Source organism: Stegodyphus dumicola, chromosome 2, assembly GCF_044657685.1.
Source record: "Stegodyphus dumicola isolate Sdum_Otavi_A_Nest chromosome 2, ASM4465768v1".
NCBI classification, from domain to species: Eukaryota; Metazoa; Arthropoda; class Arachnida; order Araneae; family Eresidae; genus Stegodyphus; species Stegodyphus dumicola.
Genome location: NC_140769.1, coordinates 89112607 through 89400964, shown reverse-complemented (window position 1 = coordinate 89400964; position 288358 = coordinate 89112607). Strand labels below are relative to the sequence as shown.

Below are 288358 nucleotides of genomic sequence, written 5' to 3'. Positions count from 1 at the left end.
ATTCGTCACGCGCTGCACTGCACGAGGAACATAACAATTTTTTTTATAATTCTATTAACATTAGCTAGTATTTAAATACCAAATCCGTAACAATATTAACATATGCAGCGAAAGAAATTGCAGTACATATTCCTATCGTATACCCTTTTTAATCGATCCCACCTGCAGCCGACCGGCAAAATGGCTGAACACTGGTAATTTGGTTCAAGATTCGAATGAATGGCTGAAGGGGCGTTATTACTAACATATCTCTGGTAACTTATAGAAGCATAAAAGTTTAAAGCACACAAAACCTGTTTTAAATAAATAAATAAGTATATATATATCAATTTTTCGTTTTAGGGAAAAATAAGTTCTAAATTACTTACTTGTCTTTACTGATAATTTTTCAGTAGCTTAATGCTCGAAAATACTAGGCATGATTATATTTTGTTTAAAAAAAATTGTTTTGTAATTACATACATATAAACGAATAAGAAACCTTTTCATATACCATCTCCAAGATGCAAAAATTCAATGAAAACCATAAAAAATTTTAAAAACATTTTTAGCCAGAATTTAAAGTTGATTTTTAAATTCGTTTTTCAAACCTCATTTGCTTTAAAAACATAAAACTCTGTAAAGAAAAATAAAAGAAAAATAATGAATTGCAAAAATTGTGATTTTCCCCACGTGTAATGTGTATACGAGCTAGTTTCTCTAGGAAAATCCTCCACGAAGGCAACCCTTACTTTAGCAGATAGCCCTCGAGGCTTTGCCGTAATCACATAAAACCAAAACCAAATACTTTTTACGTCTGAATTTAGAATACACAAAACTGACGTAATATCTAAAAGCAGACCACATAAAAAATCTAATAACTAATTATAAATCATGCGTTAAAATATTTACAATAATTTAATTTAACTAAAAATTATATAGGAATTTAATTTGAATTATACAGGAGATTCTCAAAAGTACTGGAAATTGACATTCATATTTGTACAATTAAAACTACCTAAATAAATTAACTTAATATGAATGTTGGGTACTATTCCGTTTTGAGGACCGTAAAAAATTGCAGCGAAAATATATGCGCAAAGGCGCCAAATCTAGCAAACGCGCCCATGTAACAGCGCGCCAAATCTAGCGTACCCGCTGATTTCAGATTGCGTAAGTTTATATAGTTCTATATTTCTTAAGACGCCATTGAAATACTAGTTTAATTTTTAAATCCTTTTTTTTTATTTTAAATCCTTTTTTAATATCCTATGGATTTAACAATTTGGGAATTGCCCATGACGAAAAGTCGGCAATAGAATTTTGGGCAAAGTGCAGAATCACCCACTGTTTGACGCGTTTTTAAGAATTGCACATACTCGGTATCCATGTACACATCAACCTATTTTCACTTAAAAAAAACATCCCAGAATTGCACAAAAATGGCATTGTGCATTCCCTTGACTTTATCCATGTACACATCGACCTATTTTCACTTGAAATGTCAAAGAAAATTGACAAAAATCCAATTGTTTTTAGCCTTGTAAAAAGCGGCAAACAAATAAGTGGGGGATTCTGCACTTTAACGAGAATATTTTCAAAGAAAAGGCATCATTCATCATAGAGAATTACGTTTGAACAACCAACGAGATGAAATTATGCTTTAGCGATAAGTCGGTAGCGAAATAGCGATGCAGACATTTATTCAGTTATGTTTAGCAATTTTTATATAAATTATAAATGAATTATAATAATGATCTGAAATAGTTATTTACTCTTTTGCTTCCATTCAGTCATGTTTAGCCTTTTTTATATAAATTATAATAATAAAAAAGTATTCATTCTAAATTAAAACATCAATCTTAGATAGTTATTTACTATTATACTTCCTTTCTTGCCGCAATTATTTTTGGAAGCTTTGGCATCAACAATAGTTTGGCGATTTTTTACGACCCTCGAAACCGAATAGTACCGAATGTTGAGTTTAGGATGTGCATAATTTGAATCTATACTGCGTATTCTTTAATGCATTTGTTAATGTATTACATTTTTATACACTAAAAATTAAAATAAAATTAGGAAAAAATATATTATAATTTAAAAAATAAAATTTATAAATTTATAAATTACTCATCAAAACATAAAATAAACACATTAATATAGACATTAGTTTAAAAATTACAATTTTAAATTAAAAGTGTGCACTCGTTCTTTATATGTGAAAAAGGAAAACACCAAATACAGTCAAAAGTCGTTAATTCGGACACCCATAATCCGGAATGATCTATAATACGGACCTCAAAACCAAAAACTTTCTGCGCATGCGCCGTGTTGACACATGCGCATAGGCGTTTACGCGTGCGCGTAAGACCATTTACCACTGCGCATATGCGTGTGCGCAAGCACAGAATACGTTTTCGCGTGCGCGTTTTATGTATAACGGACGGTATAATCTAAAATTATCTAATTATCTATTTCAGTTAATGTTGATGATTGCGTTGTTCCTTAATCTTCGAATTGGATCCGGCTTATTATTTTTTGCAGACTGTAAGAGCAATTTTATAAAAGTAAACTTGAACTTTCGATTATGTCAAATAGAATTTCCGATTCTGGAGCTCCCAAAGGATCGTACAAAACGAAAGTATGTTTCGATGTCCATCAAACAAAAAGTGGAATTGCTGCAAAAAATGGATAAAGACATAAAGAATGTTACAGAGAGGTTAGTGAAAACGAAAAAATTTCGATTGACAAGTTAGTCGGTATTCTCGGCACAACAATTAACGGGACTTGAACAGCGGAACTTTGTAACTGAAGAAGAAATTGTGTCTGTTTATATAATTAAAGAGAAAGTATTATCACATAAAACGAAGCAACTTAAAACAACTTACATTGAAAGAAATGTTTAATAAAGTAAACAAATAAATATTAAGCTTTTTTTTTTTTTTTGTAAATCTTGATCCTTTTTAGATTATAATTGTTCTTTATTTCATAAATTAAGGTTTCATATTTTTAATTTTAGAATTTCTGCATGCCATCTTACGAGATTTGAAATGATGATCTATAATCCGGAAAAATCGATAATCCGGAATCGCCGAAGTCCCGACGAGTCCGGATTAACGACTTTTGACTGTATATTATTTTCGCTAGAATTAAATTAAGGAATTGCTTATCTGATAGATCAATAGCCAGAAGCAGATATGAAACCAGAAGCAGATACAGATATGAAAATAAGTGAATTATTCTTACTTTTAATTCAAGAGTTAATGCTCCGGTAAAATATGGTCTTAATTTTGTTGATAAGAGTTTGATAACTCGAAATTATCCAATAAAAGTAGAATCGTCAGCAATATAAAATTATGAGGGTACACTTTTAGCTTTTAGAAACTATTTATTTACAATCTTAGAATGTATAATCACAGAGAACTGCAATACCAGCATAGTTCTATTTTCAAATCTGTATCCAAAGTGTTGCCAATTACAAGTTACTAAATATTAAATGTTACCATTTACGAATTATTAAATATTACATCTTCCGTTTTTTTTTAAAGAGTTCAAAAGTTTTAACAGTCTAAAATCAGTCCAAATACCTGGCCGGCTAGGGTACTTTTCCGTTTTGCCGGCGCAAGCGATAAAGTCGCCAATAATGGTACAACCGATGCCAAACGGAATATTCTCGCTGGTAACCTTTTACGCCTCATTTTCAAAACAAGTCGCAGCTTTTTCTTATCAGATTGATTGTTTCTTCAATAGTGGCATATAATTACATAGAATTTTTATCAGATAGTTCAGTTTTATGTCTAAGGCCATTTTCGGTAATTAAGTCAATCAGGATGCAATCACAGCGCTTACCCGAAGCCGAAAATATAGAAAAGGTAAAGTCAAGGGTTAAATTCATCAATTCTAATGAGAATGCATTAGCGAAGTAAAGCACTGCGGTTTTACATAATTTCTGAGTAAGCTATTCGTACGAACTGAAATATTTCTTGCATTTAAACTTGCGTTCCAAATTAAGATTTAACTTGAAATTAATGTAGATAATTACTGAAAGCATTAGATTTTTGTAGAGTAGTTTACGTGAGATGAGATCGCTTGGGGTCACGTGATATGAACCCGCGAATCAGGATGTTGAACCATGAAAGCATAGTAAATTCTTAAATTAATGTCTTTTTACAAATTTATTGTCTTTATTTATTGGCTTTTTATAAAATTTTAAGCGATATTAAAATGTTTATGCCTTCAAAAAAGAATTCTTAGAACTAACATTTTTTAAAAATATTTTTTATGTGTATACTGTATGTTGTCGCCAATAAAGTCTGCTTGGCAAGATTTGCGCCGGCCAAACGGAAAAGTACCGTTTTCTGTGTATTAACTCCTTGTTTTGTTCCTCTGATATTCTTATCAACAGCTGAACTGTTTTCTCTAATATCTTTTCTATTTCTTCTCAATACTGATCCACCTGATCTAAGTATATATGATCTAGGCGTCTTATGCACTTCTTCTACAACTGCTGGTTTCCAGCGATTATCTTGATATACCCGAACACAATCTCCTTTATTTAGCGATGGTAATGTTTTTGTATGACGATCATATTATGACTTCTGTTTAGTTCTTTCTTGGTTGATTTTTTTTTTCTTTTACATTTCTCACAACTTGAGGTTTAAGTAATTCTTCAGATGTAGGAAGAATCGTTCTTGTTCTTCTACTCATAAGTCGTTGAGCTGGTGATCCTAGCATCTCATTAGTTGGAGTGTTCCTATGAGCTAACAAAGCTAAATAAGGATCAGCATGATCTGCTTGAGCTTTCTTTAACAATTTCTTCGCCGTTTGTACTGAACGCTCTGCTAATCCATTCTACCGTGGATGGTATGGACTGCTTTTTATATGTTTAAATTGGTATTTCTTTGCAAATTCTGAAAATTCTTTACTTGCAAACTGAGGTCCATTATCAGATACTATCACTATCAATGGTATACCGTATCTTGCAAAATGAGATTTCATGTAACTGATCACTGTCTGACTTCGAGTATCCGGTAGTTTGGAGATTTCAAAAAAGTTGGAACAGTAATCTACAATTAATAAATATACATCTTTGTTAATCTCAAATAAATCTGTCGCAACTTTATACCAAGGTAAATTGGGAATTTCATGTGGTATCATAGGCTCTCTTATGTTTTTGTTCTGGTATTCATTACATATAGAACACTTTGAAATTTTATCTTCTATCTGCTTGTTCATAAGTGGCCAAAACAAAACATCTCTAGCTCTTTTCTTACATTTTTCTATACCAAAATGACCCTCATGAATTAAATTTAACATTTCCTTTTGCACAGATAAAGGAATAATTACCCTTCCTCCTTTGAAAAATAAGTCATTTTCCATTGTCAACTCATCTCTGTAGTCCCAAAATACTTTGACTTGAGGTTCTACCTGATGTTTCCTTTCTGGCCAGCCTCTCAGAATATATTTCTTTAAGCACTGTAGTGTAGCATCACATTCACTTTCTTTCTTCAATGCATAAATTTTGTCATCAGATGCTGGAATCAATGTACAAATTTCTGTATCTTCATCATTATCTTCTTCTGTTGTATTCAAATATGCTCTACTCAAAGTGTCTGCTATTAATAAGTCTTCCCCCTTTTTGTATCGTACATCTAGATCATATTTTTGTTGCTTTAAAAAGAGGTTTCTTAGTTATGCTTTCTAATGGTCGATGATCAGTTTCAACTGTAATACGTTTGCCATATATATATTAATGAAATTTAGAACATCCAAAAGTAATAGCTAAAAGCTCTTTTTCTATCTGAGCATAATTTTTCTGACTTTTTGTTAGAGCTCTGGAAGCATAAGCAATTGGTTGGTTTTCTTGTAGTAAAACAGTACCTAATCCTTCAGAACTTACATCTACTGAAAGAGTTACATCCTTATTAACATCATAGAATTTTAATACGGGTGCTTTTGCAATCAGTTCTTTAAGTGTTTCGAAAGCTTTTTGATGCTTTTCAGTCCAGTGCCAGAGAACATTTTTCTCAAGTAACTGTCTTAATGGTGCAGTAATAGTAGTTAAGTTAGAAATAAATTTGGCTAAATAATTAATCATTCCCAAAAATCTTTGTAGCGAAGGCACATCTGTAGGTTCTGGCATTTTAACAATTGCTTCCACTTTAGAAAAATCAGATTTTAGTCCATTTTCACTTAACTCGTGCCCTATATAATTCACACGATTAACTTTTATTTTACATTTAGCCTTATTGAACTTCAAATTATTTTCTCGTGCTCTCTGGAGTACTTTTTTAAGTCGTAGATCATGTTCCTTTTCATTAGATCCCCATATTAAGATATCATCTATAATACATTCAACGCCTTCTAGACCTTCTATTATTTGACTTAATTTTCTTTGGCAAATTTCTGGAGCTGAACATATGCCAAAAAGTAATCTTTTAAATTTGTATCTGTCAAAAGGTGTATTGAATGTACACAAATTACTACTTTCTTCGTCAAGCTGGATTTGCCAAAAAGCACTGTTAGCATCTAACACAGAAAATATTTTTGCGTTAGGCATTCTAGTGACAACTTCGTCAATGGTTAACATCGGATAATGTTCTCGTTTTATAGCTTTATTTAAATCTCTAGGATCTAAACATATTCTTATTTTGTTCGGTTTGACAACTGTGACCATTGAATTTACCCATTCAGTTGGTTCTCTTACTTTCTCAATAACATTTAAATTTTCCATTCTTTGTAATTCTTTCTTAACTTTATCACGTATAGCTATGGGTATTTTTCTTGGAGGATGAATGACTGGTGTTACATCTTGTTTTAACTGGATTTTTTATTCTCCATTCAAACAACCTAAGCCTTCAAATACATCTTTGTACTCTTCCAGTAAGTCTTCAGTGTAAACAGACATTACTTTCTGAATCAAATTTAGTTGCAAACATGATTTTAATCCTAATATAGAAGGTACTTCTTTGTTAATAACTTGGTATTCCACAACATAATTATTTTTTCCATATTGGCAGTTAAGTACTACTTTTCCTAAAGTATCCATTTTATTCCCAGAGAATGTAACTAATCTTTTAATTTCAGACTTTTGTATCGGAACATTTAGCAATTTCACTTTTCTTTTAGAAATAACATGGCACATTGCTCCAGTATCTAACTGCAAATTTAGTTTACTTTTATTTACATTAACGTCAACAGTCTATTTCTCTTCCTTGTTATCTGAATTAAGGTTTAATGTGCCAACATAAAATTCTAACTCTTCCTCAGTCATGATTTATTAATTTAATTTGTCTATCTTTTTTGTTTACCTTGACTGCTTCATTTTTTATTATATAGCTTTTACACTGATTCGCGAAATGATTTGCCTTTTTACATTGTAGAGTTGCGCGCCTCCAACCTGCACGCAACCAAGAGGTGACTGTTGAAACTGGAAAATAGACAGAGTCTTGCTAAGGGTTTAAGTCCCTTTTTATTCAACTTAAGAAATTACAATTGCGTGCTCTTGACGCTCACAAACTACGCTGACCCGGCGGTAAAATAAAAATAAGAACCTGAAAATAAATAATAACAAGACTCTAACTTCGAGGCTCTCTAAACGTAACTAACCTCACCGCGTTTTACAATACCGCTGCTAATTCAGCAAACTTTGAATATCACGTTGAACGATTAACAATTCTCCGAGGCAAGCACACAGGCCGAAACGCGGGGTTCTTCAATTTCTGGCTAACTACCTCCGCGCTCGTGAAGTAAGAACAGCACACCTCGAACTCGTTTCCATTCTATTTTACTCAGAATACTTCCGCTGATAATTTGAATCCTTGCGCGTTCTACTAAAATTTACATACTCTGGCATTGGCAGTTCCAGGGGAAAGTAAGGCTTGACAGGAAAGATAGTTTAAACTTAAAATAAATGTTAGTTAAAATAAATATAAACCCTACAACATTTATGACAGATTTTTCCATATGCGGGACACATTCGATACTCATGAGATGTTCCACATTTAGAACAAACTTTTGTCTTTTGTTTATCGGTATTTACCTCTTTGTAGGTATTCTTATTATGTTTACTTAGTTTCTTTTTCACTAAGTTTACAGCAGTTTCCTCATCTTTTATGATTTTCATTTAATGTGCACTTATTTCAACAGATCTGCATATATCAAGAGCTTTTTCTAATGTTAATTCTGTTTCATGTAACAATCTTGCTCTCACTACATCATCTTTAATACCACAAACAATTTTATCCTTTATTAAACTATCCGTTAATTGTGCAAACTCGCATGTTCTAGCTTTATTTCGAAGGTCAGTTACATATTCATATATGGTTTCTGACGCGGTTTGATTTCTAGTAAAGAATAAATGTCTTTCATATGTAATATTTTTCTTAGGAATACAATATTCCGTAAATTTTGTTTTAATTTCACTTAATTTAATTTCTTTACCCTCTTCTATAGGAAATGTATTATATATTTCAAGACCACGAATTCCTATTACATGAAGAAAAGTATTAACTCTTACCTTCTCTTCTTTATTATGTAATCCACTAGCTATTTCATATATTTCAAATGATGGCAGCCATCTCTGCCAATTCGAAGCTAGATTTCCATCAAATTTCATCGGCTCTGGTGGTTTTAAACTTTCCATTTTGAAAGCAAAACACTCCTGACACCATATAAAATTATGAGGGTACACTTTTAGCTTTTAGAAACTATTTATTTACAATCTTAGAATGTATAATCACAGAGAACTGCAATAACAGCATAGTTCTATTTTCAAATCTGCATCCAAAGTGTTGCCAATTACAAGTTACTAAATATTAAGTGTTACCATTTACAAATTTTTAAATATTACAAGCATCAAATCAGCGAAATATTCGATTAAGCAAACAATTTTTCACAAATCTTAAGAAATTTAAACATCCATTACATACACTTCCAAAAGCTATCCGCGACATCCACCGTCTTCAGTTTTGCTCTAAAACGACAGTCAGAAAGTTAAACGGCAGCTACACAGCTGACGGAAAAATTTCCGACTCGTTGATCTTTGTAATGATTGAGACGATGACACGAGACTCGCTCTTTGTCCAGTAGATCGCAAAAAACGACCCAATCTTCCATCTCGACGGTGTCCAGACTAGGGCCCAAAGCCCACAAGGAAATAACTCACCATTCCGAAAATGAACGTCAAGGAGACGTTTTATCCAGTGAGGGCAGACCATAGAAGAAACGGTGTGTAGGTTTTGTGAATATGCGTGCAGCACTTGGAACAAATACACATTCTTGATGAAATCAATTTTCTAATTGAAATGTTAGATTTAATGGAAAACTCTCTTAAATTACTCTTTAGATTCAGAACTCTATGAAAACTTAGTTCCGGAATTTTGGAATTGTCTAAAGTAATCTCAGGCACAAAACGATTAGTATTATCTTTTTAGTTATGCCCCAGTTCCGAAAAATTCACTTTTATACTACACGAGAACAAGTTGTCAGCATTTGCATCAAGAGTTTGAAAATCGTTTTTGTTTTCAGCAACATTAAGCAAATTGCGCTGCTCATATCAGCGCTACGTTTCTTTAGTCATTGTCTTATTAGAGGCCAAGCATTTCCCTACGAATAATGAATAAAATTTCTCGATTGCTTAAAGATTCGTAAGAAATATAAAAATATACGTTTGGCAGCAGTTATCGTTTTCAAAATTAACAGGAAAAATAAACAAATGGATACAGCGCATGCGTAATTTGAAATTGCCTTCAAATTTGAAGGCGCTTATTGTATTTACTATGGAAATGTTTACATGTGATTGCTGAAATTGTATTTTCATTTTAAAATATTGTCCTCTAAATATGGAAAACATCATCGGAAATAAAAGTGTCAGTCCATTGTCGGGGAGTAAGGCTTCGGAAAAAAATACCATCAAAGTAATGCCTCATGAATTAGCATAACCATAATTATTTAAGTTTTTTTTTGATGAAATTTTATGCGTAATTTTTGTTTGAAAATCAGAACTTGCTTCTGTTTGTCATAAATCCAATATAATTATTTTTAATTTTCATGCTATCGGTCGTAATCTGTGTCAAATCTTTTTAAATATAAATAATATATCTTTAAATATTGTATCTCTATAATCTCTTTAAATACTTAACATCCTTAAATATATCATTTTGATCGGTAAAATTAAATCACTTAAACTATAAGTTTGTCAACTGTTATTGAAATATTTCATTTGTAACTTAGTAATATATTTATATTTTTGGTTAGCATTAGTATGCAAGTGATCGGTAAAATTAAATCACTTAAACTATAAGTTTGTCAACTGTTATTGAAATATTTCATTTGTAACTTAGTAATATATTTATATTTTTGGTTAGCATTAGTATGCAAGTTTTATTTTGAAACATTTTTTATGTGCAATTATTATTAGCTACTACACACTGCATAGTTCTAGTATATTAGATACAAAAAATATTTGCCATTTTTGTGATCATATATTTAACTGGGAGACATATTTGTAAAAAATACTTTGGTAAAATCCTAGCATACGGTGCAGCCTTGGCGCGACTTTGAAAATTATCGCCAACACCAAAAATGATCCAAAGAACGTCTATATATATTATACACACATAGTATATGTATATACACACATACTATATATATTATATACATAGTATATACTATGTTTAACTACATATTTTCTTTGAATGACCCGTTAACTACTCATCGTATATGTCCCGTTTTTACTGCTCATCATAAAGTCGCCAAAAGTAGTCAAATCCCGTGTGCACCGGATACTAGGATTAAACTAATACTTTAATTGCTTGGAGTAATTTCAATACTCATTTATATGTAATATCAGCTGCTAAAATAGCAAATGGAAAAATTAATATATATAGTATAGAAGTGTTATAAATCATTAGAATAAATTGTTCTGAGATACAAAACAAGCTCATGTGGTAAATTGCATGATGTTGAGTTTTTGGGTGCTTTACTATATTTGAATAAACCACATTGAATAATCAGTGAACTATTTTATTCCATAAATGTAATTTTGATGCTTTAGTAAGGATTGGAACTATAACTCTTTGATTTATAAAACAACATTTTTGTCTTTGCTATCTTATCATTGGATATTTGAAGGTCTTGATTAGATTAAAAAGTGGTTAGCTAATGCTGCTGTAAGTATCACCTATCACTGTTTATTTATGTTGTCTGAAATACAGTCAAAAGTCGTTAATTCGGATACACATAATCCGGAATGATCTATAATCCGGGCCTCAAAGCTATGAACTTTCTGCACGTAAGACCTTTACGGCTGCGAATATGCGTGTGCGCATGCCCAAAATACGTTTACACAAGCGCGTTTAATGTATAACGGACGGTATAAGCTAAACTAAAATTATCTAATTCAGTTAATGTTGCAGATTGCGTTGTTCCTTAATCTTAAAATTGGATCCAGTTTATTATTTTTTGCAGACTGTTAGAGCAATTTTATAAAAGTAAGCTTGAACTTTCCATTATGTCAAATAGAATTTCCAATATATATTTGCTAATATATAAAGGATCTACAAAGCGAAAGTATGTTTCAAAGTCCATTAAACAAAAAATGGAATTGCTGCAAAAAATGGATAAAGGCATATCATTTGTTTATCTAACCATTGCAAAATCTGTTTATCAACTTCATGCTGCTCTGCGGCGGGGGGACGCCGCGGCGCGCAATGAATTGGAAGTTGATCTGTCAGCACTATCCTTATCTTCAGGGCAGATGTTTTTGTTTTATTTGGCTTATAATTCCTTACTAAATGTAGTATTTCATCTCAATGTACTCCGTGTTTGATATGATTTAAATCAAATTCCTCGTCATTATAATTCACTTCCGATAACGAAGAAAGTAAAGTAAACAAATAAATATTAAGCTTTTTTATGTAAATTTTGATACCCTTTAGATCATAATTGTTTTTTATTTCATAAATTACGGTTTCATATTTTTAATGTTATAATTTCTGCATGCCATCTTACCAGATTTAAACTGATGATCTATAATCCGGAAAAATCGATAATCCGGAATCGCCGAAGTCCCGATGAGTCCGGATTAACGACTTTTGACTGTACTGATAATTTTTAGAGGTGATCATCTACAAGAGGGATTTTAAAGAGAAGTTTTATAATATACATGTGTGTGATATTTTAGAAATGGTATGATGAGAGAATCAATTAAGTTGCAGTCGTGGTGAAATAATGATGGTATTACAGTTGATGCAGTTGCAACCAACTGTAGTTATCGGGAAGACTAAATATCCATTTTTGTTTCTGAACAGGAATAATTCTTTAGAGACAGATTTTTTTAAATTGGTATGACATGAAGGGGGCTAAATGTGCACCAACAATTTTATATACGCAATTACATTTCATAACAATGGAAGATACTGCAGAGAGGCAAACAGTTGCTAAGCAACAGAAGAATGGAAGAGAAGAGCATGTGCATCAAATATCTGGGTTATTTATAAGCTTGGTTCTTTTGTTTGAATTCTAAGTGCTGATTGGATAAAAGCTCACAGCAATGCGAATCTCTGCAGGGAAAGAGTAATGTTAGTGCAAAAGCCTTGAAGGAGATTGTGCTTATATTGAAATCCCCAGAAATGTAAAGGGCAAGTTACTAACTTGTTCCAATTAATTGTAATTTGTTAACAATTTTTCTTCATATTTTTGTGTCTTATATGTATATTTAATTTAATCATAATTTTTAATTTATTGCAGCATTTTAATGAAAGTTTTTCTTTTTTGTGCATATGTATAGTTACCTAATATAAAGGATTTTACCATAATAAAGCCTATAAGCAGAGGTGCATTTGGGTAAGTTATATAATGCAATGTCTTTTTTTATTAGTTTTTTAATGCATGCAATCATTGTGAAAGTGATTAATGTTACATTATAACCTTGTTTTATGGTTAATCTTAGTAGTTTGTATATAGCTGGAATAGAATTAAAAGAAATTTGAAATGTTTCAGATTTTAAATTATGTCTAAAGGGACCTTTTTTTTTAGCGTTTTGTGTGTTACCTTTATTTATTAAATATCATGTTCTTTGCACTTAAACCATAAAATTTAGTTCAATAGCAATGTCACAAAATAATTTTAAAATGAGCATATCTTTAAAATTTCCAATACACAGTTCGACGCGTTGGAGATAAAAAGGTCCCCCCCCCACAGAGTGTTGCCATTGCTCACTTTTAAATCATTGAGTTTGTTACTCAAAAATTCGTTAAAGTTTTACAAAATATGAAATCAATAATGAAACAAATTCCAAATTTCAAATTTGGGATTTTAGATGCCCATATTCGCAGTAGGATTACATCATTCAAAATTGGATGGCTCTAGATACCATTGTTTTATCACAATGCGAGAAATATACATACATTTATGCAGATTTTTCATTATTTAATTTCTTCAAATATAATGCAGGACTCTAACATTTTGTGACAACAGTTTGAAAAGTGAACCGACATTTATTGGAGTCCGATGCAAAATGCCAAAACGAAAGTAATAGTCCTTTGGGACTTGAATCCCTTTGGACTAAAAATGACTCAAATGCAGAATATACATATGTAAAGTATCCTGATTACATGTTTAGAAAAACACTGCTACTATGACTTTTTCAAATACTCCCAAATTAAAAAAAAATAGAGAGAAATATATGAGATCAGAAGTATCAAATAATCTTTAGTATTTATAAAAATATTATCATATTTTGAGTTTTTTAATTTTATTATTAGAATGCCTCCTCTAAATTCTGCCACCCAGTGTGAGCGCACTAGCTTCGGCGCCCGTCCTGCCCTTATCTGAATAACAAATCGGTCTGAATTTTCACGGCACAAAATGTAATCTTTTGGAATATGAGTATCTTTTGCAAAACCTATTTTTTGCATATAGAAAGAAATTACACTAAATTTCTCCTCCTCAACACTTTGCAGTAGAATTAGGTAAAATCTGTAATTATCGGCAATCATAATGCCAATATAAAAGATTACCATACTCTTTGGTATTGGTGAAAATACTGATTTTATGCATTTTTACATTGGGATTTCCAACTGTTTTTTTAAAGTTCCATGTTGGCGCTCGATTACACCATTGTATTTGGGTGATAAGCTGCAGTGGTGTAAGCTCTGAAACCTAGGCATTTGCTGAAGGATTGGAAGCATTGACTTTCAAACTGTCTACCTTGGTTAGATGTCGACTGAAAATCCAAGACGCGATAAGGGCATTTACGATGGCATCTGCAACTTGGTCTTCCAAAGAAGCAGCTTCAATACACCAAGTGAATCTATCAATTATTGTAAGTAGGTGCCTAAAACCTTTGCAAAATGGTAAAAGGCCAATAATATTGATGTTAAGGTTCTTGAAACGTTCATTTGGAACTTTGAATTCAGCAGCTGGATGACTTTGTGAACTTTGGCTCATTGACATGCCAAACATGCTGTAGTCCACAGTTGATCGTCTTTGTTTATGCCATACCATATGAATCTTTTTTGTCACCAGCTTCATTGTTTCATGAATTCCAGGGTGGGTTAAGTTACATATAGAAAATATATTCTTTCATGAAATATTTTAGGAATGTATGGTAAAATTAGTGGAGGTATTACAGTAACTTTTCTTATTGCTATCTGGGATAGGAATTTATAGTATTTTGAAACTGGAATTTGATTTAAGAATCTTGATGTCGTTATCCTCTTGGCGATCTGCAATAACTGTGTAATTAATTGGAGCTGGAGAGTAGTGATAGTTTCAATTATTGATAGTGTGTCTGCTATGGTATTTTCTTCTCCTGCACCATATGTCTGTAGTGAATTTTGCAATGTAGTTCAGTTGCTGAACTTGTCTTGGAGAGATTTTATCTAAATTCTGCTGGAAGACAAATGTGACAAGTTTATTATAATTGAAGATAGTAAATGATCGTCCTTTCAGAATGTGTTTATATTGCTTTATGGCTAGGTAAATTGCAAGTAATTCTCTATCATAAGCTCTGTAGTTTCTCTGCATTGAGGATAGGGATCGAGAAAAAAAGCTGTTTTCCATTGACATCTGCAATTATAAAAGGCCAGTTGAAAGATTTGCGTATCTCCATATTCGGCTCCAGCAATTTTTGATCAACTGTTTTGACTGTTATACTGTTAGCTGCAAACAGCTCAAGCTTAGACACAGTTCTTTTTTTCGATGGTGATGATAGGATAATTGATATATCTGCTCCAATGTCAATTAAAAAATGGGTTGCTGATGCATTGTCATTAATAAATAGACGACTCAGCTATACCCTTGGTCATAATTGAAACTGAGATTCAGTTTTCTCTTGCAACTGACATTTGCATGGTGGTGGACAGATGGTGGGTAAAAAATTACAAGCTTCCCAAGGTGGATTGAGACTTAATTCCTGTATATCAGGCATTGTCAATAGCTTGAACAAATCATGACTAAAGACTAAATGCTTCACATATTAAGAGGCAACTGTTGCATTCAAGTTGCTAATTTTGCAAAGAAGTTGGGTGATTTCCTGTCACTCAATTCCAATTCAGCCAGAATTTTCAGAATCAGAAAAAATTCCGCTATGCCTCTTTTTAATGGTCAGATATTTGCAGTCATCTGATGGTTTGATAAGGACATTAGTGACTTGTGACATTGTCCCTGCTTCGGTGAAATTGATTTTTTAGACTTACTATGGAAACTTAATCTCTTCGATCTTGTTTCAGCATTCTCATCTGTAGACATTTAATTGCAATCAATCAGTCACTAACGTGCTTACCAGTTGGCAGATTTGTTGCTTAAGGACAGGTATGTTCACAGTATACTGTAAAGAACAAACTCTTTAAACAAACTTAATAACAAGTGAACAGCAGTAAAATAAATGATAAGTTTTTTCTAAAACAAATTCTAATGTTTGCTTTTTATTCTGAACTTTTTTTACTATTGTCACTTGAGCAAAGAAAATCGCAATGGGAAGAATTTGATAGATAGAGTTTCAGATTTTAAGCAGTGTTGCCACATTGCTCATCAGATTAATTCATTTTATTAAACTTATTTCATTTCTAGTTCAGTTTGTATTCTTATCCTTTATATAATTTAGTTAAATATAATTGTGCATTTACCGTTAATTTTGTTTATAAACAAATAATTCATCTTCAGCATTACTGTTTTATGTTCTTTCACATTTTTGTAAAAATTATATACATAGTATCTGAGAAAAAACTAAGCATTTAATTTTTTTCTAAAAATTGATGGTGAATCATTCGCAAAACACTAGCCTATGATGCCTACTGATTGTTAGTTCTGTGTAGCTTTGCTTTACTCAATCGAAAAAGCCATTTGGTACACTTGAAAGATTAAGTAGTACAATGACTTGTAGGCTCTCATTAACCACTTCACTGTTTACCCTGAGACAGACTCATCAATTTTAAAAGTGCCGTTTGGCGTGTAAGATTCCAACCTGTGTACTTTACAGTTGAAGTGAGGAAACTTAAGAACTGATAAACGAATAATCGTTTGAGTTCATGAGACAGAGAACAAAACATCAGAAGGGTTAAATTACCTTTTATTATTCCAAATAAAGTTTAACAGGATTCCTTTCTTGGAGTTAAAATAAAGCCTCCACTCAGGCTTGAACTCAAACTAAGAACTAAACTAATCTAAAAGATATAGCCGAAGCTATCAAGATTCTAACAGTTGTTAGAATCTTGATAGTCCCCTTAATGCTAAATAACAGCGAAGCTATGAAGGGCTTAAAGTGCGGCCGAGTGTAATAATAGCTTAAGAGAGAGAGTAGCCTAAAAAGGCAAATGCACGCAAGTCAGAATCTCTGACTCTCTCTCGAAGTCAGTAGAACTTCACACTTAAATACTTTTCCTCATTTGCATTCAAACACGATTCTGAAAATACATTCTGGCTGGAAGTTGTAAGTAGAAATTCATGAATATAGGAAAGTAACTTTTAACTAAAGATTAACTGTTAGAAAAATTAACATAAACCTTACAGGGGTCAGCAGTGAGACATAGTTATTGAAGCCAAATGTGGTCTGGTTCATAACCTCCGAAAGAGATTCATTGCTTCATGTTTTACAACTCCCAGACTGTGCCAAAAATGCAAAGAGATTTATGGCCTAATTGGTCACACTTACTCCAAAAGGGACATGATTATACAAAGCAAAGTTCACATAAAAAGATGAGTAATAGGAATGCACTTATTTCCCCCTTTCCACTAGCACTGCAATAGAACTTTCCTCGTTTGAAAGTGTTCGTTTAAGAGATCGTCTTTGTTAATTTTAAGATAAGAGACTAGAAACACAAAAGAATTTTTTCTCCTGGATACGGTGACACTATTCAGCATTCTTGAGTGTAACAAATAGGCAGTTCAAGTTAATTTGGCACAAACTTCTAAATAGGTCTTGACAGCTGGAGAAGGGGAAAAATTAAAAATTCTATCATAAATTGAGCTCAGTTTCAGACACAAAAAGTTTATCTTCGGAGAAAATAAAAGCAGCAAATATTTGAGTTTTGTCAGATGGTAAAGTGGCTAATATATTTATGTATCTTTGTATCCATCATGTCTATTTAAAGTGGTTAGCTACTGATACTGATTGAATTTGGAACTATAACCCCACTCTAACAAACTGTGTGATATTCAGCAATGGTGTGTGAAGGATGAGCTTGCATTGCTTTCAGACTGTCACTCGGTGATCATCATTGCTAAAAAAGAACCAAGGTGTACCAACGACGCACCAGACATTGCTGTTCATGTCCAGGTCTCTTATGACAGCAGTGCAAGTATTTGTGACAGTAGTTTGGTTTTAATGACTGTCTTCAGAAGGACAATTTGATATTCAACCTGTTCCTGTTAATTCATAAGAAATCATTTGTACTGATGTTGAATCATTAAGATCTTATTGTATCTTTCAGAATGTTACTATCTGTGGATTGTGGGGCTGCGGCTGCATGACATTAAATGCATCAGTCTTTGTGTTACAAGATTTATCTTATTTCATCAGTTTTATATAAAATCTAGGCAATTTAACAATGCATTTTTGTCTAATTGTATGTTTTCCTTAGGGATGTGTTTCTTCCCAATATTGGTGCTGTTCAGTCTCAGTCCAATGAATTGTATTTTCTTTATTGTGTTCAAATATTACTTATGATTTTTCATATTATATTTCTGCTGTAGTACAATGTGGAGATTAATTGGCTATCTGCAGGAAATGTTGTTTCCAAGTTATTTTCATCCCTTAATCCCTTAATTCAGAAAGCATAAGTAAAAGGAATATTCATATTCTTGTAAAAATCTCAAAGTAACATGAATAAAATGTGCATTTTCTACCTCTCTGTGTGTGAGAGTATATAGTTATACGATATTCATGCCATTTTATTAATTACATTTTTTTCCCTTGTCTTAAATAGAAGGAAAAAGCATCAATGTAAAATTTAAAATTAGCAAAAAAGCAATCCTAGATTGATGTAGATAAATTCACTTCTTTTCTTCAGAAGCAGAAAATCACCCCCCCCCCCCACCCAGAAGAGGGCTCAATTTTTTTTTTTTCCATCCTTTGGCCCAGTTTAAAATTTTCTATTTTTTTAGGAAAGTTTTCCTGTGCCATAAGAATGAGAAGCCTGATCAAATATTTGCAGTAAAAGTGATGAAGAAGAAAGTTATGGTGAACAAGAATATGATGAAACAAGGTAAATTTTGGATTATTTAAATTCTCTGTAATTGTAAGTCATGGTGCATAGACATACATTTCTGTAATTATATATTATAAATCATGTTACACACACACACATATATATATTCGGATTATAGATCATCAGTTTAAATCTGGTAAGATGGCATGCAGAAATTATAAAATTAAAAATATGAAACAGTAATTTATGAAATAAAGAGCAATTATGATCTAAAGGGTATCAAAATTTACAAAAAAAAAAAAAAAAAAAAGCTTAATATTTATTTGTTTACTTTATTAAGCATTTCTTTCAATGCGCGCATGCGTAAATATGCATTTCAATTACGCATAGTCGAAATTAGAAAATTCCAACCTGAAAACTATTTGATGTGTATTTGTGATATTTATAATGACGAGGGATTTGATTTAAATCATATCAAAGATGGAGTACATCGAGATGAAATACTACATTTAGTAAGGAATTATAAGCCGAATAAAATAAAAACATCTGCCCTGAAGATAAGGATAGTGCTGACAGATCAACTTCCAGTTCATTGCGCGCTGCGCCGTCGCCCCCCCTTCCGCAGAGCAGCGTGAAATTGATAAACAGATTTTGGAATGGTTAAAGAAACAAAGGATATGCCTTTATCCATTTTTTGCAGCAATTCCACTTTTTGTTTGATGGACATCGAAACATGCTTTCGCTTTGTAGATCCTTTGGCAGCTTCAGAATCGGAAATTCTTGTTGACATAGTCGAAAATTCAAGCTTACTTTAATAAAATTGCTCTAACAGTCTGCAAAAAATAATAAGCCAGATCCAATTAGAAGATTAAGGAACAACGCAATCTGCAACATTAACTGAAATAGATAATTAGCTAGTTTTAGCTTAGCTTATACCGTCCGTTATATATTAAACGTGCATGTGTAAACGTATTATGCGCATGCGTAAACATATTATGTGTTTACGCATGCGCATAATACGTTTACACATGTTGTTGACACATGTTGTTTACACATGTTGTTGACTTCACAAGATATGAAGAAGCGGTTTACGCATGCGCATAATACATATTATGTGTTTACGCATGCACAGAAAGTTTGTAGCTTTGAGGTCTGGATTATATATCATTCCGGATTATGGATGTCCGGATTAAAGACTTTTGAGTGTATATATATATATATATATATAATCACTGTATTAGTATTTTCCATCAAAGCCATACCACTCTGTGCTTTTGTTTTTGGCATAAGGTGTCACAAGTTTTGTTTGCTGGATAGATTCTTTATTGCAAGGATTTACGATTTCACAAGATATGAAGAAGCGGTTATTGTTTTTTTTTCTTTTTACAGGAAAGAGATGCACTTCAGAAAAGAAGGCCATATTCAGATAACTGCCTCGTGAAATTAATATGCAACTCAAAGCTGAAATGACTGTGTACACTTTGCTTATGTTGGGAAGAAAAAGGTGTCTAAACACAAAGGAGTTTGTTGGATAATACATTTCTTTTATCACTGCAATATGATTCATTTACTAATGGTGTTAAACGCTAATGTTATTGAGTTCTGTAAACCAAAGCTTACTTTAAATGAATCATAACATAGTTGATTACATTACACAATAACATAACATTGATTGGAATCATTGCATAAGTGAGATATGTACCTATTCCTTGTTTTCTCATCATAACTTTAAAATCGATAGACACAACAAAATTATGCATTTTCCTGAACATTTATTTATAAAAAGAAAATAATGTCATTGAGACGTTAGGTTTTTTTTTAAACCAAAAGACATGAAAAATCAGAAAAGCCTTCGCAGGGATTTGAATATGTGCCGAGTGTGCTACCATTACACCACAAAGACATGCAAAAAGGAGGGAGAAAGTATATTATAATATAAGCATGTTCTTCTGCCACAGTGAACCTTATACCTGATGAGCTGTGAACTGACATCCAGCCTTCATCTGAGATTTCTGAACAATACAGATTGATAGAATATTGTATCGATGCTATATCATCAAACAAAAGGCACTCATGCCAAAAATCAAGGCTATCCTTGATATCTTGGCAGCACACAGGCTGGATGTTTAGTTTTAGTTTATTTAATTACGGCAAAGCACACTAGAGCTATCTGCCTAAGGTGAGGGATGCCTTCGTGTTTCCCTTTCTAAGAGAAACTGGCTCGTATACATGTTACACATGGGGAAAACCACAAAAACGCCCATGCAGCCAGCCCGTTCTCGGGATTCGAACCTTGGACCGAACTACCAGTGTTCAGCGACTTTACTGTTTGGCCACTGGTGGGCCCTCACAGGCTGGATGTGTAGGATGCCAATTTCTCCCTTTTTGCAGTTGCACAGTAGATCTTCATAGTAATTTGCAGTTTTTTATTAAAGAAAAAAAATCTCTCCCACTATTATTCCTTTATATTTCTTGCTAAACCACAGCACGAAGCAGATCCTAGCTTGGGGAAAGCATGGAACAATACCTATCTAACTGTCCAATATGATGGTAAAATACTGGTGTTTCCGTCTTCTGTTACCTGCCACATTATGTTTCATGTAGTACCGAGCCAAAGGTGGGGTGGGCAAAATGCATGATATTGCTTTGAGTGAAAAATACTGTATTATGTCACGTTGCATTTATTTTTAGTTTTTCATGAATTTTTATGTCTTTGTAGTGTTAACTGAGAGAGATGCCTTGGCCCTTAGTAGAAGCCCTTTTGTTGTACAGCTTTTCTATTCTTTGCAGTCAAAAACAAATATATATTTGGTGAGTATTGATCATAGATTTTAGAAAATTGTGATTTATTGGGAATTTTTTTTTATGTATCATTTACTTACTTATCGAGGCATGATATGAAAAGAAATATTGCGATTTTGAAAGATATAATTCTACGTTGTTTTATAGCTAATTATTTTATTATTCATAATTTTGCAGTGCTGAGGAAGGAAGGAGGAATAGGTAGGGCAGCCTATTTTTTTTCCCATAAAAATGTTTGTGTAAGTATACACAGAATAATCAGTGGGAGAGACAAACAGCAGTAGTTAAGAATGTGTTCTTATACTGATAATATTTGCATGTAAAAAAACAACATGGAATTTTATTCTTCTATTTTGAATTTCTAGTTTAGCTTAATTGTTGAGACTAATGGCTTTCAGTACTTTAGTTAACTAACATTATGAACCTTAAGTATTAAGTCTCAGATTTGAATTAAAAAAAATTTTTTTTTTAACGAACTGAACAAACTGACTTCATGCTTTTCCTCCTTTAAGCATAAAATCAAAATTTTAAGTACAATTTTGCATAGAATGTTTCTTAGTGGATGTGATGATAGCAGTCTCTGAGCTCAAAATCTGAATCTTCATAGTAATTTTAATTCTCTGTTGTATGCAGTTATACACAATGTGTATAATCTTCACTTTGTATTATAAGATGACAATGTTCACATAAAAAATTTTATGTGCCAAAATAAAATACTTACAGCATTGAAATTCTATCAGTAGCCTTTGTCATGTGGCTATTTATAATTATGCCTCTTCTCCCAAATCTTTCAGTCAGCTATTTAATACAATGGTCGTAATTTTCATCAGTTAAAGGTAAAGTTGCTAGTAGAGTTTCATCTGGCTCTGGCTAGCAATGTCTCCAACTAAGTAAATTTCTCGATTTTAATTAAGTTACCATTGTTATAAATAGCATTTTCAAATTGGCTCCAAATTAAAAAAAAAAAAAAAAAAAAATGGAGTCACCATAAAATTTTGATAATTTCAGCATATCAGAAATATTTGCAAAACTCACTTCACTACAGGTTTCTGGACTAATTCAATAGACTTTTTATTTTATTTACTTTCAGTTTCTGTAATAAAACAAGAAACTTTCCCTTTGTTAAATACAAAGGCAAAATTTCACATTTTATTATTAATAGTTAAATATTATTTTTTCAGAGTATTCTTTGGATGCTAAAGCTTCATCTTCTGTAGCCTTCACGTCAGTGAACTTAAGTATTTCTTTACCTAATGATTTTAAGCTATTCTTTTTACTTCCTTGTATGAAGTAAAGAAAGTATTGTAATCACAAAAAATTCCAGGTATCATATTTCAATGAAAATATCCATTTTGACATCTATTGAATGCAATTTGATGATCTTTTTGTATAACATCTGCACGTAAGGACAGAACAAAGGACTCTTTTTCTCCAAACAAATTATGAAACTGATTTAAAATAGATTCAGAAGAGATTTTTTTCATGGCGTCTATATCTCGCATAACTCAAAAACAAGTAGCCTCAGAATGTTGAAATTTTGTGCATAGGACTGCTGTAATATGTAATTGTGCACCTATCTCTTTCGTTGCAATTGGCTGCACTAAAAGAACACTCACTGGTGGCCATTAAAATTGCAATACCATGAAGGAAAGCAAGTACAAAATAGATATTTACTGCACATAAACAGTATGGCATGAAGACAAAATGATTAAATTTGTAAGCATTTTCGAGGTTTACAGGAATGCGAAATTAGTAGAAACAGCTGCCATCCCTGGCAGCTAAAATGGCCCTTACCCCATTAGGCATGGAGTCAAACTGGGCTTGAATGACAGAAATGGGCAACTCGTTCCATGCTGCTTCAAGTCTATGCCACACTTTATCAACCATATTAGCTGGAGAAGGGTGGTGGGATAGTTTCTCAGATACCAATGACCAGATGTTTTCAATGGGTGACAGATCTGGAGATTGTGCAGGCCAGGGCAGCAGTTGAGTACCCTGTGTATTGAGGAAAGTCAGAACATGACATGCAACATGTGGTCTTGCATTATCTTGTTGGAAGATGGCATTCGGCATGTTTCGAAGATAGGGCACAACCACTGGACGTAAGATGTCAGAAATGTAAATTACCGTCGATATGAACTAGAGATGTGTGTGTTGTGCACCCAATGGCTGCCCAAACCATTACATCAGGTGCATTGCCCTTATGTCAATACTGAATGCAAGCAGACGACGTGCGGTTACCTCGGACACTCCAGACACATATACGGCCATCAGAATACAGCACGTAGAAACGGGACTCATTTGAAAAGATGACATTGTGACACTCCTGTACCTAGCTTTGTACCTAGCAGAGTCACCGTCTCTCTGTTCTGCATTTTCAAGGGAAGCTGAAGTAATGGTCACATTACTACAAACGTCGATGCACCTTACGAGCTGATACTGGGAGTGCTGCAAACATGAACATTTCCTGGCTAATTGGCCATGATGTGGTCATATTGTTTTGGAATGCTGACCTCACAATATGTCTGTCCTCTCTGGCATTAGTCATGGGGCGTTGAGATCCTGTCCCGTTCATTATTACCTTCAGCAATCCATTTATTCCATATTCGCATGACAGTGGTTGGATGTCGACCAATGCGACTGGTGGTATCACGGAACAATAATCTGCACTTTCGATAGGCAAGGACACTGCCTGCATCGAATTTTAAAACTTGCTGGTAAGCATTTCCTCTTCTTATTCGAGGCATAACACAATATTCCGAGCAAACTCCAAACTTCCAAAGCACTTTCTGAACAAGAAATCCACTACACAATTTTCCTTTTATGCAGTGCTTCAGATGCTGTTTCTCCCTCCTGCATCATCTAAATGGGCTAAAATACTAATCACTTGCATATCCCAACTACTTCTTCCTTTCATGTGATTTTGACGTTCGTTAGATCGTTCCTTCCTGGTGATCCAATTTTAATGGCCAGTAAGTGTATATATATGTACAGTAATTTCTGGAAAAAAGGCCACATCAGTGTAAATGGCAGGAAAAAAATTAAAGTTATACAGAAATGCCGCATCAGCGTAAAACCCGCAATAGATTCAATTGCACGTGACATCGTCGTGGGCCATATAGATGCACAATCTCAACCTAAGTCATGATATATGACATATCAGTTAAAAAAAATGTATGAAATGAAACCATAACTCAAAAATAAATTAAAGGTAAGAAATGTTGAAAATATATTTACATTCACGTATATACTTATATTTACCCACTAAAGAAGTCCATGTTTGTAATACTCAGACTATATTATAAAAAATGTTGCAACAATGAAATATTAAATTTGGATGACAAAAGAAAATTTTTAATTTTACTTACAAAAGGAATTACAGCAAACTATACATCATATAAAGTCATCAAAATCTGATTCTTCACTATCTGAATTAAAAAGATTTAGTAAATCCTGATTTAAGTCTACCTGATAGTCACATTCATCCTCTTGGTTTACAGTCTCTTTATCTAAGGATATAATTTCAACTTCTTTGAACCCTGCTATTATTGACAATGTTTTTACTGATTTCCACGCACTTCCTACCCACTTTGCAACTTCTTCATAAGATGCATTTTACCGCTTTTGGTATATGCATGCAATCCTTCACTCATCCAACACTCCCACCGCTTTCGGACTTCAGCTTTGAAGGATTTATTACCTGACAAATCTAATGGTTGTAAGATTTTTGTCAAACCACCAGGAATTATTGCCACGGTCGTAGACAATTTTTGACATCTGGTTTTCACCGACTCAAGTAAATGAGCACTCATGGAATCTATTATCAATAACCCTTTTGGTTGGAAAAAAGATCCCTTACGACATTACCAAACTTTTTGTAGCCACTCATGCATGATTGTTTCGCACATCCAGCCGTTCTCGTTTGCACATATAATTACGTCATTAGGAAAATCTCCCTTCGGAATAGTCTTTCGTTTAAAAATGATCATCGGCTTTAGCTTGTCATCGTTCGTGGCACAAGCTAACACACATGTAAATGATGTTCTTTCATGCCCCGTCATAAGCACAGATACAGTTTTTGTACCAGTTTCATCAACAATTCTGCAAAGAGTCGAAAGCTAACGGCGTTTCATCCATATTTTTTATCTGTGACCAAAGAAGTTTTTTTTTTTTTTTTTTTTTTGTCAATAATAACTGTCACATATTTTAGAAAAAGATGCCTTTTTATCCTGCCAGTCCATTGGTAATTATTTTTCTAGTACGCACAGAAATATTTTTTCTTTTCATAAGTCTGCTACACCAGCAAGGCCCTCCTTTAAAATCATTTATGTTCATTTGGTTTGCTATAAATTTTGCTTGTAAGCGAATTTTTACAATCGAAATTGCCATTCCGTTTCCTCATTGCTCCTTTATCCAGTTTGCAAGGTCGTCCTGTAGATTCGGCCACCTTACAGTACTACTTCTTTTGGCTCGTTTGTGTTGTGGCATATTTTTAAGAAGTTCTTTTTCAGTTCTTTTTCACATCTCTCGTCCACTTCAAACTCTCGAGCTGCTGCTCTATTTCCAATTTGTTCAGCATGTTAAATTACATTAATCTTAAAACCAGCAGTATAGATTCTGTGCTGTTCAGGTGCCATTTTCAAAAATTTTCCGCTCCCTTCTTACAAAACAAGTACTTCTACCCAAACTGATGGGATCTGTATTTGGCAGAATGCCAAGAAAAATCGATTCATGCAAAAGGGGAAATACGTCAGAGTTTGTTATTGTGACGCAGTTGGAGTCGTGTCCGCCTTTGAAACAAATTGCAGAAAAGGCAGGGGTGGGGAGAGGATGTGTCCTGGAATGTTCATCGAATGGTAGAGGAGAGAGACTATTCAAACTGATGAGAATGTTGATTTGAAAGGAGGAAGAATGTTATTGTTCTGAGATCCAATTTAGAGTGAATAAGGCATGTAGGTCCGTTCAAGGGAAAGAATGTAAACAAAATAACGTTCGCAAAAAGCAACTGAGTGGTCGTTTCTGTGGGAACAGCACCAGTCTATGTACAATGACAAGGCCATCCAAACTATGTTGCAACAACGAAATCATAGGAATGACCATCATAGGAAATATTTTATTTTTAGTGCACCTAAACGCCGCACCTGCTGAAAATTTAAGTTTTAAACACGTAAACGCCATGGCGTTTCTTCCGGAAATTACGGTATATATATATATACAATCAAAAGTCGTTAATTCGGACACCCATAATCCGGAATGATCTATAATGCGGACCTCAAAGCTAAAAACTTTCTGCGCATGCGCCGCATTGACACATGCGCATAGGCGTTTACGCATGCGCGTAAGACCTTTTACCACTATGCATATGCGTTTGCGCAAGCGCAGAATATGTTTTCGCGTGCGCGTTTTATGTATAACAGACGGTATAATCTAAAATTATCTAATTATCTATTTCAGTTAATGTTGATGATTGCATTGTTTCTTAATCTTCGAGTTGGATCCGGTTTATTATTTTTTGCAGACTGTAAGAGCAATTTTATAAAAGTGAACTTGAACTTTCGATTATGTCAAATAGAATTTCCGTTTCTGGAGCTTCCAAAGGATCACACAAAACGAAAGTATGTTTCGATGTCCATCACACAAAAAGTGGAATTGCTGCAAAAAATGGATAAAGACATGAAGAATGTGACAGAGAGGTTAGTGAAAATGAAAAAATTTCGATTGACAAGTTAGTCGGTATTCTCGGCACAACAATTAACGGGACTTGAACAGCGGAACTTTGTAACTGAACAAGAAATCGTGTCTGTTTATAGAATTAAAGAGAAAGTATTATCACATAAAACGAAGCAACTTAAAAGAACTTACATAGAAAGAAATGTTTAATAAAGTAAACAAATAAATATTAAGCTTTTTTTTGTAAATTTTGATACCCTTTAGATTATAATTGTTCTTTATTTCATAAATTAAGGTTTCATATTTTTAATTTTAGAATTTCTGCATGCCATCTTACGAGATTTAAACTGATGATCTATAATCCGGAAAAATCGATAATCCGGAATCGCTGAAGTCCCGACGAGTCCGGATTAACGACTTTTGACTGTATATATAATATATTCAGGAGCAGGATTTTGGATGGCGTAGCAGTGTTGATCCATAATGACTAGGAAATTGGGAGGCGAATGCAGATCAGTGCCGGCTCATAATAAGCACTGTGGAACTGTAGCACCCCCTATTTCCACTTATTATTATTTTTAATAGTTAATATAGTGTGCCCTTTAGTCTTTAATTCTGTCTTTACACTTTTACAATACATAACCCTTAAGCTTAATGTCAGTAGCCATCCTTCACTTTGTGAAAAAGGTATGAATGTCTTTGTTTGGAACTGCGCGTTCCACATTTCCAGGACGTGGTGTTTGGCTGTTCTGCACATGCACGCACAGAAAGCGTGTGAACCGGGTAGAGAGAAGAGCACTGTCGCTCTTACAGTGCCGAAAATCTGGCATGTTGTTGGAAACGTGATTTCTTTTTACTCCGCGTGTGTGGTATTTCTCCATAAGGTGAAACTTTATCATACGGACCATAAACAGAGTTCATGAAAATTTGCAACCTTTAAAAAATTGCCCTACTGAAATTCAGTCAACATCAAATGTAGATCAAACTATTTCAAAAGCAACAGGAATTTTAAAATATCTAAATGATGATAATTTCAAGTTTTGGCTAGAGCTTTTTTATCAGGTGCCTCATGTTGAAATAATATACAACTAAATGCAATCCAGAGAAATGTGTTTAAAGTTAATGAATATACAGTCAAAAGTCATTAATTCGGACACCCATAATCCGGAATGATCTATAATCCGGACCTCAAAGCTAAAAACTTTCTGCGCATGTACCGCATTGACACATGCGCATAGGTGTTTATGCGTGCGCGTAAGACCTTTACGACTGCGCATATGCGTGTGCGCAAGCGCAGAATATGTTATCGCGTGTGCGTTTTATGTATAATGGACGGTATAAGCTAAAATTATCTAATTATCTATTGCAGTTAATGCTGCAGATTGCGTTGTTCCTTAATCTTCGAATTGGATCCGGCTTATTATTTTTTGCAGAGTGTTAGAGCAATTTTATAAAAGTAAACTTGAACTTTCAATTATGTCAAATAGAATTTCTGATTCTGGAGCTCCCAAAGGATCTACAAAACGAAAGTATGTTTCGATGTCCATCAAACAAAAATTGGAATTGCTGCAAAAAATTTATAAAGACATGAAGAATGTGACAAAGAGGTTAGTGAAAATGAAAAAATTTCGATTGACAAGTTAGTCGGTATTCTCGGCACAGCAATTACGGGACTTGAACGGCGGAACTTTGTAACTGAACAAGAAATTATGTCTGTTTATAGAATTAAAGAGAAAGTATTATCACATAAAACGAAGCAACTTAAACAACTTACATTGAAAGAAATGTTTAATAAAGTAAACAAATAAATATTAAGCTTTTTTTTTGTAAATTTTGATACCCTTTACATCATAATTGTTCTTTATTTCATAAATTACGGTTTCATATTTTTAATTTTAGAATTTCTGCATGCCATCTTACGAGATTTAAACTGATGATCTATAATCCGGAAAAATTGATAATCCGGAATCGCCGAAGTTCCGACGAGTCCAGATTAACGACTTTTAACTGTATAACAAATTTCAAAACTGCTATTTTAGAATTAAGAAACTCAAAGTACTGTGAGAATTTTCCAAAGACACTGATGGCAGAAGCTAAGGAAATACAGTGACTTTATACTAAGTATTGATATAATGCACAGATATTCTTCCACTAAACACTTAACAGCTGCTAAATTGTTTAACAAAATATCCAATGATTGACAAGGAAAAGCTTGAAACTGAACTAAAAGTATTCTATTGTAGGTGTGATATCCATGAATACTGTAAATTAATTGAGCTACTGAAAGTTATCTTTGAAAATAATCTAGATGATGTTCTTAGTGAAATTACAAAACTGATAAAAATTCTCTTGAGAGTTCCCATGACTTACATCTGGGGCAGAACGCTGCTTTTCAACATTGAAAAGAATGAAAACTTTTAAGAACTAAGAATTCAAAAAGACTAAATGCACTTGCATTGCTTTCAATAAAGAAAAATTTCTTCAATTGTCATCCAGAGATCAAGGGAAAAATTATTGATCTTTTCGTGCAAATTAAAACAAGAAGAATGGATTTCATTTTTAAATAAATAGACAAAGATTGAACTGTAACAATTTTGGTTAAAGTAATTAAGAAATGTTTAATTTTCTTCTTGTAAGATTTCAATAAGTTTCAAAATAAATTTTCTTTTTATAATGTTTGTTTCCTTTTACACAATTTTAAAAGAAAGGTTAAATTTTTTTTGGAACAGCACCCCCACTAATTTTAGCCACGAGCCGCCACTGATGCAGATTAAAATCTTCAGTTTTATTTTATCAGTATTATTTTAGCAACATGTTGCAGTTACACACAAGTCGGCACATTAAATGCGTCTGTTCCAAAAGGCTTACATTTTCGATAACTTTGTAGCAAAAACGAAGGGGCAGACAAACAGCAGTGTAGCTAGGCCAAAGCAAGTGCGTAATGTTCAGGATGAAATCTGAAGTCAGACTGAGTTAGTTTTGGTTCTCAAAGCATTCTGATTGTATGGTTAACCCGCAGGAAGGCACGTGGGGTGTGTCATACCCCACCCCTACATAAAAGTGGAATATTCCTAACTTGTGAAACTGAAATTCTGTGCTGCATTTAGTAGCTGAGTTTCTAGTTGTGGTTGACTTTCAGAACAGCTTTTTCTTTGCCTGTGTGTTTCAGAAACAGATTTATCGGTATTTTGTTGGAACTGGGGCATGACACACCCCACGCGCCTGTCCGCGTAAGTGTTTTTCTGGCCGAATATTTAGTTCAGAAATTTATTTCTGGAGTGTAACAGTAAATATTTCTACTCGCAAGTGATTTTAAAGTACTTGACATTAAATTCTTGAAAATTTCTAACCACCTTATCGAAAAAAGAAAGACTCCTTATGAATTGCATATGCAACGCCTGTGATATTTATTAGAAATATTTGAAAGCGATGAAGATTGCATTTCGGAAACTGAAGACGAAAGTAGGAATATTTTCTACAGTGTTTTCGTTTTGAAAAAGATAAAACGTTAATTTCTAATGTTCCTAAAAAAGGAAAAACTGTTCTTATGCTTTCAACATTACATAACGATCATACTATAGATGATACTATTGGAGAAAATAAAACGTCAGGAATTATATGTTTTTATAATAATATGACTAAAGGAGCAGTGGATATGCCAGCCAATTATTCAATTGCCAGAAAAACAAGGAGGTGGCCAATGATGATTTTCTTTCCTGCACTGAATGTTGCTGTAATAAATGCTTGAATTATATTACATTCAACTGCTAATTCACCAACCAGAAACAAAAGTCAGTTTTTGAAGAACTTAGCATTACAATTAATGAAATTGTAATGCTAATGTATTGAACAAAGATCAGAGATTAATACTTTACCAAGAAACTGACGTACTGCATACAAAACAAAAGCAGAAGTTTCGACAAAGAATTAAAACGAATACATGAAATTCGAAACAACTAAGTATGAAAGATGTGATAAATTGCCCTCGCGCCAAGGACAGAAGAACGTGAATGCAATGTTTAAAATGTGAAAACATTCTGTGCCAAGAACACATAAATGTATTTCGTTCAAAGTGTGAAGAAATAAAATAAGCATTGTTTATTAGAGATGCAATGAAACTTAGAGGCATGATGTTTATTTTTAAATTATTTTCATTTATATTAATTTTAACTCTAAGATTATTTTGGAAATTAATTTTTTGAAACCCAATTATTATTCACGTATTTATAATACACGAGAACAAGAAAAACCGCTTAAAACTAAATAAAACTATTTTTATCGTATTTTAAATATTGGGGTATGTGATACACCACGCGCCCACTCTAGTAACTTTTCTTGGTGCGACTTCCGCTGGGTTAATATTGCTGTAAAATTATTATTGGCTGTTAAGAGTTTTAGCTCCGCTTACATCATCATAATTACTTAAGAGTCATATGACATAGATTTTTCTTGAAATGATGCTGTGCAGAGAGGGATTACTGTTTTTAGAATAGAGAAAAGGAATTAATTTACACTGCTAATTTAATCTTTTACTTTTTCTTACATAATCCCCCCCTTCAAGAAGAAAAAGGCATAGCGGCAGAGAAGCCTTTTTTAAGAAAAAGCGTTAAAGCGCTAGCATATGTAAAAGAAAAACATTAATCATAAAATTTTGATTCTATAAAAGTATAATTTATAAATATCAATTTTTTTAAAATAAATTTTTAATTTTTAGAGTCCTATTGAATTTTTCAGCATTTCAGTTCAAAAGTCTTTTTGTTTGACAGTTCACATAATAATAATTCTTCAGGGAAGGTTCTTGTTATCGCAAAATATAATAAAACCTTTTAGATAATCATTACTTATAATTAAATGTAATGCACATAAATATTTATGATACTAATTTCCATACTGATAAATTATATTTTAACACCATAAATATAATAGGGGTAACAGTTTCAGAAATTATGGTTTCACTGTTATTATCTTTCATTTACAATTCCTGATTTTACTAAACTGAAAGGCCTCGCAATACTTCTAAACAAACATATCCATCAATAGGGCTGTCTGTCTTGAGCTAACCAGTGTGTTCTCTGCACTGGTGACCCAGGGTGCCTAGGCAGTTACTTGAAAAAGCCTCCGTTCCTTGCATAAGGTTACTGACCTTTGAGAACTGCACTTATACATTTCACAATAAAAATATATATATATATATATATATATATATAAAATAATAGTAAAACAAATTACACACACTCATAAAATGAGAGCCTCCATCATTATCTTACATGAAGAGGGTAAAAGGAAAAACTATACAGAGATAATTACAGGCCTCTTTTTTAGGAACCCAGTACACCTTCGTCATACTTTATACTTAACACACAATCACCCCTAACTTTTAATATGCATTTACCATAATTTCATATTACTTATCTGTGCTATGAAAAGGTCGTTTTAGATAGGGTCATAGAAGAGTCCTGTATAGTGTAACAAGTATTTATTAACAGGTTTAAGTTACACACGGACATTACATTTAACTTTAAGAAAAAATACAGAGCAAAAGTCTGGTACAACCTATCAAGTGGGAGCCTTGGCATTTACTGAAGTACTTCTCTGGCTACTCACCAGAGGGCAGCCTTGTTGTCACAGTTAGTCCAACAGTTTATGTTAAAGGATTGGTTACAGTACTAATTTCACTTATTTTTTTTATATCTACTTCATTTTTAGAATAATTATAAAATTCAAATTCAAAATTTTCAACAAAATTTCAGAAATAAAAATATTTATCTTAATAACCTTCCCTAAAAATCATTAAAAATCTAAGAATTCTTTATATACTTTACTAAATTATTAGAATTCAAATTTCTAATATCATTAAATTATATTTTTTCATATCATAGCGTTACATTTTAATGTCCAATTTATTAAGAAAAAATATCAGTTCCCAATGGAGATTTAATGATGCAAAAGCAGAAGTCGAAACCATTTTCTGCCACCTACTTCAATTGTAAATTTAATCCTATAACTGTGAAAGAACATCCCAATTTATTCGCATAAGAGCCATAGTAATTAAAACTATGTAGCATAAACTTATTATAAATTATTATGTATATACACTGAAGTGACAAAAATCATGGGATACCTCCTAATATTTTGTCGGTCCTCCTTTTGCCTGGCGGAGTGCAGCAACTCGACGTGGCATGGACTCAACAAGTCGTTGGAAATCCCCTTCAGGAATATTGAGCCATGCTGCCTCTATAGATGTCCATAATTGTGAAAGTGTTGACGGTGCAGGGTTTTGGGCACGAACTGACCTCACGATGATGTCCCATAAATGTTCGATGGGATTCATGTCGGGCGATCTAGGTGGCCAGATCATTCGCTGGAATTGTCCAGAATGTTCTTCTAACCAATCGTGAACAATTGTGGCCCGGTGACATGGTGCATTGTCATCCATAAAAATCCCATCGTTGTTTGAGTACGTGAAGTCCATGAATGGCTATAAGTGATCTCCAAGTAGCTGAAGGTATCCATTTCCAGTCAATGATCGGTTCAGTTGCACCAGAGAACCGAGTCCATGCCATGTAAAAACAGCTCAGACCATTATGGAACCACCACCAGCCTGAACAGTGTCTTGTTGACAACTTGGGTCCATGGCTTCGTGGGGTCTGCGCCACACTCAAACCCTACCATCAACTCTTACCAACTGAAATCGTGATTCATCTGACCAAGCCACGGTTTTCCATTTGTTTAGGGACCAACCGATATGCTCACAACCCACGAGAGTCGCTGCAGGCGATGTTGTGCTGTCAGTAAAGGCACTCGAGTCGGTCTTCTGCTAGCATTGCCCAAGGAAGACAAATTTCGCCGCACTGTCCTATCAGACACGTCCCTCGTACGTCCCACATTGATTTCTGTGGTTATTTGACACAGTGTTGCTTGTATGTGAACATTGACAACTCTATGCAGACGTCGCTGATCTCGGTCGTTAAGTGCAGGTGGTCGGCCACTGCGCTGTCCATGGTGGGATGTTATGCCTGAAATTAGATACTCTTGGCACACTCTTGACACTGTGGATCTCGGAATGTTGAATTCCCTAACGATATCCGAAATGCGTCTAGCTCCAACTACCATTCTGCGTTCAACGTCTGTTAAATCTCGTTATGCGGCCATCAACGTCAAAGCCTCTTCACATAAATAACTTAAACACAAATGAAAGCCCTGCCAAAGCACTTCACATTTATACATTTTCTACGCGATACTACTTCCATCTGTATATTTGCATATTGCTATCCCATGACTTTTGTCACTTCAGTGTATATACCCACTTGTTACTCGGTTCAGTGAGCTCAGTTTTTTATTTTTTATTTTTTTATTCTTATATGTTGGTAAATTGCACATTTTTTTGCTTTAAAAATGGTTGAAATATGTTCTTATCTTCTGGTTAAAGTTTTTTTGCCTGTAGTTAATCTGCATGCATTATTTACAGGATTATCAACAATTTAAAAGTTTATTAAGTGTGGCTAAGCCTAAATTTTTGCTTACCATCCAAGTTCCAAGTACCGCTGGATGCGCCGCTGATTAACTTGCAGGATTTGCAAGTTTTGTTCTGGCTGTCTGAGTTAGTTGCTATAGAGCGCTGAAAGTAGGAGAATACATGAGTGAGACCTAAGTCAGGATTGCAGATATTTTGCTTACCGTAGTAGCCATATTTGTTTTTATTTGAAACTTAGAATAGTGAATTCAGTTTCTGCACCTTCATTGTCTTTTTGCCAAGTGGGACCAAAATTAAACTTTCATTTTTGTGCACCGAAATATCTGCCTTGTTGCCAGCTTGCTGAATTGCTGGTTTTTGCATAGAAACTCTAATTTTAAGTGTAAAACATATCTTATTGATTGTTTTTCAATTTTTAATGAATATATATTGAGTTTTTATTTATTTTCCCCTTACCGCGAAGTGAGAACTGAATCGAATGAGAAATATATCTCTAATGAAATTTGAGGAAATAAGTTTAAATGAAATGCAGCAAAAAGTGCATTTAATTTAATATTTCATACAAGAAAGTCATTTGGTGTAGACATCAGATTTTTTTTTTTTTTTTTTTTTTTTGTAGTAGTTGATCTGTTAAATCCTTAATCCCACTTAATTTTTCACAAATATGAATTGTTTCATCTTTCAGTGCCTTATCAATTTTACTGATAAGTAATTTGTAGTTACAGATTTAATGGCTGTTCTTGATCTTTTATATTTCGCTAATTTGGCCCTTTTAAATTGATTATTTAAACAATATTTTTAGTTTAGTAAATCAAAATCAAAATTATATATAACAACACTGTTCTTTAACTCATATTGTTGCTCCAACTCCCTCAGTTTTTCACTTCATCTCCTGGTCTCTGATTAGATCACTGAATCTCCCAGTTCATAATTTTTAGCCTTTGTTATGCAAAATGTTACCCAGCAATACATTAAAGTTATTGAATTATAGAAATTCCTGTTCCCACCTATAATGATTTTCAGAATAATTTTATTGTTAAACTTTATTTCATCAAAATTGTATTTTTTCTTATTACATTTGATTGATCTTATTAAATTTCATTGGATCTGAGTTATATTAATCCACTGTAGATATTTTAAAATTGTTTTATGAAGAACCAAATAAGGTTTAATCAGCTAATATTTATATTTAAATCTGTTTACTTCAATATAGAGTGCATTATTAAGTTTACACACACAAATATTATGCACATTAATTATGAATTGTATGTTCATTGTATTTAAAAGTGCTTCACTAAATAAAAGTTTTCCTTCATTATTCGTGATTTTCTCAGTATGAAAGTGCAAGAAAATTTTAAAATGAAATTAGCCAAAGAACATAAAGTTTAGAATATCGAATTAAATGCTAATATATTTTACATCAGAATTGTATTATAAATAGTGTGAGCCATGACTTATAAAATGAATTAAAGTCAGTTTGGTGTTCTTCTGAAATGGTGGTGTTATGCAGCATGAAAACCTACCAGTTTTCTTGCAAAAATCTCCCAGTTTTAAAGTTTGCAATATATATGGCAGCTATGCAATATATATGCATCAACAATGTTCTTTATTAGTTAATTATATCATCTATGATTTATATATTTTTCTTGTCTATTATTACCCCCTGGGGTGCAACTGGCTGGATCCTATATCCTGACAAAGTACTCTGGGGAAAAAGCATTTTGAGCTTGGCGGTTCCAGAACCTGAGGGAAGGTCGTTTATACGGCCGGACCAAGGGGGATTGCAGAAGTCCCTGAACCGGAGGATCTGGTAACGTAGTCAGTCAGCGTATTCCGGGTAATGACCTTCGGTGACGGGCAGCCGCATAGTACTGGCAGGAGCGAATCAACGGCCGGTCAGACCGCCAAATTGACACAGGTCTGAAGAGGTCCTCCCTTCAGGGTGGTCTCCGAGACCCGTGGTGTAAAAGCATCCGGTAGCCCGGTTCAGCCCCGGAGGATTTGAGAGAGTTTTATAAAAAGTCTGCGCAGGGATTTGAGGCACCCCGGCGTAGCAAGAGAATAGTTTAATCTCTTTAAGAGGTCCAGCGGACATGTCCGGCCCTCCCGCCTGATACAGAGGTAGATTTCGGGTGTCACCCCAGTTGTATTAAGTTGCAGGAGGGGGAAGCAAAAATTTTGATTGATTGATTGATTGTCTATTTATTGTAAAAGCTTAAAATAATATTTGACTTACCTCTTTAGTAAGGTATCGCAGGACTACATTATTTCACCATATGGCGATTAGCAATCTTGGGGTTCAAAAACTGAATCTTCATAGTAATTTTTTTTTCTTTATTGTATGCAGTTATATGCAATATGTACAAACTTCAAACTATACTTTAAGATCATATCATTCATATAAACAGTTTTATGCACCAAATAATATACCTTCATTCAAATTTATCAGAAGGCTTCCTCACTGCCATCAAAAGACATTCTGCAAAGTAAGAAAGGGTTGCTATAAGATTTGGTTCCTTTGGAGTGCCACTGTAAATTTCAATTATTCCACAATGGAAAGCATTCTTCGAGTTAGGCAGAGTATATCCTTTAAGTACTTTAGTTAACCAACCAAGTATGTAGTTTTAGTAACTATCTGGAATTTAATTGAATGCTCTATGTAAGAAAATCATACCAGTTTTGAATGTAAATTTGATAAAATTTCTAAAATATTGAAAATTTCTTAGTTATTCATTCTGTATTTTTTCTTTCAAACCTATGTTAAATTTAGGTTGAGTTTTGTTTATCTTTAGAATTAAATGACTATTTTATACATAGAAAATTTTGTGTTAATGTAATGAAATATTATCGTATTTTATAAATTAATTATTAATATTACAATTTTTATTGTAGGTTATGGAATATATGATCGGAGGTGATGTAAAATCACTTCTCCATGTTTGTGGGTTTTTCGATGAAGACATGGCTGTTTTTTATGCTGCAGAAGCTGCCCAGGCATTGGAATATTTGCACAGGCACAATATTGTTCATAGGTAATATTTGATTACTTTTTACATGATTGTCAAATAGATAAAGTAGCTGAATATTTTTAAGTTATAATGCAGTAAAAAATATTGGTTTTTATGGCATTTATCATGTTTCTTTCCATGCTTTATAAATTAAAAAAAAATCCCACCAGAAGTTTATTTGTGAAACATAGTTTTCATCATGGTAGAAAACTATAGTATGCTTTGCTGAAATCAATTTACTTAATTTATACACATTATTAAGGTTTTAATACTTCTGATATAATAAATAAATGTTTTTATTAGAATTTTTGGTACTTTCTGATTATCTACATCGCAGCGAAAATTCATGGAAAAGTATTCACGAAGCAAAGCAGTATGTTGCCAAAGTAGCTATGAGGCAATCGATGTTGTTGACAAAAAGTATTTTTGTGGCAACCCAAGTATAGTGCTCTCAGCCAGGGTTTAGTACAGTCCTTAATGGTCCTTAGGTTTTTTTGGAATATATTTTGGTTTTTTAAGTCCTTTATTTTAATCATCTGAAATTTCTATCTGTTTTTACAGCTGCCATTTTGAGTGTGAATTGCCATTTTGGAGGAATATGTTTGGTGATTTGCTGACAAATATGGGTATCTACCCATATTTGTCAGCAAATCACCCAATGGGTTCCTTAGTTTTGCAATAACTGAAACATAAGCATTTTGAAATTATTTCATTATCTTCTTATGAAGAGCTCTTAAAAAAAAACTTTTTGGGCGGGAGATGTGAATACTTTTATTAATCGGTTCGAAATTTGGCGACTTATCATCATTTTTGTGATTCAGAGATCTGGTAAGTTTTCAACAATTTTTTTAAAACATTATAATATTGATAAGTGAAGGTAATGGTAATATATTGAAACTATATTTAAGAAATAGCATTAAAGTAAAAAAAAAAAAAAAATTTCAGTCTCGTATAATAAAGTGACATCACTTTCCATTTTGGCAACACTATAATAATTTTTACTATGCAATATTTTAAATCTGAAAAATATACAAAATAGTAAATGGTGTAAAACGCAATTTACAAAACAGTTCTTCGCAAAAACAAAATAGCTATGTAATTAATTAAAAATATCATCTTTTTAAATTAATATCTTCTTTTTAATGTTTTCATAGTAAGAGTTTTCTCCCATATAATTGTCTCAGAATATTCAGAACTCTCAGAATATGCGTGTTTTCACTATAAAATTGATTTTACGGTTTTATCCTCTAATTTTCCTTTTTACTTGCTTGTATTAAGTAAAGGAAGTATTGTAATCACGAAAAATTTCAGGTACCATATTTTAATGAAAATATCCATTTTGACCACTATTGAATGCAATTTAACGATGTTTTTGCTTGACATCTGTACGTAAGGACAAAATAAAGGACTCTTTTTCCTTAAAAGAGTTATGGAACTGATTTAAAATGGATTCAGAAGAGATTTTTTCGTAGTGTCTGTATGTACATAGGTATGTTTGTATCTTGCATAACTAAAAAACGAGTATCCTCAGAATGTTAAAATTTTGTGTATAGGACTGCTATAACATGTAGTTGTGCACATCCTTTTTTGGTTGCGATTGGTCGCACCAAAAGTATATAAATATATATATATATACATATATGTTACTCGGCTCTGTGAGCTCAGCATTTTTTATTCTTATTATGTTGGTAAATTGAGCATTTTTTTAATTTAAAAATGATTGCATTATGTTTGTTCTTATTTCCGGTTAAAGTTTTTATGCCTTTAGTTATCATACATGCAATAATTGTAGAATTATCAATAATTTAAAAGTTGTTTAAATGCAGCTGAGCCTAATTTGTGTTTACTGTAGCAGCCATATTATTTATGTTATAAATTTATATGAGTGTGTTTCTATGCTTTTATATTTAATTTTGTATATCTATGTGTTTCATCTTATATGTGTGTTTTAGTGTTTTAATGCTATCTTTTATATTCTTTTTAAGTTACTTTGTTTTATAAGCAACATCCTATGTAAAATCTACTTGACATCTAACCCCTGTATGGCCATGTAACACCCTCACAGGACTCCAGCAAGTTGTTTCTTCGAGATGGTTGAGGATGTGGGACATATGCTTGTTTATCTATGTTATACGCCAGGTGTCCCCATCCTCCGTCACCTGTAGCAGCTATATTTGTTTACATTTGAAACTTGGCAGAATAGTAGATTTGTTGCCAATCTAGAGAAACTGAGCTATGCAACAACAAAGATAACAACTTCTTTTATTATTGTGAATTAAATCATGCTTAATCTATTCTGAAATTATCATTTAAGTTATTAAATTATTTGGATAATTAGAAAGCACTGATTTTTTTTTTTTTTTTAAAGAAATTGGTTTGGAAATAATACTCAGAATTTTTCTTAATTGGTTACCTTAATCTTCATAAAATTTTTAGTATATAAATGCTTTCATTTTTTTCTTGTTTAAATTCTAGAGATTTAAAACCAGATAATATGCTGATATCCTCAAATGGACATCTCAAGTTAACGGATTTTGGTCTATCAAAAATAACTGTTAAAAAAGGTAATTTGCTTTCAGTTGTAAAATATAGTTAGATATTGATAACCATTAGCTAAATTTGTATATTTGCATTTTCCCTCAGCTATTAAACTCATGGATCTTCTTGGTTCACCTGGTTGTTTTGGCAGCAACTCTAAAAATCAGTTTCCAAATCGTACACCTGGGCAACTATTATCTTTGACATCCGTTCTTGGCTTTGTATGTGTTATTTTTTTAATTTTAAAATCATTTTACAATACCTATTTCTTCAACTGTTACTGTGCATGATCTTGCTTTACATGGTATTTTTTAAAATTATCTTTTGTTACTCTTTTGAAAGTATGTATATTTTTTTAATATGTCAGATATAAGGAATGTAATGTGTAGAGCTTGCATTTTTGATAGTTTCAGTTGACTTTTGACTGAATCTGTTAGAATCCATTTTATCCAAACTAACAGACAGAGAATCATTTTGATTAACTTAGCTGTATACTTTTTTAAATGTAAATTTTTATTTTTTGGTAACTTATGGTCAGGCTGCTTTTTCATAAAATAGTAGAAATGGCTCTTCCCCCCCTGCTTACTATTTTTAATAGTAATAATGTTATTTTTCATGAAACTTCCTACGAATTAAATTTCCTTTGTAAACTTTGATTTCCATTTAAAGTTCATAATATATTAGATTGATTTTAGTACAGTTATGGCACTGAAATTATTGAATCATTGTTCCAAGGATGGAGAAAGGAAAATATATGAAGAAAGTTAATAGCACTGGGGTTTAAAAATATGAGAATTTGTATATAGAGATTTCAATGTTTCTCTCCCCTGACAAAGTAGCACGGAAGTTGATTGAATTCCTCCTCTGTTTTTGTTCATTTTTCTTTAAATTTCATTAATTTTTTTAAATGTGGTTTTGCTTGTTTGAATAGTTTTGGTTTTTAACTTTTTAAAATTCTTTGTTGCATTTATAAGATTATTGGAAATTTATTAATTATTAATTTCAATTTTTGGTCTTTGTGAAAAATTAGTTCTAAATTTTTTACTTTATGTCTTTAATTATATATATATATAATTATATATATAATTATATATATATATATATATGTGTGTGTGTGTGTGTGTATGGCTCTCTAACCTTTGTAGAACTTACTTCATAGAAATAAGGTTGCTAGGGGCACATATACATTTGTGCAAATGATTATTTAACTTAGTTTTAATGACGATTATCCAAAAAGGATTACATACATATGAAAATGGAAATTAGTTAAACTAAAGAAAAGTTCTAAACTAGTCCTGTCGTTTAATATAAAATCATACAACTTTTACTAGCTCATCTTACACATATCTTTACGTCATGGCAGAATCATCTGTTCTGTCTCACAAATGGTTCTGTCTAATGGTCTACTGCAACATCTCGTGGTAGTGGAAGATGTAGCCTCACACATGCTCATTTATTCAGACAGAATGTATCCTCATTTGCTGGAAAGGCGATCATCATCAGGGAATCTGAAAAATTAAAAAACAGAGAGGAAAAGGCAATTTTAGCTTGGCAAAGAGAAAATTCTGTGATGATTCTGTCAGTCATCTTCAGTCGTCATCTCATCATCTTCAGAAATAATGGCCTTATTTCTTCTTCAATACTCTTTTAAATTTCATTTGTCTTAAACAGTCTATCTCATCATATGTATTTGTAAACACATCATCTTCAATTCCATTTAGATATGTCTTCATAAATGCATCTTAAACATCATTTTCATTCTTCTTGAAAATAGTTTTATGTCTTTATGCAGGGGTGTTTGTGCTCCGGGAAAATCCCAGAATTCCGGGGATTTTGAACTTTGATACCCGGAAATTCCGGGGATCATTGTTCAAAAGGAAGTAGGAATAATAATGAATTATTTATTTTGATCTGTGTAATTTTGTTTGTTTGAAAGCAGAAAACGCAAGGTCAGTGTGTGTGGTGAAAACTTTTCCTTTCTTTCTCCAAAGGCAGTGATAATGCATGAAAAGGGGGAAAAAACTTCTTTTTTGTTCTTTCCTTATTGTGAGTTATGACTCATTCCCCCGGTTCTCGGACATTCTCTTCTGGATTCTTTTCGGCAAGTAGGCGCAGCAGAAAAAAAAGGGAGAGATTTCGTTCTACCAGGTGTGCGATCACGTGACTCTGGATTCAAAGGTCTTATCTCTCCTGGCGTGGCGCCAATAAGTAGAGAAGGGGGATTTTTCGCCATATTAGCTATTTGTCATTGATCGCTTCTCAACTTTTTTTTCTCCGCTGTGTAAAATTTTCGTTTCATTTATTGATGCACGTGTAAATTTTTCGTTTCGTTTATTGAAATATTTTTTTATTTATGTACGCAAGAGAATTTCACTATGAAATTTCTCGATATAAATAGTGATATTAATACAATTAGAAAAAGGTGTCCGGAATGCATTTAGGTGGAATTGGATTGAATGGAGAGATGGTAATGGGGATACCATCGGCGCATGGTGCAAGAAAATAAATGTTGCTGTACAAGCATATTGTGTTTTTTAAATTAATACCCCTTAAAAATTCATATCTAATTAGTTTTACAGTATTAGATCCAGAGCTAAGAGGTAAAACCAGTACAATATTAGCTTTTGAAAAATTATCATCTTTTATGTCCCATATTTTTAGTGATAATGAAAAGTCAAAAGTAGAAGCTGAAATAAGGTTATACCAGAGTGATATTGATATCACCAAAGAAATGCTCTACACATCTGATGAAAGTGGAAATCAAGTCAAGTGTACAATTGATAAATATTGGTCTAAAGTTTTTAATTTAAAAGATGATTTCACAAATGATTATAAGTATCCTACATTGGCTAAATTGGTCAAAGCCTGCCTTAGCTGCTTCCATGGCCTATTAGTGGAAAGTGCATTCAACTTAATGGATACACTTGTCACTGACTACAGAACCTCTCTTAAGATTGATTCCCTAGATGCAGTGCAGACTATTAAATATGATTTAATTACTTCTAAAAAAACCTCATGTGAAAAATATGGCTCAAAAAATCCAATGACTGATCCAATTCACAAAGATCTCTTACTGAATATGAACAGAAGTTGGAAAACATATCAAGAGGACTTAAAAACATGTATTTCAGATGACTCACCTATAAAAGTCTCTGAAAAACCTTCTACATTAGCAGAAAAGCAAACTGCTTCTACCTCTGCATGTGCAGTTCTCGAGGAAATTTCTTCAACTGTAAATGAGGAAAATAAAAGTCAACCTTCCTGCAATTATGAAGTTCACCACAAAAGAAAGACAAGCCCACAAACATCAGAAAATAAAAAAAAAAGCAGCAGAAATTAGATAATTTTTTTTAAAGAATTAATTCAGGTAATTTAAAATATTTACATAAAATGTAGTAGTTTATATGTTTGAAAATTTATGGTTATTAATTTTGCCAAAAAAGTAATTCATTGAACTGTTATAATTAGGTCATTCAATACTTTATAATTGTAATTTTTCATTTCTCTCCCCCCCTTCTCGAAACTCCAAAACGTCGGTAGTAAGTCCGTAAAAGTTTCAGGGGATTTTTTGGGGTCCCACAAACACCCCTGTTTATGTATGTCTTTAAAGTAATAGTCAGGTTAGGAGAAACTTGTCAAGTCAGGAAAAAATCTAAATCAGGTATCATCAAAATCAGAGTCGCACTATCGAAGATCGTTTAATTATCTTCCTGGATCTTCTGAATCTTCTTTTTTGCCTCATTTTTCTCACCTTTAGTTTCTTCTGTTCCATCTTTGCTTTCTGCATCAGTATCTTTATAATGAAATATTTCAGTAGATTTCTGCCTTTCAGCCCTCTCCTTTTCTTCAGTGGTTTTTTTCAGATTCTACATTTTCAGTGGTTTCTTTTGTTTATCTGTTGTAGGGAATGTTACTGAAGTTTTTTCAATAGAGTTAGCATTTGATTCATTATCTTTAGCTTCTGACTCTTCCTTGCAAAAGTGCTTTTCCTCAGAACCTTCTCCTTAATAGCTTCAAATCTAAGTGTGTTGTGGTTTCTTGAGTTTCTTCATCATTGACAGCATCATTTTCATTCGCAGTGGAATCAGTATCACTTAGGGTGCCATCAGAACTCATGATCAAGGGATCATTGATTGGGAGCTTGTTACTAATTGCAGTATTTACTAATATGCTGCATTACTACTTGCAGTAGTTGCTTAGATCAGCGCTCCGCAACCGGTGTGCCGCGACACACTGGTGTGCCATGAGTAGGATATAGGTGTGCCGCAATCAAATACATGTATTTGACATTTTGCAATTTTTTATCATGTATTTAATACACAATGACAATTTTTTTCCTTAATAATGTCTATTTTAAATGTTTTTATATATTTCACTGTTGTGTGGTTGTGTGTGTGATTGTAAGTGTGCCAGCATTTGAATTTTTTCGTCACTTCCTTGATAATTCGTAACTCTTTGGTGTGCCACGAAATTCCAGAAAGATTTTTTGTGCGTCGCAGGTGAGAAAAGGTTGCGGAGCACTGGCTTAGATTGTAGATGAAGTGTCCAGTTTGATCACATGATATGTATTGAGAGTAATATCTTTAGGTAAAGAGTGTAATTATCCTTCGTTCTTTCCAAATTTTTTATGATCCAATATACAGTTCATACAAATAAGTTAATATACAGAAAATTTTAAAATTGATAAAATTTTCTCTTTCGACTTAGGAATATAAAAATGTTGTTTCAAATGTTCTTTGATATGTTTAGTAGCAAAATGACCTCGTTCATGTGTGTCTTTAATTACTTCAATTTGCAAAGTCTCTACTACTAACACTTCAATTCCGTCTACCATTTTGTAAAGCATGCCATTTCATAAGTAATAATCCTCATACGACTTTAATTTATTTTATAGCTTTTATATTTTCTTCAGTTTCTTGAGCTTGAATAATCTTAAAGGTTCCACCAATTCCATAAATAAAGGGTTTCTACTCAAAGCGTCAACATGTTGCATATGGGTACCAGATCTGTGCTCAATTGTATAATTGTAATCTTTTAATTTTTAATGCTCATCTAGGTATTTTAATTCAACTGTGTTTCTTGCTCGTAATTTTTTTGAATGCATTACAGTCTGTCACGATTTTAAACGGAATGCCTGATTACTTATACCCAAATTGTTTTATACTACAATGTTATCCTATATTTCGATCGCTTTCCTGCCCGCCTGATTTACAATTATTTTAGAGCTTCTATGTTTGCTTTAACTTCTAATTCATGGCTTAAATATTTACATTCAATATCCACTGTCTTCTTGCTTATGTAATAAACTGGATGCATCTGATTATCAATTCTGAATTTTTGTAACATGACCACACTGTAACCGTCAGCACTACTATCAGTGTGTATATCCATTTCTGCTTTCCAGTTATAAGGTTCAGACGACAAGCTATGTCTCAGTTTATTAAAAGCATAATGCTTTTTATCTTTGAATTTTTATTCTTTCTTCAGTAAATTATTAAGTGGTTTTGAAATTAATGGATAATTAGGAATAAATTTTCTGAAATAACCCATTAAACCTAAATTACACTGATAATATTTTACACTATCAGGCTCTGGAAAGTTGATTTCTGCTTTGGTTTTAGAAAAAAGAAGAATATAATTTCCTATCTTTAATTTTGTGACCTAAAAATTCAATTTCACTCTTTAAAAATTGACACTTCTTAATATTTAGTTCTAATCCATATTTTGATGTGGTCAGTGAAATACATTTCAGTTTTTGGATTCCTTGAGTTTCATTTTTGGAAGAAGTAATGACCTTTAAAGTGTTAACCTTTAAAAGATTATGAAAATATTTGTAGATATATCTCTGGAAGACACTTGGGCAACATCAAAGATAATTTTAAAAATTCAAATTGTCCATTTTGAGTTGCTAAAGATGCATATTTCCTATTCTTCTCATCCACTTCAATATGAAAACCCCATCTTTCTAGTCTCATACAGTATATATCATCACTGATTCTGATTTATCAATGATGTCATCAGTTAGTGACAGCAGAAAGTGATCATGAAGGATTTTTTTATTCAGGCATCTGTAGTCTATACAAAACTGATACAACCATTTTCCTTTCTGCTTTATACAGCATTAGAGTAACCAGAAATCCTTGGTTTTATGATTTGTTTATCCAACCCCCTTAAAAATCTGTTTATCAATTTCATGCCTCAAATGTGTGTGTGGGGATCTCAACCCACTATTAACTGGAAGTTTGTATGCCAACACTAGTCTTATCTTCAGAGCACAGGTTTTCATTTTATTTAGCTTCTGGTTACTAGTTGCAGAGTTGCCAACTCTCCCGATTGAGGCGGGAGACTCCCTATTTTCAATCGATTTCCTGCCAATCTGATTTACAATATATTTCTCCCGATTTTTATTCTTTAAATTTCTCAAGATTTTTATGGAACTTGGCTTAATACTTCGTTATATGAACAAAAAAAAAAAAAAAAAAAAAAAAGGATTTTGGACGTCTGAAAGCAATTGAATTTTCTCTAGATTATATCCAAAACAAAACCTTGCAAATCAGATGAGAATTTCTGCTTTGTGAGTGAGAGCATACGTATCCAGAAACATCGCTCCAGTTCTCCAATGGGCATCAAGCTCCACTGCGTGTCATCTGGCATATATTAGCCTATGAGAGTAGCATCTTCGTTCTATGGGCCTTACGCTACATGCACGCGCAATACACATTTTTTCAGCATGGCAACCTTCGTCAATTGGCGGCGAATGTAGACTTCATGTACACATTATAAATTGCTGCAAAGTGTGTGTGCTGTGTTTTTTTCTCCAAGCTTTACCATCCTTTCTTGCAACGTGAGAAGTGGTTATTATGCAAAGTTATCATTCTGTTCACTGTAGAATCACATCTCCCACAGAACTTAATTCTACCTTGAATAGTTTATTGTGATAACTTTATTATTTGCACTCCCATTTTATGCCACATGCCAATGAGCCTATTAATCATATAACCTTTCCTCTCTGCTTTTTGCTTTTGTGTTGTATCGTGTATATAAAAAATAAAAAATACCAAAAAAATAATAAAAAAAGATTAAAAATCTAAAAACTTACAAAAAAATTATGTATTCTTAAGTTTTCTAAGTTATTTCTCGCTATCCCTAATCTTTCTCCAGCCATGTGGCTCCCTCTAGTGCGCATCAAGTTTACTACTTATGCAATTTTCCTATTTCTGCTTATTTTTATGTAATTCTGATGAGGAGGTACATGGTTTTGAACGATAAGCACTCCATAATTTTTAATCATTGGCACTGGCTGTGTTTTTTATCTATATACAAAAAATAAATGTCTAAAAGTATTCATATTCCAAAAGATAAATATTCAGTAATGTTTGCATTAAGAATTACTGATTTGATATTCAGCTAAACCCAGAAATGTGGAATTTATTTATTCAGGACTTAAAAGCTTATGCGGAAGCCTACGTTGTTCTTTCTTCAAAATAGACGTTGTTCTTTGTTGACGTGTTGATTTTTTTGTATTGCTTTAAATTAATACTATAGGTTTCTGTAACACTTCACTTAACCTTATTTCATATTTATTTCTGAATTTATTTTTGTTTGATATTCCATCCTATATTTGTTATAAAATTTCTTTTGAAATTTATTTGAATTCATATTTTTCACAAAGGTATCTCTCATCTAAATAATTGCTGAGTGCTTTGCCATAATCATTTAATTGGAACTCATTTTCAATTTTATTTCTAATGCAGTTTTTATATCTATCTTTATATCTATATTTTCTTTTATATTATATATCTATATTTTCTTGTTGATTAAAACACGTACACTTTATTCTTCATCGATCCCATAATGGCTAGGTTTACCATAATATTTTTTGCTCAAACCAGAAGAATTTTGAGAAAATACTCGCACAGAAAATAAAACCTAAAAAGCAACTACTAAGAAAAAAGGAAAATAAAGAAGGATTGAAAAGCCTAAATAAAGTTCTTAACAAAAAATAACAATGAGTTAAAATAAATTTTTAGTAACTCAATATATTATTCATTAGTATTTACCATTAGTGCCTAGTGTTTATTATCACTAGTGTGAACTGTTAATTCAACCAGTTTACCTCTTTCTTAAAAAAAAAAAAAAAAAAAAAAAAAAAAAAAAATATATATATATATATATATATATATATATATATATATTATATATATATATATATATATATATATATATATGATGCTCATAATTGACAATATTCTTTTGATTGCTCCCAAAACCATAAATATTTCATTTCAATACAATTTTTTATCATCTCTTCAAAATTCTCTTGTGGAATAAAATATCAAGTATTTTGTCAATAGTTGGAAGTAGCGAAAGAAAATGGGTGTTGTTTATGTTGAGGAACTTTTTAGTCTACATGTACAAATTCACAAAAATCTTTTAGTTTAGTGACTCAAATTTATAAAAAATAATCACATAACATAAGACACAAGTAAGCCGATAAGTCAGGGCTAACTCTAGCTGTGACAATATTTAACAGAACAACATTAATCGCCAATCTTATGATACATCGCCAATAGTGTATAACAGATGCCAGCCTATTATGCTAGTGAATCATATCACTGCGCATGCATTCTCAAACCCTGTAGAACGGAGACGCTACTGCTAATGAGCACAAAGCAAGCTCAATGCTGTTATTTGGATGTTCTTTAGTTATTTCGTTCATCTTGTCCTGAATTGTGTGAGTAGACTGCCTTCGGGAAATAGGTTTAGAAATTAAAGTCTTTTGTTATGTTTGCGGGAAAGGTGAAATACTCGCGTACGTTTCAAAAATCGTACACATTTGACTTTCCTTCCATTATTTCCTCAAGGAAATGTAATAAATTTGTGATGTGTACCATCTGTCGTTGCGATTTTTCGATTTCGCATGGTGGAAAGGCGAGTGTTTTCAAACATGTGTACACAAAAACACAAGGTCAATATGAGTTGTTTCGAAAAAAAAGTTAAATTTTTCTTTGGAAACAAAGGACCAAAATGTTATTAATGCAGAATGTCTATTCTCTGCCTTTTTACTGGAGCACAACTTGCAACTGAATGCATCGGATCACGCTGCAGCTTTATTTAGAAAAATGTTTCCCGATAGTGAAAACGCTAAGAAATACTCTAGTGCAAGGACCAAAATGGGTGCAATTGTTAAGGAAATGGGTTTGAAAAGTAAATCTTCAGTTATTGATTGCATTAAAACAGCTTCGTTCTGCCTCTCTACGGATCTATATTGATTCAAACCTATCCGATTGTTGGTTCTGTTTTTAAACCAGAGTCTTCAGAAATTGAGTGCAATTTATTTTCTGTTCCCACTTAAGAAGGACATTCGACAGGCTTTAATATAGCACAACTAATTATTAAAACATTAAAAGAAAATGCAGTCCTTCTGGATAATGGCTTAGCACTTGGCGCCGATAATGTACCAGTAATGGTAGGCTTGAAGACTGGTGTTGCAGGCATATTAAGAAAGGAAAATTTACATTTGCAGATTATGAGATGCACCTGTCACCTCTTAAATTTAGCAGCTGAAAAAAGGGGCAGCTTCTTTACTAGTAAATGTGGATGAACACATTGTTCATATTTATTATTATCTTGAAAGGAGTTCTAAAAGGAAAGAAAAATTGAAACAATTCCAACAGCTGCATAATACTGAAATGAGAAAAATTTTAAAACGTGTGTACATGCTGGCTGTTTTTAAATAAATGCTTATCTAGAATCCTTGATAATGGAACCCACTTCTTTCATTTTTTAAAGAAGAAGTAAATGTTTCAAGAGTTAGGATAAAAGGCTCTATTGAAAGTTATAAAATACCTAAAGTAAATGGAGATGTAGATACTTCATCCATTGTTAAAAATAGGTTTGAGAAGAATAAAGTAATTTCTGCACCATTCAGCAATTCAACTGGCAGTTTTCAAAATAATGCTGCAAAATATAAGCGTAAATCTGATACAAATTTCACTCAAAATAAAAAAAAATTGCTCAACACACGAAACATTTTCCGATTACCTGAAGTTTGTCTTGTGAAGAACGAATATTTATTATTTTTTCTTTGGACATTAACAAAGCTTTTTGCCTTTTTTTTACAATTCATTTTGCCATCATTCTATGTTCTTAACACAGTTCTACAAAGCAGAATTCCATTAATTCATGTTTTGCAATCAATGATTTATGATTTGTTTAAATACAGTTTATCAGAGTTTGTAAAACCAGTCTGTGTTTTGTCTTGTAATTCTATATATGATGTGATTTATGGTGAAATAGAAAATCAGAAGAGAGATGAAGATTTGGTAATAAGAGCTGCAACTACAAAAGTAGTGGAAGAACTTTCAGAAGAAGACAAAAATAAGTTTTATCTTCATGTTAGAAATTACTTCTGTCGAGTATGTGATTACATACTACATAAATTTCCAGCCAACGATGAAGTGATTTTCCATATAAGGTACTTTTTGAACAGATTTCCTGTGTTACTTCATTTAGTCATGAAAGATGATGATATTGATGTTGCCACTGATATATTGCAGTCACAATTTTGCAGTTTACCATTAGAAAACTTGGATGAAGTTATAAAATCAGCTAGGATTGGCACCCAGTGGAGTTTAATTGGAAAACTGAAAGGTGATGATGGAATTTTAAAATATAGTCAACTGTCTAGAATTATATTGGCCATCTTGACAGTTCTCCATAGTAATGCAGAGTGTGAGAGGATTTTCAGTGTTGTTGTGAAAACAAGGACTAAATTTAGATCTAATATTAGTGATGACACATTAGAAAACTTTTAAAACTTTTATTAGTGAAAGCAGGCTTATGTGGCAATTGCTATGAACAAAATTCTAAAGTTTCTTTCTTAACAAAAGCAAAATCTGACATTTGTACGAAAACTGATTAGTTTTTTTTTTTTTTTTGTTGTTTTGTTTTGTTTTCTTTTCTTAAATGATGCAAGTAATAAAAATGTTTGTTATGTGTAAGGTATTTTTGTGTTGCATGCATTTAAGAATTAGTAACTATTTAAAGTTAATTCATTATTAAAAACTATATTTTTATCATTTAAAAAGTCTTTTTAACATTGTGAAAACATTTCACATTGTGTCTCCTGATTTCTTAAAAAAAAAAATCTCCTGATTTTTTAGTGTCATAGGTTGGCAAGTATGTAGTTGCATTACGACATTGGAATAAGCATTTGTATATTAATGGCAAAGTTTCCATGCTAACGCTAGTCTCATCTTCAGAGCCATGTTTTCATTTTCTTTGGCTTAGAACTCGTTATTAATTGTAGTATTTCATCTCGATGTAAACTGTTTCTAATGTGGCTTAAATCAATTTCCTTGTCATTATAAATATCAAGAATGCACATCAAATAGTTTTCTGGCTGCAGTTTTTTAATTGTGACTCCCTTTTACAGTTAATCTACCTTGCCTCATAAATATCTGTGTCTATGACAGCTTGTAAAAACATTCATTTTCTGTGATAACACAAATATTTGATTTATAGGAAGAACCATCAATTTCGAATTCACCTTCAAATCTCCCTACAAGTTTAATTTTCCCATTGCCAAGTCCTGTTAATGGCACATTTGCTGGGTTAAGTTTATTAGAGGAACTTATCTTCTTATGTACTTCTTCTGGAATTAATGTTACTATACCACCAGTATCTATTAAAGTGTCAATTTGCAAATTATATGAATTAACAGTTTTGTGTATTTTTTTTATTAGTCTGAGCAACTGGGGTAACAGTTTTGGGATCTTGGCTATTTTTAGGAGGTGTTTTAGAACACGTTATGATTTTATGTCCAAAAAAGCACTTACATCCGTTACTTTTGTTTTACACGATTTAGATTTAAGATCTACACTTTTATAATTATAACATCTTGATCCACCATTATATCATGTACCCTTACTAGGTATAACACAGGCTTTATTGTGTGTGTTGGTACTTGAATAACCCTTAGGCTTTGTATCTGGAGCATGAATTTTCTCATAAATTTTTAATTTCTCTTTAAATTCAGAAATAGTTTTAAGACTGATATAGAAATATAAGACCGACATAGATTCTGTTGCTACTTGGATCAGGTATCCCATTAATTACATAATCAAGAATGGATGAATCATCAATAGAAAAACGACTGGCTATTTTTCGCACTGCAAAATACTCAAAGGGATTTATTTGGTTTTAAATTTTGTATTTGTAACAAATTATGAGTTCATGCACTATTTATTTTAAAATGTAATTCAGATAAAAGATTTTCTTTTAATTTGTTCCATGATATAAAACCTCTCAGTGAATAAATATGTTAGCAGAATCAGTAAGCCATTTTTTAGTAAACACAATCTTTTGTTATTCAGATAACTGAGATAATTTAAAAGATTCTTCTAGATCACAAATAAGTGATTCAACTGCTTAAGTGAAAATTATTATTCAGATAACTGAGATAATTTAAAAGATTCTTCTAGATCACAAATAAGTAATTCAACTGGATATGCATTAGTTCATTAAGTTCCGAAATAATTTCTAACATGTCACGAAAATGTAGTGAAATATTAGTAAACATCATAATATTTTGATCTACTAGATTATTTACGACAGATGATTCTGACTTAACAGAATTAACATTGCCATCATTATCAGAATCATAAACACTTCTGTTTTTGGATAACTCATTGTCCGCAAGTTTGAAGACTTTTTCAATATTAAATCACTGTTTTTATCAGCATTTGGCTCATAATTAAGATGCAAAAAATTACACATAGAAATTAAATTGCTTGCAGATGATGTCAGAAGTAGTTTTTATTTTGTTTGAACTACAATGAAATCAGATGAAAACTAGAAATGTTATGCAATCTAGATGTATTTTTTCCTATCAGCTACAGTTCCAAATACAATTTGAAGGAAAAGTTTAATAGATTTTGCGGAAACAGTTCTGAAGGATACAGAAATTCTACGAATGGAATGAAGTGAGTAATTTTGATAAACGATACAGCAATCCAGTATTCTTACAAGTAACAATGTGAAAACTAATCATTCGAAACAGACTTACTGCATGAAATTTATTCCAACATCATGATCATTGCGTCCAAAAAAAATTGTTTTGTGTAATTTGTTGAAATCTGCAAGTCTTCATTTTTAGAAGATTGTTAACTTAAAAAAAAAAAAAAAAAAAAAAAAAAAAAAATGCTTAGTACATTTTAAATAATTTTAATTGAATAGCCATCAATGAGAATCAATGATTTTTTGGCTGAGATTTTCACGGTCCATTGTCTTTGTGTGTGCTAGACTGAAATCGACTTGCTGGAATTATAAAATGTATATTTACCTCAAAAGAATAAAGCTTTGTAAAACATTTGTTTTAAAAAATAAAGATAACTAGGATTAAAATGAAAAATTGCTACTTCACCAATGAGTATGAACCAGAAAGAAATGATAATCTTACATTGATGAAATTAACAAGGCATACTTTGATTATCATTAAATACTGGATAATTTAATCAACCAGTACAATAATTTCATGTTTTTCTGTTTAATCTTTGCCATGGTAAAAGTACGTATTGCGAGAAATTTGGTTATTGTCCTGTGAAAGATGGTTTTTTAGCTTTTGCCTTATTTGATTATAGCAAAACACTCGAGGGCTATTTGCCTAAGAGAAGGGATGCTCTTTGTAGAGGACTTTCTAAGAGAAATTGGCTCGTATATATATTACACTTGGGGAAATCCATGAAAACACCTATGCAATGACACAGGATTTGAAGGATTTGAACAGGATTTTTGACAGGATTTGAACCCTAGATTGAACTACCAGTGTTCAGCGGCTTTACTGCTTGGCTGTAGGTGGGCTATCCCATGAGTGAATAAATTTCTTAGAGTGAGACTAGTCATAATTGTATTGCATAGACATAAATATAATTTCAGAAAGCTATATAATATTTTATTTTATGTTAATTTAAGTAGTCTCTTTGAAAACACACTGCTTCTGCCGTTCATTTTGTGGCTTATATGTATTCATTTCTTTTGATAATCATTTGTTTTACTTATAAATCTAAAAGTAAATGGCTGAGAAAGTTGCGTATAAAATTAAACCTGATTTATTCATGCTAACATGTAAACACCTTATTGAAAAAGTGTTAATATTTAAAATGACTAGATTTGAAGTTTCTGCTGTAGTCACATAAATATGAATATCATTGCAAACAAAGAAATTAGTTTTTTACTGCTGTAACATTTTAAGTTAGACTGACACTCAGAAAAATATTATGTATATATATATATATATATATATATATATATATATATATATATATATATATATACACTCATGTCCATAAATTAAGGATAATTTGGAGTCACACGGAAATCAAACTCTAAAATAAATATATCACCTGTAAAATCACTACACACATCTTCAAGAATTATATGCAAATTTCAGGAAGTAACCAGATGACACCGATGGTACGTCACAATGACGAGAGTGTAAGAGAGTGATATATAAGGAATACAGGCAAAGAAGTAAAATTGTTCGCAGGCACTTTATAAACATTTCAGTGCAATAACCGAATAGTTATGACACAAAGGACACATTTGGATGGTTTTTTAAGTGGTAGAATTATCGGCCATCTGGAATGTGGGCGTACCCAACTGGAAGTGTCAGACGAACTTGGAATTGCCCAGAGTGTCATCTCCAGGCTTTGGCAACGATTCCAAGATGATGGTAATGTGAGTAGACGTTACAGCACAGGTCGCCCCAAAGTTACAACGCCGAATGAAGACCGCTATTTGGCAGTTACTGCCAAAAGGAACAGGCAGAGCACAGCCTCAGACCTGTCTCGTCAGCTCTCTTCAGCCATTGGTATGACAATTTCAAGATAGACCGTGTACAGACGCTTAGGGCAGATTGGTCTATATGCTTGTAAACCTGTCAGATGCATTCCATTTACTGCAACTCACTGTCGCCTGCGGTTAGCCTGGAGTAGAGAGCATGCATTGTGGACACCGCAACAGTGGGCTTGTGTGATGTTTTCCGACGAGTCCAGGTTTAGCTTGCAGTCTGATTCTCGCCGGACTTTCATAGGGAGAGTCCAGGTACCCGTTACCACCAAGAAAACACCATTGAACGACACTGTTACGGTGGTGCAGGAGTGCTCTTTTGGGGTGGAATTATTCTGGGTTCCAGAACTGACCTGCATGTTCAAATTGGAACCATGACAAGCCAAATCTATCAGGACGTCATTTTGGAACAACATCTACGTTTGTTTTGGGGTGCCATGTGCACACAATTTGTGTTTATGGATGACAACGTCCGACCTCACCGTGCAAACATCGTAAGCGAATGCCTTCAATCGGAGGATATCACCCGTATGGACTGGCTAGCATTCTCACCGGACTTGAATCCAGTAGAGCACGTGTGGAACATGCTTAGCTGACGAGTTGCAGCCCGCAACCTCCTCCTACATGTCTACCAAAACTTCGGAGAGCATTGCTTTATGAGTGGTGTAATATCCCCCAAGATCAGATCGATAATTTGATACTCAGCATGCCTAGGCATGTACGGACTGTATTGCATTGTCTGGGAGACATACAATGTATTACCAAGCATACCAACCATGTAATATTGGTTTTTTGTAAATAGGTTATTTTTGTAATTTGCTCCAGGGAGAAAAAATCGCTAATTTTTTTAATAATATCAAACATATAGCATCTTTTTTTGCTCTTTATCTTTTGTTTAATAAGCTTTACAAATAAGTCAAATTTGTTTTGCTTCTAACTCTTCCTTTGCCTGATTTTGCATTATCCTTAATTTATGGACATGAGTGTATATTAAAATTAAAATGCTGCTGTAATATTATTATTTATGCTGTATACTTAAAATTAAAAAGCAACAACTAAGTTCCTTTTCAAGGAAGCAGAATGTATTAATTCTTGGAAAAGCATTTGGCACTTACTGGTTATACACATTCCCTCATCAAAAAGTCACAAAAGTATTCACCAGTATGTCACCAAAATAATTATGTGGAAATCCATTGTTTCAACCAAAAAGTATTCACATGGCAATCCAGGTATGGCATATAACACATGTGTGTTTTGGCCAGTGTGCAATACCATTGTTGTACAAGTTTGTGCATTTCTCTGATATTTTTTAAATGAAAACAGATCACACTAAAATGGAGGAAAAACAGTGAAAAAAAAAAGGGGGTTTTATTACTAATGTTTCTTGCTTTTTAAATTTCATTGATTAATTGCTGTTGTGTGGAATTCTTAGTGTATTGCCCTTTTGAAAATCAACGTTGCCTTTCATGCATTAGCTTAAAGGATATTTAGTTACCAGTGAGTACTCATATTCTTTAAAAGGTGCCAATGACTTTTTTACTTTTCTATGCGTTGGGGGGGGATTCCGTTTCTTTGTCTTCTATATGTGTGATTCAGAACTAAACAGCTTCTTTCTAAAATTTGAAAACTGGATATTGGTTCTTTCCCCAACAGGAAGCAATTGTAAACTAGCACAAAAGAATTAAATTTTTTCTTGCCACTCTTTTAAAAGTGATAATTCTGAAGTATTTATTTCTTGTACTCATAGTGTCTATAACATGTAGATTACAATGTCTTACAATGCAAAGTACAGAAGAAAATAAAATCTGTAAGTGTCTTTTCAAACAATAATACAATAACCTGTTTTTAAAACTTTCAGCCATCTAGGCGCAGCAGTGCAATTGTAGGAGATACAACTGCAAGTCCTTCGTTTGCTAATGCTGATATGGCATTTGGTAAAAGAAATTGTGTGTCAGATAGTTTGGACCTTAACTACAAGCAAGGTTCACAGTATAGAAGTTCACCTTTCAATTTAATTATTTCTCCTTTGGCTTTGAACTTTGAGAGTACAGAAATGCTAGAGGTTTCAGCTAAAGAAAACTGTAATGAAGGTAACTTTTTTAATAAAAAATTATTAAAAATATTTAGTTTTGATATTAGAAATGCTTGAAGTGTTTACTTATTTTTTGTATTATTATGTTATGTTAGATACCCTGGCATTTATCATACATGCTGGATGATAAATACACAATCTCCAGAGTATTGCTATTCAGCATGACATAAATTCATGAGTTTATCTTCAAAATTTCTGCTGTTTAGCTTGAGTTAAATGAGCAAATTAATGACTTAAAAGTGTTAAACTTGTTTCTTAATAATATTTATTTTATTTTAATTATATATCCCATTGATGTAACTTAAAATACACTTCATATTAGATATTTTTGAATTTTGGTGAAAATTTGTAGCATTAGTATAAATCATTAGGTGGTCAACTTCTGCACATACAGTGATTTTCATTACAGCATTTAGTTTGTTAAGCTATAATAAATTAAAGCTTAACAAACTAAATGATTTAAAAACATGAAACATGTTTCTTAATAATATGTATTTTATTTTAAAATAATGTATCTAACTGATATAATTTAAAATGTATAATATTTTTTAACATTTGTAACATTACGGTAAATCAGCAGGCAGCTAACTTCCGCAAGTACCATGATGAATTTAAAATGTGTACTGAATTTTGGATTGCACAGTATATTAAATCAGTTCTGATGAATATACTGTAAAAAAATATTCATTGTGTCTATATTAATTATGTCAATATACAGTATGTCAGGGTTCATACGGTCCTTAAGAGTCCTTAAAAGTCCTTAGGTTTTTTTTGGAATCGATTTTTGGTCCTTAAAAGTCCTTATTTTTGTATAAATAAGGTATTATTATTTGATATAAATTAGCCAGAATGTTTGCAAAGGCTCAATTAAAAAGATGCACAAATATTTGAGTATTGTTGCTACTAAATGTAGATGTTTTACAGCTTTTAATTTGTAGTTACCGTAATATCATTAAAAAATTTTTTAAACAAATATTTTTTTTAATAAATTTAAGTGTGGCCATATAAATCTATATTTACTAACTATCTAATTAATTACTTGTAACTGACTAATTTAATTATTTGTAACTAACCGCCCACCCTTAAATGTTATCTCTGCATATTAAAGTGAGTTATTGCCTTTCATTAATCTTTACTATGGTCTCAAGATGCAGTACTAAAATGTAAAAAATAATGTAAAACGTAATTCTTTGAATCTAGTAAGAATTAATATAAACTTAATTCTTTGCATCCTAAAATAATACAAAACTACTTACACCTCTGGTTCTTTAGTAGCTTCTTGCAACCTTAAAATATATTAACTGAGTTACAAGTTAATATATTTTAACTAATAAACTCTACACGAAGGTACGACACTAAGTGCGTCAAACAGGCAGAGCACAACTAACTTTCAAAACTTGCCAACCGTGCCTACATCAGGCTTTCAGGTTTGTTCTGATCAGCAGGCCTCTCTTTAGGCAAGCAGCAGTGGTGGCAACAGCCAGTCTTCTGTAACGAATCATGCTGATTATGATTTTACTTCTCATTTTAATCTATGCCATTTGACATAAAAACTGCTTGCTATTTACTAAACCTCTAAACTGAGCAACTACGTGACAAAATAAGACATAAGAGAAAAAATCAGCATAAAGCTAGATTAGTAAAATGTAAAGGAAATGTCACTAATCTTTTTAAAAATATGTCCAACTGTTATAAGGGTAAAATATTTAGTACTACCTAATGAATTTTATAAAGTTGATTTTATTCTCAAATTTGTTTATAATTATGTTTAATAATAATGACTACTTGTAGATCTATTTTATTCTTAGGATGGTATCACTAAAGTAAAGTTTAAGCATATCTGATTCTTTAATTGAGTTTATTCAATTCTCATTTCTTAATGGGTTCTTAACTTTTTTTCATTAATGGTCCTTAAAATTCCTTAAAAGTACTTAATTTCCATGTGCAGAAATATGTACCAACCCTGTATGTCCATAAAAGTCCTTTATTTTCACGATTTTTGGCTATAGGAATGTGCAGCGAAATCTTAGATTGCGAGTGACTGGGTTTGTGTTTTACAACACAAACAAAATTTTACATGACTGATGAGTGAGCACTTTCTTGTAATATGAACAGAATGCTTTGTGTGTAGAATATCTTGTGATTACAACTGAGCCTGTGGTTCTTGTTTGTCTTGCTGTATGATTGTGGGTAACTATTGCCACACTGATCAGTGGCCAGTAATGCTAGCTGCCATATTGTGAGGCATGGGTTTGGATCAGAGAATACATGGGTGCTTTTAAGTGTATAATACCTGTGTGACTTGAAGTACTTAAAATGCTGGTCCTCTCGAGTGGTTTACCTGTAGGGAGAGGGGTGGGAGATCCATTCCTTGGGATATACTCCATTAAAATTGAGACAGAACTGTACTATTAGTGCAGTGGGACTATATCTGGGAGAACATTTAGTGAAGTTCTTGTGTACTGCCCACTTCTTAATGTCCTATGAATTATTGCATTTTGTATTCAGTCTCAGTGTGAATTACTTGTATAGTCAGTATTTATGTACGTGCTAATGTACACTAATCGAATCAACGAATGGCACTGCCTATGCATCTAACTATGAATCTAACGACGTATATGTAAATGCCACATCTAAATTTCTACAAGCGATAGTTCAGTTATAATTCTATGATCAAATACTCAATCTAGTTTTAAAAGAATTTAATAAAACACTAAACAAATTAATCTAATCTAGAATCGAATCTAATGTTACATCTCATGAGCAGCGCTCAAACTGTGTCATAACAAATTGAAAGTCAAGTTCTCACTGTTGCCATTCCGAGGCAGAGAAAAGTTTATTTCTAATCAAACCGGAACATCGGCAGAGTGTAAGTTTCTAGTCAAACTGGAGCATCCTAGCCCCCGTTGGACGATTGTCCAACATCATTTGGAAATGAGAGTGTACTGATATTGCAGACGGCTCGACGAAAGATTCCATCTGAAGTTCTGACGTCTATGACTCGTACTACTCCATTTGGACCAGGAAAGGTCTCTTCAATGCGAGCTAGTGTCCACTTCATGGGTGTGTTGTTTTTATCCTTTAACAAGACTAGTTGTCCTGCCTTGAGATTGGATTTCACTTGATTCCATTTTGAACGGTTCTGCAAATGATTAAGATATTCCAAGCTCCAGCAGTTCCAGAAATGAGCTCTAAGTTTTTGAATTAAGGTCCATCTAGAAGACAAGGTCAAAGAATCTACAGAATCATTCGGTTCTGTTATTGACAAAAGTGGAGCTCCTATTAGGAAATGACCTGGAGTCAAAGGCTGAAGATCTGTTGGATCAGCTGAAATAGGTAACAGAGGTCGAGAGTTCAAGCAAGCTTCTATTTGTGTAATTAATGTATACAGCTCTTCAAAGCTCAAAATTGTCATTTTCGGGACCTTTGTCAAAATTCTCTTCATTGATTTTGTATTAGCCTCCCATAATCCGCCAAAATGTGGGAAAGAATAAAGAATAAATCTCCATGTCCTTCTTCGGTATGACACTTCTTCGGTAAAGCGCTGATAAGGATCCGATCTGCAAATTCTAATGAGTTTATCAAGAACATTCTTCGTTCCCGTGAAGTTCGTAGCATTATCATTCCAAACAATGGATGGTTTGGATCGTCTGGCAATAAACCTTCTAAGACATGTTAGAAATGCTTCGGTAAACAAATCCGGTACCTTCTAGATGAATAGCCTTTGTACTAAAGCAAATAAATATCGCAATGTATGTTTTTAAAGTAACTCTAGATTTTTTCAAATTAGGCTTGGTGATAACTGGACCTGCAAAGTCCAGTCCTATTTTTTCGATTGGTCTAGTTATTACAACTCTATCTCTAGGTAAGTCTCCCATCATTTGGTTTATGGTTTAATTCCTTGTCCGAAAGCACGTCATGCATTTTCTTATAACGCGTCTAACTCTATCTTGTTCGGAAGGTATCCAATATAATTGTCTAATAAGAGAAAGTGTTTGTTGAATGCCTGAATGAAGAGATTTTTTTATGATAATAATTTATGAGTAATTCAGTGAAATGATGTCTTATGGGTAAAAGAAGTTAATGTTTCTGGTCTTCTGAAATATTGGAGAAATGTAGTCTCCCACCAACTCGTAAAAGTTTATCTTCATCAAGAAATACATTTAAGGATAAAACCTTACTATTAATTGGAACTGATCGTTTCGACTGCAAGCACTTAATTTCAGGTTGAAATTCAGAATGTTGCGCACATTTGACTAGCACCTTTGTTGCATTCTGTAATTCATAAGCACTCAAAAATCTTTTCTTAATGGTGGATTGGTTCTACAGTTGTTCGCAAACCTTAAACACTACACAGTAGTTCTAATCAATTTGTTAAATGACGAATACTTTTTAATGAATTCGTTCTCAATGGAATTTCCACCTGTGACTGTTGAGTTCACTTCAGTTCCCCTTCGAAGTTCAAGCTCTTCATTATATTTGAAATCTCTTACTGATTCTGCAAGTTTAGGCCACAAATCGATGCTCTGTAATAGCCACTTAGGTCTATGCCACCACATGTCACTATTTCGTAGTTTAGACAATGTTATTCCTTTTGTGGAATTTGTCTTCGTTCCTCTGGTCAGCATATCAGCCGGATTTTCATCTCCAGGGCAATAATTTTAGGACTTGGGTGATGTTTTCTCTCGTATTTCCATTACTCGATGTTGGATGAATGGCTTTCATTTATTTAATCACCCTTTATCCAATGTAACGTAATAGAAGAGTCTGACCAAAAATATACATTCATCTGGAGTCTTTTCTCTAACTGTTCTTTCACATTTGAGGCTAATCTTGCTCCGATGAGCGCCCCCATCAGCTCTAATCTTGGAAGGGATAGCTTCTTCAGTGGAGCTACTCTGGTTTTAGAAATTACAAAACTACTTCTTATTACACTGTCTGTCGTGACGTATCGCAGATGTATCACAGCTCGATATGCCTTCTGACTTGCATCGGTAAAGCAGTGCATTTAAATATCTCTCAATTCGGACTTGTTAGTCTTTTGGAAGTAATGTCGCGGAATGTTTACATCCTGAATCGCTGACAGTTCATTCGTCCATTTTTTCATTCTGTTTTTTGTTCATTTGTCCATTTTTTCATTTCTGAAACTCCAATGGTAGCGGATCATCCCAATCTACCCCAAGTTGCCAAATTTGCTGCATTAGTATTTTTGCCTTAATAGTGAATGGACTTATGAATCCAATGGGATTGTAAAGCTTTCCAATGGTTTTAGAAACTTCTCTTTTTGTCATTAACCTTCTTTTCCCTTGAGCTTCATTAGTTAGATTTTGTGATTCTATTTTCAGAAGGTCTTCAATTCTATTTATATCCCAATACCTTCTGTTCCAGAACTTTCTCGATTTCACCATTTTCGTATTCGTCAAAAACTTCCTGCAGATTTGCACAATTTGTTTTCCATTTTCGCATATTGAAACCAGCAGCCTTCAATATATATCTAATATCTTTATATATGAGTTTAGCTTCATTTTCGTCTTCATACCCACCTATTAAATTGTCTATGGATAAACATTTGTTCAATAGTTTAACTGCTTTCTGATTTGTTTCTTTAAAGGTATCTATGTGGTGTTTGATAGTAGCGGCAAGCAAAAATGGGCTGGATGTAGCTCCAAACAAAACGTCAGTCATCCTAAGTATTTTCGTGTTAGGTTTCCTATCCTTATCTGTAAGGTTATTTGCTCACAAAAATCTTACAGCATCCCTATCTTCAGGTGACAGAGAAATCTGGAGAAAGGCCTTGTTCAGTGTTGGCAGTAAATGCTATGCTATGTGTACGAAATTGTATCAATATCTCTAACAATGTTGGATTTAAATTAGGACCGGAATAGAGACAATCGTTTAGAGATATTCGCTTTTCGAATGGTTGGATGCATCAAATACGAATCTCACTGGTTTGTCAGGTCAAATAACTGGCTGGTGAGGCATGTAATAAATTCTTCCTGTTTCTTCAGAACTTGGATCAATTTCCTCAGCTATACCCATTTTTAAATGCTGTTCTATAACTGAGTGATACTGCTGATGAAGCAGTGGATCATTTCTCAACCTTTTAACCAGTTTATTAAAGCGAACTTCTGCATTTACATAATTCGTTTTTAATTCAGACGAATTTTCATTCCAAGGGAGTTTAACCTCATATCGCTTTTCTTTAAATTTGATAGTTCTGTTAAAATTGTCTAAAATGTCATTATCTATTTTGCTAATTTCCTTCCCTTGTTCAATCCTCAATTTTTCTAATTCCCAAAATTGCTTTAACTGTGTTGAGACCAATTTATCGTCAACTATAATGTCCTTGTTTAACAATTCAATGAAGGCACCATCCAAATATTGTTTCGGAAGCTATAAGTTTATTTTAAAAATGTTTAAGTCTACCAGTTATTACTTCATGATAGTAATCTCCTCCAATTAAAGCAGTAATATTTTTGTCACTGAATTAACAAGAATTAGCTAATTGTAATCCTATTAACTCTTTGTTAATTTTGGAAACTGGGATATCAGGGAAAGGTAAATTAGTTGCATATATTTGGTTAGTTTCTAAAGCTAGAATTTCTATATTAAGGGATGGTTCACTTCTGTTTTCGAGTTTGACTTTCACAACATTGTAAGTTTGTTCTGTTGCCTGGTTAACCCCAAAGGCAAATATGGACAAAGTCTCCTTTCGAATAACAGGTAATTTACACTTTTCTGAAATGTCCCGAATTATAAAACTTCTCAACGATCCATTGTCTAATAGAATATGAACTGGTTCTAAATTACCTTTATCAGAAAATGGACGTATCATCACAGTGCACATTTGTAGCAATGCACTGCAGAAAGTTTTGGTTTTTAATTGACTAATCTGAATATCTTCTTTACTGGATGGAATTGTTGACACGACCTTGTTTTTCTCTGATTTGTTTTCAAGTTGGAAAGAAATAGACCTATTGTGTTTTTTATTACATATTTCGCACATTTTTCTTTCCTTGCACTGCTTAATTTTATGCTGAGATTTAAGACACAAAAAACATCGAGCTTGACCTTTTAAAATATTTCTTTTCTCCTCCATGGTTTTAATTTCACAGCGCTCCGAATCGTGTAGTTCATCACAATATATGCATTTACTCCTAGCCACTGGAGCAATATATTCATACGTTTCGGCAAATTTTTTCAAACTGTTTATTGCGTTTGTTGTTTACATTATCGTGAGCCGAGTGGAGACGATTGTTTGATTTATGCCTCCAGTTATGAATCATTTCCGCTCGGTGTTTTGTTTTTGTTTCTCTACTGTCATTTAACTGTGTAGCTCTTTCACGGCTCTCTATTTCTTTACGAATAAATTCCATTAATTCGTTAACATTCCATGTTTGGTCACTGTTTCTACTGCGACCGTATTCTAATGTAATCTCTGATGGAATTAATTTTAACAATATAGGGCAAAGTAAACTATCATAAGTTTCTGATACCACGTTCGTTGATTTTAAGCATCTAATTTGAGTTTCACACTGATCATATAAATTCCTAAGATTTTTTATATCCCTTACATTTCTAACCGAGGAAAGATTTAACAGTTTATTCATGTGAGCATTTATTACCAAATCTTTTCTCCCAAACCTGTTAGTTAACAATTTTATAGCTGAATCGTAGTTCTCATTTGTAAGCAAAAGTCCGGAAACGGCATTATAAGCTACCCCACCTAGTAACGACTTTATATAACTGAACTAATTTACTTTCGATAATGAGTCACTGTTATGGAAAGCTACCTTGAATTGGCTCCAAAATTCCTGCCAATTGCTAGAATCACCAAAAAATTTAGAAATAGTCGATTTTGGAAAGTGAATAAATTTATAACTTTCGATTTTGGAATCTATAGTGATTTTATTAGGAATGTTCGTACTTTCCTTATTCGAATTTTCGAGTTTGTGTAATTCCCTCAATTTTTTCCTTGCTTTAAATTGCAACGCTTGTATTTTTTCTTTATATTTTAGAGTGGATGAAACTTCAAATTCATCCTCTGCGACCTTCAAATCCCATTCTATTTGAGTGTTTAAAATGCTCAGAGTTTTTGCTTTTTCATGTAATATGTCTAAAGTTTCTTCTATTACATTTATACTAACGTCATCTTTGCTTAATTCTGTCTCATTTTTCTTTAGTACGCTTTTTTGGACGCTGCGGTCCTTAATACTTTGCATTTCGATTTAAGCTTAGTGAAAATATCTTCCATAATTACTTTAAAATAAAAAACTTATCCCATCTTTTTGCAGTATTCGCACACTTCACACCGTGCTAATCCATACTTATGAATCCATATTTTCGAATATTAGCCGGCTTCCCGGCACATCGCACCAAAAATGTTTATGTACTCACTTACGTACACTAATCGAATCAACGAATGGCGCTGCCTATGTATCTAACTATGAATCTAACAACGTATCTAAATGCCACATCTAAATTTCTGCAAGCGATAGTTCAGTTATAATTCTATGATCAAATACTCAATCTAGTTTTAAAAGGATTTAATAAAATACTAAACAAATTAATCTAATCTAGAATCGAATCTAATGTTACATCTCATGAGCAGCGCTCGAGCTGCGTCATAACAAATCGAAAGTCAAGTTCTCACTGTTGCCATTCCGAGGCAGAGAAAAGTTTATTTCTAATCAAACCAGAACATCGGCTGAGTGAAAGTTTCTAGTCAAACCGGAACAGTCAGTATTCATGGAAGTATATATTGTTTACTTTAAACTTGTGGGCTTACATACACTTAGTTTTTTTCTTTTGATGTGAGAGACTTGAAAAATGAGCAATGCCCTCGCCGGGACTCGAACTACAGACCTCTCGAATACATGTACATGCTGAGTGTGCTGGCATGATAAAAAGGTGGGAGAAATACAGTGGCGTAGCGAGAGGCGCCAAATGGTCTCCAAACAAAAATTTTCGGAAATTTTCAGTTTTTATTTTGATCGATTTCTGGAAAATATATTTAAAATTAATAACTATTGTAATATAATTAATTATTTATTTTCTTGATTTGTCTGATAAAATGTGTAATAAAATGTTTGCAGTACATGAACCAAAACGTTCTTTCTGACCACTTTATTTCTCCAAAGATATATTTTTATTTTTTTAAACGAAATGCATGCATATCTCCCGATTTTTATTTTAAAACAATAACACAATCTTGTCATGAATTTCTCAAACATATCCAGCTTCCAAAATTCGATTCCATAATCTGGAAATGACATTTTGCGAACATCCTAACTCTTCTGCTAGAATGGATTGCATTTGATTCTCCTGTAAGCGACTGATGGCCTTCCTGGCTACTGATTCAGCTACGCCATCTTGCTGAGACATCATATATTCACTGCTACGATGCAATCAACACATGTCAATTGTTTTTAATCTCCTATTACAAAAGGAATACTGCAAGTCACTCCTTACTCCTAAAACGCATAGTTTTCGACGTTATAGTTTACCTAAAACGCATAGTTTTCGATGGCACAGACTAAATTTGCATATTCCCAACTTTGTAAATGTTTTAATTTTCCTTTATAATCTCTTCTATTTCCTTTTGTTCAAAAAGGTTGTCTATCATATGGTTATTTCATACCGAACCCTCAATATCCCCTAATTGTTTTGAGCAGTGAATGTGACTGCATGATGTTTTTCCAAACCTAAAAGTCGCACTTCAAATATTACTTACTATTTCATTTTCAAATGCTAATTATGAACGTTCGTTCAGCAAATTAAAATAAATTTTTACATATTTACAATCAACGATGGGACAAGATCCCCTAATCACCTAGTATTTTTAAGTGTGGAAAGAGAAAAATTTGAAAGGATCGACTTTGATGAAGTAAATGATAAATTTGCTTTATCCAAGGTAAGAAAAATGTATACATAGTAATTAATTGTATTCGTGTATTATATTGTTATTAATAAATATAAGTGCCCGACCAAGTCAAGTTGCACGTGATTGAAGCGAAACGAGGGCAAATTAAAATTTTTAAGTTGGCTGGTGGGGTGTATTACAATTTAGATCTTCAGCACTCCAAGCACAAACGTGTCCAGTTGGCTATGTCCTTTTGCATGCTAGGCCATACGAAATGTTGCTGTATCAGTTTCCTCGAAGCCTTGATGCCAGGATGTGACAGACGATGTAACTAACTAAAAATGGCATGGTGAAACCCGGAGGGAACATAAGGTCGAAATCTTGAATCCTAAACATCACAATAAAGTGATTTTCCAGGTGACAGCTGCATAGACTGCAAGTTGAGATTGGTGGAAGATTTGCTTTTCAAGAGGGTTTGTAGTTCTGAATCCCAGTGTTGTTCTTCCGCAAGGGCAGCAAAGTTTATTGGCGAAGGAAATGGCTAGCGCTTCAATACGAGACAAGGTGTTTGCAACAATATTCTGTGAACCCTCAATATAATGGATATCTGTTGAAAATTGCCCTATGCAGTCTAGGTGTCTCATTTGACGAGGAGAAGCTTTATCCGAACCCTGTTGAAAAGCATAGGTTAAGGGTGTGTGATCTGTGAAGATCATGAAATCGTGTCCCTCTAGCATATTTCGAAAATATTTGACAACTTCATAAATTCCTAATAATTCGCGATCGTAAGTGCTGTATCTGGTTTATGTTGGTGAGAGTTTTTTAGAAAAATATGAAAATGGGCTTCATAATTCTTGATCTTTCTGTTGTAAAACTGCTCCTATACCTGTTGTTGATGCGTCAACGTATAGAAACATTAGGTTATTTTTTGGAAGCAGGAGAGATGAAAAATATGCAACGCCTTCACCGGGAATCGAGTCGCGGACCTCTGGAGTACTGGCCTAGCGTGCAGAACCACTACACCACGAAGGCACGCTTGGAAAGCGGGAGAAATACCTTATATACTTCCCTTTTAAAGGGCGGCTGAGGTTTTTAGGGGACCCAATTGCCAAATCCTGAGTGTGGAGAATCCTCATCCAACACCCATTTTAGTTTGGGTGCCATTGTAGAGACATGATGATATTTGGAAGCAAGAGAGATTGAAAAATTAGCAACTGTGTTCGCCAGGAATTGAACCACAGACCTCTGGAGTATAGGTCCAGCATGCAGAATCACTACACCACGAAGGTTAGGAAAGCTGGAGAAATACCTTATAAATGTAGAGTGATAATGGTTTAGGTGCAGAAGGATACTGCAAGTTTGTTGCCGAAATTAAATCATGTTTGCATTTTTGGAACGCTTCGCAAGATTCTCTGGTCCAGATTATAACACATTTATCGTTTTTCTTGCTTCCATCCAGAAAACGAATTTAGAGGTGCTTGTATGGTTGCTGTGTGAGGTAAGAAACATCAATAAAAATAGAGCATAGCAAGAAGTCTTTTTAAGTCCTTCACTGTAGATGGTTCAGACATATCGCGGATAGCAGTGACTCTATCTGGAAGGGGTCGAACGCCATCAGTGGAAATTTCATGACCAAGAAAAGGTACTCTTGGTTGGCCAAAAATGCATTTGGAAGGATTAAGACTGACACCATATCTTTGAAAATGTTCAAAAACTATTCTCGAATATGATAGGTGCTCTTGCTCTAAAGAGGAGGCGATTAAGACGTAATCAAAATAGGGTACACAAAAGTCGAGGCCGTTTAACAACTGATTCATGAAGCGTTGGAACATTTGAGCAGCATTGCATAAGCCGAAAGTCATGACCCGAAACTCAAATAGCCCAAAAGGCATAATAACCACAGTTTTTGGAATATCAGATGGGTTAACGAGCACTTGGTGATACGCCCGCTTAAGATCGAGGATTGTAAAATAGCCTTTGCCTCTACTTGCATACAGTCTTGAATGTGCGGGACTGGGTAATGATCAGGAATAGTAGCTGCATTTAACCGGCGATAATCGCCACTTTCCATTTCGTTTCCGAACTAGATGGAGCAGACTGGCCCATGAACTTTTGAAGGATGGCAATTCCTTGTTCCATCATGTATTGAAATTCCTCTTTGGCAGCTTTACACATGTCCGGAGGTAAGCGTCTTGGTTTAGCGGAAATTGGAGGTCCGTTAATTTGAATATAATGTAGTACATCGTACTTGTGTTCGGAAATATCAATAACAGGGCGCGTGATTGTAGGAAATTCTCTGAGAAGTTGATGCCATGGGGAGTTGCCCGAAATCAGTTTAATGCTCAAATCTTGACTATTGTGAATTACTCCCGGATAAGTTAAGTTGGTTGCGGAATCTATCAAACGGTGATTCTTAAGATCGACAAGCAAAGAAAATTTTTTGTGAAAAGTCAGCGCCAATAATAGGACTTGAAACAGTAGCAATAATGAATGGCCATTGGAAATTGCGGCGCAATCCTAAATCAACAGATATCAGGCGTTCACCAAAAGTTTGAATAGGAGTTCCATTTGCTACATAAAGTTGTAACTTGGTAAGGCACTTCTGTTCGTGAAAATGTGGTGGAAGGACAGAAACATCAGCCCCGGTGTCTACAAGAAACCTTAAGCCTGAATTATTTCCCGATGTCGAAAAGGCGTGCAAAATTCCGGCCGCTGTCATTCACAATTTTGAGCAACGGCCCTTCTCGTTTCCCTGATCGTTATAACGACACACAGTGGGTGGCTTTTTTTTGCCTTGTTCCCAAATTTGTAGTGGTAAAAAACAAATACCCGGAGGAGGGCTTTCATAACGTTTCCTCAGTAGGCTACGACGTGTATTTCGACCACGTGATGTGGAGCGGTTGCGCTGAAAAGGTTCAGCTTGGATGGCTAGTAACTGAGCAATCTGTTTGGACAAATCATCAATTTAAGCCTGTAACACCACAATATCTGGACCAGGAGCCTGCACTGCGTGTATTTGCGTTAGAATAGCCAGTTCGTGAATTTTAACAGCAATTTCGGGAAGATTTTTAAATGGCTCGCTACTGGCCGCTAAAATGGTTTGCATTTTAGATGGGAGTCTATTCATCCATAATGTTTTAAGAATGTTATCCGTTAGGTTACCGGCAGCTAAGTCTGACATTTTAGACAGCAATTGAGAAGGCCTCATTGATGAGTACAAATATAAATCGTGCAACAGCTGCTTGACTTTAACTGTCTTGGATTCTTCATAAACAAAAATTAATTTTTTAAAAAAGATTTGTATTTGTCCGTCGCCGGTGGATTCAAAATTATTTCACGAGCTGATTGCAGTTCCTCTGATTCTAATGCGGCGATCGCTGCGTAAAATTGAGTTTCGTCGGCAGTAATGCGACTCAGTTTAAACTGCGCATCCAATTGAATGAACCATAACGATTCACCTCAGCGACAAAAAGGCAGTGGCTTAACTGCCACTCGTGCCAATTGTGAAGCAGCATCGTTGTCAACCATTTTAGATCAATCAAATATGCACAATAATAATATGCATAGAATATGCACAATAAAAATATATATAAAAGAAATCAATATGTATATAGTGACACAGTTTCTTGGTGCTTGAAATCAGAAAAATTGGCGGCTCAGATGCAGCAGACGATGCATATATCCGCTGAAATTATGACAGAAATATGTTGACTCACCGGAATGCGGCACAACGCTTGAAATCACAGGTGAAATGTCTTACTTGCATCTCATCACAGTGGATAACTTACTGCTGCTCAGAATTTTGACATATAAACTCCATATTCGTGCCACATTGAAGGTTGCTATTCGTAATAAATATGGGTCACCAATTATGGTCGTACCATTTTTTTTTAGACAGATCGTTAAATAATTATGACAATTGAATAGAATAAATATTATTTTGTTTTTGGTTGCTATGGGTTACCAGACTGGCAGAAATGAGTTGTAGTAGGCAAGTTGCCACATATCTATAATGTATATTAAACTTTTGTTTAAAAATTGTACTTTTTAAAAACACTTAGATAAATATGTAAAATAAATAACACTTTTTTTAACTAATTCTAGATCATCATATGTCCGATTTTTCCGCCGACACAGATGCATTTCCGAATCCAAGGCTAGTGTAGTTAGATAGTGACTATTCTTAATATATTTTTGAGTATTTTATGGCAAATTCAGCATTTTATTATTATTTGCATTATTTTATATATTACTGAAAGTTTTTTGTGGGGGGAGGCACCAAAAAGGTTTTTTTACCCCAAGCACCAGTTATGCTTGCTACCCCACTGGAGAAATACCTTATATACTCCCCCTTTTAAAGGGCGATTGGGGATCTGGGGACCTAGTTGCCAAATCCTTTTAGTGGAGAATCATCATCCACCACCTTTATTAGTTTGGGCACTATTGTAGAGACCTTAGGTTATTTTGAAAGAGGAGACATGAAAAATGGGCAATGCCCTCGTTGGGACTCGAACCATCGACCTCTCAAATACGTGCCAAGTGTGCTGACCACTACACCATGAAGGCATGCTAAGAAGGCAGGAGAGATACCTTATACATGTGTATATAAAACACTTTTTAAAAATTTTGTGTTCAAGTGTAGTGACTGTTCTTTAGTAAGTATAATGTTTTTTTCTGTGAAAAAGGTAGAAAAGTAAAGCACAAAAAGAACATGGTAATTGTAGTGGAAGTTAAGGAAATTACCGAGAAGCATTGAAGGAGGTATGCTTCTGTCTGACATTTTAAGGATTTACAAAGAGTTTGTGTCCACAGTTTGCACAGTATTGAAGAAGAAAGAGGAAATAAGGAGACTATAAGAGTATCAAAGCAATAGCCAGGCATGAAAGTGCAAGTTGGCAAAAAAAGCTGAACAACGCGCGGACACAAAATTACACAAAAACTAAATGCGCACGTGCGACCTAAAAAAAAAACACATTTTAGTAAAATATAAACCTTTTAATATAAAATGTATTAAACATATACATATAATTAAACTAAAATAATACTTGTACTTACTATTTTGATATAAATTTTATCTTCCACTTGAAAAAAAAATCAGTTAATCACCAAAAGATTGTAATGAATTAACCTTCTTTAAGATGCTCTTTATGTAACTTAATTCAACAGTTGATACATGAATACTGTACACAACATTACAACCCACTAATATACATATTTATGTTATATATTACTGCCCATTTTCAGGCAATGACAAGTTTTAGAGATAATATATATATATATATATATATATATATATATATATATAACTGTTACTATATCTTTCAATTATCTTCACTTTTAGTTCAATAAACAGTACTTTATATAACACCAGAAAAAGTAGTCATGTGAGATAATATAGTTACAAAATAACATATAGTTAAAGGAGGAATATAAAAAATAACTCTTTTGTCTCAGTCTCACTCGATCCTGATTAAAAATTTTTAGGGGAAAAAGCTTTTTCTTTCTTGCTACTTTTGCAGCCAACTTTTCTAAAATTTCTTTTCAGCAGCTTTTATACAATCCATTGATATACTTTTTTATTTTCTTCTTTATTTTCTGCAATGCTTAATTGCTTTTTTTTAGATTCTCGCTCCTTTGTGCTCATGATTCGGATTTAAGATATTCATACTGAAAAATTTACAGCAACAAACAAAAAAGAAATAACATAACGATCAATGCTCCGAATTACAGTATGCTACTTTACACACGCTAAAACTCGCACATACTCTGGATAACATCAGTAGGGTATTCGTATGTCCGACAGTTGGCGTCAGCACCAATTGCCGAAATTATTGAAGTCAGCTCTTGTTTGACGGTGTCTTGCTCTTCTTTGATTCGATTTTCGTATGCATCTAGCTCCGCCGTTCCACATAAACCCCACCTACAACGCCTTGATGTGAAACAACGCATTTCACAATCTCTGGTATGATGTCTCTCACTTTTTTTTTTTTTTTTTACAAAACAAAGAAAAGAGGGAGAGAGAGAGCATGTCCTCCGTTTACCCCACCCCCAACACACACATTTGCCGGTCGCGATTTCTCATCGGTTTTGCATCGATCTCAGAAACAGCCCGGGTGATGTTCAAACAAGTGGAATTCCACGAAAACGCAGAAAACTTTCATGCCTGAATAGCTTCATGTACTAGAAATTGTAGAAAAGGTCCTTGGCATACAGATAAATGAAAAACAATTAACAGATGGTATCGTAACTAAGAATTTCATTTCGCGAGATGTCAAATACTGGCTTCATAAGTAAACTTCTAGGTATTTTGACAGAAAGGGGAAAAGGCTTCAAGGAGAGCAGAGAATGGTTTGATTATATTCTGAGTAGAATTGGCTTAATATTATGAGATGCTGAGGTTGTGAATTTCGATGTTAAGGCAGCTGAAGCCTTCACTATTAAGTTACATTTCCGTGTGCAGCAAGTTTTTAGATGTGATGAGATGGGGCTTTTGGAAAAAGGTGCCAAAGAGACCTACATATTATAGGAAAAGAGAACATCTAGTAGTAATGCCCATGAATGATCATCTCATCTTCTTACTGTGCATTAATGCAAGTGAGGATTTTAAGTGCCTGCTTTTGCATTATTTTGAGAATTCACAAGGCCCCCTCAAAAAAAAAAAAAAAAAAAAAAAAAAAAAAAAAAAAAAAAAGATACAGAAGAACTAGTTAAAATTATATAAAGACTGAATAGGTCACTCCCCCTTTTTTTTTGTGAGATTTTAATTTTTGTTGTGAAGAAATGCCTTCCAGAAAAGAATCTGCTGCTCAGACTCCTGTTGGTTGGGGATGATACTTCTGCTCATGCTCCAGGTCTTTGGCCTTATTTATTTATTATCTTTCCTCCCAGCCCATAGATCAGGTCTTTTTGAACTCTGAAAAGCCCTGCACCAAAATGCTATTTTCAGCTATAGTTTAAGGTGACTGAAAAACAATTATTCTTCAAGAGTTTTGGAAGCTCCCCAGTGGAAAACCCACTACGCACTGGTAGTTGAGCTGGATTCAAATGCTGGCAAATGGGATAGTTGCATGGCCATTTTTATGGTTTTTGGCCATGTGTAACGTGTATACAAGCTAGTTTCACTTAGAAAGTCATCCACAAAAGCATCATTTCTCTAAGGCTAATGGCCCTCGCATGCTTTACTGTAATTAATCGAACCAAAAGGTTTAGGGAAAAAAAAAAAAAAAAAAAAAAAAAAAAAAAAAAAAATTTCCATTTTTCATGAAAAGGTCTTTTTATGGAAAATGGAAACTTGACTACTTTTTTATGACGATTAACCCCTTAACTGCCGCGGAAAATGTACAAGATTCATTTCCTAGTGCCAAGGTTTTTCACACAAGCGCGCACAGTTATGCAATGTATTAGGGGGGAAATAAGTGCAAGTTTTACTTTTTAAAAACTGTTTATTTTCACAAAATAAAGAATAAAAGAGAAAAAAAAAAAAAATGAATGCACAAAATTTAATGTTTTGAGTAAAAGTAATAAAAAGACGTAAGTATAATAAAAATGATGTTTTTATAATAAAAAATATCCCTAAAATGGAGTTTCGATCTATTCATTTTTAGAATAGTAAAGTGTAATATAAGGTTTCAGTGTTATACCTTGTGAAATCAGTATGCCGAAAAAAATATATATTTCTTCTGAACTGGTTGAATGCCACGATTTTGTTCTTGATTTTAAGTTTGCAAGGTGTTGGTTCATATACTCATCTACAAAACGGTTAGTTTTAGTAACAATACGAAGCACGAGCAGTTCATCAAAAAATAATTCAAAAAAGATAAATGGGTTTGAAACATCTGTTATATCTTTCTTTATTCCTGGAACTTATTACAAAAAGTAAACAAAAATGGAGGACACAGAATAAAAAAAAGTATGTTTTACTCAAACAACACCAGCCAATACCACCCAGTCATTACTTTCATGGCTTTAGACACATCCATCTCTCCAATTTCTAACCACACTTCTCTGAAATAGTATCCTCCTTTGCATACTTTGTCACGGTTCTTGTGGTGTTGCATTCCAATGCTTTGTGAATAATTTATGGGTAGCAGCGCAAAGCAAATGATAGTATTTTGGAAGGTCGTATATATACGCCCATGGCAGTTAATGCATCGGCTGAGTAAGGCGCATATATACGCCTGCGGCAGTTAAGGGGTTAATGATAAAAGCTCTTGCTTAATATCTAATGCCTGTGTAGCTGTTACTAAAAAGAGTAATCCGAAGAAGCATTTTATAAGCTTACATTACAAATGTAAAACAGATCCACAAAATAATGATTTGTGGAAAAATAAAATTAGGTATTGTAAGGCTTATTAATTAAAAGCTTCACAAAACATTTTTGAAACCATGTGTAGTGATTATTGCATTATTCAAAGTAAGGCATGCTAGTACAACAAACGTACAAAAATTAACATATCAATAAAAATTAAATCATTTCTTGCTAGAGAATTTATGAAAGAAACTTTCTTGGAAATTTCAGATTCACTTTTTAATGATTTTAATAACAAGGTTGAAATTATTGTTGCCGCTAAAAATCTGCAATTTCTTGAAATGTACAAAGCGAATTGAGAAAATGAATGAAAATATAACAGAACAATTATACACGTAATGCCATTAGTATAGGTTCATCTTTTATCCTTCAGTTTGATGAATCAACAGTTATATGTGACACAGCACAGTTGCTTATTTTTATTTGTATAGTTTTTAAAGATTATGTATAAGAAGAATTGTTACATATGATTTTTTTGAAAGAAAGGATTAGAGTGTAAATGTATACAGTTCTTCTAAAAATGTCGTAACCAGTTTGAAACTACCCATTTTTAAATTGATTGCAATAATAATAATAGAGAAAGAGCAATGATAGGGCACATAAATGGATTTATAACTCATGAAATGATTCTGAATTATTAAGTTTTTGAAAGCTTTCACTGCATAATTTACTAAAAATTCTTAGCCAAAAAGATATTAAATGTAAAATAAATAGTGGACGCAGCATTCAAAATTAATTCAATTGAGGAAGATCTCTCAAATGGTGCTTAAATGATGTTAAGACTATAGGAGGTTTAAGTTAAAATCCTCCCAACAGAAGCGAATGGAAACAGTCCAGGAGCTTGCTAGGGATGTTGAAATACTACCTTATCCCCCCTTTTTGAAATGACCATAAGAAACAATAAGTACTGCCCCTACAGTACTCAATCGGTGGCATCTGGGATCCTAATTTACAGAACGCCCTGCATATGGTGGATGTCAAGGATTTAAAAAGCGCTTTTGGCATATGCCGTAAAATTCCAGGCAGCCCAGCAAACAACTCATAGATTCTGCCTCCAAAGTCCAGGATCAAGTGACTGCTTGTCTAAGCAATTTCACCAGGCAGTTCAGTGCCTTAAAACAGAACATGAGTGGTGATAAACAGATTCTAAAGTGCTGGAACTCTGATGATGAAGGCCATGAATGAAGGAATTGCAGAAAATGCTAAGGCTTGAAAGGTAAGATCACTCCCAGCAGGGAGGAGAGGAAAATAATTAACAGCAGAGGTTGCCAGATATTGAGAAGCCGGATTTAAAAATGTGTCAGTTTTCTGCAATGAAAGGCAGCTATAATGGACTTTTTGTCATGAGACATGTATATGGAGTTCATTGCAATATGAACATAGATACAAGAGGCAATGTTACCATCATCTGAAGAGATCTGGCCCAACGATTGGAAGATAAACTCATATGGATGCTGCCCTGAGTTACTCTGCAGACTGTATCCAGTGATAAAATTGATGTCAATGGAAAGTCATTAGCATCATGTTTGAAGTGTTGTCTACTATCACACCACATATGTGGCAAATATTACAGACCCATAGAAGTACAAAATTACATCATGAAGGAAGACAGTTACCCTTTCTTAGAACTGAAGATATTCTGAAGAACCCCCTTTCTGAAAACAAATGCATGCTTGACTTAAAGAGCGGATACATCTTGATGACCGAGAAAATATGGCTGTTAGTATCGGACAAGAACTCAGTATATAATCCAAACATACACAGTCCAGTCACATTAATGTGACCACCACGTACTTTCCATGTCAGAGTTAAATAACCAATCACAGAAGGCAGGTGGCAGCACAGTGCAGTTGAGCGTATATAAAGGGTGTGTGAGGGCTTCGGAAAACATTTCAATCGTTGGCGTAATGCAGAAACGAAGCGATTTATCCGACTTCCAAAAGGGCATGATCATTGGCTTTCGGGCCAAGGGTGGAAGCATTTCCGAAACGGCTGAGTTTGTGAACTGTTCGCGTGCCGCCGTGGTAAAAGTGTACCGTGCATGGCAAAATGGGACTGTCCAAAATCAGCGACGTGGCAAATGTGGTGCACCACGGGCCATAGATGACAGAGGCGAACGACGGTTGCGGAGATGCGTTCGGGCAGATAGACGGGCTACCGTTGAGCAACTGACCACCAAAATGAACCAAGGGGCTACCAAAAGTGTCTCCCAAAGTACTATTCAGTGAACATTGCTGCGTCTGGGCCTCTGAAGCAGACGCCTGGTTCGTGCACCTATGCTGACTGCTGTTCATCGACGGCGAAGGCTAGAATTTGCACGCCAGTACAGCAGCTGGACGTCCACTGAGTGGCGACAGGTTGCGTTTTCGGATGAATCGCGTTTTATGCTCCATCGGACAGATGGACGTTGGCGTATAAGGCGTGAAACCTCTGAAAGGAACCACCCTGCAACCATTGCCGGAACGGTCCAAGCTGGAGGCGGGAGCATTATGGTCTGGAGAATGTTTTCCTGGCATTCTCTAGGTTCACTGATCATTGTGGAAGGCACAATGGATCAATACAAGTACGCATCTGTCCTTGCGGACCATGTTCACCCCTACATGCGCATTGTTTTTCCTCAGGATGATGGCATCTTCCAGCAGGACAATGCGAGGTGCCATACAGCTGCCAGTGTACGTGCGTGGTTCGAAGAGCACCAGGATGAGTTTACCGTCCTCCCCTGGCCAGCAAACTCACCTGACTTAAACCCAATCGAGCATCTGTGGGACCATCTCGATCGAGTTGTTCGCGCCATGGATCCTCAACCGCGTAATCTAGCGCAGCTGGCCACGGCATTAGAGTCGGCATGGCTCAACATCCCAGAGAACACCTTCAGGGACCTATGTGACTCTCTTCCTGCACGTCTCGCAGCAGTCCGCTCTGCGAAAGGTGGTTATTCTGGCTTTTGACAGATGGTCACATTAATGTGACTGGACTGTGTATAATCCAAATATATAATCCAAACATTCCAAGGTTTGGATTATATAATGCAACGACAATATTTGAATGTCTCATAGAGACTCTGCTGAGAGGTCTTTTCTGCACAGCCTGTCTGATATACCTGGATGGCATGCATCATCATTTTGGAGAAAAGTTTTGAAGAGTATTTAGAAAATATTGTGGTGGTGCTTCAGAAATTGAAAGAAGCTAGTCTGAAGTTAAGTCCAGAAAATGTGCTAGCAGTTAAAGATTGAAGACCTCCCTGAAAATGCCTATCAGCTGAGAAGTTTCCTGGGGTATTGCACCTACTATAGGAGATTTGTGAAAGACCCTTCTTCCATCGCAAGATGCCTCCATAAACTAACACAAAGCAGGGAAAAGTTCGTGCGAACTAAGAATGGGAGGATGCATTTTACAAATTGAAGAAGGTTTAAACATCTGTGACAATCCTGACATATCCTGAGCTCGACAAACCGTTTATTCTCAACACAGATACAAGCAATGAGAGTTCAGCGCTGTTTTCTCATACCAGAAATAAACAGTCAAGAACATGTTGTGGCATACTGGAGGAAGTGTCTAACATGAAGAGGAATTACTATGTCACCAGTAAAAAGCCACTCATCATAGTTAAAGCCACAGAACATTTCCATCATGACCTGTACAGCAGAAATTCTTGCTATAAGCCCAGAAAGAGTGTCAGTTTATTTAGTTCTGAATTTATCTCAGAATATTGAGAGATCACTTTTAATATGCATTTGATACTTTCTGTATTGTCTTGTGTTTAACATTTTTAGTGGTTTGAACTGGTAACTATTGACTGTGTTCTGACATCCTGAGAAGAGCTGTATGAGTACTTTTGTGGAAAGTTCTAGAAGTGTGTTTCTTTTGGGAAAATAAATTTTATCAAGCTGTCATCAGTTCTGTGTGCATTTAATCCATTAAGAGGTTTGCTATTTTTGGGCTAATAATGAAAAAATGATCGAAATTGCTTTATTGTTTTTCAAAATATTCTCCATGGCGATCAATTCACTTTTGCATGCGTTTGAACCAATTTTCGAAATTGGTTTTATTGTTTTTCAAAATATTCTCCATGAAGATAAATGTACTTCTTCATGTATTTTAACCAATTTTTGAAGCACTTTTCCCACTCCAATTGAGGTAACTCCAAAACATGCGTTTTGAATGCATCAACCATTGCTTCAGGTGTCACAAATCACCGACCACGTAATTTATTTTTGATGTGCAGGTATAAAAGAAAAGTCATTGGGTGCTAAATCAGGTCTGTATGGCAGATGACTATCAATTCGATGTTTTGGCCTGTCGAAAATTTCTTTGTTTGAGCGGATGTGTGAGAGCTCACATTGTCATGATGAAGATTGATTCGCCTCTTCTGCTTTTTTTCAAATTTCGCTGATAACTTCTGGCAAACAAATGGTCATGTACCATTCGGTATTGAACATCCTGCTTTGGTGTAACACCACTGTTGCCATGTGACTGGTAATGGCAAAGAGACAGGTAACCATTTGCTTTGATATGCTTCACCTGCGAAGAACTATTTTTGGATTTGGCTCATTTTGAAAGACCCATACAACGCTGTTGGAACGAGACGGCTCCCGGCCTAATGCAACCAAAGAGATGCCAAACAGGATTAATGCCACCCCGCCTTGGATCAATCAACAATGTTGCGACTCCACAGAGCAAGGGCAGACAAGGCAGTACCAGTATGGTCCCTGCCGAGCCTTACTCTGTCCTGAGAGCCCTCAGGCCTTCTGTGAAGTCTGTTATTTTACCTCTGTGGTTGAGGCTGCCTAGATACAGATCCTAACCAGTACTTCCCAGGCGTTCGCCTGAGTCAACCCCCGGGGGGGGGGGGGGGGAAGGAAGACCCATACAGTCGACTGCTGTTTTGTTTCGAGCTCATATGCATAGATCCATGATTCGTCACCTGTATAGATGTTATACACAGCCCTTGATGCACCTTGAACATTTCCAACATTTCCTTGCGCCAGTTGACACGAGTCTTCTTTTAAGCATTTGTCAGATTATCCAACACGAACAAATCTTTTTCTATGGCCAAATGTTTTCATGTAATATTTTATTGTTGCTTGTCATACTAATGCCCAAAGATGCCTCAGTCTCATGGTATGCCACATGGTGATCTTGCTTTATCATTTCATGCACATCTTCGATATTTTCCAGCACAACAACTGATTTTGGGTGACCTTCATGGAATTCATCCTGAAGTGAATGTCGACCACGATTGAATTTGTTACATCTTTTTTTACGGTGCTGTAGGATGGTACTTTATCACTGTATAAAGAATTAAGTTCATTGAAGCACTCTTGTCTTGATAATCCACGTCGAAAGTTATGAAAAATAATTGCACAAAAATGTTCACAAGTCGATTCCAATTTTTGCTTGAGATGAATTTTTCAATTTACTGTAAATAACACAAATCAAATGATAAAATCACGCTAAAATGATAAAATGTTCTGAAGAAATTATGGTTAAAAATATCAAACTTTCAATTGGGATCATCTGCGGTCACCTAGCAAGGCCAAGACCAGAAATATAAATAGCAACCTTCGTACGAGCACGTACACATGTAACATTATGACTAATGGCTGATAGTAATATTATCATTAAGTAGTATTTTGTGAAGTTCAGCCTTTTAAAGACTCAAAAAGGAAAATCAACTAGGCAACTTTCATTTGATGTATATCTTTTAATAAATTAGTGTTTTTAAATCTACTGAGCAAAATTTATGACGTAAGGTTTTTTTTCTGTGTTTTTTCATCCTTTGCGGATGAAATCTATTTTCTATATTTTTTTAAATATTAACTTATATTTAAAAGAATTAAGTAAAAGATCACCAATACCCATTTTCTCTAAGATGATCACCTTCACAGATGATTGAAATTGTTTAGAATCGTGAGTGGTCATCAGAGATAGGGCTGACTGTATATTGTCCTTTTCTAAAGAGTTGATGATTAAATTTAATATTTAGATTGGCAGTGCTAGTTTGAATTAGAAATATATTTACCAAAATGAACTTTTTCTTGATTTCAGACAACTCCAGACAGAAGAAATTAGAGAGATGTGACTCTTTTGGTTCTAATTCAAGCCACAGTTCAAATTCTAGCTGCACACCGTACTGTCCTAAGAAAAAACGAAAAATTTTATCCTCAAGACCAACAAAAAATTTCCGTCAAATTAGATCAAGCTCAGGTACCTCTGGTAATTGTAAAAATGTAGAAGTGAAGAAAAGTAATAGAAGTGAAGTGAGTAAAAGTCAGAGTTCAGATATATGTATTCAGAGAACAAAGAAAAGAAAATGCTCCTCTGACTCAGATGAAGACTTAAACATGGTACTAAGAAAATCTGCTGGAATCTCATCTATGTTTGCAAACCTGCAGTTTAGTAATAATTCGGCAGTTTCTGATGAACTTAGTGACAGTAAAATGTCTCTAATCTTTTCTAATGATGCAATAAATACATCAAATGATAGTGTATTTTTAAGTTCAAATTCGAGCACGACTGATTTAAGTGAAGATAAACCAACAGGTAACTTTAAAACTTCTGTTAGTCATTCAGTGGCTGATTCAGTAGATTCCTGTCATTTACATTCTTCATTCTTTGAAGAGAAAAGTTTGAAAAGAAATGTTGCATTTTGTCTGGATAGTGTGAAACTGATAACACCTGAGAATGATACTAAAGGATTGAATGAGTATAGCTGTACAGAGCACAGTAGTCCTGATGCAAGTTTTGGAAATAATGAACTGAAAAACATGAAGAGTAGCAATGTTTTCTATACTCCTGGTAATTCAAAAAGTAAAGATTCAAAAATTCATGCAGTAAGTATGTATTTTAAATATTTATAAATTTATTAGACTTATATTAAATAAAGGGAAACTGTAATGTATTATTGCAGCAGATTTATAAAAAGCCCGTCTTACTTGAACTTCTTAAATAATCTTGTACAATCATACATCACACAATATTATGTTTACTACTATTTTAAAATTAATTAATGATTTCGGGATATCTTGCAATTTCAACTTATGTAGCCCTATTAATCTGCCTCTGATATATTCTGAGAAAAGGAAATAGGAACTTTTGGCCCTCTTTTATTTAGGTTGGTTTTTGTGTTTTTTTGCATCAAACCTGGAAATATCTTTTTTTGATCCTCTTTTATTGAATCCCCCCTTTTCTAAATTTTGTACTCTTAATTTATTTGTGATAAAAATACAATATTTCATAATTTTTCAAAAATCCATATAGATTTTTTTTTTTCGAATTGAATGTTTAAACAATTTTTTAAGCATATTCTTATTTAATGATTGAACTAGTCATTACAGAACTCCAGGCTTTGCAGTAGCTGACGAGTCAATAAACTTATTAAGTTTTTCAAAATCTGTAGTATAATTTAATGATTGTTTGAATTTTTTTCAGAATTAATCGATTTCTTTAGCTGTTATACATTTGCTAACAGTCCCAGATTTTTCTATATTAAAATATTTAATCCATTATTGTTTAATTATTAATAATCGTATTGAACTAGAAGACTTTGAAAGAAAAAGGGCATCATATGCTGATTAGAAAAGATAATTTGCATATGTTCAGGAAGTGATTTTCTTTCTTTATTATTTTGTTCCATTCTCATTTTCTGCATTCTCTTAATTGATTGTTGTAGAATTGTATTGTTTTTTAATGGAATTTTAAGGAAGAGACATGAGGACGTTAGTTGAATTTCAAGAAATTACAAATGACTGTATAAAGAAAATTATCTTATCTTATCAGTTTACTCTCAGATGTTAGTAATGTCTTTAGAAAGTTGCTAGTGTCATATATATTTTCATGAAAATGGTTGTCTTATTTCTCCAGTCTAGTTTGATTTTAAGTAAACTACTCATTTTAAGAATTGCAGGGAAGGGAAATTTAATTAAAATTATAAATATATGATTGCTCAATAAAAATGAAATAAAAGCTATAGTTACTTTTCAACTTATTATACTATAATTGCATTTTAAGGAAAAGTTGGGATAACAGTTTTCAGCCTTAAAAAAATTGATATTTTAAATATATTTAAAAAAAAAAAAGTGGGTTCTGCTTATAAGCTAATATTAAAGTGAACAAACCGCATCCAAAGTGGGTGAAAATTAAGCTTACCTTGGCAAAAAGTGCATTTTCTTGTCTCACAATTTACTTTCTACTAAACATTTTCTAACCGGCTGGTAATGGAAATAAATTTTACTTTGTTTCTGTAATCTAATATTTTTTAATCTAATGTTTAGAGTAAAACCTGCTTTAGAAAGAGTCTAGGGGATAATATTGTTTGAAAAAGAAGTCACTGCTTGAGAAGAATTATTATATCAACTCAAGTAGGGTTTTGTGGATATGTTTTATAGAAAAACTGTTTTTTGTGTCACGATTGATGTGCTCATCTGATGATCTCTAGTTGAAATTAAAATTATGTATTTTTCTTCAAAATCTGTGCTCCAGTCTGTAATATATGAAAAAAAAAGATTTTTTTTAATGATCTTATGTAGTACTTTACATCAAGTTCCTGCTATTACTGTCTGACTGTACATAATTCAATTATTATTCAAGCATATTGACACTATTCCTGCTTCTGTCGGTCGCTAATTGCTATAAAATGCATTTTTAATGAATTATGATTATAAAATTTATTTAAAAAGTGTCTTTAATTAAAATTTAGATAGCTAAATTTTTAACTCAGTTGTTTTGAAGTACTATACCAAAAGTTCCTACATGTTCCAGGACTTTTTAACTGCAGTTTGTCTGATTTGAAATTTTAATGTATGTAATTTTATTTTTAAAGACTTTCTTCTTAGTTTTAAGTTTTTGGGTTTACCTGCAAGATTACAGGAAAAGTTATTATCATATAAATTTATATGTATATTAAACTAATTTGTGTGCATGCAGTAAACTTAAAATTTATAAGTATAGTAAAAATACAATTTAAAGAGCACCACTTTACTGAAAATAGTAACTTTGGTTTAAGCATAAATTTGCAGGCAGTGATGTGTTCCATACTTTTTATGTGTTTTTTTTTAGCTATATCTTACTTTCAAAATCGATTTTTATGAAATATGTCTTTTGTATTTGAAAAACAGTGCCATCTTTATTTTTTCAATATTGTGCTGTGTAAGTTTAAAAAAAAGTTCATTCAAAAATTGTGAGTCCTATTTGTTATTTAAATTCAAAGTAGACAATCTTCATCCTTAAAAATTATCAGCTGATATTATCTGATGTTAAAAATAAGTTGTGTAATAAAAAAATACATACTTTCAAATGATACAAATTGAATGCATATTTTTCATCATTATTTGATTGCTGAATAAATTTCGTAAATAAAAATGTTTTTCTCTGCGAAACAGTGTGACCTGATCATTAAAATTTTGAAAGTTTCTGATTAATAGCAAGCTTTGGTATTTCCTTAATAGGGCAGCCACCACAGAAGAATTTGAAATTTGTGCATTGCAGATTAAGTGTGTCAATTTTGAAATTTAAGTGCAGTGGCTACTTAAGGAAGTATCCAATCTTCCATCTCATTTCTTTTCTCTGCCCTTTTCCAGCTGTTGAAAACTTGAGAATTTTAGAGTTTCAGTACTTATTATGTAATTGGTCTTTTATGTCATATTGTATCTGGGAAGAATTCTTTTGCATTTGTTTACATAATAAAAATCTCATACTGTTATATAAAATTCACGAGCTTCTATGCAAAAGTAAATTTACATAATTGTGAAGGAGGGGATTTGCAATAAACAATGATTTTTGTTTTTAAATCAAAATTGAATACTATTATTATTATTTCATTCTTTTTTTTTTTTAAATTTTTTTTTATTCTAGGCTTTGCATCTTTCTCAAACACCATACAGAACACCTAAAAGTGTACGCAGAGGACCAGAACCTTCATCCAATCAGCGGATATTAGGAACTCCTGATTATCTAGCTCCTGAGCTTTTATTGCATAAAGAACACAGTAAGGAATTACTGTTTATTATTTTTGTTGCTTATTTCTTTCATTACTATGATAATAATTCATGACTGGTATTTTATAATTGATCTTATTTGATACGAAGATTACTGGTATATAGAGAAAATTAAATAATTATTGGTATTTTCACATTCATATTTTATTAAGCCCATTCCCCCCTTTCTTATGTATCCATTTAATGGTACAAAATTCTTACTTAATTTCTAAGTAGTCTTTTCAAAAACAGAAGGTATTGCGAATGTGTAAAATGGGAAATAACTGTTTATTAAGTTAAATATTTGGCCATCCAGAAAAGTAAGGTTTTTCAAATTGAAGTCCATATTCTTTTAATTATTTTATTGCTATTGATAAGGAATGGCCTTGACTGAAGCAGCTATATAAATAAAGACTTTTCTACTCAGATTGCATAATTCTAACATAGTTGTGTTAATAATTAAATACTGATTTTTTTTGGGGGGATGCTGAAACATGAAATTTTGGGACTGTTGGGCAGATAATCAGAAAGTACCAAAAAAACCAACACTTTACATCATGCAGTTATGATTGCAGTTTCTTTTAGAAAATAAAAACTGTCTTAGTAGCAAATGAAACTGAAGCTGAGAAGCAAACAAAGCTTCTGGTTTTGTTGAGATATAACTTCCTTTTATCTTTGGAGAAAATTGGGGGGGGGGGAACATGCATTGATGGCATAAACATACAGTAAAAGTTTGACTGTCTGGAAAGTTGAAGAAATGGCAGATATGGAAAAATTCCAGATAGTTGAGCCTATAAAAAATGCAGTTTATTATGGTTTAGGAAAACTAAATGAAAGGAAGGAGATTCTTCCTGTCTAAAATTATAAAAGCATTCATCTTATTTGTTATTAGATTGAACATCAAAAGCCTACCTTTAATATTATATAAGGGGGGGGGAAGCATTTCAGACATAAAAGCTGAGGTATTTTTAAATGCCTTAAAAATATGAAAGTAAAACATCTTATCTTATTATGAAATCCCATTAACCATCAAAGCTGGTGGAGATTTTGACAAGTTTGCATAGAGCCGGAACAAGGGTGATGCAGGTGACGCGCTTGTCTCAGATAAAGAACGAGTGCCAAATTAGCTACGAAAATTCAGAAATTTATTTTAAAACAGAAATTATAATTCTTAACTTTTAATTTTGGAATATATCAAAGAATATCAAAAGAATTTTTTGTTGGAAATAATCCAGCTGGAGGGGGCAGAGAAGAGAGAAATTAACAACATTAATTTATTTCAAAATAAATGAGCTTTTTCAGTTTTTTCTAACATTAAACTTTATTACAGAAAGTAGCATTATGAAGCTAATTTATGCTTTACATAACATGTTGTATAAACTAAATTTCCATAGAAAATATCATACTGAGCTTAGGTGGCGATGTAATTGCTGAGTTTTGCAATTGTAATAAAAGCATTTTAGAATACCATCTGAAAAATTAACAAGTATGCTTAAAAATTAAATGTACCATTTTATTAGTTATTGCTCCTTTTTTGGAAGGTGGGTAGCTGAAGCAGACACATAATGCTAAAGGATTAAACAAACTGGCTCATTGCTTTGTCTCATTCTTTGTCAACTGGAAGATAAATATATAAGATATAATTTCTTGAGTTATTCTGTTGTGTATAGTGAAAAAAAATAAAATTTTTAGTTTTAAAAAATTGAAAAAAAAAAGAGGTTTAAAAATGTGAGCATTTAATGAAAGATTTAAGACAAACTTTTCTGGCTAGTTCTAATATAATTAATTGATTTTGACATAAAAAATATATTTTAAAAGTTTAGTTTGTTTCATTGATTGTAACATGGTTGATTTAAAATATATTTAAGATATATTTAAAATATATTTGAAAGATAAGCTTTTTGCTAAAGAAATACAGATTTGGAAAGAGTGAAAGTAAAGAAAGCAAAGAATTGCGAATTTAAGAATATTATATATAAATTTAAAACATCAAAATTAGACCAGAGATGGAAAACTTGTTCATTGTTGGGAATAAAAATTAGGGGCAAGCACCTGTAATACTCATGAAATTTAACACATGGAAATCCCCTGACATAATGAGATGAAATAAAAGCAAGGATAAAATGTGAAGCATCATTAAATTTCATTGATTTTAAAATTATAAACACTTAGTATTGTATCAGGTAGCTGTGACTATTTTCTGTCCTTCCAGCTTTGATGGTTTTCACCAGTCTTGTACTTCTGAAAAAAAAAAAAAAAAAAATGGCATACATTACGTTTTTCATGGCACTTTGCTTTTTCGCCATTGTGAGTGTGGGAACATCTTCAAAGACCCATACTTTACTTTCTTGATGTGTTGGAATGTCAAAAGAATGGTGTGAATATTTTGGCACCAGGCCATCATCTTTAAGTAATTTAAGGGTTTCTTTACTTATTTTGACATGCTTTTCTTTTTTGATGCTCAGTTAAATTATGGGAAACCCAATGGCAAACTAGTTTTTTTTTTCATATGCAATTTTTCATGAATAATTTTATATATGGCAGTGGATCTAATATTAATTTCCTTTTGTATCACTTGGTAAATACAGCGATTATCATCAATTACATTTTTCGTATGGCAGACACATTATCCAGAATAACTGCTGACAACACCCTTGATTCTGTAAACCATCTGAACATAGCAGCACGAGATGGACCTTCATTTCCAAATACTAAATGTAGATGCTGAATGCATTCTCTTTGACTTAATCCTACTTTAAAACCATAGAAAATTATAGTGCAATAATGTTTTTACATCAGCTCCATTTTTCCTTTAGCCTAAAAAATATACTTCTCTAAACTACTTGCTGTTGGCTCAGAAAAAATTATCTGCGATGCTAAAATAGTTCATATTTTCAAATCTACTGTTAATTGTCGACATGTATCTAAAAAGTTTCAGAGTGACCTCTGTATTTAAATTAGATGGCATATAAATTTCTGCTCAAGCGCAAATAAGTTTTTCTTCGGGTGAAAAAATGATTTAATTGATAAAAGATATGTGAATTTTAAAGACTGATTTCATTGGTTAATCAATTATAATGAAGCTCACAACACTGTATGTTTATGAGAGATGCTTTCATAGAGGATGCTTTAATAGATCTGTCTCATATTCAAGCTACAGATGACTGTGCAGCCAATTCTTTTACCATGAAGTGTTCTAGAACAAGCTGCATATGTTACCTCTTGGCCATTTCTTAACACAAATATTAATGGTAAGACCAGGAGCATAGGGCTTATTATTTAATAATTTGCTCTGAAAAATTTTTGCAGTCAGAAATATATCTTTAAATGAAAGTTGTTTCATAAGAATAAATAGTAAAGTTAAATTAAATTTAAATAATGCTCTTGCGCCATTGCTACAATAGAGAATGTTAGTTAAATTTAAATGTAAGTTGCAAGTTTTATTTAACATATTGAAGGTGATTATTTGTGGAATTCCATTAAAAGTGGGAGGAAAAAAGAAGTGAAGAAATTATAAAATTCATTGCACCTAAGAGAATTTTAGCCAATGATGGAAACATGTTTGTATAATTTTTGAAAAAGCCAAATGGTTTCAGTATGGAAAATATGCTCTGTTTGCTTTACTCTTACAGTGTACATAGGATTAGTAAACTAAGTTAAGAATTGTCATGGATTCTGGGGCATTATTAACAGAATTGAGGCAAAAAATTATTACAAACTTTATATAATGAAACCATAGCTCATATTAAAGTATGTGATATTTTCGATTATAAGACAACACGCATCTAACGATTTAATACAAAGCCAGCACTGCCTATTAACCACTTGTATTAAACATGTTATTCTCATCTTTTATGACTATATTCTTGTTTTCAAAGTATACTATTTTAAAATTATAGCATTTATTATTTCTCCATTTTGAGACCATTCACCTCAAAGACAAATTTCTTATGTTCAGAAAAATTTTATCATGGTTGAAAATAACACTGACGATAATGTGCCCCTCTGTAATCATTGCGGATACTCAGGACATGTTCTGAGGTACTATGCAGAGACATACCAAATGTTTGAAAATGCAAGAGCTGCTAAGACATCCAACTCTCAATGAGACAGTGACACTGACTCTGCATACAGCTTCGACAATGAATATGCACAGTCTACCTCTTCTCAAATAAGGAGCAATTAACCTTATCCATGATACTCTTTCAACAGCAGTCACAGTCACCAGTACACCACTCAGCCGTTCTCCATGCCGAACCAATGAGGAAAACTAACTCAAGCGACCTGTGCAGGAGGTGAGGCTGCAGCTGAAGAAAAATTTCCGACATACACCACAGTTAGTGGTATACGCCAGAGAAGTACACCACTAACACTAGCACCACAGTTAAAAAATAATACCACCTTTATCACCGTGAACAGACAGTTTGCAAAAGCCCTTGTTGATTCGGGTGTTGATTATTACATCATATATGAAGAATTACACCAACTACCAATGCTCCTATGTTTATGAGAGGGGACCTATACTGAAAACTGCCTGTGATAAACCTGTAGCTACCTCGGGATGCTGTATATTAAAAGTTGATTTGAATGGGGTTAAGGTGCCATAAGGTCTTTCATGCTTGTGAAGAAGAAAAATGGTTAACAGCATTTTTGTGTTGATTATAGAAGATTGAAGAACATAACCAAAAAGGACATCTATCCATTACCTCGCAACATTGATGCTTTGGACTGCCTGGCTGGTGGAGAAGTTTTCTCTGTGATGGATCTAAAGTCAAATTACTTCCAGATAGAAGTGAAGTCGATGAAAAACAGATTAAAAAAAACAGCCTTCATGGCACCAGAGGGTCTGTATGAATTTAGCCTTCATGATGCCAGATGGTCTTTATGAATTTATGAATCTGCCATTCGGATTATGCAATGCTCCAGCCACACTCGAACGGATGATGGGCACGATACTAAGAGGCCTCTAATGGAATATTTGCCTTTGCTACCTCGATGGCATAATCATGCATGCACCTAATTTCAAAGAACACCAAGCTTGTGGGAAGTTCTGAAATCAGGGTTGCCACGCTACTTGGAAAACCGGGAGAACCGGGAAAAGTCAGGGAATTCGAAAATTGACCAAAAAATTCAGGTAAAAGTCAGGGAATTTAAGTATTTTTGTCAAAATCTGGAAAAGTCAGGGAAGTTCATACAACGATCCCGCCAAAAAAAGCGATTTTTGCGCCGACGTCGGAAGAGGTAACTTTTTTGGCGAATTGTGTATCACGTGAGTGTCATTCGGGCAGCTGGCATAGAGCCAATTTTCGCAGCTCCAATTTGATTGTCTTTTAGAAAGGCAAAGCAAGTTTCCCGCAACTTTTGGTTTCCAGTATTCTCGAGAATCGCATGTGCAGTGCATGAACTAAAGAAAGTACCTGTTCTCGTATAAAACAAAATGGGTTTAATCCTAGTATACGGTACCATGGACGTTTGAATCAAAGAATATGTATTGTAAAGAAGGAAAACCTCTCTGCAACTTACGTGGCTCCGTTCCATCATAGAGGGAAATAGCTGTGCATGCGGTGATATATCTGTCGCCAAAGCTCGAAACCGGTGTCGAAGTTCGATGGTCAGGTTATCAAGAGTTCATAAAATGAATATCGTTTAAAATTTTTTCAACCACTTGCGCTAAAAAGACGTGCCACGTACGTCGAGATGCTTTTGTTTCAGACCGCGAGCGACGTGAACACCACATCGAAAAGCATTTATCGCAAAAATGAAAATAACGTGATGCACACGTCGCCTAACAACGAAATTGTTTATTTCTCGAGTTACAGCTCTGGATTGCACTCGCAGATGCGGAGCGGCGTAAATGAGACACTTTACCGCTTGTTATATTGTAGCGCACGGCACCGCAACCGTGAAGTTTAGTCTTAGCGCAAGTGGTTAAACTCTAAAGGAAAAGAAAATATTTTTTGGCGCAAGTAAATTAATTCATGGATTAGTTATTTTCAGGGGAAAAAAAAAAAAAAAAAAAAAAAAAAAAAACTACGAAAATCCGTTTTTATAATTATTGCGAAAAATCCAAGAAGAAACGTCCTTTGATAAAACGTTTCTTCTTGGATTTTTCGCAATAATTTAAAAACTGATTTTCGTAGCTTTCTTTTTGTCAAAGAACGTTTCTTCTTAAACCGTGTTTCTCAATTTCGGTACACATCGCGGAGAAGGAAATTCTGGCCGCCAGGTTCCGTTGCCAAATCCCTTGGCAAATTTTCCCTCCGCATTCTAGCGGCGTAATAGCACTTTACTTATATGGAACCTTTTCTTCTTTACATAGACGTTCTTTGGTTAGAATAATCTCCATGTATGGTACAATGGGATTTGGTGACACGATGATGCGCAGTAAACGGGTCATTTTGGTCTTGGCGACAATTTTCAAAATCGTGCCAAAACCTTACCGTATACTAGAATTTTACCGCAAAATATTTTTAAACCTTTTTTTTTTAAATAAATACCTTGCCATTTTGCAGTAAAATAAAAAAATAGTAATCAGTCATCTAGGCTAACCATGTAATATAACTAACTATATTCGCTAAAATATCGTTGATTATTCTAATTCAATTTTAAGTAATTAGCTTTATTTTTATGTTATTCGTATAATTTAATGTTGCTTCTTCCCTCTAAATTTATTTATTATTAGTAAATAATATTTTCAAATTTCAGGAAATTTTCTCTGGCATAATCCTGAAATTAATTCTAGCAGTATGATGACATACAATCACGAAATTTAATGCACATATTTTTTCCTTACGTATGCTGCGAAATAAATATAAAATACCTCAATTTATTAAAATAGATTTCTTTCTTTCGTTTAGCTGCAGAATGTCTGCAAAAAAAAGCCTTATTTTATTCCAGATTGGGAAGATTCTAATCTCAATCTTCAGTGAAGAAAACAACAACTATTATAATTATATTTGTGTTTTCAAGTGTTAAAGTGCCTTTTAAATTTACCTAAAATCTAACCTAACTATTTAGCATTGCGTTGTGATTTATAAGGACCGGATTAGCCTCATGTTGAACTGGTGATGATCATGAGTAATAATTAAATAAAACATACATTTGTTATCCAATGTATATATCTTAAATTTTATTAAGTTTCTTAAAAGGAAAAGTAAACAAAATTATCAAACAAAGTATACCAAGAATAATTAAGAATAAATGTCCTCTGGGATTTATTGAATAATTAACTGAATTTGCTACACTATACAAGTAATACCATAATTAATTTACCTCTTAGCACAGCCAATGTACATTACGCGGATAGACTGGAATTTTCTTGAAACACACCTGGAAAACCTGGAAAAGTCAGGGAATTTTATTCTCCTGTTTGAGTGGCAACCCTGTGAAATGTATCCAAAGAGCAGGATTGATGCTGAATTCCAAGAAATGTTCATTAGGCAAAAAGAAGCTGACTATACTGAGCCCATCAAAGTCAAGTTGCCTAAAAATTAGTTTTTGTTTAAATTTCTTTCCTGTTGATTTGTTTTCCTTCATGTTCCATGTGTTGGAGAATTTTCTCCATTTTCTAGAATGCTCCAGCTCCTTCATTAGGTGTATAAAAGTGGCTACTTGTTCAGTTTGAATAATAAAATCTTGAGTTCAGACTTGAGTACTTGGCAAAATCATGGGCTAAGATTAAATGAAGACATGGGGATGTTATGAGATCATCATGAAAATGATCTCAGTGATAAAGAAGTGCAATAAAAGATGAATGCAGAAGAAATTTCCTCTTTTTTTCTTCAGCGGGGAATTCATGGTTCTTTGATCAATGAAATAGGGTAAGATGCAAAGATTTCACACAGTGATATCACCCTTATGGTTATCTTTTGAATGGGTTCATGGATTATAATTTGTTTCTATTTCTAATATAAATGATGGAATACTCCAGTTTCTAAGCAAGAAGTGAAACATAAGCATTTCGAAATTAATTTTTTCTAATAAAGAGTTAAAAAACTTTTCGCTTTTGAGGATGTGAATTCTTTTATTAAACAGTTCTAAATTTGGGGACTTATCAACATTTTGGCGATTTTAAGATCAGTTTCTATAGAAAATTTTTAATTCCGAGATCTGAGAATTTTTCGACGATTTTTTTTAAAACATCGTAACTTTGATAAATTTCATTAAAATAATGATAATATATTGTACTTATATTTAAAAAATAACATTAAAATAAAACATTTTTATTTTTCGCTGTCATATAATAAAGTTTCATTTTGGCAACTTATTATACAATACTTTGAATCTGAAAAATAAACAAGGTATAATGCTCTAAAGCACAGTTTACAAAACAGCTCTTAGCAAAAGCAAAATTAGCTATGTAGACATTGTAGCCTGGAAGGTTTAGAAGGATTTGAAGGCAAGTTTTATAGACCTGCTATTCTAGAAGATTCGACAAAATGAAAAATGTCTCCATGGTATCAACACGTAATGGATGTATTTTACAGAAAGTTTGCAATGAATTTCTTACTTTTTGGAGAATGTCTGGAAGAACAATGAAAACGTAATATTTGAATGTTTTACTCTGATACTAGAATCTTTTAACATGTTTATCTTACCTTTATTTTCTCTACTTTTCACTAGACTGAAGTATGGAAAATATCAAAAATTCCTCTAATCTTATTACATGGTCAGGCATTATAGAAAGAATTTTTTTTTATTAATAAAGAAATTGAAAGCTTACAATTTAAAAGATTCATCTAATTTGTCTTAATGCATCATACACATAGTTGGCACTAGGCATTTTACCAACTGATGCAATCTCTGTGGATCCTAAATTCTGCTACCTAGTGCCTTTCTAAATTTTGCTTCCAATGCCTGCTCTAAATTCTAAAAGTTTTGCCATTTCTAGATTTTGTTGTTCGGTGTGTCACTAAATTCTAACTATTCTGCCACATCAGATCTGTAACCAGCCTTTACCATATATATTTCATATTTCTTATAAATGTTAATATTACTAAAGAAATAAGATTAGCCGCTTTTTCTATACTTTCTAAATGCATTTAGTGTTTTTTAGAATAACAAAAATGCTTAATTAAATCCAAAAATTCTAAAATGAAAAGGAAATGTGTTGAAGAAAGAAACTGAATACATAAAGAAAATTATTCTTCAAAGATATGTGCAGTTATTATTATTATTATTATTTAAATTACCCAATTGTTTATGATTGCAGCGTTTACTCGAATTTCCTATGTCTATTACCTCATATGATAGAGTTACTGAGCCAGATTAAATTAAAATTAAATTGTATAATCTTTGACCACTACTCCACGTTTTTAGTTTGAATTTGACTGTTCTTGTTTAATTATATCGCCGTGAGCTGTAATTGATTTTGTTAGCATCATAACATAATTTATGTTCTAAGTTCTCTTTAAATAAGAGGTTTATGTAAACCTTTACGTGACTTTGTAGTTACTTTTAGACATAGCGATAATTTTGTTTCATGTCTATCAAATAATGAGGTTTTAGACTATTTAACTTCTACAGATCAAGTAAACCCTCATAGGTACATTATGGAGAGGTTGACAAGTTAGGAGATAAAGCACGCAGAAATTAGCGAGAGCATTGTTTTGCATATTAAGACAAATCTTTAATTGTTAGAAAGGATGCTTAAAGACAAAGAAATCGTTATAAACTAGCCAAAATGTTTGGGAAGGCTTCAAATTTAAATGACGGGTAAATATTTTGTTGAGTGATGTTGTTATAAAACATAAATGTGTGATGTTGGGAGGCCCCAACTTGTCAGCAACAGTAGTAGTGACTGCTATGAACTGGAAATTACACAGACTCTTAAGAAGGGTTTAACTCCCTTTTTATTTCACTTTAGAAATCACAGTTGCGTTCTCTTGACGCTCACAAACTACGCCGACCCGGCGGTTAAACAAAAATAGAAAAGTACAACTAAAAATAAATGACAGGATGAATAACTAACGAAGTCACTATCTACGAGGCTCTATAATTGTAACTATCTTAACCGCGTTCTAAGATACAGCTGAGATTCAGCAAACTTTCTGATTAAGTATTTGAAAGATTTAACGAACTGTCGAAATAGGCACACAGGCCGAAACACGTGGTTCTTAAACTTTCTACCAAGCAACCTTCACGCTCGTGATACAAGAAGCACACCTACAATCTCGTTTCCTTTCTATTTAAACTCAATTACTTCTGCTAAAATTTGAATACTCTGCGCGTTCTACTATGATTTACATACTCTGGCATTGGCAATTCCAGGGGAAAGTAAAGGCTTGACAGGAAAGATAGCTTAAACTTAAAATAAATGTTAGTTAAAATAAATATAAACTCTACAAATGTTTTGTAGCTTTTAATGTGTAATTATTGTAATATCGTTTAAGAATCTGTGTTATAAATTGCATGTATTTTAAACTGTGAAATTTTATTAGATTTTGATGTTAATAGAGCTTTTTTAACAAAAATTGTTAAAAAATAAATTTTAATAGCGGCCATGTAAATCCATAACGACTAAGGTTATCAAACTACCTAATTTAATTATTTATAATTAATTGCTTATCCTTAAAAATTATCTCTACATATTAAAGTGAGTTATTGCCTTTCATTAATACTCACTGTGGTCACAAGATAAAACACAAAAATGTAAAAATTCAAGTAAAACTTATTCTTTGCATCCAGTGAGACTTAAAATAATACAAAGTAACTTATCACTTCTAGTGCTTTAATGGATTATTGGAACCTTATGGTATATTAACTGGGTTACAACCCCTGGAACTCTACACGAACCTATGACACTAACTGCATCAAACAGAGCCTAATTAACTTTCAACACTTGCCAACCGTGCCTGCATCAGGCCTTTCAGATTTATTCTAATGAGCAGGTCTTTCTCTAAACAAGCAGCAGCAGTGACAACATTCAGTCTTTTGTTATGAATCATGCTGATTATGATCTTCTCATTTTAACCTGTGCCGTTTAACATAAAATCTACCTGCTATTTACTAAACCTCTAGACTGACCAAGTATGTGACAAAATGTGACATTAGAAAAAAATCAACATAATGCTAAATGTTAGTAAAACGTAAATGCTACTTATCTTCTTTCAAATATGTCCAAATATTATAAGTGTAAGATATTTAATGCTACTTTATAAATTAATTAATGTTTATTTCATTCTCAATCTTTTTAATAATTATGTTAATTAATTCATGTTTAGTAATAATGGATCTATTTTATTTTTAGGATGGTATTACAAAAGTAAAATTCGGGCATAGATAATATTTTTAATTGAATTTATTCAGTTAGCATTTGCTCATAGGTCCTTAATTTTTTTCATTAATGGTCCTTAAAAGTCCTTAAAAGTACTTAATTTCCGTGTGCAGAAATGTGTACGAACCTTGGTATTTTTTGAAAGTAGGAATCATGAACAATGGGCAGTGCCCTTGCCGGGACTTGAACCATAGAGCTGTCGAATACGCGCCGAGTGTGCTGACCATTACACCATGAAGGCATGCTATGAAGGTGGGAGAAATACTTTCTATACTCTCCCCTTTAAGAGCAAATGGAATTTAGGGGACCCAATCGCAAAATCCTGGTGGTAAAGATTCATCATTAACCACCTTTTACAGGGTTTGTACGGTCCTTAGGAGTCCTTAAAAGTCCTTAAGTTTCCTGGAATCGATTTTTGGTCCTTAAAAGTCCTTAATTTTGGCCAGAATCAGAGGAAGGTCCTTAGTTTTAATCATCCGAAATTTCTGTTTGTTTTTACAACTGTCATTTTGAGTGTGAATTAGCATTTTGGTGGAATATTTTTGGGGATTCGCTGACAAATATTGTTATCTTTTGAATGGGTAAATGTATTCATGGGTTATAATTTGTTCCTATTTCTAATATAAATGGTGGGATAGAGTTTCTGAGCAAGAAGTGAAACATAAGCATTTTGAAATTATTTCATTTTTTCTAATGAAGAGCTCTTAAACAACTTTTAGCTTTTGGGGATGTGAATTTTTTTATTAAACGGTTTGGCGATTTTAAGATCAGTTTCTATTCAAAATTTTTAATTCCGAGATCTGGGAATTTTTCCACGTTTTTTTAGAACATTGAAACATTGATAAATTTCATTTAAATAATGGTAATGTATTGTAATTATATTTAAGAAATAACATTAAAATAAAGCATTTTTATTTTTTACTGTCATATTATAAAGTTCAATTTTGGCCACTTATTATACAATGTTTTGAATCTGAAAAGTAAGCAAGGTATTATGGTGATTTCCAATATGTTTTACCACCAATCCTCGAATTCCATATCACAGATTATGTTCTTACTGCATTAATATAAATATTAACAAGACATAGTGCACAATAAAAATTAAGCTTTATTTCGGAACTTTGCGCACACTGCCCGACAGCCGGCCTATTTCGCTCTGCTCGCTACTCTTAAAAAACTTCTCCTCTAGGGTTGCCACACTTATCGGAGGGCGCAAGGCGCACTCCTTATTGCCATCACCACAGAGTTTCCCCCCAGTTCCTCCCCTGATGGCCATTCAAAGGAATGACATCAGGTTATGAAATTATCTCAGAGGATCCATACTGTCGGGTATTTTTTTCATAATTAAAAAATTAGAAAAGAGCAAAATGCAATTCAATATATAACAAGGTAATGACACATATAATAAACATGAAATAACAGAAAATATGTTGCGATATGAATTAAAAAAAAAAAAAAAGGTTTTAAATTGTTATATGAGAAGCAAGTTTCTTAGGGAAGTGAACATGTCTTCCCGATCTAGTGACAGTTTGTGTCTTAGAGAGTTCGTTTGCAGATTTATTCTGCTGAACTGTCTTTAAGTCTTTATTTGTTTTCAGTTCAGGCAAATTAGAGTCCGAAAGCAAATAGGCTGGTTTCACACGGTCTATAGACACAGTAGATTTCAGACTGTTAATATCAATTGTGAAAGTTTTGTTCGTTCTAGAAAGGACTTTATGCGGACCTGTATATGGTTGGCACAGAGGTGGCTTTACTCGATTGACACGTAAGTATACATGCGTACACGACTTTAAGGTAGCACTTACGTAACACTTGTAAGGATCTTAAGTTTTACTAACGTTTATTTTATTTTAAATCTTTACTATCACTTCTTATTTTCTACTTCCGGCCAGAATTATAAGCGTGAAGGAGTTTATGCAAAGTTGTCTGGCGAACGCCAAGTATTTAAGTGTGGCCTTTTTGCCAAGCTGAAGAGAGGAAGCCGTGAGTTCGAAGCAGGCCGCTTACCTTAGAAGTTACGCAGTTGCTACTTTGCCTTCCAGGCCAGAGGTTTTAATCCTCTTGATAAATTAAACGTATTGTAGTGTTCACAGTCTCTGTGCTACATACGCTTTCTGTTATTATAAGGCCAATCTTATTCTAAAGTTAAATTAGAGTTTAGTTTTATTTTGATATCTTTTAAGTTAGACCCCGAGTGGAGGGTCATTGTATTCCGAAGTACGGAAGTCATTGTATATAAAGAAAAAAATAAAGGGTTTTGTATACCCTTCGTCTGTATCCTGTCCACTTACTACAATTAGTGAACATAGCTTTAGTAAGCTCTCTGTTCTAGTCAGGTCATTGTATGTTTCCGAAGAAGGTAGAAGAAACTTTGAACCTGATACACTTTTCTTGGCAATGTGCAGATGTTGCTATTGGATTTGATTGTTGCATTCTATGCCGAAGATTCGTTATAAATTGAGTGTCATACGGAGATATCTTAGATGACGGTATCATATCACTAGGCAGCTTGAGAGTTGTGCCGTACACCAGTTCAGCACAAGATGACTGTAGATCTTCCTTTACGGCTGTCCGAATACCAAGCATAACAACTGGTAGTGTTTCAGTCCAGTTATTGGTCTCGTGAGCCTTGAGAGGAGATTTTAAATGTCGATGAAATTGTTCAACAATGCCGTTAGACATTGGATCATAGGCTGTTGTTGTGATTCTGTTTGTACCCAAAATGCACGTAAATTCTGCAAAAAGTACGGATCTCATTTGAGAACCTTGGTCTGTTGTTATGATCGATGGGCAGCCAAAACGAGGTATCCAACAGTTGAAAATGGCTCTGCAAATGGTTTCCGTTTTCATATCCGGGATGGGAATGGCTTCAAGCCATCTGGAGAATTTATCTATTAGAGTCAAAAGGTACACGTTGCCTTATGATGGAGGTAATGGTCCGACGATATCCATATGGATTTCTGAAAAACGTGCATCAGGAAGAGAGAATGTGCCCAGTGGTGCTTTAGTATGCCTAGTAATTTTCGATTTTTGGCAAGATTCACAGAATTTCACCCAATTTTTGATATGGCGTTTCATATCGGGCCATACATAACGAGAACAAATAAGCTTCGTAGTAGCTGCAATTCCTGGATGTGACAGATTGTGCAGATGATTAAAGATGCATCTGCGAAAGGAATTCGGAACAAATGGACGAGCAATGTCCTTTGATATGTCACAAAGAATATTACCATCAGAATACTGGCACGGTTTAAATTCCAGTTTCAAAGATGATGTGTTGTTTTTGAGAAGGTCTTGTACCTCCAGATCATGCCGTTGAGCTTCCGCAAATTTTTTAAAATCCAAAAATGGAGATTTTGTTATGGAATCAATTTCGATTCTTGAAAGAGCGTCAGCAACAACGTTTTTTGAACCTTGCACATGCCTAATATCAGTAGAGTACTGAGAAATAAAATCTAAATGGCGCAATTGTCGAGGTGAACATTTATGAGGGTTCTGTTTAAAAGCGTATATTAATGGTTTTTGATCCGTATAAATTATAAAATTTCTGCCCTCTAACATGTGTCAGAATTTCTTAATTGCAGAATAAATTGAAAATAATTCCCTATCGTACGCGGACCATTTCTGTTGACTTTTATTGAGTTTCATAGAGAAAAATGCTATAGGTTCCCATGTTTGTTGAGACAACTGCATAAGTGTGCCGCCTATTGCGACATCTGAGGCATCTACACAGATGCTTAGCTGGGCTCCGGGAATAGGGTGTCTCAAAAGGGTAGCCTGAGCAATGGCATTTTTGGCAGCAATAAAGGCTTGTTCAGCATTCTCGTTCCAATTTAATTGTGGGGATGAATCCTGAACACGAGAACGAGATTTCTTTTTATTAATATAGCCTTCTAACAATTTTATTAAAGGAGAAAGAATATGTGCTGCTTTAGGTATGAAACATCTGTAAAAGTTAAACATGCCTAAAAATCAGCGAAGCTGAGTGAGAGTGGTAGGTTGAGGAAAATCTAAAATACATTTGACTTTGTCAGGAAGAGGTTCAATTCCGTTTTCACTAAGGTGAAAACCTAAGAAATCAATAGACGTTTGACCAAAGGTGCATTTTGAAACATTTATGCAAAGTCCATATTCCTGAAGTTTGGAAAATAAAGCTTTCAAATGCCTGAAATGTTCCTCAGAATCTTTAGAGGCTATGAGCAAGTCATCGGCGAAAGCGTAAACACCTTCTAAATCCCGCGTGACTTCATCTATAAAACGTTGAAAAGTCGCGGATGCATTGCATAAGCCGAATTGCATACGGGTACTTTCGAATAAACTGAATGGTGTGCATATGGCAGTTTTGTGGACGTCGGCTGGGTTAATTGGTATTTGATGGTATGCCTTAATCAGGTCAACATGACTAAAAATTTTAATGACATGACTAAAAATACGAGGGCAATCCCAAAAAAAAGGTCTCCTATTTTTTGGGGACATAGAGAAAGTTTTAATACGGTTGTTGGCAACACTGTATGTGAGTGGTGCCTTCTCCGCTACCACATAAGCACGCAGGCGCTTTGCTCGGATGCTCAGTCTTGGCTTGGCAGCCATTCGAAATGGAGATCCCGATAAACGTTACCGCCAAGTGCGAAGTGCGTGCAGTTATTCAATTTTTGAATGCAAAAGGCGTTAAACCGGTTGAAATTAACCGCCTATTGACAGAAGCGTATGGACAGTCGTGCATGGATGTCAAAAACGTTTGCAAGTGGTGTAGAGAGTTTACAGCCGGTCGTACTGAAATTCATGACGAAGAAAGGAGCGGGAGGCCGTCAATTGCCGACGAGACAATCGCGAAAGTTGAGGACAACTTTCGCGATTGTTGAGTTCGTATTTGTTGAGTTTTGTGATTGTTGAGTTCGTAAAATGCGTAAAGATCGGAGGATCATCTGGATGCTCCTGAAGCTCCTCAACGATTCCTGAAGGGCATGGCGACAAGCTGGTATGACATGGGCATTGTAAAACTGCCACAGCATTTACAAAAATGCATCGACCGAAATGGCGATTATGTTGAAAAATAAAGCATTCTTCAATCTTTAAAGTGATGTAGCAATTATAGAAAATAAACGGTTCTTTGTATATCTAAAAATATAGGAGACCTTTTTTTTGGGATTGCCCTCGTATATCAAAACATAAAATACAAAAATTATAATGAAAACATAAATTGCAAAAATACAAAAATACAATAATTACAAAGCGGAAAATGGTAAATTAACCCACTCATACCCTCTGCCAGGCTTTTCAAGGGAAAAATGACTGAGTGACGAATTAGGCTAAATACCATTACGCGTTTCGCCGAAACAGACCATTGAAGCTCTTGTTTGATGCGAAATTTTTTTATAAAAAACATGAATAGTCCCGAATAAATCTTTTTTGGAGCTTCACTGCTCTGTTCCTTTTTCCCGACGCGTCCGCTGAAAAACACATTAAAGTGTTAAGAATGAAATTGCAACTCCGAGCAATGTAAAATTAAAATCAAAATTAAAATAAATAGCGGTCTGCTATTAGTCAAAAAATTACAACAATGTACAGGCTGGTCCTGCACAGCTTAAAGAAGATAGAACTTTTATAAAGAGAATGGTGCTGTAATCAAATTAAAATGCTATTAAACTTGCAAGAAAACAAACATCGTTGGGTCTTATTAGGTGACCCCCCCCCCCCCCCAAAAAAAAAAAAAAAAAAAAAAAAAAAAAAAAAAAAAAACAGACAAAAGAAACGAAAAAAATGACCTGGGAGGTGCCGTCCTTTGCATCATGAAAAAATTTTGAAAAGGGTGCAAATCCCCTCCGTGTCCTACCAACCTTCCTTCTCGTCGTGTGATGTAGGTGGGAGAAACAATTAAAACTGCATAGGCCAATGGGCTGAGATTGTAGTTTTGGCGGGAACTCCTGTTCCCCCTTTTTTTTATAGTGGGTGTGACAGACGTGAAAAGACACGGAAAGAACTCAAAATGGCGTCAGTCAAGTTGTTAGAAGAACAAAACTGCTACAAATAAGTGAAAATGGCTAATTCAGCTAAAATTACTTATTTTTGGCCACAAAAGAAAGAGTAAATTGGAAAAAAATCATTTGTTAATAAAAGTCGTCATTCTTCAAGCTAAAGGGCTGTCAAGCTACTATGAAAAATGAAAAGGCCCGATTTGTTAATAAAAGTAGAATTTGGCCATCTAAGTAATTTAAAACTATTAAAACAATAGTACTAAAGTATAGTGCCAAAATCTTTGGAGGAAAGAAAATGTATTTACGAGAATAATCTGTACATTTATACAATTTTTACATTAGATTATCTGAATCAGCCATCCACTTTATACCGTCCCATTGGGCTTTGAGCATAAAATTTCATTATCCAAAACAAATTATCTAAAAATTGGTAAGGCTAATGCCAGCTTTTTTTAAGGTATTTTTAATTATTTTATGAGGAATTTGGTTATTTTTCAAAATTGTGACGAAGTAAGTATTTCTTCTTGTAAGTGTTCTGTAGTATTACATATTCTTTTTATTCTAAGTAGCTGTGAAAAAATTGTGTTAATGATGATTCTTTTGGAAATATTATTGTCTAGTATATTATTGTAGGATGTAGTTGTATTTACGAACTATAGAACAGTACTGTTGATGAGAATGGTAGTGACATTTAGAAATTTAATGACGAAAACATGCGAACATAATTGACACGAAGATAACACATAAAAATAAATAAGGAAAAAATAATAAGGAAAAATGTCTATCTATGGCATCATAAAAACAGAATAACATCATATTAAGCGGAATCACATCATAAAAAGAATTCAGAGTTCTTTTGGTTTTTCAAAACTTCATTATCATTCCATTCTAGCATCTAATCTGCCAAGCCAAATGGTCATGTAATCTTGCTAGTGAGCTCGTTGCCATTATTACTTATAAAAATAAGCATATTTCCACATTATATTCATAAATAATTTTAAAAACTTTCTTGTCATATAACTTTTTTTCCCATTCAACAGCTTTCTCTATTTAGCTATTTTCATAAGCATTTGAGTGTGTGTGTGTGTGTGTGTATATATATATATATATATATATATATTGTTTTGTTTTTCTTCATGTATGGTTTGTGGATTTGGAGTAATTAATGACAATACTTGATGAAGAAATAAAACACAATTTATAAGCCAATATTTTTACAGTCATCGAAAAACTCTGACAAACATTCTAAAACAAACAGCAACACATGCATCAGGCTATAACAGTGAAGACAGCTTCAAGGTAAAGCACCAGAGTACAGCTCCCAACTTGGTTCGGTCATCTTGAAATTCAACGTAGTCTCGAGACTCTCCATGCTACAACTCGTGATGCACTCAACAATGCACCAACTCAACAGTAGACTGACAATAAAACTCAATAGATTAAGAGACTCTTCACGATACAGGCTAAACCAGGGGTGGGCAAACATTTTCAGTTGCAGCCCAAAAATCGGGAAAAAAATTTGCCGGGCCAAGATAAATTTTTCTAAAATTAAAAAAAAATATACAGTACTACAATTTAAATATATTACTGAGATGAATGAAATTGCAATTTCATTTTTGAAAGTTCTATATATTGAGGTTCGAAGTGAGATGTACTGATTTTAAGGAACGAGGCTAAATGATCATCTGTCAGTCTACTTCTGAAATAATTCTTTCTAAGGTTCACAGTTGAAAACACTTGTTCATATATATAAGATGAAGCAAACATAGCACTGATATTTCTGGGCATGAGATATTAAATTTGGGAAACTTACTTTCGATAATGATTTGTAAAACTCTGACTTTGGCATATTTAGAAAAAACTACTTGAGACGATTGTTAGATTGCAATTCAATGAATTCAAGCTACAAATCTGACCTCACTGCTTCACAATTTACGTTGAAAGGCATGGTAAAAATATCCAATTCTGTTTGAATGGCACTGAAATCTGCATTCGAACTCAAAATACAGACATCCTGCACTAAGACACCTTACTTTTGTGTAATACAGTACAGTATTCAGATTACATGAACTGAAGGAAATCTCGAAATAGCCTGTGAGTAAGCCCACAATATTGAATAGTATTTACAAGCTTCACGACTGCATCAAGCACGGATTTTATATTCAGTGCAGATTTGCACAGAGCATTTTGATGTATAACACAATGCGGAAAAACAATGTTGTTTCCGGGATAGTTTTGATTAAAAAGTCCAAGAAATCCAGAATTTTTCCCCTGTCATATTTGGTGCTCCATTGGTCATAATATTACACGTATTTGTTATTGGCACTTTCAAAGTTAAAAGCCCTTCCTGAAATTCACGAAAAATTTCACATCCCGTGATATATACAAACTTGGAGCATGCATTGTTTAACAAACTCCTTATCACTGAGAGCTTTATTATTTTTAACAACATTGTATGCTACAATGTAACTTGTATGTGTAGCTGCTTCTTGGGTACTGTTTATCTTCTTGAGAAAATTTTGTCGGCCTGATAATTTTTTACAAAGACTTTCTGCATTTTGTTTTCTTTCTTATTCGGACATTCCTTTGCAATTGGAATTTTTATGCTTAGATGTGAAATGATGGGAAATCTTATATTCTTTGAAGACTTGTACAGTTTCATTGCAAATAAGACAATGGTTTATGTTTTACAACTGTAAAAAATATTTCCATCTCCGTTCATCATTAAAAGCACGGCACTCTGAATCAACTTTACGTTATTTAGTAGCCAATTTGGGGTTGAAATATTTAATAAATAACCCAAACAAGTACTAACTACGCTATACTTTTAATTAATTTCACCACTATTCATAATGATTTTATATGTCTGCAATCTTTCCATATGCAATCAATAATATTAGAACTTGAGCCAAAAGAAAAAGGCCGCTGGCTGGAGCTTAAAATGTGCAGTCTGCCACATGTCAGGTCTAATTTACCTATATTGAATTCTCATATGTTCTGCTCTGCGAGAAAGAGATACACGCTTGTTGGTGTCAGTCTACAGCTATAACTAATAAAGAACTTCTGCTTTTAACACTTTACCGCTTAAAGGCTGTCTGTGTTCGCTATTTCCGTTGATTTATGTTTTGTAGAACAAAAGTAAAGAAAGTAAAAAGATCATCAGTTCTTTGGAAAAAAAAAGGAAGGAAAAAATATTTAAACAAAGTAGAAAAGGAGATGGATATATAATATATAAATATATATTTCTCTTAATTTGCCTTGGACCGGGAAATTAAAATTCTATCCACTGGCTGGATGGAACCTTCCGGTGGGCCATAGTTTGCCCATCCCTGCACTAGACTGATGATCAACTCGCTAGACTAGGCACTGACTGTTTGCATACCAGCAGAGTTTATATAGCTTTTGGCTTGGATTTGGGAACATTCTGGGCTAAACCAGTAAGATCGTTCCAGAAGGTTCTCCATCCATCGTCTATGGCATATCGCCAACTATGTTGCCAAATGGACAATTTTGTGCCAAATATGACAATCCTCCCTTCCCTTGTCATTTTCTGGCAACCTCAAACCCGCCCTGTGAGAAGCTATCATACCGCGGCTGGATATTACGTAACAATATAGTATATGTAATAATGTACTAAGATGGATCTGATGTGGATGGTGCACTACCCTACCTCAAGAACTACCCTAATGTTTTAAAGTTTATTAGAGAGAACTCTATGGAGGCTAATTTTTATCCTTGCTTGTTTACACCCTCAACATTTTATTGGACTGTTCGTTAACTATTGGCAGAAATGTTGAAGACAGGCGTAAGGCAGAAAAAAAAATTCTGAAAGGTTTCAGATTTTAAATTACATTCAAAGGGGCGTTTGTGTAACGTTTTGTGTCTTACTTTTATTTATTAAATATCATGTTCTCACTTAAACCATAAAATTCAGTCCAACAGCAAATGAGCATATCTTTAGAATTTCCGATACACAGTTCCGCGTGCTGGAGATAAAAAGGCTTTTTTTCCCCCTGTAGAGTGTTGCCATTGCTCACTTTTAAATCATTGAGTTTGTTAATCAAAAATTCTTTAAAATTTTACAAAATATGAAATAGATAATAATAAAACAAATTCCATATTTGGGCTTCCAGATGCCCATATTCGGGTGGAAATGTATATTATTTAAAATTGGATGGCTCTAGGTACCGTTGTTTTAACATAACAACATACATACATTCATGCAGAAACATACATGCATTCATGCAGATTCTTCACTATTTAATTTCTTTAAATATAATACATGGTGATAATATTTGGTGGCAACAATTTGAAAAATGAATTGGACATTTATAGTGAACTAATGCAAAATGCCAAAACAGAAATAATAATCCTTCAGGGCAAATTGCCCCTTTGAACTAAAACTTATGTATTTGTTTTGTTATTCTCTCTCTCTCCCTCTCTCTCTATATATATATGTGATAAAAAAGGGAAAAAGATGTAGCAGTGTTTTAGGTGTAGAATGTAGATCCATATTGAAGAGGAAGAATACGGATTGCATAGAATACTGAATTGCCGATCCACAATGTATAAGAAATTTGGCAGTCGTGGCAGTAATAATTCCACTTTTATTTAAATTCACATTTAGAACAGTTCACTTGGCACTCTAATCGTGCCTATTTTCAGAACATTTACAATTTTGAATACAATTGCAGCAGCAACAGAGCACAGCGAAATAGTGTTCAAGCAGCAACAGAGTTACAAGCAAAGTAAACATTAATCCAATATGGCAGCTCACCAAAGAGGAAGGTTTTTGTGTACAAAGGTTTCAGTTTTCAGAGTTTAGATTTAGAAATAACTGCGTCATCAGCGTTATGCTTTCTTTGTGGCATAGATTAATCCTGAAATGATGTAGTCCAGAAATGTTATAATTATTTTTGGAATAAAGAAGAAATAACCAAATTAAAAAGGAGCAATTAAAAGGCTTTTACAAATAAAATTATAAAGCTGATTTACACATTTTTTATCTTGCATATGGCCCCCCTTCAAAGAGAAAAAAGCCTTTTGAGAAGAAAGCATGAGTGAAACAAAAGAAAGTTTTTAAAATATTTAGTTTATTAGTAATGTGCAGGCATCAAGGGCATACATAGCCTGTAAGTTTCACTAGGACCCCATCATTACTCATGATTCTCTCATATGTAAATTAGAAAATACTTAAAAGTGTAATTTAATAATATTACAATAAAATATAATTTCTAAATAAAAGTAAATGAGAGTGAATTGACAGAAACATAATTTTGAAGTTTCTTAAGCTTTGTTTCTAAAATAGTTGAAAAATGTTCAATAAAAAGTTTTTCAGGGTTTTTAACGAAATGATTCCACAGAGTTCTTGACTGTTATGAAAATTTGAAATTATAATGCACACAATTTGTGAGTAAATTAACTAAATTCTCTTTATTGCAAATGCAATGCATTAATATAATAGAATAACTTTGATAATTAGTTGGCAGGACTTCTCCGATCAAAATCAGCTCACCTGTATAGATAAAAATATGCAAATCAAATTTATAACTTAAGCGTCTTAATTGCTCATTTTTAATTTTGGTACTTCCTTGCCTATAAGTTAACCCCTTGACTTACAAATAAAATATGTGTTCGAAGAATGTCATTTAATTTGGACACTCATGTGCAAGCTTAGAAACATAACTTTTAATTTTCAAATTTACATTACTATATAACAATAATAGTATATTGTGCATCGTTCACCGAAGACTGTTCTTGATGTCCAAGACGTCAACGTCTATAAAAGCACATGAAATCAGTGACATCATTGTACATCAAGGGTTAATATGTAAGATAAAAATATTCAAATCAAAATTATAACTTAAAAGGCCTCTTAATTGCTCATTTTTAATTTGGGTACTTCCTCTCTAGAAATAACTTTCTCAACTGCATCATATCTGAAAACTAATTCTGCATTATGTCATCTTAAACTTGTGCATTGCCTATAAGTTTTAGACAATCAGATTTACGAAAAATTTTATTATAAATACCATTGCAATCCAACAACCCTCATTTCCCCCTATGCTTGCTAGCTGAAAGACATCTCTTGCTTAGCTGCTTCTATTAAAAATGCAACGTGTCATCATCAAAGGCATGCATATTGGCCCCATTGTGATTGCCATGCCATAGGGTGATGAACATGTAATAAAGAGATATTTGGATTATCAAGTGATTTTTGTGATTCTTCAAAAGTTTTTCACTACATAATTGGCATTTTCAATGACGATCTAACCTTAATCCACTTGTGACTGCAAAATAATTTCTTCCCTAGTTAAGCACTCATCTTTCACCAAAGAAAGGAATGCAAGGAATTCTAGAGAGAAAGAGAAACTAACAGATATATTAAAATTTTAGAAGATTATTTTTTGAAACATACTAAAAGTATTTAAAATGTCATACTGTTCTGGTGAAAAATTATTGTTCATAATGGTTTAATTAGAAACACTTACAAATGAAAATTACAAAATTAAAGTACAATAAACAAGTTACAGTGTAGCCAATTAAAGAACTTCAGATTAGACTCATCTGGGGAGGGGGACATGCAAAGTCCTTCCATTAGTTAACATCCAAAATTCTGTAAAAAACATTTTTGTTCTTCCCAGTAATCAAAAGTCACTCTTTTTCTATTATAATAAGTGTGCTTTCAAAAATCAAGAATAACACCTGTATACCTTTTAGGAAACCTTATATTTGCAAATTCTTAACTGAAAAATAATTGAAACTATTTTCAAAACAAAAGCTAGAGATAAAAAACCATACACATAGTTAGAAAAATTCAAAAGAACCTGCTATAGTTTAAAACACCAAATGAAAATCATTAAAAACCAAAAAAACTACAAAATTATGAAAATCATAAAAATAATTACATTCTAGATGTATAATTAATAAATCATTTTTCAATCACATCTGTGACTAAAATGCAAGTTAAATTAATATTGATGTTTAAAATTTTACATACCATTTTGTTCCTTGATGGAAAATGTGGGACTCTTTGATGTTCACTAATGAAAATAAAAGTACACTGCTGGCCACCGTAAATGCAACACCCTGAAGGAAGCATGCGAATAACATGAAATTTACAACATGCATTAGTGGAGGTGAGATATGCAAATGATTAGAATTTCAGCACAGACACACATCACACGTGTCTGTGGTGCCACTTCAAAGCGCTATTTAAGGCTTGGAGTTTTCGACGATTTCAAGTTCGGCAATTGTGTTTTTTGTGTGGTTTTTTTCAAAAAAAGATCAGCTATACCTCATAGTAAACAGCCATCATCGTTTGATCAAGTATTCGAGTTCGACAGAGGAAGGATAGTGGCCTACCGAGAGTGTGGATTATCTTTCAGGGAAATCGGTAGTCGTGTTGGACGAAACCAAACAACTGTAATGCGGATATGTGACCGTTGGATGCAGGAGGGTACGACGGACCAACGTGTTCGATCGCATCCACCTCAGTGCACCACTTCACATGATGACAGGAACATTGTGCGCATGGCAGTGACGGATCGCTCAGTCACATCACGAACCATAGCACAGCACATTCAGTCTGTAACACATCATGCAGTGTCTGCATGCAGTCCATTCGACGTCGTTTACAGCAGAGTTGTCTGTCCGCAAGATGTCCATTGCTTCGTCTACCCTTGACGCAGAACCACAGACGTCTCCGCCGCCCATGGTGCGATGAAAGAAGGATGTGGACGGTAGAATGGAATGAAATTGTCTTTACTGACGAGTCACGTTTCTGTCTGCAACACCATGATGCTCGGATTAGAGTCTGGAGACACTGTGGAGAGAGGATTCTGAACAGCTGCATTCTGCACTGCCACACTGGCCCTGCACCTGGTATTTTGGTATGGGGTGGCATTGGATATCACTCTCGCACTTCTGTAGTACACATTGCCGGTACTTTAAACAGCCATTGCTACATCTCCGAGGTGTTGGAGCCAGTTGTCCTTCCTTACCTTCAGGACTTGCCCACAGTCATATTTCAACAGGATAATACGTGACCACACCTGGCATGCATTGTCCAAGGGTTCTTTGTCAATCGCCAGATTGAATTGCTTCCCTGGCCAACTTGCTCTCCGGATCTTTCACCGATAGAAAATATGTGGTCCATGGTTGCTGAACGATTGACCCAGATTCCATCTCAAGCTGCCACACCAGATCAACTCTGGCAACGTGTGGAAGCTGCTTGGTCTGCTGCCCCCAGAAACACATCCAAAGTCTCTTTGAATCAATGCCGAGGCGTGTGGTAGTGGTGATCTCCAGTAATGGCGGCTACTCTGGATACTGATTCTGGAAGGAACTACACTTCACAGAAGTCTATAAATTTAATCATTTGATACTTGGTCAGCATGTTATTTACTAAATAAATTTTGTTGTGATATCTGTTTTCTTTCTTGGTGTTGCAAATTGGGTGGCAGTGTATTTAAATGACCACCCCTAATGAATCTAATCTGAGGTTGTTAAATTGTCTACATCATAATTTGTTTATTTTAATTTTCATTTTGATGTGTTTTCTTTTAAACCATTATCAACGGTATTTTTGGCCATAGGCTGTTTGAAGTTATTTCTATTTTTTCACAAGTGTTAAGTATTTTTTAATATGTTTTTACTAAATAGTCATGGGAAGTTTTAATTTATTTGTTTAATTACTTTAATTAACAAACTCACCTGCAATAGCACTTGATTTAAGTTTTCAACATTTTTAACACTATATATATAGACAGATTTAGATATATTTGTCTAGTAAATTTAGAAATGTAGCTGATTAATTTTTGTAATCTTGTTTGCTTTTAGGTTTTCCTGTTGACTGGTGGGCCTTAGGAGTTTGTTTGTTTGAATTTTTAACTGGTATTCCACCTTTCAATGATGTTACAGCTGAGGCTGTGTTTAATAACATCTTAAAGAGAGGTAATTATTTTTAACATTTATCATAAGTTTCCAAAGAGTTTGTATTTCATTTTGTCATTGTAATTTTTAGGTGAACTTTTTTGTAAATAAATTTTTACTTTCACTGTATATGTTTTCATACATCACTTTGAAACGAATATGAAAATGATACAGGGTTTTATTATGTAAATCAAACAGTCTGCTTTATATCTGTTGCACTGTGAAAATTTTTGTTTGAAATTACTAAACTCCTGACTTTTAGAAGGCTATATATATATGTGTGTAGATATACTTATACATAAATATAGATAAATTAATAGTTTAAACTACAGGAACTGAATAATAAATAGAGAAAATATAAACATTTTGGTTGTACTTCTATCCTGCTTAATCTTCAGCCATTTTGTTTAATATCTGAAGAAATCTACATTTATGTGCTTGCTTGTTTAAATTTTTAATAAGATGTACTATTTATGCATTTGATGAAACAATATACAGTCAAAAGTCGTTAATTCGGAATGATCTATAATCTGGACCTCAAAGCTTCAAACTTTCTGCGCATGTGTCAACGCATAAGCGTTCACACATGCACCTAATATTTTTACGCATATGCGTGTGTGCATGTGCATAATACATTTACGCATGCACGTTTAATGTATAACGGACGGTATAAGCTAAGCTAAAATTATCTAATTATCTATTTCAGTTAATGTTGCAGATTGTGTTGTTCCTTAATCTTCGAATTGGATCCGGCTTATTATTTTTTTTTCAGACTGTTAGAGCAATTTTATAAAAGTAAGCTTGAACTTTCGATTATGTCAAATAGAATTTCCAATGCTGGAGCTGCCAAAGGATCTACAAAGCGAAAGTATGTTTCGATGTCCATCAAACAAAAAGTGGAGTTGCTGTAAAAAATGGAAAGGCATATCCTTTGTTTCTCTAACCATTCCGAAATCTGTTTATCAATTTCACGTTGCTCTGCAGGAGGGGGGGGGACGTCGCAGCGCGCAATGAATTGGAAGTTGATCTGTCAGCACTATCCTTATCTTCAGGGCAGATGTTTTTATTTTATTTGGCATATAATTCCTTACTAAATGTAGTATTTCATCTTGATGTACTCCGTCTTTGATATGATTTAAATCAAATTCCTCATCATTATAATTCGCTTCCGATAGTGAAGAAGTGACACAGAGGTTATTGAAAATGAAAAAATTTCGATTGACAAGTTAGTCGGTATTCTCGACACAGCAATTATAGGACTTGAGTATTATCACATAAAACGGAGCAACTTAAACAACTTACAAGAAATGTTTAATAAAGTAAACAAATAATAAATATTAAGCTTTTTTTTTTTTTTTTTTTTTTAAATTTTGATACTCTTTAGATCATAATTGTTCTTTATTTCATAAATTACGGTTTCATATTTTTAATTTTATAATTTCTGCATGCTATCTTACCAGATTTAAACTGATGATCTATAATCCAGAAAAATCAATAATCCGGAATCGCCGAAGTCCCGACGAGCCCGGATTAAAGACTTTTGACTGTAGTAAAGCTTTATGTGGTTATTATCCTGGATTTATTTACATTAATTAACATTTTGCAGATATACCCTGGCCTCAAGAAGATGAAGCTTTATCAGATTCTGCAAAATGTGCTATTGATATGTTACTGACTTTTGAAGCTGAAGCTAGACCAGGTGCGAAAGGTACATGTTCAGCCATCTCCTCATAATTTAAAAGCATAATATATCACTGCAGGAAACTGATAAGGAAAAGAAGGGAAAAGGCTATATACAGAATACTCAGTTTCAGTAATTAATATTTCATAACATATGCCTTGATAATCATGATTTTATATAATTTATGTTGAGAATTATATATAAATTTGTAGAATTTCTATTGAGGTCCCTGCATTTTTGAGAAAAAGTAATGAATAAAAGCTGCAGTTACATGATCCTGAGAATTTATAATTTTCATTTCCTTCCTTTTTTCTGTTTTTACATAACAGAAACTTTAAGTTTAATTATAGTATAAAAAGTATACCTTTAGTATTTGTTTCAGTAAATTGTTTTTATTTTTCTTAACTTACATGCTTATGTAGTGGTTGGCATAAATTTTCTGTTACATTCTTATTTTCATCTCTTTCTTCTTCGAAGACCAATATCTTTGCTCTTCATTTCTTCAAATATTTCTGTGCCAATCAGTTATCCATAATCAGAAACTTATATTTTGACACAATTAAACAAATTTTGTTAATTAAAAATTAACAAAATACCTATATTATGACACAATTAAATTCTGAAATATATTTCAGAATTTAAACGGGACATGTGAGTTATGTCAGAAGAATGAATCAGAATTCCAGAATACTGCATTGCTGGATATTCTGGAATTAGCTGAATTAAATTTTCTGGAATGATTTCAAATCACTTTCTGGACTGTTTTTATGTCTAAAGTATGCTTTACAAAAGCAGTTCATAATCACCTTCTTTCTAATTAAGCTTTGTTTATCATTAATGTTGCATCAAGGAGATTAATTTTTATTTGCATATTTTACTCCAAATTAGTGTTATTCAAGATTTTAAAAACTATTTGCTGAAGATAAAAATGTTTGAGATTCTGAATTGGTCCACTGCTTGCTCTATGAAAATCAAACTGAAAGAAAATATGCTGTTTTCATTCACTTCATCTCAATAATATTGTGATTAATAGTTAATTTATAGATGTTCATCAAATTTTCCTATGCATTATGTTTTTTATAGTATTTTAGTTTTTTTTTTATCTAGTATAAAAACAACCTCTCTCTTTCTCTCTCTCTCTTTTTTTTTTTTTTTTTTTTTTGACATAGTTTCACAGTTTAATAATTATCCAAGGGTATTGTATCTATAATGTGTGAGTAAATTTTTTTGTGGATAAAAACAATTGGGTTGTGCAATTTTTTCTATAATTAACACTCATAGATATTCAGGGCTGCCTGCCCTTATTTACTGACATTAAAGTCATAACTTTTTCTTTGCTATTTCTACTACTACTGCATCATTCACTTTTAAAAGCGAAAGTTTTAAGTACACTGTGCAAAAAAAAAGGGGGTGGGGCATTTCTGTGTTACCTGTTCTACCAGGCCGATTGAGGAAATTCAACTTATATTTAATGACAAAATTCAACTTCGTATATGTATTAGATTTATATATAGTATTGTTCTAATATAGGTATTTTCGCACAAAATCTGACTTTTTCTGAAATAACATATCAATTTTCCCCATTTTGATTCTATAACTCAAATTATGCCAAACTGCCAAGTTTTGAAAAAATCAGATGAGTAGTTTTTAAAAAATTAGCTCTCAAAATTTTAGCTCCTCCATGTTAATTGAATCTTGTACATATTTATTAATATCTCTTTTTGTATTAAATTTATTTGATTCTTCCTTTCACGTTTCAAAATTTAGGTTCATTCAAAATAAATTTCCCTCATTAAAAAAAATTTTTTTTTAATTGATATTTTAAAATAATTTTTATAAATTTTTCGAAACAATCAAATTTTTATCATCATCGTAAAGCAGGTGTATTTCTAAGTATATCTGTAAAAATAAAGAAATTAGGTTGCTGTAAATTAAGAAGTTCGCCAAGTGAATTATTCTTGGAAAAAAAAAAAAAAAAAAAAAAGCAAAGATGAATTTTTAAATTTCTATATAAATAGGACACCTTTAGACACCTATAGAAGGGAGGTATGCAGCAAAAAGTCAGTTCATGAATTTAATTTGTTCCTGAAAGCCATTTGTCAATTGAAATACTTTTCCCCAAAGGAATTGATGTAAAAAGGATTAATTCATTCCTGGACCACAGATGAATGTTTATTTAAACTTTCCAGGAGTACTTTGCTCTTATGTTCATAATACTGAAATCGATGGAAATCATTAAATATATATATACTGTAGACTTCCTCTTAACTGGCCTAAATGAGAAGGAGGTTTAGCCAATAAAACGAAATTCCAGTTAAAGTGGACAAGGAAAAAAATTTGTTTTACTTGTCTGTACTGCATGTTATTTGCCTTTTACAAATATATGTTCCTTGTAGCATTATATAATAGGATTTTTACATATTGACCTCTTTATCTCAAGTTGTATTGTGATATTTTCAACGTGCTCAAAATCTTCATCCTAAAAAAAGTCATATTTGATTCATTTTTATATTTCTACAGTTACTTTCCAAATCACTTAGCCCAGTTAGATGAAAGTTTTTCTGATAAATTTTTCCTGTTAAATACAAACTTTCTTCAAATTTGCATGATTCTTTGGAATTTATAGACATCCGTTATGACATAAGCAAACAATTTAAAAAATTTCTGTCTGTTTTTCTGCATTCAACTTTATTTTTAATATCATATCATGCTTATTTTTTATGCCCTGTGATTTTTATTATTGTTGTTTGAAATGGCCAGCACCCATCTCATTACTGAGAACATAGCTCACAACAGGCAATCGATTTTACACTTACAAGAACGGGAAAGTTCTGTCCCAATTTTGATAAGAGCAACCCCAAAGGTGTGCAGATACAAAGGTCTTTCACCCTTGTTCTCTTATCACCAAACCTCTTGAGGATTTTCAGTTCACCAGTATTTTAAGTGCTGCACTTGCAAATTTCAGACCTTGTCTGGGATTTGAATCCAGGTCCAACAATATGGTCTGTAGTGCTAACTGCTGTGCTGATCAAGAGCAGGACTGCTACAATAGAAAATTTATGCTTCGGCATTTTACTGATGCATTGTGCAGTGGTTACCATATACTCACAAGGAATTCAGTGTATTCATGCTGGTTTACTTTATAGTTGTTGAAATATTTTGTAGGAAAGCTTGAGCTATTTAATATTTCTTGTGATATATTTTTATGGAAATGTTATAAGAACTGGTTTCATAGTATGGAAATTAAAGATGGACAAAATCACTCTTTTTGGGGATCAGATCAGAATGGTTCATTTATTAAAATTAATCTGTTCTTTATTATGGCTCACTACTCACGAATATTGTGGAGCAATTGAAAACAAAAGCGATTAAGTTGTACCCTTTGGTGTTACTTTTCTCCCCCTTCCCCTAGTAACCGGAATTGAACTCTATTAAAAAATAAATTAAATAAAATGAATGAATAAATAAATAAAATAAAAATAAAGGAAAAACTTCTCTTCCTATATATATATATTTATAATAAATAATTAAGCTTACTATTAAATTTAGTATTATGTTAAAACTATTATATTAAAGGACTGAATTATTATAGTATTGAGTTGTTTTATAAATAGAATTCTTAATTAACTGCAGTTTATAATATAGTAACAAATTTGTTATTCTGCTTGGCTAGTAATTAGACTATCAAAACTGAAATTTACTTTATATTCTTTGAGTACTATTATTATAAAGTAAGTTTTTAGAGGTGTGAAATGCATAAAATATATATATATATATATCAATATTTATTTATTAAATATATGTATCATATATTTTAGAATAATAATGAGACTATTTGAATTTTTGATATCAGAAGTAAAATGAATGTATGTGAAAGCAGAATAATATCTGCATCACTGTTAGATGAAAACATAACGTTGAATTAATTTTCAGAATTTTGACCTTTTTCCCCATTTGAAGAAAACAGAGAATCAGACAAATATTATAATTTTGCATATAAAAGATGAAGACTTAATTGATAATTAAATTTTTCAGATTTGAAAACATGGCCTCTTTTTGAAAATATTGAATGGGAAAATATTTTGCAAATGAAAGCACCGTTCATTCCTCTTCCTGATAGTCAAACAGATACTACGTATTTTGAAGGTATAGTTTCTGTTCTATCTCATTCATTCATAGAATGTTGAAAGTTTGGTACTGAAAAATTTATTTTTATGAGCATAAATAAAAATCTTTTTCATATTTTTAGTAAATATAAAAATTAATTATTACTGTAGCATTGAAAATGCCAAAAATTTCCAAAAGAACTTGTTGTTTATAATGAATAATAGATATCAGGTTAATAATGTGGTGCTTATTCAGGAATGTTTAATAAATGTGTAATACTTAATTTCACTAGTTCACTTAATTTTATTTTATTTAAGTGAATGAATATTATTCATAATGCTGCGCTTTTATGCCAGATATTTTGTGTTTTATGATGTATATAAGATGTCAGTGTACGCAATAAAAATAATTTAATTTTCTTATAAAAAGTAAATCAATTTTTTCTTAGTTCATCTTTCAAACAAAGGCTTTGAAAGAACAGAAAAAAACTGAAAAGTTCGTTTACATTTTGTGTGCTATAAAATCCTACATATTCTTTTAATTTTAATAAGAATTAAAAAATATGGTACAGCCAAAAGTCGTTAATTCCGACACCCATAATCCGGACCTCAAAGCTACAAACTTTCTGCGCATGTGTCGCGTTAACGCATGCGCGTAAGACTTTTACGGCTGCGAATATGCATGTGCGCATGCGCGTAATATGGTTAGGCTTGCGCGTTTAATGTTTAACGGACGGTATAGCTAAGCTAAAATTATCTAATTCAGTTAATGTTGCAGATTGCGTTGTTCCTGAATCTGCAAATTGGATCCGGCTTATTATTTTTTGCAGACTGTTAGAGCAATTTTATAAAAGTAAGCTTGAACTTTCGATTATGTCAAATAGAATTTCCGATATATATTTACTAATATGTAAAGGATCTACAAAGCGAAAGTATGTTTAGAAGTCCATAAACAAAAAGTGGAATTGCTGCAAAAAAATGGATAAAGGCATATCCTTCATTTCTCAAATCTTTCCGAAATCTTTTTATCAATTTCACGCTGCTCTGTGGCCCGGGGGGGAAAACGCCGGAACGCCGCGGCGCGCAATGAATCGGAAGTTAATCTGTCAGCACTATCCTTATCTTCAGGACAGATGTTTTTATTTTATTTGGCTTATAATTCCTTACTAAATGTAGTATTTCATCTCGATGTACTCTGTCTTTGATATGATTTAAATCAAATTACTCGTCATTATAATTCACTTTCGATAAAGAAGAAAGTGATACAGAGGTTATTGAAAACGAAAAAATTTCGATTGACAAATTAGTCGGTATTCTTGACACAGCAATTATAGGACTTAAACAGCGGAACTTTGTAACTGAACAAGAAATTATGTCTGTTTATAGAATTAAAGAGAAAGTATTATCACATAAAACGAAACAACTTACATTGAAAGAAATGTTTAATAAAGTAAATAAATAAATATTAAGCTTTTTTTTTTGTAAATTTTGATACCCTTTAGATCATAATTGTTCTTTATTTCATAAATTACGGTTTCATATTTTTAATTTTATAATTTCTGCATGCCATCTTACCAGATTTAAACTGATGATCTATAATCCGGAAAAATCGATAATCCGGAATTGCCGAAGTCCCGACGAGTCCGGATTAATGACTTTTAACTGTATAAATTATTCAGTTTGTTATTTTTCTAAAAAAATTAACTTATTGATTTCTAAAAGACAGTCCTTATGTGATTGGATAAGTGTTTTATAATAAAAATAATTTTAATACAAGTCCACATCTGAAATGGTGGGCATTAATTTTATATTGACTAACATATGATAAACTAAGTTTACAATTAAAATTATGGAACAAAAGATTACCTGGTTTGTTCTCATTAGGATATGCCAAATGATAAAAATTGTGCAGTTAAGAATTAAATTTTGTAACCATTGTTAACAAAACTAGGATTTCCAGAAACAACCTAAAACTTGAATTCATGTAAGAAAAGTAAAACTGCTGTAGAAATAAAATTTTTTTACTTTACCTGCAGATGCAATACACACATGTTGAATCATTTTTGATACATTTTAACCCCCCTCCCCTAAAAAACTCCATCAAGTTAGATGAGAATTTAATGCAGTATCTTTGTTGCCCTCTTTTTTTTTTTTTTTAATAACTGTGTATTTCCATATGAAATTTAAAAAAAAATATGGTGTCTCAAATGTGTTGATGTATTAAAATTTGAAACTGCTTGCTTGATAAAATAAGATAGTAATAGTAAAAAATTAATATTGCTGCATAGATTAGATGAAAAGAGCTCAATATAAATAATTATGTTACCTAATATTATACAAGTGTAGTTTGGAAATTACTTTGTAAAGAATTCTTTATTATGCTATTACACACTAATTTTTTTAATGCATGGGATGTGCGTGTACTACAAGTAATTATAATATTTAGGTGTATTATTGTCATGAGTACCAAACACAATTTTAATAAAATTTTATGAATATTCATTTTATTTAATTTTTCCACATTTCTTGTTGATTTATTCTCACACTGCAGTGACTAAAGATGCAAATAACTTTTCATCTTTCAGCAAGGAATGAAGTGCAGCATATAAAGGTCTCAAGTTTTGAGCTGTGATATGAAAATCATTTGGATTATATGTATATTGTAGCAGTATCAGATATGTAAAATTTTAAATATTTCTAAAAAACTATATAATATATATATACATATATTGTAAATATCACTTTTAATATGTGACTGAGAAATAAGAGGAAATTCTTTCGTATTATGAAGAAATCCTAAATTATATGTAAAATTTGGATTATCATATTTTTTTGATTTTCCTCTTTTAGAGAAATTGAATAATATTATAGGCTGTATTTTATGCTACATTTAATTACAGCAAATAAAATATTGCCATACAAAGTTGCATTGTTTTGTCTCAGAAAGTGTAAATGTTGTGTCAGAGCTACTAATTTTAGAGCTAAATTACATAATTTTTTCATATTTCATTCTCAACACCATATATGCAGTTAAACTCTGCTGTAGTAAACAAACTTTTTAGTACCATCCAGTTTCCTTACTTTTTAGTACCATCCAATTTCCTTACTTTTTAGTACCATCCAGTTTTCTTACTTTCTAGTACCATCCAGTTTCCTTACTTTTAATGCTATTTTATATGGCTACAATGAACCTTTTGATACATGAAAATTGGATACATTGAACTTTACAGATACCTTCAACTGAAGCATTTTTGTACTTTTTATAGTTTTTTCCAGTTTCTAACTGAAAAATTTTTAGTCTTTAAAATCATCTAATTTAAGATGAAATATATATACTTTCGATGTAGAAAGTCTCTTTATGGAAGCATGAATGTCATCATTTTGGCTGAAATGTCATATGCAACATGGAAAATCTTTTCACTAAGTTGCCTCCAAAACCTGTTTTTGGTGAAGGTACACTGCACGTGCACAAAAAGGGGGGTAGTTCTATATCTCCCATTCTACTGGGCCTATTGGCGAAATTCAAGTTGCATTTTTCATGTATCGAAAGCGTGACTTACAATATATATTAGATTTATATCTAGGATTGTTTTAATATAGATATTTTGACACAAAATCGGATGTTTTTCTGAGATTGACATGACAATTTTTCCCATATTTCAGCCTAAATATTAAATTTTCCAACATTTTGTGCGAAGTTTGTGGAGAAATTCAAAGATTTACTTGGGGAACTTCTTAATTTATAGCAACGTATTTTTCTTACCTTTTTTTCATTGAACACGAGAGTAAAAAAGTCATCATTCATACTTTCAATAAATTTAACAAAGTGCATAAATCACATTTGGCTTTATTATTGCTTGTAACAAATATGCCAAATTTCAGAACGTGTCAATATGTAAATTCATGTATATCTCAGAAAATGTTGAATACAAAACTAATTTTTTGCAGGTGTGCCTAGAAATAATTAAGATGATGTTAAAAATTTTATAGGTTATAATGCAGAACATTTTTGAAAAATTTATTAAAAATACAAACTTTAAAAATAAATCATAAAAAATGTAAGAATTATATTTGGATTAAGGCTAAATTTCAATTTTGGAAGAAGGAGTCAAGTACATTTTGTTAATGTTGTTTATTTTAAGCTCATGCCAAATCCGGTGCTATTTGATGTCCATATGATTTGAAACTGAGTAAGTGTATGTACACGTACAAATTGGTCATACTGTGTTGTGCCACCAATAAATGTAGTCTTGTGCTAAATATGTGTCTCAGCTGCCTAGTTCTTCCCTGGTTCTACGTAACATTTTATGGATTCAGAATTGGGATATCAGGGTATTATACGAGGATATGGCCGAAGATTTTGTGGTAAAAATCTGTTGTGAAGGAAAGCATTGAAGAGGGAAAATTGCAATGTGAAGGCGGCAGATTGTTTGAGGTAAGCTGGTTAGTTTTCTTTCAATTTGTGGATGTTGAAATGATTTATTGGGTGTTGTAGAAATGTTTGGATGGTTAGGGTGATGTTAGGATTTGAAGTAGTTTGAAGAGTAGGTCTGTATTTGTAATAATTGAAGCTAGAATATTGTTGTATGTGTTATGTATTTAAGTTATTTGTTTAATGTATATGCTTGTTGTATATTAAATTAGAAGCGTTATTTTGATTAGAGCAGCACTGTAGGTAATAAAATAAGTAAAGGTGGAAGTGTTAGACAGGTCCAAAAAATAAGCATAAGTCAGTTAGAACTGCTATTACAAAACTGTTAACCTGCATTGAAGACATGTTTAAAAATCTAAGTAGTGTTGCTTTAGATATACTGAATGAAAAATTGTAGTTAATTATTGAAAAAGAAAGTGCGCTAAATGATTTAAGCTTAGGTATTGAGGGTTTGTTGCTTGTTGCTGAAATTGAAAATGATGTAATTACTTCCATAGATTATTCAGAAAAACTTTCAATTTGGAAGTATAGGGTCAGAAATCAGATCGTGAGTTTGAAGAGTCCTGAAATGTCTGACGCCACTTATAAATGGAAGCAGAACGATAAAATTTCCTAAACTTCATATTAAGCAATTTTATGGGGATCTGTCATTGTGGTTAGAATTTTTTGGTCAGTTTTAGTTGGCTCTCGATAAAAATTCTACTCTTTCTAAAACAGATACGTTTAATTATATCAAATCATATGTAAGTGGTGAAGCTGCAAGTTCGGTTGCTGGGCTAGTGATTATGGAAAGAAATTAAAAGGTAGTGCTTAATATACTCACAAATAGGTTTGGAAATTCAAACTCGTATGAATAATTTATTGAAAATTCCTGCTGCTCATAATTTGCAAGACATAGTTAGTTTAAAAAAATTAGGTACAAAAACTAATACAGTTGGTAATTTGTTAATGCCGATAATTTTCGATAAAATGACAAAATATCTGGTCTTGGAGTTTAATAGAAAATGGCCGAGTGATTTCACTTTCCAGGATGTACTTATGTTTTTAGAAGGTGAAATTCAGTCTAGGGAAAGAACATATTTATTTTGAATAAAACCTGATTCACCTAAAATTAAAATAGAGGCTTATAATAATGAAGCTGGAAATAACTTTAGAAGATTTAATTATAATAAAAGATACATTGATCATGTGAAATCCAGGGTTCGTAGTGGTCCTTACAAGTGCTCATAAGTCCTTATATTTGAAAATAAAGTATAAAAGCCCTTATAGGTGCTTACTTTTTCTCTAAAGCATTTATTTATTTATTTTTTTGTGCTTATTTTTTGCTTTTAGTGTCTTGTTTTAAAAACGTACGCACATTTTCCCCGTACCAAAGCCGAGCTAAATAAACAACTTTTCTTCCTTATATGGAACGTCAGATGGTGAATCATAGCTTTAAAAAAAATAGCTTTTCACCTCTTTCTCTGCATTAACATAACCTTTTGTGCTCGCAAGTACAGACAGGTGCACGTCGTTCTATTGATCAAAGAATTGCAAAAGCGGTAGAAAATTTCTGTACATTCTGTATTCTCTTTTGCTTCCACCCAATACTACACACGTTTGAATTTCTACCAAGATTTTAATAATTTACATTCTCGTTCTGCGTGGTCAGTTCATATTCGCATTCATTATGATCCGTATGCTTATATTATGAGTATATGTTTGAATATTTATAATAATATATTTGCAGTAACTGAAGTATAGATAAACTTCAAAAATGGGCAAGTGTGTTTTAACTTAGATTAGTTTTCTAAGGAATAATATTCGGAATTGCAAAATAGTCAAAAAAAAATTTGTTTTTTATTTTTTGCCAATGCATTATACAGTATGGAAGTTGGAGGTTCTCCCCTTTCTCTGCAAAATCTCGAATGCTGAAACTGTTACAGTTCGCAGTAAAGCAAGCAATGGACTTTTTTATTTTTTATCACTCTCCAAACTGGATTGAATAGAACTAAAAGTTCTGCGGTCTACCAACCCAAGCGAAGAATGATTCTATTCTGGAAATTTAACGCAGTTCAAAATTAGAATGAAAAACACCCCAGATTGGTAAATCTCTTTATTAATCAATATGAGTATGGCAAAGATATCGCACGGAGCGCGACGTTTCTTGCTCAATGATAAATATGCCACATGGACGCATGATGGTGAAAACCAGACGAAGCAAAGGGGCTTTTTCTTTATTTAGTTATTTATTCTCCGAATACCGGCAGCTGTTGATTCCGATTGCTTAATATCATGTGTGGAAGAATTAAGGCACACGTATTGAGCAGTAATGTTTGCGATATTTCACTGAGATAAAAGAGTTCTACTGTGCTTGCTAAGTAGATTATTTTTCAGTTCCATTGGGCTATTTTTTATATGATGCACATATCGAAATGTCAAAAGCATTATTTAGCTGAAAAATCTAAAGAACAGCTACAATCTACCCCTTTCCTTCAAGCAATTTCCTGTCTTCTGATTTCAGAAAAGTTCCTTTTTTGTTAACTTATTTTTACTTTAATTACTTTGCTTGCGCTATCTGTTAAGGGAAAACTGTTATACAATGAAAATTTAAAAAATGTTCAGAATTTCGATTTAAATTAGTTAAATATTAATGAGTGCAAAAATAAATTGTATGTATTTATTTTTAGGTGCCAAGCAAATATAATAAAAAGACTTATTATTATTTATTTTCTCTATTTTGAACTGAATTTTCATTATTAAATCTTGAATGTAGTTTAGTTCTGTATAGTTTTCCTCCTCTCATTCTAAACTAGTTCTGTAAATTGAACTGTTATTTAATACTTAAAAAAAAAAAAAAAAAAAAAAAAATTCCCATGGTTGAGTAATGCTCATTCTCTCTTAATAAATACTGAATTTCTCATATTTTAAATAACAAGTCTAATTTTTCTTTTAAGGTTATGCAGTTGTGTATAATGTAATTAGACAGGTACTTATTTTTTTTTTTTTCTTAAAATGTGCTTGAAAAGTGCTTATAGGTGCTTATTTTTTTAACTAAAATGTAGCTATGAACCCTGGAGGCCAACTGGAAGGTATGCCACCAGTATTAAAAGGAATTATGTACAGTGGTGGCCAAAATTGTGGACGCTTTTGGAAATTTTTATGTTTTTGAACTTTGTATGCTTATAGAAAATGGTATGTTTCGCAAAATGCAAACTTGTATATATCATTTTAAAGAGAATTTATTACTGAATTCAATACAAAACACAAAATTCAATTATTTGCAATACAAAAAAAGTTATATGTACTTTAATATAAATAAAAAACACAGTTATGAAGTGGTTTGTAATGTCTAGCTTTCCTGGGCAATCACTGTTCTTGTTCTGAGAACCAATCAAATGTTAGTAACTGCCAGTAGAAGCTGATATCATGTTTACACTTGAAACAATTCATTATTTTGCTTTGTTCTGTAGAAGGAGGCCCTGTTTCTTATACACTGCAATTACAAGTAGGAATTTTTGTAAAAATTTTTAATATTTAGGCAAGAAGCAATGACATCAAATAAAAGAGTAGATTGGACACCTAGAAAGAGATGTAATATTATTGTGTTACGAGAAAGTGGTCTTTCCTATGCTGAAATTGCAAGACGGGTGGTTCAGTAACTACATCTGGAGTCCGAAAGTTTTGTTTACGATATCAGGAGACAAACTCAATAAAAAGCAAAGAAGGAAAAGGCCGAAAAAGGTGCACCACATCCATTGATGACAGAAGAATAAAAAGACTATGTCTCCAAGATAGAAAATGTCATCAGCGGCCATCAGAAGTGATCTGAATGATGCTGGTGTTTCTGTCAGTTTAAGAACAATGAGGAGAAGATTAACAGATGTTGGACTGAGAGGTAGAATTCCACGAAAAAAGCTTTATCCTAATTTTCAGCAACAAAAAACCAGACTACAGTGGGCAAAGGAACACATTAATTGGACAGATGATCAGTGGTCACAAGTTATATGGAGTGATGAAACTAAGATATCGTTATTCGGTAGTGATGGACGAAAATATATAAGACGTAGAATAGGAGAAGAGCTACATCCTGACTGCATTGAAGCAACTGTGAAGAACCCAGTTAGTGTTATGATTTGGTCATGCATGTCAGCAGATGGTATTGGTCGCCTTCATGGTCATCGATGGGACACTGAATGCCAGAAAATACATTGACACTATTCTAGAACCAAAACTTCTACCTTCCATCAGAGATCTCTTTCCCAACAATGCTTCATTTATTTTTCAGCAGGATTCTGCTCCTTGCCACACGGCCAAAATACACGAAAGAGTGGTTTCGTACAAAGAGCACTAATTGAGGCTATAATTGTTTCCTGGCATCATGCAATAATGAAAGAAGAGCTTAAAACTCTTGTCAGCTCAATGAAACGTCGATGGGAAGCTGTAATCAAAAATAAAGGTTAACCTACTAAGTATTGATAACTCACTGCAATCATCACTATCTAATGTATATCGATAACTATTATCATTTAACTTTTTTTGTATTGCAAATAATTGAATTTTATGTTTTGTATTGAATTCAGTAATAAATTCTCTTTAAAATGATATATACCATTTTGCATTTTGTGAAACATAACGTTTTCTATAAACATGCAAAGTTCCAAAACATAAAAATTTCCAAAAGTGTCCACAATTTTGGCCACCACTGTATTTTGTAATAGCCCAGATCACGAGTTTTTTGAATTTAGAAGAGCAGAAGATCGGAAAAATAAATTTCAAGCTGAAAATAAGTGCTTTAAATGTTTTCTAAAAACCATTTAAGTCGTGAATTTCAGTATTACAAAAGTAAATTCCATAATTATTAGTTGCATAATGAAAATGATCTAAATAAAGCTGAAAAACAAAGGCCAGTTGATGCAGTTGTAAGTGAGTCAGAAAACAATGCAGTCATTATGCAGTGTAATTGAATGGTATCAAAAACCAGTATATTCTTGTTGACATGCTCAGTTATCGCCAGTTCAGTAAGTCAGTAAAACATTTCAAAAATTGCATGTATTTGGTTAGATAATGGATCTGAACGTTCTTGGTGCACCAAGCTTTCAGCTAATTCCTTAAAATTAAAGCCTATAAGAATGGAAATATTATCAGTTTAGTCTTTTGGTTCATCAAAAGCAACCGAAAAATTATATAATGTAGTTAAAATAAAATTAATGGGCAGATATAGTTCAGATAAATGTATTGAAATTGAAGCATTAATTACTGATACAATTAAGGCCATGCCAATTGCTGTTCCCAATGATAAAATACAAGCCAGGGTATTATTTTAGCTGATAAATGTAAAAATTATGATAAGTCGATAACCATATTAATTGGAGGAGATGATGTTTTGGAATAATATTGAGTGTTCTGGGTTTCAGAAAATAAATAAACCTCCTAATTGCATATCGACAATTTTTGCATTTACTCAGCAGGGAATTCAGTAGATGTGCAATAAATCTAATTGTGTAAATATAGTATCTTCTAACTTGAGTATAGGAACAGATGTTCAAGTGTTATGGGAATCGGAAAGCTTAGGCATAAGAGATAGAGATGAATTATCTATTACTGACAAAGTGTTTAACTGAGCAATTAAAAATTATCTGAGATTTATTGATGGTTGATAAGAAACAAAATTGTTATGGGAAACATTGCCTTCAGCATTAGAAAACAATTTTTGCATGACTAGAAGACTGACGATTTGCGAAAGTTTTTTGGAGGGGGGGGAAATTAGTGGATTGCGAATAAACAAATAATTTGCTACCAAGAGAGTAAAGAAATTATTGAAGAATGCGGGAGGGATTGAATATTTTATTTTATTGAGCAGTTGTATACATGGTAGTTCAAAAACTAAGAAAGCTATGTCATTGATTGATTGTTTTGAAACTTGTCCAAATTTAAATCCTAATGTACTAGATATATTATTGAATGTCAGATAAAATTTTGCATATGAATAGGCTGGCGTTTGGTTGCAAAATTTCAATTTTTATACTACTATTACTATTAAAACCCACATTAGGAAATATGAGAAAACTAATCATGATTCAGTACACATGTTAAATACATCATTGTAGGTGGATGGTTATATTTTGCAGAAAGTGCAAATGAGGCATATAATTTATCAAGTGATACTGTTTCAATTTTGAAGGCAGGTGGATTTAACTTGCGAAAATTGAGATTCAAATCTCCTGAATTGGAAAGATTATGAGGTTTGAATAATATTAATGTTGAGGATAGTAGAAGACAGCTGAAAGTGCTAGGTGTGAATTGAATTCTTGAGGATGATATCCTTTTCCTTAATGTTAATCCATTGCTAGATAAATTGAGCTCCGTGAAGAATAATAAATGCGGTGTTCTGCAAGTAGCTGCCATGGTTTTTGATCTGTTTGGTATTTCAGCTCCATTTGTGGTCACAATAAACATTTGTTGTAAGATTTGGGAGGAAAGTATAAGTTAGAATGAAAAGTTACCAGGTGATCTCATAGAAAAATACTTAACGTGGTGTTCGGAAATAAAAGGGTTAGGGCAAATAAAGTTACAAAGGCGTTGTTTGTTGGGATGTGTGAATTGTCAGGATGAATTGCATGTATTTTGTTATGGATCTCCAAATGCATATGGAGCTGTTGCTTATTTTCATTATCAGGATGGTTGTGGTAATATAAAAGTGTTATGTCAAAAAATATCATTGCTCCTCAGAAGAAAATTACATTGCCTCAATTAATGGCAGTTTTAATCAGTGTGTGAGTTGGAAAGTACATTTTCAGTCTTTTGGGGGATTTGGTCACTAACCAGATAAATTGGACTGACTCGGAAGTAGCTTTATATATTGAGTTAAGAGAAGTGCCAAATGTTGGAAACAGTTTGTTGCTAATTATGTTTTGGAAGTTAAGGAAAAATCAGATCCTAAAAGTTGGTTTTGCTGCAGGTCTGAAGATAGTCCAGCAGATTTAGTGACAAGGGAAGTTGGAGGTTTGATTTCGAGGGAAAAGTGGTTTTACGTACATTATTGGTTACCCAAATGTAAGGAATGTTTGCCTATGCAGTTGGAGGGGCCTCAATTAGATAAGGCTATTGTGAAAAAGGGAATTATAGTTAAGAGTATGGTAGTAAGGTTAAGCTTAGTTGAAGAATTGTGGAATAAATTTCCTTTGGGGAATCGATTGCTTAGGGTTATGGCTTGGTGTTTGAGGTTTACTGGTAATGCCAGGAAATCTAAAATTCTGACACCCTACCTAGAAGTAAAAGAACATAATCAAGCTTACAAAATTATAATTAAGGCAATTCAAAGTTCTGGATTTCATGCTGAAATTACCAATTTAGAAAACCATAATTCCTTGAATGTCTCCAGTAAGTTATATCAGTTAAGCCTTTTTTTGGATAAGGGCGGACTTGTATGAGTTGGGGAAGATTAAAAATTGCAAGTTTGCCAGAAGAAACTAAGCATTCAATTACTCTACTGAAAAACAATCACATAACGAACTTACGTATAAATCATTATCATTTGAAATATCTACACTCAGGTTTCCAGTTGACCATGATCAGTAATTAGAAGAAACTGTATAATTCGCATTTGTCATCGTGGTGAACTGTCACTACAACTTATGAATGACCTTCCTGCATCTACAGTAAATGTTTTAGGGAGACCATTTTCATGGACCGGAACCAATTTTGCTGCCCCATTTCATGTTTGCCATAAACGTGGCAGAGGAATATGACCAACAAAGATATATGTATGTGTGTGTGCTTCATCACAAAAGCTATTCATCTGGAAGATGTTAATGACTTGAGCTCCAATGGTTTTATTGGTGCTCTAAAATCGTTTGCTGTATGTAGAGGAACACCACAAATAATTTATAGTGACTGTGGATCAGATTATGTTGGTGCACGAAATGAATTAAAAAATGTGAACTTCAAAAAATGTTAGGCGTTTCTTAGCATATGAAAATGTTGAGTGGAAACTTATTACTCCTTCCGCCCCTCATTTCTTGGGCCTGTGGGAGGCTTTCCATATGAAAAGTGTGATTGGCTCACAGATATTAACCATAGAAGAGTTCAATACATTCCTTGTCGTGATTGATAGAGGCAGTGATGAACTCAAACTTTTTTTTTTCCTGCACAATGTACATTGATGATATCTTTGTCTTATGGAAACATTTAAAAGACTTCAAAGCACTGTTTCCATTTATTTCAGAAAACTTCCCCAACCTTCTGTTTATGATTAATATAGAAGTTAATAATAGCATTCAGTTTTTGATCTTCTTTCTTAAGAATAGGTGAAGTTCCTCAGACTGTTAGTCTACCATAAAACAATTGGCATTCGAGCTATAATTCCGTACGATTCTCTCTATCCTTATAAAACAGCTGCTTTTTATTTTGACTCAAGATGAGCTAAGAATTATGTTCTACATCAGATGCTATTTGAGGAAAAAAAAGGGAAACATAGAAGTCCTCTATTGCACGAAATTGTTGATCCAGAAATCACACTTGCAATTTTTCTGCAGCCAAAAGTATTCAAAAAACTTCTTCCATTGGTGAATTAGATTTTCTAGAGGCATTTCACACTAAAAAAAAAATCTTTCTGTTCTAGTTCACGACTCTTAAGACCAATCCCTCTTAGCCTTCAGCCTTAAGGAAATTATATTTTAATTCTTGTTTCATCAGTAGGTGGTGCCAGTAGCTTAACTCCTGTCCAGCCATTCTTATCTAACCACTATATCCTATCTCATTCATTTGCACTTTGGCAGCTGAGGATGATGGTTCAGTAAAACCATCAAAACTATTCCTGTGAAAATTTGCAAATATAATGCTGATTTTTGTTGTTTGACTTTTAAATTAATACCTGATTATTTACCAAACTGAAGCAGAAAGCAAGAACATCTGTTAATATTACATAAATGTTCTCTTGTATCTTCACTCATTTTCTCAGTCTACCAAATTATTAACAATAATTACCATTAATCATAGTAAAAATGTAATCAGATTCTCATGCATTATGAGAGGGATATTTTTTTAATTTGCTATTCATTTTAATGAGTATTAAAACGCAAAAGAAGTATACAAGTTTACAATTTTAGTTTGAAACGCTGAAGTTACTCACATTTTTTGTTTTCACAACCAATGGTGTTAAGAAAAATTTACACTTATTCAAGAAATTCTAGTACAATGTTGCCACTATGATAAATACTAAACAAGGATGTATTGTTACATCAAGGTTTAAAAGAAGGTGTGCTGAGGAGTCTGCTAGATAGTGACACAGAATGAGCAAGTGTGGCAATAAGCGAATGGCAGGTGACATAGAATGCCACTCTTCCATTTGCTTGACAGTTGGCATGAAGGCCAGTTGTGATATTAAGAAAGCCGCCCTGTTTATTTCTGCGAGTGATGATTAAGTTGCTCTTGCATGTTGAAATCATCTCCTGTCAGATGGGATTGACCCAAATTCACTTTGTGATTGATTTGTTAGCTATGCCTTGTGCATGGTAATCTTGTTTGGCACATTCTTAAATGTTTTATTGACATATTATTGATTTGCGATTTAATGTTTTAATTTTGTTATAACTAAAAATATGTCATTATGTCTGTCCTTGTTAGGATGAATTAGCAGTTACTTTACTTAGATTGTCATCTTTATTTACTTTTTTGTTTATTCCTCTTTTTCCCACTTCAAATATATATGAAATATTCGTTCTGTATACCAATTAGAATGCTAACTGTATATTTCCTACTATCTTTAGTTGTGCTTGTTCGAGCTGTATTTGTATGGTAAAAAGTTTAAGGAGCTTTTTTGGTGGAAAATTTTACATAACATAAAAATAAATTAAAAAATTTCTGTTCTGAAATGGGATGTATATGTAAGAAACATTGGGAACAACATCATTAAAAAAACACACATAGTATAAAAATGTTAACATGCTATAAAAATGTTGCACTGCATTGGTATAAGCTCTTTAACACAGCTAAGGATCAAACCATGGCTGACCAGAAATGGTCTGTGTGGAGAAGAAGAGGTTCATTTTTGAAAGTCATATTTTGTATAAAAAATAATACATTATATATATAACATGGCACTTCTACAATAGAGTTTCATTCTGGCATGGTTCAAGAATTAAGGAAAATTCCCTACAACACAGCAGTTTTGCAACACTCATGATAACACTATTAACAATGACCAAAGAACTTGTCTCTGCTAAGGACCTATGGCAAAACAACTCATGTTGCTACTCTTCTGTTATTGTGACTGGATTAAGAAATATATGTATGTATATACACATGTGCATGTATGTATATATGTGTTATGCATGTGTGTATATGCATATGCAATTACGTATGTGTGTTTATATAAACATATGTACATTACATACATGCATACGTTTATGAATCTGGTACCGATAACAGAAGAATACCCTCATGTCTCAATCAGCATATTAAAATACAAAGCATTTAAGGATAATCATTTTCAAAGGAAATTTGAAACTCTGAGAAGAAAGGTTATGTTTCAATTAGTGAATCAGTTGGAATTTAATTTTCTAAATGAAAATTTTTTATTTTAAAACAGCAAAAACTTAAGAGAGAACTTCATTAATGCTTTGTTCTGTATAATGAAATTTATAAAGGCCTGTTAGCTAAAAGCAAACAAAATCAAAAATAGCATATATTTTTGAAAACATAGAATGCAAAAGTTAAGCAGATAGTGTACAAATTTCAGAAGAGGATATTTTCTCAAATAGGAAATATCATTTAATAGTGATTAGTATTAATGAAGGAACCATTATGTAATATTAATAGCTAATACTTTTCACCAATTATTGTTTTAATAGACATTTATCTCTTTTAAGAAAAAAAAAAAAGGGGGGGGGGCCGGACAGACTCAATTTGGAACATGATGCACCAGTTTTTTTATTCATAGAACATGAGTCTGCACGACACAGCATTTTTTAGGAACCTAATGTTCATGTATAGGTATTACCTACACCTGTAATGTGGTATGAGAGACACTGGGTGGTATTTTTGGTTTAGAGAAAATTTGATTCTTTACCAGCTAATGATATATTGCACTAAAAACACTTTTTATTAACACATTAAATACCAGTCCTATTTTTTTTTTTTTCGGTCTAAGGCTGATCCCTAGGGACCAACACAGCATTTAATGTTAACTATAATAATAGAGTAGATTTCCTAAAAGTACCTAGTGTGTATATTATAAATTAAATGCCTAATTTACATCAGTAGACATGTTACTATTAAATAAAAGAAAAAATAAAGTTTTTGAGAAATGCATCAATAGCTTTTAAATCTATCAATTTGTTCAGCAATTGCAAACAAAGTGAGTTCAAATTAGAAATTAAAAGCCTTATGCTTTGCCAGATAGCAGATCTTTGACAACAAGTTTATACATGAGGAGGCTACATGGATGGCAAAGTTCTTGCATTTTTGGGAATATTTGTCAAGGTAGGTGGATGATAAATGCTTGGTACCATAATGTAACATAATAGTCTAAAAATATCACTGACTCTGCTAAGGATGTTTCTGACATCAAAATTTCATTTAAAATATTTGTTTTACTATCATCTGGGGTTATTAATAGTGAAGTATTTAAATTTGTGTGTTACTAAAAATGAAATATCACTTTGAGAAAAGGTTCCTGATGTTAACAGATTAAGGATAAGGACAGATATGCAGGTCATCATGAACAAATTTTATCAGTGCAGATTTTTTAAACATGAAATCATTCACAGAATCTTAGTAGATTTTGTAATCTAAAAAACAGTAAAAAGCTTCATGTATTGGCACACAACAACTCCTAACATTATTTGCATAAATTAAAAAGGAAATTTTTTTCTAATCCAATGACCTTTTTTCCCCTATCATTGTTGGATTCTGATCCTAACATAATAAAACTGCATGTAAATATTATTAACATATTTTTAGAATTTGAAAATTCAAAAATTACTTATACAAAACTGCTTTCAGCATACCAGATATAGTAAAATTATAAATTAAAGAATGCTACACACTAGTGAATCACAAAGGAATATCACTTTAGGAAGAAATTCAGCTATGAATTATCCTAATTTATTTTTTAACTAATTCAAGAGACGTGATAAAAAATTCTTTTTGTCATGGGAAAATCTAAAAAAAGATCCCAATATCTGAAATTAAATACTTTGGTCAGTTTTTGTTACACAGGCATCAACCATCTTGTGTTTTATTTTTCAGAATGAGTATAATTTTTATAAAATATAATTATAAGGAATGTAAAACTGTAAAAAATTAGATTTGTTATTTTTACAAAATTATTTTTTTTTATTGTGAAATATTATAACATGAATATTTATTGTGTCATTTAAACATGTTTGTTTTTATAAGTACATATCTAGGACTAACAATTGTGAAAATAAAGGCTGCCTAAGAACTTTTATGAACACCTTGTATACAAGAAGAGAAGATTTTGTCTTCAGGATTATTGTTTGGCATATATAGTATAAATGCCAAATTAAATTCACTGGTCTAAAATTATGTTAGTATACTCAGTTCTTTTTTTTTCAGTTATTTCAATATAGCAAAACACGTGAGGGCTATCTGCCAAAAGTAGAGATGCCTTCATTGAAGCATTTTATGAGATATTAGTTCATATTCACATTACGCATGAAGAAATCACACAAACTAACCATGCAGCCAGCGTATTTGTCTGGGTTTAAACCAAGGATGAACTACTAGCATTCTGTAGTTTTTAACTGCTTAACCCCCGGTGGGGCTCAGTTCTTTCAAAACTTTCATACATTTGTAACTTTATAATGTCCCCCCCCCTTGTCCTTGTTTCTACACACCATCCTTTGCACTTTATACTGATTTCATCTGTAGCTTTAGTAGCATCTGCTGTAGTTTTTAAGAATGGCTCCAAATAAACTGTGAACTCCTTATTATGATGTATCCGAGTCCTTATTGTGTAATATTGATTCTCTAATTTTAAGGGCTGTTTCCTTAGATGCCTTTGCTGACAATTTTAACTTCATCCCAGTCTAACTTTGAGTGTGGATGATCCTTAATTTTTAACTACAGATTTGCTATTTTTGTTAATACTGCAATTATTGATGAATTGTTTATACTTATGCCTGAGATGTTGACCCCATGTATCTTATTACAGACTGACTGTATGGTTTGGTTTGTCTGACGTGTAATGTGAATATGAGTCAGTTTCTCTAAAACAGTTCTCCTCACTCAAAGATATCCATCACTTTACACCCATAGCCCTCATATTATTCAAATAACCTAATGATTTGTTTCCATATGGACATATATATTATTACCTGCTTAAATGAAACAATATCTTAAATATTGTTATGATACTATGGTATTTGCTGTATATGGCCATGCTCCAATACATTTATATACATTTTTCTTTTGCATAGACTAGAGCAGTACTATTCAAACTGTGAATCGCTATTCCATTTGGGGGTGCATGGCTAAATATCACTTGGATAAAAATCCTAGAAAGTCTGGATTGATGGTATATAACTAGGGGTTGCAGCTCTAATTGATATCATAAAATTGTTTTTTTTGAGTCCTTTGTATTTTTATGGGGTTGCGCTGGCATATAGTATGAATACCATTGGGTATGTTTAATCAGATCTATTGTTATAATCTCTGTTGCATAAATTAAAAATTTATACAACAGATTTTTTTTACTAAATGTACTGGTTATCTAGTATTTCTAATAATGTGTTGAATGTATTGATAATTGGAATGTAAAGCACAATTTGTGGACCTCTCCTCTCCCCTCCCCAATCTGAAAAATAAAGATTAGTGAAGTAATTTTATTGCAGGGAAAGAATACAAAATTTATGAGGAAAATCAGTCTATTTTATCGATTAGGACTTACAATAAACATTTTATAAAAATTGCATCCAAGAACTTTCCATAAACAGAAGTAAAACAAAGTAAATAAATAAGATAAAATACACCACATAAATAAAATAAAAAAGTTTACCAGATACAAAATAGTGGCTTAAATAACTGTCACATAATGAAAATAACATATGTATTTTTTAATTGTGATTTATATATTAGTAAAATTCTTACTTGTTAATAACATTGTTACGTGAGAGTATGATTTCCATATGGGTGAATGATGTTTCATATTTTATACAGTTTCATATTATACATACACAGATTATTCTTACTTTAATGTAGTATTTATAATATCTTTCAAGATTTAAGAAAGGATCATTTAGCATTTTAGTAGACAACTTAATGTTGTTTAATGAGCTTTCATGTTTCCAGCTACCAAATGTTCTAAGGAAGCCAAAATTAAAATTGAAGTGTGAAAATAATGTAATAATTATAAAATATATAAAATTTGAAATTCATTGATTTGTTTGAAGTTTGTAGTAAATGAATAAAAATTTTTAAAATATTCATAAAAGCTGAGAAAACCGTATAGCATTTACAAAAATAATTGTAAGAATTATTGCTAACTACCATAATACTGATTATGATCAGCAAATATTATTTTACACCTTCATTTTGCTGTGTGTCATACCATAAACACCATGCAAAAAAGTATTTACAGCCATAATGCTTACATAAAATGAATTTTAATCATAGAATAATAATATAAATTGTAATTAACAACTCAAGCTTCAAATAAAGTTATAACTGTATGCGAAATTTCTCACATCTCAATGTGTAGGTGTCTGAGGATTTTATTCTTAAGAAATTTAACGCTTGCATTCAGTTTCAGCTGTAATTGAGTGTTTCATGTAAAGGAAGCAATTTTTCTCAATTCTTTTAAACTACTTTCACTAAATAGTTGTGTCATTATTCTAGTTCAAAGATCTTCAATTTTAGCTATTTGGCACTTCTTTATTTTATCTGTTTGATAACTGGAAAAATTTTGAGAATGATATTAAACTTGAACCTGATTCTCACTTATTTTGCTCTTCCTGAAGTGTTTTTACTTTATTAACTTTTCTTTGTAGAGATGAAAGATTTGGCGTGGATGGCAAGTCAGCATTACCTGTTTTGGCTTTAAAAATGGGACTTCGAGAGGAAGGTACAATCTTTTGTATGCTATTAACACTCTCAGTGTCAGAAATATCTTCAAAAGTAGGATTAATGTAAGAGGAACGTAGACTGCTGCTTGGTGTCCCAAATGCTTTGTCTAATATAGCCACTTGATGACGCATAGATAACTGAGGAGTGCCCATTCTCATAGGAAAATTAAATTGATGGCAGGAAGTTCTCCTCTTTAAAGCTTCAAGAGCTTCAGGGTTTTTGCTCAGTCTTCTCACTTTGTTTGTGAATTTAGGATCTAAAGCACGTAAAACGAGAAAAATTTTAAAATGTAAGAATTAAAAAGCACACATGGTTAAAATCAAATCAAATCAAAACGAAATATAATGTTTAAAGTTGACTGCTAAAACACTTCTGCAGATAGGTTATCTGCAAAAGCACCTGTTTTATAAATGTTTAAAACATGGTTTTATCCTGTCAGTGTTAAACATTGTATTTCGTTTTAAATAAGAAATTAATAAACATATTTTAAAAAAGGCATTACATTACTGCTGACCCTTGAATTATACAGGTTTGAGTTCTGTGGCTTTGCTTAAACACATATTTTTTAAATAAATGTATTCAAAAAATTTTTAGAGTAATACGAAGACCTAGCAGACAAACAATGTTAACTACATATATTTAGAAATGGAGACAAGATATGTGGTGCCACTGACGATGAATAAGCAAGGCTAAGTAAAAAAAATGAACTGTAATTCATATTGAGCTATTGACATAATTCTGCAGCCATCTTCTCCGGATATTGAAATGATTTCAGGTGTCATGAGTGTCTGTTAAAAATACACTGTATGACTCTTATCATCTTCTGAACTATTCAGTAATCAATAAATTTCGCCATTTTAGTAAAACTCGATTTTCGATAATTCTTGGTGAGTTTATACTCTGTCTGCTATATTCCTACGAACTATAAGTAAAACAATAATTTGCACATGAAATGTATCTATTTATCTGGCATTGGTCAGAAGAAATAGAAAAGTAATTGCACATTAAGAAAACGTTGAATTGCACGAAATGTACTACAAATTTTTCAAGCATTTCTTTTGCAATAAAATTTTCATTTTTAGTATCTACATGTAGCATCAACGACTTTGTAGCACATAGAGTAATATTAATATAGGTGATGAAAGACAGACAATTCATCATTTAAGCAGATGATAGAATACTATAGAACAGGAATTCCGAATGGGGTCAATAGCCAAATATGCACCAGTAGTTGACCAGCATAATCAAGATGCCATTGATCACAAAAACAACAACAACATATACATATATATATATATATACTATATGTAAAATTAATAATTAAATGATTACTACTATAAAGTTATATTGTGTAGTACGGAAGATATAATATAAAATAAACTATTTCATAAATTTTAAAAATCAATACTATTTTTAATACATACATGTTTATGCAATGTGTGTAATATCAAAGAGTGCAAAATCGTAATTTGCTTCTCTACACCGAAGTATGCCGGCTCTTCTAGGGGTAACTAACTATTTGCAGTCTTTTATAAACCTTTTTAATACCATGATAGAATTTTTTTCTTTTTTTTTTTTTTTTTTTTTTTTTGAAGTTGACAAACTTACGGGATACAATTAATAAAATTAAAAGACACGCATTCTACTTAGCTTATATATATTCGTTTTTCAGTGCCACACAAAATTTCAAGGAAGAGACAACACTCTCATTGAAGCTAGTGATTATCTTCGTTTTTCATTCTAAAGTGTTGACTTGTTTACGTCAACATTGAATTGAAAAGTATTCCATTATTTTGATAACTGAATACGATTGTCTGTTATAGAAAAGAATTGTACTTCCTCAGAAGGTATATTGTTATATACAAGTCACTTGGAAAATTTAGAAGATTTCAATGTTCACTTATGTTCACTTTCAAAGCACTGAAAATTCGAATGTTTCAGCATGGATCATAAACCTCTGAACTGCGATATATCTGATGCTGATATTTTGATGCAAGAAGAGGTGATGGTATTGAAGAAGTATGTTCAAGTCTTATTCCAAACATACAGATATACTAAGTTTTGGAAATCAAAAGTCATCCCAGAGCAACATCTCAAAATAAAAGTTATTAATGAATTAACATTATTAACTTTTTCCTTACCTAGTGAAAACCGGCTTTAAGCAAGTCAGTAATTTACCACGGGAAACAAGAGACAGATTGAATATTTTTGACAAGACGATTTATGAATTAAGTTAGAAATTTTATGCCAAACATTAAAAAAAAAATTGTATCAATACATCAAGCGCAGTCATATTAACATCAAACATCTGTGCAGTTAGAATCCATGATTTTGGTTCTGAAAGCTTGTTTGTATTTGTAGAATCAAAAACAATAGTAATACAAAGATAATAAACAGAAATCAAATGAACAAAAATTTTGAAAGAAAAAAATGGTTTATTTTTATTTCAAAACTTTTGTTTATATTCTTAGTCTAATTGTTGTCTTGAAATGATAATTATTTGTATTATGATTATGTATGCTGTATATAGAAAAATGTAAGGAAGAAAACCACTTTTTTAAAAAGGTTAACACAAGAAAAGGATGGGAATACCTGCTATAGATGTAATTTTTCTTTATTACTTTAATGTAAGAATGCATACAATATGTGCTTGTCTATTATTTATTTTACTATGGCTTCGAATCAAAAGCAGGATATTAGTTATTGAGTTTCAAGGATTTAAAAATTATATGCAGATTTCGAATTGCAGGAAGTATTGGTTTTTAACTCTTGCATATTTTAAGGGTCAACAATAGTTATTAATAATACATCAGAGTCAAGATCTATATCAATATTGTGTGAAAGCAATTTTTTAAAAGCAAAATTTTGACTAAAACTTATTTATCAGCGACTGTATTTTATAACATGACATAAATACCAAAACTTCTTAAGCTGCTATTTATAATGCACTAGATAACACTTTTGCACTTCCACATCCTTTATATCTGGACTGTATATTATCATGGAAAAATAAGATTTACATATCCAGTATATCCCTTTATTGGATGCAAGTAATACATATGCTTGACATTTAACGCTTGCACAAAACAAAAATTTTCAAAGATGAACATGAAAATGCCACATTAAGAGAAATAAACTGACTTTTTGTATAAGATATAACATTTGTGAGAATTTAGTATGCAGCATCTCAATTAATCTGGGGATATATCAGACAAGATATCATATACTTGCTTCATATGTAGATGAAAGAGAAATGGGGCTGAAACAGCTTATAAAATTACTCAACTAACAGAATGAGAGAAGAGTGTTCCGCAGAAAATGAGGCTGGCAATCCTTTTATCCTCCTTACTTTAAACTTGCAAGAGCCTTAGGCACATGTATATTAAAAAGACCTCCATGTTATGAATTGAATCAGTCACGTGGTTGTTTAGCATACTTTTGGAACAATGTGCCTCTGGACACTGTCAAAAATGCTGGAGATCAGTTGGCAGTTTATCGGCTTACATATCCTTGATTCTCGACCAGCGGAATACAGTGGTAGAAAAAGATAAAACAGCCCTCAAAATTACTGAACTAATAGAGAGAATGAAAGAAGATAAATTTGCAGAAAATGAGGCGGGAAATCCTTCTATCCTGTTTATTTGTAATTTGCGAAAACCTTAGGCACCTGTATACTAAAAAGATCTCCATTTTCTGAGTTACACTGGTCATGCAACTATTTAGCATATTATTGTAACAATGTACCTGTGCACGCTGTTACCAATGCTAGAAATCAATTGACAGTTTATTGGATCACATATCCTTGATTCAGGACTAGTGGAAAACAATTGTAGGAAAAGATGAGTGTGAACCAGACAACAATAGTTGTGACGAATGTCATAGAATGGATCTGCTTTTCTGGAGTTTGTCATGGTTATTTTCAAGAAAACTTTGATTATAGCTAAATATCTTGGACAATTCTGAGTTTCCAACATGTTCACTATACTTTTCTATTTTAACAGCATATCAAATACCATACTATTAGGGTTGTAAAAAGATGGTTTGAACCTCTGTGGAAATGCTGAATTGAACTGTCCATATCTTTTAGAATGACAGATATGGGTAATGAGAGGGATCTTTGAGATAAAATCGATTATCGATATGTCAAGATCCCCGAATGAAAAAAGCTAAATCTGGAATGAAATGGTGGCTGCTTTTACCTGATATTTTATGACAGTTAGGTGGAGAGCATGCCCCAGAGATCAAGGTTTAGCAGCTATCGAAACAAATGTTTAAAAATTCAATTCAAATACGTTTTTTTGCTTATTATCTAGTATCTAGAAGTTAATGGTTACAGTGCATATAAGATCATGTGATACTTTTAGTCAAAATAAGAGATACTTAAATTTTTGGATGAGGTTCACTGAATAGAAAAGTATGTATATAAAAATTGCTTTCCATGCCGAATTATTCAAATAAAAAAATCGTCCTCACGTGACTCAAATTACACTACATATCACCGATTAAAAATTTTGCGCCTCAATATACAAATACTGTTAAAGACACCTCTGCATATCAAATGTCCGGATGCTAATTTCGAAAACATATTTTGGATACATGATAGAAGAAATTTCTTGTTAGAATTTTCGTCGTAAATAGATCATATAAAAATTAAAATGTCATTTAGTTTTTAAAAAATAATGTGGCCATAATTGTTATATTCTTATTTTTCGAAGACGAATCTTCGAAATACATCTATATTGTTTAGAGGTTAGAGATTGATGGGATTTAAGGGGGAAGGGGAGGAGAAATATGCTTAACTTAAAAAGCCGAACATGAATTTGGAAATTCTTACCTTTGTCGAGAATCTTTTGCAAATCATGTTCAAGAGCAAAACTCAGAGATCTGAACTTTAGTTTTTCTCGTTGGGGTACGTCTAGGTATTGAGAAGTAAATCGTCTGCGTCTGTCTGGAGCAGCGTCAAGAACATTTTCAACAATTTCATCATCCTTTAAACCTTGTTTCTTTAGTAAATCAGTTATTTCCGAAAGTGTAATTTCCTCAACATCTCCGGAAGGCAAATCCAACAAATTTGTTGAGGCCAATATATGAGACATTGTTTCTAGTCTGTGAAACAGCATTCCAATAAATTGAATGATTAAAATTAAAGTAAAAAAGAAGACAAATACGAGATTTATAGGCTCCAGCTGAAGGTATTCTTCATCAATCCTAATTTCTTGGAATGCTGGAATATAAGTGATATTCGCTTTGCCACTGGTCGTAAGTGGCCATTTAATATGCAAAGTTTCTTTTTGCATCTGTAACAAGAAAACAATAAGGATGTACAAAGAATTAAGCATTAGAATTCCAAATACAACTTTGTTTCGGAGATCGATGAGCTGCCTGGATACTTTAGCTTTTTCTTCTGGATCATCTGCCAGGGGGTAAAGGTAAGTATTTATGAGCTCTGACCAGAATTGCTTTTCTTCATCCGATAATCTCTTCACTGTGCTTTTCTTGAGTGCTTTATCATACAGCCAGTATTCATTATTGTCCGTTTGATTGTTGGTATGCTCTTCGGGCACATCAGCTGGAAAATTGTGAAAAAGACATTTTTTGAGCAGTTTAATGTTTTGTTTATACAATATGCATTACTAAAGTGAATAAATAATTCTGCATTACCTACTTTTAAAAAAAGTTACTATGAAAAGGAAGCTATTACTTTCAACAATAAATTATTCTCAAATGAAAATAAATAGATCTCATTATAAAATGATATCCCTAGGCACTTGGCAAAAGTAGACTCTATGAGCAGGGTGATATAATATGCAAAAAGAATTTAGAACATATTTTTAGCAAATATTTTAAAATAAATATTGGCATTCAATTTATACTTTTAAATATTCAACAGTACAGTAATCATATTAATATTTTAAAGTGATTTGTGCAATCAGAATGGTTTTACTTTTTTATGTAAAATACGACACTCAAACATGAGTTAAATCCAAAACCATTTGAAAGAGCCAATAATATACGGTTTGATAATTAAATGATGAGTATTTGTTTTATTACCGCTAAGATAAAAGTGCCATTGACAAAGCAAAGCATGTAACACGAACGATCAGCTTTTATGATCTGTCAGCATTCCAATGCCACCTGCATTTCGTTAATGAAAGAATGTTGTTGCATTGGCAAAAAGAAGAAAAACATTTTTTTAATAGTTAGGAAATACGTCGACTGAAGCAATTAAATTGGTACTTTAAATATATAAAATGTTTAATGTGTGCGTTGCCAAATTTATGCGATTACTGTATACACAGGAATTACTAAGGAAAACGCTTTCACGAGTTAAATAAAATTAAAAAGGTAAAGTTAGCCAATATAATGTGGTTTAGGGAGAAAAACCAATTTTGTCTAAGATTTGTATTTAATAAAACGAATTCTGTTGTTCTGAAATTTTGTTACAAGGCTTTGTAGTTACTAGATATATGAAGTTAGAAATAATAATAAAATTTCGTGTATTTACTTTCTTGTTCTTGTAGTTCAGCATCACCTTCCTCGTCAGATTCATCTTCTTGTACTGCATCCAAGTCTTGTTTCATACCATGGATGGATGACCTGAAACATAAAAATAAATAAAAAAAAAAAAAAACATTTTGGTTCCTTTTCATTAGGTCAAAAATTAAATTTAGTTGATTGTATTATTTCGTGTCTTTGATAGGTATGTATATAAGCTATACAGTATATATATCAAAGATAAAGAAATCATTAAAAGGTAACGATAAGAAGAAAATGACTCTGTTTTTATGAAGTATTTTCTATTTCTCTGTTTTCTATAAAGTATTTTCTTTTCTTCTTTGTTGTTATCCTTTTCCTAATCTATGTCAGACAGTATCCTTTCGCATGATTAAACGATGTGAAGAATTTAAGCAGTGTTCCCACGTGCCTCTGAGGTGTAGTGGTTATCACAAAATAGTTGTAAGATCTGTGTGTTTCGATTCCCAACAACGGTACAGTTGACTTCGAGTTTTCTACTCTGAAAACTATTTACAGCGTAACCTAGAACAATAAGACCTTATTTAAAGAGTTTCGCTGATAATAATAGATATATAAACAATTGCAAATATTCGTTATTTAACTTCCGAAATTAGGCAACTGTTCCAAATTGCAAATTACTAAATGTATTCAGAATATCTTAATAATTAACAAAATTGCCGCTATCTGGACCAGTAATGGAACGAAAATCAAAGATTAAACTTAGAGTTAAATTATTATTTATTTTTATAAAAAGGTATATTCATGTTATTATAGCTCATAATATTCATTATACATGAACATTTTTTCTAAAAGTATAAGTACTGATACTTATATAAATTGTCTGAAATAAAACTTTCAAACTCAAATTCCAAAGAAAATTTTAAGTGAAAGAATTTATACTTCTTCGAAATTTAAGCATAAAAAAAAAAAAAAAAAAAAAAAAAAAAAAACATAATGTTAAGCAATTATTAACTACTGCTAATAGACTACAAATTAATGGCAAAGTAGACAGATTTAATCGAAATATGTTTCGGCTGGTTTATGTGATTACGGCAAAGCCTCGAACTCAAGCTCAGCTAAGGAAAGGCATGCCTTCGTGGAGGACTTCCTAAGGAATACTGATTCGTATACACGTTACACATGGGGAAAACCACGAAAACGCCCATGTAGCTAGCCCGTTCGCGGAACCTCGGACCGAACTACCAGTATTCAGCGACTTTACCGTCCGGCTGCTGGTGGGGTAATCAAACTGTGACAACTTAATTAAAATATAAATTCTTATCAAGGTAATATCGCATGGGAAACATTGTAGCCTCAAGTGACTAAAGAGTATAATAATACACCACATTCTGTAACAAAATTCCCACCATCTAGTTTAATGCATGGAAAATTATCATATGATCCATTAATCAAAATCTATATATCCTCTAATTGAAGAAGCTAGAAAAATTGCTCAGAAAAGGTCGGATGATTACCATAATATAAACAAGAAAATACATGACACGTATTTCAAAGCCTAGTTTCAAAGATTTAGGCATCTATGAAGAATTTCAGTATCCTAACACCAAAAGAGTTTCTCCTCCTTTCAGACCCTTAGAAAATGTGGAAACAAAATTCTGAAGTTACTTTTAAAATAGGTAAATCAAATTCTCTTATTAAAAAAAAAATTCCGAAATGGTGCATTATACTAGGCTCAGATCTTTAATCCAGCAAATGAATTTAAATTAACTGTTATAAATAGTAAAATATCTGTTGCAACTAAAAATTAATTGATTTGTATTTTCCAAATTATTTATTACAATAGCTTTAAACCTTTTAAAGTATCTGCAACCTGGATATAACTTTTTAACCAGATGAAGACTCTAAACTATAATTGTGATAAAGTATTCTATAATTTAATTCTCTGTCAATCTAGTTCCTATCACAACTTTCCCTTTCCTTCTTCCCAGAGTTTTTCCGTCCGAAATTTGTTGTATACCTTTCCTAAAACCTGGAGATGAGAAGAGAAAAAATTCTAAACCAATATTTACAATCTGGTCAAAATACAAGATATTTAGACGATTAAATATCGCACAGTACTCCAACCCTGTGATTCACATTATGTGTATTACTGCTTGTATCTTCTCTTTCGGGAAGATACAAGCAGTAACAGCACACGCCCTTCTCCGCAGTTAAATTTGTAAGATCTAACTTGAATATACAAGTTAGCCTTAATTTGAATTTGAATTTTCGTATATTTATGTTTATATTTGATGCATGTAATACTGAAGCATATTTATGGCATAATTCATAATTAATAACTTCAATACATTTATTTATACATTGCTAAAAGCCAGTTACTTTGTACAACGAACAAGGTCTTTATTTGCTATTTTATTTAAGCATCCCACAGCCATCAGCAAATAGTTACTACAGTCAAAAGGTTTTAATCCGGACTTCGCCGATTCCGGATTATCATTTTTTCCGGATTATAGATCATAAATTTAAATTTGGTAAGATGGCATGCAGAAATTATAAAATTAAAAATATGAAGCCGTAATTTATGAAATTAAGAGCAATTATGATCTAAAGGGTATCAATATTTACAAAAAAAAATGCTTAATATTTATTTATTTACTTTATTAAAAATTTCTTTCAACGCACGCATGCGTAAAGCATACATTACGCATAGTCGAAATTAGAAAATTGCAACCAGAAAACTATTTGATGTGTATTCATGATATTTATAATAACGAGGAATTTGATTTAAATCATATCAAAGACGGAGTACATCGAGATCAAATACTACATTTAGTAAGGAATTATCAGCCGAATAAAATAAAAACATCTGCCCTGAAGATAAGGATAGTGCTGACAGATCAACTTTCAGTTCATTGCGCGCCGCGACATTCCCCCCCCCCTCCCCGCAGAGTAGCGTGAAATTGATCAACAGATTTCGGAATGGTTAGAAAAACAAAGGATATGCCTTTATCCATTTTTTGTTTGATGGACATCGAAACATGCTTTCGCTTTGTAGATCCTTTGGCAGCTCCAGAATCGGAAATTCTTTATGACATAATCGAAAGTTCAAGCTTGCTTTTATAAAATTGCTCTAACAGTCTTCAAAAAATAATAAGCCGAATCCAATTCGAAGATTAAGGAACAACGCGATCTGCAACATTAACTGAAATAGATAATTAGATAATTTTAGCTTAGCTTATACCGTCTGTTATACATTAAACGCGCATGCGTTAAGGTATTATGCATGTGTTTACGCATGCGCATAAAGTTTGTAGCTTTGAGGTCCGGATTATAGATCATTCCGAATTATGGACGTCCGGATTAAAGACTTTTGACTGTACATTCATTCGCTTGTAGAGAGGATCTGCCTACTTTTATCAAAGTTTGTTTTGTTATTGTACTGTGTTTTATCACTTTTCTATATTTATTAATTTCTAAAGTTCATTTTACATTGCTTTACTGTAAGAAAATGTGGATTGTTTTATAATGAATAAATATATATTAATTTATTTATATAATTTAATGAAGATGCAAAATAATTTTTTTTTATTTTATACTGTATAAAACAGTTTTACGAAACATTTTCAAGAGAAGGAAGGGCTGTAAAAATGGCAAAATGATATTCAAGAATTTTGAACTTTTACAATTATTTCTTGGAAAATTTACGAGTCCAAATTTAGAATAATTCTTATGATATCTGCAGAGAAAATTTGAAGAAGCTTAAAAACTTATATTTTGAGAAAAAAAAAACTTGCAGACTTTTAAATTGGACTATACATTATATAATGTTAGGTTTTTGTATCGCATCTAATTTACATTTTTATATGTCGTTATTTTATATGAGAGACCTGATGAACAAAATGACGGAACATAGTTTGAAACCTAACGGCTATGTCCTCGAGGAAAATCATTTTCGTTCTGACTTTTGTCATTGAATTGTATATACTATATTATACAGAATGTTTATCCTCATACGCTAACGTTCTAATGTTTTTTGATAAAACGAGTTTCTATCGTTTGACCTTTTTCTTTTTAATCTAAAATATAAACACATATAGCGAACTTTTAATTTTAATTTGCAATAACCCCTTTTCTTCTTCATTTTGATATGGGTATTACCCCTTTTCACCCTTTACATAACAATGATGACGTAGATAATTCGCAACTTAAAATTTCCAAATCGAATCCTTCCTCCTGTTAATAAGCATCCATATTGGATAACTAAGCACTTTCCGGCTTGCTTGGATTAAAGTCACACGTCGCCACTCGCTTCTGTCTATCATCCATTGTCTTACGATGTGCTAAGCTGACAAAAGTATGGGGTTCATATTGCGCCCATAATGATGTGTGAATTAGTTATACTTTTAAAGAACTGTGTTATCCATTAATGTTGAATCTATACGCCTCCGTGTGTCTGTAAGTGTTAGCATTCTATCTACGCAGTAAAGGTTCTCCAATTTATTACAATGAGCCATCATTCTGTCTCTTCAATAAACCAGCTCCAGCCTATTATAGCGAGTAATCTATGACAGCTATTCCCAAACATATTACACACATACATACGTATACATTAGGTATATATATGTGTGTTCACTATGAAAGCGAAATTTTAATTTTAATTGGCAAAAAGTCCATCTTCTTCATTTTAATTTATTTCCCTTTTTTGTCCTAAAAGTAGTAACTATTTGTAACATTTTAATTTAAAATTAATTTGCATCATAAGTAATGCGGCAATGTAGATACCTTTTACTCAGTCACTGAATAAGATTTCTATTGAAATCAAAACTTTTTTTTTTTTTTTAATCTGTCTCACGCTTTGTTTTCTGAATGCGTCATTTTCTTGCTTCTTTCCATCAAAGTACCACGTCGCCGCTCTCTTCTGTCTATCATCCATTGTCTTACGATGTGCTAAGCTAACAAAATTTAAAATTGTTGGCTGCATATTGCGCCCATAGTGATGTGAATCAAACACTTTTTTTTCCAGTGGCGGGTACTTGCCTATAACGACCAGTTCTGGCCTTAGGAGTGACCTCACTCCTAAGGCCAGAACTGGTGGCCATTTTATTGTGGAGGCCACCGTTACCTCCTATGAAGGGACAGACAGTTTTACATCCATGCCTTCTCCAGAATTCGAACTCGGGCCTTTCCAGGTTATTAAAATACAATAAGCTATAGCCAGTATATTACAGCTATCTCCAAATCTATTTTACATATACAGGGTGTTTCATAGATCATGGGACAAACTTGGAGGGGTGGTGGAGCGTGCTAAAACATGCATTTTTTGTATAGGAATGTAGGGTCTAAAGTGATGGGTTAAGGCAGGAACGCAAAAAGACGACACAAGAGAAAAATATGTTTATGTACAAAATCAACGCAAAGTGCTTCTTTGCAGCAACACAATATTCACAATAGATGTTCAAAAAAAGAAACATTAACAGTGATAGGAACTACAGCAGTGATTGGCTGGCAATGCAGCGGTAGAGGGCGGTAGTGAGTTGTACAAACCACGATCCGATGCATCAGAGGATCATTCGCAACTCTGAATACGAGCGTGATGGGTAAGTTTACGCACAGAGAAAAAGCTGACATGCATCTCATGTTTGGTGCTACTAATGGGAACGGTAGAGCAGCGCTACGGTTGTACCAGGAACGGTTTCCGAACAGGCGTATGCCGAAGCACACAATGTTCGAGAGGTTGCATCTGTCTCTGTGTGAAAACGGGTCATTTGAAGCCACCTCTGACACTAGGAGTGGAAGAAGTACACGACAACCTCGCATTGAAGAATCCATCTTGAACACTGTGCATGAATCACCTCAGACAAGTACAAGAGCTATTGCACGTCGTCTGCAGCTGAGTCATTCCACCGTTTGAAGAGTATTGCATGAAAATGGTTTGCACGCATACCATTTGCAGAGAGTCCAAGCCTTGCAAGAGACAGATTACCCTCTTCGAGTTCATTTCTGTCCTTAGTTCTTACAGCAGTGTGCGGCGCTGGCGGATTTCCCATCAGATGTGTTTATCACGCACAAGGCAACTTTCTCACAGGACGGCATCTTCAATAGCCACAACATGCACGTGTGGGCAACTCATAATCCACACGGCACACGTCCACATGCATTCCAAACCCGCTTCTTTGTGAATATGTGGGCGGATATTGTTAACGACTACCTCATAGGCCCATACCTCTTACCAGCACGTACAAGTGGCTTATGTTATCATTGTTTTCTGCAAGAGGTGCTGCAGGATGTTCCGGCCGTCGTTCGTGATCGCATGTGATTCCAGCATGATGGTGCACCAGCCCATAACAACGTGCGGGTCCGCAATTTCTTGGATGGGACATTGGATTGGCCGTGGTGGACCCGTTCGATGGCCAATCCGTTCGCCAGATTTATTCAGCTTGGATTTTTTTTATGGGGCTATCTGAAGAGCATCATTTACGAAACTCCTGTTGACTCACCGGAGGATCTCGTTGCATGACTATACGTTGCAGCTGCAAGCGTGCGCGAAATGCCTGTCGTTTTTCAAAATGTTCGTCAATCCCTTCTGCGACGTTACCAAGCATGTATTACTGCTGGTGGTCGCAATTTACCTAAATACTAATATTTAAAACTGCCATATATCGAGCACCATTACAAGAGGGATAATATTTTACTTTACTTCTGATAGATAATAAGTAAAACTGTATTTTCATTCTTTATGATATAAGAGGATCATATTTGAGCATTTATTGTGAATACTGTATTGCTACAAAGAAGCACTTTGCGTTGATTTTATACATAAACACATTTTCCTCTCGTGTCGTCTTTTTGCGTTCCTGCCTTAACCCGTCCTATTAAACCCTACATTCCTAAAAAAAAAAAAAAAAAAAAAAAAAAAAAATGAATGTTTTAGTATGCTCCACACCCCTCGAAGTTTGTTTTAAAAGAAAAATGTATAATCCTATCAAGAATTTTCGCGCATTATGCAGCTGAAAATTAATTAGTAAATATATAGAGAAAGAAATCTAGAACCAATTCTTCACAAAGACCAAAAATTGAAATTCATAAGCAATAAATTAAAAAAATTCTAATAATGTACAAAAGAATTTAACAAATGTTAAAGTTCTTGAAACAAGTAAAACCCAAATTCAAAAAATTAATGAACAAAAACGAAAATGAAAGAAGACGAATTCAATTTAAATGCCACGTTATGAGGAACAGGAAACATTGAAACCAATTGAAATATCTCTTCCATAACAAATCCTTGCTTTTCAGTATCCAGAATTATCTGATGAACTATTCCAACGTATTTTCTGGCCCCTCCCCAAAGCGAAGGAAAATGATATTTTAACTTAAAACAAAAAAATAGCTTCCAATTTAAAAAGATTTTTCTATTCTAAAAGAATCTTAAATAACAATGAAAACTTACCTTTAACGTTTTGACTACGAATTTTATTAACATTTTTATTACTACATTACACATTTGGCAACTCATGTTTGTTCTTTTCTATATATTCATTTGTGTACAACGAGCAGAGTGGCGTCTTGATTTTCCAACTATTGGAAGATGATCCCAAACATTCAAAAGATTCGAAGTAATTTTTAACCCAGCACTAATTTTTAAACTTTTAGTGGGCCATGTATGTCCCGTTAGTAGTCAAAGGGCTAACATATAAAAAAATTAAATTTCTACAGTGAAAAAATTCTTTGATATTTCAAAATATTCTCAACACATATTTGAAGAGGGATTACTGAGTGATTACTTGTGAATTGCTTTAAAGATGACAGAAATAAGATTTCATTTAAGTTTCAAAAATTTGGTTAATTCTTTTTCAGATCCTCAGTATTTTATTTTTTGTGAGCTTTGCGGTTCTAGAAAATACCTAAATACTAATATTTAAAACTGCCATATATCGAGCACCATTACAAGAGGGATAATATTTCACTGTACTTCTGATAGATAATGAGTAAAAGTGTATTTTCATTCTTTATGATATAAGAGGATCATATTTACGGTTTAAGGTTATAGGCTTGCTAAAAATCTAACAACAATGCCTAACTTTAAGTTTTAAGAATATTAAAGGATAAATTATTAATCCTTAATCTTTAGCATTAAATATATATATTATAAATAAATATTTATTTATAACAATACCACTTTGAGCTTTGATTAAAAAAATCGCATTAATTTAATTACGTGAAATTAGATATATGTTACAATTTGAGCTATAGTGCATTTTATATCTTCATACGAGGCCTTATATTCGTCTTTTGAAAAACGTTACGAGCAGCGACAAACTAGTAATCGATACTCTGTTAGCTGTCAGTTCACTTTAGATGGATCGATATTCGTTTTGCCTTTGTGCACTGTCATCATGGCATTGTGTATATGAAATAGCTGATTTTTTATCTAAAGACACTTTAAATTTACACACTGACATAGTACATATATGTATTCCAAAGAGTTACTAAAAGTCCTTTTATAAGCAGCTTTTAACCAAGTGGAAATGAATATATTTTATCTTGTACTGCTGGACACATCAAAAACTTCTTTTTTTCTATTAACCACAGACTAAAACTACATTTCGAGCAGTTCTTTAATTATTTTAAAGTATTTCAGCTTTTATCTGATCAAAGTACATTTGCAAATTACCTGTTTCCTCCCAATATAAGATCTGGTAACTTATCTGAGTGTTCGAAAAAAGTATCTCAAGATGTGGAACATTTAATTTTTTCCCGTTCCACTTTCGACTATCCTAGATCAAGGTTCTCAACCCAGGACGAAATTCTCCCAGGGCAATTTTATAATTTCAGGGGGATGCTGTCATCCTTTTGTTAATTATTCAGTTTTAGTTAATGATAATAAAAAAAAAATCTATTTTTATCCAAGTTTTGGTATTTAACAACATTATTTATACTTGTTGCTGTTTAATTAACAAAATACTTAAAAAAATAATCTAAATCTAAATAAATGCATACATGTATTTTTAGAGTTTTGGAAAAGGGGTGGAATGATCTAGCAATAGTGAAAGGGGTGCACAGGTTCCCCTTTCACTATTGCTAAATGCTCCAAAACAGGTTAAGAGCCACTGCCCTAGATCATGCTTGCAGAACAAATTTAAAAACCTAGGTATCAGTGAACTTATTTGTTTTTGTGAAGTCTAGAATGTTGTTCTTCCTTTTCGTTTGTTTTATTTACGTTGAGTGTTTTAATTTTGTAAGCCCCATGTTGTATTACATTGTGGTGCACGAGAAGTTTGAATACATAGTAACAAAAATATAAGTTAGCGCTGTTCAGCAAATAGAAAGGATCAGAGTTATGATCTAGTACATACTTTTTTTTTTCAGACTTACGTATGGTCTTCTGTCATTAACGAAATTTCTTTTTATAACAAAAAATATTATATTTGCTATCTTCATTGCTATATTCAGCTCCTTATTAGTATTTTAAATGAAATATTTATTATAAATCTTATTTAGTATCTATGCACAATAAAACAGGAAGATCATAGATTCATACATATTTCCTAGAAGTCATTATTCTTCGTATATTACAAAACAAGATTGAGTCAGAGAGATACACAATAACCTTCTCTTAGCAAAGAAATAAAGTAATTTTACCTTCGCCGGAATCCTGGCACTCGAACCACAGAAGAATCAATTTGTCTTTGGAGATGACGGATGCTGTCATTCATCTTTTCCAGATGAGCTTCAATTTTCACCATATGTAGATTCGATGGCTCTGGTTTAGGGTAAGTACAGCACATACAACGGAACAAGTTGGCAAATCCGAAGGATATACTTCCTTCTTCTTCCTCTTGTCCCTTGCTACCAAAGTTGTTCAGCCAGTCAAACAAGCCACCCTTCTTTTTTGACTAAAATATGTAAAAAAAATGTGTATATTAAACAAATATATTACATATATTTGCGTATAAACATAAATACTTTCTAACCGAATCTTTATCAGGAATTCAGGATATTCTGCTTGAAAATGCTGCAAAAGTACTTCATTAAATGTATAAAAAAAATTTTTAATGTTTGAATTAATGACTTATGGAAACAAAATAACCAAGTTATATTTGTTTTAGGTTTTTACATACATATGATAATTCTAAATTAATTTTTGTTTTAAAGCAGTAGTTAGATTCCTCGAAAACTCACGGAAAAGAAAATCTTGTTAAAAATAATCCATGTAGCAAACTGAAGATTGTTTTTGGACATAAAACTTCAGCGTGAACAATGAGTTGATTCCAAACAAATCATAATAAAACATTTAATATTTAGTTAAAGTGATTTTCATTCATTTAAACACATTTCATTTAATAGCTTTGGTATTTTTTAATTTTGCTATTAATTGTGCCCGTATTCGGGTGAGATTATAGCACATCTTTCATTGAATTAACAATGGTAAACGAGTATCGCTCACCTTTTTGCATATCCAAAATGTTGGCGCCGTTTTGGAAGTGACGGACTCATTTTCTGGAAAATTTGTTGCTATAATAACCTATGAAGGGCTGTGACATATGAAGAATCTTTCTTATTTTTAGCTCGAAAGATGTTAAATGTTCATATTTCTCATACAGTTACAAACGTTTATGTTTTCTTTAGAATCCGAAGCCAAGTACAACAATATGCCAACCAGCGGTTATAAGTATATATCGCGTATCGCTCAAACCCCCAAACCAATCATTTTATACTACATAGAGAGATATGTAAAGTAAATTATCCTTCAGAAAGAAAACATTCAACTTACCTGTACCCACTACAATAGATAACATCTTCAAAATATGCACCTGCACAACTATGTCTATCGCAATGTATATCATGTAATTTAATCCCTTTTACTTGAGCTAATTTAACGCTGAAAGGTTAGGAGTACCGTTGATGCCGTCGCCGGTGGCAGTCCTTGAAGTGCTCACTGGAGTTACAATTTCCATCACGACCTCGAGAAAATGATGCCAGAATGTTGTTAGTTTTCTAGTTAGTGTGTGGTACTTACTTAGGGTAAATATTAGGTGGCCCCCCTCACTTCTACATAACATAACATAAATACTAGTTTAAATTCTAAAGACGTACAAGAGATACACATTTTGTGCATTAAAATCTCTAAAACAAAAAGCTACGCAATCATACTTAAATACTCTTTCAAGATCTCAAATATTGAAGAAAGATGTATATATATACATACATATATATATATATGATTTACAAAGGGAGGTTTAATTCAATCTTTCGCTGCAACTCTCCGACACGAGATACATTCACTAAGTTCAGACTAGAATTATTATTAATCGCATTTCATGCGGAGCTCTGACAGACGTGTTCACACTCTAGACATTAAATGCGCTTTATAGCATGCTATTTAAGTATGTTCGCGTAGCTTTTATTTTAGAGATTTTAATGCACAAAATGTGTATCTCTTGTACATCTTCAGAGTTTAAAACTCCTTTTCCAATATCCGTTTTTCGAAATCCTATTAGGAGATACTAAAGATTAACGACCAATCTCCTCCTAAAAAAAAGGGAAGTGCAGGAAAGAAGAAAAGAAGACGTGTGTTGTCTCAACAAAATTAAGTTCTTGCAAAATTTGCTATCCGGATGATAGAAAAAACTTTTCGAATCCAAAAAATCGAAATTAAGTACAACTAGTTTTTATTAATTCTCTATCACGATCTTCTTACAGATGTTACAGATAAATTAAATTTCTTAAATCTAATATTGCAAGAAATGATAAATATGTATCTGTAACGAAAGCCTCGTAAGTTCATTTAAATAGAAATTCTTTTTGTTCTCATTTACAGACAATGTCTATTATCCTTTCCTCCAAAAAATGAAGGAAAAAAGGATGATTGCGAGTTTGTGTTTTCTCGTCTGGAGTTGTAATAACTGTAGCATCCTCTGTTACCATTCATTCAGGCATGTTTAGTATTTAGTGCATATGTATATTTTAGCGCGTACTAATCAGCGAATATTGATTATAGCCATTTTATGATCAGGTACCCGCTGTGAACTGAAGGCGAGGACATGCTGAAGTATTAAGCCATATTTTTTTTTTTTTTTTTTTTTTAAGTCAGCAGAATGTTTTTATATTCATTACTTGCATTTGTATCTAAAAAATGGTTTGATACAATTTAAAAATTGTACTTCTATAAAAAATATACTTCTTTTATACAATTTAAACATTGTATAAAAGAAGTATATTTTTTGATAATTACAACATATAATTTGAACACTTAAATTTGCATTGGATAAAAATTTAAAATTTTATGAAAGACTTATATTATTGGTAATTTTTATGTATATAATACGTATTATAACATATTACTGATAATGACCGAATTTCTTCCATTCTAGTGCACTGAAGCAATCCTGTAGTTGTCAACTTCAAAAATGCAATATATTGGTTCATCCGGTATTACTACATGACACTTTATTACAATTTGAAGGATACGGGGGTAAGTAATAAATTGCCGATTTCCGATATCTGTGTATACTCTTCTTGTCTTATTTTCTTGATGGGAAAAGCTGCCATGAAGATTTTAAACTAAGAAATCTTAATATAAGAGGTATATCAATATATGACTGTATTATTTAGATTATGGTTAAGCACGCAAAAGGGCAGGTTAAGCCTTTGCGGAGAACTTTTTAAGAGACGCTGGCTAGTATTTATGTTACCTATCTTTTATAAGGCTAATTCTACGCTATGCATGTTCTGGGCACGGCGTCAGTCTCAAATCGGACTCCTAAAAACTTCAGGTGGTACAAAATAAGATTATGAGAAGAATCGTAAATGGTCATTACTTGATCAGAAACAAACTGATGATAACTTGAAATCGATTCTATATTGGACCAGATTCTGTAATGAGATTCTATAATCAGACCAAATTTCTATATTTAGATAATGAGTGTTTCAGCAACATTGGACTGAGCTGTGGTGCTGGAAATTTGTCAGAGACCTTAATTATCAAACCATTCCAGAAGAGAATTTAGTCAGAGTATTTGCTACGCACATACTTAGAGACCATAATTTTGTAAACAAGCTTGGATTGCCAACTTTTATTTAGTTTCTTGCGTGCCTTGACTTTTCTCTCATCACTCTCCATCTAATTGGCATCTCTACAGCACAGGAGACAATGGTCGAGAAAGTCATATGTCCGCGGAATTTTATTTAGCTTATTTAGGCCCCTCTTAGGAAACAAAAGTTACTTCATATTCCGTATCCGTATGCATGTTAAACCTGAAGAAAACCGCTAAAACTATACAGTCATTTCATTCGCCGGCATTTCAACACGGTTTGAAATACCAGGCTCGAGCGATTTCAGCTCTCGGCTACTAGTGACCTGCACAATTATAGCATAGTGGCATAAAGGCATAATAATCAATAGAGGCATGTAAATTATAAATGTATACATACATTTATACATATAATTTGCGTACAGTCAAGTTTAGGTTTTTTTTTTTTTTTTTTTTTTTTTTTTTTTTTTTTTTTTGTGAGTGATTTTAGGACTACTCTGATTCGAAGAGTATGAAGGGAATGATATCATCTTTCTATTATCGAAGTCATAGTTTCTGTCATTTCACTCTTCGGGGCAAGCATGCATATTTCTGCTTTCTTGTGGAAACATGAAGAATCAATGGTAGGGATGAAGTCCTGTACCTTTATCAGATATCACATAGAGGTATTATGTGTTGGACTTGTGTTCATTATTCCGCAGGTGCAACAGAAGATAATTTCTTCTGAAAAGTAATAATGTTTATCCTTATGGAACTAAACTGAAAAACAAATACACCACAAATAGGAAAATGTACATAATTTTCAGCTCAAAATAATTAAAAGTAAAATAAGGTTAATGAACCTGCGAATTACCAGAAAAATTCATTATTTTATAAAAATTTAGCTTCTAAGTTAAGCATTTTAAGCATTACATTTCTTTTGTTATGAAAGATATCACACTTACTGGTTGTGCGAGTAGTACTTGTGCTTGTAAGCGTTCATTTTCCAGCTGTTTTTTAGTTTTCTTTGTCTGGACTTCTCTTGTGCCCCACGACACAACATGCAAATTGATGATGGAGTACAAAGCAAGAAGCAGGTACATAGAAGGAACGCTCAAGAAGTACAATAGTCCATGAGCGACGCACCAAAACTCTTGAGGATGCACAAGTGCAGCAGTGAGAAAGGTCCCTGTCATCGAAAGGATAAAGATAGCTGATGGCGATGTGATGCCATCCATCACTATCTGAAGGGCAACTCCAACCAAAACTGCCATCATGAGAAGTGCGTAGAGAGCACTAAAAATTTGAGCCATCATGATCTAAAGTATAAGCAGAAGTTATTGTATTGAATTTAAACAGTAATATATATATTTATTTATGGCAAGGGTTTCCTTTCATATATTTGAAGAAAACAAAACAATTTTTTTTGCTTAGCATTAAAAAAACCCTTTCTGCTGTAAGTAAAGTGTGTTTATGTTTACAATTTTCTTCAAATTATATACCAAAAAGTTGTTGATATCATGCAGCAGTAGTATTTAATTAAAAGCATCTCGATACTGCAGCTAATTTAAAGAGAATATAATTCATGAACTGCGACAGAAAAAAATTAGAACAATTGCTTTATACATATGGGGAAGGATGGTCTAACACGACAAAATTAATTTTCGTATCTCCTTCAGTTTCTTCATGCTATTTCAGATTAGGTTCATTGAAATAATGAGGAATGCTAATATGTAACTGGTCTATGGTGCAACGTTAGAGAATAGTTTAGTGATACAAGAATTGCACATAATTGTTAGATTAACATTATACAAACAATTTATCCTAAAATAAGCAATTTATATTAACTATACTTACTTTGTTTACGACACGTGACAGAATCTATTAAGTTCCGTATAACATATATAAAAGAATATTATAAGCTAGGTGATAAGTACAATACTAAAAGATTTATTATTATTTTTATTATTGCTGTACATCGGAGTTGCATTTACATTTTTACACCTTAATGTGTTATTTTGTGCGGACGCGTCGGGAAACTGGAACAGAGAATTGAGACTAAAAAATTTTTTTAGGACAACTTATCTAATTAATTAAAAAAAAATTCGTAACGCAAAGTTTCAATTGTCTGTTTCGGCGAAACGCGTAATGGAGTTAGCTTGGTTCGACGTTCAACCAGAAATTTCCCTCGAAAAGCCAGGGTGGACCTCGAGTTGAGCTAATTTACCGTTTTCCGCTTTTAAAATTTTTATATGTTTTAACTTGTTCCATTGATTGATTTTTATATGTGTTAACTTGTTCCATCGATTGGTTTTTTGCTATGTTTTATTTTTTGCCTTTAACTTGTTTCCAACGATTAGTATTTTACTGTGTTTTATAATTTACATTTTATTTCGCATGTAGCCTAATATTTTACCCTTCAATGTCATTGTTTTTTAAAAAAAATTGTGTTGAACTTTTTCTTGGAGCCACAGATCCTGGTACCTTTTTGGCGAGCTAACTACAATTTCTCTTCTCATATATAAAAGAATAATATACAAGTAAGAAATAATTTTCTGATAATAAGAAAAAAGTGAGAAATATCAACATTTTTAGTGTAATATATATTACAGTCAAAAGTCGTTAATCCGGACACCCATAATCCGGAATGATCTATAATCCGGACCTCAAAGCTACAAACTTTCTGCGCATGCGTCAACGTATAATGTTTTCACGTATGCGCGTTTAATGTATAACGGACGGTATAGGCTAAGCTAAAATTATCTAATTATCTATTGCAGTTAATGCTGCAGATTGCGTTGTTCCTTAATCTTCGAATTGGATCCGGCTTATTATTTTTTGCAGAGTGTTAGAGCAATTTTATAAAAGTAAGCTTGAACGTTCGATTATGCCAAATAGAATTTTCGATTCTGGAGCTGCCAAAGGATCTACAAAGCGAAAGCATGTTTCGATATCCATCAAACAAAAAGTGGAATTGTTGCAAAAAATGGATAAAGGCATATACTTTGTTCTTCTAACCAATCCGAAATCTGTTTATCAATTTCACGCTGCTCTGCGGCGGGGGGAATGTCGCGGCGCGCAATGAACTGAAAGTTGATCTGTCAGCACTATCCTTATCTTCAGGGCAGATGTTTTTATTTTATTCGGCTTATAATTCTTTACTAAATGTAGTATTTCATCTCGATGTACTCCGTCTTTGATATGATTTAAATCAAATTCCTGGTCATTATAAATATCACGAATACACATCAAATAGTTTTCTGGTTGCAATTTTCTAATTTCGACTATGCGTAATGTATGCTTTACGCATGCGCGCATTGAAAGAAATGTTTGATAAAGTAAACAAATAAATATTAAGCTTTTTTTTTTTTTTGTAAATTTTGATACCCTTTAGATCATAATTGCTCTTTATTTCATAAATTACGGTTTCATATTTTTAATTTTATAATTTCTGCATGCCATCTTACCAGATTTAAATTGATCATCTATAATCCAGAAAAACCGATAATCCGGAGTCGCCGAAGTCCCGACGAGTACGGATTAAAGACTTTTGACTGTACAATTCTTATAAGAACAGACTATCTCTTCTTCATCTCGATAAGATTCTTCTATTATTTTGTTAGCAAAAGCAAAGCTTTTCACTTTCAAATCAGTTTCAAAACTTTTTCAGTAATATATTAAACATAGCAAAATTAAATTTTAATAATTTTATCATTATTAAAATTCTGATATATATCATTTTATAATTATTCGTTTAGCTCTTATTCTTACTTGTGTGTCATTCTTAGCGTAGAAGCAAATCACAATGAAGAGAATGATTGGTATAAAATTAGCGATGAGGGAATGCCAATTGTATATTCCAAAAGCTGAAACCATGGCTCCCACAAGCATCAGAAATATTGTTCCTGGTCCTAAAATAGTTCCAACCATTAGCAAGACCTGGGGAAAAAAATTACTACCTGTAATCAAAATTTTAAAATATTTTTGGATGCTTAAATCTAGAATAAACCACACGCACATAATTTATACATAGTAAGTACAATTCAAACAACATGATGCATTGGTACCTAGAGATATGCCTATTTAATGACAACTTCATATCTCACATTCAAACAAAGTATTGTGAAGTGGAATGTTTCGAATTTTATAAATATCTGAATTTATGTTATGGCCTAAAAATTCACGAAATAACGCATAAGAATGAAAGTATGAAATCAAATTACATACCACATAAAATTAAAAACTCAATTACTCGGATATCCTGTTTATCTAATTGTAATTGCATCATGATAAAATAAGAAGTAACGGCAACATGTTGATAGTTCTGGAACAGCTTTATTTTTATTATAGGTTCAGACATTATTTTTATTATAGGTGGATTTTTATTCCTCAATATAATCGCCTGCCATGTCTAACGCCTTGTTAAATTACTGGTTGGTGTTGTATACGATCAGCATGTTCACTTCTATTCATGCTCCATAGTGATCGCCCTAAATAACGGATAACCTTATAATGATTCCTTGTAGTGGTTCTTTTATTTTGGATAAGAGATCATAGTTACACAAACTTATATCTGGTCAGATAAGGCAGATGTCACAGTACCTCCCATCGCCATCATCACAGGAAATCTGTGACAGTCCTCGTATGTCATCGTGAGTTGTTGTGGAGATGATGCATTTCGTCACTAACAAGTGTCATCGCTTTATCCTGAGTGCTAGATGCAGATAATATTTTAGGTAACGAATTCCATCATCTTCAGTAACAATGCGCGATGCCATAATATAAGCGCTATCACGGAACTCTATCTTCTGCGACGTTGCGATGGGAGTTGCCAGAATTCCCATAGCACTTACCTCATATAAGCCCGTATGACTATCATATCTTCGCCAAAATGAAAGAACCACTGTGAGCGATCCAATTCAACAATACAGTAGAGAGAAGATTACTTATGCTTTAGAGCAGTCATTGTACAGCATCAACAAAGTAAACGCTTTGATGGTGTATTTGCCTTCCAGTAATTTGGCAGAAAATGGTAGACATGGCATGTAATTATATTGAGCGATTGTAAGACTCTCTTCCCATATTTATAAAGTCTTTTCAGAGATATCGATACGTTGCCATTTCTATGTATACGTTGCCCTTGTAAAGTTTTTGCATTCATATTAATCGAAAAACGCTTTTTTACATACCTGATATCCGATATAAGGTCTAGATATATTGTCATTACATTTCACAGTCTTCTTGTAATTGACAAGCAGATCCATAATGTTGGCCATGGTAGAAGGAGCCCAGCGTCGTCTCTGTGTATAAAACTCAGCGAAAGTTTCTGGGCAATGGGTATAGGCATCTGAAGCTGCGCTGTATTCAACTCTGTAACCTCTTTGTAACAGCAAGGTGCATAGCCAACGATCTTCTCCTAATACAAAAGAGACGTAACGAAACAGCATTAAACACTCAAAATACAAGTATTGAAAAAGTACGAAGCAACTGATAGGAAGTACATTGTCTTCCGGAAAAAGGCATGTTTCTTCGTTTCAGAAGAGTATAAGATGGAGGGGGGAACTGGAAGAAAAGGATTGGATTAGGTTTATTTGACTATGGTAGAGCTATGAGGGCTATCTGCTTAAGAGGAGGGATGACTTCGCAAAGGACTTTCTGAGAGAAACTGGCTCGTATTTCAATCTCTTCACTGGGTTTTTATCTCTATATCTGTGTATATGACCTAATCATCTTAGTTGAGAGGCTTTAATAACTTTTATAATATTTGGTTCTCTAAATTTTTACTGTTGTTCAAAATTATATCTTATTCTCTATATTCCATTTGCCCTTACTGCTTCCAAAAATCTTTCGTTCAAATGTCATTACTCTATCCTCATCTGCTTTATTCAAGTAAGGCATCTTGCTTCTCGAAAACGTAATAACAGAAATTTTAAATTATTTACAAATTTCTGATAGTTTCAAACTGGATTGAAACACCAATAAAAAAAATATTTATCGTATGATTCTCATAACAACTTTTAAAACTAAAAAAGAATTTTACCCGTATCTGTCAACTGTAATAAGCTCTGGAGAAATACTACAATATTTTATAAAGGTAAAGTGTTTGTTTTGAAAATTGATATAGATGTTTCTCTATTGCAATAATTTATTGGAACAATGTAGAACCTTTTTTGGAGGCATATACATTAGCGATTCATCCTGGAAATGACAGACATAAGTCTTGTACAACCATCAGAATATATGTTGAACAAATGGGTAGACTAGGCCCTTTAGTATACTATATCAATATTCTTGACAGTTATATGGCCGTAAAAACTATCAACGTCTTACAGACTTCCATGATACGCTTTTTAAATCATAACCATATCTTCTCCATGCTTCCCTTTGGCAATGCAGAGGCGTATCTACAGGGAGGAAAAGGAGGACATCTGTCCTCGGGCGCAGCCATCCAGGGTGCGCCAAAATGATGTTGTGAATTTTTAAAATTAAACTTTTTTCATTCTTGATAAACAGTAGAGGGGGCTAAATTTTCAAATTGTCCCCAGGCACTTAAAACCCTAGCTACAGCTCTGTGGCAAGGAGGCGAATTATATCTATATATAGGATCTTTGAAGAACATTTTTAAACATAAACTTTCCCAGAAGGCCGAAAGATAATAAAGGTGTAATATTTGCTGAACAATACCCATCTCGCGCTGTGTTCAATTCAAGTTCGGTGTTCATGGCACCACTGAAACTAGCGTTTAACATGAAAACTGGTTATCTGTAGCTGATCGACCGTGCTGCAAGGCTTTCTGTAGCCATTCGATGTAGCTGTTCGACCCCTGAATATTTTTTTTTCAAATGTAACTTAGTTCAAATAGTTTGGTTTTCTTTAAACAATTTTTTAACTAACACTTTTTTAAACTTTGTTTAAAATTTTAACTTGCAATTTTTTAATAACAATAGTTATTTTAAATTTTCAAATTTTAGTGAATTAAATTAACAATACCATTTAGATTCCCTGTTTTTTATTTACATATCCTCTTAGAATTTAAATGATATTGTAAATTAGTTCGCAGCAATAATAAATTTTTATTTTTATTTCTTTGCAATTTAAATTTCTTAAATAAATTTTAATTTTTATTTGCTTTATACGAATAGAGAATATTTGTTATATATATATATATATATATATATATTGGATATAATTCTCTTTAATGCTACAACATTTTTTTCAGATAATTTTTTCATACCTCGGCTGTTATTCCGACTAAAAGATTTTCACTCTTCTAGTATTCAAATATGATTCTAGAAATGTTAGCCTTCAATACATGATGTAATCTTATGATACTGAAAGACCTTGCTGTCTTGGTTACAGATTCACCAGTCAGATGATACCAGCAACTTTTTCAACTCTGATATATTTCCCATTTATGTCCTATAATTCTAAATCTTTCGAAGTCAGTTAATGGCATGCCACTGAAAATTCAAACATATTTTCTCCTGATAAAAGTCAAAATTCAGAGTTACTCATTGGGTGAGCATAACGCTAGTTGGAAATTTAGAGTGCTATATTCCCGAAATGTTCCAGGCCCACCAGCGGCCGAGCGGTACACTGTAGTAGTCGCTGAACACTGGTAGTTCGGTCCGAGGTTCGAATCCCGCGAACGGGCTGGCTGCATGGGTGTTTTCGTGCTTTTCCCAATGTGTAACGTGTATAGGAGCCAGTTTCCCTTAGAAAGTCCTCCACGAAGGCATCCCTCCCCTTAGGCAGATAGCCCTAGTGTGCTTTGCCATAATTAAATACACACAACCTGAAATGTTCCTCCTTCATCGTGCAGCGCCTTATTCGATGTCTTGATATGTATTTGATGTATTTGATTTTAGCTTTGTAACTGCCTTAAAGATAAAAGCGCAGGTCAGATACAGAGATTTTTGGTATTACTTAGCAAATTGCAAGTTTCCCCCTCTCACAATTTGCAGTATTGGACTAGAAGAAGTACTAGATCAATCAAGCATTCACCTACGAAGTCATGTGATTGGGCACCTTATGTCGTAACATAAGCATCCTGAAAATATCAAAAACTTTTGTTCTATACGCACCAAACTTATAAAATCTGATGATAATGCCAATAATATCATGAATTTTTTAACATTATACAAGACATTTATTATTTCTTTAATGCTTAGGTTAAATGATGGGATCTAATGAGGAAAGTGTTTCAAAACCATATTTTATCAGATATTAGCAGAAGGGAGCTACGACTAATGCTTTTCATTTTCTCAGACATATTAACAGATGAGAGAAATTTAGGCTCTTTTATGAAAAATTTGTGATGATATTAAAATTGACGATAATTTAAGGGGAAAAAAAAAAAAAAAAAAAAAAAAAAAAAGCCAACTAGGATCTGAAAACTTAAATGCAACTTTAAAATATAATATTAAATTTAGTAGAAACAGCTCAGTTCCAAACGGCATCCGGGTTGCTAAACTTCTGACTATATATAGCTTAAAGGGATAAGCTTCATATGGCTGATAAGGAAATTTCTATATATACAGTTTATAAGGATGCGGCTATTAGTTTTACCTATAGGGTAGTTTGGAATCTCACAACTGGCTTTGCAAGTACATGTTTCTGCAAACTAAAACAAATTTGGCCTATGTGAGGAATAAAATAAGTCCTCATTTAGTATTTTGTATCTGCCAAGATTTAAGAAATGTTTTAAGTTTATATTTCGGAACTCACCTTGATCAAATTGTACAAATTCTATGGCTTCTCTTGATTTCGTAGCATATCGTCTAATTGTATTTTTCTTTATAAGAGCTTCTGCTCGAAACAAAGAGAAACATCCAGGACTACACAGCACACATCCAATCATATGTTCTGTTGCTTTCTGTAGCCAATGTCCGATGGCATACTCAAACTTTTGGTAATACACCATCATACCTGAAAGAAGACAGGAAATATTCTATTCATACTCTCAGTCATGATATACTTATTCACCCTCATCTTTTTTTTTTTTTTTTTTTTTTAATTTTTAGTGCATGTTCAAGATCATAGATGAAACTTTAAATTAACTATGATTTATAATGCACAAAATTAAATCATTAATTTATTTCTTGTAGTATTGTTTGCAAAAGCATCACGGTTAATGCATAATTACTTACAATAAAATTACTATCTGAAGATAATGATAAATCAGTAAGTTTTTGAATAAACAGATCTACTCATACGTACATAAAAACGTGTTTTTCTACATGTTTTTGTTTGTAAAGATATGTTTTGTCATGAAAGACATGTTTTTGCATTCCTTGAGAAACTTATTATCACAGTTTGCTATTTATTAGCAAATACATTACTGTTTAGGTGCCAAAAATGTCATGTCTTTAGCAATATTTTAAAGGTTTCAGTTATTTTCATAGCATACATTTTGAGTTCCTTCTCGATCTATTCAATATTTAGCGATTTCAATCTTAGGACAATACTTGTTTGTCATCCTAACTGAAAGACTAATTTCGCAGAATATCTTAATTAGAGAGACCCTTTCAACAAGTACCTCTTGCGGGCACGAGAAATAACCATCAGAATATTTTTAAATCTTATATTTCTTACCAAATCTTTAAAGTTCTGGGCAATTTAAACATAAAAAATTGTAGTTTCTGATGTTCAACACGTCCGCTAAAACAGAAACGAAAATACTTTTGATAGAATAATTTTTGATGAAACAATCGGGAATTTGCAAATCATTTAGTTTAAAAAAACCTTTTCGATTTTACTACCATTTATTATTTTCGACAATAAATAAATAATTAATGAGCATTAACATCATCAAGACAGAAGTTTATAAAGAATAATTCTATGCTATTTGAGCCATGGACTTTTCGAGATATTTCTGCAAGAATTTCGAAATGTATGTTTCCAACTATGGACAAACTCTAATTACTTTTTCTGTGTTTATTATTTTTAAAATTAGCAAGTTTTCAAGAAACATCGTTTAACATTATGCCATGAATTTAAGTAAAATAAATTTCTCCTCTTCAGCTTATGAATTCAAAAGACAAAAAAAAAAAAAAAAAAAAAAAAAAAACAGGGAAGAGCAGGAAATAAACACATAGTTTGAAGATGCTTTCATATATGATTAGTTAGGACAGTACGTTCTGTCGATATGCCTTTTTACTATCGTACCTTAGCTTATTGTTTCCTCAAGCTTCTACAAGTAATACAATAACCTATACTCTCGCTGAGGAAATAAGTTACAGAAAGAACTTGCCAGATTAAAAGGTATACGTGAGTATACTTATGACTGCATTCTACACTCAAAAGTCAATTTTAATTATGACTTTCGTTAATATTCTTTTTAATTACACATTATATTTTGCCACCCGTACATACTTTACCTTTTCCTACCACATAATCGGAATTTTTGAAATCATATTCCAAAAGAACCTGGGAGGAGGTAAGCCACGGGAGGAAGTATACAAATAAATACTTTATTTTTTCCAACTTTTAATCATAACAGCTTTCTTGGAAATTTTATTTTAGTAGGCTTTGGCGCTTTTCTCAACTTTGACATTTAATTTAAATCCTTATTGCAACACAGTAATAGCATTTATTCAACAATACGATAAATCGAAAGCAAAGTTCTGAATTTATAATAATTCTAAAATACAGTGACTAAGATTCGTGAAATATTCGTTAATTCGAGTTTTAGTTTATACGTATACGCAATATTTAAACTTTAAATTTACTTTACTATCTCAAAAACTTTCATTTTTCTATTCAAGGAATCAGTCTTGCCTTCGTAAGTTACCGTTGTCTTGTTCTCCACAAACGAACTACATAGTTCAGCATAATTACATATATTTTGCAAAAAACATGAACACATCTTGAGTTATAATGTCGTTTTACTAAATTTGCAACAGTAATTAATATAACACTTAATTATGAAAATAGCTGCCATAATTTTAAATAAGAAAACTGTTAAAAAGTGCTTACTGAGCAGAAAACCAGCAAGTTTTATTTTTTTTTTCCTTTTTTGAAATTGTTCAACTGTACAGAATTTTATACCTGTTCCAACTGGATGAATTCTTCCACAGGCTGCACCTAAATTTGGGTTTTTATTCATCAGATCCACTAACAGCTGAACAGCGTTAGGTCTAAAATCAATATCTCCGTCCAAAGCTAAGATAAACGTATTTTTGCGGATACTGTCTATATCCTCTATATGCTGTATACTCTCCAGATGATATCCCAGTAGATAGTACATATACATAACCTAAGAAGTAAGAAATCATAGCTATTAATCTTACTACCAATCAATCAAATCATTTGCTATAAAATTTACATGGCTCTTGATATAATTTCATATATTTAATACTATTATTATGGATTAATGATAAAGTTTCTCTGAATTCCGTTTTCAGAATTCTGTATTATAGTATATTTACACCAATATGATAGTCTTCTAAAATAAACCCTTGTAAAAAATGAAACAATTTCTTGGGATTAATGGAATTAGTAAATGAATCATATGCTCTGGGAGTTATTTTTGTTTCTTGAGGAAGAAGGAGGCCTTACCAGTGTAACTAGAAATGCATACACCTCCTATATAAAACTGACGCCAATCTAAAGAGGTGGTGTGGTGTATTTAATTATGGCAAAGCACACGAGGGCTATCTGCCTAAAGGGAGGGATGCCTTTCGTGGAGGACTTTCTAAGGGAAACTGGCTCGTATACACGTTACACATGGGGAAAACCACGAAAACGCCCATGCAGCCAGCCCGTTCGCGGGATTCGAACCTCAGACCGAACTACCAGTGTTCAGCGTCTTTACCGCTCGGCCGCTGGTGGGCCCCAATCTAAAGAGGAATTTTGCCTAATTTTGAACATAAAAATTTTGTGCTTTTTTTCGCTCTGTTAAGAGTTAGTTGGTTGGTTAACCAATGTTTGTAAAGTATGTGAAAGCTCACTGCTTCTGGACGCATTCTTTTGTTGAGGCTTTTAAAGTTAAATTATTTAGTATTCGGTGTTAAATATGGGGAAAGCATCGAAACTACCATATAGGTTGTCCATTCGGTAGGAACCGAGCGCGAAGCAAACTATCAATATTCAGAAGTTTCATCCATTCAAATCACCGGTAGGCTCATCCATTCAAATGTTAAGAAAAGAGGTAGTTTGGGTTCTTTACTCCAAGCCTTACCGAAACTTATGCTTTACAGCTGTCTTCGAATTTTGCTTTGTAAATAGTCTTTTGCCCTAAGTCTTACCAAAGAACCTCTAATAAATTCTCAAAGTAATTTGATCTTAGCTTACGAAGACGAGGGTGAAATTATAGATGTAATTACTATCAGTGCTAGTTGCCTTTTCCAGCTGAGACCCTTGATGTAGCTTTGCGTCATTCTATCGATGATTCCAACCATGTAAGGACAAATAACCTGTTATGATCGAGTGATTCTATGAATATTCCTAGTAGCTCTATGATCACGATTTTATTTTAGTCTTCTGCGTAGTATTTCTTTTAGTAGCTTAAAATCGATTCCGCACTCTTTGCCAATAGCATTTTCTGAAATTCCAGTAGTGTCTGTTCAATCATCTAGTAATTAGTCTAGCTAAAATTTCTAGTAAATTGCTGTTAAGACTTGGCTAAACTTACACGAACAAAATAATTCGCTTCATTTCGCAGCACAATATTGATAATACCCAAGAGTAAAAATTAAAAGTAAAGTCCACCCACTTGTGATTTCAACAGCAAAAAGTTTCACAAATATTGGTTAGTTTGAATATTTACATTAAATTTCCATTATAAATTTAATGTAATATTAAAATTCCACAGATATTAACTGTACAGAGTTTGTTACTACGCTCATGACTATAGGTTTTTAATTAATTCTGTAATTTTCTGTTTATAATGTATTTTCGCATATTTTGACTCAGAAATATTTGTTAATGCAGAATGTAATAATATTGCATATAACTTGTACATTATTTTGAACACTTTATATGTTCTTTCAAAGAATACTTACGGCAACGAGTAGGACATTTCGACTCGTGAAAGATTAATTATATTCATAATCTAGAGTACTTTCAATATTTTATTCTTTCCATACAACTTATCAGTCAGATGAAATTTTTTACGGTGGCTCTTAAGAATAAAGGCATTATTTATTGGAAAGTGTAACTTATTCAGAATAAAATTTAAGCGAATATAAAATTTAAAAAAACTCTGATGGGGACACCATATGACTTCTTATACGCCCTATTAAGTTATTCATATTTTTTGCTGGACTTCATTTAAACTTATTTTCTAGAATTATTCTAACTTAATAAACCTATCCCTCAGGCCTGGAAAAGTAATAAAAGATGTAAAATGAACTATAAAAATAATCATTACTGATAATTATGATATAAAATTATAGCTAAGATTTCTAAGTACATAGCAGCATTTTTAATAATATTTTCTAAAATTTCTAAATTTCATTTTTAATAATATTCTTTACCTTTATTCAGAAATTTAACGTTAACCTATGCTTATCATTCAACATATTTGAAACTTTGATTCAAATTAATGAAATTATGTTTATTACCTGACTCCAGCGTTTCTTGTGCCTGATGAGGTCTTTATTTTTGAGGTGAACTACTAGAAAATTGTCGCCGAGCAAACGCCACATAAGTCGGCCACCATATGGGGTAGGCACTTTAAGAGGAGGATCAGGCTTTGTGCATTTCTTGTAAACTTTACTGAAACCAAAAGAATTTTTAGCGTTAGAAGGAAACTATCAAATAACTTTTATTTTGAGTGAGGTTTAATAAACATCGACACAGATAAACTCAGAATTTCAGTTATAAATAAAAAGCATATTTGTAGATTATTAAAACAATCCAGTTGCGTCGAGGCAAAGCAAATAGGATAGTGGAAAAATAAAAGGTTGTAGGGTTCTATTATTTTTACTAATAGTTACCTTAATTTGCTAGCCTTTTCTTATTTCTCTCGCGTTTTCTCGTCAGTACGTAAATCATTTGGGGTTAACGAATGTATTATCATTTAGTGTATTTAAACTGAACTAGCGAAAAGTTTAGTTAGAGGACTTTTCATGAACGTTGCTAATTTTCCAGCTAATGAATTCTGAATTTCGGCTTTGCATTTTTGCCGTCGAAATTATTATCTCGCCGGTCTAGGTTTCTGAGTCAACCTGCTAGGTGAAATTGAATTGTGCAGTCTTGCACTATTTTTTAACTTGAGTTTAGTTGTTACATTATCTTTTAAGTTCATCACGACAAATAGTTGGTGACTGTGTAAGCACGTAAGTCCATGCCGTCTGTAAACTATTGTAATCAATAAAAGGGTCTTTTACATCCTTCCCTTGTTGTACTCATATTCGAGTCTTTGCGAGACTTCGCATCATAGACTTTTAAGTAAATCTAGTTACAGTGTATGTAAGCAAAGAAGACTAGATCCTGTAATGTTAAGATAATTATTAGATACATTTAATTGCCTCCGATTATGCTCTTCAGTTAATTTAAAGAAACAAATTTATAAGGCAAATATTTGAAAAAAAAAAGTAGCTCTGTAAAGTTATCATCAGCACACAGGTAACATAGAAAATGAATCTCCAGAAGATTTAAATGAAAATATGGGGTATGGTATGCTGTTAAGTATCAGATTCAACTAGAATAATAATAAAATTTATACAGATCTTTGAGTTTTTCTTTCGGAAGATAATTGTTATAACAGTCCTATTTTAATGAAAAAACACGACATTTTTTCAGACTTATTTTAGATCACACGGGAAAATATGACTCAAAAGATTTTCTCGCACATGTAATCTAACAGCATGTTTACTCATTCTAATACCCTGTAAGGTATACTTTAATTTTATAACATTCAAAAATTCAAAATTTCAAATTGAATTTGTGTTCCTTGGAGATGGTATATGGAAAGTTTTCTTATTATAAATTATTAATTTTATAACAGTTACTTTGACTTCCAAACCCTTTCCCATCAATTCTTGTTTCCTGTTACAATTCCTTTCTAGAATGAATTACTTACTAGAATGAGTTTTCATAATCGCGTTGAATGCAAATGAGTTAGAAGAAGTACTTAAGGAATGTTCAGCTTACTTCGACAGAGAGTGCTAGGAGCCCTTAGTAGCGCGTGTCTGCCTTCTGTCTAAGTCACTCTTGAAGCTGTTACACTCGGCTGTATTATACGTGCCTTTTGATATTTGCCGGCTAGTTTAAGTGCCAACTACGTTAGATAAGTCTGTTTAGCTATGGCTAAGTATCGTTTATTTAATTATAGTTTAGTTTCTTATTTCTTATTCTGAGTTAAAGCCCGAGTACATGCTTCCTATAAGCCCTAGAAGGAGCCGACTGTTATTCTTATTTGAGTGAATAAAAGGATAATTTAACTCTTCTCGAGTCTGCGTCTTAGTTGTTCTGAACTCAGCGATAAGTCGCTGCATAGTTCACTAGGTTCCTCGACGTTCATCTTAGACGAAGACAAGAACTCTACAACCTGTCCGTAATCACTATTGCGACCTTCATTTTCCTGTTTAAGACTTTTCTGGCTTCTTCTGGATCATTGCATCACGTTCATCCGATAGGATAAAATCCTAAAATCTCTCCTTTTACTTGCTTTTCTACAACCACCGTTCTACATTTTTAATTCATATTTTTAAATGTTTATTTTCCAAAATTAATTTCAATAGGTCCAGTGCTGTTACCTCTTCCTTGCTAAAATTTTCCTGCTGTTATAAAATAAGGGATAATTTTTTCAGCTATGAGTTAGCTTTAAACTTGAGTTTTATTCAAGAAGCCACATATCTTGTATCTTCTGCTCGCAAAATAAGAAATTCAGGAATGTAGGGTAACCACCGAAACGGATAATGCGCATAGGAATAATCAAGAGTTAAGAGTGTAATAATATCAATTAAGCAAAGAAATCATCCCACGTGTATCAAAAGCTATTTGTAGTAATTTTCTTCGGAGATTTTATTACCACTGCACTTAGAAATAAATGAAAAGAAAAAAGAATATTTCAAAACATTTGACCAAAACAGCAAATTAAAATATACTACCTAGCAGCTGTATCTACAGCTTCTATGAGATCCTTCACAAAGTTATTGATGGTGAATTTGGTGTCATCTTCATCACTGACAACAAATGCGTCGTCAAAAAAGATGTGAGCTACAGAAAGAAAGCAAAAACATAATAAGAAAGTTCGCGGCATTCTTATTTATATTTTACTTGATTGAGTACAGCGCTAAACTTTCAAATCAGCTATACCTGGTTTACGTAAATACTGCAAACTGGCAATACGGAAATGTCAATTTATAATTAAATTATTTAAAATTTTTCTCATTCTTCGTTATTCTATTTTTCATTAAAAATGCTCTTTTTCCTACATGTAACTTTTTTGGTTGTTTAATTTACAAGATTTTAAACTTAGTAATTCAAATATAACATTTTTTTTTTTTTTTTTTTGCTGTAATTTAAATAAATCGAATTATAATGGAAAACACCTTAATTTACTGAATGTTTCCTTTTGCGAGCCTCAGCTTCTGACTCTCGTACAATATTCCATAAGCATGATCACATTTATAAACTGCTGGCAAATAGCATAAACTTTTTTATTGTACATATAGAGCATAATGGGATGAAGACGTGATTAAATATGTAGGTGACTTGGGCTACACAGCCGTCAGAATTCAGCATGCAGAGCCGCCACTTCTGGCAGCAGCAACGGCTTTAATCCGGCTGTGAGCCGAATTCAGCATGAACGACAGATTCGGTCACTTCATTCCATGCGTCTTCAACTCTAGTCAGAATGCGATAGTCGTAGTGGCTGGCGACTGGTGGCGTGCAGTCTCTCAGCAACCCATAACCGAATGTTCTCAATGGGTGAGAAATCTGGAAAACCTGCTGGTCAGGACAACAACCCAATACTCTGCATCGAGGAAGGTCAGGACATGCGGTAGTGCATCTTATTGTTGAAAGGTGGAATTTGTTACACAGGTATCAGAGCTACTGTATTGCCCACAATCGGCTATGCGAACAAGAGGTAAACGGGATGTGTACCCATCGCTATCAGCCCGCCATTTATTGGGCCCGTCTTACGATGACAAATACAAGCTGGCAACGTTCGGTGTTCACGGTGTTTTCTCACACGGATACATTCATCATAATACGCTATGCAGAATTCAGATTCGTCTGAAAAGACGGCGTGATAGCACTCCTGTGTCCAGTGTCGTCGTTCGTCACGCCACTGAAGACGCGCCTGTCTCTGCTGCAGCGTCAAGGGAAGTCGCATCAATGGTCGTGGTACTGACAGTCCGAGTTGCTGCAGACGTCGTCGCATTATATCTGAGGATACTTGTTATCTTGTGTACCAGCCAAATTCCTGATTCAAAATACGTAACGTTGCTGTGCGATCCCGCAAGGTCGAAAGAACAACATTCTGTTCTTCCTGGCGTTACTGGTTGGGGCCAGAGATCTACCACGGCGTTCAGTATGGCCTTTCTGGACCCATGGGTTTCATATTCGTCTGACACTCATGGGATCCCGACCAACATGAGCAGCAATGTCGCGGAACGATAAGCCGCAGTTCCGATAGGCCACGTTTCTGTGACGGTCTAATTTAAACATGTGCTGGCAATAGTTTTATTTATTTTTTTTCTAACATGATACATAACACGATGCGACCAACGATGCGGTTTCCAAATGAGAATCCCATTGTGGAGTCTTCCCATTCATACATAATATAAATGGCGTGACTTAAAATACCTGCTTTGTGGGCATATGTTAAATTGGTAATTATCCCAGGATGTAGTACCTTTCATGCAAATTTTACATTTGTTATATGCTGCCTTCATGCTGTAAAATTTTAAATGGCCAGTAGCAAAGTTTCTATTTCTCATTATTTCTCTTTACTATAAGGAGTATATCTTGATATAACTTATGATATATGAAATATGAAACATTTGCTAAAGTTTCGAGTAAATGAAATGCAACTTGAGTAAAATATAACACCCAAGGCTTCCCTATTTAATCTTGATAATTTTCAAATTTTTTATTTCTCCAAATATTTCCGAAAACATTTTGAAATTCATTACAGACTCCGTCTCAGTTTCACTTAAGCTACGCCCACCAGCGGCTGAGCGGTAAAGTCGTTGAGCACGGATAGTTCGGTCCGAGGGTCGAATACCGCGAACGGTGCTGGCTGCATGGGTTTGTGGTTTGCCTTTTGTGTAACATGTGTACGAGCCAGTTTCCCTCAGAAAGTTTTCTACGAAGGCATCCTTCCCCATAAGCAGATAGCTCTCATGTGCTTTGCCATAATCCAATAAACCAAACCAAAACTATTGAAGCTACTTAAAATTAAAGTTTCAGAAAATTCTCTAATTTATAGACCCGTAATACTGCTTTCTTTATCTTGGTGTTTACTTTAATGATTTTTTATATCTTTAAAATGACACCTTTTAATTGGTGATTTTAAAATGATGAATGTAATGATAGCCAACTTTACATGACGTTGAATTAATCTTTCTATCATCTAGTAAGGCACGTATCCATGACACATTTGTCACGATAAGTTCAATATATTCATGAAGATTTTCATGAGTATGTTTTTATAGTATAGCGGTTGCCTTTTGCTCAGTTGTTGCTTTTGCATAAAGCGAAAGAACATTAGCTAAAGTCTACTTGTTGTCCCAGCAAAGTTAATTTTGTTGCAAGAAAAAAAAGAGAAAATTTGTTAGGGGTCAAGAAGCAAATCACAAATTTATGTGCAGATTTAAAGGACAAAAATTTACTGTAATAAACTTAGAAAAATGTTGCTCAGCGTGGACATTGTTTCTAGAAAAAATGGACTGCAACTAGACAGACTTCTAGACAGAAGTGACTGTAGTTCAAGAAAGGGATTTGTTCAGTGCTACGAAAGTTAAGCAAATATTAATAGAACTTAGATCTGATATGGAATTTTGAATAAGAATTTCCTGCCAAGGGTTTTGGTGTGAATTTTAGAGAAGGGCTACCTGTTATTTGAATAAATACTAATAAAGGCAGCATGAAAATTATTTAAATACGAAAACTAATTATAATCAATTATGAAGAATGAAATTATGTAGGAAATTAATTAATGGCTGAAATGAAAATTTTGGTTATCATTTAATCATGAAGTTATCACTGTTTATCACTGGTCATCATCATCATCATCATTCTGTAAAATTTGCGTGCAAGCGAAATTTTGAAAAACTCCCTAGAATTCTGTAAATAATACAATAAATTCGTACTATTATAAATTAATAACGCTACCTCTAAGTAAAACGTTTGTCTTTCAATCGAAGTGGGCATACAACTTAGTAGTTTTAACTTTGCAAAGTGTTTATTTTATCTAACCAGTTATTTTACGTTAAGTATTTTTAGTGTCATTCTCCCTTTCCTGCCAGAATGCTAATTTGAGTTCGCGTGCATTCATATGAGGTAGAAAGAGATAGTATTTAAAGTGAGGTTTTAGAATGCTTAGGTAGAGTGTGTTCCGCCTGTTGAAGGTCATGATAGCATAGCTGAAATTCTATGACAGCAGTCTGTTATTGGCATTGCTTTATTCTTGCGAATAGTGCTTGTCACGCTGGTTAGGGTTGAGTCAACTTGCACGTTAACCTTTTCTGTGTAGCCTTTGGGATAAATTTATATTTAATTTAGTTAAATTTGTGAAGACCTTTATTTTTTTCAAACCAATTATTAGTCCAAAGGGGTTTGTCCCTGAAAGACTATTGTTTTCGTTTTGCGATTTTGCGTTGGTTCACTATAAAATGTCCGTTTCACTTTTCAAACTGTTGCCACCAAATGTTAGAGTCCTGGATTATATTTGAAGAAATTAAATAATGAAAAATCTGCATAAATGTATGTATATTTCTCGCATTGGGATAAAAAACGGTACATAGAGCCATCGAATTTTGAATGACGTAATCCTGCTGCGAATATGGGCATGTGGAAGCCCAAATTTGAAATTTGGAATTTGTTTTATGATCAATTTCATATTTTGTAAAACCTTAAACTGTAACAGACCTATTTAAGTGTAATTGAACTATTTTATTCACGCCATGAACTCATGAACTGTAACCGAACTATTTTATTTAAACGCCATCTCGTGGCGATATGAAAAAACGTCAGTCGAACTCCAGCCGCCATGATGTTAGTTTACTATGTCTCTGTTATTCAACTGTTTGATGTTCCATTTGGTATATGTTTCATTTTTATGTATATTTCTTTTGTTTGTAACCGTTCCTGTGTGCTCTGTTAATAAATCCTTTTAAAGCTAGCCGGCATTAGTGTCTATTGAGGAACGGCTACATCACAAAACTAATTTTTTATTAAGAAACTCAAGGATTTCAAAGCGAGCAATGTCAATGTTGTACAGAAAAAACACTTTTATCTCCAGCGCACTAGACTTTGTATCTGAAATTCTAAAGATATACTCAATTGAAAACTATTTTGCGATATTGCTCTTGAACTGAATTTTATGGTTTAAGTAATATGGAAAGTGATATTTAATAAATAAAGGTAACAGACAAAATGTTAACAGACAAAATGTTGGAAAAAAAAAAAACAAAAAACAAAACGCTCCTTTGGACGTAATTTAAAATCTGAAACCGTTCAGATTTTTTTTAGTTTTACTTTCCTTTCCCTTTTTCAGTTTTCTGCCTGAATGTAAATTTTAAATGATGTAGTATGCTAATCTAAACATGTTTCAGAAGCAGTATTTAAGCTGCGTTTCAAGAGTTCGAGAAGAGAGTATCGGAGTTAGTTCCGAGTTTATGCTGCGTGTTTTAATTTAGCTGTCTAGTCGGTGTTAAGAGGTTATCACACATGACTACAGTCCCTGCTAGACGGAACTTTTCTGAGAAACGAGATTCTGGTAGCACTGGTTTAAACGGGAGGATTCGTAGAAAAAAGAATCCCGCCTGAAGCGAAGTCCCGCCTAGCTACGGAAACAATGTTGCGGCTACGCGGGATTTTTTTCAAACTTCACCGAAAATGTCTCGGCTGGAGCTCAGTCCAAGGTAGAGACAACCCAATCAGACGAAAGTTCTGCTTCTGAAGCCGCACGTGATCCCAATCTGAGCGATAATCGATTAGTGTTCGGCGTTCAAGTCTTTGTAGTATGTGAAAATGGTAACCTAGCTACATGGGTTTCCTGGAATTGTGCGGGTTCTGAGAATTGTCCCTATCGACGTCAAGTCCCGCGTAGCCGAAACATAATGTGATTGAGACTTTATAGACACCCATGAGTTTGCACTGATATTCTAAGCGCTGTGTGCAACCGATTTAGCGGTTAAGCTAAGGAGCGAGTCGTTAGCTATTCAAATTTATCAGTGATTATTGTTACACTTCTATTTTCTATTAAATTTAAGTTAGCCACAAGTGGTGGTAATGGTCAGCACCGAGTGCGTGCATCTTGTTAAATTTGAGTTCAAATAAAAAGGTTATTTAAAACCTTCTTCTACAGTATTTATTCTTCAAAGACATAACAAGTATTCGCTACTTTCTTCTATGTAGAACCAACATTTTATGCTCCCAAAAATAGAGTAAGACTCTATAAATTGAAATTCCTTGTTTTCGAGTTAAGCTATAAATACTAGTTAATTTGGTAAGCACAAGAAGTGCCTTCTGTTAACCTCTTTGAGTTCTTAATATAAACGTCTTTTACAGTCTTCTCACGTTTACCTTTGATTAACAAGACAGTGATAATTCGCTAGGTCTTTCAGAGTCTACACTTAGTGTATGCTTCTCGAAAAGGTGAGATCCTACAGCTTTGAAGTACTATGTATCTTAACATGCTCGAATCATGCCATGAATTTCTTTCATGTAAGTTTAGTTATAGGAAATGAAATTTGTTCATATTAAAGAGTAAAAGACACTTTGGATGCTTGAAACTCCTTGTTTGTATTAGTCATTTTGATCACCATGATAGGAATAGTTACTAAAGAAGTTGCAAAACTTTTCGTTTACTATCACTAAAATTATTACGAGTTTTTCACTTCGTACATATCTTATGTATTTTATACTACTAATGTAACAATAACAAATTAGGCTTATAAGAAAATTGCTTCAATAATATTGTCTTTTCTGTTTTAAAACACTCCTTATTTTTTAATTAACATTTCTAAAAGCGAACTTAGCAGACTTAGAGGTTGCTGTGATTTGTTAAGCACTGTAGAGCGATACAGTAAGTATAAATAAAACATACCTTCTAATTCATAATAATCAGGATTTTTTATCGATAATCCTTCCTGAATTGTTTTCTGACAACACTGGTGAGCATCTAACCTATAAAAATTCAATGGAATGATTTTATTTAAATTAAAGTAGAATTAATTAAAAGCGTTTATTATCGTTTGATTAGCTTGAATTTTATATATTTATTACATAAAGCCCATTTTCTAAACTCAACAACCATATTAAAATTAATCTGAGATAACGAAAAAAATTAAATTAATTGGAACGCACTTTCTGCTTAATTCTATTTGGATGATATTCTGGTTTCATTTTTGCTACGATTTGCTTGTGAGATGAGGAAAATTTATTTAACTTTTTGTCATATTATTATTATTGTTATTTTCCTTTTGCTTGATATTAGACCTAGTTTTAATTCTGCATTAGTTTCTGTAAATCAAGCGAGTATCAGGAAAATCGACATTACTCACCTAAAAAGGTACACTGCGAAAAAAAGGACAGTTCTATATCTCCCGTTCTACTGGGCCGATTGACAAAATTCAAATTGCGTTTTTCATGTCTCGAAAGTGTGATTTGGGACATATATTAGATTTATATATAGCATTGTTATAACATGGGTATTTTGACTCAAAATTGGACTTTTTCTGAAATAACATACCAATTTTTTTCCATATTTCGATTCTACGACTCAAATTATGCCTAGATATTACATTTGTAAAATTTGGTGCGAAATTTATGGAGAAATTCAAAAATTTATATTGGCACAATTTTTTTAGTTTGCTCCAAGAATAATTCACTTGACAAACTTCTTAATATATGGCAACTAATTTTCCTTTCCCTTCCCCTTCCATTATGCCGGAGTAGGAAAAAAGGCGCCTCTTTCCTACCGTTTTACATTGTACATTGTGTGAAGAAAAAACACATCGTTCCTACTTTCAAATAATTTTAGAAAAGTGTCTAAACCATATTTGATGTTTTATTGCTTTCAACAAATATGCCAAATTTCAAAACGCGCCAATGTATAAATTCACGAATAGCTTCTTAAATTTTGAATTAAAAACTGTAATTTTTTGCAGGTGTGCTTAGAAATACATCTACTTTAAGATAATACTATTATAATGTATAAATTTTATACATTATAATTCAATTTTTTTGGAAAATTTTTTAAAAATTATTTAAAATTACAAATTTTAAAAACAAATAATAAAAATTGGGTGCAATTTATTTGGAATGAACCTGAATTTCGAAATGTGAAAGGAACAATAAAATAAGTTTAATAAAAAAGAGAGATTAATCAATATATACCAAACTCAATTAACATTGAGGAGCTAAAATTTTGAGGGCTAATTTTGTAAAATCTACATGTGCAATTTTTATAAAACTTGGTAGTTTTGCGTAGTTTGAGTCGTAGAACTGAAATATGGAAAAACATTGGTATATTATTTCAGGAAAAGTCCAATTTTGTGTCAAAATACCTATATTTGAAAAATGCTATGTATAAATCTAATACACATCCTAAGTCGCGCTTTCGAGACATGAAAAACGCAAGTTGAATTTCGTCAATCGGCCCAGTAGAACGGGAGGTATAGAACTGTCCCCAAACGAAGTGTAGTGGAGAATTATTGCTAGGTTTGTGGCCCGTTAAACTAGTCAAAGCACCAGGATGTTCATAAGAATCCTTCTGCAGACGTTTGTTCCGAACTAATTCAGATCCTCCTTGAAGCTACGCGTATTAGCCCAGTGTCTGCTTCTACGCTGCGTGTGCTTAAAGTTTAAACTGAGTCGATGGAGTTGAGGACAGTCCGATTATAAGTATAGAGAGCAAAACATGCTTGCATACTTCACAATTATCCTAAGATATCATTTAAGAAGCAATTCCTAGCGTTGTTGGTTACAAAGGAAAAAAAATAACCATTATCCACCCAGTAGTATCTATTTAAAAACTCTTATGCAGATGTTCTATTTGTAATTGGAATGACATTTCATTATATGAACTCATAGATCTCTATATACCGTAAAATGAAAATTTAAATATTAAAAATATAAAGTTATCATCTCAAAGACACACACTTTCTCTAATCTGTAACTGCTCTATAAATTGATTTAAAAGCAATAAAGATATTTCTTAAAACAGTATTTCCTACTTTCTTTTTTTAATAATATATCTAAGTGATATGAATCAAAATGCTTCATTATACTTAATAAAAGATATTCCTAGCGTCATATATTACATACTTTGTACAAAACATTTTTATTTATAAATTTCTTTTACCTCATAATTGATTTCAAAAGCAATTCCATTTCCTCTGGTGTTTCGTGCCACATAGTTGCGCATGCAAAGATTCGAGTCACAGCTCTGGGTGCTTCCTGTTTCTGCTCAGTCTGAAAGAAAGAAGATTAAACCCCCAATTATTTAACAATTATCAACTAAACCCACAATTATTAAACTAAATGGCACTGATTCAATCTACTACTAAGTTTTCAAAATTACCTAAGTTTATTTATTATTATTATTATTATTATTAATATTTTTTCAGAATGTGTTAAAAGTTTTAAATCGTTTTCACTTGGCTTGTGTAATAGGATTTTTTTCTTATTCTTTTAAATTGTTATGCTTTTTATTTATTTCAGATAAGCAAATAAAATAAAAAATAAATAAATAATTTTTTTACAGCAAAATTTATTAGTTGGGAGCTTTCCGGCCATATCTGCCTTTAATATCTTTTTTGCGGTTTAAGCAAGATTGTCAAATTTTATTTTAGTATTATTAATGCTATTATAACTGCTAACTTACATTAACTAATAATACATTCATGCTTTGACACTTTCTAGCATTTCAGGATCCTTTTCAAAAATCCATGTTATCATTGAAAATTAGCTTTCATAAACTTGTCGCTTTACACAGCGGTCTACAGAATTCCTATTAAATTTTGATAAGTTTTGTGTCAGCTTCAAAATCCGTTAAAAAGAATATCACTCCTAACTTGAAATAACCCGTATTTATAATTCAGCTCGTATTTCTGAATCTTAGCCAAATAAATCATACTAGTAGCTTGTAGCGCCTTCACATATTATAAACTGACCTTACTTTATACAGAAGTTTGTTACGATAATTTAACAACAACGGCTTCCAAAGGATATGACACTTTATATAAATTGTTAATCAGTATTTATATTTAATTTCCTTTTTTCCCCAGAGGTAGGATTGAGAAATCGCAGTTATGCATTTCGTGAAATTTAGTCTAATATGAGCTGTTTTAGAGTATGTTCACCATATGCAAAACGGACAATATTGTGTTATGTGGTGATAAAAAGAACAGAACTGTTTTATGGTCCGATTTAAATTCAATTTTTAATAAAAGGAAATGCTCAGAAATTAATATTTTCATAAGCTCCTTCATTGAAGCAAATTTTTCTGTAGCAAGCACCGATTGAGCAGACACCAAAATAATGAAATCTATTAATAGAGTTGCACAGTCCAACATATAAGCAATTATGGTAATAAATTCATGAAGGGAGTTCAGGCTTTTATCACTTATGATAAAAAATTGGACATGGATTTCATTAAGAGAATAACTTAATCCCTTTTTTTCCATTAAATTATGTGACAAAACATTTTTCTCTTTTTAGTTATTATTTATTTTATGATTTTTATATAAAATTTTATTTTATAATAACGTTTCTTTTCTTTATACAGAGGCTGTTCACACATTTTTTAGACGTTGTATATTGTATTCACAAAACTAAATTACATAAAATTCTTGTGTTTTAAATGTTGTATTTGACATACCTTATTCTGAACTATCTTTCGACACCGCAATTTCCAGGATAATAATACCTTTTGAAGTGGCAGAAGACGTATTCTATCCCATTCCTACCGAACAGCTTTCCAGTTAGGATTTTGAGACAATTTGGACGTTTGGATAATGCAGTTTTTAAAAGTTCGAAAGCACAAAAATCCATAGGTGACACATTGGGAGATTTAGAAGGGATATCAGTGAAGGGTATGGCCTTGATACCAGTTTTTTGTTCCATTTCTTTTAGGAAATTTACAGTGGATTTTGATGTGTGACTGCTAGCTTTGTCCTGATGGATTCTCACAGATTGATGGCACTGTGGGTAAAGCGATGGTATTTCATTCAGAAAAATTGGCAATAAAATATGTTCCTGATAGTATTTGGAGTTAATCTTGACATTTTTTGCACTCTTTATTTTTAACTTGCCATTATAAGAAAAATCAGCAACAATCATGAATCCCTTAGAAAAACTTTCTTTCGATTCTTTGAACCATGTACTTAAATTTTTTTCTCCCCTTTTATGATAATAAATGGCTCTTTTTTTGTTACAATCATTTAAATGCACCCATGCTTCATCTATTGTGACAATTGTTTTCCATTTTTCTTTGGATAAGTGTTTCTCATATAGAATTCTGCAGCGTGTCCTGCGTTGAGCGATATGCTTTGGAAGACGATGCACATTGCGTTTTATCGCTTTCTTAATATTTAAATCAACGTTTATCATTTTGTTTACAATGGATACCGAGCATTTTAATGATTTTGCAACTGTCCTTTGACTAGGGGCATTTTCGTTTAACATTAAACAACGTACCTTTGCAATAGTCGAAGATGTCCGTTTTTTCCTTGGATACTTGTTTGGAATTTTTGTCCCACTTGAGGCTCCAATTTGACGTTTTTTCCTAAATGTAGCCTTCGAACCACTGCTTTGTTAAATTCGCCATTTTGAATAAAAACAAAACTTTCAAGGCCACAGACAATAATTTTGACTTTTAAAACATAGTACAATTGCAATACTTCTTTTGCAGCAAACGAGTTTTTATTACCGTTTACCAAAATCGTCTAAAAAATGTGCGAACAGCCTCTGTATTCTTTACAAAACATTCTTGAAAGAGACCTACGCAGTTCCAGCCGGTGCAAGACATCAGTGAGCCTATTCATGAAGAATTACATTCGCATTTTCGCATTTTTATGACGCATTTGTAGTAAGAAAGATAAGCCATGGATTATACTTTTAGTTAGAGAGCAAGCGAAAATAGAATCCGTCGATAATTGTTCTTACTTGAAAGGTGTTATAAAAATATAAAAAGTACGAATATATTTAATTGTTCAAGAATAGGCTCGTATCTTCGGTCAGCTTACCTGTTTATACTTGTTTCACGAAAGTTTGGCCAAAAATAAAAAGTGATGAACGGCTATAACTGCAGGCAAGTCTTTTTGCACCATCTACATCAGGAACTACGTCATTTACATCGAAATTTTTTTAAATTATATGCATACATTATATATAGCATATGATACGAATTAAGAGTAACACATGCGAGTATTCCATTCTATTTTGCGGTAAAAACAGCAACCAAATTAATTAAGGAATTAAGATCAAAAATGCAAAATGAAATAGAACCTTAAAATTTTGGAAAAGCAATAAAATAAATATCTAAAAATACTATTAAACAGTTAGTAGTAAATAACTGCGTAAAGATTAAATAAGAAGATTACTCCTAAGCAGAAGCAAAATTTAATGCAATATCATAGAAAATAATTTCTAAATGTTACATAACAGGTAGCAGAATTTCAATGGCAAAAAATGACCGGATTCAGATCCGTACGTATGTGTTAATGTATGCATGCATATATGCACGCATGTATTGTTGCCGACGTACGGGTTCGTAAGAAATTGAATGCACAAGTCCGATAAAATGTTAATAAAATTTATTCTTATCAAAAGAAATATAACAAAACGCTGGAATTTTCCTCAGATATAGTCGTACAAGTACACCACATCACGCAATATACTCAGTAGTTATACTCTAAATTACTAAAAATGTTAAAATACAACGCAATGCAAAGAGGAAGCTAATCCGATTTCACGCTAAACTCGAAACAACGGCAGCTAACTAAACAACTCGCAAAACTGTTACTAAGCAACTGAGCTGAGGTGTTCTCTCTCTGGCTTTTATAGCTTTTTAACAGGACGCGCGAAATCTTTATAGTAAATTCTGTTTTTCGAGATTTCTGGAAAGAAAAAGAGTGCGGAATTACGATTACAGCCAACATAGTAGTCAATTACATTTATTCAATTTAAATATAAATTACCGAGATATCAATTAATTCAATGTTAAATGCACGTGCTCCAGTATTTTTAATTTTTCCGGAGTAGCTCTCTCTTAAAATATGTCTCGTGCTGCATTGCACGGAGAAATAAAACAATTTTAATTATAATTCTACTAAAAATATCTAACTAATTACAAAATTCTTAACAGTATTTATATGTGTGCGTACACACACATATACGCACATATATACATACATACATTTCTAAATACGATCCCGGTAACAGAAGAGTATCGTTTCAATCTTTAAGAAATTCCAGCATATTTACTGGATAAAATCAATAAAAATAAAAAAAAAAAAATTAAAAAAAATCAGAAAAAGTATAAAAGGAGAGCTTGCGTGAGGAAAGTTGAAATTCAACTTAAAACTATAAGCCATCGATCAGGCTTTTCTTGGACCCAAATATGCTTTTTATTAATATACTTTTTATGAATTTTAAATAAATATTTTAATTCTGTTTTAATAGAATAAGAATTAATAAAGATAATTATAAAAATTTTGCGCTCTTGAAACATGTGCAACATGAATCCTTAAACTGAAACTTACCTTTTCGTATTTCCTTCTGTTTAGTGCTAAACTTTGATCAATAACAGCTGTACAATACATGAGATTTACAAATAATCTGAAAGATAAAAATGGATACTTATTACGTTATATAGCTATTTGAAATATCTTGAGGAAGAATCTAGATAGAACTTATAGTGTTATTGAATTTTCATATATGCATAAAAAATTATTCTGAAATTCTATAAATAAAATACTTTCTTAATTATTATAAAACATTCGGAATTTTAGGAAGGGCAAACGTTACTCATGTCACTAAATGACGGTAAAATAAAGTAATAAACTCAGTTTCAATAAACTTTTTTTTTCTATTCTTTGGCACTAGCATTTCAATTAGTTTAAATAAACCATTTGTAAAATTTTTGCAGCTAATAGAATTTTTCAATTCCTTAATGTGCATTGATTGTTTGTGATTAATTTTTTTAAATTTACAAATTCATTTGAACGACTTATTGGTATAAATATTTTCACTTTTTTTTTCAAATTTATTATTGATAATTTTAAGCGACAAACGCTGAAAGTAGTTTTTAAATGTCCGTGAGTGAAACAGCATTTTTTAAAAGAATAATTGCCTTCAGATGACTTATTTTTAAATGAAGAAAGATTTTCGGACATATCCAAAGCTAAGAGTCTGAATATTTCTCACCCATGTGTGAGACACATCAAAGAGGCAGTTGACCATAAAAAAAATACGTCAACGTAAAGATTTAGGTAATGTGGTAAGAAGAAATGTTAAAAAAAGAGCGAGAGAGAAAAGTTAATAGATCAGGCTAAAAAATTTTGCAATTTTGAATTTTAGATCCATAAACAAAGAGTTAAGATTTGAAATAGAAAGAAAATCTATCTTACAAATTTTTCCATTAGTAGAGCATTCAAAAGCACAATTTTAAATGCTTATAGGCCACATTATATTACATACCGGTATCGGTATATATAACACATCCAACTGGACAAGCTTCAACCATCCAAAACCGCATTAAGCGGGGCTGAATACGATGAACCCGAACTGTCTGACAATGAAAGCATTGCTTCTAAGCTTAATTTGAGAACAAAAATTTAAGTACATAGATGGTATACAGAGGCTTTAAATATATGACACTTATCTTCCTCTATAATTTTGTTAGCTTCACAAATATTGAGGCGAAACTCCATATAGTTTATTCGTTAAAAATTGAGGGTAGCCGCTATTAAAATAATTGTGTAAAACTTATCTCCATTACATTATATTAATAAAAATATTTCTTTAGATTTTTATTTCTTCTTTAGATTTTTTTAATCCATTATTGGTTGGACATTTGGCATCTCAAGCATTTGTAGAACATGGCAGAATTCGTCAATCATCTGAAATTTAGAATATTACCCAGAGTGCATCATAGAGACAAAATAATTTATGCCCACAGGAAGAAGGAATAGACATATATCTATGCCTCAACCGAAATTTGAATTGAAGCCCCAGCACTAAGACAGCCGGCTCCTAACCTCCATATCGAGCAGATGGCACTTAAGCATTATTACATCAAGAAGATTTATCTCAAAGAATAGTTTTACATTTAATACTTTTTAAATTGAAATAATGTATTGAACTAATATTAAGAAAGAAATAAAACTCATGAAGAGTAAAAAAAAATATTGAATGAAACACTTTTGCGGAAAAGATGTATGTTTCAATGAGTAGTTTATCCTCAAACTATGAAACCATTTCGTAGAAGTGTTACGAAAAGTGACGTTTGACGACATGCAGATAAAATAAACTAGAAATAAATTTTAGTGATTTCTGTGTTTTAGAAATTGATATTTTAATTATATACATCTTTACTTGTCTATATTTAAAGTAATACAACTGTTATTAATATACAGAGTCATTATATTATATGGATGCAGGAAACGTAAAAAATTGTGCAGAGCCTTCATCAGCGTTTGAATCTAAATCTCTTAAATACACATCAAGCGTCCTTCCAGTTACACCACGAAGGCATGGGGGAAAGAAGAGAGAAAATACATGATAAATGCACTTTTAAAATATTCTACAAATAAAATTAAGTACTATGAAGCTTTTAATTTGGAATATCAATTTAAATCGTAAACTTACTCATTTGTAGGGGCCATTCTTTCGCATCTTGGTGTCCAAATATGAACCGTGATCCAAACTTGGGATAGCAACCAAAATATCCAAAGATAACCAGCCTCTTCAGTGAAGTAATGGGTCAGTGATTCTTTCGGACAACTCCAAAATAAGTAGGGCGTGATTTTGGAATAAGCACATGAAGAATTACTCTTGGCAACACAAGCTGTGCTTAATAAGCTAAATGTGAGTGGAACAGTCAAGCAGAGAGGAAAGGCGTAACTGAATTCTTGAATACGAATTTTGCAAACGAACTTCCCACAAGAATAGCATAAATATGATGTCAAGACATGGATGGTGGCTATTATTACTGGAAAACGAGGATCAGATTTTAATGAGGGAACTAGCACTTGCGGTGGAGGAGTAACTCGATCAGGAATAGTATAATCCGTGACTGGTGTCCAATGTACTGACACATTATGTGCTCTAAAACTATCCAAAAATTTCCCAACGAAGTTTTCCACGTTTTCATTCAAGAAGAATAGACAAATGAGAGCTAATGAAAATGTGAAAATGATCTTCCATAGGGAAATAAATATATAAATGAAATATCTACTTTTTTCGATGTCTTCTTTAACCTTGCATAGGCAATTCGAAGTATTCTCATTGATGAAATTTTCCCACCATGCGCAGGAAATTAGTACTAAACATGCTGATGCTAGCCACAGTTCTGTCTTGTTTGAGTTCATGGCAGCCCACATAAAAACACTTACTTGGCCAATGAAAGCAGCTAAGTCCAAGATTTTTCTTAAACCTGATTTTGTATCCCATTCTGAGCTCCAGTTGGAAAGCAAATTCAACAGGCCAGGTATCACGCAAACTCCACTTGTTAAACACAGAGCTTGCAGCACATGCAGTTGAGGTAAGACGACGAAAGTCATTACAGTTAGACCAATCACATGTAATGATTCTGAGATGAAAACCTGAAAGTCAAGTTATGCCAAACTTTAATTAAATTAGTTGGATTGATGGCAAAGATAAAATTTGAGTAAGATTTGAACTACATGACTATACATATAAAAATGAGAAACAAAAAAATTGTATAATATATGAAGAAAGCATAAACGTTTACTTTATTATATATTTTGATTGTGTCAGATCTGAAAATTAAAAAGCAAGAACTAAATACAAATCTACAAAATCTAAATTTTGTGTAATCGGTTACTGCTGTTTAAGATCTAAGAAAATCTGAATTCTAGTAAACATTTCATTGTATCCGTCTGCATTAATGAATTTATAAACGGCTTAAGAACTATTTGCTTGCTTTTACAGGTTCAAAAAAAAATTATAAACAATATTTTACATACGTTAACAGTATTGCCTTTAAAGCAGAATTAGATTTTTAAAACTATTTAGGGTATTACAATTGAGTTTCACGGCCCAGTTTAAGATTATTTACATCTATTTTGTATACTCCATTTCGTCACAAACTCGATTATTCCAGATAATAATGCAGATTTGAGTGGCATGTACTCTAGTATAAAGTTAAGATAAGAATATGAGTATAGTTGGTCAATGTTTGACTGTGTGCTCTCCACAATATCCTGTTAGCGAAACGCCTATGAAGACATTTGCTTGGTTGGTAAGTTAGGATTTGAGCTGGCTTTTAGTTGCCTACCCATAAGTTGCAGTCTTGCTTAGAAAAGTACTCAGATTTATAAATACATAAATTCTTAACTAAGACTATTTCATTGTCAAGTCCAGATGATTCGAAATTTTGCTTTAGTAGTATTTTAATTTGCCCCTCACGAATGGTGAAGTAGAATCGACTCAAATTAAAAATTATCTATTTGTGTTTGTATGCTTTCATCGTTTATTCGTTTAGTTAAGCTCTCAGTGATAAACTCGCATCTTAGCTTTTCAGTAACAGTTTAGAGGTAAAAGCTAGATTTGAAACAGTTAATAAGTAGAAATAATCATACAATTGTCTAATAAATGAATAAAAATCCATCACTATGTAGCATAGAATTAGTTATAGTTTTTCGATCTTAATTACATACGACAAACGGTCACACGTAAAAAGAATATTAAAGGAACGAGCAATTATTTTCAGCAATATTTAATTCTTCTCTATACAGCCAGATAGTAATCAAATATTCTGCTTATATTTTTATCAGTTTTCCTTCGTGTGATTCAGTATCAGCATTTTTTTCTTTGAAAGTATCTTCACAGATATTCTTCAAAGAAATTCAGCAGCATTTGGCTGGGAAGATAAAATTCGATATCTTTTATTTCAATGGTCTTTGAATAAATTATGTATTACGGTTAAAGATAGTATATATATTAAAGAGAACTAGCATAGTGTATAGCTTAATTTGATACATAATGTTAATTATTTATTACTAAGTTTACGTTGCTGTCTTTTCTTCTGTTTTATTAGCAATTTCATTTTCTTGAACAACTATATTGTAGTCCTGCAATATTATCGAAAGTTTTTATTATTTCATTGCGATAAATTGCAAAATTCAGAGAAATCGCAGATTTATCATTAATGCTTCATTTATGAACCATAGAGAGTTTCTCAGACAATTTTATTTACATTAATTGAGCAAGACCATTTTATTTTAACGAATGATGATTTGTTGACATATATTTTCTCGAAAGAATGAATAAAAAAATGCTCTGTAGTACTTACATGGAAACAGCACTAACTGAATTTTAAATAGCAGATAAAAGTTCGTTGTTATACCTGAAGGGGCATAGCGGAGAAGATAAAATGCAGCATAAAAAAATAACGACTTTTCGAAAATGAAGCAATCAAGATATTCATTCTATTTGAGGACTTATTTTACAATCTTCTCGAGAGATAATAATCACATTAGTTTACAATCAAATGTCATAGTCATATTGAAGTACTACAAGTAGTGCCTCAATATGACTATGACATCTAATTTTGGCTATGACTATGACGTCAGTATGACTATGACTATGACATTTAATTTAATATAACTATCAGGCAAAATACGAGTAGTGACCTATTGTAGAAAAGGGTTTTTCTTTATTTATAATATAGGATGTATAGCGAAGTGCGCTCAAATTTTGTGCCAAAATGCGTTCAGTGAATTATTTAGCAAATTTCTTTGGAACAGTTAGAAAACTTCTTCAGAGATTTAGTCCAAAAACCCTAAACCATCTGAATACAGGATTAATTTAGTTTCAGCGATAGATCTCAGTTTAAGGGCTGAGTCATGTATGTTACACCTCAAATGCGTGCTTATAGGAATGGCTTCTTTGGAGAAATTGCTTTAAATATCTTGCATTTTGTAATGCAATTAAAATATCTAACTTTATGTAGCTGAGAAAACTTAAAAACCATTTTTGATATTATAAAGCTAACGTCCATTTCTGAGTGCTTTAGAGAAGATTTTAGATCCGACAAATGGAAGCCGAATTATCTACATTATATACAGTATCTTTTATCATCTAACTGAAAAGGAATGACATAAATGTTTTAAATTCAGAATTCTTTTTCTTCTATCATCCCCTTAGTTAAGCACTAGTTAAATCTAGAAACTAGCTTTTTTTAATGATTTTTACCAGAGTACTTTTAAATGAAGTCGATCTGTGATTATAAATACCTTAAAGGTATCTTTCTACATACCAAACACCAAGATTAAAAGTGTGGTGTTGTACAATTGAAATGCATATTGCTGATGCTAAGACATGGCAAAATGAGTATAATGATGTTATCAGCTAAGTAGATACGACATTTGGCTCCATTGCTCATGAGCAAATTAAAGAGCTGTTTCCAAATGCTTGCAATATAACCGTTGTTTCTCTCGCTACTATAACGTAGCTAATTATATTCCTTATTTCAGAATTTAAATAGGATTTTGTCGTTACCTTCTTAATATTTTTTAAGCTGAAAGAGGGACATATATCTTTAGAGATATCAGAAAGAATGTCCGAGAAGGAAATGTTACAAATTAATGCTTCTTGACACCTCGTTGTTCGTTGAAAGAAAAGTGTTAAACTGTGGTAAAAATTAATAGGAATTCCTCTACTTATATAGTGCGCACAAGATTTAAGAGTGAATTCATAAAAAAATCAACATTTTAAGGAAACAGCTTTAATCTTTATTTAGTCCTGTGCATACATTCCTTGTAAATGCTGTACATATCTTGCCACATTCACAGGCCTTCTGGATTCACTTCCCAGAGCCAAATCCGCGTTAACAAGGGCGGGGGATGATTAAGAACAATTATACCCATATTTTCAACAAACTACTTGATGGGAATTGGATTGTGAGGATTAAGCTTTATTGCCTCTCTTTGTACAATCTTTGAATTTATAACACTAAATGCATAAAATGAATAAGAAAGGTATGCATAAAATGAAAAGGCATAAATGAAATAAGAAAGGTAAATTTCATTTTTTTTTCGCAAGCGGATAATATTTAAAAAAAAAATTAGTCAAAAAATATGAATAATTAGTGCTATCTGTAATCGCGCAATTGGATCTATTCAAACAATTTAGTCCTAAAACCTTTCAGGCACAGTTCATACGATATAGGAAAGGAACTAAATTAAGATATATAAATCTTTACAAAATAAAACGCTAAATAAATTAATGATTGACAAGCAAAAGATTGAGTTGTGTATAAGGAATGGAAGGTTCTATGAGGAACGGAAAAAAAAAACTATCAGGCAAAATGATTATTGATTCGTGCCAGTAAATACTAAAAAGTTGTTTTACCGTTAGAAAAGATGAGATTTTTGGTTTTCCAAATTTTTTAAATATGCAGTTCTTGCTGCTGCGAAGAAATGCGAGTATCTCAGGTATTATAAGTATGAACAGAAGACACCATATCCAGCTTCTTCTCTCACCATCCGAAATTTTGACCACATATTTCTCGTCTCTTTCTAATCCTAAATAAAAGGAAATGACTTTCAGAAACAACGTATTAAAATTCTATTAATTTATTTACAAATTCTTAAAAATCAATTAAAACAAAATTAGATTAATTTTTTTAAAAATATTATTAAATAAAACTAGCTTAAATAAATACTGCTAAATTGTTTGAATTCGTGAGAAAAAGATAATTAAAAATAGTTTTAACTTAATATGAATTTTTTCTCGTTTTATGACTGGTAGTTCGGTCCGAGGTTCGAATCCCGCGAACGGACTGGCTGCATGGGCTTTTCGTAGTTTTCCCCATGTGTAACGTGTATACAAGCCATTCCCTTAGAAAGTCCTCCACGAAGGCATCCCTTCCCTTAGGCAGATAGCCTTCGAGGCTTTGCCATAATCCCACACACACACACACACACCTCGCTCACATTCCCGTTAAAACCTTCGTAAGCCGAAATGGCAAAAAGCCAAAAAATCTGTTTCTACTAATTAAACTGTGAAAATTTGTAAGTGCTTCAAGCAGTATTGCCAGATCGGGCGATTTTTCGCAAATTTGCGACTTTTGACAAACCTGTGCTACTAAAATTCAATATTTGTGATTTCTGAGTTAAATAGAAAGGAAACGAGTTTGAAGTGTGCTTTCTTGCTCCACGAGTGTGGAGGTGGCTAGTTAGAAATTGAATTACCACGCGTTTCGGCCTGTGTGCTTGCCTCAGCAAATTGTTAGTCTTTCAACGTAATATTCAGAGTTTGCTGAATTATCAGCGGTATTTTAGAACGCGGTGAGGTTAGTTACGTTTAGAGAGCCTCGTAGTTAGTGACTTGTTATTATCTCTTTTCAGTTTCTTATTTTTATTTTACCGCCGGATCGGCGTAGTTTGTGAGCGTCAAGAGCACGCATTTGTAATTTCTAAAGCTGAATAAAAAGGGACTTAAACCCTTCTCAAGACTCTGCCTAATTTCCAGTTTTCAGCAGTCACCACTTTGTTGCTTGCAGGTTGGAAGCGCGCAACTTAACACTCTATTACTTTACAGGTACTCCCGAACTTCGAGATACAGAGACCAACCACTTGTGGTCTGAACGTAAAAATATAAAACTATTAACTAAAACTCTAACTAAAAGCTAACATTGAATTAGTATACAAATGCCTAGCACTAAGACTGGCCTTTATTTAAAAGGGTACGTATGTAGTACGCCGAGCTGCTGAAATTACAAGACGTTTTCAAATATCAAGAGGGCTAAACCTCTGGCCTTAAAGGCAAACATCAAACGAGTGAAAACTCGAAAGACTGCAGTGGCAAGCGGCTTGCTTCCTAAATCTCCTTCTCTCTCTCACTCTTGGCAGAAAGCCACAAGTTAAATACTTGGGCGTTAGCAAGACAATTTGCATAAACAAGTTAAAGCATTTAATTCTGGCCAGAAGTAGAAAATAAGAAGTGATAGTACAGTTTTAAAATAAAATAAACGTTAGTAAAACTTAGGATCTTTACAAGGTCTCCTTAAAAATTTATAGAACCAAGCTTCATATACTGTGAAAGCATTCCATCTATATAGAAGTGGCACACTGAAAAGGAAGGACCTTGCATCTACGATGTAATACTTTATCGGCATGAAGTAAGCTCTATTTTGGACACCAATACTGCATCAGTTCTTCTTGGAAATAACTAATGTACAATTATTGAAATTGTCAAATCATGTACAGTTATTAAAGGTATTTTAATCTATGTTCTGGCAAGATAGTGGCTTTTCATTTCATGAGGCTAGAAATGTATTTTTCAACTCTCTCCACTACCTGTAACCAAAGAGGTTCAAGATTAGAGATCGTGCAAGACAGGGAAGATTTTCAAGCGTATTTTCATGGCTTTCAAAACCATTCAGTTACCTACCAAAACTGGAACCAGGCCATACCATGCTTCACTCTGGATATGAGATAGTGCAGATCATGAGTGGATATGTCTCATTTATGTCTCACAATTCTCAGTGCATAAACTCAGTACATCTAATGCTTTAGAAATTCAAGCTTCATAATATGTTGCTATAGATAAAATTTTAAATTATGAAGGGCTATCAACTAGAAGTTTATGCACTGGCTTGAAACTTGGAGAATCTTATATTTATTAGGTGTTGAAGTATCGTTATATGTTAACTTTGAGTTGAAAGTTGTGCCTTTAAAAACGACATACACATATATATTTATACAGATTTCATACTGCGCACCTCACTGCATCAATTTAGAAAAAAATTGACATAAAATGCTTTTCAAAGTACAGATGATGATAAAGTAAAATTTCCTATTCATTCCAAATTGCTTATTACAAATGCTAAAGTAAAACTTTGTATTCAATTTTCTTGCTAATCATAAAGGATAAAACAAAATTATATTTCAAATTTATTCGCCTATTATAAATAAAAAATAAAATATTTTTGTCTAATTAAGGTGTCCTTCGTTGTATATTAAAAGTATATTAATTAAATCCCTAGTTAAAAATAAAAAATAAAACTTTATGTATAAATCAGTCGCACATTACAAATGATAAAATAAAAATCTCTATATCTAAATCAGTCGCCTATAAAACTAATGAAGATAGCAGATAGTATAAATTTGCATTCAGTGAATTATAGTATTTGCATAAGAGTGCTATTATCATAAACTCTGATTTTAAAAAGTTACAAACTATATAAATAGAGATACTGGACAAGTGAATTTTAGAGATATACATTTACCTATTTTATCATCACATGCAGGAAATTGTGCCTCTTTAGCAATAACTGAAGTCACGAATAAAATAGTTCCTTTCGAAGCCACTCCACATGCCAATATGATGCAAAATGTACATAGGTAAACTACTGCTTTGAATACTTTCATCGCTTTTTGAAAGAATGCGTTCTCTTTTTTATCATCATCTTCCTCCGCTGATTCGTCATTGATATCCCAGGATCGAAGATCTTCGTCCTGCAGATGCTCCCTGCAAAATACGTACAGTAGTTTGCTTTAAAATGTTGCCAATTACAAAAACACAAAAAAGAGTTAGTTTAAAAATCTTAATTTCAATTACGTACTGTTAAAAGTTTTGAAAGGTATAAACAGTTAAAAATTGATAGTTTATTGAAATAAAATGTCTTATGGATCAACTGCTGGAAGCGTTACGGAAAAAAAAAAAAAAAAAAAAAAAAAAAAAAAAAATAGAAAACGACTTTATTTATAGAATTGTTTTAATTTTACATGAAGTTACTACCTCTTTCATGAATTATGCAGTTATACATTCAACATAATGCTAGCTGTAAGAAGTTGTTTGAAATACAAAATAGCAGTTCAGGAAAAAGAATGGTGTGAATAAATATTTTCCTGAGTATATCTTTAATAAATAAACACATCATGCGCGACTTTGATATCGAAATGTATTCAGACTGTGAAGAACTTATGTAGTTTTCAATAATTTAGACCAAAGCATTACAGGTAATTACGTATTAACGCAACCATCGTAGTAGAAATCGCCAAATTTTCAGAATGGGTCGAACTCTGGCAATCATGAGCATAACCATTTTTCTGGCAACCATGCTCATAACAGTATTTCAGTCAAAGCAACGCCGCTATTTTCTTGTGTGTTCTTTTTTGTTGTATTCCATGTTCAAACGGTTTTTATATACGAATCGAGATATATTGGCCTTTAAATTTAGCTTTAAAGTTTGAACTTGTGGAATTTGAGAACAAAGGAAGAAACTGCTGTAAAATTTCTGAAGGAATGCAGAATTTCACTAAAAATTTTCTAAAGGGAACAACGAGGAAATATATTTCCTAGTTAGCCGTTGTTGCCGAGGTTTGCATAAAGTCGAGTCTCCGCAATTCTCTGATGTTATTTAAGCGAAAAACATCATCGGGGGAAGAAGAGTGCAAAAAAATTACAGAAATATTTGAAGAAGAATGTAACTATTCTATTTTTTAATGTATCACGTAATATTTTTTAATAATTCAAATTTGTATTTTAAATTGCTAAAGTATGTTTTCATTTCATATGTTGATAATGTTTACCAACTGACGATAAATATCTATAATTTGGGAATCTTTCTATTAAAAAAAAACTTTTTAATCTGTAAAAAATCTCCCAATTACGCCAAGGTGATTGCGCCAGTATGTAAATACTGCTTTAAAACCACTTCGAGTTATCATGAAAAGTAAGTTTGTTTTGCAAGGTTAGATTATGTTAAGTTACATGAATTATGGCAAAACACATATTTTAAAAATGATTATAATTTCATAATTTGAAAATAAAAAATAGTGATAAAATATGAAATATTATATAAAAATAAAACGTTTCAGTTCGACTTTATTCAGAACCAACCACATATTAAAAGGTATTTCTTTCTTCTTTCTTTCTAGGTATTTCTTTCTCCTGATGAGGAGGGACCTTTAGCTGCCCTCGAAATCGATTGAGTGTTTCATTATACCTACGCTAAATACAAGGTTGTTTTTACGATTTTGATTGTCATATATTAAAACTTTAAAAGGCATTTCAATCGAAACAATGACTTTGTAGATTCATGTTTTGGCTTTGTGCTGGCGATATATGATTTTAACGCAATGGAATCTAACTAAATACTATTCGTTTACGGTAAAGCCTTTTAACACCATTTTGATTAAGATTATACAAATGAATTTTTGTGACTAATTACATATTATGATTTCCAATGCAGTGGGATTTAATCAAAATGGATTACCTTTGATAACACGTTTTTACCAAGTTCAGGATTCAAAAGAGCAAAAAGCATTATGGCTTCCAAATAACGTAAACTGTAATCATCTCACGATAAAATCGCTATAAAAATAGCAAGTGTACAATTTTATGATTCTAAAACTTACAGATTTCGAACTCTCTTTTAAGATGTACAGACACAGTTTTAACAAATTTCTAAGAAATTTTCTTTAAAAAAAACGTAATACTTTTTTTTAATTTATAATACGGGTAGAAAGGATAATAGTTTGGTCATCCACCATCCCCATATGAATACAGATGAAACAGAAAATGGAAAGTCGAATAGATGAAAAAGTCCTTTACTCTCAAGAACTTTTTTTAATATTTTTCTGTGATTAATCTACACCTAGGTATGATAATTCATAAAAAGATAAAGGACTTTTATGATTTATAAGTATACGTTTACTACTAAAAATTAAAGTGTGTATACAGAAAACATACGAAGAAACACGTTAATTGCCTTACCCATCTTCAGTTGGAGAATCTTCACGCTGTACAGGCAAATCGACAACTGCAAGTGTATCCGTGCAAGCTGCCATCAGATATGCTATGATGCTACCTCAAAGCAACCATAATTAAAAAGAAATGAACCTGGAAGTTAAAACAAAGTTCTCAAGGCTCGGTTGTGAAAATCACGATTCAATATGAGCTTAAAACTCTATACATTATTTAATCAAATCTGATGTACCTGATAAGCGATGAATGTATGATGTAATATATACAGCTTTATAGGATACAGTAGACAGATAAATTGGGAATATAAATCATTTGATGGTGTAATATAGGTGATAAATTTACTCAGTAACAATGATTATTTATTTAGTTTAGTTTTGTTTAGCACACAGATTAAAGATACGTATTGATAACTAATAACGCAATAGGTTGCTGAATCTATATCTATCCCACACTAATAACACAATAGGTTGCTGAATCTATATCTATCCCACACTAATAAATCAATAGGTTGCTGAATCTATAGGCTTGTGCAGAGGGTTAATAAAATCGTAAAAAAGAAACTAAAGGCTGATCTTTGGAATATGGTAACTGGTAGTTTGGCGACATTTTGGAGGTGATAAAAGTTACTACCTAGGACTTTGGTAATGTGAGAAGCACTCAGTTCCGATTACGCATTATTTTGTGCGAGGGAAATGAAAGATCATGAGATATGTCATGTGGCATTAATGGACGAATTACAGTTGTTTAATCGGAAAAGGGGGGAAATCTGGAAATTTCGTATTTAGCTATATTCTGTGTTGTGTGAAACGTGACATTAATGGACGAATTACAGTTCTTTAATCGAAAAAGGGGGTTAATTTGGAAAAGCTTCATTGTGTGTTGTGTGAAATAGTGTTGATTAATTTTCGGATTGCATGGCGCTATGTAAAGTGAATTCTAAATTTTTAATGCGTTTATCTGATAATAATAATAAGTTGAGATTGTGTGAAAGGAAGGATATTACAAGTTTAAATGCCGGTGCAAGAAATATGGTGAAAATGGACATTTTGTGAAAAGGAGTGTAAGGAAGGGTACGTGGTTTGCTGAAAGTAGTTTGAGTATAGGTGAAATTTTATTAATTTCTTATTACTTGGTGAATAGACATCCAGTTGACTACTGGATTTAGGATTTAGAAATTAGCAGTAGTACTGCAGCGACGTAATGAAGATTCTGAAGAAGATTAGGTAAGTTAGTATTTTTAATCACTTGAGGATATTATTTTTATGCATTGTTCTAAATGTAAGGAGTAAATAAATTAAAATGGTATTATTTGAAAATTGTTATTAACAATGATTTAGTTTAAAGTAATTAGGATTGTAATCTAATTTTTATTAATTTAATGTACGTGCTTATTTATATTTAAAGTAGTGTTTTTTAATTTAATTATATTTTAATTTAATAATCGTGATTTTGTGAGTTATATGTTTGTAGTATTTTGGAATATGTTTGAGTAGTATACGTTGAGTATTTTCATGCATTTTCGTGAAATTTTTCTAATTTATGAGAAAAAAGCAGCAGTGTACATGGATATAGTGAAGAGTGTGCGCAATGCCATTTTTGTGCAATTCTGGGATGTTTTTTTTAAGTAAAAATAAGTCGACGTGTACATGGTTTAGTGATATTTTAATTAAATGATATTTATTTTGTGAATTTTATGTTTGTAGGAATTTGGTATACGTTTTAGTTGAAGTAAACGTGCATGGAAATAATTTAAATATTTGACACTAAGTATTTGTAATGTTTGCGGTATGAATTCGTTGGTGACGTTTATAATATAATAGATAATTTAGAGGTAAAAGTTTTTAGATATTTTATTTATTTTATACGTGGAAATGTTCATATTTGGAAAGGGTATATACTTTTTCGCGATAAGGTAATTTCATATATGTTCTTTTTACCGGGTTTAAAGATTCAGAAAATTGTCATGCATTTTCGTGAAATTTTTCTAATTTATGAGAAAAAAGCAGTGTACATGGATATAGTGAAGAGTGTGCGCAATGCCATTTTTGTGCAATTATGGGATGTTTTTTTAAGTAAAAATAAGTCGACGTGTACATGGTTTATGTGTATGTGTTATTGTGAAAAACGCGCAAGGAGTCTGCGATTGTGCACTTTTTCCCAATTTTGCAGTGAATATTTGTCATGATTAAGCAGTTTTGTCAGATAAAATTTCTAGTATAAGTGTAATTTGGCTAGTAGATTGTTGGAAAAAGTGTTCAGTAAATAAAAAGAAAAGAAACATGTCTTTACTTCGTGAAGACAAAATGGCGGCGGGGAAAAAAAATAGAGGGTTGCTGTAGCAGAATTGTTCGCCAAAAAATCGCCAAGTGACCATAATCCAAAGATCAACCAAACTAAATATAGATTATTACATAGTGAAACCTGGGTTCACAAACTTCATTCCTCCATTCGTGAACCGAAATGTTTATAAACTGAAACAATTTTTCCCATACGAATTATTGCTGAATGGATTAATTTCTTCCTGAATCACAGATGACTGCTTATATAAACTTTATAACACTATTTTGTGCACACTTTTATAAACCGAATCGATGTAAATCATTAAGATTTTAACTTAAATCTGCAATAACCCCTTAATTCTTCTTTTTAATTTTGGTGTTTCCCCTTCCAATTCTAAAAACAGTAATTGATTTAACAAACTTTTCTGCACTGCGTCATTTCCAGATTAATCCATATAGCGCTGATGATGTAAATGGTTTCGCGAACTCAAAACGGCCAATAACAATTTCAGAGCGCTATTATTTAGTCACTCAAACGATATCGAAATCAAAACTAACCCATTTTGAGCTAAAAAGAATTTTTTAGTCCCATCTACTTGTTATTAAGTCTGCCTCAAAGTCTGCCTTGGCTGTGCTCTCCATTATGGATCAACATTTACGCAGTCAGCTTTTCTAGATATAATTGCACACACACATGCACGTATATATGTAAGATAGGAACTACTCTGATATGCGCCCTCAAGTCGCCAAATTTCTCGCCAAATATTTTTGGCGAGAAACTTTACGCTGCCATATTACTATCTAAATTTTTTGTCTACATTTTGAACTTTTAGCCTAAAATGTCTCCAAAACCGCGGTTTTCGCACATGCAAAAACTACGTTTTGAACACACAATTTAGCTAAAAATCCGAAACAAAAACAAAAAATTTAGATAGCAAAAACGTAAAGTTTCTAACCAAAAATATTTGACAAGAATCCATGTACACAGCGACATGTTTTAACTTAAAAAAACATCTACGAATTGCACAATGTAGGCAACGAACGAATCTACAAACTACGCAGACCTCGCTTTAATAAATTAACATAACAACAATAAATTTCAAAGAATACCATGTACACAGCATCCTGTTTAAACTTTAAAAAAATTCTACGAATTGCACAATTTAGGCAAGGAAGGAATCTACGATCTACGCACTCCTCGCTTTAATAAAATAACATAACAACAATAAATTTCAAATAATACCATGTACACAGCGTTCTGTTTCAACTTTAAAAAACATCTACGAATTGTACAGTCTAGACACTAAACAAAAAAATAAACTAAAATAAATTTCAAACAATTTAAAAAAACAACAATAACGACAGAAATTCATACTAAAGAACCAATGAACATAACATTCTACAAAATAAGAACAAGGATAAAATAAAATGCACTTACCATGAATTAATGCGTTTTCGAATAGCAGAAATATAAATTTCATGCCGCCACGTAATCACTATCGTATTTACATCACAGCCAGACACACTATCCAGAAAATTTATACTATGGTTCACAAATAAATAAAATCACAAATCCCTACTTCTATCATGCACTGCCATTAAAAATAATCTCCCAGACCCTCTTTCCACACTTCTAAATACCCACTACCCCTCAAGAGGATAGCCACAATCATATTTCCTTTTGCCGAACTTCAATTCAACAACTACCATTTTATCTTTCCCTCCCATCTTCTCAGACACAGAGGCGAACCAACGAGCTCCAGCGAAAGATTTTTCAACGTCAACAGGGTTGCCATAGAACACGCAATCGCGCCAAAAACCAGTGCAGAACACATATCGCCACATTTGGTGAAATTACGGCGTATATTAGAGTTGTACCGTAAGAAAAAATTATATGAATCAGAATTATAATATAACTATAAACATTAATTCTTCCTCTCTAGTCTAAAATCGTAATAACTTCTCTGCATTGCGTCATTTCTAGATCACTCTATGGCCCGTGCAGCTCTGATGACGTAATAATTGTAAACCAAAACTTTTCTCTTCGCCGTGCTTCCATCTTTCATAAGTACGCACTTCAGCTTTTGCTCTTTACTGTGCTAAGATGTAATTTCGCTGGCTTGCTTTCTATCTCAACAATATCAAAAATGTAAATCTTCTGTGGAAAGGCACGACTAGAGTGCCAAGTGACTGTGGCCACGAATATCAGTTGCAAATAAAAATTGAATTAAAACTGCCTCGACTGCTAAGTTCTTTAGATATTACCAAGTTAGCATTACTAGCATACTACGCAATCAAAATCTTCTTCAATATGGGTCTAATCACGCATCTATAGTGTTCCGTCATTTCCTTGTGCTTTTATTATGACAATTAAGCCGGTAGGATAGTTTCCTGCAGCCTGAAACCTCAATGGAAAATTTAGTTCTGCTCTTCAAATCATCGTTTTGTGATAAATCCAAGATAATGTGAAAGAAGTGAATCATCAGATTTGTTTTTTCAGTGTTTAAAAAATAACAGATAATTCTTCTGCTGTGGTGTTTTGCAAGTGCTTCAAAAAAATAATCTCGTGTAGTGTTTACAGATTGAAAGTAATCTCTCGATAAATCGAGAAGTTCGATTGCCTAGTGGAAAGGAAATCATCTGTGAATTACCGTTTAGGAATTAAGCATTACAGCGGATTCAAGGTCGATCTGAGTTACTGTTTGCAAGTATGTGCGACAGAAAATTCTTTGCACTTCCGCTTTTTCAACAGCTCAAAAATTATTACATTCGTGTGAATCTAGCTCAGGAACTAAATTATTTAATGTGCTGCGGATTCTATAGTTTTCATTTCAACTTTGGTTAAAATTTCTGCAATTTGTTTTGAGAAAATCTGAAATTCTTGTTCATTAATTTTTCTAATTTTTCATAATTATGTGTGAGCAAATTAAGTAACGAATTTTAAACTATTTAAATTATTCATAGGGAAGGATATTAAGATAAGTTTTTATGTTTTTGAAATTTTGTTGAGAACTTTTAATACGAATTTATAATTATTCTAAAAATGAAGTAGGTGTAAAAAATAAATGAAATTATTACAGATACGTAATATGAAATTATGGTAAATGCATGTTAAGTACAATGTATGTCGAGGGAGTACTGGGTTCCTAAGCAGAGGCCTGTACTTACCTCTGTACAGTTGTTCCCTTCACCCTCTTCAAGTAAGATAATGTTGGAGGCTCTCATTTTATGAGTGTGTAATTTTTTTATATTATTATTATTATTATTATTATTATTATTATTATATTTTTTATTATGGAATGTATTAGTGCAGTTCGCAAAGGCCATTTACCTTATGCAAGGAACGGAGGCCTTTCAAGTAACTGCCTAGGCACCCTGGGCCACCAGTGCAGAGAACACACTGGTTAGCTCAAGAGGACAGCCCTTTTGATGGATATGTTTGTTTAGAAGTATTGCGAGGCTTCCAGTTTGGTAAAATCAGGAACTGTAAATGAAAGATGATAACGGTGAAATCATAAATTCTGAAAATCTTAATCCTATTATTTATGATGTTAATATAATTTATCAGTATAGAAATAAGTATCAAAAATATTTATGTGCATTACATTTAATTATAAGTAATGGTTATGTAAAAGTTTATTTTGTGATATTCTGTAATAACAAGAACCTTCACTGAAGAATTATGATTATTTGATCTCTCAAACAAAAAGACTTTTGGACTGAAATGCTGAAAAATTCAATAGGACTCTAAAAATTAAAAATTTATTTAAAAAATTGATATTTATAAATTATACTTTACAGAACAAAAATTTTATTATTTATTTTTATTTATTTATTTATTTATTTTACATTTGCTAGTGCTTTAACTCTTTCTCTTTAAAAAGGATTCTCTGTCGCTACGCCTTTTTCCTTTGAAGGGGGAAATATGTAAGATAAAATTAAATGAATCAGAATTATAATATAACTATAAACATTAATTCTTCCTCTCTAGTCTAAAATCGTAATAACTTCTCTGCATTGCGTCATTTCTAGATCACTCTATGGCCCGCGCAGCTCTGATGACGTAATAATTGTAAACCAAAACTTTTCTCTTCGCCGTGCTTCCATCTTTCATAAGTACGCACTTCAGCTTTTGCTCTTTACTGTGCTAAGATGTAATTTCGCTGGCTTGCTTTCTATCTCAACAATATCAAAAATGTAAATCTTCTGTGGAAAGGCACGACTAGAGTGCCAAGTGACTGTGGCCACGAATATCAGTTGCAAATAAAAATTGAATTAAAACTGCCTCGACTGCCAAGTTCTTTAGATATTACCAAGTTAGCATTACTAGCATACTACGCAATCAAAATCTTCTTCAATATGGGTCTAATCACGCATCTATAGTGTTCCGTCATTTCCTTGTGCTTTTATTATGACATATATATATATATATATGTGCTCTCCCTGAAGAGTCAGTATTGTTTCGCTATCTTTTCAATTGCTCATTTTTAGGTAATTTTTATATGAATATAATTATTATTAGCAATTTTTGCATCTTAGTTTTATGCACATCCCCTGATATTAGCCATTGCTTTGCAGAGGAATTTTTCCATTTGCCGCCTTTCCTTTATCAAGAATTAAAAAAAAACACACACACACACACACACACACCAAAAAAAAAAAAAAAAAAAAAAAAAAAAAAAGGAAGAAGAAGTTTAAAGAAAATTTAAGATTTTTTTTTCAAAAACGTTAAATTTTTGTAGTGCTTTTAAATATTACTTACAACTTTGTAAATTGGAATTTATGCAGACTTCAAATTATAATTCCTTCTTTCTCGATTTTGCTTTACTTCGAGGCTTTTTAAATTTTACTTTACTTCGAGGCTTTCTTAATTTCAGTTTGGACAGGAATTATAATAAAAGTATTCCCATTTAATTCATATGATTATATATCTGTATAATACATATAAACACACCATTAAACAATATATTTCAATACTATGTAGAGACATTAGGTTATTTTGAAACATGAAAAATGAGCATTGCCCTCGCCGGAACTGGAATCACGGACCTCTCGATTACGCGCCGAGCGGGCGGACTATTACACCACGAACGCATGCTTAGAAGCGAGGAGAAATACCTTATAACTATATTATTAATATTAACATATATACATATATATAAACACAATCTCTTTCTCTGGCTCTCTCTCTATATAAAGACATTATTAACCGTATAAAATAGACGAAAATTTAACATTATTGTGCCCCTGCAGAGGAGACCTTATAATGTTTCTATCATAAGTTCTATTAAAAAATCAGTGTCTTTAGGCAGCATCTTGAACGCATCACGTGATCAGATGTCACGCTTCCCTTCACTTTTCATCCTGTCTACGATACTAACCACGACATCTCTCTCTTTGCGGCATTAAATGATGACAACCTATAATACAGGTTAGGACCAGCATAAAGTGGAACTTGGAACCCAAGGCGGCATCTTCATTTATCTTTCCTTCGTCTCTAAGCGTCACTCAAATTTACTTCACTGGGGTTCGGTTTCACTCGAAACTTGTTCAGTATGATCTGTTGTTGCCTACGTTTAAAAATATTTCTAAAGTGAGATACGGCATTTTCATTGAAAATGCTTTTGTTCTCGCTTGCTACTGCTTTATAATGATGATGTCGTTACGCGGAAAATTTGTATCTTAGTCTTTTTTGCACAAAATTATTGCAGAACTAGAATCATTTATTTATTATGAACTTTCTAGCATGTTGTTTTGCTTACAGACACAACATCATACATAAAAAAAATCTGATGTGTATACCAAATGACTTCCTTGTACGGAATATTAAATTATATGCATTTTTTTCTTGCATTTCATTTAAACTTATTGAATTGAGTTAAATCCACTTTTCCGACACCGCATAAACCGTAATAGAATAAATGAACTATTTAAAATTCGCTATATTTGTTTACCATAGCGATACTCTGGCGCTAGGTTCACTTAACAGCGTTACACTTCGTTCATATTATAACTCAGAATGCATATAAATTTATATCATTTGAATAATTATCTAATCGTTGCCACATGTTCTATTCAAATACTATAATAAATCTAAAACGATGTATAAAAGAAATTAAGCAAGCAAAACAAAAAAGAAACAGTTTTTCACAGACGATTCAGTATTTCTCATTCAATTAATTTAGTTCTCAGTTCCCGACAAGGCAAAAATACATAAAAACTCAAAATATCTATATTAAAAATTACGAAGTAAATCTGAAACACTTATTTCCTCGAATAAATTCCAGAATGGATTATCGCAATTATAAAAGAAGGCGTTATCTTTGTTGTTGCGAAGATGAGTTTCTCTAGATTGGCAACAAATCCATTATTCTGCCAAGTTTGAAATGTAAATAAGCATGTCCGCCATCGCAAAAATAATTAGGCATAGCCGCACTTAAACAGCTGTTAAATTATTGATAACTTCACAAATATTGCATGCAGATTTACTAAAGGCATAAAAACCTTAACCGGAAGATAAGAACAATATAATTTAATCAATTTTAAAGCAAAAAATGCACAATTTACAAACATATAAGAGTAAAGAAACTGAGATTACTGAGCCGGGTAACAGAGTGGATATAAATATATACACATATATTTATATACGTTTGGTGCGGCCGATTGCAACCAAAATACGAGGTGCACATCTACATGTTATAGCAGTCCTATGTACAAAATTTCAACGTTCTAAGGCTACTTACTCGTTTTCGAGTTATGTGAGATACATACGTACGTACGTACATACAGACGCCACGAAAAATTCTCTTCAGAATTCCTTTTAAATCAGTTTTATAATTTTGGGAGGAAAAACAGTCTTTTATTCTGTCCTTACGTACAGATGTCAAGCAAAAACATCGTTAAATTGCATTCGATAGCCGTCAAAATGGATATTTGCGTTGAAATATGATGGCAGAAACTTTTCACGATTACAATACTTCCTTTTTACTTTCTACAAGGAGGTAAAAATTAGGTGTTAGAGTGCTCAAAGTCTGCAACCAATATGGTTATAATTTCCTCTAGGCCGAAGTTATGGTCCTATAAATCATTTACTACCAGGCTTTGTTAATGAGAGGTAAGCAAAAGAAAATATTGTTGTGTTTCTTGAAAGGTTACCATTTCATAGGTTACCCTGCTGCCGACTTAAGTGTTGTATCTCGAGATACCATTCGTCATCCGAAGCGTTTTTTTATTTAGATAACTTGTTCATGAACCAAACTGTTCTTGAGCCAATGTTTCACTGTATTTTAACACAGCAGAAAGCTAATATTATGTACCTACAATTTTTAATTCCATTAAATAAATATTAAAATTTTATTTCATATATGTCGTTTTAACATTTTAAGCAATAAAAGCATCAATACCTATAAATAATTCGAAAGTTATGTTGCATATAATTACGAAGAAGGATACTAGAATTCTGAACTAATAAAACTGTACAAACCAAATGCCTTCCCTATCTCTAAGTTTCAAGAATATTGTGTGATCAGACAGTTGGTAGTGCTTTGTGAAAAACGTAGGGATACACCATCCTTAAGACATTCGTACTCAAAAACCACATTCTAAGAAAATAAGCATCTTAAGAAAACACCTCAACCACATACGTTGTCAAATTTGACAATAAGAAATCCCTCAAACGGGCCTTAAACACAATGTTCTGACAGAAAGACAATCTAAGGAGTCTAACATTAACGCGTGAGCGCTCTTGTGGTGTAAGAGGTAGCACATCCACTTAATTAATTAAAAAAAATTAGAGAGTAGAATTTTTCCCTTTTAGTTTACAATTTTTTGTCACTTTTTTAGCATGCTAATTAGAATGCTTTTCATGACTTTAAGGATCGAGTTTTCAATAACTAAGTTATATTTTTGAGAAAAAAAAAATTAAAATATTTTTGCACGCAGAAACTTTGGAAGAAAAATAATTTCCTTAACACATTCATTTTCTTCTTTTCAGTATACTGCAATTTCCATTCTTAGTTCCAGTAAATAAATCATAATAAACCTACAGTAAAATATTAAACTATTTTACACGTTTCACAATTTTATGTAAAACGATTTGTAGAAAATATAAATCGTAAAAATACGTTTTAAAGAACATAAATACTCGAAATATTTATAAAAACATTACATACTTTTAAAATAGTTTGTTTTTAATTTTAATATATATATATGTGTAGTAAAAAAGGGAAAATATTAATGATGTGGAACGCAGACGGTTGAATCCGTAATGAACAGCGAGAATTTTGATGTTATATGTTGATGCATAATGAATACGAAGCTATCAGCCGAGGCAGATTAAATCTTCATTTTATTTCAGTAAACATGTGGCGGCCACAAACCAGTTGGCACTTAATTTGTGCTAGGCCGAAGAAGAGCGAGCGAGTGCGGTATGTTCAGCGTGAAATCTTAATTCAGATTGAGTTATTTTTGGTTCTCAATGCATTTTGATTGGATAATTAATACTGCTGTAAAATTATTGGCTGTTTTAGTTCCATTTACATCATCAGAATTATGTAAGTGTCATGTGACATGGATAAGTCTCGAAATGACGCAGTTCTAATAGAGATTACTATTTTTAGAATACAGAGGGGAAATTAATTTACCTTGCAAATTTGAATTATGATTTATTTTTTATATATATACTGACAATTTCAATCAACGTTGAGGTTGCTAATGGTCGCAGAGTTACGACGCATAAATAGGTGGTTGCAATCAAACGCAGCCGTAGCGACGATTTCTCGACAAAAGAACCATTATGAATAGCAAATTAACATTATGAATCACACATCACAGTTGGCCCAATCTGCACCATTCTTAATCACATTTTGTGACTTTTTTATACAGTACACTCCCGATTATCCGCGGAATCGGGTGGCGCGGCCGCCGCGGATAACACAAATCGCGGATAATCCGAAAAAAGCTAAAAACGGGTATAGCAAAAGAGAAAACAGACATTCCAACTTTGAAAAATCGTTTTATGTACAATAAAACGTAAAATAAACAGCGGAAATGTTTAACTAACGCTTAATATTTTAGTATATCACACAAAACTAACCTAAAATGCATTTTGCTAATGAAAACAGAAAAGTACTTTGTACTTACGAGAGACGTCAAGGATACACAAAAAAATTAATACATATGTACTGCTTTAATACTGTAATGTATTATGTAATTACAAAAGCATAACTGTAAAACTACACCTTTTTGAAGAAATCAGTCATTTGTGTTTCCTTCTTGCTTTGGAAGCATTTTCTCTTGATCCGAGATTGCATTTTTTGTAGCATAAGTTTCTCGGCCAACTCCGCGTCGTCTTGTTCTTCCAAATAGCTCAGCAGTCCGTCGACTTGTTGCAAAGCCGCTTCGTAAATCTTCCGCATCTGCACAATGGGCTCTTCTTCGCCTTCACTTCGCTCTGCTACATTCTCGGTCTCTCCCCTTGCTTTCTTCACAATTTCGTTATCTGTCAAGCGTTCGAGGCCAGGTTCGTTGACGTGACACTCCAACCACTCGTTAATGTTTTCAGCATCGACGTTCTCACCACCTGGAACTGTTTTCACCATATCGGCAAGAGTTGCGTGGGCTTGTCTACATCTTCATTCTCTTCTTCACAACTCAAAGGGATTAGGTTGTTGTTCGCTTCAACAGTAGGCATGAGTTTTCTCCATGATTTTATGAGGGTTGACGGTTTCACTGAGTCCCATGCAGATGCAATATCATAGATGCTGCCAAGATTGTGCAGTGTTTCCAAAACTCTTTCAGATCATAACCTTCTTCAATTTTGGCCATTAGCAGCTTGGTTCGATATGTTCTCTTCATTGTTGCAATGATTCCTTGGTCCATGGGTTGGATTAGCGCAGTAACGTTTGGGGGGGAGAAACTTTGCAAAAATTTGTCCATCAGAAGACTTTAGCACGCTTGTTGCTGGGTCAGAAGGTGCGTTGTCGATCAATAGCACAGCCTTTTCAGGCAGGGATTTTTCTATTTAAGATGTTTACGCACTTGAAGAACAAAGATTTTTTTGAACCATTCTTGAAAAATGTTTCGGTTCATCCCTCCTTTTCTTTTCTCCTTTTACTTTCTAATGACAAGTCGTTTATGTCCAAGTTTATGTCCACCACTTGCGTTACTGCAAGACATGATAGTGATCCTTTCCTTGCTGTTTTTATGACCCACCGCTTTACTTTCACTTTCAAATGCTAAAGTGCGAGTGGGAAGACATTTCCACAAAAGTCCCGATTCGTCGGCATTGTAAATTTGTTGAAAAGATATCTCTTCTTTTAAAACAAATTCTTCAAATTCATGGTGGAAATCGTCGGTTGCTTGTTGGACACCACTAAGTTTTTTCCCATGAAGTCCAATTTCTCGAATTCCATGTCGCTGCTTAAAACGAGTCAAGGAGCCAGAAGACGCATCAAAAGTTCCTTTCAGGCCTAACAACTCAAAAAATATTGTTGCCTTGGCCGCAATGATAGGACCATTTACAGGAGTACATTTTTTTCGAACTTGAGCTAACCACTCTGTCAATGCCGTGTCTAGCTCATCAAATGTTTTTCGCGTTTTCATTGCGGAAGCGCTGTCCGACATTGATGCAAAGTTCACCAGTTTGTCTTTTTGCTTTAGAATGTCACGCACTGTTGTTTCCGCGATTCCGTAATCCAATTCCATCTGCTGCCTTGTGGCGCCGTTTGCTACTTTGGAAATTAATTCTGCGCAATCGTCAACACAACCTTCTTTCATTTTCCTGACATTTTAAATCGGTAACGAAAAACACAAAACCAAAGAGCATAAGCACTGAACACAATAAAAGATAAGAAATTAACTCCGACCGGTTCGCGAGCACTATCTGGCTTAAACTAAGAAAGGCGAGTGGGAGGAAGTGGACGTGTCAGTAACATTAAGACGAGAGAGGGCGGTGGAGAGGGCACTGCAAGTGTGAGTAAGAAATCGCTTACTCATCAGAGGGGAAGGCTCCGGTAAGGCCGCGGGAAAGGTCCCGAGAAGGCCTGGGATATTTTTGCCATAAATAAGCACGATGTTAGCAAATTTAACGTTTCGCTCAGTTTTGTTAACATTTTTATATTCTTTGCTTTACACTGGAAAAAAAAAATAAATAAATAAAACCTTTGTGCGGCAGGCGCGGATAATCCGCCCCGCAGATAAACCGCCAGCGGATAATCGGGAGTCTACTGTATTACTGTTCATTACACAGAGAGGCGAAAGGCGAGCTTTTAGCTGGAAGTATGGAAGCAGCAGGAATGTAATGCATTCAAAAGGAAGCATGGGAAAAAACCGAAATTTTGTTATGCCCAATGTTAGTTTCGACTTCGAATCATCGGGAATGGATTGGCTAAAGCGTTTATTTCCAATGTTAGTTCCGATTTCGAATCAATCAAGGTAAACACCTGCATTCAACAATGTTATGCAATATCATTTGATTATGGATTCATTTGGAAATGATGCGGTAGGCTTCTCTTTCTCTTTCTTAATTTGTTATACCAGGCATAAGACAAAAAGCAGAAAATAGCCAAATTAAAATTGAGAGTTAAATATATATATCGCTAAAAATACATGTTACTATTCAATGGTATAACATAAGTAACAATTATAAACTTTTAAATAAAACTTTTCTAGTCAGAATTGTTGGAGGAAAAGTCATAAAAGGCAAAGACCGTTTTTCCTTATCTTTTTTTGTTTAAAAAATATTCTCAAAGCACTTATAAATGTATACTATATCAATTATAAAATATTTATACTCTACATTAATTAATAAATCAATACTAATTTGTTGTTTAATTATTTTTTTAAAAACGATAGAACTTAAAATTTAAATAAAGATTAAAGCTTTTTATGCAAATTCCTATTTTGAAGTTGTCATGCAGCATATGTGATTACTTCTTTGTTTAGCCAGTTGCTCTCATTTATAGGTTGCCTATTTTGATTAATTTACAGACAAAATATAAATCTGAACGACTGGGACTCATTTCCAAAGTTATGCAGCAAAGAAGCATGTATAATCTTATTCATCAAAACTGTAGAATATACTACGTGTATTTCCAACAAAAACACGCTTTTTTAAACTTGCGTTTTTCTAAAATTTGTTCCTTTGAAAAGCGTTAATTTACCTCAAGAATCTCCAGACTAGTTAATATAGACGCTTAACAGTCGATATGACATTTAGAGTGGTCGATGAAAATAATAAATAAAAAATTACTAACATAATAAATAATTATTAAATTTTAATGATTTTACTTGATATTGAAGCTTAGAACGTTTTAAAAGATGTTATCTGAATTTACTTTTGGACGAACATAAATTTGTCTATAAATACCACAAAACTTTGAAGTTCTAATTTCGTTTGCGTTTCAGAATTTAGTTGAAACTGGTTTTAGCCACATTAATTCCGTCTCAACAAAACGGAAAAATATGTTAGATGTAAATTTTATGGAGATTTAAGGTTGAAGCTCATTGATCTTGAACCAAACATCTTGGCAAAAGTCACAGGTATGTCTGTCACATTAAAAGTCTCAGTTAAATTTCCTACTATAATAAAAATTTTAACATTTTAAAACGACTTTAGCTTTTGTTTTTTTCGTCGTTTTATAATTAACTAATAATAAAATAGAAGAAGTCGATAAATTTAGAAAATCCTATGTTAACTAAAGGCATTACAGCATAACATGAAAGTCGATGACATCATTACCTTTCTTATTTTCTTTGTGAATTGTGATAACACTTTTGTTCTGAACTAAATTAGTAAATTAGATATTGTGGTAAATATTAAAATATGAGTCAGATATAATGCAAAGTAACAAATTTTACGTAAGACATAGCATAAAAATTGGTCTTCAAACTTTATCAATTCAGAAAATACCTAAAATTGTAATTTTCTTTTGCAGAAAACGTAAAACTAATTTTATTTGGTGGAACTTGAAAACAATCTTTCATTACAATTTTACTCATAATAACAGATTTACTTCTTATTTTTCTTGACAATAGAAAAACAAACATAATTTAATTAATTATGTTAGATGATTAGTTTTGCTGTTTCCGTGGCGTTAAAAAATTCTTCCGAATTATAATTTTGACTTGCAGAACCCCAAGATCAGTTACTTAAAAGTTCCCATGGAACGTTGTTTGAAGGCCACTGACATAAAATATCATCATAGAGTCAGATATAGTGAAAATCCTTAAATTATGTACAAAATGTAAATCAAAGTATCTAACAATTTATTTAACGCTGTAGTTTGTTCCCAGTTTATCTTCTTTAGAATGGGAAAAATACCAAGCACTGATTCATTCAATTTTTTTTATTAACTATGCTATAACGCATGGAGTATGTGCTATTGGATTGCTGATGCATTTATGATTTAGAAGCAATGGAAAAAAATTGAATCATCATTTTGCATTTTTTATTGCAAAAATACATCAGCTCTTTTGTGTTGTCAAACTATCAAGCAAATGCTTATAATTCTGCTTCTTCTCTTTCCTTAACCCCCTTTCATTTTGTTCCATCTACAATTCAGGTCACGCTTTAAAAAATTACTTATTAAGGAAAAAATATGTAAAAAAATACTCACTTTTCAGAACAACATAATTACTTCTGATGTTATTTCTCAGTTTCTTTAAAAATTTGCAGGAAACGCCTCTAAAAATTAAATGCAGTTGCCCTGGCTGCTTTGAAGTAGCTCCGGATTATCTCACTTAGAACTGAAGTCGTCCAGTGCTGTTTTACATAATAGTATCGATTTATTCTACTTTCATTTTGAACTGATAATAAATGCGAAAAGATTACGGGCACTTTATCAACTGAAGGAATTTATTTACTTCGTCGCAGATGAAATGCTAATTTTTTGACTTCCTGTTTAAATACAGATTGCGAAGGGTGGATTAAAGAGCCCACCTACTTTACTATGTGCTCCAAAATCGAAAATGCAAATTCTGTATTTTATTTCTGCATGTTATTGGCGTCTCAAATTTATTTTAACAATGACCTCTTCAATCGTATAGCGTAAACATATCACAGTGTAATACAAAAGCTCTGGAATTCTCATTTTAAATATTATCAATTATTACAACATTCTGATAATTACGAGTAAAATTTACGTTTTATCTTCGCTTAAGCTTTGATGCGCATTACAGAGCAAAATACTGTTACAAATTTTGTATATATTTAACTAATTTTGGCGAAATTATATGTAAATTATAGTATCACTTGTATCAGGTAATATAAAAGGCCCTGAGAAGGGCGGATGTCAAGGATATAAAAACACTCTAGCGCACGCCATGGAATTCGAGGCAATTCAGCAAGCAACTCGTTGGGACCACTACCGAATCAGAGCTGCTTTATTCCAGGAACCAGATCACGTAACTGTCCGTCTAGACAATTTAACCAGGCAATTCAATGTTTTAAAACGGAATATGAGTAGCAACAAACCGATCTTAAAGTGCTGGAACTGCGGTGTTGAAGCCCACTTACGAAGGAACTGCAGAATACCACAAGATACGGGATGTGAAATTTCTCTCAGCAAGAAGCAGAGAAACTAAATACTGCTTATCTCACGGGAAGGAGGCTGGCAGGTACTGAGAAGATCTATCTGAAAGTGCTTCAGATTTCTGCAATGAGTAACCGCTGTAGTGGACTCTTCATCATGTAACATAAATAATGGAGTTTCTTGTAATATGTACATTGATAGAGGAGCTAATGTCACCATCCTCCGAAAAGATATGGCCCAGCGACTGCTAAGTAAACTGATTTGGGCGCTCACTTGAGTTACCCTCCAGCTCTGTGTCCGTTTATAAAACTGACATCGATGGAATGTTAAACTTTAACGTCACGTTTGGAAGTCTCGTCTACTATCACACGGCAAATGTGGCCGGTAATTACATACCCTTCCATACCCAGATTAGGCTTTCTGAGGGAATACAATTTTTCATGGACTTTAAAAATAGCGAACTGCTTTCTGCTTCTGAGGAAATAATCCTGTTCGGAACTAATGTTAAAGGAGTTAAATCCGTTCACCAAATAATAGCTCAAGATGATATTACTGAACCAACAAGAGCAGAGTTTTTTCTACCTGTTTTCATAGTTGAGAACAGCCATTTTCAGTATAGCATAATGGAATATCCTAAGACTCCTAAGAGCCCGAAAGGAGCGACGTTGTCAAGATGTTTTAACTAGACTTTTGTGCTGACTATCGCCGGCTGCACGACATCATGAAAAAAGATAGCTACCATCTTCGGGATATTGACGACATTCTGGAACTCTTTCCGGAAGCAATTGCTTTTCGAAGCATGATGTAAAGAGTGGATATTGACAAGTAGAGATACCCTAACGACCTGTTTGTCCTCCACTGAGAAAAGACGGCATTTTCTACGAAGTAAGAACTTCGGCACTGAATGCGGTTCGCATTGGATTATGTAATGCACCGGCAACATTCGAACGCCTCATGGAGACCGTGTTGAGAGGTCTTTCTTAATTTTGCATCTAATGGTTCAGTGTGCCTAATGGTGCACCAAAGAGGCTTTAGAAAACAACAACAATTTATTTACAAGAAAAATATAACAAAATCAAACAGTTGAGGATATATTATTAGACATCTCTGTCTTTCACGACTTGCCTTTAGCATCTTTCCACTGGCTAATGAAACGTACACAGCGTCCTATATTTTGCAACAATTAGCGTTATTTAGTAATATTTAGTTCCTTCCTGGATAAAAAGCATAGTACATAGAAAATAATACGTGTCAGTCGTTTCTTATATATCGGTTCAGATTTTTCGCATTGTGATAAAACAACGTTACATAGAGCCATCGAATTTTGAATGACGTAATCCTACTGCGAATATGGGCATGTGGGAGCCCAAATTTGAAATTTGGAACTTATTTTAGTATCGATTTCATATTTTGTAAAACTTCAACGATTTTGTTATTAACAAACTCAAGGATTTCAAAGCGAGCAATGGCAACGTTGTTCAGAAAAGACATTTTTATCTCCAACGCGCGAGACTCTGTATCGGAAATTCTAAAGATATGCTCAATTTAAAACTATTTTGCGATATTGCTCTGAACTGAATTTTATGGTTTAAGTGCGAAGAATGTGATATTTAATAAATAGAGATAACAAAATGTTTATTAAAAAAAAAAAAAAAAAAAAAAAAAGCCCCTTTGGACGTAATTTAAAATCTGAAACCCTTCAGATGTTTATCTTTTTTTTTTTTAAAATTTTTTGCTCGTGAGTTTTGTTATAAACTTTGTGACTGTTCGTTCAACCTCGGTTCGTTCCCCGGCGAATGGACTAGAAGAAAGAGCAGGTGCATGATTTTGCTCATGTATAAGGGGAGTGCAAACCAGTTTGCCTTAAAAAGTCTTCCATGGAGGCATATAAATGCTGTATAGTTTGCCTTGATGAAATAGCCTTAACTACTTGTTAAACATAGAAAATGCCGTGGTTCGCAAAACAAATATTTATTACTGAGATATGCAGAGTAATACGCAGAGTTACATGCAAGCAGAATAATACTAAGTACAAGCAATAGCACAGATAAATAAGGACAGGCAGAATAATACTAAGCAAGCAGAATAACAGAATAATACTAAGCAGCGATAAGTCTTCCCAGTGGAGCGGTGTTTGAGACACCAGGGTGCCTGTGCCAGAGGCACTACCCCTTGTAGATCATATTAGACGTTTCGATTCACAATACAGTTAGCCAAAATAAAGAATATCGAACAGTTTTTTTTTCTTTTTATATTACTTTTGTAATTTTTTATTTTTAAATTTTGTTTTATTTATTTATTTTATTTATTTTTTTTATATAATATTTTATTTTTTTTTTTATTCATTTTTAAATTTTTTTTTCCTTTTTTAAATTGAGCCTGAACTCATTTTTTCTTTTAGATTAAACAAGGCCAGAAAGCAGTCGAGCTGGTGAATTGTCCTGGAAAGGAATGTGTTAATACATGGACAGAGAAGTGTGAAGATTTTGGTGCCGAAGAATAGATAAGCAGTAAGACAACATTGAAGCTACTGGTAAGTATAAAAGCAGTACAAGTACACCATATAAAGAAAACAGTATAATATAAATAAGAGAGATATAAACTAGTACACAGTTACATAATCCAAATATTTAGTAAGGCCAGCGGCCTGTCTTTGTTATTCAGATCATTAAAATCATATGTTGCAATCTTAATGGCAGGGTTGGTTAGGGTACTTTGTTTCATGTGGAATTTTTTTGCTATTTTATAATAAAAGGACCTTAGCATACATACACCAAGTTCCTCATGAATGCGGTTGTTCCTGATGTACCAGGGAGCATTAACAATCTGCCGAAGCATGATATTTTGAGCAATTTGTAGTTTTCCACGATATCGATTGCAAGCATAAGCCCAGACAGGGCAAGCATAACAGAGTAATGGACGCATAATGGTTTTATAAATGAACAGTTTGTTATCGACAGATAAAACACTGTTTCGAGCAATTAAGGGGTAGAGTCTAGCTTTACGAGCTCGAAACTTTTGTATACTAGCTGTAATGTGTGGGTTCCATGAGAGTGTCTTACTGAGGATCACCCCTAGATAAGGGACCTGCTTGGCCCAGGGGATGGAGTTTCCATAGAATTTCAGGTTAGACTTGAATTTTTGCTTTCTGGTGAACATTATTGCTTGAGTTTTGTTGATATTGATTTGAATTTTCCATTTGAACAGCCAAGCCTCTAGTGAATGTATGTATTTTTGTAATCGTTGTATAACTGAACCAGCAAATGCACTTTGTGATAGGATAGCAGTATCATCAGCATACATGGCTAATGTTATGTCGTGTGATGTTGGGATGTCGTTCACGTAGATATTGAAGTATGTGGGTCCTAAAAGGGACCCTTGTGGGACCCCAGCCCTGATGGGGTGAGGTGTAGAGTTTGTACCAGATACGTGAACGACAAAGTTTCTACCTGCTAGGTAGGACTTAGTGATGTTTATGATGTAGCCAGGGAAACCCAGGCTGTGTAATTTGTAGGTGAGTGCCTCAAGCCAAACTCTGTCGAAGGCTTTTGCTATGTCAATAAAGACTCCTCCAGTGACTCTTCGGTTCTGAAATCCCTCTGAGATGAGTTCCACGACTCTGTATAGCTGGTTGGTGGTGCCAAGGTCTTTTCGGAATCCAAACTGGTAGGGAATGATGATGTTGTTGCTTTCCAGATAGTTGTTAATTCTATTGAGGAGTACAGCTTCAAAGACCTTGCTTAGCGAAGAGAGTAGACTAATGGGTCTATAGGATTCAGGACTGGATGAAGGTTTACCAGGTTTTAGTATGGGAATTATCTTGGCAGTTTTCCAGAAGGCAGGGTAGTGTTGTAACAGAAGCATTTTATTGAAGATTTTGCATAGGAGAAAGATGATCTTGGTAGGTAGTTTCTTAATCATTTCATTCGTGATTCCATCTAGGCCAGGACTTTTCTTCTTCTTGATTTTATTGACATAGCTAGTCACCTCCGAAGGCATGACAGGAGGGATGTTGTTAGCGTATGGATTTGTTGGGAGCGTGGAGTTAAAGTAGTTGACAAGTATATCTGTTTGGGGGTCTTGAATGTTGTTAGTGCAAAACTGAGATTCCAGGAGCTGTGCAAGTAATTCTGCTTTCTCAGTTTCAGTGTAGAAGATCCTTTGTGGGTCTTTAAGGGGCGGAATGTTATTGTGGCATTTGGTGTACCTTCTAATAGCTTTCCACAGAGAATTATCATCTGCAGAGAGCGAATTGAGGTAGCTGGTCCAGTTGTTTTGTGCTTGTTGTTGTGTGAGAGACTTGACTTTGTTGCAAAGTCTGTTGAAGATCTGCTTATCCTCTCGACATCTAGTTCTTTGAAACTGTCGTCTAGCAGCGTTGCGTTCCTTGGTAAGCTTGGCAAGCTCTCTAGATCTGTGAATCTTTTTCTTGATGATTTCCTGCTGTGCATTTTTATAGGCCTCATTTATTTTGGTGGTAAATTCCTGAATTAAACTATCAATGTGGTCCCCAGTGTGTATTGTTGGTAGTGTGTATGGGATGTTGTTTAAAGCTTTGGCATAATCACGCCAGAGAGTTCTGAAGGCTCTGGTGTCTGTTGTGGTATAACTACTAATGTCCAGAATCATACGAACCGGATTGTGGTCAGATGATAATTCATCCAGCACGGAAATATCCAGTCGGATACTGGTATTTCCGAGCAGGAAGAAGTCTAAGATTCCAGTAGACTTAGTAGTGTACCGTGTTGGGGTTTTAGGAGATGCTATGTGTAACTGGGCAGAGGTAGCCAAATTAAAGATTACACGTCCATTGTCATTTGAGTTATAGCAGTTCCATGCTCTGTGTCGTGCATTTAGATCTCCACCTATGATGATATGTTTGCCAAGAGTGAGTAGAATTTGTAAGTCAGCCAGGACTGCTTGAGCATTACGTCCTGGTGGTATGTAGGTGGAGACAAAAGTGTATGTTGTTGAGGTGTTTGTAGTGAGAGAGATAGCTGAGGCCTCAACGACCGAAAGCTGTGGTATTGGAATTGGTGAGTGGGGAATACAGCGTTTAATCAGTAGTGCAGTTCCACCCCCCTGGGGTGGAGAGTGGTTGGTGGCCTGTTAGATCTATGCACAGCATAGTTTTGAACGAAGATTGGGGTGGCAGGGCCAAGCTTGTGTTCTTGGAGGAACATAATATCTGGGTCATGCTCATTTATAAAGTCCCTTAATTCTAAGATTTTTTGGGACAGTCCATTACAGTTCCATGTAATGATGTGCAGATGAGTAAAAACATTATACATTATTACTACAATTAGAACCAAATACATCTTCAAAAAGTTCAAATAAAATAAACAATTTATCAATAGCATTTTCGGTTTTATGGATTTCAGGTAGTTTAGCAGATATTTTCTTTAAGATATTTACAATAGAACAACCTTTAAAAATATTGACAACTTCTTTAATTAATTTTGCAACATCGAGCAGGCCTACAAGGCCGTGATCATTATTGCTGTGGTTAGAGCCATTGGGCTGAACAGCGTTACGTGTATTGTCATTATGTTTGCTGACATTCATATCTGAAATGACAGGCTGTGTGTTATGACTTTTGTTGACAACACTGGCATATGAAATGCCTGCTTTAATACTAGAGTCCTTAATTTTTTTATCCCCAGCTGGGGCTGGTTTTGAAGTAGGGCCGTGCTTATTTACATTGCCAGCTCCTTTAATGGGCTGGTTGGTTGGAAATTTAGAACAACCACGGTAGTTATCCGGGTGCCCTTCTTGTAGACAATTGCAACAGCGTGGTTTGGCTAGGAATTTTTCTGTACAATCCTCAGTTTTGTGCGCCCCTGCACACTTCACACACCTAGGTTTAAGTTTACATGTGTCAGAGGAGTGATGGAAGTGTTGACAGTTGTGACACTGTGCAACACTTCCGTTCACTTGATACACTTTAACAGAAACATAAAAACCAAGAAATTTAGTCAAGTCATATATTTTTTCAGCCCCTGGGGCTTTTTCAATTTGAACCTGGTATAAGGGCATGGGGACCCTAGTTTTTATTTTGTGCATCTGCGCCACACGACGCACTTTGTAGCCCTGGTGAGTTAGTTCTTCATGTATATCTTCGACAGGGCAGTCTATTGAGCAGCGATAAGTGGTTACAAAGGTTATATATATAACTTTACAACAGATCATGGTTTAACAAATCATAAACAAGACACAATAACTAACCAATCAAAAGTAACATACAGAATGAGATTTAAGTTTCAGAATAACTCGGACCTGGCTGAAAGCTAATGAATGTTTCGGACTTGACAGAAAGCTATACTTCCTTTTAACCAGTAAGAATGCGATTACAAATATCTCAACACTCCCCCTTAATCGCACATTATACAAAACATAATTACACAATTTTTAAACAGCTCAATGATAACAGTTCATAGAATTTTGTTTTGGACAAAGCCTTAGTTAAGATATCTGCAATTTGTAAACCTGATTGTACATATTCAATTGTAATATTATTTTCCTTAACAGTCTTACGAGTGAGCTTTAATTTTATATCTATATGTTTCAACCTACCTGAAAAGTTTTCATTAACAATACTTTTGATACATGACTGGTTATCCTCAAAAATATAAACATTTTTAATACTGGAAATTTCATTTACTACATTTTTTATCCATAAAACATCTCGAATACCTTTACATAAAGCAGTTATTTCAGCTTCTGTTGATGAAAGTGCAATACACTTTTGCTTGTTACAGCACCACATAATAGGACAGTTTGAAAACATTACAAAATAACCAGTAATTGATTTCCTATCTTGAGTATCTCCCCCCCCCAATCTGCATCTACATACAAACACAAGTTTGCCCTTTCCAAATCACCCTTTTTGTATATCAATTTTAAATTTAAGGTGTTTTTCAAGTACCTAAGAATTCTTTTTAGAGCACACCAGGCAACATCAGTAGGATGCTCCTGCAGTTGGCTCAAGCAATTTACTGCAAAAATAATATCTGACCTTGTGATATATGCTAAGTAAAGTAAAGATCCAATTAATTCTTTGTATGGGCCATGAAATGCATTTCCTTTCTGAAAATCAGCTGCTGTAGATTTTGGTTGAATGGGAGTTTGGGCTGTTTTACAATCAGACATTTTAAATTTATCAAGTAATTTTTCAATATATGGTTTCTGATCTAAATACAAACAATCAGATTCAAATTTCAGTCTAATATCCAAAAATTCCGAGACACTTTCAGATTTTGACATTTTAAATTCATTTGATAACAATGATATTATAATATTTGTTTCTTTTACGTCTGAACCTGCAATTAATAAGTCATCTACATAAAGAGCCATAATTACTTTCTTACAATTTAAATTTCTGATAAAAATACATGGTTCAGAGTCCAATTGCTTAAAATCTAATTTAATAACAAAATTAAGAAATTTTTGATACCATTGTCGAGGAGACTCTTTAAGACCATATAAACTCTTTTTAAGTTTACATTTCTTACCACTCATATCATCATATCCTTTTGGCTGGTCCATGTAGATGATTTCATCTAACTTACCGTTCAAGAAAGCTGTCTTGACATCTAAAGTAAAAGTTTGCAGACCTTCATTATTGATAATTACCAGGATTAAACGTAAAGAGCACATACTAATCACTGGAGAAAACGTTTCTGTATAATCTATGCCTTCTTTTTGCATAAAACCACGAGCAACAAGCCTCGCTTTGTAAGTTCCATCTCGTTTTTTACGTAGAACCCACTTGCAGGAAATAGCTCTTTTATCAGGGGGTAAACTTTGTAGATCCCAGACATCGTTATCTTCCATAGATTTCATTTCCTCGTCCATAGCTCTTTTCCATGGTTCTTGTTCTACTTGTGGTAGATTTACAATATCTTCAAATGTCAGAGTGTCTTGTGCAAACATTACTTGGTAAATCTCAGGATACCTAACTGGCTGTTTCTTTTCTCTTGAGGATTTTCTTTGTTCCTCCTTCTTATTTGCAGCATTTAATTCGCCGTTATCAGTGTCTGAAATTGATTTGTCTTCATTTTTAATGTCATCATTGTCATTTTCACTCAAATCAGAGCTATCGCAAATATATTTTTGATTTTCTACTTTCTTCTTTTCTTCATTAAATTTAACATTTCTGGAAACAATGATGCGTCTTGTTTCTGGAATCATTAAACGATATCCCATTGTGGAATAACCTACAAATATCATTCTGACAGAATTTTCATCTAGTTTCTTTCTTTGCGATGGTGGCACTAGAGTATAAGCATCACAGCCAAATACACGCATGTTTTTTAAATCAGGATTTTCACCATACTTCAGAAAATAAGGAACATGATTGTCAATTGAACTATTTGGGAGTCGATTATTTATGTAAGCAGCCGTAAGTACTGCTTCACCCCAAAGAAATTTTGGTAATTTTGCCTCAAGTATCATTGCTCTAGCTTTTTCCAGTATAGTTCTATTTGCTCGTTCAGCAACACCATTTAGAAAAGGTGTATAGGGAGGTGCAGGATCTATTTTTACACCTGCTCTTTTAGCAACTTCATGCAATTCTCCGACATATTCTTTGGCATTGTCACAGCGCAGTTTTGCAACAGTTGGATTCAATTTAAAGAATAGCTTGAGTTCATCAGCAATGTCACTTTTTCTTTTGAGCAGTCTGATTTCCATAAATCTCGAATAGTCATCAATTATAGTCACGAAATACCTTTTCCCATGGAGTGTTTGAGGTTCTATTGGACCACATATATCAGTGTGTATAGTTATAAGCGGTTTGGATTCTTTTATGCGAGGACCCTTTCCTATAGGCAAAGCACTTTGTTTGGCACGAACACATACTTCACAAAAGGATTCTTTTGCAGGAAGATTCATCAGTTTTAATTTTTGATCACAACAGTGTCCTAACCTTCTGTGCCATAAATCATCATTCTTTACTGCTAAAGCTGTAAATAAATTTGGTGAAAAATCACTAAAATATTGTCCGCATTTATCCAAGTATCCAAATCTAAAACGCTTGTTTTTGTTTTCAATATAAACTATTTCATTTTTAAAAATTACGCTTAAACCTGCTGCTTCAATATTTTTAACAGAAATTAATTGTCCGTTTAATTTTGGAACGCAAAGAACATCTTTTAACATTATTTCAACACCATTCTTAGTTTTACCGCAAATATCACCAATTCCTTCCACTTGTAAAACCGCCGACTTAGACGCGCACTTAACAGTTCCAGTCTTAGGCTTAATTGAGGTGAACCATTCCTTATGAGAAGACATATGAGAAGTTGCACCAGAATCAATAATAAATTGATCATGCACAAGATTTCCAGCCATAAAAGATACTGCAGGGGAAGCATACTTATTACTATTTGAATTTGCCTGCTTTTTAGAATTATCAAAACATTCACTTTTGAAATGACCACTTTTCCCACAGTTATGACAGACGCAGTTCTTTTTCCTACAAAATTTAACAGAATGTCCTTTTCTTTTACAATAAGTACAAAACAATTCTTTACGAGCACTAATAAAAACAGAGTTATCTGTATTTGGTTTAGAATACTTATTTTCATTTTTATAATCAAACATAAGAGATTCACAATCAATAAGTCTACTTGTAAAAAATCTAAACTCAAATTATTACTTGGCTGATTCTCTAGAGATGCCTTAATATTTTCATATTCTTTTGGCAAAGACATTAAAATGTAAATAATAATATCAAAATCTTACTTCAAAGCCAGAGACGCGTAAACTACTCACCAGGTTCATTATGCTGTCGATATGCTGTCTCATTGACACATCCTTGGATTTCCTTATGGTAGCTAGACGTTTACGCGTTAAAATTTGACTCACTGCACTTTTAGCGCTATACGTAGCTTGTAGTTTCTTCCATATTTTACATGCAGTGTCTTCACGTTGAAGAGAAGCAATAACATTGTCACTTAGAAGGGCAAGTATTAAGGCATAAGCCTTTTTTGATTTCAAAACATCTGCAACTCTGTCCGCAACTGCTTCTGTTTCCAAAAATGTATCCAATTCCCTTGCCGTAAATACTGCTCGAACTCTTCGACACCAAACAGTAAAGTTATTAACACCGTGAAATGGCGCTACACCAAAAGTTTCCCTTTCACCTCCGGAAAAAGCCATCATTCACGAAACACCAAATCAAAATCACGCGAACGATAAATTATTACACTGAAGGTTCAATTAGGGAAACTATCAGCGAATTATAACTTTTGAAGGAACCACGCTCTGCTGTTAAACATAGAAAATGCCGTGGTTCGCAAAACAAATATTTATTACTGAGATATGCAGAGTAATACGCAGAGTTACATGCAAGCAGAATAATACTAAGTACAAGCAATAGCACAGATAAATAAGGACAGGCAGAATAATTCTAAGCAAGCAGAATAACAGAATAATACTAAGCAGCGATAACTTTGGAACTTTGCGGTTATACTGGCTTTCAGCAGGAAATTAAAGTCCTGCTCTTGCCAGTTCCTGGTGTGATCCCATGTGGGGCCTGACAGAGTAGAAACCTGAAAGAAATTTTCTCTCGTGGAGGTAGAAGTGTGCTGGAGAGAGAAAAAGAGAAAAAGAAGCACTTTGCTCCTGTACTGCTACATCTTGGATGGAATCCGCCAAGCAGGGGCCGGAGAAAGAAACTTCGGATGACCTGTGTAGGATAGCCCGAATACTAACTGTTCATTCGTCGGAGCCAGTCACGTGGGAGGTCACCCTCCCAGAAACTGACCCCCATTGATGCTGCTTGAAAACCAGAAAAACTGGAACTTAGAATTCTGAACTCAAGAGGTGGGCGGCAAATGGGCGGAGGTTTTTGTCTTCAGCCAGGATTTCGTAGATAAGAATGTCCGTGAAATTAGCAGGATTCACATTGATAATATTATTAAAAAAGTTGTTGTTTATTCTGCTGAGGTAGTCCTGAATAGTATCTATTTTCAAGTCGGAGTGGAGAGTCCTATTCCGAACATAGTAAGGACCTTTTGTGATGATTCTTAGCACCTTATTTTGAAGCACTTGGAGTTTGCTAATTTCGTTTGCTTTGTAGATTGTCCAGGCTGGGGAAGCATACGTGAGAATGGGTCGGATGAAAGTTTCATAAATCCTCTTTTTCAGTCTGAGGGTGAGGTTTTCATTCTTTAGGAGAGGAAAAAGCCTGAAAATGATCCCGTGTGCTTTTCCGCTTACTCTAAGCATATGATCCTTCCAATTGTAGTTCTTGTTAAGGGTAACTCCCAGGTAATTAGCTTTATCAACTGTAGGGATGATTTTGCCAAAAAGTTTAACCTCAGTTCTGACCCGTTTCCTCTGTGTGCGATTTCGAATGAGTAGAATCTTGGACTTTTCTGGCTGAATGCACGTTTTCCAGCGACTGCACCACCCCTCAATAGCAGGGATTTTCGCCTGAATTCTTGACAAGGCATACTCTAGGTTTAGAGACTTGGTGGCTATCGCTGTATCATCAGCGTAGCTGGCTGCGAGAACATTTGTATCCTCGGAAAAGCAAGGGAAATCGTTGGTATAGATGATGTAAAAAAGCGGGCCTAAAATTGACCCTTGAGGAATACCTGCGTAAATATTTTTGACACATGAAGTTGCTTTTCCAACTTCAACGGTGCAAGTTCTATTTTCAAGGAAGGACTTGATAATGAGTATCAGATTTCTGGGGAAACCGAGATGAATTAGCTTATAGATTAGCCCTGGATGCCAGACGCGGTCAAAAGCCTTTGCCACGTCTAGCATCAGGATAGGAACACTCATTTTGTTGTGCATTGCCGCGCCGATGAACTCCGTGAGCCTGACTAACTGCGTTGTGGTCGAAAGTCCTTTCCGGAAACCGTGCTGGTGATCAACGAGAAAGTCCAAGTTTTCTTGCATTCTGAGATAAATAATGCGTTCCAGAATCTTGCTTATGGAGGACAGCAGGCTGATGGGTCTAAAGTTTGCCGGGTAATCCTGTGTTTTCCCTGGCTTAGAAATCATCAGGATGCTTGCTTGCTTCCAGAAAAGCGGGAAATAATTTTGATACAAACATGCATTGAGAATGCCTGTTAATTTGCATACGGTCTTAAAAGGCATGTTTTTCAGCATCTGGTTCGTGATCTTGTCCTTTCCTGGAGCTTTCTTTAATTTAAGTCCCTTAATAATGTTCTGCACTTCGTGCGGCGTGGTTAGTTTGATAGAAGGTTCCGTAGAAGGGGAGTGCAGCCATTGATCGTTAAGGTAATGAACTTGAATGTCCGAACTATGATCTGAGGGAAAGGAATTTGGAATGAACTGTTTAGAAAGGTGTTCCGCAAAAAGTTCCGCTTTGTCTTGATCGGAGTAAGCAAATCCGTTATCGCATTTAAGCGGTTTTCTGGCAGAGCAGGGGCGTTTTAGTGTCCTTGTATGACGCCAGATGGCGCCAGGTTCGTTGTTGATCTTTTCCATCTTATCCTGCCATAAGCTAGAACGATGGTCCTGAATCTTTTGCTTGATTTTCCTATTAAGCCTGTTAATTTGAGTTTTGATAGCAGGATCCCAGGTGAGATTAAATTCCTTTCGGAGAAAATTGATTTCGAAAGCAGATTATTTCGCGAATATTGGCAGGAAGCGTGTGCTCATGTCTGACACGGTCAACTTCAGTCGTAGCTAGGGACTTAGCAGAATGCAGGTACGAAGTAAAGTCTGTTATAGCACGTTCAATATCCGAAGTGCTTTGTAACGAGTCACAATTAAAATCAATGGTCATCAAAGTATTATGATAATGATTCCAATCAGTATGTTTAATTGGCGGTAGGTTCTTAGCATTTTCCACTCCAAGGTAAGCAAGCACAGGTACATGATCAGAAGACATATCACATATTACCGTAATAGCCATAGGAATATTGAACGTCGTAATAAAAATATCCAGAATGTCAGGCCGATGGTTGAGTATATTTGGCCTATAGGTAGGCTCATCCGGCACATGCAGAAAGACAGGGTAATTACACACAAAATCATGCACTATGCGTCCATTATAATTCGAGTTGCGGCATCCCCAGTCGAGATGCTTGGCGTTTAAATCGCCACCTAGAAAGGTGGGGGAGTCTGAGTTAATAAGTCTATCCAGAATTTCAGCACTGAGCTTGTTCTCAGGGCGGTTATACACCGCACAGAAAGTGACATCCCCAATGTTGGGTAGATTCACCATCACTTTAACACTTTCCATTCCATCACAATTTTCTGCACTTTTCAGATATGAATCAAATGTCTTTTTAACATAAATGAGCACTCCGCCACCACGGTGGTGGAGTCTGTCACTACGGTGGCTGAAATAATTGGCTATCCTTAAGGAGTGCGAAGGGTTAGCATGGGTTTCTGTAATTAAGCAGATGTCTACGTTATTTTGCTGGATAAATTCATGAAGTTCCGGTATCTTGAAGGTAACGTTCTGCGCGTTCCAGAGCAGGATCTTAACAGGAGAACTTTTCCGGGAGGTGGGATTATCCATGGTTGGGGGAAGCTGGCCTGACTGTGTCCTCTATCATAGAGGCGGTAGGAATTGCCTTCGCTACATCAGCAAACATAGAGATGGCTGTTGTGAGCTTTTGAATTACCGCATTAGCTTCGTCGAGCTTTGCTTGAAGCTCACTGAGTTGTGAGAAGGTTGCTTGTGGCGCCATCTGTGGGGGAGTAGCATTACTATTGTTGACTACTCTATCTGCATATGATATGCCTTTTTGCACAAAGGATGAGCGAGGCTTGGGGTAGAACGAACAACCTTTAAAACTGGCAGTATGAGGAAGTCCGCAATGACAGCACTTTGGTGGCACATCCTTGGGCTTGGTGCAGTCACGAGACTCATGCCCCTGACCACATTTGACACACCGTGGTGCGTGACGGCATTGACTTTGAGCGTGGTAAAAGTCTTGGCATCGGAAGCACTGCATGATACCGCGCCTACCTCTGTATCTTTCAACTGTTATCTTTAGCCTCATAAGATACTTTAGATTATTAAAAATGTCTTTGGTTTTCTCATTCCTTTCTAGCAAGATCAGGAATAGAGGCATGGGGGCAATTTCAGGACCTTTTCGGCGAGACATTTGTACAACCTTTTTAACAGCGTATCCTTCTGCAATGAGAGCATCTTGGATATCCGTAACTGGGGTGTCAATCGGAAAGCTACGAATGACGACTTTGATGTTTTTGTCTTCAGCAAGCTGATATGAATGAAATTTAATCTTTTTGTCGTCAAGGAGGTCCGTGATGTTACGATAAGTCTCACTGGAATTGACTTTGATTTCAAATTCATCTACGGCTTTCATCTTTGCATTAAATTCACTGTAGCCGGAGTTATCCAATAGATCAGTAATATCCTTCCATTTCCAGTTTGAATCCTTAATGACAATCGGCGGAAGCTTCGAACTTCTTTTCGTAAACTTAAATTCTTCAGATACATGAGCATCACTTATTTGCCCAGCCGGGCATGTGACCTCATCTGTATTTCCGATAGGCCGCACCATGCTTTCCGTCAGGGACGTACTTGCAGCCGGCTTCTCGGAGGATTCACTAGATGGCTCCACTTTAGCGTGGCTACTGGCCGCTACTTTAGATGGGTTTGTGGAGGAGATTTCATTCGGCTTTTTGGATGAATCATCAGCTTTTCCAGCCCTCGGTTTCATCCTGCGTTTTACTGCAACATCGCCTTGGGTAGTTGAGTGAGTACTCCGTTCAGTACCATGGGTATGAGCTTTTTCGGGAGGAAGCTGAGTTAGCACATGGTATTTGTTTTTCAAATCCAATTCGGCTGACTTTTCAGGGCTGAGCGGCCGTTTAACACTGTGGCTGGGGGTAATCCATTCCATGCTTGAATCCACATCGTTAGAATGGTTAGACTCAGATTGAGAGGCCAAATCTCTTTCCGTGTTTTGTATTATATCCATAAATCTGTTCAGGAATGCCAATTCAACTTGCTCATAGGGGGTCAGGCTATCATTCCTGGAACTCAGTGCATGAAAGCGATCCACAATTTGCTGAATAATTCACATTTTCCAGATCAAGTCCAAGTCAAGAAAATTAGAGCTAGGCAAGAAATAGGGCACGCAAGGACCTTTTACAGTCCCCAGAACACAAGGTTCAACGGGAACAAACCTTCTGTATGTGCCAACAAGTGCAGAAATATGCGAGCAGTTAGCAGAGTAACAGCATTCAAGAGCGAGGAAAAACTCACCACCGCGAGCAAGCAGCAAATCACCTAGAAAGACACTTTACTTTTCCTCTCACTAAACAATCTATCAGCCATCAAGCACTGGTGAGCCTGAATATAGTAATATTACATAAGATATGTCGCAGGAGGAGTAATTAAAAGAAGTGTAACAGTAGAACGTCTACAATGTAATAGATTATTTGCACACATTTTCATTTAGAGAGTAATTTTTTTAAGCTGGAAATAATTGCTATGATATTAAAATTGATCTTGGAGATTATAATTCAGATATTTTCGCATAATAATACGTTAAAAATTCCAGCCACAGAATCTTTATCAGTTCCATTCAGAAAAACGTAATTCCAGTGAAATAAGGCAGTACTCTCAAACTCAATTCACACGCGGGCGAAATGTACGTCTAAAAACCGCTTACGGGCCAAAATCTTTCCTGCCCCTTTTTTTACAAAATGAAAATTATTTATTGATAAGATAAAAAATAACTTTACATTTTAAATTTCGCTTACTAAATATTTATCAAATCGCACATAAGGAGTAATAATAATATCGCAAAAGAAAAAAAATCAAATTTATATTCATTTTCTGTCTGAAATCTAAACTTTGGTATCTGCAAGATAGTTTTGTTGGGTACAATTTGTTATTCAAATACACTGATAGTTAAATATTAAATTTTCAAACTGATATTTACTTTAAATATTTATAACATGGTTAATCAGTCGTAAAATAGCGTACTTTAATTTAAACTAGAAATATACAAGTTATGAAAACTTGTTAGGTTAGGTTATTTAATTACGGCAAAGCCTCGAGAGCTATCTGCCTAAGGGGATGGATGCCTTCGTGGAGGACTTTCTAAGGGAAACTGGCTCGTATACACGTTACACATGGGGAAAACCACGAAAACACCCATGCAGCCAGCCCGTTCGCGGGATTCGGACCTCGAACCGAACTACCAGTGTTCAGCGACTTTAACGCTCGGCCGCTGGTGGGCTGTGAAAACTTGATCAAACTCAAGTTATGAAAACGTGGAAAGTTTTCAGAGAAAATTTCCAAGTGGAACAAAATTTGACAACAAATAATGACAATTTAGCCGCTTTCTTTCCTTTATTAATTTTTTCTTCAGCACATAAATAAAAGTACATGTGCTATTGCGTAAACATTTATAAACTTCTTTAATTTCTTACTTTAACTTGACATTTGATGGAATTTCAATTCTGTTAGAGTTTGCAGGGCTTAGAGAGAAATTAACAAGAAATTATCCTCATCACGGATAGTAGATATTCAATGGTCAAATTGCTTTTTCCCTTCATTAATTTTCATTTGTACAAAACAAAAAGCTCTTATCATATAAATGTATTCTAGAACAGAGCGATTACTTTTAGTGCAAAAAATTACAACTGATTTATTTTTTAACAAGTATGAATAAAAGCTAAAAACATTTATATCTTCAAATCTCTGAATGTGATTTTTATCACACTGTAATTTAATCCATTTATAGATTTTCTTGTGGGTTATTTATATTCGGTGTTGATGGTAGTGAAACTAACGTAAACTTCGGACTTTAAATAGCTGAAATCATGCAATTGTATTTGCAGTAAATACGTAGCTGAAAAATATTTGCTGGCCGCATAAAATTGCTTCGGAAGCTGCCAGTTTCAGACCACTAAAATAAGTAACATGCTACCTGAACACATGAAATAAGGAGTAATAAAAACTGTACTTTCAAGGAAAAAAAGAAAAACATTCATTTGTAAATTTTTGATTGAAAAAAAAATGACAGTGCAAAAGCACCTTTTTCGTAAACTTCAATGATATTATAATTAAATTCAGTTTTCAGCCTTTCAATGAGTTATGTCATAGAGAATTTCTCCTTTGATATCCCGTTTGGACTTCCTGATAATATTACCACATTTAATTTTTTTACAGCTCTAAAGCATTCTATAGTATAGAATTTAGACAACTTCTCTGTTATCATTTTGCATGCTATGCGATTTCTATTCTGTGTTAAATACCTGTTGTGAATCCACTACTGATTACAGAAAACCTGGCTTCGAACTGAAGCCAAAACATGCTGTTATAGTTACAAATAAGGAAAAATGGTTTTGTTATGAGATCAACCCCATTTATATTCTGTAGTTATAATGCAGGACGTCTCAACATTCGGCCAGCTTATCTAAAGGATAAGGATAAGGAACGGGGGACGTGGGCACTATGCCTCTACCATACGGTTAATTAGTATAGCACCACGTCCACCATGATCTAGAGAAACCTGAAGACAACACTAATTCAAATACGTGAGTACATTATTGAAAATGAATGATTGATTACAAACAATTGTGGTACACCTTGGCAGTAAAATTGTTGCATTTGTGTAAATAACAAGTTCCATTTGTGTAAATAACAAGTTACGCTAAAGACAAAGATGTAGTGATAGTCTGTAAAGTGCTAACGATTAATATTCCAGTTGTTGCCATTAAAAGAGGATACTTCCTGCTGTAATGGTCACTCCAGGGTCATTTATTCTGCTGCGCAGAGGTCCGTGCCGAGACTGGCTAGTTTCTCCATAATTTTGATGAGCTGCCGGCAGAGGTGCTTCTGTTTGACCATGAGCTTACAGAATGCCTGTGTGTTTGTAGTGGGAATACGTATGTGCATCCCGTTGGTCAGAGAGCAGGTAGTGACGTAATGCTCCGGAGTACCCAGGTGACCGCAGCTGCACTGGTCTGTGTCAGTCGTGCCGTGCCTGGCAAAGTACTCCGGGAAGGGTCCATGGCCTGTAACATAACGGACCAGGTGCGGGTTAGAGTAGAGCCTGGCTGGATTAACATACAAAAGATGATAATGAGTACGTCTGCCGGTCTCAGCAATGTCCCACTCAGCCTGCCACTTTGAGAGTGCTTGCAGATGGAGCATTCTTTTTAAGGTAGAGTGTGGCCACGGTAATGCTAGCTCCTCGGCTTCCTTATTTAGGGCAGCGTCCTTCGCAAGGAGGTCTGCTGCCTCATTTCCCATATTGCCTGCATGGGCTTTCGTCCATGTCAGGCGGTCTTAAACTGTCATAAGAGGCTTTGAATTTCCTGGACTATTGAGGAGGAGTGTGCCGGATTTTGCAAGGCTCGCAGAGCTGACATATAGCTTTTTTGATGTTGTTGCTGGCAATATATTGTACTGCTTTCTGGATAGCAACTGCCTCCCCTTGAAAGACGCTGTTGTTCCCGTGAAGATGGCCCTTCCATTGCGTTGTAAGGATCTTAAGTTTTACTAACGTTTATTTTATTTTAAATCTTTACTATCACTTCTTATTTTCTACTTCCGGCCAGAATTATAAGCGTTAACGTATTTATGCAAAGTTTGTCTGGCGAACGCCAAGTACTTAAGTTGTGGCTTTTTGCCAAGCGAGAGAGAGGAAGCAGTTAGTCGAAGCAGGCCGCTTACCTTAGAAGTTTTACTCAGTTGCTGGTTGCCTTCCAGGCCAGAGGTTTAATCCTCTTGATAACTTTAAACGTATTGTAGCGTTCACAGTTCTCTGTACTACATACGGCTACCTGTTAATATAAGGCCAATCTTCCACGTTTATTATTTTAAAGTTAAATTAGAGTTTAGTTTTATTTTTATATTTTTACGTTTAGACCACAAGTAGTGGGTCTTTGTATTCCGAAGTACGGAAGTTATTGTAAATAGAGAAAAATAAAGTGTTTTGTATACCCTTCTTGTGTATCCTGTCTACTTCCCACAGTTATTGAACATAGCTTTAGTAAGCTCTCTGTTCCGAGTCAGGTCCTTGCATGTTCCCGAAGAAAGTAAGACGGAACATTGAACCTGATAGTGGCGCCCAACGAAGAAGAATAACCATGGCCGACTTTCAAGAAGAACCTGTGCTGCCTGCAGAAGCGGCTCAGAATCCAGAAATGCCAGCTGCCGCTCTGGAAGGATTTGGTTACATCGTCCAGACCATGCGCGCTTCGATGAAACCAGAAGCAACATTTAATGGAAACTCACCGGTAACCAGTTTTTTGGAAAAATTGGATGACCACTTCATGCTCTACCCCGTGCACGAATTTCAAAAAGTTACCTTAGCTACCAGCGCTTTGAGGGGCCAAGCGCTTAACTGGTTCAAGTGTATAGGCAGAAGTCTCTTGGGTCAAGCAGGAAGTCCCACCTATACTTACGAGAATTTCAAGACTGCCCTAGTAAAAGCCTTCCCTGTTGTAAGGGATCGTGCGAAATTAGAAACGGAACTTTTTAGTATATATCAGCAAAGAATCGAAAATCTCTCAAGCTTTATTTTAAGAAAAATTCATGTCTTCAAACTCTTGTATGGAAACCGTCCGGATCCTGAGATAATTCAAGTGATTTTGCCGAGGTTACTGCCCCAAGTGCAAGACTTTATTGAATTAAGAAATCCGACTACACTGGAATTATTTGAGCTAGCAATCCAGTTTGAAAGTAGAAGAACGGCGGACATTGAAAGAAGACGCCAATATCAACAGCGAAACCAATTTGGTGCGCCAAGACTACAATAAACTCAAGCACACGGCTACGGAAGCAAAGCGAATCTGTGGGCAACGAAACCCGAGCATTCAAAAACAGCCGGGGAACGTCGACAGTTCACTAGCAATCCAGGAGTCAAAGTCTCAAGGCCAGTGGAAAAAGAAGGAAAGCATGGAAATGAAAAAGATTTAAACTAAAACGGATTTCTGCTGACGGGAGGGTGCGGAACTCGGAAGGCCAAGAAAACCCCTCTTCCTTCAAGTTAAATACAGTAATGGTGAAAAATTTGACTCTTCCGAAGATTGAAGTGTTGGTGAATAATATCCCAGCCAACGCACTCCTGGATACAGGCGCGCAGTGTTCCTGTGTGGCAGAAGATTTTTTTAGGAAGTATTTTCGGAAATACCGCATATATAATTCGGATAATACGACAGTGTTAGCTGCGCAAGGAGAAAAATGTAAGTGTATAGGTAAATTACCGCTGTATGTCCATATCAAGGACGAACAAGTAAAGCTTATGTTTTTCATAGTAAAGAATCTGCAAGCACATATTATCTTAGGGATAGATTTTCTTTCAGAGGCACAAGCAACGCTGGATTTTAATGAAGCGTCCCTTAAGCTGACAATGAAACCAGTTCGTGGAGAAAAGGCTGAACCGCCGATGTTAAATCTTGACCACCTGCCTAATGAAGAACAGCGAAGAATCCGACAAGTGGTAAGTGAATTTGCTTCGTTATTTAGTGATATTCCAGGATTTACTCAGGTTAGTAACCATAGTATTGACACCGGAGATTCAATGCCAGTTCGCCACAAAGCATACCGGTATGATAAGAATAAGGAAAAAATTATAGAATGGCATATTACCGATATGCTACGTAAAAAGATCATAACGCCCATCTCAAGTAGTTATGCTAGCCCGGTGGTTTTATGTAAGAAAAATAATGACTATCCTTTGACACATCCAAAAAGGTGGAGATTCGCAATTGACTACCGTAAATTAAACTCCATAACTAAATATCCGGTATATCCGTTACCTATTATTGAAGAAATTCTAAGTAACATAACATCCACCAAATATATGACGACTTTAGACTTAACGACTGGTTATTTTCAAATAGGGCTTAGGCCTGAGGACGTGCCTAAGACTGCTTTTATAACCAAGTCTGGCACTTATGCATTTTTGCGTATGCCGTTTGGCTTTTCAGGGGCGCCGGCAACATTTCAGCGATGTATGGACATTGTGTTAAGACCTGTTCTTGGAAAGTCCACATTTATCTATTTAGACGATATCATTATTACTAGTGATAATCTAGACCAACATGTACAGGATTTAAGACAGGTGTTTTCTTTATTAAATGAGGCCGGTCTAAAAGTTAATGTCGAAAAGTGCAAATTTGCAGCCCCTGAATTAAAATATTTAGGTTACAAAATATCTCAGAAAGGAATCGAGACAGACGAATCAAAAATAATCGCTGTACAAAAGTATCCGACTCCGAACACGGCAAAGAAGCTCTCTTCTTTTCTAGGACTTTGTTCATATTATAGGTCCTTTATAAAAGATTTTGCAGCTATTGCTGAGCCATTGTTAAAATTAAAAAGGAAAAAGGCAAGATTCTCGTGGACGGCCGAAGCCAATAGTGCTTTCGAAAAATTAAAACAAGCATTAACGCAAGCCCCTGTGTTGAAATTTCCTGAAAAGGATGAGAATTTAGAAATTTCAGCGGATGCTTCGGATTATGCGGTAGGAGCAGTACTTTCGCAAAACCAGCAGCCCGTGGCATTTTTTAGCCGAACTTTAAATCAAACAAGAATATAATCTGGTAATCAAGCATACCCCCGGAAAGGAAAATATCGTAGCAGATGCCCTATCCAGAATAAAAATAGGTGAAGAAGGTAATACTGTAAAGGTGGCAATGCTCACAGCATGTACAATAAATTCCCGAGAAACTGTAATAACCGAACTGGGTAAGGATCCTGAGTTTGGAAGCATTTATGAGTATTTAAAGGATCCTGAAAATTTTAGCCACCAAGATATTGTGGCGATAAGAAATAGGGCGGCCCATTACGAACTAATAGATGGTCTATTATTTTATACAAAACTACAAATTCCAACAACGAATTTCGACCTGTTATCGCAGCTAGTCTTAGATTAAATATCCTGCAGGAGCTCCATGACAGCCCTTTAGCTTCTCAAGCTGGTATTCGAAAAACTATCCAAAGCGTACGCGAGGCAGTCTACTTTCCTGAACTGCAAAAGTTAACAAGGGCGTATGTCCAGTCCTGCCCAACATGTCAAGCAGTTAATTATATTAATTTCCGCCCGGCCGGGTTTCTACATTTAGAAACCCGGCCGGTAACCCGGCCGTATTTAGAAACCCGATATTAAACCCGGCCGTATTTAGAAACCCGGTATTAAATCCGAATTTCCAAATGAAATAATTGGCATCGATTTATTGGGCCCTTTCCCAAAAAGTCAGTTAAAGTCGCTATCTCCTTGTTATGGTTGATCATTTTAGTAAGTGGACCTAAATTGTTCCCTTAAAACGAGCCTCCGAGAAATTAGTTCCTGATTCTATTTTAAATAAATATATTTTAAAATACGGGGCGCACCTAAAAGTTATATCGGATAATGGTCCTCAATTTGTAAGTAATGTATTTGAAGACATGTGCCAAAAACTGGGCATACGTCATTTAAAAATGGTCCCGTATCGGCCGCAATCAAATATAGCGGAACGGGTCAATAGAAATATAGTGAAAATTATTCATAGTTATGTTAAAAATTTTCATAAAAGCTGGGATAACTATGTCAATGAATTTGCTTTCGCCCTTAGGACCGCAAAACATGATACAACGGGCAAAACTCCTGCTGAGTTATTTTTAGGCATAAAGATTATAACGCCGTTAGATAAATTATTTTATGTGCAACAAAGAGGCCCAGAATTTAAAATGGGTGAAATAGAAAAACTAATTAAAGAAGCAAAAAAGAATACGGAAGTAGCACAGAGAAAGCAAAAGCTGTATTACGACTTGAAACGACGGGGAGTAACTTATAAAGTAGGGGATGAAGTATTAAAAATTAAGCATTCACTTTCTTCAGCACCAGAAGATAAAACTGCCAAATTTTTTCCACGATTTGAAGGACCATATGTCATAGAAAAAATAACTCACGCTGTAGTATGTTAAAAGCCAGGAATGGGGAAACCTGCTCCGCAAACATTGATCAAATCAAACCCTACTATGATCGTAATAAAATGCAAATTTTCAAAGATCTTTTGCAGGATCCGGCACGGCAGACACCGCAGGCACAAGCTCCAGAGGTGGAACAACGACAAGTACAAGGGCAAGCCATTAAGAGGCAGGAGCAAGTGAAAAGAAAGTTTCCCCGCGGGAAAATTGAAGGTAACAAGAAAAAGAAGCCGTTCCACCGTCCAGAAAAGAGAGCTCACGAACACCCCCAGAATGAAGAAGGGAGAAGGACGACGTATGCAAAGAGAGCCAGGAGAAATGACGGCAACTATAACCCGGCTCTAAAACGGAAGATCTACTCATCCGACAGGACTCTCCGCAGCAAATGTCGCCGAACTGCGGAAGGGCCACTAGCGGCGGAGGAAAAATTACAAGGAAAATTTGAACGGCCAGCAACGAGGTCCAAGCAGGAACACGAAAGAAGTTTCCCGGTTCCGCCAAGACCAGCTGCCATCAAACGGCCAAGACCACAGGCAGAGGCGAAAAAGAAGGTATTCAAGGGTGACCGAACTGGAAAAGAGAAAGCTTCTAGAGGAAGGCACTGAAGGGCGAGTCCGCACACAAAGGAGGATAAATCAAACAAGAATCTACGCTACTTTCCAGGACTGTGCTCAGAAAAGAATGTCCGAATATCACAAAGATAAGTAAAATTTTATGTTACTTTGCAAACTTAAGTTAATCTTTCATTCTTACTGCAAGTGGCAGATTTCAAGAAGTTTTACCTCATGCGAGGTCTACCTTTATCGCCAAAAGGGCGAGAAATGAGTTGTTACCGATTTTGGTATTATGTTTTTCAATTACTCGCGTGTAAAACTAAAGTTGATGTATAATAGCAATGTGTAAATACTTAAATATTGTAAAAGTTATTGTATAAATTTTATTTAAAACATTCTGGCAAGAAAGAAGTTTTAGTCTGAAAGATTTTTTGAAATGTATTATTTCAATGTAGAAGAATTGGCACTTGCTTAGAAAAGAATAGAAGTTAACAATGTACTACTAATGTATGTTTTCAAATGCATAAAATTAACGGCATGTTAATATGTTCTTATATACAATGTGAACTGTTATTTCAAATGTTAAGAAATACCGTGATATGGTAAAAGTGAAAGTAATGTTAAAAATTTGTTATTCGTGTGACTGTAAAAAGACCAAATCATGGTGAATATGTGTTAAAGGTTGAATGAATGTAGTTAGGCTCTCTGACGCTACACTTCAGTGTTAGCCACTTTCAGAATAGTACCTCAGGGTTTAGAGTTGAAGTTAGGTGTGTTACGAGGTCTTGGTATGTTGAATTTTTAACACGTTAGTGCTTTGATTGTAGGAGGAAGTGTTGAACACGTAGACATAAACACATTCGTGTTTGGTGTTCTTTTACAACACATGTCAGAGAGCACGAGGAGAGATAATTAAAATAGTCATGAATGAAATAAGAATGTTAAGAGAAATATAATTATACATGTTACTTGCCATTTCATTGCGTAACATTTCATTAAACTAGTTTTCCTTCGAGATCTCTGGAAGGAACCAGACTTGAATAAAAGCTCCTGTTTAGATGCAGTACAGATGAAAAAATTGCGTGTCCTGGGAGCTGCTATTGTAAAAACAAATTTCTTTCTTTTAAATTTCTAGTTTCTAGCGAAGAATGTTTGTAAAAGATTGGCCTCGCGTTAGATTCTAGAGCTAAAAGTTTTCAACAAGGTCGTTTTAGACCTCAGTTTCAAACTAATTAACTCTGGCGGGAAGTATGTAAGGATGTTAAGTTTTACTAACGTTTATTTTATTTTAAATATTTACTATCACTTCTTATTTTCTACTTCCGGCCAGAATTATAAGCGTTAACGTATTTATGCAAAGTTTGTCTGGCGAACGCCAAGTACTTAAGTTGTGGCTTTTTGCCAAGCGAGAGAGAGGAAGCAGTTAGTCGAAGCAGGCCGCTTACCTTAGAAGTTTTACTCATTTGCTGGTTGCCTTCCAGGCCAGAGGTTTAATCCTCTTGATAACTTTAAACGTATTGTAGTGTTCACAGTTCTCTGTACTACATACGGCTACCTGTTAATATAAGGCCAATCTTCCACGTTTATTATTTTAAAGTTAAATTAGAGTTTAGTTTTATCTTTATACTTTTACGTTTAAACCACAAGTAGTGGGTCTTCTTCCGAAGTACGGAAGTTATTGTAAATAGAGAAAAATAAAGGGTTTTGTATACCCTTCTTGTGTATCCTGTCTACTTCCCACAGTTATTGAACATAGCTTTAGTAAACTCTCTGTTCCGAGTCAGGTCCTTGCATGTTCCCGAAGAAAGTAAGACGGAACATTGAACCTGATAGCGTGACTTGCTCCTGGCCTTGAAACGTAACAAACGCGCATCCCACATTGTGGTCCATTTTGGAACCATCAGTGAAGATGAGGGTGTTGAACATTTGTATATCTTCTGGCTGTCCGTCCATCTTTGAGCCGTCGGTGTAAGCATAGGTATTGTGCCTATGGGTCTCGAGAGACTGTTGTTTGATGCTGACGTTTATCCCTATGCGTTTTTCGGCCGGGTGCTTGTCTAGGATCACCGCAGATACTTCATAGTCACTCGGCCAGTACGTCGTATCCTCAAAAGATGCTGGCACATTGAGCTGTTTGATTTGCTGTAGAACTGCTTCCAGCTTATCTAAAGGTGCTTCCAGCTTATCTAAAGTTGCTTCCAGCTTATCTGAAGGGAGGTAATTTTTTATTTTGTAAAAGATTTCTTCCAAAGATTGTCTTAATACTCTGCAGCTGAATTTTCACATTTAGAATAATAGCCAGCTGATTTCTGTCTTACGATTTTATCAGTGTTTGCTTTGGAAATTCATTGTCACACATACTATTAAAGTGAAGGAAAGCGTGCATTATCTTTTCAATTATAAATCAGGATGTTTATCAGTTGAGTTCTTCTAAACCTTATTTAAGGAAATATTATGGGGTTTCCTACGTAATATTTATTTAAAGTCCTTCAGACCATATTAGACGGCCAAGCAAATTATTGCTCAATCTAAAAATCTACAAGTACTGTTAGACTGCGACAACTCTTCTGAAGGTTTTAAATAAATCTTTTCATTTAAGCTTAAATTTAACAAAAGGTACAGTTTATGCGTATATTTATGCGTATATCCAAACTCTGACGTTTCCGAGTATTAAAATAACATAAAATTGTATTTACAATTTAAAAAGGGGTCGCAGTCGGAGACTGCACAAATTTGACCGACCTTAACAGCGCGTTTAACTTCGGTTAGCACTCGAGAGCTATCTGTTTAAGGAGAGGGCTATCAATTACCCAATTACCTCTAATCGGAATACTAACTGGCAGAACTGGGCGAAAGAAAGTAAACTTGCAATCACCGCTGACAAAAGATCTCTGTCTAAAACATTCAAAACCCTCGCCTTAAATACTCTTAACTCATCTGCATCCTAGTGAGGGCTAACGAAAAGGTACGAAGTAATAGTACAAATTCAAATCGTTAAATAAGTTAGTTAATTAATATACGATACCTTATAGTCGCTGGTAATTATGTATTAACGAGACTACCTTGGCGATTTTCATGATTTAAAAGATTGCCAGACTTTCGATATTTATCTTTTAAATATTAACTAAGGATTATACGATGAATTAAAAAGTAAAACACATACACACATACATTTTTCTCAAAATATTTAATATTTTTTCCCTATTCTGCTCGTGTCCATATCAACCCGTTTTTGCTTTAAAAAAATCAGATAATTGCCACACTCGCCATTGTGCACTGGCTATCTATGAGATACATCTCATCATTATTCCCTTTAGCGATTTTGTGTCAAAATACGAAATTCCTCCAGAAATGTTACTTCAGTTTCTTTCCACTGCTATCAAGTTCCTCAAGTTGTTTTTAAATTAACTTTAAAACAAAAAATATCACGATTTGATAACAAAAAGAATGCATATGAAAACTGCAACGTTGCTTGACTGAAGAATTGTTATGAGCAATGTTGCCTGAAAAACAATTATGAGCATGGTTGTTAGAGTTGGGCATATTTTGGAAATTTATACTAAGGTGGTTACGATAAAACGTAAGTACCTAGTCGCCCCTCACCGTTATTTAAACTATTTAGGTAAGAAAATGCATTAATGGCCTTGGATGGTAATTTTAATTTTAAATTTGAGCCAGGCATTTACAAAACCTCAGTAAGGTTATTTCTAAGAGTATGTACATTCAAATAAAAATTTCACTCAAGACTTTTCAGTTTTTTTGAGATACCAGACTTCGACATCCTAGATGAAAACCTAGCGTAGAACATTAGTTCTGCACTTAAAGTTCTTTTGAACTTTAAAAGTATTGACTGAAGGATCCAACTTCTGAATAATTCCATTTACTAGATTTAAATTTTCATTTACAACATACTAACTTTTAAGTTTTCATTCATAATACACGCTATTAGTACCATATTTTATTTACAATACATTAATTCTCAGCGTATAGTATTTGTAATGACCTTACGGATGAATAAGGCACCATAAAGAAAACGAAACAAACATTTATTAAATAAATTAACGTTCAAAGAATAATGGTAAAAAAATTAACGTTCAAAGAATAATGATAAACTCGGAGCACTACCTCGCTCCTACAACATACTACCTGCCTCCTCTGAGGCTAACATGCAACTGTCGTCTCTCTCACTTGCTGGGCTCTGCCAGGCAGCTGATTGGCTCACCGCAGCCAGATACATAACACCCCCCCGGTAAGATTGTGCTACGCCAAAGCGAAGCAGAATCTGAAAACTGAACCAGCAAATACAAACTTAAATTGTATACTACACATACCAAATTAATTCAAAATATATGAACATGTATACAAGACGTAATAACATACTTTAAAATAAGTGCAATAAACATTCATCTCACAACAGATGAACAGACGACTTGATACAATACCGGAGTTCTGTAATAAAGCATATATGCAATACTATTTCAAAACACAATATTATAATGCAACATTAAATGAAAACCACTAATTTTTTTTCAAAACAGATGGAAAGTAGCTCTCGTACAATTTCGGAACAAAAGAAAATAACTAATGCAAAGTTTTAAAACATATTAGTTCATACTTAGTTCACACCCATTTCACTCACCAACTAGTCTTGAAAGACTATCTGCATTTTTTAATTGTGCACCAGGGCAATGAGAAATATGAATATTATAACGCTGAAGTGCCATTGCCCACCTCTGTAATTTGGCTGAATGCGGTGCCGACTTATACAAATATAATAATGGATTATGGTCTGTGATCAGCTCGATATTCGATCCAAACATCCAACACTCGAATTTTTTAATGACCACACAACGGCATAAGCCTCGCGTTCAATAGTTGACCAGTTCTGCTGAGTCTTCGAAAGTTTTTGACTGGCAAAGCTGATAGGATGAAAACTGCCTTTGCTGTCTAGTTGTGACAAGCAAGCACCAACACCATATGAACTAGCATCACACTGTATGGTGTAAGGTTTTTCTGGTTCTGGAGTGTACAGTTTTGGTGCTTCACACAGTCGACGTTTCAATTCTTGAAATACTAATTCCTCAACATAAGTCCATGGAATTATCTCAGGAATTTTCTTTTTCGTAAGCTCCGTCAATGGGCGAGCTATTTCTGCATAATTCTTTATGTAATCACGATAATAGTTGAATAAGCCTAATGCACTCTTTAGAGCAGTCTTCGTTTTAGGATTTTTTATAATTTCAATGGCTTGTAATTTTTCAGGATAAGATTGATGTCTTTCAGCTCCTATTATATGTCCTAAATACTTTATCTCCGAACGTGCAAAAACACATTTCTTTACGTTCACCGTAAATCTGAGATCACTTAATGTAGTTAGCACAACATCTAAATGTTTGAGATGCGAATTCCAATCTTGTGAAAAGATAACAATATCATCAATATATTCTTTGCAAAAATCACTATGTTTTCTTAAGGCATCATTTATCACTCGCTGAAAAGTAGAAACTGCATTTTTTAATCCAAAAGGCATCCTTTCCAACGATATTGGGAACGATGTGTCTTGAATGATGTTAAATCATGACTTTCTTCTTCTAAAGGTATTTCCCAGTAGCCTTTCAAGACATCTAAACAGGTGATATTATTCGCGTGTCCAATTTTATTGATTAGATTAGTCACATTCTCCATTGGAAAATCAACAGGCTTGGTTACTTGATTCATATTCTGTAGAACTTAAAAGCTTATCTTTTAATTCTACAACTTTTAAATTAGAATCGGCTTCTTCACCGAGTTCCTTCAGTACCGAAATCAAATCACTTTTAACTACTCCCTTAAACATATTTAGAAGAAATTTTCCTTAAAATTACAAAAAAAAATTTCTCCCCTTTTCTCAAAATCCAGTCACCTTCGTTCGCTCTGGTTCTCGAAGAGAACGTGCTGTAATGACCTTACGGATGACTAAGGCACCATAAAGAAAACGAAACAAGCATTTATTAAATAAATTAACGTTCAAAGAATAATGGTAAAAAAATTAACGTTCAAAGAATAATGGTAAACTCGGAGCACTACCTCACTCCTACAACATAGTTAATCTACCACCTGCCTACTAACATGCAACTGTCGTCTCTCTCACTTGCTGGGCTCTGCCAGGCAGCTGATTGGCTCACCGCAGCCAGATACATGACAGTATACAATACACACACTTCCAAGGTAAATTTAAAGTATTATATTGACTTAGTTTTAACATAAAAATACATCAAAGCGTACACTAATTATTATTATTATTTTAATTGAATTGGCGGCAAAATTTCCTGTTTATAACTTTTCGACTGACAAAGAATGTCTTCCAACTTAATTTTTTTTTCTGTTATACACTCTTAGGCAAAAAAAGGACGCACCAAGAAGGAGTTATCCGAATGGGACGAAAATCGGTAGAAGTGATGTACATGTACAGAAAAATAAATTATTACAGTTTGTCTACCCCTGGCTCTTATGCAAGCAGCTATTCGGCTTGGCATCGATTGATAGACGTTGTGGATGTCCTCCTGAGGGATATCGTGCCAAATTCTATCCAACTGGCGCGTTAGATCGTCAACATCTCGAGCTGGTTGGAGGACCCTGCCGATAATGCTCCAAACGTGCTCAATAGGAGAGAGATCGGCGACCTTTCTGTCCAAAATAATGTTCGGCAAGCAGAAGAAACATGTGCAGTATGGGGGGGCGGGCATTATCTTGCTGAAATGTAAGCCCAGGGTGGCGTGATATGAAGGGCAACACAACGGGCCTTAGAACTTCGTCGACTTACCGCTGTACTGTAAGGTTGCGACGGATGACCACCAAATGGATTCTACTATTAAATGAAATGGCATCCCAGATCATCACTCCTGGCTGTCGGCCTGTCTGCCAGAAGACAGTCAGGTTGGTATCACGCCGCTGATCGAGGCGTCTCCAGACTCGCTTTCGCTGGTCATCGGGGCTCAGTTAAAAGCAGGATTCATCACTGAAGACTACTCTACTCCCAGTCAGTGACATTCCAGTGCGAATGAGCCCGACACCACTGCAAACGGGCTTGACGTTGTACAGAGAATGATAATCGGCGCAAGGGGAGCCGTGACTTCAGCCCCCTTTCTGTGAGCCATCTATGAATGGTCCTTGCAGTCAGTGAAGCACTAGTTGCACGTACAATCGATGATAATGATGCATCTGGTGCCGTCAGTGCCACTCTGACGATTGCTCGATCTTTCTCTAGGCCTACCGCTTTCTTCTTGACGCTGCGTGCGGCCATGGTTCACCCATTCCTGCCAACATCGTCTAATAGTGGCATCGCTCCTGCTCAAATGTCGAGCTATTCGCCGATAAGACCAACCGGCTTCTTTGAGCCCACTACACGACCTCTCTCAAATTCTGACATCTGCATCTGCACATATCGTTCCTCGCACCTGTATGCGAGGCATAATTACTGTCTACCAGAGCACACGGAATGAAATTCGGGAAGAATTTATGACCTGGAATCGTAATTTCTCCTCTTAAATTTCCTGCCATTTGCGCAGATCAGATGCGCTGTAGCGACAACCGTTCATTCATTGGCAGCCAAAATGTAAAATTTTGCATTTTCCGTCGAAACCTGTACGCATATCAGTTTGTGTCCAATTTGTTTTATCTTCTCGATGCGTCTTTTTTTTTTTTTTTTTTTTTTTTTTTTTTTTTTTTGTCTAAGAGTGTATATATAATCAGGACACATTTTTACATACCATCTCCAAGGAATAGAAATTCAATTAAAACAATGAATAGTGAAAAATGTTTTAGTCAGTATATTAAGTAGTTTTTTAATTAGCATTTTCTAAACTTCTATTGCTTTTAAAACATAAAAATCTGTAAAAAAAATCCAATCGCAAAAATACCAAAATCAAAATTAAAAAATTTTTAAGGATTGAAAAATTAGCTATTGTCATTGATCGCAGATTAATCGACTTATCAAGGGGATAAACCAATCTACCATCAATTAACAATAACTAAATAAAGTGAGAGTGTTTCATCTTTCTTCCAAGTAAAAATCAAATTATAATTCTGCTAGAGCCAATTCAAAAGTCCCGAAAAATACTCAGTCAAAATAAAGATATAGTAACATAAAGCCAAATCAATCAAAACAAAGACACAGTACATTAAAGCCAAATTTTAAAAACAAAATAAATTAGTAAATATTCTTTTAAATTTAAGTTGCTCATTAAGAACACAACTAAACTAAACTGGAAACAACTAAAAGGTATGCTTGCTTTACAAGATGTATCCACTACACTCTAATTTTCTAACTCAAATACAAAGTTAAAACAAAAGTAATATAATTCAAGATAAAAAAAAAATATCAAAATTGAAAAAATCCTTAAAATTAGTTATTTAAAAATTTTTTAAAGATCAAACCCATGAAGGAAATTAAAATGAACTTACATGCCTGCTAAAATTTAAAACAAAAAACTGGAAATGCTATTTATTGTATTCGGAGATGGAATGTAATTGTAAAAAGTGTTGTTCTCTTAAATATAAGAGAGTTTTGCCTTAAACTGGCAATAAAACTTTTGAAAGTTTCTTGGAGATAATATATTGAGGACTGGTACCAAATCAGCTGATGGTACTAACGTACATTCCATCACTTAATACAATTGCATTTCCAGTTTTTCCAGTACATATTCATAATATTTACCTTGTGCTGTCGTCACATTTGTTCATGTTACATCGAACAACCTATATTTTCAAAATCTTTTCTTAAAAACAAAAGGCTACTCTGTGTTCCTGCATCTGGAAAATCCACTGCAGGGATTCCATTCAGCACGATTTGTATATTAGGCAAAACCCCATTTTTGACAGCAACTTTATTAATTAAATCTGAGAGCCTCTTTTTTACTTGTATGAAGTAAAAAGGAAGTATTGTAATCGCGAAAAATTTCGGGTATCATATTTCAACGAAAATATCGATTTTGACAATTATCTAATGCAATTTAATGATGTTTTTGCGTGAGTAAAGGCAGAATAAAGGACTCTTCCCCCCAAAAAAAATTATAAAACTGATTTAAAATGAATTCTAAAGAGAATTTTCGTGGCGTCTGTGTACGTACGTAAGTATTTCGCATAATTCAAAAACGAATAGCCTCAGAACGCTGAAATTTTGTATGTGGGACTGCTATAACATGTAGATGTGCACCTCGTATTTTGGTTGCAGTCGACCGCACTAAAAGTATATAAATATATGTATATATATATATCCATTCTGTTACTCGGTTCAGTGAGCTCAGTTTCTTTATTTTTATATGTTTGTAAATTGTGGATTTTTTGCTTTAAAAATGATTAAATTATGTTGTTCTTATCTTTCGGTTAAGGTTGTTATGCCCTTAGTAAACCTGTTTGCAGTATTTATGGAGTTATCAACTATTTAAAAGTTGTTTAAGTGCAGCTAAGCCTAATGAATTTTGCGATGACCGATATGTTTGTTTATACTTTAAACTTGGCAAAATAGCGGATTTGGTGCCAAGCTAGACAAACTAAGCCTCGCAACAACAAAGATAACACCTTCTTTTATTATTACGATAATCCATTCTGGAATTCATTCGAGGAAATAACTGTTTCAGATTTACTTCGTAATTTTTTAATATAGATATTTTGAGTTTTTATGTATTTTTGCCTTGTCGGGAAGTGAGAACTGAATTAATTAAATAAGAAATACTGAATCGTCTGCGAAAAACTGTTTCTTTTTTGTTTTGTTTGCTTAATTTCTTTTATTCATCGTTTTAGATTTATTATAGTATTTGAATATAACACATGGCAACGATTAGAGACGATATAAATTCAGATGATATAAATTTATATGCATTCTGAGTTATAATATGGACGAAATGTAATGCTGTTAAGTGAAGCTAGAGCCAGAGTGTCGCTATGGTAAACAAATAGAGTGAATTTTAAAGAGTGCATTTATTCTATTATGGTTTATGTGCTATCAACGAAGTAGAATTTTTTTTTTTTTTTTTTTGATGTAACTGATATCTTTGACCCACAGCTCTTTTTGTAGTTTACATATTTCTCACCATTTTCTTCCAATGAAAAGTCATTTTTATTTTATCTTGCCGATCTCGATTAGCGGACTAGACATTTTGCCAGCCCAAACTTTTTTTCCGTCGTGAAGCTTGCGACCTCTTTCGGATGCAAGTTTTCTAAAATCTTTCGTAGTACTTCGCGCCAAAACATATTCGTTGAAACGCTACAACTCAAAATTTACACTTGATTCCAAGAATTTGTTCTAATATATAGTTCGAAAGCTGAATAACAACCTTCACTATCTTTCTGCCGAAACACTTAGGATCGTCCAGAAGAAGCATTAATTACGTGCCCCAGGGTGTTTCTTGATAAGTTGCTTTCAACTCCATAAATGTAAAATTTAGGAAGAAATCAGAAAGTATTTTTAATAGCTAAAAATAATTATTAATATTAAAAAATAGTTATAATTATTTATATTTTATTAAGTTTGAGAATAAAAAAATTATCGTTAAATAAAAAATATAACGACAAAAAAATTTAATTTAATTTAAAAACTCAAGCTGCGGATCCAAGACACTTCATTAAGTGGTGATCGTTCCTTCAGATATTTAACCATATGTTTGTTTGTAAACAGCCATAAAATAAATAAACAAAAACTGGCAAAATCAATAATCTATTTAGTATATATGAGCTTAAACAAACAGATAACAAGTAGTGTAATTATAAAAAAAATGAAATGAAATTTAAAAGCTCAAGCTTCAAGTTCAAGACATCTCATTTAGAGGTGATCGTACCTTCAAAAATTTAACCCTATGTTTGTAAACAGCCACAAAATAAATACAGAAAACAAAACTGGCAAAATAAATAACTTATTTTGCCCATATAAGCTTACCAACAGCTGACAAGTACTACAAAAACTTAATCCTTCTTTATGACATTGCAAAAGCGGATAAATCTAGATAAGTTATTGTAATTAATGAAACTGAGTGATTTTTAAATTATAAAAATTGTTAGAATTCAGTATTTAATACAGTTTAGTAGGTAGTGAATACACTAATATAATAGTAAACACAAAAGTGAATCAGAAAACAATTTAATACTTACTTTCTTGAGAATACTTCTTGTGAAATCAGTAAAGGTTTCAAGATACGAGGATTCCGCAAAATGCCAGTTAATGAATTCTGATCTAAAATGTCAATAAGCTGTTTTTAGATAATCATTCCATATTATAAGCTTTAACTTTTGTGGTCTTGGCATCAAGGAATTTAAAAGAAGTCAAGAGGGTCTCAGAATGCTCATATGTGCTTTACTAAAATAACATTTTAATTTTTCTTTGCTTTAATTAGTGACTTGATTCAAGTAAATTTGAGTTTATTATTCTGAAAATCAGAATGGAAATAGATGATAAAAATTTTCATCATGTTTGGCAGTGATTAGCGCAGCAATTAAACAAATACTTCAAACAACACTATTCAGTAGAAGAACTAGTGTGCAATCTTGTTAACTTCAAAAAGAATTAACTCGTGTCAATCGTTTCAGATTCAAATTTTATCTTATCAATTTATAAAAAACTAGATATTCAAGCCACTATTCCTGTACCAAATGATAATCGACTCGCGGTTTTATCTTCGGTATGTCATGAGATTGCTATTTATTTGCTAGAAATGACAGTCAGTCTTCTGATATGATTAATTTAATCCTTCTCTTTCGATGGCTTCACAAATCCTGTTTTATTTGGTCAAAAGTAGAACACAGAAAGGCCTGCGAGGATTCATATCCAGACAGTAAAGTGAAAGTGTCAGGAAAACATAAAAAACCTTAATCCAACAATTTCCCAAGTTAATTTTTGCTAACGTAAATAAGTGAACACGTAAGTAAAACAGATGTGCCTTTTTTAGTATACCGATAAGCTTGCTATAGAATATTAATTAAGCATTAACTATATTTCAAGAAAGGGTTAAAAAATTGCAACCTGAAAATTTCAGCTTACAATCTAATATATCTCATAGTTTACCATTAAAGCTATTAAAAGTTTAAAAAAGACAAATATAAAATTTATCAGATTGAAAAAATTCAGCTTGATCTTTGATATACAGATCTCAGTTTAATATTTGAAACAATTTTAAGCTAAGCAGTTACGATATTTTAAGAATTACTTCTTCAGACATGAAAATTAACAGAACATCAAATCTTATACATAAAATGAGCTATTCAAAAATGGTAAAGCCGAAATGACAGGAAACAACTGCTGTGATAATTGTTACGAATTTTCTACATGTGTACATAATTTTAAGGAATTGTATGTGAAATTGTAGAACTTTTGTATAAAGTAGCCTGAAAAATCTAAAGAAGTGAAACCTTGATAGAAAAGTAAAAATACAGGGGCAAGACTATATAACACTGAGGAAATGGCCATCTCGATAAGTTGGCGAAATATCGCCAATCTGGCAACAGTTTTGGCAACTAATTTTTGTCGCCAAATTCATTCCCCCAGGGTTGACTCAGGAGAACGCCTGGGAAGTACTGATTAGGATCTGTACCTAGGCAGTCTTAACCATGGGGGTATAATAACAGGCTTCACAAAAGGCGTGAGGGCACTCGGGACAGAGTAAGGCTCGGCAGGGACCGTGCTGGTACTGCCTTGTCTGCCCTTACTTTGTGGAGTCGCAACACGGTAGATTGTTTGCATGGCGGGATGGCACTTAATTCAGATTGGCGCCTTCGGGCAGCTTTAGAACAGAAGCAGTTCCGTTCATCAGAGTTGTCGCCAAATTTAGCGAGAAATCGCCAAAAGGCGCGAAACTTGTTTACCATTTGGAGACATTTTGGCAGGTCCCTGTGTAACTGTAATGGATATTGTAACTGTAATTGATGCTTTATGTAGCTGTATTCGTATCCGGCCCTCATATGCCTCATATGTAATTTTGAGAAGTGGTTTTGAGAGGTACTAGAAATCTGTTGGCGGCCGGGAGAAAAGACCAGGTAGAGCTTCAATTTCTCAGTGGTTGTTCGTTTGTCAGGACTAAGTGTTCTATGTATACTTTTGGCAAACATAATGGTGACAGTATCAAGGTCCTGATCTCGAACAGTGAGCTGAATGCAGCTATGTTCTTGTGAATGCTAGAAGAATTACAACGCACGAAGGGTGTAAAAGACCCTTTTATTTAAATCACTATTTACAGTAATTCCCAGCTCGAGAGTGATAACAGAAAAATAATGACCCCGCTTGGGTCTAAACTGAACAATCAAACAATTTAAAGTAAAGCTTAAGTAGAAATTCAAATAGTCGCAGTTCTCAGAGCTTAAACGCGAGATTGGCCTTTCTATGGTGCGTAGCAAGCCTTAGCTAAGAACTAACCACTTAAATCACTTCAATAAGTATTAGAGTAATAGCTCTAAGGCGTAAGGATTTAAATACTAACTAATCTGGCGAACGTCCACCGAGCCGAAGTGGTCTGAGACTAAAAGCTCTCTCACACTTGAGGAGTTTCTCACTAACCTTTAAATACAAAACTTGGCTCCAACACAAATTAGCATAAAGCTGAACTGCGCGCTCATTCTGAAGGGAAGTTGAAATAAGAGTTTACAGGAAAGGGTAACTTAAAATAAAAATAAATTTGGTCAGTTTAAATTAAAACCTTACATACTTCCCGCCAGAATTGGCAAAAGTTGAACTCTACTGGTCCAAACAGACCTGATTAAAACTTTGCGATTCTTAAAAAAAAAAAAAAAAAAAAAAAAAAAAAAAAAAAAAACCCTAAAACTTAACTTCTCCTAACGTAGGCCAATCTTTCACAGAAAATAGATTTTCCTACAATTTACAGACGAATGAACTGGACTTTAGATACATCTTCATCTGTTTTGAGTTTATCTCTTTCGCACACTCCTTCTAGCAACATCTGGAAGGAAAGATACATTAGTAAAACATAATAACAATAAAAGCTAGGTAACAAAGACTTGTTTTCCTACCCTGTAACTTCACACACATAATCATTCAAGCAAAAATGTTATTTTTTTTTTTTTATGTTCTTTTCTTAACATCGCATTTTACTGGAACAATAGTCTAGACTAAATTGTGTTTTACTTCTACAGACTTTTAATTTTAAAAATTTACATGTCTTTCGACAAAGCATTGTAATACAAAAACATTTAGCTAACATTTTCACAGCAATTCATTGCTTTTACAAAACTAATATCTTCGCAATACTTCACAGTCTATCTTAGAAATATTAAGTAATTTTAAATCTTTGCAAAATAATAATAATAATGATAATAATGATAATAATTTAAACCAAAACAACTTTCAAGATAAGTAATCGTTTCTTGGCGTAAAAGTCAACTTTGCTTGAGGTAAAAAGAGATTCTGCAACTTGCAGTAATACCTGGAAATTAACTAAACGTTAGCACGAGAAATGCTACTTTTGTTTTAATCGTCCATTCGTTTCTTTACCCAGTCGTTGAAGGTTGCGAAGAGCTCCGTTTGATTTAACTTTCTCCTTGACCTAGGGCGGCCACCATTGGTCTCCATCTCACGCTTTCGTTTAATACAGCTAGGCTCCAGTCTGGGACATTTACTCCCGCCTCTCGGCTGCTCTGCTGGGCGTTTAGTCGATGACCATCCTGGCCCCTCGGTGGATTTCTCCTTTGCTCCTGGAACCTTGTTCCTCGTTGCTCCGGCCTCCTGCTGCATTCAGGAACTGGATAATCATGCTGCAACCGGGGCTGCTTGGTTTTCAGGCTCCTTTCTGACATTTCCGCTCCCCTCTTTGCTGCCTTAGCTTGGCCTTGTCCATTCTTCTTTGGTCTTCTGCTCGAAGTCCTATTCCCTTCGCTCTTCCTCTTTATTCTTTGGTCCACGGCGACTTTCGTCCTTTTATTTCTTCTACTTTGTTGACAAGGGAATTTTTGTTTCTGACCCCTCGTTGCAATTGCTGCCGGTTCTGGTTGTTGCCGCTGAGGTAAATCCTCCGTAGAAGTCGGTCTCCCCGGATCCTGCAAAAATTCCTCAAAGATTTTCATTCTATTACGATTATAATATGGCTTCAGTTGGTCCACATTGGCAGAAATTTTCTCGCTGTTATTGGCTTTTAACACTACCACTGCTTGGGTGATTTTCTCGACAAGGAAAGGGCCTTCAAAACGCGGAAAAAATTTCCTCACTTTTTCCTCTGGGGCATTCGATAAGGCATGTTTAATCTTCAAGACTTCATCTCCGACTTTATAATTCACCTCTCTTCTCTTTTGATCATAATAGTATTTTTGCTTTCTTTGAGCTATTTCAGAACTCTCTTTCGCTTCATCTATCAACTTTTGAATATCGGTCATTTTAAACTATTGTGCCCTTTCCTGGACAAAGAAGAGTTTATCAAACAGTGTCTAAATCTTTCTTCCACGAAAAATTTCAGCAGGTGTTTTCAACGTTGTGTCGTGTTTGGCCGTTCTAAGGGCATATGCAAACTCATTTATATGGTTATACCAGGTAGAGTGATAATTTTTGATATAGCTTCGAATAATTTTAACTACGTTTCGGTTAACCCGTTCCGCTATGTTTGACTGCGGACGATACGGGACCATTTTTAAATGGCATATGCCCATTTTTCCACACATTTTCTCAAAAATATTACTAACAAATTGGGGACCATTATCGGAAATAACTTTTAGGGGCGCCCCGTACTTTAACATATACTTATTGAATCTACTACGATTTTAGCAGAAGCACGTTTTAACGGGATCAATTCCAACCACTTGCTAAAATGGTCCACTATAACTAAAAGATATCGTCTTTTGTTAAATTTACTTCTGGGGTAAGGTCCAAGTAAATCGATCCCTATTATTTCATTTGGGAATTCTGATTTAACACTATTTAAGAACTGGCCGGACGGTGATCAATGTAATTATTAAATTGGCATGTTGGGCATGACTTGACATACACCCTAGTAAACTTTTGCAGTTCGAGTAAAAAAACTGCCTCGCGAACTCTTTGTACAATTTTTCGCTGGCCCAAATGGCCAGAAATAGGCAAATCGTGCAATTCTTCCAATATACTAAATCTAAGGATAGCTGGAATAACTGGCCTAAACTCGTGATTTTCGTTAGTAGTTTTTGTATAGAAAAGAAGTCCATCAATTATTTCATAATTTGCCGCCCTATTTCGTATCGGCACAATATCTTGATGGCTAAAATTCTCAGGGTCGGATAAATAATTGTTTATATTTTTGAACTCAGGATCTTTTCCCAGTTCGGCTATTACTGTTTCACGAGATCCTAAAACTTTTGATGTAAGCATGGCTATTCTAATTGTATTTCCGTTTTCATTAAAATTGATTCTACTTAAAGCATCTGCCACAACGTTCTCTTTTCCCGGAGTGTGTTTAATTACTAGATTATATTCTTGTAACTTAAGTGCCCACCTTATTAATATCGGCGATACATTTTTTCCGGAATAGAGTCTGGTGACCGCAGCGTGGTCGGTATACAGAGTTACTGGAGAACTTACAAAGTAAACGCGGAATTTGTGCACCGCTAATAAAACTGCTAGAGTTTCTCTTTCCGTGGCCGAATAGATTTTCTAGGTTTCGTTTAAAGTTCGACTGAAAAAGGCCACGGGCTGCCCATTTTGGAAGAGAACTGCCCCAACCGCAAAATCTGAAGCGTCGCTGAAATTTCTAGTCTTTTATCCCCCTCCGGGAATTTTAAAACGGGGGCTTGTGTTAGGGCGTCTTTTAATTTTTGAAATGCCGAGTTGGCTTCTGCTGACCACAAAAACCTAACTTTCTTCCTCTTCAATTTAAGCAGTGGCTCAGCTATTTTAGCAAAATCTTTTATGAAGGATCTATAGTATGAACACATACCAAGAAACGATGATAACATTTTAGCCGTGTTAGGAGCAGGATAATTTTGGATAGCTATAATCTTGGACTTATCGGTTTCAATGCCATTCTGAGAGATTTTAAATCCTAAATAACGTAATTCTTTTGTGGCAATTTTACATTTGGATGCATTTACTTTTAAACCGGCTTCGTTTAACAATAAAAATACTTGTCTTAAATTTTTAAATGTTGTTCCAAACTATTACTTGTAATTATAATATCGTCCAAATAAATGAACGTACTCTTACCAAGGATCGGTCTCAAGACAATGTCCATACATCTCTGGAAAGTTGCCGGTGTGCCGGATAAACCGAAAGGCATCCTAAGAAAGGCGTATGCGCCAGACTTTGTTATGAAGGCGGTCTTGGGGACATCTTCAGGTTTTGCCCCAATCTGAAAATACCCACTCGTAAGATCTAATGTGGACTTGTACTTCGTGGAGGTAATATTTCGGATTACCTCCTCGATAATAGGTAAAGGATATATGGAATATTTTATGACGGAATTTAACTTTCGATAGTCTACAGCGAAACGCCACCGCTTCGGGTGCGTAATCGGGAACTCGTTGTTTTACTTGTATAACACTACTGAGCTAGTATAACTGCTAAAAATAGGAGTAATTATTTTATTCTTCAACATTTCCTTAATATGAATCTCAATTATTTCTTCCTTAACCTTATCATATCTATATGGCTTCTGCCTTACTGGTTGGGCATCCCCGGTCTGAATTTCATGATGGTGACCTGAGTGAAACCAGGTACATCACTGAATAAATTTGAGAATTCACTTACCAAAGCCTGCAGTTTTTCTTTCTTTTCTGCCGGCAAATGCTGTAGATCAAGCTCCGGGGGCTCATCGTCCTTCTTGTTAACTGGTTGCATCGTGACCGTTAGCTTGGCTCCCTGAAAGACAATTGTGGCTTCTGACAATCTGAAAAAGTCCACACCAAGGATAACACATGCTTGCAGGTTTCGCACAATATAAAATAAAATTTTTAGCTGCTCGTCGTTGATACGCACAAAAAGTGAGACTTTTCCTAGACATTTACATTTCTCTCCTTGGGCCGCTATAACATTAGTGTCTTTTGCGCTAAAAATTCTATAACGATGGAAGTGTTTCTTGAAAAAAATTTTAGAAATGCAGCTGTTTTGCGCACCTGTATGAAAAAGAGCCGTCGGCGGTATATTATTTATTAAAACTTCAATCTTCGGCAAAGTTAAATTTTTAATGACTACGGTGTTTAAATTAATCGCGAAAGGATTTTTCAGGACTTCGGATTCCTCCACCTTCCTTAAAGAAATCCCCCTTAGTTTAAATCTTGCTTAGACGAATCCTTCTTAATTTGCCCAGTTTCTGAGTTTTCCCCTGCTTTACGATGAAACTTTCGCCGTTCGCCGGTCGTCTTGGGGAATCCATCTTTCTCCGGCCATTGCTTCGCCTTGTTCCCGTAGTTCTGTTATTGCTTCTGCTGTGGTCTTGGAGTATTCCACCACTTTCGTTGTCTGCAGCTCTTCGACTTTCCAACTGCACGGCGAGTTCAAATAATTTATCCAAAGTCGTTGGGTTTCTGAGCTCGATAAAATCTTGAACTTGGGGCAATAGTCTAGGGATTATAACTTGAATGATTATAGGATCCGGGCGACTTCCATACAAATGCGTGAAAACTTGAATCTTTCTTAAAATAAAATTTGACAAATCTTCGATTTTTCTTGTTATCTGCTGAAACGTTCCGCCTCTCTGGCTCGATCTCGTACGACCAGGAATGCTTTTACCAAAGAACTTTTAAAATTTTCATACTTATAGGTGGGGCTTCCTGGTTCACCCAAAAAATTCTTTCCAATATATTTAAACCAATTTAGCGCTTGGCCCTTCAAAGCGCTGGTGGCAAGCGTGACTTTCTGAAACTCGTGGACTGGATATAACATGAAATGTGCATCCAGTTTTTCCAGGAAATTAATTACGGCTGTCCTGCCGTCGAAACTTGCCGCTGGTTTCATGCATGCCCGCATAGTTTTCACAATGTAGCCAAATCCTTCTAGGGCAGGAGGTGGTAATTCCGGGTTCTGTACTGGTACTGCTGGTACCTCACGATCATCTACTTGCCTTTCAGGCCATCCTCTTATTTTTCTTCGCGCGCGAGTGTCAGGACTAAGTGTTCTATGTATACTTTTGGCAAACATAATGGTGACAGTATCAAGGTCCTGATCTCGAACAGTGAGCTGAATGCAGCTATGTTCTTGTGAATGCTAGAAGAATTACAACGCACGAAGGGTGTAAAAGACCCTTTTATTTAAATCACTATTTACAGTAATTCCCAGCTCGAGAGTGATAACAGAAAAATAATGACCCCGCTTGGGTCTAAACTGAACAATCAAACAATTTAAAGTAAAGCTTAAGTAGAAATTCAAATAGTCGCAGTTCTCAGAGCTTAAACGCGAGATTGGCCTTTCTATGGTGCGTAGCAAGCCTTAGCTAAGAACTAACCACTTAAATCACTTCAATAAGTATTAGAGTAATAGCTCTAAGGCGTAAGGATTTAAATACTAACTAATCTGGCGAACGTCCACCGAGCCGAAGTGGTCTGAGACTAAAAGCTCTCTCACACTTGAGGAGTTTCTCACTAACCTTTAAATACAAAACTTGGCTCCAACACAAATTAGCATAAAGCTGAACTGCGCGCTCATTCTGAAGGGAAGTTGAAATAAGAGTTTACAGGAAAGGGTAACTTAAAATAAAAAGAAATTTGGTTAGTTTAAATTAAAACCTTACACGTTTAGAGTGACTTTGGAATATTGAGATATCAAGAGCTGCGCCTGTGTTTAACGCTCTTATACTTCTATCGCCTCATCCGCGACTATGAGTGCAAACACGCATGCGCCATTCGGACCGAATTATTTTCAAAATTGGATTGATGGATTGGAAGGATGGGGATTTTTTTCCCTTTGAGCATATAAATTCACTCTTTCCGGAAAAGAGAAGACTTTCGCGTGACCTTTTTCGTCGCAGGAAGTAATAACGCCCCTTTTGAACGAGTCTATGTGTTTTGGCAGAATGCCAGCTAAGGTTGCTAAGGCTCCTCCAAACTATCCCTTGATGAAGAACTAAATTATTTAAAAGCAATAGCTATTGACAGGTGCTTTTCACCCAACATTATTATTTAAGCAGTTAAAAAATTCTCATCTCAACACGCTAAAAAGCACACTCTTGTTTTAGGAGATTATAAAAATTTAATTTACATTGGCCAAACAAAGAGAGTTTTAAAATTTCGCATCAAGGAACATGAGCCATATGTTAGAAAAAGGAAACACAGAAGTCTTCTGTTGCGCAACATTGTTGGTCCGAAAATCATACTTTCAATTTTTCTGCTGCCAAAATTATTCAAAAAACATCTTCCATTGGAGAACTGGATTTTCTAGACGCATTTCACATTCAAAAAAATCTTTCTGTTCTAGTTAACGATCCTAATTCCAATCCAACTTTGCTTTCGGCTTTCAAAGAAAGTATGTTTTAGTTCTGGTTTCCTCAACAGATGGCGCCACTTGCTTACTCTTGTCCAGGCTTTCTTATCTTATCTAACCATTATACCTATCTTGTTCATTTGCCGTTTTGCAGCTGAGGATGATGGTTCGGTAAAACCTCGAAACTAGTCCTGTGAAAATTTTGAAAATATAACGCTGATTTTTGTTGTTTGACTTCTGAATTAGTATTTGTTCGCCGTGTTATTGTGTCATAATCACCAAATACAGTTTTTTTTTAATTTTTTACTATTTGAGTTTCTACGTAAAAATAAGCAATTCGGCCAGCGGACAAGAAGGTAGATTTTTCGGTGCACAAAACTGAAAGTTTACTTTTGGTGCCGCTGGGCAAAAAGACACTGAATATGCAGAAACTGACTTAATTCACTATTCTACTGAGTTTAAAATGTAAATAGATGGCGGTTAGTTAGGCTTAATTCGCCACTTAAATTTTTTAATTTTTGATAATTTTACAACAATTATACGCAGATTAACTAAGGGCATAAAAACCTCAACCGGAGTATAAAACCTGCATAATTCAGTGACTTTTAAAGCTAAAAATGCACAATTTACCAACACACAAGAATAAAAAAACTAAGCTCACCGAGCCAGGTAACAAAATGTCAATATATAAATATAAACCAATAACTATAATTAGAAAACTTTTATATACCATCTCCAAGGAACAGTAACTTAATTAAAATAAAGAATTATTAAAAGAAAAAAAAATTAGTCAGCATTTTAATTAGTATTTCTAGACCCCTATTGCTTTAAAAACACAAAAATCTGTATATATGTTTGGTGCAGCCGATTGCAATAAAAAAGGGAGGTGCAACTACATGCTATAGCAGTCTCATATAGAAAATTTCAACGTTCTATGGCTACTCATTCTTGAGTTATGCGAGATACGTACGTATAGTAGGGTGGAGTGAAAAAAGGCAAGAACAATTTTTTTTTTTCAAATTTTATTATTTCCTGACCCAACAAATTGTTCTGTTTGATGATAAAAACACAGTAAAAAATTGCAGCTCAATCGATCGTCATCTTCAGGTTCTACATAAGTATAAAAATCAATATTAGGTAAGGTAAGTATAAAAATCAATATTAATTTTAATGAAAACATCAAGCTATTTTTATCAATATTTTTACAACATTCGCGTTTCCTGACCAAACATATGGTTGTAATTTGTACAAACACGACAGTAAAAATGTTTCAGCTTAATCACTGAACATCTTCAGTTTCTACAAGAGAACCGAAGAAATTCATCTTGGGTCGAACTTCGTAAGTTCGTTCCAGGGATTGATTCGACTGAGTATGAATCCATCCCTGGATTCTGCACTACATGTTGTCAATGACGTTTCTATCGCCAGTCTCACATGCCTCTCTACTACTTGAGAATGGCAAGCAAGTTTGTCTGTTTAAAACTGAGAACTGCCTCTAATCAATCTTATGTCTTCGTCACTGAGGCTCAAGGTATCCGGTGGTTTCAAGGGATTTCCCAACAAATCATTTCAAAATACTCCTGTGCTTTGAAATTCAATTTGGGGATGCACAAATTGTCGTATTTTCTCCTTCCAGTCAGTTTTTCTTGTTTTCAGTATTCTTCTCATGCTACGTGCACAAATATGTTGCTAAACCAGGAAACAAAAACTTTTGACACCTCAGGTAAGACATAAGGATTTAAATTTAATGCAATATAACAACTTTTTTTAGTATCAATAAAAGAATTAATGTCTCAGGAATCCTAATCCAAAATAAAAAAGAGCAGCTATTTATTTAAAATGCTGACATTAAAGAAAAATTTTCGCCTTACTATGACATGATATACAAACGCGCGTTTTTTTGAATGTCAGAATATGACCATATATAATAATGATATATTTAATTTTTGGAAATACTATTTTTATTTCATATTTTGTAAAATTTACAATTTTTTATTAAGAAACTCTATGATTTGAAGGTGAACAGTGACAACAATTTTTGAAATAAAGCAAATTTTTATCTCCAGCGTGCGAGACTTGCTCGTTTATCTTCCAGCATCGCCAACAAGACGTTTTCTGATTGAGCAAAGTAACATTTCCTCTGAATATCTTCGTGAAGAATCGCCTTAAACGTTTTTGGCAAGAATGAACTTTTGTTAATCATTCCGTGCTCCATGTATTGCTCTCGGGATTTTCTTTATTTCAAACCAGGATGGCACATAAACTTTTAAAACATTTTCGGCTAGCAGCTTCAATTCGTCTATTGGTTCGGCGACTGTATAAAGATGAAGCATTCCGTTGGCTATAGTGAGCCGTCTTTAGTGTGCTATATTACCAGCACTCCTGTTTGCTAGGTCTGAAGAGCACTCCCCGAAGGGCACTGTCTTAGAAATATCAAAGAAGAATTTTTGGTCAGTACTGAGGTCTTTTTGTCAATTTCAGGGACATAACCTGTCACGGGAAGTGTTTCACATGTTTTCAGGGATTTTCCTAATGCTTCAGAAAACTGTCGTGGGCCAGATGTATATTCATTAATCTTCTGGAGAATATTCTGGATTATTGGTATGCAACAAGCATACATATCAATGCAATCTATGACCAAAAAAGATCTCAAGATATCTAATTACGGCATTTTTATTCCCAGTGTTGGCTCTTGTTCCATAACAACAACAACAACCAGTATGGAAATTTCAGTCTCTTTCTGCGTAACAGTGATGGTGATGCTTCGTATAATATCTGCACTGAACCCAGAATCCGGAGTTATACGTCCTATACAAATAGAACCAGGTTCTGACAAGAAAAAAATATGCCCTTTCTCAGCTGTTGTCCTGTAGAAAGAATTCCTCTTCTCATGCCCTATAGTTTTGTCCTTTCTTCTATCAACGTAGATTCTTTACAAAGACTGTATTATTTGTGTAGCAGTTGACTGAATCAGGCATCCTATCTTATGACGATATCTCCGCAGCTTTCATGTCAGTAACTTTAGCTGGAGTACCTTTAGACACAATTGCCAGAACCTGAAGTACAGAGGATGCAATGACTGCAGCTGGCCTATTAGATACTCCCGCTGGATCACAAGCAACAGCTAAATTTAGCAGAGGTTTTCGCATTTGGCCTTTCTTGGAGGTTGAGGGAATTTAATAATAAGTTGCTTTTAGACGTTTCGATTCTTGACTAACGTAATCGTCGTCATCATTATCAGGGATGTCTTCTGAATCAGGCACATTCGCGTTTAAGTCTGTAACCTTCATACACAAACACGCATTATCTTTATATAATTTTGCTTTAGGTTCTTATTTCCCCCTTATTTGTTGTCTTTCTCTTATACGTTGCAGTTTTTGGCTTTTAGAAACGTCGATCGATCCAATGGCCATTTTTCTTTCATGCCGTTAGTCTGCTAAGGAATTTCTCTCTATATTGGAATCTTCACGGAACATTTACATTGTTCATAACTCAAACCTTTGCAGAAATATCAAAGAAAGTACTGTTTGCAAAGATGGAAGAAATCTTTATTAACTTTATTAGCTTTCTTCCGAGATTTGGTATTCTTTTCATTGTAATTTCTCATAAAGTGAATAATTTCTTGTTAACTTACCTGAGGTATGGGGATTTTCTTCCAAATTCTTGTAATGTCACAGGAAACAGTTTCAGTAATGTCTTTGACTGACGAGTCGTTCTTATTCCCTTTCCTCAATAACTCATTTCTGACCTAGAGAAAATGCTTCATCACATCAACATGTGTGAGTAAAACTGTCTCTTTAAGTTGTACTGGAGTTCCAAAAACATTACAAAAACATGCGCTTTCAGTTGACGTCATCTTAGTTCAACATAAGCAATGACTGATAAGGAAGGATTGACAAAACACACTGAACAACCAACTTTTAACAATAAAAAGTCATTAAGGGATGATAGAAGTCACGTGATTGCTTACCCCAAGCTAGAACCAGTAGTCAGATTATAGCCCGTTCAGCCATCTAGTAGCGTATTTTGGCATTAATTTATATATCAGTGTGGAAAGCAATTTCTCACGCTACTAACAGCGTTTTTGACAAAGAAATTCATGAAAAAGCATGAAACCATTAAAACAATCAGTACAGATATTCACCTGAGATGTGGAACCTCAAGATGCCAATATTCTGGGCTGAAATTTGAACACAGTTTGTTCTAGCCCAGCGGTTCTCAACCTTTTGACTAACGCTTACCATCCAAACAAAAATTGAAAAACTTTAGTACCACCGCTACATTTTACAATGATCATCTTTCAATTTTTGAAATAAAATATTTTTAAAAAATATATTTTGCCATTTGCACAAGTATTGGCTATTTTTATTAAAAAAAAACATGAAAAATATATTAGATTAAAAATTGGATACCATTTTGATTATCAAAATTTAAGTTATACTTTAATTCTAAAATTTAGTATGAAATGTGGGCCTGTTTAAGAGAGATCAATTTATGTCTGGTCTTATTTCACTTAGCTTTAACAGTAAATTAGGATGCACTTTTAATTTTGTTCTCTATTTAATAGCAATGAAAGCTATTAAATATAGAATTGTATAATAAAAAAATCGGAACTAAAATTTAGCTTCATTATTTAGACATGCAAATAAACTTTATGACATCCTTCGGCATAAAAATGTAATGCATTTGCCTTATTTTCAGGCACAAAATAAAAACTGCAAATATTTGAGCTGAATCGATCTTTTTGCCGCGATGTAATGATATGTTGTCAAGTATCAAATTTTCGAAAGCTTTGTATGCTTCGCATATTACCTTTAGCACAGTACTTTGTTTAAATAAATAATTTCACGAAAACTGTTTTTAAGGAAATAAAAATAATTTCAGAAGAAACGATTACTACGTATGCAGGTAGGCCAGCGTATCTACTGCGGTGAAAAAAAAATTACTTTGGAAAGGATGCTTTTGAAGAGAACAATCTAAAGCAGGGTTTCTCAGCCAGGGAACATTCACTCTGGGGAGGGGATTTCACGCTTTCAGGGAGGAATACGGTTAGCTTTTTATTTACATCCTAAGTATTTATTTTAGATTATGAAGGTAAAAAGCTACTTTTATTAAAGTATTGGTGTTTAGCAACATTTTCTATACTTTTCTTGTTTAATTTATAAAATAATAATATATAAGATTATTATTTTATAATATTTATCTTATATATTATTATTTTATAAATATATAACATAATCTAAATCTAATTATTAATATAAGATAATATAATCTTTATTAATATATAAGATAGTCTAAATTTAAATAAATATATATGTATTTTTTTAAGTTTGGGAAAGGAAGGGGGGAGAATGATCGTCAGGCAGTGACAAGGCGTGCATCGGGCAAAAATTTTCAGACCACTGATTTTTTTTTTGTTTTTTTTTTGTATATTACAGAAAAATAATTCAGCAGTAATAAATGTTAACCTTGTTGAGGGCCACCATTTGGCTATCATTTGTTCTAAGGAAACAAAGAAAGCTAAGCATTTTTCTTCAGAATAAATCATTTTATGCCATGCTGTCATATATGTAAGTACAAGGACTTCATAATAATTCGTAGGTATCCAAAAGTTATAATATTGCAAATAACCCAATATCAAGCCATTAAAATCACTTCCCCAACCTAACGTTTTCAGTATTATACATACCTTTGCAATGTAATATTTTCTGCAGAAAAGCGTCCCTTCAAACACATATGCATTGTCTGCTTAATATTCTGGTAACTGAGCATCAAAGGAATTTGCCAAATAAATTGCGAAATTTGACGGACAGGCTTCCGATAAGAATAACAATTTCTTTATTTTTATACTATGCAAGTAGTATTAAGATGTCCATGTCAATAGCAAGATAACATGTGATGTTATCAATTGTTTGAAATCATGTACTTTTATCAAATAATTATGCTTCATCAGCAGATCTGATTCGTGCAGCCAGATTATTCAGCGACATGTTACATCAGATAAAAATATGGAGTCGGAAAATCATTGAAATTACTTTTTTAAATGATTCCAATACTATTCGTTGACCTCATCATTAATTTAGTTTATTTTAAGAACCTGATCCCGTGTAACTGAATTTTTTTAATGACTTACGTTATTACACGCTAGTATTTCTAAAAAGAAATTAAATGAAATATACTGCATGACAAAAGGCGACGCACTAAGAAGGAATTATCTGAATAAGAATACATGAATAAGAATGAATTATAAGAATGGGACGAAAATCGGTAGATTTAATGTACATGTATTGAAAATAAAAAAGCTAACAGTATCATAGAAATCAAATGCCTTAATCAGCTACAACAACAAATAAAGATCAATAATGCATTGGCCCACCTCTGACACTTTGCCACAATCGAGACAGTTACAAAATTAAATCATTTATTTCAAAGGTCCTAGAAGGCATTAGTGATACTTCTCTTTTCAAAACCGCATGGTAAACTAACATTTTCGGTTCATAGAGGAGAAATGCTCTCTAACGGCGTCACAAGTAAATCGTTTGTGGATTTTCTCAACACCCCCTGATTATTTTGCAAAAATTATCACTATTTCAGTATAAAAAAATAAATAAATAAATAAATGTAAGAAAACAGCTTACATATCAAGTACATTTACTGCCCATTTTCAAATTTTGCTTACATATGCTATTCCAGAAGAAAAGAAGGAAAATTCAATATAAATTGATGTTTAATTTGAGCAACGCATTGCATAAAGATAATTAATTATAAATATATTTCTACAATTTAAAATAAAAAAAAATTCAATTGCAATTTTTTAGATATAAATCTTTAAAAATGTGATCGTTCGCAAACATGCCTGTCCCTTTCAAGTTTTATGTTATTCAACCTCTTTGTTATGTAACGTAAATTTTTTTTAATAAAGAAGTTTAATTATTTTAAATATGAACTATTAGTGTGTCATATTCATGATAAAAATTAATTACAGAAGTTTTTTTCTTTAGCAAATCAATAACAATAATTTTTATTCCACTTTATGTCAAGTCCGTTACCTTGAGATTACTCGTATTTAACCCACAATTAGTTTGTAAATCTATCTAAAAGGGGCAGTATATATTCAGTCACATAGATAAACTTGCTGATTTTTTGTTATTTGGCTTCTAAGTTAATAGACAAACTAGTCGAGTTACGTTTGATTACTCTGAATATGTACTGCTCCATTTAGGCAGATTTACCAACTAATTGTGGGTAAAATAATCATAAGGTAACGGACTTGATATGAAGTGGAAGACAAATTATGTTCATTGATTTGCTAAATTTATATCTAAAAAATTTCAATTTTTTTTTACATTTTAAATTGTAAAAATATATTTCTAGTCGTCTTTATGCAATGCATTTCTCAAATTAAACTTAAAATATTGATTTAGCTTGAATTTTCTTTCTTTTCTTCTGGGACAGCATATGTAGGCAAAATTGGAAAATGGACCTTACCTGATGTAAACATAGACAGCAAAAAGGAAACTACAAAATTAACAGCATAAGAGTTCAAAAGCTACTCAATTAAGTAAATATTAAATTGAATTAAAAATAGTGAATTTTAGTTAAAACTCAGCTGATTAAAGTTATGCAAGTAAAATGAAATATAAAATGTTAAATAGAAATTGCTAATCCAGTTAATTTTTCGGTAAGATAGTGACAAAATTTGACTTGTTTTGGTAGCATAAACTAGTATCAAATTCCCAACAGGCGTTAAACGAATTATCGCTATGACTAGACAAAACTAGGAGTCTTACGAAGGTTTTAAAACAAATCTTTTTATTAAATAGTAACCTTGAATATAAATGCATGGCTCGTGCTTACAATTCAGCCAATCATCTGTGGCGATGTAACTTAAAATAACGGTCAATTCAAATTAAGTTAAACAGCCAAACAAATGATTGAACGTAAAGCTGGCTCAAACGTCTCACTGGAGTAACAATTTAGACATCAGCAGCTATAATGCAAAATCTAACAAGTTCAGCTAAATATTCACAGCTAATTTGCATTCTGGTATGGAAACGGATAGGAGAGACCTAAATCATAAATATCTGATTAATTTAAATAACAATTCTCACAAGTTCAAAGGGGTATATCAGTTACACAGGTCTCTTAAAGTCCCCTTTTTTAGTTTTCACCATACATGATTCTACAAGCCCTTCACATCCTTTCAAAATTTTAATTTATTTTTCAAAGAATATATTTGTCTATTCCTTCAAGGAAAACATAATAAAGTAATCACCTACTTTAATATTTCTCTTAGTTTCAGGTGTACCGAAGAAATAAGCATTTCTTAAATCTTAGATTCTTAATCTTTCTTAAGATACTGATTTTTCCTTTTTTTTTTTTTTTCAAATCTGTTTTGTAATTATTGTCTGATATTTTTTTAATTAGATTTTTCTCACACAGACTTCTCGAATACTATCCTTGTTGGAGAAGTACTCGGGATCTCAGCAAAGTTATATAGATATTCAGCTTATGTCCGAGTAACAGAAAATTAACTGGCGTAAGCGGTTCAAGTTCATACAAGTCATTGCAAATGTAGAATAAAGCTCGTCTATTCATAGTATTTTTTAATTTCGTCAGTACAGTCATTAATTCTTCAAAATTCAGTTCAATTCAGCCTAAGATCTTTTTTAACGGTTCCTTAACGCTCTTTATAAGGCGTTTCTAGAATCATCCCCACCATAGCACAAGCTCCCCAATGATTTCCAGTCTGCTCCTTTAAATTTATGCTGTTAAAATACCTTAAATCTTCGGCAGTATATTTGAATGTTTCCGCATTGTCCGAACAAAAGTTGCGACTGTTCCTTCTTCTTAGGATGAAATGTCGAAGGGCCAAAATAAATTTATTTTCAGTCACATTGTAAAGGAGTTTTAGATGTAATGCTCACGTAACAACGTAAACAACACAATGTATAAATTTTGAATGCCATATCCAGGATATAAAACAGGACCTGTGAAATCCACACCGGTAACAGAAAAAGGAGTTGTTTCTGCAATCTTGTCTTTAGGTAACTGAGCTGTCATTTGTTTCAGTGGTTTTACAGCATATTTTCGACATATTAGACATATTCCTGATTTCATTCACCAAGTGGCGGGCTTTAGGAATCTAAAACTTCTGTAATAGTTTGGCTAAAGTTGCAGGAACACATGTGTGTTCAACTTTCTTATATTCTTTCTTTACAATTCTCAATCTTCAGTTAAGTAAATCTGGAAATTATAGGCAATTTATCCAACCGTTATATTCGGTTTCTTCTTCATTTAATTCGAAGAATTTGGTTTTCATGAAGAAACAGTGTCAAGCTGAATACACTAGAGCTCGGAGAAACTGACTTGTTAGATGGAAATGCCTTAATTATAGGTGTGAATAAATCCATCTCAGCTTTGCGAACGCAAAATAGTTCAGCGCCTTGAACTTCATAAGAACTTAATGGGCCATTATCGTCAAGACGTTTCCTTTCTGTAGCAATGAAACGTTTGATCCATGGCACAATTCTGAGAAATTTCAACACGTTACTAAATTTTCTTTTGTCTAATAATTATCGTCTCTTTTCACAATAATGTCATTAAACAGATACCTTATTACGGCGTTCCAGTTATTCATTGTTCCCTATGTTAAACTTCGATTGAAGTGGCCAATTTATGCATTGGTTTTGTAACCATGCAGGATTTCCCTTACCGCTACAATGTTTCCAATCACTGAGATTCGTCAAGGTTTGAATTTCTGACCTTATTAATGACCAAGGATTTCTATTTCCTAAAAGATCCTTTGATCCAAAGTAGTACGATTTGCGAATCCGTACAGAAGAATATCCGCTGGCAAATACAATTAAACTATTGTAACTAGATGTTTTGCAAATCTAGTTGCATTAATTGCTGCCATCAATTCTAATCAGGGTAATGTTAAGTTTTTAAGAGTAGCTACTCGGATTTTCGATGAAATGAAATTTGTTTAATTTTTCCAAACTTATTTATCTCTCGGAAATATGCTACATTACCATATATTTTACTACTTACGTGTGAGAATATGTATACAGAAATGCCACTCTTTAGCTTATCAACATTCTCAAACTACCCTCGTAAATTAATTGTTTCTGCGAGCCACTTCTTAAATTCAGTTTCAATATCATTTTGGAGCTTTTTGTGGCAATCAAGATCTTTTTCCTTAGGTGTTGTAGCAGGATTTTAATTCTAATCAGGCATGGGATATAAATTCAGTTGGATCATAGCTTTTAGCTATAATTTGTACAACTGTTCGTTTAGTATAACACACAGTTAAAGATTATTTTAAAGACTTTAAATCTAATTTAATAGAATCCTTTTCTGTATTCCAATCAAGGCTATCCAAATTTTAGCTTGTGCAAAGAAATCATGCATTGGTAAATCGTTTTTTAACCACATGTCTTTTAACTCTTTAACATTTGAGTTAAATTTATATAGATTCATACAAGTATGCTTTAGAATGGTAACTGCATCAGGTAACACTGTGTTTGCTCCTTAATATAATTTTCATCGACAGAAAAGATGAATTAAACATTGCATAACTTTCAGGTTTTTTAGTGATGTGCTTTTTTTATATGATACTTTATTGTGTCAAAGAAGGAAAGGAATGGTAGTAATCCTAAATTGATCTTATCACTGGCTCTATGGGGCATATAATACGATTCGAGATCTTTATTTTGATATGCTTCAACAATTCCATCTTAGAGCTCTTCTTCAATTATTTTTATATATTCTTTACGCACTTCTATATCCTTAACCAATATCTCTTTCAAAATTTAAAAACGGCTTCTTTACAAATTGAAAATTATAATTTAATTCATGAGGGTTAGATTTCCAAAGTAATTTAATTTGATATCTACCGTTATTAAAGGATAAAAGTTTCAAATTGATTAATTATTTTGCGGGAATTTATTTAATTTATTTTGAAACAACTTATCCTATTGCTCTTGTTTTCAACTCCCACTTTCTTGCCAAAATGTAAAGGAGTTAGCCCGTGTATATTCGAATGAAGCAGAAAGAAGTTAGTATTTAAAGAAAGGTTTTGGAAGGTGAATTTAGAGTGAATTCTGCCTGATTTGCTATCTTTGATTTACTAGCAATTAGATTTCTGTGGCATTCATGCATCTTGTCATTAAGCTTATTTACGCCGACTTTTACGAGTCAGAGCCGATCTGTGTGTTAAATAACCTGTGAAACCGTTAGGTTAATCTTACTCCATTTAGTTTTAAATTACTCGTTGCCTTTTTGAGGTAAGCTAAAAGTATTGGCTTTGGTAAGCACGAGTTGGTGCCATCTGTGAATTTCAATTTCTGTTAATAAAAGATTCTTGACACCCTTTTTTGGACTTTGTCGTACTTAGGGAGGATTCCCTCACAGTCTTTTAACATCTAGTTAGTTTATGATACTATAGTATAAGAGATACTATACTTTGTTTATCTTTAACAGACATTCTACACTTTCTTCTGAAATGCAACTGAGTCTAATTCGTAAAACGCTCTTAAGTCATTCATTATCGTATTCTTCATAACGGCAATATTTTCGGAACAACTTTCCTATATTCTGAACCTATATTCTATATTCTATAATTATCCAATCAGAGACATTTTTATTGCATTTAAATGTTTGCTTGTCACGAATTTTTCATGTAAAATGAATTTTCAAAATATATCGAATCTTTTTAGGATTTCAACATTCAAATATTTATCTCCGTAGAATGAATCAGCAAGCTGGTGTAATTGAAAACTAGCCATAAATTCTGACACTTGACGCATACTTATTTCTTAATATCCGTTTCGGATTTGATAGAATACTGCGTATTATTCCTCGCCTTTGTCAAATTCTATAGTTGGTTATTTGTTTTCTGCCGTTTGTTGCATTTGAAAGGAATAAACGGAGAGTCGTATTTCATAGCTAATAGGATTTTTAGCTTAAGAATATTTCCTAAATGTTCAGTACCAAAGAATCGTTGTTTTCCATTGTCCAATAAGAGTCTGGTTGCATTAGAATTAAGTTCTGAATGTGCAACAATTGTACATGCGCGTGTGTTTGTCGACCGTGAAACTGAACTGACACTATCGGAATTAGAATTATTGACATTTGAATATCTTCAGCATTACAATTTAAAATTCAGTAATTTATTATCCTCAGTATTATTATTTCAGTTAATACCCAGCCAAATGGAACTATGATGACTTTCGTTCTACATTTGAAAGAAGAAAGTTTGTTAGAACGACAGTTTTTACTAATATAATGCATTTTGAAACAGAGTTTAATATTTTTTAAAATTTCAAATTTATGTTGAGGCAACATAAATTTGAAATTTGAGGCAACATTTTACATTTAAAAGAATCATGTGATGCAGAACAGAAAATGCAGATACATTGTCAGATTGAATGATTGTCTACGTATCCAGAAAAAGTGTCAGTATTTAAGCATTGGAGACTCCCAAAAAATGTCCATCAGCTAAGAAGTTTCTTGGGGCTTTGCACATACTATAGGAGATTTGTGTAAGACTTTTCTTCCGTCGTAATACTCCTTCATAAGCTGACAGAAAACAAGCAAAAGTACTTGTGGACCAAAGAATGTGAGGATCCATTTAACAAATTAAACGAGGCCTGAAAATCTGCAACAATCCTGACATATTCTCAGCAGGACAAACCATTTTCCTTCTCGACATGGAGGCGAATAATGAGAATGTCGATGTTGTTTTTCCAAAGAAATAAACGGTCAAGAACGTGTAGTACCATCCTAGAGCAAGTGGTCTATCTAAAGGAGAGGAATTACTGTATCACCGGGAAAGAGTTGCTCGCCATAGTTTAAAGCCGTAAAGCATTTCCAAAAATACCTCTACGGCTTAAATTCCTACTCCGCGCAAATCATGCATCGTTCACCTGGCTCTTAAATTTCAAGAATCCTAAAAGCCGAATATTCAGAGACTCTAGGAATATGACGTCACTATCTGTCACCGGACTATCTGTCATTCATAACATGTACGAGCGAAAGGCACCAAATGTAAAAAAACACATGTATATTTAAGGAAAAAAGAAAGGCACTGCCTGCGGACTGGTAAAATACAAAGCATTGCAAGCAACGCCTGGCATGATCCCCTGTAAGTCCTGTGGGGTGTACTTTATCTGGATATCTAGTGTCGCTGGACAATACCCACATTGCCAATGGTTAAACAATGGGTGTCCACCACTTTCTCAATATCCATATCTGTCATCGGAAAGGATTGTAACACGGAAACGCCAACGCTCTTGTCTTGAAAACCTTGCCCAGAAATCTGCTGATATCGTTCCATGGTCGAAGTGAGATACGAGTTGGTTAATCCGGTTGGACATCATGTTACAACTGGAACATCGGCTGATCGACACGTATGGAGTGACGGATGAGTCAAGAAATACCAGTTGGAACATGGCTACATTAAACCCGTAACTGACTTGTTGGAGTTTTTAAATAGGAAATCTACCTGGCAGGGCATTCCGAACCATAATTCTAAAATAAACAATATTGCGCTCTCTGGAACTCACTCCATATTCTGAACGCGTTTAGTACAGGAATTCTGAATCGGATGATGGATTTGGATGGCAGCTGATACTTCCAAGATCCCTTATCTCGGACGTACTTAAAGAATTACATAGCAGTTCCACAAGAGGCTGCTTCCGAATAATGAACACTTTACACAGAGTTCGAAAGCGCATGTACTGGAGTAATGCAAGGACTGATGGGCAAAAATGGTTCTAATCTTGCCATGCATGTGCGGGTCGGAAAGGATCGAGGAAACGCAGTCGAGGGAAGCTGTAACGTTACAATGTAGGAGCGTAATGTTACAGTGCGTTCAAATGCCTTTGACATCCTGGGACCTCTGCCACGAACTGATGATGACTACAAATACATCCTCATTGTCACTGATTACTTCAACACGAGGTCTGAAGCGTATCCTATTCCTGATCAAGAGGCTGTCACGGTAGCAGAGGTAATGATACAGCATTGGATTTCCAGGTTCTGAGTGTTTCTGCCGTTAGTTACCTTCCGATAAAGAAAGAAATTTTACCTCGGGTGTAATTAAAGGACTCTGCAAGCTATCCGACATTGACAAAACCCAAATGACACCTTTACATCCCCAGTCAGACGGTACATTACAAAGGTTTAATCGAACCATCCTTAATAACTTCTCGTTTTTGGTTTCTAGAAACCAAAAGGACTGGGACAAGACGTTAGCTCTCTTTATACTGACCTAGCACAGTGCTGTTAATTAGACTCCCGGCTATTCCTCATTGCAGATGCTGTTCGGTCGTGACCTTCATCTGCCTTGTGATCTCTTGTTTGGTCACTCTCTGGATGCACCATCTTCGCCTGAATATATTTAAGATATCCAGGCCCAATCTGAAATGATGTATAGTTTAGCCCGAGAGCAAGTCAGCTTGGCGACAAAGAAGATGAAGAGTTCATTTCTTAACAATAAAGAATGGTAAAGCTTACTTTGTCGTAGAGTAAGATTGAATCTTGTACTTACCCACTTATTCCAAACTTAAATCTTATACTTGTCCACTTATTTCAAGGTGTAGCGCACCCATTTTATAAATGTAAAGGATGACGTTTATTTTGCACGCCAGTATGCAAGAAACATCCCTGTGAAGACAATACGCCACATTTCGAAATCGAAATCATTAGCATAGAAGCATATTGTTACAACTCGAACTCGAAATGAGCGAAAGTTTCTCTTCTGCCAGTGGCAACGAGGAGTCGAAAATGAACTTGGAAGAGAGCGGTCGCTCACTTGGTTTCTCTTGATAGAATTTGATACGAAGGGGGGATAATCCCCATCTTTTGATTTAAAATTAATCTCGAATTATGTATATATTGTAGTATAAAAGATGTGTGTAAATAAAAGTCATTAAGACTTAATTGAAGTAGGGATTTGAATCGAATATACAAATCGAAAGCTCTCCCAAATAGAACTATAGATTATAGAATTAACATATTTTAGTGGTGCCTTCTCCAAGGGGCTTTTGGATTAGAATTTCGAAGATTAGCAGATGGATTACCTGTAAACAGGTAAGCAATTCCTTTTTCTTTGAAAATTTGGAAAAAAAACTGAGTTTCAATATTGCGATTAGTCAATTTTAAACATGGAAGCTTTAGGCAAACTGAAGCAGAAACGTACGAATGAATGCAGTAGCGTTACGAAATTAATTACAAAAATAGAATCTTTGTTATCAGAAAATATCGAAAACACAAACATTGAGGAATTGCAGGAAATGAATGAAACTATTCTTGAAACAGAAAAACACGTTGAAAATGTCGAATTCACAAATCGAAACTCAGTTAAAAGATGCTAAAGAATTTGAAAAAGGTATTTCTGCAAGTGATAAATACAAATTATGTCTGCAAAGTTTAGAATTAAAATAAGATTAAATAAATGTAATGAAAATTTGTCTGTGAAAAATGCATCAGATGTAAATTCTTTGAACACTTCTGCTTCTGAAATAAATGTATCGTCATCGGGTATGAAATTTCCAAAGCTAAATAATCCAAAATTCTCAGGAGATGCAGGAAAATGGTTAGAATTTTTTAACAGTTTTCAAGCTGAGATTGATCAGAACAAAGCTTTAAGCAGGATTGAAAAATTCGTATACTTGAAATCGTTATTGATAGGACAAGCATATAATTACGTTAAGGATTTCAGTTAACCGAAGAAAATTACGATTCGTGCTTAGAACTTTTAAAAGAACGCTTTGAAAAACCATAGAAAATTATAAAATCACATATGAATAATCTTTTGGGCATAGAACCAGTTAAAAATTCTTCTAACTTAAATGCACTAAGAAGATTACACGACGCTTGTGAAATAAACATTCGGAGTTTAAGTAATTTAGGAGTAACTTCAGGTTCGTACGGATACTTGTTAAATCCGATTATTGAAGTTATTGCCTCATTTGATTCTCGAATATCACCGAAAGCGTGATCCAAAAGAGTAATCTGATGTTACAGGTTTAATTGCTTTTTTGAAAAACGAAATTAAATGCCTCGAACAAACGTACGCAGTTAACAAACCGGAACCGAAATTCGTTCCATTGAACGGAAAGAATAAACACTTCGACAAACACAAAAGTAATTATAAATACACAAACAATAAGTTTAACTCTAAAGTTAACCCCTCGCCGAAAGCAGAATTATTAGCTCGTGTAAAAGAAGAAAACTGTATTTTTTGCAAAAATAACACACATAATAGTGAAAAGTGTAATATGAGTGTAAATGAAAAACGAAATGTACTGAGATTACACGGTCAATGTTATGTTTGTCTGGCTCAAGGTCATCGATTTTCCGATTGTTCTGAGAAAAATTCTTGTGTACACTGCCACAAAAAACATAATGCAACCCTTTGTTACAAAAATGAGAAAAAAAACCCGAAGCATCGCAGTCAAAAGGTGTGGAAAATTCAGCGTGCAATCCCATTAGCATCGGTAGGAATAAAATATTTTTACAGACGGCGACAGTAGAACTTAAAAGTAGGTCACGCAATAAATTAGTTCGTTGTTTATTTGACAGCGCTAGTCAACGCTCGTATATTCAAAAACGTCTGTCTAAACAACTGGGATTAAAAGTCGTGGGAAGGGAAGAAATAATGATTCATACTTTCGGATCTCAAGTGCCTACCAAACGGAACTGTGCGCGAGTAGAAGTAAAAATAAAAAACATTTTCGATAACCAGGAATTAATTATTTAGGTTTTAGAGACTGATGAAATATCGAGTGCTGAGCTAGACTATCCTCCGCAAAATATAAGGAGTTGTGAAAAGATAGGGGAATAATTTTAGCGGATGTTGATCACGAATCTTTAGATAACAACACCGTATCTTTTCTCATTGGAGCTGATAATTATTGGAAAATAGTAAAAGACAAAATTGAACATTTGAACTCAACATTAGTTACAATGGAAACCAAAATGGGTTGGATTTTAATGGGAAAATTGTTTGATCATATCGACGATAAGGAAAATGTGACTAATGCCGTCGCAGTGACTTCTTTATTAATTCAGACATCAAAGATTGAAAATTTGTGGAAATTAGATTTATTGGGTATTCCATACCCTGTTGAAACAAAATGCAGAAAGGAAATGGAAATTGCCGCATTGAATCATTTTAACGAAACTGTTACCTTTAAAGAGGGAAGATATGAGGTTCAGTTGCCTTGGGTAATAGAACAGGACTGTTTAAGTCGAAATTTCGATATTGCTAGACAGCGTTTAAACAGTACGACACACCGGTTGATACAAAAGGGCAAATTCGAGAATTACGAAAATGTTTTCACAAATTGGTTAAATGAAAGAATTATAGAAGAAGTCCTTGAACACGAAAAGAATAATCAGTGTCACTATTTACCACATAAAGGGGTATTCAAAGAAACTTTGACCACGAAATTGCGACCGGTTTTTTATGCTTCCTGTAAACTAGTGTTTTTACCACTAACCGGTTCCGCCATATCATGAGAAGGCACTACCGGGTTGGAAATCATTCCGATCGTTGCACCAGTAATCTAGCCGTGGTGGACTTGCGTCCTTTATTACAAACATACAATACATTATTACGAAAACATGACTACATCTAGATTAGTAAAGAAAAGTTAGAAGTTAACATATAGTGTCCTATTTGGATTTGCTATTTACATATGTACAGGTAGTTGATATCATCAGGTACGCAGACCTGGTTTTAGTAATCTTCTAGGAAGACATCTGGCCTTTGGTTCAGCTCTGTAATAATTCTGGTCACTCCTTTCACCTTGTAGTAGTCCGTAGCGAAGGAGGCTAACGGATGGTCCTGGAAATTTGCCGGGAAGTGTCTGGATCTTATATCATCTACCAGCCTACAGTCTTTGATGTAGTGAAGGGCGTCTGCTTGATGGCCTAAGGTGCCGCAGGCACATCTTACATTGCGGTTCAGGAATCTCTGAAAGTAAGCTGGGAACTTGCCATGTCCGGTCAAAGCTTGCGTCATGAAGAAATTGGAGCGGAGGCGTTTGGTGCTTACATACAGGAAGAAACGGTACGTAATCCGTCCATTGTCTTCTTCGTGCCATCTATCTTGCCACACGTCGCAGAGGTATTTTGTGATGAGGCGTTTAGCTGCATCTGTCGATATTGGAACTTCTACGTCTATTGCTGGTCTGGAAGTTGCTGCCTTGGCATGAGCGTCCGCCAGCTCGTTTCCGTGGAGTCCAGTGTGGCCTCTAACCCAGCATAGGAGAATCCTTCGGTCTAATGAATTTAGTATTTCCTTTAGCGTTGCGGCATGTTCCGCTACTTTTCCTTTTTTATTCATCGCTTGTAGAACACTTATGCTGTCTGTAAAGAAGCTTATCTGTTCTGATGGGTGTTCTCCTGCCCATAGGGCTGCCTTTTTGAGGGCCTGTGACTCTGCCTGGTATACCGTTGCATCATCTGAGAGCCTGTAGCCTTCTCTGTGTATCTCTTGTCCGTGGTAAAACGCCACGAATGCGGCGCCTACTTGATTGTTTATACGAGATCCATCTGTAAATATCTCTAATCCTTGTCCGGAGGGCAGGGTCTTTGACCATGGAATCTTTCTAGGGGTTGCTGGATGTAATTGAGCATCGTCTCGTACTTTATTGCGTCGAATTGTAGTATGCATATGCCATCATGAATGGCAGAGCATTCGGTAAATCATCTTTTCTCTGTGCGCCTTGAGGTCAAGGGGCAGGACTCCTGCTAAGATCTGCAAGGCTGCCGTAGAGGTAGTCGTGAATGCTGAAGTCATTTTTAGCAGGGCGATCCTTTGTATTTGTGCTAGTTTCCTCTGTACTCTGACGGTGTCCGACATCCATACTGGACTGCCATAGAGAATCATTCTTTCCACTGCCCGGAGGTAGAGATCTTTCATAATTTTCCCTCTTAATGTCCATCTTTCATTCATGGTTCGATTTATGCTGTTTATGATGATATTCGTCTTATTTCTCAGTTCAGTTAAATGGGGAATCCAGGTAAGTTTCTTGTCCAGCAGAAAACCCAGGTATTGCAGGGTGTCTTGCCTTCGCAGTGGGATGTTATTCCACTTGATTCGAGGAGGATTTGATTCTATCTTAGTACCTTTCGGGAATAGTATCATCTGTGTTTTTTCCACGCTGAATTTGAGCTTATTTCTTGTACTCCATTCTGTAAGTTTGCTAAGGGCGATCGCTGCCTTTCTCTCTATGATTGTGCGATTACCTCCTTTGATGATTATAATAAAATCATCCGCGTAGGCCTGGATTGTAGCTGCATCTTCGAAGTCTATCTGTAAGGCGGAGTCGGCCATTATGATCCATAGGATGGGGCCGATGTTCGACCCTTGAGGCGCGCCTTTGTAGTATTCTTTAGTGATGCTAAGACCATCTCTATTGTAGGTGACCTTCCTTCTCGTGAGATAGCTGTCTATTAAATTATAGATATTTCTGGGGCATCTTAGCTCTTTCAATCTCTTTTTAAGACCTGGCTACCACAACTGGTTGAACGCCGAGGCGACATCCAGTGAGATGACGCAGGTGTGCTGATTTTCTTGCCTATTTCTCTGGATCATACGTTGTAGGTGGTCGACAGCATCAACCGTACTCTTTCCTTTTCGAAACCCGAATTGCTTGTCATTTAGAAGGTTGTTCTTTTCTAGGTGGTAAGTTAGTCTCTGCGTGACCAGCTTATCCAAAACCTTACCCCAAGCTGAGAGCAGGCATATGGGTCTATACGCATTTGGTTTTTTCTTGTCCTTTCCGTCTTTTGGGAAAATCACTAGTTCAGCGTTCTTCCAGGAGTCAGGAAAGTAACCGTGGTCTAGGCAGCTATTCATTAATTTGCAGAAGCTGTCTTCATTTGCTATTCTTAATTCTTCTACTGCGTTAATTGTTAAGTGGTCTAGCCCTGGGGCTTTCTTCTTCTTCACTCCGTCCACCGTCCTCTGGATTTCCTCTTTCGTGAATGGGATGTCATTTGTTGTATCAGGTGGAAACTTGGAGTCACTTCGGATTTGGGCGTGATGTGCGTCATCATCATTTTGATCGTCTTCTGGAAAGTGATGTTTTATAATCACTTCAATCGCTTCTGCTAATGTTCTAGTCATCGTGCCATCTTCTTTTTCAATCGCACTAATCTGGAGCGGACTCGTTCGTTTATTTTTGATCATCTCGAAGTAAGTACAGAATGGGGTGTTCGTGGTAATACTTTCCCAGTAGTCGTTCCAGTATTTCCTTTTCTCTTTGTACAACGTCTTTTTATACGTCGCTGCATAAATTTTGTACTTGTGCCTGTATTGTGGTCTTACTTCGGGCGGAGCCTTCTGGAATTTCTTCCTCAGGGCGCGTACGAGTTTTCTCATCTGACCTATTTCTGGAGACCACCATGGGGTGTAACTTTTCCTGAGAGTACCGGAGTTACGGTCTCTTCTGGTATTTTCGTAGGCTTCGTGAATCAGCCGAGTGGCTTGACTTATATGTTCAGTCGGTCACAAAAGTATTCGAACACCGGCACCCATTCAGAAAATTTACTTTTCCGTTGAGAAACAAAATTGTCTCCAGAGTCCATCTTGGTTCGATAGAAAAAAAACAAAAGGATGGCTCATGTCCAAAATTGGCTAGGTGCATGAAACAAAATACAACATGACCTATCTGGGTGAGATGGGAAACAAAATGGCTGCTCACGTGATCCATTATTGCGCTCATAGAAAACGCAAAGTGTCGCTGCGGCTCGTCTCGGTTCGCGAAGAGTGAAAACCCAAAACGGTCTGTAGTGTCTATCTTTGTTGGATGAGAAAACAAAAGGATGGCTCATGTCCAATTTATTTAGGTGTGGGAAAAAATATAACGTGACCTATCTGGATGAGATGTCTCCAGCGATCCAGTATAGACTTTTTCCCCATCTGCAATAGGTGACATCTATAAACAATTTTATTGAAATCTCCTCGAAATATAACAAACAGTTAGCTCGTGAAATTGTAAGGTATTCCCAAAGAATTCCACTTCTTGAAGAAGGAAAAACACCCTAGCTGCAGATGAGGTAGAGAGAGAAAAAGCATGTTGCACCATGGAGAGCCCGCACGGTTCTGAACAGAAAACGTGGAATGCTTTTATAGAAAAGAGTTGAAAGTGAAAGTAAAAGCCGATTGGAAATTTTTCACTTGGTTGCCGACTGGGAAAAAATTTTCAGAACTCAGGAAAAAAAATTCTGAGATGTAAAAAAAAAAAAAAAAAAATTTGTTAATTTTTATCATGTCTTCTAGACATAATAAAAATTAACCCTACCCCCCTTTTGTGTGGGAATGTTGTCTCACTGTTTCTAAAAATAAACCATGACTCATTCTAGGAATTATATGTTTTAGAAAGAATGAGTCATAGTCTTTGGGTTTCTCCATTCCAAAGTAAACAAAGTGAAGACATCAAATTAATAGAAAAAAAGGAAGAGTTTTTTTTTCCCAGCTTTGGAAATATTTTTCCCATTCAACAGCCAAGAAATATTTCCAGCCAATACAATTTCATTTTTACTTTCACTTTCAATTCATTTCTTATATCTATAAGAACATTTCATGTTTCTGTTCAGATCAGTGTGGGTTGTTCAAGATGTAGCAACTCTACTCCATCCCACAACCAGGAAAAAAAGATGTTCTTTCATGAGATGTTCTTTTGGCTTTCGAAAACAATGATGACATGATGATTGTAATACATTTCTGTTCTCATGTCCCATGCTTGAACTCAGAAATATTTCCAGAACTCTGAAAATTTTTCCTAGTCAGCTCGATGACCCAACTTTCGTATATTTATTTTTTAAGCCACTCAAGTTTCGACTTCCCATCCGTGTGTGCTGTGAATTCAACCTGGAGACACATTCCCTGAGCTCTAAGAAAATGTTTCCCAGCCCACTCAATCGCTGAAATGGATTGAAAATAAATTCTTTCATACATTTTTAAACCTCAAGAGTGTTAGCTGTCATGGAAAGAGCCTTTTTTTCCCTGAGCTCTAAGAAAATGTTTCCCAGCCCACTCAATCGCTGAAATGGATTAAAAATAAATTCTTTCATACATTTTTAAAGCTTAAGAGTGTTAGCTGTCATGGAAAGAGCCTTTTTTCCCCTGAGCTCTAAGAAAATGTTTCCCAGCAGACTCAATCGCTGAAATGGATTAAAAATAAATTCTTTCATACATTTTTAAAGCTTAAGAGTGTTAGCTGTCATGGAGAGAGCCTTTTTCCCCCTGAGCTCTGAGAAAATGTTTCCCACCAGACTCAATCGCTGAAATGGATTAAAAATAAATTCTTTCATACATTTTTAAAGCTTAAGTGTGTTAGCTGTCATGGAAAGAGTCTTTTTTTCCCTGAGCTCTAAGAAAATGTTTCCCAGCAGACTCAATCGCTGAAATGGATTAAAAATAAATTCTTTCATACATTTTTAACGCTTAAGAGTGTTAGCTGTCATGGAAAGAGCCTTTTTTTGCCTGAGCTCTAAGAAAATGTTTCCCAGCCCACTCAATCGCTGAAATGGATTAAAAATAAATTCTTTCATACATTTTTAAACCTCAAGAGTGTTAGCTGTCATGGAGAGAGCCTTTTTCCCCCTGAGCTCTGAGAAAATGTTTCCCACCAGACTCAATCGCTGAAATGGATTAAAAATAAATTCTTTCATACATTTTTAAAGCTTAAGTGTGTTAGCTGTCATGGAAAGAGTCTTTTTTTCCCTGAGCTCTAAGAAAATGTTTCCCAGCAGACTCAATCGCTGAAATGGATTAAAAATAAATTCTTTCATACATTTTTAACGCTTAAGAGTGTTAGCTGTCATGGAAAGAGCCTTTTTTCCCCTGAGCTCTAAGAATATGTTTCCCAGCCCACTCAATCGCTGAAATGGATTAAAAATAAATTCTTTCATACATTTTTAAACCTCAAGAGTGTTAGCTGTCATGGAGAGAGCCTTTTTCCCCCTGAGCTCTGAGAAAATGTTTCCCACCAGACTCAATCGCTGAAATGGATTAAAAATAAATTCTTTCATACATTTTTAAAGCTTAAGTGTGTTAGCTGTCATGGAAAGAGTCTTTTTTTCCCTGAGCTCTAAGAAAATGTTTCCCAGCAGACTCAATCGCTGAAATGGATTAAAAATAAATTCTTTCATACATTTTTAACGCTTAAGAGTGTTAGCTGTCATGGAAAGAGCCTTTTTTTCCCTGAGCTCTAAGAATATGTTTCCCAGCCCACTCAATCGCTGAAATGGATTAAAAATAAATTCTTTCATACATTTTTAAACCTCAAGTGTGTTAGCTGTCATGGAAAGAGCCTTTTTCCCCTGAGCTCTGAGAAAATGTTTCCCAGCAGACTCAATCGCTGAAATGGATTAAAAATAAATTCTTTCATACATTTTTAAAGCTCAAGCGTGTTAGCTGTCATGGAAAGGGCCTTTTTTCCCCAGCCCACTCAATCGCTGAAATGGATTAAAAATAACTTCTTTCATACATTTTTAAAGCTCAAGCGTGTTAGCTGTCATAGAGCTGCAGATGAGGTAGAGAGAGAAAAAGCATGTTGCACCATGGAGAGCCCGCACGGTTCTGAACAGAAAACGTGGAATGCTTTTATAGAAAAGAGTTGAAAGTAAAAGCCGATTGGAAATTTTTCACTTGCTTGCCAACTGTGAAAAAATTTTCAGAGCTCAGAAAAAAATTCTGAGATGTAAAAAAAAAAAAAAAAAAAAAAAATTGTTAATTTTTATCATGTCTTCTAGACATGATAAAAATTAACCCTACCCCCCTTTTGTGTGGGAATGTTGTCTCACTGTTTCTAAAAATAGACCATGACTCATTCTAGGAATTATATGTTTTAGAAAGGATGAGTCATGGTCTTTGGGTTTCTCCATTCCAAAGTAAACAAAGTGAAGACATCAAATTAATAGAAAAAAAGGAAGAGTTTTTTTTTTTCAGCTTTGGAAATATTTTTCCCATTCAACAGCCAAGAAATATTTCCAGCAAATACAATTTCATTTTTACTTTGACTTTCAATTCATTTCTTATATCTATAAGAACATTTCATGTTTCTGTTCAGATCAGTGTGGGTTGTTCAAGATGCAGCAACTCTACTCCATCCCACAACCAGGAAAAAAAAGATGTTTTTTCATGAGGAATTCTTTTGGCTTTCATGCATTCAACCTGGAGACACATTCCCTGAGCTCTAAGAAAATTTTCCCAGCCCCCTCAATCGCTGAAATGGATTAAAAATAAATTGTTTCATACATTTTTAAAGCTCAAGCGTGTTAGGTGTCATGGAAAGAGCCTTTTTTCCCCTGAGCTCTAAGAAAATTTTTCCCAGCCCCCTCAATCGCTGAAATGGATTAAAAATAAATTCTTTCATACATTTTTTAAAGCTCAAGCGTGTTAGGTATCATGGAAAGAGCCTTTTTTTTCCCCTGAGCTCTAAGAAAATGTTTCCCAGCCCCCTCAATCGCTGAAATGGATTAAACATAAATTCTTTTATACATTTTTAAAGCTCAAGAGTGTTAGGTATCATGGAAAGAGCTTTTTCTTTTCACAGCCCACTCAATCGGTGAAATGGATTAAAAATAAATTCTTTCATACATGTTTAAAGCTCAAGCGTGTTAGCTGTCATGGAAAGAGCCTTTTATATCCCAGCCCACTCAATCGCTGAAACGGATCAAAAATAAATTCTTTCATACATTTGTTTAAACCTCAAGACTGTTAGCTGTCATGGAAACTGAAATTTATGTCACGGTTTGTGTGTCACACGTCGTCAACGGTATGATTTGAGGTGAAAATTGAAAACCCGGTATGAAAAATCTCTTTAACTTCACTTTAGAAGAAGGTGTGGGATAGAGAGATTTCGTCATGGGAAAATGTCTTTCAATGTCCGTCATGGGAAAATGTCTTTCAATATCATGTCATCTCCTTTCAAATAGGATTGAAGGATTTCTCTTAAACTATGTTGAAATCTTGATGCATAAAAACCACGGATGGGAAATTCTGATCCATGGATGGATCATCCAATTTCGCTAGACCCTGATAAACGGTTGCTGATGAAATCCAAACGAGGGGTCCTAGCTTTTCAAATGGGAAACATTTCCCCTAAACGGAGGAATGATTTCTATTCTGTGAGACGTCAAAAATTGGAAAAAAGCTTGTGTTCACAGAAGCTCTTTCTAGAAGAGTGGTCCTGGGTCCAGATGAGGTAGAGAGAGAGAGAAAAAGCATGCTGCACCTTGGACAGCCCCCACAGTTCTGAACAGAAAACGTAGAATACTTTTATAGAAAAGTGTTGAAAGTGAAAGTAAAAGGCCAATCGTCTTGGCTGGAGAATTTTCACTTGGTTGCTGAGTGGGAAAAATTTTTCAAACCTCAGAAAAAAAAATTTGAGATGTAAAAAAAAAAAAAAAAAAAAAAAAAAAAAAACTTTTTGTTAATTTTTATCATGTCTTCCAGACATGATAAAAATTAACCCTACCCCCCTTTTGTCCGTTTGTAGTATACCAATATACTACAAACGGACTTGAACGCCTGTTCTCAGTATGTAGCTATACAAATTTGAAGGTAAAATTAAAAAAAAGACATCTTTTTGGGGAAAAGGGAGTAAATTTGTATAGGAATACACTACAAACGGAATTTAAAGCCTGTTTTCAGTATATAGCTATACAAATTGGAAGGTAAAAAAAATAAAAAAAAAGATCTTTTTTTTTCGGGGGGGGGGGGAAGGCAGTGAATTTGTATAGGAATATACTACAAACGGACTTTAAAGCCTGTTTTCAGCATATAGCTATACAAATTCCAAGGTAAAAAAAAATAAAAAAAAGACATCTTTTTTTTTCGGGGGGGGGGAGGCAGTGAATTTGTATAGGAATATACTACAAACTGACTTTAATGCCTGTTTTCAGTATATAGCTATACAAATTGGAGGGTAAAAAAAATAAAAAAAAGATATCTTTATTGGGGAAAAGGAGTGAATTTGTATAGAAATATACTACAAGAACATCAAGAAAAGAACATCATGGGTCCAAGAATTGAAACTGAAAGTCCAAAAACGAAATGTTAACGACTGGGAAGAAAATTTTCAAAGCTCAAAAGAGATTTAAAAAAAAAAAAAAAAAAAAAAAAAACACTTCCTTTTTCTTTTATAATTTGATGTCTTCATTCTTTTGACCTTGTAGAAATAAAAAAAGTGAAAACATCAAATTAAGAAAAAAAAAGAAGGTGTTTTTTTTTTTTTTAATGTGTGAAAATTTTTCCAGAGCTCTGAGAATTTTTCCCAGTCGATTTCTAGAAGCAACTCGTTAATGTATTTAAACCACTCGCGTTTCGGCTTCAGATCAGTCTGTGCTGTGCACTCAACGTGGATACACGCTTCTCACTCTCCTGGGAAGAGCTTCTGTGAAGGTATGTGAACATTTTTTTGTTACTCTTTTGTATTTCATAGACTACAAATATTTATTGAGTCACCCATTTTATAGAAATGTATTCTTATTTCTTTTCAATACTTTGAGGTAGGGTAATATTTTCCCCCCTGCTACTGTTTTTGTTTTTCAAGGCTAGAAATGTTTTACTCAATAGCTGTTTTTTATAGAAAACATGCTATTATTTCATATACTGATATATTTTGTGAAACTTTAACAAATTCCTTTCAAGAAGCCTGGATCTCGTGATCCACAGCTGGCTAGATCCGTCAGTGTAATCGGATCACGATTGTTCCATCATATACTGATATATTTTGTGAAACTTTAACAAATTCCTTTCAAGAAGCCAAGATCTCGTGATCCACAGCTGGCTAGATCCGTCAGTGTAATCGGATCACGATTGTTCCATCATATACTGATATATTTTGTGAAACTTTAACAAATTTCTTTCAAGAAGCCAAGATCTCGTGATCCACAGCTGACTCCATTAGTCAGAAAAAACGGATCACGATTTTATCAATCGTATACTGATATATTTTGTGAAACTTTAACAAATCCCTTTCAACAGGGCAAGGTCTCGTGATCCATAGCTGGCTAGAGCAGTCAGGATCAACGGATCACGATGATTCCATCGTATACTGATATATTTTGTGAAACTTTAACAAGGCAAGATCTCGTGATCCACAGCTGGGTAGACTAGTCAGGATTAACGGATCACGATTTTATCAATCGTATACTGATATATTTTGTGAAACTTCTTTAACAAATCCTTTTCAATAAGGCAAGATCTCGTGATCCACAGCTGGCTAGAGCAGTCAGTATAATGGGATCACGACTGTTCCCTCGTATACTGATATATTTTGTGAAATTTTAACAAATGACTTTCAAGAAGGCAAGATCTCGTGATCCAGAACTGACTCAATCAGTCAGGATTAACGGATCATGATTGTTCCATTGTATACTGATATATTTTGTGAAACTTCTTTAACAAATGACTTTCAAGAAGGCAAGATCTCGTGATCCAGAGCTGACTCAATCAGTCAGGATTAACGGATCACGATTGTTCCATTGTATACTGATATATTTTGTGAAACTTCTTTAACAAATGACTTTCAAGAAGGCAAGATCTCGTGATCCACAGCTGACTAGACACGTCAGAATTAACGGATCACGATAGTTCCATTGTATACTGATATATTTTGTGGAACTTTAACAAATCGTTTTCAACAAGGCAAAAGATCCCATGATCCACAGCTGACTCCATCAGTCAGGATAACGGATCATGATGGTTCCATCTTATACTGATATATATTTTGTGAAACGTTAACAAATGACTTTCAAGAAGGTAAGATCATGTGATTCAATAGAATTGTTCAACCGTATACTGGCATATTCTGATAAAACAACAGAATGATCCAATTTTGAATATGATCCCAATATGTATTTATAAAATCCATTTCATATTTTGTAAAACGTGAACGACTGACTTTCAAGCTGGCTGCATGGGTGTTTTTTTTTTCGTGGTTTTTTCCCCATGTGTAACGTGAATACGAGCCAGTTTCCCTTCCAAAGTCCTCCACGAAGGCATTTCTTAAGGCAAATAGCCCTCAAATGCTTTACCGTCCTCCGAATCGACTTGACCTCTCTCCAACTTCCACGGTGTCATTTGAACTATCGAGTCGGCTGTTGGAAAAAAATGTCTGACAGCTGAAAACAATATCTCCACACACCTTCACAAAACCTCTTTCCAGGAGGAAGAAGCGTGTATTCAGCTCCAGTGCACAGCACAGACTGATTTAAAGCTGAAACGCGAGTGGTTTAAATAGATGAGAACCCTCTATTGAAATAATTTGAATATATCTGGTTTTGTGAATCAAGCCGACTGGGAAAAAATTCTCAGAGCTCAGAAAAAATTCTGAGATGTAAAAAAAAAAAAATCTTTTTGTTAATTTTTATCATGTCTTCTAGACATGATAAAAATTAACTCCCTTCTCTTTTTGTCTGGGAATGCTGTCTCACTCTTTCTAAAAATAGACTATGACTCATTCTTGTGGAATTCTGTTGGGCTTTTACTTTCGATTGGGTTTTGAATTTGTTTCAATTCCCCAGTTATCTATAAAAGCATTCCGCGTTTCACTTCAGATCCGTGTGGGCTGTGGAAGAGGCAACACGTCTCTCTCTTTACCCAATCTCATGATATTCTTTAAGAATTTCTTAGCCTTTTGTCAAAGAAGGGGACTATAATTGAAGAATTTATGAATTTGGGAACATGTCACCCATGGCAAATCTAAAATCTTGGAAGTGGATACTGGAAAGCCCCGCTCTGATTATAATTCTGAGTTCTAGCATGGGACATTTTTTAAATCAATAAGCTAAACTATTCCGCGTTTCACTTCAGATCCGTGTGGGCTGTGGAAGAGGCAACAAGTCTCTCTCTTTACCCAATCTCATGATATTCTTTAAGAATTTCTTAGCCATTTGTCAAAGAAGGGGACTATAATTGAAGAATTTATGAATTTAGGAACATGTCACCCATGGCAAATCTAAAATCTTGGAAGTGGATACTGGAATGCCTCGCTCTGATTATAATTCTGAGTTCTAGCATGGGACATTTTTTAAATCAATAAGCTAAACTATTTTTCTAGTCTCATATTCTCTCGTGACTAGGGTTCCAGATTTGGGTAGAGAGAGACATATTGCCTCATCAACAGCCCGCACTGTTCTGAACAGAAACGTGGAATGCTTTTATAAAAAGTTAAGAGTTGAAAGTGAAAGTCGAGAAACGAAATGGGATCGGCTAGGAAAAATTTCTCAGAGCTCAGAAAAAAATTCTGAGATGTAAAAAAAAAAAAAAAAAAAAAAAAAAAAAAAAAAAAAAACTTTTTGTTAATTTTTATCATGTTTTCTAGACATGAAAAAAATTAACTCCCTTCTCTTTTTTTCTGGGAATGTTGTCTCCCACTTTCTAAAAATAGACAATGACTCATTCTTTCTAAAGAATAGAATTCCAAGAAAAGATTGGATGAGTCATGGTCTATTTTTAGAAAGTGCGAGACAACATTCCCATACAAAAGGGGATGAGTTAATTTTTATCATGTCTAGAAGGCATAATAAAAATTAACAAAAAGTTTTTTTTTTTTTTTTTTTACATCTCAGAATTTTTTTCTGAGCTCTGAAAATATTTTCCCAGCCGATCTCATTTCGTTTTTTCGACTTTCACTTTCAACTCTTCTCTTTTCTATAAAAGTATTTCGAGTTTCTGTTCAGAACACTGTGGGCTGTTGAAAAGGCAACACGTCTCCCTCTCTACATTAATTGGGAATCCATGATGTTCTAAAGAAGAATTCTTTGAGAATCTCTTAACCTTTCTGAACTTTAGAAGAGCTAGCTGGATATTTCTTCATTTCTTTTTCAACTATGGGTTCAAAGGATTCTTTTAAATAGTTGCAAGTAAGACGTTGTATCATTTTCTGTTGATCATGAATCTATTAAAAAATTTCAATGCCTAGTTTTAGGGCTACCTATACCCAACATGATTCATATGTTTTACTCTACGTTTTAGATGAGACCCTCTCTTAAAAACATGATTTTCCTATTCAAAGTTGAAATGAGTTTCCAAAAGCATGATCCTTTTAAAAGAAACATGTGTGTTTGTGTAGGTGTGGTGGGACGGTTAGCTTTCTTTCTTACGAGATAGTCATCTCCACGAGATGTGTTTTGGATATCTTCTCCACCCTCTCGTGGTCGCTGAAATCTCGTGATGGCTCAAGTGAAAAGGGTTCGTTTATTTTGACTCACAACCACGCTATATTTTTTTGGATATCTCCTCCAACGACTCGTGGAACTCTTTTCCCTGAAATCAGGTATGTTTAGCAAGCCCTCTGAAGTGAAGCTCGGAATACTTTGACAAATCCTGTCGAGTGGATTCTGAAACCATTTTTAAAGGATCTCAGAGAAACACCTATGAAGACAATAGCAACGTGTCGTTTTTTTCGGAAAGGATGAAGCAGGCTCATGGTGAGAGATGTTGCTGTAAAATGTTTTT

General features: G+C 33.7%; 2 protein-coding genes across 5 annotated transcripts; one reads left to right on the top strand and one right to left on the bottom strand.

The window, feature by feature from the left end:
• Positions 1-9602: 9602 nt before the first annotated feature.
• gwl (serine/threonine-protein kinase greatwall) lies at positions 9603-120105 on the top strand. Of its 2 annotated transcripts, none has more exons than XM_085810866.1 (14): positions 9603-9896; positions 12770-12825; positions 18586-18686; positions 21349-21440; positions 37468-37607; positions 40059-40147; positions 40227-40342; positions 56830-57061; positions 81282-82066; positions 85086-85218; positions 111299-111412; positions 112998-113090; positions 117108-117218; positions 119764-120105. In XM_085810866.1, the coding sequence occupies exons 1-14, from the start codon at positions 9822-9824 to the stop codon at positions 119808-119810; spliced, it is 2184 nt and encodes a 727-aa protein (XP_085666992.1). In that variant the 5' UTR covers positions 9603-9821; the 3' UTR covers positions 119811-120105. The 2 variants fall into 2 exon arrangements, with proteins under 2 accessions (XP_085666992.1, XP_085666991.1); XM_085810865.1 differs by having other exon boundaries at positions 9609-9896; positions 112998-113099.
• Positions 120106-136200: 16095 nt separating this feature from the next.
• On the bottom strand, positions 136201-249036 carry LOC118192313 (chitin synthase chs-2-like). Of its 3 annotated transcripts, none has more exons than XM_085810864.1 (19): positions 248643-249036; positions 197267-197392; positions 194775-195016; positions 191894-192066; positions 187166-188121; positions 185059-185134; positions 180657-180766; positions 178398-178477; positions 172225-172333; positions 169732-169885; positions 167216-167423; positions 164894-165094; positions 161356-161582; positions 159938-160105; positions 157132-157485; positions 152796-153049; positions 143185-143276; positions 141514-142248; positions 136201-136935 (listed from the first exon to the last, which is right to left on the bottom strand). In XM_085810864.1, exons 2-19 carry the CDS (start codon positions 197338-197340, stop codon positions 136550-136552), a joined length of 4599 nt encoding a protein of 1532 aa, XP_085666990.1. In that variant the 5' UTR covers positions 197341-197392; positions 248643-249036; the 3' UTR covers positions 136201-136549. The 3 variants fall into 3 exon arrangements, with proteins under 3 accessions (XP_085666990.1, XP_035219144.1, XP_035219145.1); XM_035363253.2 differs by lacking the exon at positions 248643-249036 and adding an exon at positions 213153-213302; XM_035363254.2 differs by lacking the exon at positions 248643-249036 and adding an exon at positions 200975-201925.
• Between the last annotated feature and the right edge of the window lie 39322 nt (positions 249037-288358).

Coding starts and splice junctions, on each gene's coding strand:
- gwl (XM_085810865.1), top strand. CDS start 9,822: ATGGAAAACATCATCGGAAATAAAAGTGTCAGTCCATTGTCGGGGAGT. Junction 9,897..12,769: donor CGGAAAAAAATACCATCAAA/GTAATGCCTCAT, acceptor GCATATGTATAG/TTACCTAATATAAAGGATTT. Junction 111,413..112,997: donor TAATAACATCTTAAAGAGAG/GTAATTATTTTT, acceptor AACATTTTGCAG/ATATACCCTGGCCTCAAGAA.
- LOC118192313 (XM_085810864.1), bottom strand. CDS start 197,340: ATGGCAGCTTGCACGGATACACTTGCAGTTGTCGATTTGCCTGTACAG. Junction 185,135..187,165: donor AGAATGGCCCCTACAAATGA/GTAAGTTTACGA, acceptor TTTATCTTTCAG/ATTATTTGTAAATCTCATGT. Junction 178,478..180,656: donor CTTTTGAAATCAATTATGAG/GTAAAAGAAATT, acceptor GAATTTTTATAG/GTTAGATGCTCACCAGTGTT.